At 38.7% G+C, this 288,358-nt stretch overlaps 4 protein-coding genes, 1 non-coding gene and 4 pseudogenes across 13 annotated transcripts in view; 6 read left to right on the forward strand and 3 right to left on the reverse strand.

The window, feature by feature from the left end:
• The first annotated feature begins 25,861 nt into the window (after positions 1-25,861).
• Ccdc90b (coiled-coil domain containing 90B) lies at positions 25,862-46,361 on the forward strand. Of its 3 annotated transcripts, none has more exons than XM_020181948.2 (9): positions 25,865-26,348; positions 30,491-30,610; positions 31,498-31,641; positions 34,564-34,665; positions 35,993-36,034; positions 36,122-36,193; positions 36,289-36,342; positions 37,600-37,714; positions 44,278-46,361. In XM_020181948.2, exons 2-9 carry the CDS (start codon positions 30,581-30,583, stop codon positions 44,331-44,333), a joined length of 615 nt encoding a protein of 204 aa, XP_020037537.1. In that variant the 5' UTR covers positions 25,865-26,348; positions 30,491-30,580; the 3' UTR covers positions 44,334-46,361. The 3 variants fall into 3 exon arrangements, with proteins under 3 accessions (XP_073937869.1, XP_020037537.1, XP_020037536.1); XM_020181947.2 differs by having other exon boundaries at positions 31,538-31,641; XM_074081768.1 differs by lacking the exons at positions 35,993-36,034; positions 36,122-36,193 and having other exon boundaries at positions 25,862-26,348; positions 31,538-31,641.
• Ankrd42 (ankyrin repeat domain 42) lies at positions 45,271-113,407 on the reverse strand. Its single transcript, XM_074071574.1, has 14 exons — positions 113,291-113,407; positions 112,162-113,185; positions 107,906-108,069; positions 105,420-105,527; positions 103,702-103,821; positions 102,689-102,824; positions 97,809-97,844; positions 95,740-95,940; positions 86,144-86,269; positions 84,720-84,825; positions 64,898-65,073; positions 59,708-59,834; positions 56,819-56,963; positions 45,271-54,707 (listed from the first exon to the last, which is right to left on the reverse strand). The coding sequence occupies exons 1-14, from the start codon at positions 113,405-113,407 to the stop codon at positions 54,621-54,623; spliced, it is 2,673 nt and encodes an 890-aa protein (XP_073927675.1). The 3' UTR covers positions 45,271-54,620.
• Positions 47,239-47,348, forward strand: LOC141416725 (small nucleolar RNA SNORA17; annotated as a pseudogene).
• Positions 79,955-81,177, forward strand: LOC109698021 (ribosome maturation protein SBDS pseudogene; annotated as a pseudogene).
• LOC141416372 (U6 spliceosomal RNA) lies at positions 96,565-96,665 on the forward strand (annotated as a pseudogene).
• On the reverse strand, positions 106,151-106,257 carry LOC141416067 (U6 spliceosomal RNA). Its single transcript, XR_012440988.1, has one exon. It is a non-coding gene; the product is annotated as a U6 spliceosomal RNA (small nuclear RNA).
• A 6,502-nt stretch (positions 113,408-119,909) lies between the features above and the next one.
• Positions 119,910-144,163, reverse strand: Pcf11 (PCF11 cleavage and polyadenylation factor subunit). Of its 2 annotated transcripts, none has more exons than XM_074081762.1 (16): positions 143,647-144,163; positions 139,839-139,964; positions 137,944-138,132; positions 137,487-137,678; positions 135,141-136,258; positions 134,461-134,641; positions 134,261-134,351; positions 131,771-133,326; positions 129,638-129,737; positions 126,046-126,165; positions 125,475-125,580; positions 124,311-124,494; positions 123,675-123,830; positions 123,245-123,337; positions 122,742-122,777; positions 119,910-121,022 (listed from the first exon to the last, which is right to left on the reverse strand). In XM_074081762.1, the coding sequence occupies exons 1-16, from the start codon at positions 143,836-143,838 to the stop codon at positions 120,807-120,809; spliced, it is 4,656 nt and encodes a 1,551-aa protein (XP_073937863.1). In that variant the 5' UTR covers positions 143,839-144,163; the 3' UTR covers positions 119,910-120,806. The 2 variants fall into 2 exon arrangements, with proteins under 2 accessions (XP_073937863.1, XP_073937860.1); XM_074081759.1 differs by having other exon boundaries at positions 133,868-134,351.
• Positions 143,979-185,063, forward strand: LOC141422630 (uncharacterized; annotated as a pseudogene).
• A 30,961-nt stretch (positions 185,064-216,024) lies between these two features.
• The window catches only part of Rab30 (RAB30, member RAS oncogene family), an 83,891-nt gene continuing 11,557 nt past the window's right edge, over positions 216,025-288,358 (forward strand). The window contains exons 1-4 of one of the 6 annotated variants that reach the window (XM_074081771.1): positions 216,025-216,240; positions 276,274-276,374; positions 280,317-280,400; positions 287,476-287,659. In XM_074081771.1, coding sequence (XP_073937872.1) covers positions 276,282-276,374; positions 280,317-280,400; positions 287,476-287,659 — 361 coding nt within the window. In that variant the 5' untranslated portion in view covers positions 216,025-216,240; positions 276,274-276,281. Of the gene's footprint in view, positions 216,241-216,275; positions 216,562-246,312; positions 246,424-246,700; positions 247,521-252,352; positions 252,459-275,180; positions 275,747-276,273; positions 276,375-280,316; positions 280,401-287,475; positions 287,660-288,358 lie in introns of those variants that run through there. The other 5 variants (XM_074081779.1, XM_074081774.1, XM_074081775.1 and 2 more) reach the window with 5 other exon arrangements.

The following is a 288,358-nucleotide window of genomic DNA, read 5'->3' on the forward strand; positions in this document are numbered from 1 at the left end:
GTGGAAAAAGTCTTGCTTCTCATTCCTCATAAACACTCAACAACATAGCTGATACAGTATCATACAAAGTTCTTGAAAAAAGCTGTGTGGTATAGTAGAATGATGTTCTCTGGGGTCAGACATTCAAATGTTCAAATCCTACCACTAGAAGCTCTGTGGTACCAAACAAGTTCTTTAACCTCTAGGGCCTCAGCTTCTGCATCTGTAAAGGGGGATAATAATTGCTACTAGGCTACTCATGCCCCAAGAGTGCCCAGCACCTTTCTTACCACATAGGACACATGTGGTAAGAGAGAGCTTCTATTTCCTTAAACCCTTATTTTGGGATTTACCATGAGAAAATAACCATAATCAGTGAACCTGGCTTAAAAGTTTCCAAAATAAAGCTAAAAACATAGAAATTATACAGCTAAGAAAAGCCTGGTTTCCTTCACATAACTCCAATAGGATCAAACAAAAAGAACTGTACCTTTCCTCAAAAAGTTAAACACAGTATTATCATATGACCCTGAAATTTCACTCCAAAAAACTAAAAACAGGTCTTCAAACAAATACATGCATTCACAATAGCCAAAAGTTAGAAAGAGTTCAATTGTCTATTAATAAATGAATGAATAGGCTGAGTACCGGTGGCTCACACCTATAATCCTAGCTACTTGGGAGGCTGAAATTGGGAGGATTATGGTTCAAAGGCAATAGTTCATGAAACCCCATCTCCAAAATAACCAAAGCAAAATTGGACTGGAAGTATGGCTCAAGTGGTAGATCACCTGCTTTGCAAACGCAAAGCCCTGAGTTCAAACCCTAGTCTCACAAAAAAAAAAAGAAAGAAAGAAAGAAAAAATTGTGGTATACACATACAATAGAATATTAGGCCAAGAAAGGAATGCAATATTAATACATGGTACAACACAGATAAACACCTAAAAGATTTTGTAAGCGAAAGAAGCCATACACAAAATATCACATATTGTACAGCTCAATTGATAAGAAATATTCAGAACAAATAAAACTACAGAGACAGAATGTACATTAGTGTTAGCCAGGAGCAAGGAGGAACACAGAAAAGGAGAACCTGCTTAATAGGTAAGGGATCTGACTTTGGAGTGACGGAACTATTTTGGAAATACTTAGAGGTAGGAATTACACAACAATGTGGATATACTAAAAGTCACTAAATTGTTCACTTTGAAATGGTTCATTTTGTGTGAATTTTACCCCAATAAATTATTTCTTTAGAGAAATAGATTATTTGGGCTGGGGTGTGCCTCAAGGGATAAAGCACTCCCCTGTCAAGTGGAAGGCCCTGGGTTCAGCCCACAGTACCAAAAAGAAGGAAGAGGAGGAGGAGGAGGATACATTATATAAAGAGTTAATAATAAAAAGAGAGCTTCTTGATGATTAAAGCTGAAGACAGAGTAAGGATGTCTGGAATGAAATCAATGAAGGACCCCCATGTTCTTCCCAGAATAGTATAGATCAGCTATTTGAAATGGCTTTGTGGAGTCAGGGCTCTTCTCTAGAACCTGAAGCAGTAGCAGAAATGGATATGCTATAGGAATTAGAATCCACAGTTCTATCACTGAAGAAGTCAGCTCCTCTCTCTGAACCTCAAGTTTCCTGAGCAACAAACCCAAGAGCTCCCTTACAGGGCTCTTGCAAGACTTAAAGCCAATAGTAAATACGAAGGTACTCATTACCCACCATAAAAATGCAGTTTTTTATGTGATTTGGGGTTTAAATTCCAGCTTTTTGTTGTTGTTGTATGTCCCTGAACAAGTTACTTAACCTTTCCAAATCTTGCTTTTACCTCCACCTACCTTACAGAAATAATGTAAGGATTGGAAATAACATACATAAAGTGCTTAGCATCCAGTACATGCTCAGGAAATTGAAGTTATTATTCTAGCAAGGAAAGGAAGAAATAAGAGAAAATGAGCAAAGTGGATGTTGGGGATGAAGCAGAAATACCGTGACCAGTGCAGGATATGGTAGCTCAAGAGGAACAAACATGTCAGCTAGAAATGTTAGGTGCTGCCCTTCCCTCTCCTGCATTCACAGCACACATTTACCAATCTGTCACAATATTTTTTCTTGCTGTACCATGATGTGGGCCCACAATTTTCATTGTTTTGTTCCAAGCAGCCTCTATCAATTGCAGAGCTTTGTCAAGAAGGTGGAACCTATTTGCCATCCTGTACTAGATATTTTTTAGAACAAATGAAAAAAGATGTGGAGGGATGAGAGGTCATATGTCCTTAATATTACACATGATTTCACAATTTATTCCTAGTGTCCAATAAGAATAAACTATAGAAGGAACAGAGGTAATTTCTCTATAAAGAATGCAGCACAGTCAATTCTCAGTTCCAATATTTACTTGCACTTGGACCTGGGACAAGTCACTTTACCTTTCTGAACCTCAGTTTTTCCATCTGTAAAATAAAAACGATACCCAGCTTGCAGAGTTACTAAGAAGCTCAAAGAAGTGCTTGTATATGAACAAGTTCCAAAAGAGATAAAGCAGTACCTGTATATCTAGAGATTTTTTGAGGGGGTGGGAGGGAAGGACCCACCCTGTTTGGGGGAGAGATAGGCTATGATGAGGCTTTGGTGCTATTTTTCTGACCCTAGCCCCATTGCAAAAATTGGACTCCAAAGTTGAGACCCTAAAATTCTATTTCTCGTCCCTTTGAGGTCTGAGGCAGCCAAGCAGCACAGTGAGGAGGGCTCTTGAGCTGGAGCTATCGGCTCTAACAGACAAGGGGTTACCCCTGTCCAGGAAAGGAGGCAATTTCTAAGGTCTTCCAGGTCAATATCTGGGAAACGCACCCTAGGTGAAACACATGTCCCTGACCTCTGAACGAAAAGACCAGCTAAGAAGACTAAGCAGGCAAAGATGCTCTCTTTTCAATGCCACTCCCCAGCCTAATGGCCTTCAGTGATCCCTCTTACCCACTGGGAGCCAGTCCCACCTTTGCCAACCTCATTTTTTGAACGAACCCTCAACAATTGGTTCAGCCACTCTCTGCTCACAAATGAACCAGGCTCTCTCACACATACGTTCCATCTTCTACAACAGCTATTGCCTTTTCAGAACAGGTTCTCCCTGGAAGCGAGGAGGGGAGGAGGCAGAGAGAAGGGGGGAGAGATGACCCAAACAATGTATACACATATGAATAAATGAATAAACAAGTTTTTAAAAAGAGCCATTGCCTTTTGCAGACAACATACTCTATACCACTATTCATCAAATCCATTTAGTTAAACTATCTTACTTATTCTTCCCTTCCCAGGGCTTCCAGTTTGGGATAGTACAAGCCTCTCTAATTCATTCCCTTGACAGCCTGTACTTCCCCTCCTGACACTATTTATTACAATGAAACTAACAGCAAACCAAGGATAGGATTGTGTCTTATGTCTCTATCTCCATGATCTATAAGGTTCACTGAAAGAATAAATGAGTTATCAATGAGAAATGGCAAGATATGATGTAATATTGTAAAGCATAAAATGTTTTGACAGAGCTTTTTCTTTTTTTCTTTTATCATTGTAATTGATTTATTATAATTGACAAACTTGTAATTGGGTATCATTGTTGGCTTCCTAGGATAATCAGGAAAAAGGGTTTCCCTAGATTTACAGGATGAAGGGAGTGGTGGTCATTTTTAAGCTATGAATAAATGTGATATAAACATAAAGCTACTCAAACCTTTTGTGACAATGTTTTCCTCTGACCAGGGATTACATAAGATCACTTGCAGAATAAGAACAAAGACCTGTCCTCTATTCTTTCCCACACACTCCCCCTAGTGTCAAGAACTCCAAATAAGCTAAGAAAAAACCTGTAAGGTTCAAAGCTGTTTCACAATGTTAAACTCACTTGCTTTAAGTATGTTAAATCAAAAATAAAGTAAAATTTTAAAAAAGAACAACAAATTATTCTAAAACTTCAGAAAATGACTTTCATTAACCAGATTTTAAAAATAAAATAAAACATTGGGGTTCCTTCATATCACCTATTCTGAGAAAAAGAACTGACAAAATGAGTGATCCCAGACACATTCTCTCTCCTTGAAGTCACCTGAGCTTTAGTCACGGCTCTGGAAGGCCTCTGGCCATCTCACACAATTGTGCCCAGCCTCAGCCCCAGGGCTCTGAGCATCAGAGGAAAGAGTATTGGGTTCTGCAGGGACTTCTGCCATTTCATATGTCTAAAAAAATTATGTTCTCACTAGAGATGAAGCTGAAAGCCCACCCCCAAAACTGTGAAGTACCTTTGCTTCAACTGGAAATTTATTAGTTTGGGGTTGAATCAGCACTGCTTTTCTGCCACTCACTAATGGTAGTTATCTTGAATTCACTGAAAATGGTAAAATAAGTAATGGCTTCATATATGTGGTTGATAAAGAGTAAGATAGCTAAATCTGATGCTCGCAAGGGTAAAAAATAATAAAAGTGTCCTATATTTTTATAAAAAAAAAAAACAGGACCCACTATCCCTGCTACCTTGTTGGTCTTGGAGATATGGATAAATTGGACTACTTCTGAGGCAGGATAGATGGATGAGGAGATTGGAAAATTATTTACTTTTAATAAATATTAAAAGGGCCAGACTCAGGGCAGTCAACCATCCCAAACCAAAAGAGTCAACCCCCTCACTAACAAGCCCACGTTAACAATGAACTCCTGCACAACTGCCCAGAAGACAAAATGGCCCAAAAACAGCTCATACAGCCCTATAAAATCCCAAGCCTGTAAGAGGCAGTACTCTGGTCTCTCTGACTAGAATCCTCCTCAGGTTTATCCTGAAATAAACCTACCTTTTTTAAAATAAACTTGCCTCTGCTGTTGAGTCAAGCCTCCTGTTTCTGTCTTCTTTTCCAAACACCTTCCTCCCACCCCCTCTACACTCCATATACTTCCTTTGCCCCAGTCTACCAAGTTTCCTCAACAAACTATGACCATAATTTGAACATTCACTCATTCAACACATATTGACCAAAGGCTTCTTATGGGCCAGGAATTATGCTAAATGCTAGAGACAGAGGAGGTCTTGTAAGAGGCACTCAAATTGCTTTTGCTAAAAAGCACTGACTCCTTACTTGGGCACATGAATTAACTAAAAACAGGAAAAGCTTGCCATTTCTGCCTCCATTTTGTATCTGTCTTTGCTCTAAGCTGTTCTCTTTACAGTCACTTTGCAGTCACCTAGGATTTCAGAAAGGACAGAACTGATAACATCTTTATGACAAGGGATTGAAACTTCCCACAAGGAACAGTGGAACATGCAGGACAGACGCCCCTCCAAATGAGAACAATGATCTATAATGATGAGGTTGCAGCCTGGAGCAGGAGTAATCACCTCATGGAAGCCAGATGGCTCCCCTCAAGTGATGACAGCAGTAACACCTTCTCCAGAACCCCTCTCAGAGTATGGTCAATCAGAGCACACCTGTGACTGGGACTGTTTAACTGTGCATACCTTTGTCCCCTGCCTTCAGCTCTTTTGTATACTTAAGCGCATAGCTCATGTCTATATTCCAAAGATGGCTGAAGATGAGCTCAGTGCTTACTCTGCCTCTTCCCACAGCATGTCCCGAGCCATGTAATAAACCTTCTCTGCCTTCACTAGGCCTCTTTATTTGGCATTTAGGGGCAGGTGGCCAGACCTGGCATATGGAATCTCAAGCATTTGGGCCTTTGTTCCAAAACTCTGGTTTCAGTGTCTGTTATGAAGAATACAAATAATTTCAGGAGCAGGGAGAGGTCACGTTTGTAACAAAAGCACCAAATCACCACATCAAATGTGGAGCTGAGGTGGCATTTAAACTGGGATCTGAAGGATATGAAGCAATTGGCCAAGTAAAGACGAAGAAGCACTCCGGTTGAGAAAGCACCATATGCAAAGGCAGTGAGTAGGAAGGAGCAAGGAGGTTAGTAAGTGTGTTTGTTCGATCAAATCCTCTCTCCTGCACCTTTTGTCCTACAATTTCTACCTATCAGAAATCCTTAGAAACAGGTTAAAATCCCATTTCTGCTTAACAATGATGACCAAAGACTATATCACCACCATGCGCCAGTGACTCACACCTATAACCGTAGCTACTCAGGAAGCAGAGATCAGGAAGATGACAGTTTGAAACCAGCCTTGGGAAAACAGTCCTTGAGATGCCATCTCAAAAATACCCAACACAAAAAAAAGGGCTGGCGGAGTGGTTCAAGTATTAGAGCACTTGCCTAGCAAGTATGAGATCCTGAGTACAAGCCTCAGTACCACCAAAGAGAAAAAAAAAAAAAATATTTTGCCCTCAACTGAATCAAATGATTAAGTTTTAAATATTCACATAACACTAATTTGTTACTGCTTTCTATGGAAGGCTATTAGTGTGTTTGTTCTATTATCTCAGTTATATTACAAGTTCTTGGAGAAATCCTGCAAATCCTTACACATCCTAATAGAAATCCTTGCACATAGTAGGAACTCAAATAATTGTTGGAATTAATTATTTTTCTTTATATTCCTCGCAGCATTTATCCTTAAGCCTAGTTGGCACTTGGATAGTTCTGAGTAAAATGGAAAAAAAAGCAATTTTTTTAAACTCCAGAAAAGAGTTGTGATTGTGAAGAACTGCAAAGAGTCTGAGATCTTATCCTATTTGCAAGCTATCATGTTAGCTTCCACACTATAAATACATGAAGAAATGGTCCCATCATTGGCCATAAAGGAAATACAAATCAAAACTATATTGAGATTCCATCTCACCCCAGTCAAAATGGTATCAAAAAGAAAACAACAATAAATACTGGGGAGGATGTGGGAGGTAAAGGAACCCTCTTATGAGGCAAGATAGATAGAGAAGGAGACAAGGAAGTTATATTATTTTTAATAAATATTTAAAGGGCCAGACATTGGGAAGAGGAAATAAAAACTGAAAAGCCAGAGCAGCTAGTTCCCCTCCCATCATCTCTTTTTAGCTGTTAAGTTACAAGAACAAGGAGATATAAAGAGGCTATCTGCATCTGTCTGCCTCTTTGAAATCTTAAGAAGCTGCAAAGCTCCTTGAATGAGTAGAGGAATAAAAAATGGAAGGCATATCTGGCAAAGTAAAGTCCTAAAACTCACCTATTGTCCCTGTGTTTTGGGTAGGCCTGGATCACATCTCCATGTTTTAAAATAATAAATAAACAGCATCCACCTTGAGCATGCAGATCCATTGTCCCAATGATTAGGGGTTGCTAAATGACATGTCCACATGTATCCCCCCAACTTAAAAAGTCTAACACCTCAGATGAAAACCACCATTTTCAGCATTTATTCCTGTTTCCTCCTTGGGAAGCAGGAAATGTTTCTCCCTTCTTTTCCCTATTTCTCCCTACTTCTATCCTGTTATGCTAAATTCCTTTCCTAATCAACTTTACTATCACTTTCACTACATTTTTGCCTCTTGCCTGAATTATTCTCACTGGACACAAGAACCAAGGAGGAGGAGAGAAGGGCTAAGGAAATGTAACCAAAGGAGTGAAACTGTTCAAAGTACACTGCATGCATCTATGAAATATTCACAATGCAACTTCATTGTACCATTAAAGATAAAATTTTAAAAATAAATTAGTCTGCCATGGTTGCATGGATGCAAAACAAAAGATCTAATTATTGATGGCATAGTAAGCAGTATGAGCACCAGAATATTTGTGTCAGTTCTGTAAGAAAAATGATCTTTTCTACCAAAGTATATGTCACCCTCTTCAATTACTTTAAGTTCCTCAGGTTGCCATCTTAGGTGACTTGCGTTATTTAAAGGGTTCCTGTTTCTTCTGGATTCTTGTACAGTCCCATTGCCTGCAAAAATTGCCCACCCAATTACGTGCCCTAACCCATCCCCTAAGCCTTTTAGCCAATCAGGAAAGATTGTGAGCCTTTGACCTGGACAAATCCCGGGTGAGGGGCAGGTACAGCTGCATCAGGGATATAGGAGGAGCCATTTTGTGCTCGCGTGTCTGCTCAGCTGGAGTAAGTACATGTTGCTCCCTTTTGATCTTTTGATCAAAAGAAATTGCCTTGTCAAGATTTTCTGTAGTTCCCCCTTGGCCGAAGTTCCATGGGTGGGATGCACATGATCCCAGGTGGATGCCTGAGCACACAACAGGTTGCATTACAGCGTGGAGCCCTGAGCTAGGAGAATCCAAATCTTTCCTAATTAAGAGGTAAGTAAGAGACCATTTGCTACAGAGGAAGACACTACTCATACCAAGATTGTTCATGGCACAAACTGCCATTCAAAAAAGACTCCATATAATAGAAGGCAGAAAAGGCCTCTGCTTGCAAGAAATGCAGAAGCATGAGAGATTCGTAGAGAATTATCTCCCAACACTGAGTAATGTCATCAGGCATTATTGTGCCAGGTCTTGTGCTCTGTATTTTTTATACACTATCTCCTTCATTCCTCTCAACTTGTTAGATAATATTAATAAATTTATAAGAAATTTTTTTAAAAAATTAAGACCTTCTGCAGACAAATAATAGAAATGATGGAGAATTTGAAACACCTAGGAGCATTAGAGAGGCCTCAGGGAAGAACTGAATTTATTAGCTGAACACCATATGGATCACACCATCTGTTAGCCCTGTTTCTCCCTCCCATACTTCATTGGCCTACTTAGTACAATATGGTTACCCCCAACTCCTGGACTCACTTGCTATAGTTCCAGCCAGCCTCAGAAGATGATTAAGAATCCCTAAATCCAATTGCCAACACCACAAAAGGGAACATGATTGGCACAACTTTGGCAGGTGAGTAATCAGTGCTGTGTGTGTGTGTGTGTGTGTGTGTGTGTGTGTGTGTGTGTGTGTGTGTGTGTTGAAGGGAGAATATGATAGCAATATAATAGAAATAATAGCCAACATGTATTAATATAGAGAGAGGCCCACTTTTTTCATAATCATTACAAAGTAAAAACATTGTGGTCCCACCTACTGGTATCTTCTACTAGCCCATGACTCTTTCAGAGCAGGTATCATATTATTTAACAGAATTCTAATTACACACACACACACACACACACACACACACACACAATTGTTCAATTTATACAATTTTTCACCTTTATGGTAGTCTAAACATGTACCCATATAACTATTGTTTTTCACTTTCCATGCAGTTATCAATAGATTACATGAGACATTCAGTGCCTTATTATATGATATATTTCATGTTATTTTGCCTATGCATCAGCTAACATAAGTATTCTGAGCTTTTAAGGTAATGATAAAGAAACCCAGGGGAAAGATCTGAAGGCAAGCTCCCTCGCCCAGCTGGCCCTGGTTTCACAGATGTGCTAATGGGGTATGCTGTAACCTTGTGTTAATGTGGTAAATTGTAACCTTGTGCGAGTATGATACGTTGTAACCTCCTATCGAGAGGCTAACTGCCACATTTGTTTTTGTTCTTCCCACTCACTTGCTTCTGCATTCTGAGGCATTAAAAAACCTCACAGCCTTGAGCTGCAGGACTGATGCCATTTTTGGAGAGATCTAGGGTGGTGGCCCACTAGCGTAATAAATCTTCCTTTCCTCCAACCACCTGGGTTTAAGTCTTGTTCTCACTGGTCCAACATTTTTTTTTTTCTTTTTTCTTTTATTATTCATATGTGCATACAAGGCTTGGTTCATTTCTCCCCCCTGCCCCCACCCCCTCCCTTACCACCCACTCCACCCCCTCCTGCTCCCCCCCTCAATACCCAGCAGAAACTATTTTGCCCTTATCTCTAATTTTGTTGTAGAGAGAGTATAAGCAATAATAGGAAGGAACAAGGGGTTTTGCTGGTTGAGATAAGGATAGCTATACAGGGCATTGACTCACATTGATTTCCTGTGCGTGGGTGTTACCTTCTAGTTAATTCTTTTTGATCTCACCTTTTCTCTAGTTCCTGGTCCCCTTCTCCTATTGGCCTCAGTTGCTTTTAAGGTATCTGCTTTAGTTTCTCTGCTTTAAGGGCAACAAATGCTAGCTAGTTTTTTAGGTGTCTTACCTATCCTCACCCCTCCCTTGTGTGCTCTCGCTTTTATCATGTGCTCATAGTCCAATCCTCTTGTTGTGTTTGCCCTTGATCTAATGTCCACATATGAGGGAGAACATACGATTTTTGGTCTTTTGGGCCAGGCTAACCTCACTCAGAATGATGTTCTCCAATTCCATCCATTTACCAGCGAATGATAACATTTTGTTCTTCTTCATGGCTGCATAAAATTCCATTGTGTATAGATACCACATTTTCTTAATCCATTCGTCAGTGCTGGGGCATCTTGCCTGTTTCCATAACTTGGCTGTTGTGAATAGTGCCGCAATAAACATGGATGTGCAGGTGCCTCTGGAGTAACAGTCTTTTGGTTATATCCCCAAGAGTGGTATTGCTGGATCAAATAGATCGATGTCCAGCTTTTTAAGTAGCCTCCAAATTTTTTTCCAGAGTGGTTGTACCAGTCTACATTCCCACCAACAGTGTAAAAGGGTTCCTTTTTCCCCGCATCCTCACCAACACCTGTTGTTGGTGGTGTTGCTGATGATGGCTATTCTAACAGGGGTGAGGTGGAATCTTAGTGTGGTTTTAATTTGCATTTCCTTTATTGCTAGAGATGGTGAGCATTTTTTCATGTGTTTTCTGGCCATTTGAATTTCTTCTTTTGAGAAAGTTCTGTTTAGTTCACATGCCCATTTCTTTATTGGTTCATTAGTTTTGGGAGAATTTAGTTTTTTAAATTCCCTGTATATTCTGGTTATCAGTCCTTTGTCTGATGTATAATTGGCAAATATTTTCTCCCACTCTGTGGGTGTTCTCTTCAGTTTAGAGACCATTTCTTTTGATGAACAGAAGCTTTTTAGTTTTATGAGGTCCCATTTATCTATGCTATCTCTTAGTTGCTGTGCTGCTGGGGTTTCATTGAGAAAGTTCTTACCTATACCTACTAACTCCAGAGTATTTCCTACTCTTTCTTGTATCAACTTAAGAGTTTGGGGTCTGATATTAAGATCCTTGATCCATTTTGAGTTAATCTTGGTATACATGGATCTAGTTTCAGTTTTTTGCAGACTGCTAACCAGTTTTTCCAGCAGTTTTTGTTGAAGAGGCTGCTATTTCTCCATCATATATTTTTAGCTCCTTTGTCAAAGATAAGTTGCTCATAGTTGTGTGGCTTCATATCTGGATCCTCTATTCTGTTCCACTGGTCTTCATGTCTGTTTTTGTGCCAGTACCATGCTGTTTTTATTGTTATTGCTTTGTAATATAGTTTGAAGTCAGGTATTGTGATACCTCCTGCATTGTTCTTTTGACTGAGTATTGCCTTGGCTATTCGTGGCCTCTTGTGTTTCCATATAAATTTCACAGTAGATTTTTCAATCTCTTTAATGAATGTCATTGGAATTTTGATGGGAATTGCATTAAACATGTAGATTACTTTGGGGAGTATCGACATTTTTACTCTGTTGATTCTACCAATCCATGAGCATGGGAGATCTCTCCACTTTCTACAGTCTTCCTCAATCTCTTTCTTCAGAAGTGTATAGTTTTCCTTGTAGAGGTCTTTCACATCTTTTGTTAGGTTTACACCTAGATATTTGATTTTGTTTGAGGCTATTGTAAATGGAATTGTTTTCATACATTCTTTTTCAGTTTGCTCATTGTTAGTGTATAGAAGTGCTAATGATTTTTCTATGTTGATTTTATATCCTGCTACCTTGCTATAGCTATTGATGATGTCTACAAGCTTCTGAGTAGAGTTTTTTGGGTCTTTAAGGTATAGGATCATGTCGTCTGCAAATAGGGATATTTTGACAGTTTCTTTACCTATTTGTATTCCTTTTATTCCTTCTTCTTGCCTAATTGCTCTGGCTAGGAATTCCAGTACTATGTTGAATAGGAGTGGAGATAGTGGGCATCCTTGTCTGGTTCCTGATTTTAGAGGGAATGGTTTTAATTTTTCTCCGTTAAGTATAATGCTGGCTGTAGGTTTGTCATATATAGGTTTTATAATGTTGAGGAACTTTCCTTCTATTCCTAGTTTTCTTAGAGCTTTTATCATAAAATGATGTTGGATCTTATCAAAGGCTTTTTCTGCATCTATTGAGATGATCAAGTGGTTTTTGTCTTTGTTTCTGTTAATGTGGTTTATTACGTTTATTGATTTTCGTATGTTGAACCACCCCTGCATCCCTGGGATGAAGCCTACCTGGTCGTGGTGAATAATCTTTTTGAGGTGTTGCTGAATTCGATTTGCCATTATTTTGTTGAGGATTTTTGCATCAATGTTCATTAAGGAGATTGGCCTATAGTTCTCCTTTTTGGACGTGTCTTTGCCTGGTTTTGGGATAAGTGTAATAGTGGCTTCATAAAATGTGTTTGGCAGTTTTCCTTCCCTTTCTATTTCATGGAACAGTTTAAGGAGGGTTGGTATCAGTTCTTCTTTAAAGGTCTGATAGAATTCAGCAGAGAATCCATCAGGTCCTGGACTTTTCTTTTTGGGGAGACTCTTGATTGCTGCTTCAATTTCATTTTGTGTTATAGGTCTATTCAGGTGATTAATTTCCTCTTGGTTCAGTTTTGGATGATCATATGTATCTAGAAATCTGTCCATTTCTTTTAGATTTTCAAATTTATTTGAATATAGGTTCTCAAAGTAGTCTCTGATGATTTCCTGGACTCCATGGTGTTTGTTGTTATCTCCCCTTTTGCATTCCTGATTGTACTAATTTGGGTTTTTTCTCTCCTCATTTTAGTCAGGTTTGCCAGGGGTCTATCGATCTTGTTTATTTTTTCAAAGAACCAACTTTTTGTTTCATTAATTCTTTGTATGGTTTTTTTGGTTTCTATTTCGTTGATTTCAGCTCTTATTTTTATTATTTCTCTCCTTCTATTTGTTTTGGGATTTGCTTGTTCTTGTTTTTCTAGGAGTTTGAGATGTATCATTAGGTCATTGATTTGGGATCTTTCAATCTTTTTAATATATGCACTCATGGCTATAAACTTTCCTCTCAAGACTGCCTTAGCTGTGTCCCATAGGTTCCGGTAGGTTGTGTTTTCATTTTCATTGACTTCTAGGAACTTTTTAATTTCCTCTTTTATTGCATCGATGATCCATTCTTCATTAAGTAATGAGTTATTTAGTTTCCAGCTGTTTGCATGGTTTTTGTCTTTACTTTTGTTGTTGAGTTCTACTTTTACTGCATTGTGGTCAGATAGTATGCATGGTATTATTTCTATTTTCTTATATTTGCTGAGGCTTGCTTTGTGCCCTAGGATATGATCTATTTTGGAGAAGGTTCCATGGGCTGCTGAGAAGAATGTATATTGTGTAGAGGTTGGATGAAATGTTCTGTAGACATCTACTAGGTCCACTTGATCTATTGCATATTTTAGATCTTGGATTTCTTTATTGAGTTTTTGTTTGGATGACCTATCTATTGATGATAATGGAGTGTTAAAGTCTCCCACAACCACTGTGTTGGCGTTTATATATGCTTTTAGGTCTTTCAGGGTATGTTTGATGAAATTGGGTGCGTTGACATTGGGTGCGTACAGATTGATGATTATTATTTCCTTTTGGTCTATTTCCCCTTTTATTAGTATGGAATGTCCTTCTTTATCTCGTTTGATCAATGTAGGTTTGAAGTCTACTTTGTCAGAGATAAGTATTGCTACTCCTGCCTGTTTTTGGGGGTCATTGGCTTGGTAAATCTTCTTCCAGCCTTTCATCCTAAGCATATGCTTATTTCTGTTGGTGAGATGAGTCTCCTGTAAGCAACAAATTGTTGGATCTTCTTTTTTAATCCATTTTGTCAAACGGTGTCTTTTGAAGGGTGAATTAAGTCCATTAACATTAAGCATTAGTACTGATAGGTATGTGGTGATTCCTGCCATTTAGTTATCTTAGTTGTTTGAAGGTTTGATTGTGTGTACCTAACTTGATGTTACTCTCTACTGTCTTGCTTTTTCTTATCCTGTGGTTTGGTGCTGCCTGCCTTTTCATGGTTAAGTTGGGTGTCACTTTCTGTGTGCAGGATCCCTTGCAGAATCTTTTGTAATGGTGGCTTTGTGGTCACATATTGTTTTAGTTTCTGCTTATCATGGAAGACTTTTATTGCTCCATCTATTTTGAATGATAGCTTTGCTGGGTAGAGTATCCTGGGGTTGAAGTTATTTTCATTCAGTGCCCGGAAGATCTCACCCCAAGCTCTTTTTGCTTTTAATGTTTCTGTTGAGAAGTCTGCTGTGATTTTGATGGGTTTACCTTTGTATGTTACTTGTTTTTTCTCTCTTACAGCCTTCAATATTCTTTCCTTAGTTTCTGAACTTGTTGTTTTAATGATGATATGTCGTGGAGTAGTTCTATTTTGATCTGGTCTGTTTGGTGTCCTGGAGGCCTCTTGCATTTGTATGGGAATATCTTTCTCTAGATTTGGGAAATTTTCCATTATTATTTTGTTGAATATATTACGCATTCCCTTCGCTTGCACCTCTTCTCCTTCTTCGATGCCCATGATTCTCAAGTTTGGTCTTTTGATGGAGTCAGTGAGTTCTTGCATTTTCTTTTCACAGGTCTTGAGTTGTTTAATTAATAGTTCTTCGGTTTTTCCTTTAATTACCATTTCATCTTCAAGTTCTGAGATTCTGTCTTCTATTTGTTCTATTCTGCTGGATTGGCCTTCCGTTTTGTTTTGCAGTTCTGTTTTGTTCTTTTTTCTGAGGTTTTCCATATCCTGGCTGTTTTCTTCTTTATTGTTGTCTATTTTTGTCCTGAGTTCATTTATCCATTTATTCATTGTATTCTCTCTTTCACTTTGGTGTTTATACAGTGCTTCTATGGTTTCCTTTATTTCTTCTTTTGCTTTTTCAAATTCTCTATTTTTATTGTCTTGGAATTTCTTGAGTGTCTCCTGTACATTTTGGTTGACCCTATCCAGTATCATCTCTATAAAATTCTCATTGAGTACTTGTAGTATGTCTTCTTTTAAATTATTCTTGTGGGCTTCATTGGGTCCTTTGGCATAGTTTATCTTCATTTTGTTGGAGTCTGGATCTGAGTTTCTGTTCTCTTCATTCCCCTCTGGTTCCTGTACTAATTTTTTGCTGTGGGGAAACTGGTTTCCTTGTTTTTTCTGTCTTCCTGTCATTGTCCTTGGTGTTGTTACTGTCCCTGTACTGTGTGTAATTAAGTATTTTCTAGCTTGTAATAATAACAATGGTAATATTGAGAATGGAAGAGTGAGCTGAGATGGAAAGCAAGAAGTTAAAGAAAAGGGGAAAACAAATATACAGACGAGGGAGAAAGCAGAACAAGGTATCAGACAAGAGAGTTTCAAAGGTATAAACAGGGAGTGTTAGTGTACTAATCGACAGTAAGCTGAACAGACAATAGAGAGACAGAGAGAGGATTGAAAATCAAAGATAAAAAAAATAAAAAATAAGTATATGAAAGTAATATCTATATATAAAAATGAATTAAAATAAAATGGAAAATAGAAAATTAAAAAAAAAAAAAAAACCAAAAAACTTCCAAGTTTATATGCAATGCAATTTCAGTCTTAATAATTTGGATGTCCGTCTCAATCTCCAGTCCTGGAGTTGGTGACTCAGATGTTGTTCTGTAGTTGTCTCATCAAAGGGGATGCATAAAGTAGAACAAAACTACACTCACACACACACAGAAGAAGAAAAAAAAAAAAAGCCCCACCAAGTGTCCCCAGTTCAAATGCAATACAGTTTCAGTAAGTTTTTCGGCTTGCAGGTGTAATTCGGTTGTTCTCTCATCAAAGGTAGGGAGAAAAAGACAAAAAAGCGTCTGGAGGCAGTTCTGAGAGTGGTATCTGCAACTGTGGCTTGCCTGCCTGCTGCTCTCAGCCTGTAGCTGGCAGCGTTATTTATGCAGATCTCTGGGGTGAGCTTAGCACTCACCTGGTCCCACAGGCTTTGTTTGCTCAGAGTTCTCCTGTGCGGGGGCCTCTGCTACAGGCTTTCCCCTTTCCAAGCACTGGGAAAGGTGACACTGCCCTGCATTGTCAGGCCTGCGTGTTTATTTACAGTTCACGTGGGAAGTGGGTCTTCCCTCCTCTCACAAGCGTTCCCGCTCCTGGTTGCTGGGTGCGCGCCCCGCTCCCGCCAGAGCCTCTCCGGCCCGCCCGGCTTGTTTATTTACAGTCCCGGGAAGGATTCCCTTCCCCCAATCTTCAGCGCTCAGGGTGCCCCACCCTCTTTCCAGCGTGTCTTAACTGTTCTTATTGCTTAGTACTCAGTTTCTCTTTTTTTCCCGGGTGGAGGTCAGTCTGTCCAGGGGGCTATGCTGCTCTGGCCCAGGCTTGTCTGTGGGGCTACCGCGGTACCGCGAAGCTCACCTGGTCCGCGTCTTCCCAAGCCATATGGGCGCCGGCCACTGGCAGCCCCGGGGGCCCTCCTCGGTTCTCCATTTAACGTGAAGTGGAGATTCTCTGCGCCAGCTGGAGATGTGGAGGAGTCAAAGTTATGCCTTTTCTCGGTGATTATGCCTGCAAAGTGTGTCTCCAGCGTCTCTCCAAGATTTCACTATAGGAGGGTCGCTTTCTGCTTCCTACCTCTAGCCGCCATCTTGGAATTCCTCCTGGTCCAACATTCTTCCCACAACATTTTGGAGGCCCCAGTGAGATCAGACTGCCTAGCCCCATTGGATAACGGGTCCCCACTCTTGGGCTCTACAGCCTGCAGGGGTCCCTGGAACTGGGAAATGCGCACCTCCGATGTGATTCTGGGGTCTCCTCTCAGACAACTGAAGGAGGCTGCAGACTGGGCCCTCCAACTGGTGGAGTGAAACAGAGATCCGTGCCAGATGTCCAGACCAGGTAGGAAGCCCTGGGGTCGTCAGTGTAAGGAGACGGTGCAGACTGATCCTCCACAGGAGACGGGCCAAAACCTGAACAGTATCCAGGGGGACACAGTCCCTTCCTCTGTGACCAATGTGACTCCAGTCAACTGGGACTAGAGCAGGCCAGGATTTTAGGGGAAAATAAATATGGACTGATTGTTTTAAACTCTGAGTGAATGGTGTGTGAGTGAGTGGCTTGAAACTCACTTGTGTTTCAAGCTTGAATTTGTGGCTCCATGGCTGGGCACTGCTAAGTTCCCCTAAAGGCTAGAGAGTCTGAGTGGGCTCAATCTGCAACATCCTGGTGATTGGCGTATGGTCTATGGTGGGATCAGACTAGCATCCGATTGTAAGTCACCCTGTATCACCCTGTTGGGCTGAACCCACTACAGCCAAGCCACATCCGCAAACCCATTACCTGGGGTTGTGGCCAGATGAGCACCTGTGTGGCCTCTCACTGAGAGGCACCTCTTTCCCTTTGTCCATCCTGTCACACCAATAATCACCAGACACATATAAAATGGGTTCTTCTAGGTCAAGGCACCCGATGGTGCTCCATACCATGCTTGCTAACTTTAGGGATGGTTTCTCCAGTGACTATGGAGTCCAGATGAAGCCAGCAAAGCTCCAAAACTTTTGTGAGGTAGAATGGCCCACCTTTAACATAGGATGGCCCACAGAGAGCACACTGGACCTAGCCACTATCACCTGTGGGAGAGACATAGTCATTGGGGATCCAGGTCATCCAGACTAGTTTCCTTACATTGACTCCTGGTACTGCCACCCGCCCACCTGACTGGCTAAGTTTTCACACACCCTGGAGACACATAGCTGCTCTGGTTAATGGAAAAGTAAAAGAAAAGAAATTTGAGGTTCACAACACTTTGGAACCTGAGCCTCCAGACCTGCCACCATATGTTCCTCCAGTGTGCCTCGCTGCCCTGGCTTCCCCAAGACCTGAGTCCAACTCAGAAGACCCCAATGGAAAGGAGAAGGCATTGGAGCCAAACCCTCACCCATGTCATCCAACAGCTCCCTTGTTATACCCCCCTTTGCCTCTGATGGCCCCGGAGAAAGATACAAGCCAGTGGGGAAGGTCACTGAACTCTGGGAGGCTAACAAGCAAGGAGCCAGCAAACCCGGCTGCAGCGCTGTGCCCCCTGCATCAGGCTTCAGGGCCGCCATTACCCCAGGCAGATGGGTCAGATGCAGCTGGACCCATGCAATACGTGTTCCAGCCCTTCACTACCACCAACCTCCTGAACTGGCAGCAGCACACCCCAGCATACTCAGAGGAACCACAGGCTGTAATAGAGCTCTTGACCAGCCACCAACCCAACTGGGATGATTGCCATCAGCTCATGTCTACCCTCTTCACTTCTGATGAGCACCGGCGAGTATACCAGGCAACCAGAGCATGGCTAGTTACCCAAGCTCCACCGCAGACTGCAAAGCCAGAGCTATGGGCAGATGAGAGGATCCTGGACACCAGACCAGACTGGGATCCAAACACACCCACTGGACTCCAATCCATCCAGCATATGAGACAAGCCATCCTGGAAGGAGCTCACCAGGAGGCACAAGGAGCAACCAACCTCACCAGGGTCAGTGAAGTCACACAGAAGTCTGATGAGCTGCCTAGACAATTCTATGACTGGTTATGTGATGCTTATTGTCAGTGTACTCCATTTGACCCTGAAGCTTCCAAGAACCAGTCTATGATCAAAACCAACTTCGTCCAACAATCTGCCTCTGATGTTCGCTGAAAGCTACAAAAGATGAAGGGCTTTGCAGGTGCCAATATTGACCAACCAAGGTAGTAGCAAACCAAGAGGAGATGGCCAAAAGAGAGAAAGAAAAATATCTGGGAAAACAAGGCAAAGATCCTGGCTATGGCCCTCAAGCAGGGAGACAGGAATTCTGGAGGCCAGAAGGGAGGCCCCAACTGGAGACAATGGAGAAACCCTCTGGGAAAAAAACAGTACACCTACTGTAAGGAGGAGGAACATTGGAAAAATGAGTGCCCTAACAACAAAAAAAAAAGGAAAAAGAAAGAGTGACAGTGGCTGCCCCCAAATCCAAGGAAGCCTGCAACCTAGAGACAAACACAGCCTGGGGAGACGAGTCTGACTGAGGGCAACCAGGCTCCCTTTTGATCGGCCCTCAGGAGCCTATGTCAGCCAATGTCAGACGAGTCTGACATTGAGGGCCACCAAATAGACTTCATTCTGGACACTGGGGCAGCCATTTCTACCATGACCACACCAAACGGTCTGCTCACCAATGACTCAATCACCATTATAGGGGCCACCGGAAACACCAAGAAGTACCAGTTCTGCAAACTCCAAGAATGCATGGTCAGCGGACAATGGGTCAGGCACCAGTTTCTGTATGTGCCAAAAGCTCTAGCACCCCCTTCTGGGAAGATACTTACTTTCTAAATTAAGCACCACAGTATCTATGGATCTGGGACCTCCTGATGTGAGCACCTTGCCGGTACTAACCTTGGAGGTCAGTCTTGAAGAAGAGTGTCACATATATATCCCCAGGGACAATAAACCCATTGGTCCTCAACCATTCCTAGATCACCTCTTGAAGCACATACAGAAACCTCTTGAAGCAGTTCTTGGACATTTGGGACCAGGATGGGTGAATGAGGCTGGAAACAGGACATCCCCCAATATTGGTCATCATCAAACCAGGAGCTAACCCAATACATCAAAGACAATATCCGATATCTCTAGAAGCCAGGAAGGGAATTGTGCCACACATTCAATGCCTCCGGGACCAGGGAATCCTGAGAGAAGTACAATCAGCCTGGAACACCCTTTTACTCCCTGTCAAAAAGCCAGGGTCCAATGATTAATGACCAGTTCAACACCTGCACCAGGTGAATGAGGCAACAGAGACTATTCATCCTATTGTCCCCAACCCATACACTCTGCTGAGTTTGATTCCTCCCACCGCTAGGGCATTCACATTTCTGGACCTTAAAGATGCCTTCCTCTGCCAGCGACTGGCAGAAGCTAGCCAGCCCCTGTTTGCATTCGAATGGGAGGACACTGACACTGGAGCAAAAGGACAATTAACCTGGAGTAGGCTTCTATAGGGCTTCAAAAATTCCCCCACTATCTTTGGGGAGGCCTTAGCCAGAGACCTTGAAGACTGCTGACTGAAAGACTGCACTATCCTCCAGTATGTAGATGACATACTCTTAGTGGCTCCCACCCTGGAGGCCTGCAAAAACAGAACAGAAGAACTATTCCAATTCCTACAGAAAGCGGGATACAAAGTCTCACAAAAGAAGGCACAAGTCTGTTTAGAGGATGTCATATACTTGGGTTATCACCTGAGCCAAGGGAAAAGAAGGCTGGGAACTGGGAGAAAAGAAGGCTGGGAACTGGGAGAAAAGAAGTGATCCTCCGGTACCCATGCCCAGAGTCCTGGAGACAAATCCAGGAGTTTCTGGGCACCGCAGTCTTCGGCCACCTATGGATCCCTGGATTCTCGGTCACTGCTGGGCCACTCTATGCAGTACTAAAGGGGAATTCCATAGGACCATTGCACTGGGGCCCTGACCAACAGGATGCATTCCAAAAACTTAAATGACATCCAGGTAAGGCACTGGCCCTGGCTGTCCCCGATGTCTCTCGCCCTTTCCACCTCTACATCCATGAGAAGGGAGGCATAGGATTAGGCATCCTGACCCAGCCACTGGGGCCATGGAACCAGCCAGTAACCTACCTGTCCAAGAAATTAGATCCTGTGGCCTCAGGTTGGCCCCCATGCCTCCAGGCATTGGCAGCGGCTGTCCTCTTAATACAAGAAGCAGATAAACTAACTCTGGGACAATGCATGTCCCAGTCCAGGTTCCCACCAAGTAACTTCTCTGGTCAATGGCACTGCCAGTCAATGCATGACCTGGGAACAAGTGGCCAGATATCAAGCTTTACTGGGCAAAAACCCCCGGGTGCAAGTCGAAGCAGTGAGGACTCTCAATCCTGCCACATATTTGCCAGAAGAGGAGGGAGAACCTCTCCACTCCTGAGAGGAGATTCTAGAGGAAGTCTTTTCTTCCCGGCCCGACCTCACAGACACTGCCATTCTCAACGCCAACCTGAAGCGCTTCACTGATGGAAGCCAGAGCCTAAAAGAGGAAGGCTACCAGACCGGGTATTCAGTGACAACCGTCACACAAATAGTGGAACATGGATGGCTGCCAGACCATTGGTCAGTCCAACAGGCAGAGTTATATGCCCTAACCTGGGCCCTCACCCTAGCAGATGGAAAGAGAGCCAACATTTACAATGAATCGTGTTATGCCTTTGTAACCTTGCATATCCATAGGGCCATTTACAAAGAGAGAGGCCAACTGACATCCAGAGGTAAAGAAATCAAAAACAGTCAACAAATCTTACAATTGTTAGAGCCAATCTGGATGCTGTCATCCACTGTCTGGGCCATACCAACTGACCAGAAAAGATCAGCCAAGGAAACGGATTGGCGGACAGGACAGCGAAAGAAGCGTCTCTCTCAAAAGAAGTACAAAAGGAAGACGCTTTGCCCTCCCTGTCCTCCCAGACCGACCAGAGTACAGCATACAAGAGAGAGAACAGGCCCATGAAACAGGGGCTAAAGAGAACTTAGAAGGCTGGTTCATAACCTCAAAGGGAAGGACCCTAATACCACAAAAGACAGCCCCAAGCCTGGTAAGGCTGGCACATGACATCACCCACTTGGGCAAAACCTCCCTACAAAGACTGTTACACAAATACCTGGTCATTCCCTGATTGGTGACTTTAACTCAGTCGGCCAGCAAGGCTTGCCTGCACTACACCCAACATAACCCAGGACGGAGACCCAAGTCCCCGCTATTCTCTCAGAAGAAGGGGGTCTACCTATTCCAACACTTACAGATGGACTTCACTGAAATCCAACCGAGTAAAACTTATCAGTACCTTCTGGTGGTGGTCTGCCAGGCTGGGCAGAGGCATATCTCACCCACACGGAAAAGGCCACAGAAGTGTCAAGAGTGCTAGCCAAGGAAATTATTCCTCAGTTCAGGGTACCTAGTAGCACTGGGTCAAACAATGGGCCTGCCTTCATCAGCCAGGTGATCAAAGGCATATCTTGTGCAGTCAGGCTGACCTGGGATTTGCACACCCGGTATCACCCCCAATCATCAGGCCGAGTGGAAAGGATGAAGAGGACAATCAAGACAGCACTAGCAAAACAATGTCAAGAGACAGGGCTACCCTGGCCAGATGTATCACCCTTGGCACTGTTCAAAATTAGGTGTGCACCTAAAAACGTGGTCTCTCTCCCTTTGAAGTGCTGTATGGACAGCCGCCACCCCTAATACCTGGACAGGCTGGAGACCTTCGGGAGTATGGATAGATCGGCCTCCACAAGTTCCTAAAAGGCTTAGTGCATGCTTCCAGGGAGAATGCCCGGCACCTAGGACACCCAGAGCCAACCCTGGTGACCCTTGGGTCTTTGCACCCTTGGAGCCCAGAGGACTGGGTTTGGGTCAAAACCCCAATTAGAAGGAGTCTAGACCCTCGATGGGAGGAACATTACCAAGTTATTCTAACCACTCCTTCAGCCATTAAGTTTTCAGGACTGAAACCGTGGATTTACCACATGCACACCAAGCCAGCAGAGGATGCAGGCCAGGAGTGGAAATCCCGAGCCAACCCAGACCAGCCATTGAAACTGACCTTGACCAGAGGGAGTGCTGATGAGGCCCCAGACAGACCTACTGATTCTACTAACAGCTGTAGTAATAATAAATGACTCACAAACAAACCCTCCAGACCCAGCTGGGGTCTCTCATAAACTGATATGGGAGGTCAATCTCTCAGAAGGACAAGAGGGAACTGTATTAATTAACCACACCATCTGTGCTTTGTCAGGCCCTTGTCTCCTTTAGGCTTGCCCAGGCCCGGAGGCCAGCAGATGGGCCCAACTGGGGCCCTCTACCCTGACTTGCTCTGGCTCATCAGAGTTCGCCTATCCAATGTGTATGGCCGAGTACCACAGAACTGGGAAGACTGTGGGGGGCCTTCACGGTCCTTTCTACAACACTGGTCATGGGTCGATTTTGTCTCTCCAGGGGCTTGGAAAGGGGCCACCCCCAAAGGCCAGAGTGTCAGTATTCAGTGGTTTTCTTCTAACCTCTTCAACATGAATGAGTGGTCTAAGGCCCAGGGAGCAGGAAAGGGAGACCTCTTCCAATTAACAATAGATGAACCACAACAATAGGGTCTTTGGGCTGGGAAGATTCCTCGAAAATCATTGGGGAGACCCTGCAGTCTAAAAGATCCTTAGGCTTGAGATTAAAGCAGCAAACGTCTCTCTCCTGGTTAGTAAAGTTAATTCCTTGGACGCCTGGGCACAGGGCAAATCCTCCCTCCCTCCTCGGATGGGACTGATCGGCCCCTGTGACACCCCAACACCCCTCTCATTAAAATGATAGCTTTGGCAAACAGCAGCCACCAGCTAGTACAACAAGGAGACCCTGTACTAGGCAGAGACTGTTGGATTTGCCTGAGGGCTGGCCAAGTGTCACATGCCGGGGTGGGCCTGGTTAACATATTTGAGATACATGAGCTGGCCCTGGACAACTCTACCCAAAACGAAAATACCTGTCTCACAGGCCCAGCCATCTAAATAATTGGAGAAACTAAATGCTTTGATAACAAAAAGAATTATACCAATCTGATAAAAGGAGCCAAAGCACCCAAGGGGACTTACTTTGCCTGTCAGGGTGGGATTCACATCTGTTGCCCGGGGCGGGGGGGGGGGGGGGGGGGGGCTTGTGCCCTGGTTTTCTGAGTCCGGGACCTGGACATACTTCCAGGGACTAAAGTTGCTCGATACCTAAACCAACAAGCTGATGACCAGACCCATTTCCAATGAGACCCCATCCTCCTCCTGGCACTTCTGGGAGTTGCCCTAGCAGGGGCAATGGCCACGGGAGCTACTGCTATTGGCCTCCAACAAGTCCAACGCAGCCTGCTGTCTGAATAAATCCGTGAGGATTTAGGATTGGTACAACAGAGCATCGTCACCCTACAGAATCAGTTGGACTCGCAGCTGTAGTCTTACAGAACCGCAGAGGCTTAGCTCTCATTACTGTGGAAAAAGGAGGAATTTGCATGTTTTTAGGGGAAGAATGTTGCTTCTGTGCAAATCAGTCAGGGATAGTGAGAGAAAACACACCAATTACTAGGGAGGATCAAAGCAAGGGAAAGAAACAAGGAAACATTTTGGAATACAGGATGGAAGAGCTGGGCCCCATGGGTAGCCCGCCTGCGGGCCCACTTACTGTGCTCCTTATGCTATTACTCTTAGGGCCTTGTTAGTTTTTTTTTTTTTTTTTTTTTTGGTGGAACTTGGTTTTGAACTCAGGGCTTCACACTTGCAAAGCAGGTGTTCTACCACTTGAGCCATGCCTCCAGTCCCTCTTAGGGCCTTGTGTGATAAACCTCCTCACCAGGTTCATTCGCAACAGATGAATGCCGTTAGATTGCAGTTAGTGAGGCAATATCAAAGACTGCTTCTAGATGACTCCCCCAAAATGGTCATAAGGGATTATGAAGAGTAAGAGGAGGGAATGATAAAGAAACCCAGAAAGATCTGAAGGCAAGCTCCCTCCCCCGGGACCTTTCACAGATGTGCTAGTGTGGTAAATTGTAATCTTGTGCTAGTGTGATACGTTGTAACCTCCTAGCGAGAAGCTAACTGCCACGTCTGCTTTTGTCCTTCCCACTTGCTTGCTTCCGAATTCTGAGGCATAAAAATCCCACAGCCTTGAGCTGCAGGCCAGTGCCATTTCTGGAGATCCAGGGTACTGGCCCGCTAGCATAATAAATCTTCCTTTCCTCCAACCACCTGGGCTTGAGTCTTGTTCTCGCTGGTAGACATTCTTCCCACAACAGTATGCTAGGCTTAGCTTGATATTCATTCCATAGATAATACGTAGAATTGCTAGTGGATTTATATGTGATTACATCCCAAAATCTGCATCATAAATTGAAAATACTTTAAGTCAAAAATGCATAACTCACTGAACATTACAACTTACTTGTGTTTACCTTAAACATGCTTAAAAAACTGCAGTTGGACAAAATCACCTATCACAAAATCTATTTTATAATATCTCTTGTAATGTATTGAATACTGTACTGAAAGTGAAAGAAAGAATGGCTGTGTGAATCTTCACCATCAACTACACAACTCAAAGTGCACTGAACCTGAAGAATTTTTTGAAGCATTGAGATAAAATTAATCCCTGTTTGATGGGGATGCTACCACCACTGGGTCATCAATGTCTTCCTGCAGCTGGGAAAGATCAAACTTCAAAATGTGAAGTATGTTTCTATTGAATGCATAGCCTTCTGAAATCATCATAAAGGCACAAATAAATCAACTTTTGCAAGTCAGAAACCGTACTAAATGCACTTAGGGGATGTTATTTTCTGTTTGCAATGGGTTTACCAATTTTTAAAGCAACCTTTTATACTTCCTCTCTACATAAGGTCTGTTAAAGCACTTGCTGGCGGAAATAACGTTTTTGCCCTTTTAATAATGCTCACAGCTTAGAATGGTGCTTATTGAGTAGCTCTCACAAAGTTTTGATTACGTACGACCTAATTAAGCCACTAGAAACCTAACGATTGCTACTATTTTAGGAATTTTTTAGAGCATTTGAACCCCATAACTACTGTACGTTGTTTTTTTCCAGGATTTTATCATGAGTAACTGAAGTCTGAGAGGGATAAACTGGGCAAATTACGTCCATCCAAAAAGCAGAGACACTCATGTCCGTCAAGAGACGGGCTACATCAACCGAAACAGTCCACCCTCCGCTGCACCAGAGGGCGAAGCAGCATGAGGTGAAGCAGCAAGAGCGCAGCAGGGATTCATTTTCCCGGACCTGTTTCGTGGGGCTCGGCTCCGCGCTGCGCTCTGCCCCAGAATGCACAGCGGCGAGGGCTGCAGGTCGGTAGAGACTCCAGCGTGAGTGGCCCCTGGATTTTCCCAGGAAGCGTGCTGTGGGATGCCGTTAGGTTCTTTCAGATACCGCTTTCTTCAAGAGGTAAAGGTTAGGAAGGGGCGGCGAAAAAAAACGCAGATTTGCGCCATGATTCGTCTGTGAAGAGGCCGAGCTTTGCGGGAGCCCAGTTCAAGCCCATGCCGGAAACACTAGGCCATGCAGGAAGTGGCTGTTGCGACTGACCGAAAACTACATTTCCCAGCATCCTTGTGTTGCCAGAACTACCTTGCCCGAAAGCCTAAGCGAGGTTCACCCTGCCTTCCGCTTTCTCCTGCCCACCGGAAAGCTCTGAGAACATGAGGAGTCGCTGGGTGTGTCGGCTCCTGCGTTCTGAAGGCATCTGGGGCCGCTGGGCTTCAACTCCCCGCGGGCGTTTCTTGCCCACCCTCCGGAGAGGTGAGACGAGGAGGCATCGTCCCACCGATGCCCGAGTGCTGCCTAGCTGGGTCGTGCCAGCGGCGGCGACCGCGCGGTTTGGGAGCCACGCCCTCCTCCCAGGCCACGCCCTCGGGGCCGCCCTGGCTCGCCCTTTGCGGCGGGCGGGGAGAGGAGGCCGCCTTCCTACTCTGAGAGCGAGTCGCTGCAGCCCGGCCCCCGTCGAGCCTGGTTTCCTCTTCCTGTCCGTCTCAGGGGCCAGTAGTGTCGTAGGCTGTCCAGATCAAACGTTGCCTGTTTGGGAGTGTCCTCGTTTCTCTTGTGGCCAGTTCAATGTAGACTGAGATGCTGGCCGGGCGCAGTTTCTGGTGGGCTGCGTCACACGTTTCGGGCCAGGTGTTTGATCCTCGCAGGAATTTTCTGTCATTTGTAGTCACTTAGTAGACACTTTTAGAAGTGAATGCAGGAACCTACAAGTTTAGAACCTTTTGGCACCCCATTTAGCAGCGTCCTGACTTCATTCTGGGAAATATTTCCAGGGTTATGTGGGGTTTGGTCCGTGTTTTTCTATGTTTGAACACTTTAGTGTCCAGAGTAAGCCCTCCTACCAGCCTTAACATTCTCCGTTCACCTCCCTCTTTAATGCCAGGTAAACTGAGTCACTCAGTACCCAAACATATCTCTCTCACTTCCACATTTTGCGCTATTTTGCCCACACTTTTATTTTATTCACACCAGTGACAGCTGCACTTGGTTCTCCATCTGTAAGATGGCTGTTTAGCTACCAGGATCATTCACAAGGTTTTTAGTTACATGTTTGGGTGATTGCCACACATACACATTGCCATGGACCTTTTAAAAAGTACGGGTAGCTTTTTTGAACCATAGGAAATCACCCAAATCTCAACTTATCTTTGTAAACTTTTAGAGATACAGTTTATTCAAATATAAAACACTTTGAGAGAATTTACTTTGAAGTATCTATCCTACTGGGAAATACATCACCACAGTAAATGTTAATAATTTAATTTTTGAGTTATCCCAGTTGAGTCTGAGTATTCTTGGAGAAACTGTTAAGCCTTCTTAAAACATATGATTTATAACCCTCCCTACTAAACAAGTATGTATTAAAACAAGTACATAATAAATGTACTATGTTTGAGCTTGCCTAATTATATTAATAACTCAGGAATTTGAGAATTTTGACCTCTCACTCATGAAAGGACCTTGGTTAACTAGTCCATTTCCCTTTTAAAAGATGAATGAGTAAAGGCATCAGGAGCTGATGTGATTTGTCTTAAGTTTTATGTGCATTGGTGGTGTATTCCTAATTCATTATTACCTCCCAAACAGCAGAATATCAGAAACACTGGAAATGTTTCTCAAATAGTTATTATCCTAGGACTACACAGGTGGAGCCTCAGAACTTTGTGTTCTTTGAATTTTTAACAGAAAAAGTAACCAGCCACCTCACTGAAGTGTTTCTCCTTTATTCTCAATTTAGCAATAAATTAATAGAAAACTTGCAATCTGTTAATGATATAACCATCTTACATGTTTTTTCAAAAGTAAAGTCTGGTCTTTCCCAGCAAAATGGAGCTTGGAAAAGATAGGCCTAGGCCAGAATTTCAATCTTTGATAATATGACTTAGTTTTGTAAGCTGGTTAAGTCTTTAAACCTTGAATTTGTTTCTCACTGTAAATACATAAAACACAGATGTGAAAGAACCAAAATGAATAACAAAAGGAAGGTTTAGGGTTTGCTGCCAATGTTTTAAGTTCTGGGAACTTTTAAGGCATTAAGGACCTTGAGGTGGAAACACTAATTCTGGTCATTTCGTTTCCTCTCCCTACTAATTAAAGATTTTTAGTGCTTAGGAACTACTCATGGTATGGTCAGGACAGCAATTATTATATGCTATTACAAATATCCACAGGCTTTTCCAGTTCTTTTTTTGCTTCAAAGAGGAGTGAAACCCTGCAAAGTCCTACTGCCAAAGAGGGTATTAACACTTACCATAGGATTGTGAGGACTAAACAAAATGTTATATGAATGTTTAAGCACATGTAAGGAATAAATGTTCCATATATCTATCTGTATTCTTGGCACCATAGTAAATAGAACCAAAAGCAGGAATAGCAAAGACATCCATTCTTTCATGAACAATGCTCAGTTTTATCTGAATGACTTGCCTTAAAAATTTAATACAGATCTAGAATTTCTAAATTACCATTCCTGATCCTTTATTCTCAAAGAAGGCGAAATGCCTCTCCTCTGTATTCCTTTGGGTATGTATCTTGATATCACATCATTAAAAAAAAAAAAAAAGCCACAGCTTTAAAAATCAGGTACAATGGTACACACCTATAGTCTCAGCTACTCAGGAGACTAAGACAAGGGGATACTTTGAGCCCAAAAGTCTTAAGGCCAGATTCAACAACAACAAAGCAACAACAACAAAGCCCACAACAGCCTTATTTGTCACTGTACACATAATGCCAAGCACAAAACCTTTCATACAATGAATATCTTTGGAACATGTAGAATTGTTTTAGGCACTGGGGATTCGATGGTAAGCAAGAACAGGTATCTCCTGTCCTCTCAAGGACTTTGATTTAGTGCAGGGGTTATCAAAACTTTTTGTAAAGAGCAAAATAGTAGCCCAGGATGGTGTGTATACCTACAGCGTGGTATTCAGAAGACTCAGGCAGGAGTATCTTTAAGTTCGAGGCTGGTCTGGGCTACATAGGGAGACCCCGTCTCAAAACAAAATAGTAATATTAGGCTTTGTGACCCATACAGTCTGTCACAAGTATTCTGCCATTGTAGCATAAAAGCAGCAATAGATAAATCCATAAATGAGCTGTGTTCCAATAAAACTGTTCAGTTGTGTTTAATAAAACTAGAAAAACATGTGGTAGTAGCATGAGGGCAAAAGTTGGTGGACCCCCCTGATCTAGTGGAGGAGACCGAAACAGTGGTTTCAGTTTATGTGAATAAATACGCAATTTGTGAGAGCTGTCTGCTCAGAATATTACAGGCTACTAAAAAAGATCTGACCTAAAGGAATCTGGGCACACTTTCAGTGGAACAGACATTTAGATTGAGTTCTAAAGAATATGAACAGACAAAAGGAGAGTTTTCTGAACAGGGGCTGGGCAAAGACCCCAAGAAGGGAAAGCACTAGGCCAATTGGTGGAATTAAAATCAGAGTCCTTGAAGGCAGAGATCCAGCGAGCAGAATGACATACGAGAATGGGACAAGAAGTCCAGAGAGCAGAATGAGGCATAAGATGAGATGTACCCTGCAAACAGTTTGTGGCAATGTTAGGGAATTTGGTCTCTATTCCAAACTCCATAGGAATGTGAGGTAGTTAATGTTTGTTGACTGAAGTCAGAGAAGCTAATTCACCTACCTGTAAGATGGGTGGTCTGAGACAAATCACTTGACTCTGAACATCAGTGACAAATGAGAAATATTTCTTATGGCTCTTTTGACACCAGTGAATACTCCAGAATTGAAATCAAATTGATTGATTGATTCAGTTCTAAAATAATGTGACCCACCTATGTGCCAAAGTGTTGTTCTAGGTGCTAAAGATACAGTAATGAAAAATACAGTCAAGGCATCATGTTATTTATATTCTGATTCAGGGAGACAAACAGCAAATAAGATAACTATTAGAGCTGAGAACTATGTAGGAGATAAAACTGTGGCTATGTAAGAGAATATGAGTGTGGAAAGCTGCTTTAGATAGGAATATAATTTTATAGCCTTATGAGAAATTTCTGCGCACTGAAGAAAGTCAGGCAGTTTCTGCTTTCCAGCAATTAAAAGTTGAAGCAGTGATATCCAAAGCGCTTGATGCGTCATCTCACAATTTTGAACTTACTTAATCACTTGAGCCTTACTTCCAGCCCTGGACCAACTCTTAACAAAAACATTTCTGAACACTAACAAGAAGAAAATATGAACGTTTGCTATGTAATCTCGGAGATTTTTCAGGTAAAAGAGGGACCCAGGAGAGTCAGTTAACTTGAGTGAGATTATAGAAGAACTGGAACTATATTAAATGAGATGGGGAAAATTCTTCAGGAGCCAAAATGTGATACCGTGCTCAGTTATTGCAAGAAAAAAAAAAATATTGTCTTCTCTTTTCAGATTTCTTGACCACCACAACCAGCGAAGGATATGATAGGAGGCCAGTGGACATAACTCCTTTAGAACAAAGGAAACTAACTTTCGATACCCATGCATTGGTTCAAGACTTGGAAACTCATGGTGAGAAACAGAGTACTTGGAAAAAGAAAGTAACACTCAAAATAAATTACTGAGTCAAGACAATATCACCATGATAAACAGTTAAAAGTAACTATTTAAACAGAAGCGCCATTCATACAATCATTAAAAATGTTACTGGTTGTAGAATATTTACTGATAATGGGAAATATTTAAGATGCATTAATAGAAATCATCATGTAAAATTATATGTGCAGAATGCGTCCAATGAAAGAAGAAAGAAAAAACTAGTTTCTATGCTAACAGTGAAGTCTGAGTGGAAGTACAAATATTCAAATATATCAAAGAATAAGTACAAAAAATTACTAGATATCAAAATAGTAATTTGTGGTGATACATAAATAGAAAAGTTAATTAATAGAACAGTATGGTATTCAGAGATACATATATATGAATTTGGCATGTGGTAAAGAAAGCATTACAAATTATGAAAAGAAAAACTAAGTGAAATATGACTGGCCATAGGAAAAAATATACTAGATTCCTTTCTGAAATTCCAGATAAATAAAACCTAAATGTTAAAGACTTCTTAGGAATCAGTTAAAAAAAAAGTTCAGTTTTATGGGAAAACGGGCAAAGGCATGCAGAAAAACACATATAAATAACCAAAAGTATATGTAAAGATGCTTAAACTTGTTACCCAGGAAATACAAATTTAAGTACAAATTAAAATAATGCTACTTTTATGTCAATTCTGTACTCAAGTGAAAGAGATTAGAATATCCAATGTTGCTGTATATATGGGGAGGTATATGTGGAATTAAAATTATTATAGAGTACTTTTAAGAGACCTTAGCATTAGCTATTATTGTTTTATTATAACTTTTATTTTAAGTGTGGAAAGTTACTCTTGCTTTCTATTCTGATAGGGATATGCATGTTTAAAAAAATATTTTTGGATGCCTACAGGATTTGACAAAACCCAAGCAGAAACAATTGTATCAGCATTAACCACTTTATCAAATGTCAGCCTGGATACTATCTACAAGGAAATGGTTACTCAAGCTCAACAGGTAATACATTCATTTTTATCACTTCTAACAGTTTCATTAGATGATTCTGAGTAAAGAAGGGAGGGAAGTAAAGTCAGTTTCTACAGAGACTGAAGAATTAGAGTAGTCCTAACAAGATTACAGTAATACAGGAAATGGAATTTTGCCATCCATTGTGTGAGGTAAGAATATTATTTGAATCATGAGATGGTGATAGACTGCGAGTGAAACAGGTTCTCCCTCTGGAAAGCCCACCACAGCAGAAGAGCTAATCGTTATATATAATACATTTTACTGCTGTCTTTATATATGTGATTAATTTTTGAAAGCTAGAAAGGACTAACATGGTTGGGAAAGACTTCATGAATTGCCTGGATAATGTCTAAATTTGGTTAAAATCAAATACTACTACTAACTAAAAACATAAGATATAAGAGACACACTGCTGGGTACTTTGTATATATTATTTAATCTCACAGTCTTGAAAAGTAGGCAGAATTCTGTTGTGACAATGAAGATAGGCTCAAAGAAGTTGAATAATTTGAACAAGTTTTCACATTGTAGTGATACGGACAAAAGAAAGGAGACAATAAGTTAAATGAGCTTAACTAGAATAATAATTCATATCTGTCATGAAATATTTAAGAATCTGTTTTCTTCATATACTTTTATTTTTAATTTTTCAAATTTAAGCTTCTGCGTCCCTCAGGTATTTCAAGTCATAAACTGAAAAATTAGAATTTCTTACATAAACTTAGAATCTATGGTGTAAAATTTCATTTTTTAAGAGTAATGGAGGATCAAAAGCTTTTAAAAATTTTTACCATAATCCCCAATTAAATAGACATTAAAAACATTCATCCTGTACATTTAACTTACCTTTAAATTTGTGTATATATCATTTTAACTTAACTTACTCGAGATCAAAGCTGACTCATAAATCAACTAAAGAAAAAGCCAAGCATTTAATTAATTTCCCCAAAATTTGTATCTGTCCTTAAAGAGCTATATGGAACTACTGACCTTTTCAGTAAAGTAGCGTACTCTTAAAATTTTAAGCTCACCTATTATATATATAATCAGTGAACTAAAACTGATGTATGGAATCTTCATGTTGCCAGGACCACTTAATCTACATAAAAATGTAGGGTTAGATGTAGGAATATTACTATTAAACTTTTAGCTTTTTAAATTACTAGTGTGTTAAGTTAAAATCCAGTTCTATCCTTGACCCTAACCCTAATGCTGACCCCACCTCTAGGCTAGAATAAAAAAAGGTGTCATGAAGGATGGAGCTAAGGGCTCAGAGTCATCAAGCAAACACATTACCTGCTTGATGACTTCACAAAGAGCTATACTAAATCGGCTTAATCTGCGATGGCTCCATAGAAGTTAAAATAATCATACATTTTAGGTTTGGCTGCTTGATATGGATTTTATCTTCCCATTTAAAGTCACAGAAAATGGAAGCCTAATTCCAGAACTCACACTTTTAATCCCTACTTTGTGAGACCGTTTCATCTGAAAGTTGTTTTTAAAGATGTATGTATTCCAGATCCTTTGAAAACTGAGTTGGTTTCTTGGTCATGTGTCTGAAGTTGAAATAGCCTCTGACATCTAAGACAAGTCAGCTTTGAAACAGTCTTTCTCATCCATATCAATCAGTGTAGGACTGCAACCCCAATGAGGTACCTCAGCCAAAAATTGTAACTTTAAAAATGGGATTAGTAATCCTGTTCTTGTTGGGCTTTTTTGTTTTGTTTATAAACCCTATTATACAGGGTCCTGTTCAAAGTTACATACTCACCTGCTTTTTCTTTTGGTAAAGAAATGAGGGCTATATATAGCTCAGTGGTAGAGTGATTGCCTAGCATTTCCTAGACCCTAGGTTCGATCCACAGCATCAAAAAAGAAAAGACAAAACAGAAAAAAGAAGAATAAATGAGGGCTGGAGGTGTGGTTCAAATGGTAGACTTGCCTAGCAAATGTGAGGCCCTGGGTTCAAACCCCCATATTGCCAAAAAAAAAAAAAGAAAAAAGAAAATAAAATGACGAGTCAATAAGCTGCCTAATTTTAAGAGGTTTAATGGTAACAGTTATATTTTCTTTATAAGTCCACCTTAAATCATTCCAGGCCCACCTGGGCAAAAAGTTTGAGAGACCCTATCTCCAAAATAACCAGAGCAAATGGAATGGAGGTGTGGCTCAAGCAGTAGAGCACCTGCTTTGCAAGTGTGAAGCCGAGTTCAAGCTCCAGTCCCACCAAAAAAAAAAGAAAATGTACTTCTTGCCAGGCATGATGGCACATGTCTATAATCCCAGGAGGAGGATCATGAGTTACAGGTCTGCCTTGGCTACACAGAGACACGGACGGTCTCAAAAAAAAAAGTCTATCCATGCTTAGCAAAGCAAAAACTATGAATCTGTCAGGTAGGGGGCTACCTTTTCTTTCTCATATTCTCTATAGTGTCAGGTAACAGGTAATTTAAACAAAATTTTATTGTACTGAGAAAGTGCATGTTTTAACCATTTATCTTACCTGTTGTGCTTTACTCCCTAATTTCTGCATCATTCAGTACCTTAGTATTTTTTAATAGAAAATTCCTCAAAATCAAAATATTTAAAGGTAATAAAACCTTTTCCCTCTAGGTATTCTAAAAAAACAGAAAACATTATTTAAGGAACTCTTAGGAGCTAAGTAAGCATTTTATTGGGATTCTTTTCATTATAAGACCTAGACATTTACTTCTTTTCACAGGGAAATAACATTTTCCTCCTTGAATCTCCTTATTTTTATTTTGATATTTCAGATGTTGGTTTCTTTCTTCTTTTTTTTTTTTTAACTTAACCAAGTAACATTATGCCTTGTGGTATGTTAACATCTTCTTTTACAAAAATAAAAGGCTAGATAGATTGCTGGGTTATTTTTATTTTCTTTTTTAGGAAATAACAGTACAACAGCTAATGGCTCATTTGGATTCCATCAGGAAAGACATGGTCATCCTAGAGAAGAGTGAATTTGCAAATCTGAGAGCAGAGAATGAGGTGATATAATCTTTATTACTGAAAAACTAACAGATCTCACAGACAAACTATTTGTTGAATAAGTTAAGACCAAATAATTTTGTGTGGTTATTATACAATTAACAAGCTTTTAGGTCAAAAATATACCATGGGGGGGTAGAGAGAGAGAGGTATCCCAAACAACGTATGCACGTGTGAGTAAATGTAAAAGTGATAAAAAAAAAATATATATATATATGCACACACATACCATATCTAGCCATGCATGGTGACTCAAGCCTGTAATCCCAGCTACTTAGGAAGCAAAGATCAAGAGGATCATGGTTTGAGACCAGCCTCTAGAAAAAGTTAGCAAGACCCCATCTCAACCAATGGCTGGGCACAGTGGTACACCTGTCATCCCTAGCTATACCGGGAAACATAAATATGAGGATCACAATTAGGGTGGTTTGGACCTATCTCAAAAATGTCAAACAAAAAAAGGCTGCAGAGTGGCTCAAGTGGTAGGGTACCTGCCTAGCAAGTGTGAGGCCTTGAGTTCAACTGCCAGTACTGCCATATATATCTATAGCTATAGATATGTATATAATCTTTATGTGTAAATCAGGTAAATCAGTTCCTTACATGCTAAAGAGTAACAGTTTAATTATATATATGTAAAAGTCACACAACAGGGAGAAATGTTTGAGCTCTATATGATAAAAAGTTTCTAGTATAGTTTGTCATATAATGTTCTTAAAGCTGAAGATAATGTGATATTTTCCATTTTATTTGATTCTATACCAGTTTGCCACTTAAAAAAAATATGCTTCTGTAATTAAGTTAGAAATTTAAGTTATGTTATTCATTAGCTTAAGTATTTTTAAACTTACAAAACTGTATTTTTATAATTCTATTAGCATATGATAGTTGTACAGGGAGATCCATTGTGATATTTACATATGTGTTTAAAATATCTTAGTTGGATTTACCCCTTTCTTAGAACAATTTCAACAGGTTTCATTTTTCTATTTTCATATACAGATACAAACTAATCCACCATATACACCCTCAGTCCCCCTTTCCTTGTACCTATTCCCTCCCACTGGTACCCAACCCTGGAAAAGATTTATTAGAAAACCCTATTTTTAAAGTAGAATTTAAAACAAAAACATAAGTCCATTGTCTAGTGTCTTGTTCATAAAATTATTTTCTGAATATAGTGTCTTTCTTTTAACTTTTTCTTATTCTGTATTAGAAATCCGTAGATGTCCAAGTTTTGCTAACCTAGTGTTTCACATTTTTAAAATATGTCATAATATGTACTTTGGGATTAATGCTAATTACATGTGATCCTTCTTATGCCTAGAAAATGAAAATTGAACTAGACCAAGTTAAACAACAACTGATGGTAAATGAATTTTTTTTCCAGTTACTAATTTCAGAATAAATACTCATTACAAGATCATTTCAAAATATACTTTCATTTTCTTTAAAGCATGAAGCCAGTAAAATCAGAGCAGATAATAAACTGGATATTAACCTAGAAAGAAGCAGAGTAACAGATATGGTAATGTGCTTTTTAATTGTTTTTTCTTGGTTCCTTATTCCTTTCTAATTTTTTTTTTAATCTTTTTTAACCTCTTGCTGCTTCATGTTCTTTAGTTTACAGCTCAAGAAAAGCAACTTATGGAAACAACCACAGAATTTACTAAAAAGGTAAGGTAGCATGTACAAATTTTTATTCCATACAGTTCTTGTTACTTGTATACCTGGTATCAGTTTATAAGTTCGGGCTTTACATAGCTATTCTTGTAGAATGACTATTGTTAGTCAGCACTTAGGAGAAAGCAACCTCAGTGACTTTGGAAGAAGAATTAAGCTTTCAGTATAACATAGTCTTTTTTAAGTGACTTACTTTTACACATAGAGTAAAGACTGCTTAAAAGACAAAGATTTAGGCAGGTCTGAGTAGGAGGGCCTGCCTAACAAGCCTGAGGCCTTGTGTTCAAACCCCAGTGCTGCCAAAAATAAACAAACAAACAAATAAATAAATAAATAAAAGGCAAAGACTCCCTATTGGTATTTAAACAAATGGCTAGATTTAAATAATCATCTTAACATTTTTAAGAATTGTAGTAAATATTTGCTAAGTGTTTATTATATGCCAAATACTGTTTTATATGCTTTACTTCTGTTAATTCATTTAACCTTCATGTCAGCCTCTGTTAAGTAATTACTATTATTCCCTCCTTCTTAATTTGGAAAATGAGGCAAAGAGTAGGGTCACACAGCTAATAAATGGTAGAGCTGGGATAAGAACCTGTATGTTAAACCCCATACATAGAACTACTGCTTACCTTTTAAATAATAACATATAATCATGACTTAATATCTATGACTTGCGTAAACCCCAGATTTCTGATTTCTTTTTCTTAAAAGTTAAAAGCCATTTGGCTTTCTAATAGAAGAAAGCTCAGTACTAGGAAGGAAGATCACATTTGTCCTTTTAAGAATCCTATTCTCTTCTACTTCTTGGCCAGAGAAAAGAAATAAACAAGGAAATCAGCAAATTCTCTCACAACTAATTTCTGAACTTTGTCTCCTATGCATGCCGTGCTATCTATCAGGTGTACCCATTAGATTCTTTTATATTAGTCCCAATTCATAGTTCTGGAATTAAATTTTTTGCTTCTCAGTCTGTCATCTACTATGTTAAATATCTTATGAGATTTTTAGTAGAATATGTCAGTATGTGATAATCCTAAGAAATTATCTCTAAATATGAAAGTTGAAGGAATATGAATTATCAGTTTGAAGTGTTTTTTACTGTTTTTTAATACCACTATTGCTTTTTATGGTTTCCTAAATTAAGACTTTTGTAATGCATAATTGAAGATTTCTAATGTAAATGTTTCTGTCCACACTATATAGGGACAAAGTTTAATTCTTTTATTTATTCTTATTTTTCTACAGAATAGCCAGACCAAAAGTGTTATATCAGAAACCAGTAATAAAATTGACACTGAAATTGCTTCCTTAAAAACACTGATGGAGTCTAACAAACTTGAGACAATTCGTTATCTTGCAGGTAAGACTGGAACAGAAAGGGATTGCTGTCATTTAATTTTAGGACTTGTTAGTTCCTACCTCTCAAGGTAACCATTCAGGTACAGAAAAAAAGGAGATTCCTTTACTGCTTGGTCTCCTGTAATGCTTGAAGAAGGCTCTTGTTCCAGGACTTAAGTTTGCCAGGCAGTTCTATGACTTACTAATAGGAAAAGTCATATGGATATCTAAGAAATACACAAACCCAAACACAAGAATAAACTGAGTATTCCACAATGAAAATTTGTATTACTTTTGCTCTTCCTTAAGGAGAGGAGAAAGATCATTAAAGTAGGTGTGTGCTGTTAAAAACTATAGCTAGTAGAGATTAGTGGGAGGTGTAAAATAACCTCTTACCTTGAATTAACTAAGCATAGGTACTGCCCCCAGATTAGATACTTGTCACCTACTGAATGTCTCAACTCCATCTGACTTGAGAATTATATGACCTCACTGAGTTAGGAAGAATGCACAAGTCAAGTAGTATTTGTCTTTTTTTCTTTTTATAAAAAAAATTTTAATTATAAATTGTTTATATAATTCAAAAGTAGTATAAGTGAAAATTCCCTTTCTATGTATATTTACTATTAACATATACCTTTTCTTCTGTACATATTATATACGTTTAAAAATATTTAGATTATATATTATAGTCTACTCCACTTTTAAAAAATGTAACCAAGTGTCTTAAGTATATTTCAACATCAGTGTGTGTACAGACTTTTTTTTTTTTTTTTTTGGTGGGACTGGGGTTTGAACTTGGGGCTTTGTGCTTACAAAGCAGTGCTCTACTGCTTGAACCACACTACCAGTCCATTTTGCTTTGTTATTTTGCAGATGGAGTCTCACAAACCATTTGCTTGGGCTGGATTCAAACCATAATCCTCTCAATCTCAGCTTCCCAAGTAGCTAGAATAATAGGTGTTAGCCACTGGTGCCTGGCTTATAGACATCTTTTTATTAGAAAGCATAATATTCTATTGCATAAAAATGCCATAATTTATGTAGTCCTCTATTAACAGATACACTGCTCCCACTTTTTCACCACTGCGAATAATAAAGCCAGGTGTGATGTTACTCACCTGTAATCCCAGGTACTCAGGAAGCAGAGATAGGATTGCAGTTTGAGTACCAGGCAAGAGTTAGTGAGACCCTATCTCAAAATCAAACTGAGAGCTGAGCATCAGTGGCACATACCTGTAATCCTAGCTACTTGGGAGGCTGAGATCAGGAGGAATATGGTTTGAGGCCAAACCTGGAAGATAGTTTTCAAGACTCTCTCTACAAAATAACCAGAGCAAAATGGACTGGAGGTATTGCTAAAGTGGTAGAGTGCCTGCTTTGTGAGTGCCTGCTTTACAAGTGGGAAGCCCTGAGTTCAAACCCCAGTACCATCAAAAAACAAACAAATAAAACAAGCTTAGTAGTGTGCACTATAATCCCAGCTTGGGAGGTAGAGCTTGTAGATGGCTCATGGTCTAAGGCTGACCCAGGCAAAAGCATGGTACCTTATCTCAAAAACAAACTAAAAGCAAAAGGACTTGGGGTATATGGCTCAAATGGTAAACCCTGAGTTCAATCCCCAGTACCAAAAGAAAGAGAGACAGAGAAAGAGAACAGTACTGCGCTGAGCAGTTCTATATGTTTGAGTAAACACACACATGTATTTCTATAACCTTGTGCTAGTATTTCTGTATAAGTTGCTATGTACAAAAATTTAGGGGTGAAAAGATAGGCATTTTTCTAATTTTTGTATTAATTACCATCCAGAATAAATTTGCTGATTGATAATCATCACTGGTTTTCTGAGCAGCCACTACTGGTGCTGAGGTGGCAGGTGGGGGTGAAGAATGTGCCTCAGCACTTGGCTGATACATATCTCCTTCCTTTCTTCAACTAGAAGGGCTCAATTTTTATCTATTAAAACATTGGGTTTCTAAAAACAGTAACACATGCGTTTCTAAAACAAAATATTGGGTTTATGCTTAAGATTCACTTGAAGAAAGTATCCTTTCTAAGGCTAAAATAAGTTTTCAAAACCCCCTATTCCAGCAATCTCAAACTGGAGACCTTTCAGTTCAGTTGTAATACCCAGGAAAATTCCTAACAGTCCAGTTTTGAGTGTTCATTTTCTTTCAAAATTGACTGCAAAGTGGGGCTGGGGATGCAGTTCAGTGATAAGAGTGTCTGCCTAGCATTCATGAGGTCCTGGGTTTGACCCCAACACCCCTCAAAAAAATTGATCCCAAAGCAACACAGTTAGGAAGGGCTTCAAATCTCACTCAGCTTCCTCCAGAGTATTTACCTAAAAAGTCAGTATCTTAGTATGTGTGTGTGGTACTGGGACTTGAATTCAGGATTTCAAGCTTGTGAGACAGGTATTCACCACTTGAGCTATGCCTCCAGCCTCTTCCTTTCCTTTTTTTAACTGAGAATTTGGAAACAATAGTCCTGAGGTATTTTTCTTCTTTCTTCTCCAAATATGTGGTTACTGCTGCTGTTCCTGAATAAGCTTTTTAGGAAGCCAGAATCCCATACTTTCAGGTTAGTAGGAAGATAATGTCATAAGTGGTCCTAGAGCACCTGCAATACTAGTTAAGACAGTAAGACCCCATTTATGTGAGATTCACATACTGAATTCAGTCATGAACAGCAGAGGTGGGGAGGAGTAGGAAAAAAATCCTAATTTGGCTGTCAAAGCTACAGTATTAAAATCTTAGATTTTCCTTTGAGAATAAATCATGTCTTAATCAGTTTAGTTATTTGTACCCAGTATGCATCTAAGTACTATTTTAGTTTTGTTTTTTGGAGGTACTGGGGTTTTGAACTGAGGGCTTCACACTTGATAGACAGGTACTGTACCTCTTGAGCAACTCTACCAGCCCTTTTTTTTGTGTTGAGCATTTTCAAGATAGGATCTTGTGAACTATTTGCCCGGGCTGGCTTTGAACCACAATTCTCCTGAACTCTGCCTCTTGAGTAGCTAGGATTACTGGTGTGAGCCACCAGCACCTGGCAGTATTTTAGTTTTAAGTATTATATATCCAACGTAAAATAGCTTAGGTGTAACAGGGTATATTCTGGCTTACTAATGAAGGACATAGTACAGCCTAACCAGAAATGATAGTTGGAAACAGAACTTACCTGTGTATTATCTCCGATTGTCTGCCTCATTTTCTCCTACCAACTTCCTCTATGAGTTAGAAACATCACCACCAGTAGCTCCTAGACTGCTATCATTCCACTTTCACCAACCACCAGAAATTACCCTCCTTTCCTTAATTACAATTCAGAAAATCCCAGGGAAGTAGTCTTAATGGCCCATCTTGGGTCAGACATCATTCTGTGGCCCACATTACTGTTACTAAGGAAACAATTCTAAGATAATGGCAATTTCCATTTAATCAATGGTAGTGGCAGATTCTGTTCTGGGCAGATAAATAGTAAAAACAGCTAACATTTAGACAGTCCCAGGCACATGCTTACCTAAGCATTTTATATATGTAGGGTATCTCCTAGACAAGCCATGGAAGATAAAGAAACAAATTTAAAAACAATTTGGGATAGCTCCATAGTTGCCCAGTGACAACAATGAGAAATGACAAGAAATGATGAGAAACTAAATGTGGAAACAATTGTTCTGTATTCTAATAAAGGAATGAAAAACCTCTATCCTCACAATAAACAAGTATTCATTTGGTAGTCTGATATTTAATTTATCAGCTCTTAAATTAGCAAAGGCTATAACCACCTAGATAGTACTGTGTGGCTAAAAAAAAAAACTGACAGATTGAGTCATTCAGGTGTCACTATATAAAGTTTTTTTTTTTTTCAAATGCCTGAGGAATCAAGTACACCTAGTCTTGAGTTCTGGCTGTACCACTTGTTAGTCATATAACCTTGGGCTTATTGCCCTATGGGGATAAATATTATCAATCTCATAGAGTTTTAATTATGGTTAAATAAAATAATGTGTAGAATTACTTAGCACACTAGTATAATACCTTACACATGATAAATAGTAGCAGGATCAAGTGGAAAAATGTGTAATTGCCCAGTACAATAAAACAAGATACCTGATGTTACTCTTTCTCTTCAAATGTCCAGCTTCCCTATGTCTTAGAGGGGCCTAATCCCATTTCAATTTTTTATTGATGGGACTAAGGTTTGAACTAAGGACTTCACACTTGCAATGCAAGGTGCTCCTCCACTTGAGCCACACTTCCAGTCCATTTTGCTGTAGTTATTTTAGAGATGGGGTCCCATGAACTGTTTGCCCCAGCTGGCCTCAGACCATTATCTTCTCAGTCTGGCTTCCCAACTAGCTGGGGTTACAGGTGCCTGGCTAATCCCATTTCTTAAAATGAGGAAGTGATCTTGTCTTTAACCAAGTTTCAGTATGTAATCAAATGGGATAGTGAATAATTTGTTTTATACATTATAATTAGGATAACATAATACTGCATGGCTAATTTGTTGTGTCTTTAGTCATAAAAGTTTGCTCTTCATCTCAGAATCTCCATTTTAAAAATGCTTTCATAGCTCTTTTTAAAAAAACAAAAACAAAAAAAAGACTGGCGACTTGAGAGTCCCTGAAAGCCTCACTCACATTTACTTTTTTTTTTTTTTTTTGCAGTACTGCACTTGCTAGGCAGGCACTCTACCACTTGAAACAGAGCCATGTCCCCAGCCCTTTTGCTTTTAGTTTGTTTTTCTGATGGCATCTCATGTTTTGCCTGGGCCAGCAATCCTCCTACCATGCCTCCCAAATAGCTGGGATTACAGGTGTGTACCAGCACGTCCAGCTCAAATATAGCTTCTCAAAGCTGGAAAAACAAAGGATTTCTGTCCAAAATCATACAACATAAAGAGCAGATGGTATATTAACTTCAAAAAGTCATGTTTTTTCTGCCTTCCCTTCTATCTTTTTTTAAAAAAGATTTTTATTAAAATTTCATTTTCTATAATTATGAGAGATTTTCTTAAAAAAGAAACAGGGTTCTCACTGTGTTGCCTAGGCTGGCCCAAAACTCCTGGCATCAACCTCCCAAGTAGCTGGGACTATGGGCACATCTCACTGTGCCCAACCAATAAATTATTTTAAAATATACTGAAAAGGAAATTCAAATTTTCTTGGGCTGGGAATGTAGCTTAGTTGAAAAATGTTTTGCCTAGCATGCACAAAGCCTCTGGTTTGATCCCCAGCACTGCAAAAAAAATTTCTCTTTATGGATATATGCCTGTTCTACTAGCCTAATGATATAAATAGATATAGATAGATGATAAGTAGATAAGATAGATAGATAGACAGACAGATGGAGTTAGAATTCAGGGCTTTGCACTTGCTAGGTAGGTGCTCTACGATTAAACTATGCTTCCAGGCCCTTTGCTGTGGATATTTTTGAGACAGGGACTTACTTTTTGCCTAGGCCAGCCTGGATAGCAGTCCTCCTGTTTTATGCTTCCTGCTATAGCAGGGGTGACAGGCAAGTACCACTGCATCCAGCTCTTGGTTAAGATGAGGTATCACTAACTTTTGCCCATGCTGGCTTTGAACCTCAATGCTCTCAATCTCAGCCCCTCAAGTAGCTAGGATTATAGGCATGAGCCAGTGACATCTGGCTGACAAATTTTAACATAGGCAAAAGAGATACTCATGTCATATGAAATTAAAGTTTATAGTTACTAAAAGTTAAATGTTAATGACCAAATACTGTTTATAGATTATTGCAGACATGTCATCTACATTTTAATTTATTTTCATTCTTATTCTAAAACATAAGAAGCTTTTAAGAAAAATTGACATTAATCCTGCCCTTAAGAATATCTCTTCTCCCTTATAACTTATTTCTGACTGAAAAAAGAATATCTTTTATCCTCAAGGGGACAATTAAGGATGTGGAGGGGGGGAAGGTTGGGGATAATCTAACCAATGTACAATATAAGGCTATTCGGAATTGAAACCAGGAATTCCCCCCTGTACAATGAGTACATGCTAATAAAAATGAAAAAAAAAAAAAGGTTATGGAATAGGAAAGGGGGAAGGGTGGATAAGGGAGTATAAATATGATTAAAGTGTGTTACGCATGTATATGAAAATGTCAAACATTTTCTCATCACTTTGCACAATTAATATATACTGATGAAAAAAGTATGAGTGTGGCAGTACATATCTGTCATCCTAGCACTTGAGAGGCAGAGGCAGGAGGATCATCAGTTTGAGGCTAGCCTGGGCTACATAGTGAGACCCTGTCTCAAGAAACCAAGGGCTGGAGATATAGCTTAGCGGTAGAGCGCTTGCCGAACTCAGTAGTAGAGCACTTGCTTAGCATGTGCAACGCCCCAGGTTTAATTCCCAAAAAAGGAATTTTAAAAAAAAGAGTACTTTTATCCTTAATTTTTTAGAGAATGAAAAGCATAGGGTAGAAATTTGATTTCCTTTGGTTTTTGCTTTTCATTTAAATTGAAGATAGCATTGTTCTGTTAATTTCTGCAAAATAATTACACATGTATAACCTCTAACATAGTTTCTTTTTTTTCCCACAGCCTCGGTGTTTACTTGCCTGGCAATAGCATTGGGATTTTATAGATTCTGGAAATAGAACTAATGCTCCTACTGCTGAGGCTATTGACTTCTTAGAACACTAATTACATCAAGACAGATTTTCTTTGAACATCGTCAATTGCAGAAGAAACAAGATTACTCAAAAAGTATATAATGAACTAAAGGAAGATTTTATTTTATCTTTATTTTGTATGCCTTATTTTATTATGATGAAAAGCTATTATCCAAAACATGATTTATATGAGATAGGCTATTTTGTCCTCATACTTTTGATAGTTGCAGAAACTGAACCAGAGTTTTCTTGTTTTTAAACAGCTTAGTAAATCAAACAGGATTTTGTTGGTATCTACTACAGATCTGAAAACTATTTCCTAGTCTACACATCACTGGACTTAATTTTCCTGATAACTATTACAGTTAAATTTTTACGTAACATAAAAAATTATTATAACAAAGATTTTAGGATTTTTGAAAGTGAATTCCTAGATAGGTGGAGGGGTATTTTTGGTAACAAACTGAAGCAAGTTACAACCCCAGCTTCACTGCAAGTGTATAACATCTAGTATTATCTAGATTTGCTTGTATTATTACATGTACTTTTAAACTTTTTCATATAAAACCAGTTTATCCCTGCACTTAACTTAAACCGGTTTATGTTAACTCATCTTAAATTACATTAAACAGCTTTTCTAATGATTCATTTAAATTCAACAAACATCTCTTGGTATCTACAGTAACTATAAGAAACTCACAGAGGGCCTAAGGATGTAGTTCAGTGGAAGACTGCTTGCCTAGCATGCTAAAAGACTTGGATTTGATCTCTAGCATTGCAGGGAAAAAAAAAAAAAGAAAGAAGAACAGAAAACTTACAGGAAAATTCAAATTATTATTTTGTTGTTGTAACCTCTATATTTTTCTTATATAATTGTATCTATTAACAATTTCAAAGAACGTACAAAATATTTTCATCTCAGTTCTTCAGTTCTATATAGATCAAGAAGCCAAGGCCAGAAAGTTTTAAACATTTCAAAAGATTTCATATTGCCTTGCAATAATTTTTTAAAGTTTGAAAATCAATCAATCACTCAAAATGGTCCTGCCATTTTGTAAACTATAAGCAATATAGAATATTTAGGTTACTGGTCCACATAATCTAGTGAGTGGAATCAGGAGATTCTCTTCTCTAACTGTTGAGTTGTTTTCAAATAAATCTCTATATTTTAATGTCATCTTTTTGCCTTTGCAAAGGATGATTCATTTTTATCTCAGAATTCTGTTGTTTAAGAGATTCTTAGCACATTATAGATACAGTTCTACTGGGTAATAAATAAGAATCATATAGGTTAAACTCCACTGTAACAAACTATAAAAACTATAGCGTATTTGTTCAATTAACTAGTATGACTACCCGCCAGGTCCCCAGGCACACAGAGGTGAACATGGTTGCATTCTCATGGAACTGATAATCTTAGTGGAGAAAAGGGACAATAAACAGGTAAATAAAATACTGATTTGTTACAATTTAAAATAAGCTGATAAATTGAGAGTGAATATTTTTTTTCCTCCATGTAAAGGAAGCTCCAACAGCCTAACATTACTGTCATCAGTCTTCAACAACTCCTCCACTCTGCCCTAGGTGAAGCAAAATGATTTATTTATTATGTATAAATTTTTTTTTTTGCAAGTAATGGGGCTTCACTGAACTCAGGGCCTTGTGCTTACTATGTAGGCACTCTACCACTTGAGCCACACCCCCAGCTCTCCAAGTGTAGATTTGGAAAGAGAAACAAGATTCAATTGGCAAAAAAAAAAGATTCAACTGGCACAGCTACTTCCTATCCACTCCTGAGACCAGCCTATCTACAGAGTGCATTCGTTCTGTTCTGCTCCTGTGGGACCAGGCTCTGTCTCTGCTGGGTGAGGCCTACCCTATTATAATAATACTTAAGCTCAGTGATTATCTAAGGCATTAATTTTGACATTCAGTGATAGGACACCTACTAGACTGAAGATGAAACCATAGCTTCCAGTAACAGTTTTATTAGGAAATAAAGGTATTATTTAAGCCTCTGTGTAAGTTTATTTATCTTCATCTCAATTATATTTACAGCCCAAATGGAAAAGAAAGTTGCCATCTATTGGAGCTCCTTAAAACCCAACAAATAAAAACGCAGTTCCCAGCTTACATACATCCACTGAAGATAAAATAGACCTGTGTTAATTTTCATTGTATGGATTTATAAGTGAAGTGCTTTGCATCCAGTAATGGATTAATACAAGTATCATACACACCATCTCTAAGTCCTATAGATTTTGTATCCTTTCCATTGAGACTGCATTATTTCATTTTGATAATGGTTTTTGGAGTGCAATACAATTTTTGCTTAGGAGATGAAAATATCTAAAATGAAGGATGAGTAGATTGTGTTCCGATGTGACTCAAAACACATCCTCTTTTCCAGTATTTTCACCCTAATATAAAACAGCTGTTGTATATGTCCTTTTCCCACACTAAACTATGAGTTCTTAGAAGGCCTCTAAGTACACAGGAGGTGATTAAATGCCTGGAATAATATCAATCATAACATCATACCCATATCAGTGAGTAAATCTCAGTTGATCTTAATCTAAACTTTTTAATGTTTTAAATATTTGATTATGGGTATGTTGAGAATATTTCATTTAGACTGAGTTTCTGAAAATACTTCACCTTTTGGGCATTTTCTATGAATAATAAGATGCTGCCTAGGGAATTAGCTACCTTTACCTTGTTTGTAGCAATAGAGTAGATCCTAAATCCTAACCTGCCCACTCATACTACTTTGGTGACAAATCAGACCAGGCAAGAGTATGGAAGATCTAGTCATACGTCTATAAAAGACCTTTACAATATTTAAGCTTGGAGTGCTTATTTGGCTAAGCTTTAAGAATTTAGATGTGTCTCTGCCCCTATAGGTGTGGATGCTACGTCACATTTGCGTCAGTAGGTGGCAGAGTGAAGAGAGGCTATGTCTATACTCATGAACATTTGAATGATTAGTAGCCTGACACTTGAAAACAAAAAACAAACAAAAAAATTTAGATATGTAACATTTTAAGTTTAATTATTTAAAGACTATTTTGGGGGGCAGGAGGCATGGGGGAGAAATGACCCAAACAATGTATACACATGTGAATAAATGAATTAAAAGAAAAAAAGACATTTATCTTTAAAAAAAAATTTTTTTAATATAAAGAAAAATATGGTCACGCCTATAATCCCAGCACTCAGGAGACTGAGGCAGGACAATCATGTGTTCAAGGCCAGCCTGAGTAGTGAGACCCTGTCTCAAAAATATTTTAAAAAGTAAAATGAGGCAGTGGAAAAGGCTGTGGTCACCCTTTTTGAAAATACTGATTGCCATTTTGACGAATAATAGCTACTAATGACTGTAACAAGTATGCTAAATAATATATATTAACCCACCTGTATTTCACTGCTATTGTCTTAGGTGGTATTATCCTCATTTTTCAGCTGAAGATTAACAAGCTTAGGGAAGTTAAGTAAGTTACTAAAGGTCACCCAGCAAAAATTTAACTCCAAATCTTACACTCTTACACAATTTACTAGTATTCTCCAACTTTCATATCCTTTCTCAAGAAATGGACAATTTACTGAATCATAATAACATAAGAACAAAATAACATAACTTTTAATACCTTTTTCACTTCTGTTTTTGCATTTCATTAACCTAGTATGACAATGCTATATGTATGTGATTTCTAAATAAATACACATAATTTGGGAATTGTATTACAATTTTAAGGAAGACTCAGAATAATTATTTAAATAAGATGTAGGCTTGCTTCTCTCTTACAGTCAAAAGTAAGCATTCTGTAAGAGCTAATAGGTCAGGGCCCTGATTCCTTATCTCACTGCTTTACCATTCTTGGTATTGCCCTCAATCACAAGATATGGTGACTCACTCCCACATCTACATTCCAGAAGAAGAAAGGGGCAGGAAGTAGACAAGCCCTTTCCCTTTAGGAGGAATGACCCTAAAATATACCATTTTAGCCCACATTCTATTCGATACAATTTGGTTACTGCAAGAGAAACTGGAAATTTAGTTCTTATCCTGAACAGCAACAAGCCCAGGTAAATCCTGTATCTATAGAAAAGAGAACAGATGTTGGAGGACAACCAAGAACCTCTGCCACAGGGTACATGCTTGTATTACAACACTTCTGATATTTCCTACCTCACTGGTACAGAAAGAGACATAGCCTTGAGATAACAAGCAAATACAACAAACTGTTGTCAGGGTTGGGATTAACTTTAGAGTCACCAGGCTAGAAGGGGAAAAGTAAGGCTGTGTGTAGTCCCACAAGGTGAGGGAAATGTTGGATCTGAATTCTAGTAGTAGTTATGAGAATGAAGACTGAACTTTTGCTCTCAAGATAACAACCCCAGCTCTATACTGTTGTGTGATCCTAGGCAAAACTACTTAATCTCCATCTATAAGGTATACCTACCCTCATATAGCTGCTGTGAAAATAGTAGAGGGGGATTGGGTTATGGCCCAAATGGCAGAGTGCTTGCCTACCTATTATAAGACCCTGAGCCCAGTACCACCAAAAAAAAAAAAAGGAAAAAAAAAAAACCCACAGTATAGGACTTTGACAGATTTCACACAAAGCCAAGAATCCAATTATTATTACTATAGATTGAAAGCCAATTAGAAACCACAGTGAAACTAACAATTGTGAATGTAAAAGTTAACGCAAGATAGTCAATGCTGGGTACAGTGGTGCATGCCTAAAATCCAATCATTTGGGAGGCTGAGGCAGGAGGATTAAAAGGTCCAAGCTAACCTGAGCTACAAATTGAGACCCAGTCTCAAAAAGAAAAAAAAAAAAAAGGATAGCTAAGTTATTTTTAACATTTGCTTACATACTTTTGACCAGCCTAAACTGTCATCAGCAATCAAATGCAGTTTCATGGCAGACAATTTCTGATGATTCTAGATTAAAATAGTCTTTAGCATCCATGAAAGATATGTGTGAGAGTCCAGAGTGCAGGCAGTCTGGTATATAAGAAGGCTGCTGCCAGTGAAGACACAAAAGTAGTGATAAAGATCTTCAAAAGGAGACAGGGTCTACACAACTGCCCCTAGATAGCCCCAATATGAGTCCCTGGATCACCAAGGGAAGAAACAGAAAAGTTTAAGTGGGGGAGGAAGGAAGAAAACATAATAAAAGCTTGTGTTTCTTGTCCTGTCTAATCTGCCTCGTCTATATTCTTTCCTATAAAGCATTCAAGTTTTATGCTTGAGACAAAAAGTTGAATTTTGAAGCAGATTATTTAAATGACTATTCATAGCAAGCATATAGTATGTTTTTTGTAAGAGCAGATTTTCATTTCATGTACTTTCCTTCATGAGATATTTAGTTATTATTGTGAAGTTGCTGTTTTCTAAATCTTAACTGTTCTTATATTTTTCTCCCAAGTCTAGGTACTTTTTAAAAATCAAGTCATTTGCACCATAGACCAAATGTATCTGACAGACATCTACAGAGTATTTCAAATTCAGCAGCAACACAATACACATTTTTCTCAGCAGCCCATTGAGCTTTTTCTAAAACATCATATTTTAGGACAAAAAGCAAATCTTAACAAATATAAGAACACTGAAATAACCCCCTGCCTACTGTCTGTCTGACCACAACTGAATAAAACTAAAATTCAACAAAAGAAACAACAGAAAATACTCAAAACACATGGAGAGTGAACATCACATTGCTCTATGACCAGTGGGTCACTGAAGAAATAAACGAGAGGAAATCAAAAAATTCCTGGAATCTAATGAAAATGAAAACACAATCTACTAGAACCTATGGGATACAGCAAAGACAATGCAAAGGGGAAAGTTTATAGATATGAATGCCTATATTAAAAACACAGATATATCTCAAATAAATGACCTAATGCTATACCTCAAATTCCTGGAAAGACAAGAGCAAGCTAACCCAAAACCAGCAGGAGAAATACAATAAAAATAAGGACCGAAATCAATGAAATAAAAGACAAAAAAAAATACAAAGAATCAATGAAACAAAAAGTTCTTTGGAAAGATAAATAAAATTGATAAGCCCTAGAGAACCTGACTAAAATGAAAAGGGAAAAGACCAAAACTAATAAAATTAGAAATGAATAAGGGGATATCACAACAAACACCAACAAAATTCAGAGAACCATTAGGGAATATTTTGAAAACCTATCTTCAAATAAATTGGAAAAATCTAGATTAAAAAGGATACATTTCTATATACATATGACCAAAATTGAGTGAAGAGGGTATAACAAGTAATGGAATTAAAGCAGCAATAAATAGTCTACCAAAAAAAAAAGCCCAGAACCTGATGGATTCACTGTTGAATCAAACCAGACCTTTAAAGAACTAATTTCAAACATTCCTCAAACTTTTCCATGAAAGAAAGGGAAGGAATGCTGCCACACTCGTTCTATGAAGTCAGTATTATACTCATCCCAAAACCAAACAATGACACAAGAAAAAAAAAAAAAAGAGAGAGGATAGGCCAGTGTCTTTAAAGAACTTAGATGCAAAAATTCTCAATAAAATACTGGCAAACCAAGTTCAACAACATACCAAAATATCATACACCATGATCAAGCCGATTTCATTCCAGGGATGTAGGGATGGTTCAACACACACAAATCAATAAATGTAATAAAGCACATAAACAGAAGCAAAGACAAAAACCACATGATCATCTTAACAGATGCAGGAAAAGAATTTGACAAAACTCAACATCCTTTCTTGATAAAAGTTCTGATAAACTAGGAATAGAAGGAATATACCTCAACGTAATAAAGGATATGTAAGACAAGCCTAGAGCCAACATCATACTAACTGGAGAAAAACTGAAACTATTTCCTCTAAAGTCAAGAAGCAGACAAGGGTGTCCACTCCATTCCTGTTCAGCATAGTTTGAGAATTCCTAGCCAGAGCATTAAGACAAGACTAAGAAATAAAAGGAATTCAAATAAGGAAGGACAAAGTCAAATTATCCCTATTTGCAGATGATATAATCTTATACCTAAAAGACCCAAAAATCTCCTAGATATCATAAACAACTTCAGCAAAGTAGCAGGATACAAAGCTTTTCAATATACAAACAATGAATAGACTGAGAAAGATTTTAGGAAAATAATCCATTTACAACAGCCTCAAAAAAAAAACCTAGGGAGAAACTTAACAAAGGAAGTGAAAGACCCCTATAATGAAAACCATAAAATATTGAAGAACTAAATTGAAAAAGACATCAGAAGATGGAAATATCTCTCATGCTCATGTATCAACGGAATTAATATTATGAAAATTGCTATATTACTAAAAGTAATCTACATGTTCAATGACATTCAAAATTTCAATGACATTCATCACAGAGATGAAAAAATCAACCCTAAAAAGATCATATGGAAACATAAGCATGGTACTGGCAAAAAACATACACGAAGACCAATGGAATACAATAGAAGTCCCAGATATAAATCCAGATAGCTACTCCCACCTAAATTTTGACAAAGATGCCCAAAACACATGACAGAGAAAAACTGATTCTTCTACAAATGTCGATTGGAAAACTGGATATCTACATGCAGAAAACTTGAAACTTGATCCATGTCTTTCACCCTGTACAAATATCAACTCTCAGTGGATTAAGGATCTTAATATAAGACAGGAAACATATGTGCAGGAAAGCATAGGGAATACACTGGAACATATAGGCAAGGGCAATAACTTCCTAAATAGAACTCCAATAGCTCAGCAACTAAAAAAGGACTGACAAATGGGATGACAAGAAACCAAAAAGCTTCTTTCTGTACAGCAAAGGAAACAGTCACCAGATTGAAGAGGGAGGCCACAGAAAGGGAGAAAATCTTTGCCAGCATCTGAAAGGGATTAATAACCAGAATATACAGGGAGCTCAAAAAACTAAACTCCAAAGAATCAATGACCCAATGACAAAATGGACAAACAAACTGAATAGAGCTTTTTCAAAGGAAGAAGTACAAATGGCCAAAACACATAAATGAAGAAATGCTCAACATCCCTGGCCATAAAGGAAATGTAAATCAAAACCAAATTAAGATTCTACCTCACTCCTGTTAGAAGGACTATCAAGAACAAAACAACAACAACAAATGTTGGTGAGGATATGGGGAGAAAGGAATTCTCATACACTGATGGTAGAAATGTAAATTAGTCCAACCACTATGAAAAACAGTATGGAGCCTTCTCAAAAAACTAAAACTAGAACTACCATGTGATCTAGCAGTGTCATTTGTAGCAATATACCCAAATGAATCTAAGTTACAATAAAGACACCTGCACACCAATGTTTATTGCAGCATTATTTACAATAGCCAAGTTATGGAAATACCCAAGATGTCCTACAACTGATGAACAGATTAAGAAAATGTGGTATTTATGTACAATGGAATTCTATTCAGCCATAAAGATGAACAAAATTTTGTCATTTATAGGTAAATGGATGGAACTGCAGAACATCTTAAGTGGAGTTAGGTTCAGAAAGCAAAAGTTTGCATGTTTTCTCTCATATGTAGAAAATAGTCCCAATACAAATACTACCATTATCATATATACATATAAATATATACAGAATGTGTTTCCAAAAGTGGGACTGTTAGGGGAAACTAGGGGAAGAGGAAAAGAAGGAAAGAATGATAGAAAATGAATAATAATGAAACACATCTATGTAGGAACAAGACACAACAAAAGACACTGAAGACTGTTGAACAACACAGGATAGGGGGAAAAGGGTGAGGAATAGTAGTGGCGGGGGTTAGACTGACTTAAGCACAATATATTTACAGTAAAATACCAAGGCAAAAATCCCACCGAACAATGAACAGACACCTAACCAATGAAGGACAGGAACATAAAACAGGTCATGCTAAGTGGAGGGCACTAGTGGAAGAGGGATAGTAAATGAAGAAAGTAAAGAAGGTAACTATGGTTGATGTACTTTCTGCACATATGAATATGGAACACTGAAACCTGCAGAAGTCACTATAAGAAGGGCAGTGCAGTAGAAAGGAAAATAATGGAGGGGATGAACCCATTTGGGATGTAATACATGTAACACACTTCCAAATGTCACATTGAAAACCCTGTATAACATCATAAACTAACAAAAATATCTTTTTTTTTTTTTTTTTAATGAAGGAAAGGCCAGGGCTGCCTGTGACCTACACCTGTAATCCTAGCTACTCAGGAGCCAGAGATCAAGAGGACTGTGGTTCAAAGCCAGCCCTGGGCAAAGAGTTCCTGAGACCCTATCTGGAAAATACCCAACACGAAAAAGGGCTGGTGAAGTGGCTCAAGTGGTAGAGCACCTGCCTGGAAAGCACAAGGCCCTGAGTTCAAACCCAGTATCACAAAAAATAAATAAATAAATTTTTTTTAATTAAAAAAAATGGACAGGAAGGTAAAACAGGTCCTGTCCAGATGGATACCAATGAAAGGGAAAGGGAGGGCATGAGAAAAGAGTGAAGGAGGATGAATATGATGGAAGCATTTTGTTCATGTATGAAAATAGAAAAATGAAACCTGATGAAACTGTTCTAATGAGGGAGGGAGGGAGGATAAAGGAAAAAGATGCAGATAATCTAATTAAGATATACTATAAGCACTTATGTAAATGTCACAATGTACCCCCATATAACTATAATATGCTAATAATAAAAAAATATCAAAAAAGTAAAATAATTTAAAAAACAAAATTGGGGACAGGCTTTTTTCCTCCTCTTTGTTGTTTTGTTTTTCAGTCTTACTGGGCAGACTGGACTCAAGCTCAGAACCCTCCTGCCTTAGCCTGGTATACACCACCACACCTGGCCAAAAATAAAATTTTTAAAGCCATATGTACACTACTAGTAGTAAATGGTACTTTCCAGAAAGTGAAAGAAATATTAAAATTCTCTTATGAAGTCATAATATATTTTTTAATAATTTTTAATATCTAAAACTAGATTTGATTATCAGACTGTACTATCTTATATTTTATAGTTTATGTGAATACCTGCCTATACAGGTATATAAAAAGTATATTGGGAGTATACCACTGAGTCTATGTAACTTTAAAAATCCCTTTAATATAATACTTCCGCCTTCCTAACTGGAATAGTAGTATGTTAGAGTAATTATGAGAAGAGTTTATATAGACTTACATTTTACATCAATTTTTTAAATGAAAGAGAAGAATCAAGCATATTTATTTAAAGTTATTTCACTGATTAGTACCTTTTCACAAACACTCCCCCAGAAGACACCTTTTTTTTCACTCGCCTCTTCTCTTTGCTAGAGTCACGTGAGTTGTCTTCCTATAAACAAAGGAAAAGAAGGTCAAATAAATTTTTCATGCTAGCTCGTTTTTCATCTTTGTACATTTTTGTTCAGAAGAAAAATAACCATTCTAATCAGCTGTGATTAGATTTCTCTGGGGATTCTGTGTAAACAAATTTCCACATCTAAAGTACCAGTGCATATTGTGCTGACACATAAGACCAGAGGAACGTTGAGAAATCATGCAGTCCTGTCTCTAATATATTTCCAAAAGAGAACATCTTGTTATTTCTGCTTCTCTTTAGACTAAAATTCACAACATATTGCTAACTGAAATGCACAAAGTGCATGTCATCTTCTGGATTCTTTGCAAGCCCCACAGGACTAAGATTTACATTTCCTTGCTCCTCCATTCCCTCTTTTATGTTTGTGCAATATCCCTTTACTTCTCTTGTCTCATTTTGCGCTTTTCCCTACCCACTACTACTCCTGAGTATTTCTTATCTTCTTGGTATTCTCATGACCTAACACAAAAGAATAAATAAGTGCTATGGGAAGGAGCAAGGGGTGGGGCTAGAAACACAAGAGATTTTAATCATCTTTGAATAATTCTTCTAGTCAAAAATGCTCTGCACAGGATTAGGCAAGGCAAATGTGAATACAGATGCTTCAAGAACAGGACAAGGCACATCTCTACAGTTAAGAGTCCATGGCTAGAAAAATACTTCCCCAAAGTGTTCCTGCCCATGCCTTTGCTGATGAGCTCAGACACCTTAACCCATGTACAGCATTGTGTGAACATGGGAGTAAGCCCCCACCTTTCAGAGCTCAAGATCTCTTTCCTGCCTCTGGAGTGCTGGGATTACAGGTGTGCACTTATAGAAAAGTGTCAAAGGTATGCACTTACAGGTGTGCACTTACAGAAAAGGGTCAAAGATTCCCCAGTGCACATTCTGCCTAATCTACTGAGACTAGATGAACCACTTGGAAGTTCTTGATGCCACTTTTACTCTATTTTCTGTATTCCATTTGCTTTGGTTGTACTGGGACTTGAACCCAGGGCCTTGCACATGCTAGGCAGGTACTGTACCACTTGAGCCATGCTTCCAGCCCTGTACTCCATCTGCAATTCTGTACTTGTCTTTCTATTTGTTTGTTAAATTGGTTTCTTTTTAGCTTCCTTTTATGTTTGTGCTTTTTATTTTTCACTCTAAACATTTTTCTATTTTCTGGAACTATATCTGAATTTCAAATTCATAATTCCCATTATGAAAAGAGCCAATACTATGAAGTTGAAGGGGGAGAGAGTGAATACTGATCCTACTATTACCTAACCCCTCAGATCCTTAGTTTTTTCATATGTTAAATGGGGGCAGGCCAAATGACATACAATAAAATAACATTCAAAAGTACTTTGTAAGGTGTTAACATACATGTTTAATTTGCATTACTCCATAATCTAAGCAAAAGGATACTATGACAGCTTCTATAGTGGTTCTTTTCTTCTCTTTAAACTGCTGAAACTTTCTAAAATGAATTCCAGTCAAAGCACTTTATTTTGATCATATAGAATATTAAAATATACATAACCTGTGGCTGTCTCAGAATTCTTACAGATTATGTTGCTTATAAAGAGTACTTTTTTTTTTTTGGTGGCACTGGGGTTTGACCTTTCAGAGCTTCTTGCTTGCTAGGCAGGCACTCTACCACTTGAGCCACTCTGCCAGCCCCAGGAGTATCTTTTCCTTATATGGCATAACAATAACAATAACACTGACTAAACACTTGCAAACCAGGCCAGTGTTCTGTCTATCTATCTATAAGTACGTATATATGTACATATATATACATAGATGTTTGGGTGTGTTTGTGTGTAGAGAAGGTCAGTTAGAGATATAATTATATATATGTAATTATATATATATATGTACACACACATCACAGATATTCCTTTAATCCTAACATCAGCTTTAGAAAGTACAAATTATTATCTCCTGTTTACAACTAAGGCACAAAGAGGATAAATGACCTGCCCAAATCAAACAAAGATTTCAGCCAGTATTCTAACTCACATAGTACTGACCCAAAACTTGTATACTTATCTTGTATACTGTTTATCAAGAAATATAAATGTGTTAAGAACACCAACCACAGCCACGAAGTTGGGGGCTTGAATTTTCTCCAGCGTTTCCTTGAGTTGATCCACCTCTGCTCGATATTCATCCAGCTGACATTCCAATTTTTCTCTACGGAGTCGTTCATATTCTAGCTGGCTCTTTAGCTCTTTGATAGTCCTATCAAAACAATGTCTTTCAATCAATCTCTAATGTCAACTAATAATTGGTTTTGGTAACAGTGGAAAGCTACAATGTTATGTTTAAGGCAAATAAAATAAATCTCAACAAATATATTTCGGGTCATTCTAAGTACTAGGGATAAATTGTAACAAAAGAACCAAATCTGCCCTCCTTACCTTAATAGTGGAGGAAGATAGACAGTAAAGAAAATAAATAAATAAAAGATACAGCATGTTGGAAAGTGACAATTCCTAATGGAGGGAAAAAAGGGGAGAAAGACTAATGTAAAATGTTGTAGTTGGAAGTGACTAACACTTCAAATACAGTGACTAAGGAATGCTTTACTGGGAAGGGGCTTTTTGAAAAGTCCTGAAGGAAATGAGGGAGTTTTGGTACAGACCTGAGTGGGGTTAAGACTGGAGCTGTTAACCTTGGAAGCATAAAAGTTCAGCAAATAAGAAGAGACAATCAGGGCTAGAGGGGTGACTCAAGTGGTAGGAAGGCTGCCAAGCAACCACAAAGCCCTGAATTCAAACCCCAATAGCACCAAAAGCGGTGGGGGCGGGGTGCGAGGGGCAGAATAATACAACTATGTTTTGTTTTACTGTCAGTCTGATGTAACTAATGGATAACAAAAAAATCAAAAGAATTTCTCTCAAATCAGTATTTGTCTAGTTTTTTTTAATAGTTATATCTGGGGGGGAAGGGGGAGAGGGTGCGGTGGGTGGTAAGGGAGGGGGTGGGGGCGGGGGGGGGGAGAAATGACCCAAGTATTGTATGCACATATGAATAATAAAATAATAAAAAAATAGTTATATCTAAAATCAGGAGTTTGTGACCACAGGATAAATGTCTTAAGATGCACTTAACACAAAATGGAGGACAAATATTAAAAAACACTCAAGAGTGGAATTTAGAAGAAACACTGCTGCTGATATGAAACAACATTCTGACACAAAAGCTGAAGCAACCTTTAAAAACAAATTCTGTGTAAGTGGCTATGGGCACTGTTCCAGTGGTAGAGCAACTGTCTAGCAAGTGTGAGGCCCAGTATTCCAACCCTTAGTTGTTCAAAAATTACATCAATACTAAAACTTTCACACTGATAGGCTATTCTGTGACCATTAGCAGAAAAGTTCCATTAAGAACTATTAAAATTCGGTTGGCAGAGTGGCTTAAGTGGTAAAGCGCCTCCCACCCAAGCAAGCATAAAGCCCTGAATTCAAACCCCAGTACTGAACCTCCCCCAAAAATAACAACAACAAAAAACTTGTTAATATTATAATGATCTTAAACAGAGTTGATGTCAGTGTCATATCCTGGCTTCACCCTCTCACAACCTTACTATTCCTTTTGTGACTTTATGCAAATTATTTAACCTCTATATTAATTCCTGGTTTCCTAATCCATAGTGACATAATAGCTCATGGAGCATGAAGACTGCATGCAATAAGGTGTGCTGCATATCTAGTGCCTAGTATGTATTAGTGCTAAGAAGGAATACAAGCAGTAGTAGTGGTAATTTAGTAATCTACTAGAGGAAGCAAAGGAAACCAAAATTTAAAGCTCATTACTAGAAAATAATTGCTCAACTGTGGAGTAACTTTCTATAAGACAAAGGATCTAAAACTTTCAGCTAGGCTCTTAGGCCAAAGCCAATACTAAAAATATTCTACATCTCAAAACACTTAAAGCAGTTTAGGGGTCAGCTACTTAAATGATGTAACTTATGAGAAACAAAGAAAGTACCACCAAAAATTTCTGCCACAGCTTCCTGTTACGTAAAATCCTATTAAGAGGCCCAAAGTTTTTGTCTTCTGTTAAAATTCCCAAGTACCCATCTATAGAAGGATAACATGGTGATCCTTATTAAACATTTGGATATTATGCTGAATATCTTTACCAGACCTCTTACTGAGACTAGATTCAGAAGCGGATGGAGGAAAGGGAAACAGAAGGTTCTAAGGATCTGAAAGAGACAAACAACAAAGGAAAGGGCAAGAAAAGCTGAGGAGAAGCAAGGGACTCCATGTACAGTTCACAGTTTTCTTTTAAAGACCATGTTTGATTAAATTTGAAGTTTCATCTCTTGTCCCCCTTTGTTCCCCTCCACTCTAAAAAGCAGATAGATAGGCAGTGGAGGAAAACAGCACAAGGCATAAGTATTTAGCAGCCATTACTTAAACAGAGAGGTATCCCATGTTTGTGGAGCCAATCTAAGGTGCAGGAAATGAAAGGTGGAGACAACTATGCAACTTCTCACTGTCTCCAAATGTAGCAGCTTTCTCGGATGAGGACTATCAGTACTGAAACAGAGTAGGTTTTATAGTTGTGAGTGGGCAGTACAAACTGATGAGAATGTTTAGAGACTGTCACCTGTGCTGGTTGAAGAGTTAAAATAGCTATGGTCTCAAAACACCTTAACTCTTTTAAAGAGTACCAGTTTTTACAAGATAAAAAGTTTGGGAGATTAGTTGTACAGTAATGTGAATATATTTATCACTATCGAACTGTATACTTTAAAGTTGCTGAGATGGCAAATCTTATGTCACAGATATTTTCTTACCACAACTTAAAAACATCTTTAAAGTCCTAACTCCTCTATCTAAGAACTTAGGAGGGAAAAAGGATGCAACCTAACACCCTTTGGTGGGATGAAAGAACAAGTTGCTGATCAACAAATTCTTACATGTATTTGGAGGTACCTAAATACAAACCATTAAAAGTTTTAAGGACATTACTTTTCAGACTCAAGCTGTTCTTTCTTCTGCTTTAGATCTTCTTCTATTATCCCACCCAAGTGTCTGAAGTTGCTCTCAGCAATTTTCAGGAGATTTCTCAATTCTATAATTTTCTTATAAGCTCTCACTGTAAGACAGAATTAAATAAAACCCCAATTTAGACAAATAACAGCTTGTGTGCTCACAATGTGTTAGTCCTCTCAAGGTCTTTCTTCTTCCAGAGCCATTGCCTATATGGTCTGGGAAGGAGGCTGAAGGGAAGGTGGCATATATATTGAAGGATAAATATCAGTGACAGAATAGTCAATGAGCAAGCAATTAAATACCTAGGTGAAGGATTCTTTCTTTACTATTGGAGCAGATATCAGATCATGACAACTGTTAATGCTATTGATAAGAAGGTTCAAAGAAAATTGGCAGTGTTTTAGGACTACTGGTATTACAGGACCATATAGAATCTACTTTTGTGAGAAAATTAGAAAAAGCTAATGTCAGCATCTTCAGGTTCTCCCTTGGCTATACTCACCAGGGAAGAGTCTTCTACTCTCCCTATAAAGTGAGATTCTACTTGATAGTGTTCTGAAACCTTTTTAAAATATTTTAAAAAGAAATCTAGACATGAATTCAAATTTTTCTTTAAAAATATAGTTTTGGCACAAGTAGTTCTTCCTGCCAAAATAATGGAACACACCCTCCAGAGATGGAAAAGAAGGGAACTGACATTTTCTGAGCCTCTATCAGAGGCTTAGCATATTCTTTTCTTCAGTTAATTTAATCCTTATGAAAACTCTATTTGGGTAAAACAATATTTTCTCATTTTCATAGATGAGCAAACTGAAGTTCAGAAAATAACATACCTAGAAAATGGTAAAGCTCTGATGTTTTGCTGCCTGTGTTTTTGTTAGCCTCAATTCAAACAGATTCTTTTCACCCTTCTTCTATGAAAAAGATTCACTGAAACAATTCCTCTCATCCCTTTTTATAAACCAAATATCATGAGAAATAAAATTAAGGTAATGTAATATTAAAATATTCTTTCAGGAGGCAATGTGTGTGGTGACAAGGAAGTCTGAAAGCCTTGCTCTAGTCACTATATAACTTTAGGCAAATAACTTAGCTTCTCTGAACCTTGGGCTCTTATTTTATCAAATGATATTATAAACCAAATGAGTGTTTCTTGAGATAGAAAACACAGATCTTACCTCATAGGCTTACTGTGCATGATAGAAGTGTTCTGTAAACTGTAAAATGTTACAGAACTATAAATCATCATTATTAGGATTTTGTAGAATAAAAATTCTGGTATGAGTTATATGCCAATACCTCAACCAGAAATACTACAAAAATTAGAATTTGCTCTAATTACTAGACTTTAATTTAATTCACACATGTTCACTAATAAACATAACATTAAGAAAAGCCACCCTCCTGCTGGCTTCTGATAAACCATTTGTGTCAGCCCAATAACATGCTACTTGGGAGAAAAAAGTACTCTCACTTTTACTTGCTGACTAATTTGGAATACGTAAATGTTTATCTGTTTGTTATGCAATGAATGTCTATCCCCCAAAATTCATATGTTGAAGCTTTAACTTTTAATGTGATGTCATTTGGAGATAGGATCTTTGTAAGGTGATTAGGGTTAGATAACTTGAGGGTAGGATCCCGGTTCCATTGGATTAGTGGCATTATAAGAAAAGACTCCTCTCTCTCTTTCTCTCTCTCTCTCTCTTTTTCTGTCTCTCTCCCTCCCTTCCTCCCTCCCTCCCTCCTTCTCTCTCCCCAACCCCTCATTCCCTCCCCCATACACACATGTGACCAGCCATATTAAAGTAAGAAAGAGATTCCCTGACCTGAAAACAATCCTACTGGACCTTTATCTAGTACTTCTAGCTCCAAATTGTGAGAAAATAAATTGATAATTGTTTAAGCCACCTTCTCTATAGTATTTAGTTGTGGCAGCCTGAGGATACTAAGGCGTTATTAAATGGAATAAGACTGTCCTTCCAGTGATAATCATGAAAATCAAAACTTTGGTATATATGCCTCAAAAATACTGTTAATATGAAAGAAGAAAAGTAAAACTAAAACAATTTGGGGAAATCTTAATAAAAAGTATTGCAGGTTATTAATCTTGCTGCTGTGGGTCTCAAAAACCAGATGATAAACATTTTCATAGTTTTAAAAAATTTTAAATATGGGCCACAAATATGGAGAAATGATTTCTGGGTTTATGACGCATCTAGACATTGTTCAACACTCAATAAATATATGTTGAATGATGAAAGAGAAATAATTGATGAAGCATAATTTCAGTGACTACTTAATACTATATTGAGGAGTTCAGATTATTTTCTGAATTTCCAAAAGCAGGACTATTTCAGACACATTACCATAACCCTTGGCCTAGGGCTGTGGGCACAGTACATATTCACATATATGTTAGATGCATGGAATGCCTTCCTCGTCTATTTTACCTATCTAAATCCTGGCCACTCTTAAAAGTAAAGCCTAAATTTTATTTCTGAAAAGCCTTCACCACTACTCTGCTCTGAGTGACTAATCCCTCCAAACTCATTACCCTTTACCTAGCTGTCCAGGCCAAGTACTTAAGAGTCATCCTTAATTACCTTCATCTTCACACACACACTGTTCCCAAATCTATCAGTAAGTCCTATCATTTCTCTTAGAAATACATGTGAATCTCAGCACTTCTTACCATCTTCAACATCTCCACTGTAGTCCAAGCCATCCTCAACTCTCTCCTAAATTAAGGCCAGGACCTCCCTGCTTCTGTTCTTGCCCCATAAGAGAAAATGGACTTCCCACACCACTGGAGACCTAGATACACAAACAGTCAAGGCTAACTGGTCTTGGCTTGGTTTTCTCCCAGACCAACCTCCAGATAAAGTATAATCTTACTAATGCTGGTTGACTGGTTAAAGAACCAGGAAGGGGAAAGAAAAATATGTTGAATGTGAATGTAAGTGCTTCTGAAATGGTGATGAAAGTCTCTAGTAGAAAAAGGCTGAAACAAAACAACAATGGAGATTTCCCAGTGTCTCTGGTAGTTATAGGCCTGCATCAAGGACTCTAGGAGCCCAGGAAACCTATGCAGATAATTCTGCATCTGGTCTGGTACAAAATTTAGTATCCTTGACAAATTTAAAATACATCAGGTACTTCATCCATATTGGTAAATGAGTATGTTCTTTTCCCATTTAATAACCCAACATGAAATGTAAAGCTCTTTCCTACTCTCCAGTCTATTATGTACCCAGAAGCCATGTTTTTAAACATGAATCAAATCATATTATTCTTTATACCAAACTCCACCAATGGCTTTCCAATTAAACTAAAACCTAAATCTAAAATCATTTTAGGCCCTTTAAGATTCTATAGGGCCCCTGCTTAACTCTCCAACCTTATCCACTACCACTTCCTTAGTAATTCTTCTCCAGGCACACCAATCATACTCAACTCCACCTCATTGCCTTTACAAAAACTGCTTGGGATGTTCTCCCAACATCTTCATATGGCTCAGTTCTCTTCTCACTTGTCACCTCAGAGACGCCTAACAGTTATCTACAGCATTACCCTTCTTCATTTTCTTTATACTCCCAGGGTATACTTCTATTTATCACCCTCCCTTCTTTTTTTTTTTTTTCATTTTTCTTTTATTATTCATATGTGCATACAAGGCTTGGTTCATTTCTCCCCCCTGCCCCCACCCCCTCCCTTACCACCCACTCCACCCCCTCCCGCTCCCCCCCTCAATACCCAGCAGAAACTATTTTGCCCTTATCTCTAATTTTGTTGTAGAGAGAGTATAAGCAATAATAGGAAGGAACAAGGGGTTTTGCTGGTTGAGATAAGGATAGCTATACAGGGCATTGACTCACATTGATTTCCTGTGTGTGGGTGTTACCTTCTAGGTTAATTCTTTTTGATCTAACCTTTTCTCTAGTTCCTGGTCCCCTTTTCCTATTGGCCTCAGTTGCTTTAAGGTATCTGCTTTAGTTTCTCTGCGTTAAGGGCAACAAATGCTAGCTAGTTTTTTAGGTGTCTTACCTATCCTCACCCCTCCCTTGTGTGCTCTCGCTTTTATCATGTGCTCATAGTCCAATCCCCTTGTTGTGTTTGCCCTTGATCTAATGTCCACATATGAGGGAGAACATACGATTTTTGGTCTTTTGAGCCAGGCTAACCTCACTCAGAATGATGTTCTCCAATTCCATCCATTTACCAGCGAATGATAACATTTCGTTCTTCTTCATGGCTGCATAGAATTCCATTGTGTATAGATACCACATTTTCTTAATCCATTCGTCAGTGCTGGGACATCTTGGCTGTTTCCATAACTTGGCTATTGTGAATAGTGCTGCAATAAACATGGATGTGCAGGTGCCTCTGGAGTAACAGTCTTTTGGGTATATCCCCAAGAGTGGTATTGCTGGATCAAATGGTAGATCGATGTCCATCTTTTTAAGTAGCCTCCAAACTTTTTTCCAGAGTGGTTGTACTAGTCTACATTCCCACCAACAGTGTAAAAGGGTTCCTTTTTCCCCATATCCTCGCCAACACCTGTTGTTGGTGGTGTTGCTGATGATGGCTATTCTAACAGGGGTATCACCCTCCCTTCTAACTACCATTACTACCAAAATGTAAGTTCCTATGTATTATTGTTTCTTCAGTAACTACAAGTATCTGGAACACATTAGACAATCAATAAATATTTTGTGCTATTATTATCCAGCTTTTGATCAAGACAGAGTCTCACTAGGTAGCTCAGGTTGATTGCAAAATCACTTATAGGCCAGGCTGAACTTGGACTCGTGATCCTTCTGCCCTAGCCTTCCAAACTGGGGTTAAAGATATTTGTCACCATGTCCAGATCTTGAGGTTCTTTTTCCTTGTTTTCTATGACCTATTTAAATAGTGTCTTAGTAACTTCCCCCTCTTGAGGGATAGAGACTTGTGTCTCACAGTTCTTTACATTTTCAACAACCCCTAAAACAAAACAAAAGTTTGGAATTGATACTAGATGATAGATAGACAGACAGACAGACAGATAATCAAATTACTTTAATTTGTAGACACTTATTATCTTTAAATAAACTTGTAAACTTATAGTAAAAAATGGTTATGGTGTTTCTGAAAAGATAAGTCACAACAGAGGCATATACTTACTTCTGGCATCTGATTTATCTGAGTCACTCAGACATAATTCATCCTTGGTATCAGTGCTTCCCTCAACACCATGCCTTGTAAAAAACTTTGTATCACTGTCATCAACTTCATTCTCATCATCTATATCATATTTCTGTAGCCCCTCTAAGAGCTTCACTGCTGCCAAATGGGCAAATCTATGGAAAGAATCAATAATCAACCATATCTTATTCACATTTCAACTGCAAGTTTGCATTTAACTTAAGGAATTTCAATGTGTGTGCTCTTCCATCAACCCACCCACCAGGCAAGGCAGAAATCTATATCTGAAGGTCAGTGGCAATCTGACATATATTCAGCTATGTGGAAAACTCAACTACTGGACACTAAAGACAAGTATTCATATTGAAAACTAAATCCATAATTTTCCCTAGTAAAAATTCACAAAAGAAGATCTAATATCAAATAAATATTTGGTGTGAACCCAAACAGAGGTACTCACCTGAATAGAGAACCCAGAACCACATGACTTGATTCTTTATATTTACTGCCTTTTGTTAACCCAATTTGGATGGTAAAATAAGTTGAGGTTACAGTTTGGGGGCTAACTGTAGACCTAACCCCCTCATCTTCATGCTTCCTCAAACCAAAGCATTTGCAGGGTTTTGAATTTTAAAGGAAAAGTAAAGAGCTTCTCTCTGTATTTTTTATTCTCATTGATCTTTCTCATCTCTGTACCAAACTTCAAATAATAACTTTTAGTTTTTGAGGGTTTTTTTATGATTACATGTAACTGACATTTTTCAGCAATTTTGCTGAGTGGAATATTTAATACTTTCTCTTAGGAAATGGAGAATTACTAAACACAAAATACTATTTTCCCCATATTTATATAACCACACAAACATACATACATACACCCTTATCCTTCATCAGGTACTGCAAATAAATTATTAAAGGTATAGTTAATAATAAGGGTGTTGACACTAAGATTCCACCTCACCCATTAGAATAGCTATCATCAAAAACACCACCAACAACAAAAGTTGATGAGGATGTAGGGGAAAATGAACCCTCATACACTGCTGGTGGGAATACAAGCTAGTGCAAGCACTCTGGAAAACAATATGGAGGCTGCTTTAAAAACTAAATATAGATCTGCCATATGATCCAGCAATCCCACTCCAGGGGATATACCCAAAGGAATGCAACACAGGTTACTTACTCCAGAGGCACCTGCACACCCATGTTTATTGCAGCACTATTCACAATAGCCAAGTTATGGAAGCAGCCTAGATGCCCCACTACTGACAAATGGATTAAGAAAATGTGGTATTTATACACAATGGAATTTTCTCAGCCACAAAGAAGAATGAAATCTTATCATTTGCAAGTAAATGGATGGAACTGGAGAACATCATCTTAAGCGAAGTTAGCCAGGCTCAGAAAACCAAAAGTCGTATGTTCTCCCTCATATGCGGACTTTAGATCAAAAACAAATGCAGTAATATTATTAGACTTGGATCACACGCTAAGGGGAGAACACATGCAGGAGGAATAGGAATACATAGGAAACCCAAAACTTGAAAGTGATTGATGCCCCCATTGCAGAGCAGCTAATACAGAAACCTTAAAACGAAAGAGGTCAATATGGGAAGGTGACCTGGAAGTAGTGAAAAGGTCTGGTAGAGATGCAATACACTTGTGCATGGAAGCAATGCTAGGAATCTCTTTATATAGCTATCCTTATCTCAACTAGCAAAAATGCTATGTCTTTCTTATTATTGCTTATGTCTACTCTTTAACAAAATTGAAGAAAAGGGCAGAACAGGTTCTGCCTGGAAGCAAGGGAGGTTGGGGAGAGAGGTAGGGAGCAGGGAGCAGGGGGGAGAAATGTCCCAAACAATGTATGCACATATGAATAAATGAATAAAGAAAAAAAGGGGGTATTGAGTTCAGTGGTAAAGTGTTTGCCTACCATGCTTGAGTCCCTGGGCTCGATCCCCAGCAGTACAAAAACAAACAAACAAATAAAAGGTATACTAATAAACTTATATAGAAAGTTGTAAGGCTGAAAAAGGAAGAGAGCAAGAGAACAAATTGAGTGTTAGACATCCAGCACATTCCTGCACCTCAAAATTGAAACAAAGCATCTGGTGTGTGGCTGTAGGGAGAGGTTGGAATGGAAAGGTACTGGGGTACAACAGTAAACAGCAGACAAAGGCCAGGTGAAATCCAGAGATAGAAACTGGGCTTAGATTTGTAAAAAAAAACAAAAAAAAAAAAACAAAGAACTGTAACATCCTGCACTCACTCAGGAACATGGTACAGAAGGGGGAAAATCCCCCTCAGTGGGGCTCTGACAAAAGAGAGAGGGAAAGCTTCTGTGAGCACCACAGACACAGAATCTGGTATTCTACAAAAACACAGGTTAACTTGAAGCTGTACCCTTTTTTCTTTAAAGTGTCTTAAGTTTTAATTTAAACTAAGGGTCAACACTAAAGTTTAGTGTATTCTGTATGTGTACAAGCTTTGTACAGAAATAAAATGACACAGGTTCACAGGTTAAAATGGAAGATCTACAGTCTGTGCAACAAGCAGGTGCTAAAAAAATACTTACATACTTAGCTTGCTCACAGGTGCCATGGCAGGGAACTATTTTAAGAAGTGTCTTACCAATAAGCCTTATGGGGAGTGGGAATCTAGGCCCCAGGACTTTTGTATCGTGAAGTCCCAACTGCCTTTCCTCCTCACTGGCTAAGGGACTCAGAAACTGGTTGTGGCTTGCATGTACATTCATAGACTCAGGAATACATGGTGAGAAGTGCAGGGTGCATGGCAAAGGGAAACAGAGAGCACTTGCACTTGGGAATTGTGTCTGGCCCCTGGAAAGAGGAGCAAGACAAGCTGATACAGGTACAGAGATCAGCATAGCCAAGATAGGCTGAATCACCCAGTGTCCAACAAAACACACACACAAATACATACAGCAGATTGCTTTATTTTGATCACCTTCTCCACTCTCAGAGTCTAGAGACATTTGATGGAAATGCAGCCACTGCTTGAGTGCACACCCATGTGCACACTGGCAGAGTGCATCTGGTGCAATAGAACCATGGTCCATTGCCCAAGCCTATGTGCAAAGAACACGGACATAAATTCAGTCCAGCAGGGATCATTGTCTTCATTATTGCACCAGCAGGCAATTGGGATTCAGCCTCCATATGCCTTTTTCTGATCTGATCTGTTTGGACCTGAGAGAGAGAAAAAACACTGGCTACCACCCCCACACACATGCACACACATCACCACCACCAAGTGAACTTCAAAATGAGAGGCCTGAGGAAAAGACACAAATATCTCCATCTTTATGCCATATACTTTTTCCATGTTGCTGTTTCTCTCTCTTTTCCTTTCCCCATCCCTTTCTTTTATTACTTTATTATTAATATTTTCACCTTTATTAACTTTAACATCCTAGTTTATCCAGTATTATCTTAACTCCTTTCTTTTCTATTCTTCTTGTAGATGTAGTTGTTTCCACCTTTCTTTAAAACTATATTTAAATAACAGGACTACTGATTTCCAAGTCCCCTTCTCCATGGAGGAGTTCCCTGCTTTTACTTGCAACTTCTGTTTCCCCAATAAAAATCTTTCACTTTCTGTTTCCCCAATAAAACTTTGATAAACTCTAAAAATGAAGAAACTATACTTAAATATCTAGTTTTTGTTTTTTGGTTGTTACTGTTACTGCAGTCTGCTTTTTCCTCCCTAAGTGGTATTAGAGAGAGACCTCAAAATGTCTGCTCACTAAGAAGATCCTCATATAAAACTGGAAAAGATATCCATTCCAACAGATATGCAAATTATAACACAGAAACACAAGAAATATGAAAAAGGCAGCAGGACTCTTCTAAAAGTTCATAATTCTTCAAAAACCAAACCCGAAGATAATCAAAATGGTTGAAATGATGAACAAAGAAGTCAAAAATCTAATTTTAAAAAATAGTCTATGACTTCAAAGAGGATACAAATAAACAGATGAATGAAATAGTCAAATTTAGGCAAAGAAATGGACATCCAATTATAGGAGGCACTTAGGAGCCTAAATAGACATGACCAGAAAAGAACCTCTCTATGTTATATTGTAGTTAAAATTTTTAAAGTACAGAAAAAAAGAATATTGAAAGCTGCAAGAGAGAAGCATCAAGTTACTTACAAAGGCAAACCCCTCAGAATAACAGCAGACTTCTCAGCAGAAACCCTGAAATCCAGGAGAGCATGGATGATGTATTTCAAACCCAGCAAAGTATTCTTTTAAAATGGATGGAGAAATGAAGACCTTCTAAGATAACCACAAACTAAAGTAATTCATGACCACTAGGCCAACATTAAAGGAACCCACAAACAGAAGAGGAAGAAAGACATTCGTAATGTCTTCGGAGCTTGGGAAAGAATAAATCTCACTAGAAGAACAGATAAACTAATGAAAATTAGGACAGAACCAAAAGTTATCAATTCAGTAAACCAGCAAACCTGTAAGATGAATAAGGAAGAAAAAAAAGAACAAAGAATACTAGAATAAACCAGGAAAAAGGAACTACAGGAATTATCACATTTCTGTCAATAATAACCCTAAATATAAGCAGTCTTAATGCTCCACATATTAAAAGACTCAGTCAGACAGGCCTGAATGGATTCTAAAAAATATAAAACTGACTATTGTCTGCATGAAACACACCTTACTGGCAAAAATATACATGAACTGAAAATGATATTCCAACAAATGGAATCCAAAAGCTGACAAAGCAGTCTTCAAGCCAAAATAAGCCATAAAAGAATGTCACTACAGGGTTGGTGGAATGCTCAAGTAGTAAGAGTACCTTGTCCAGCAAGCATGAGGCCCTGAGTTCAAACCCCAGTGCTGCCAACAATGATAAAAATAAGTAATGTTAAAAGCAAAAAGGGAGAAGGGGGGAGAAATGACCCAAACATTGTATGCACATATGAATAAAAGAAAAAAAAAAAGCAAAAAGGACTGGGGGCATGGCTCAAGTGGTAGAGTACCTGGCTGGTGCTGAGTTCAAAGACCTGAGTGCAAACCCCAGGACCACCAAAAAAAAACAAAAACAAAAATGAATGTCATTACATACTAATAAAGGGAACAATCCATTAAGAAGATATAACCATTTTTTAAACATACATGCAATGAATATTGGTGAACCCAACTATACAAAACAAACACTACAGGACCTAAAGGAACAGATAGGTTCAGATACAATAATAGCAGATGATTTCACTACTCCACTTTCATCAAAAGATTATCTATTCAAAAAAATTAACAAAGAAACTTCAGAGTTGCACTATGATATAGAGATCAAATGGACAGAATATGTCCTCTAACAACTACGGAATATATATTCTCAGCAGCCCATGGAACTTTAAACAACATAGATTGCATTTGAGACCATAAAGCAAATCATAAAAAAATATTAAAAAAGAAATAATTTTTGTATTTTATCAGATCATAATGAGAAAAACTAGAAAACAACATCAAGAGAAACTACAGAAAATATACAAACACATGGACTGAGTGTACTTTTGAACATTCAGTGGATCATTGAAAAAAATAGGAGGAAGGAATGAAAAATTTTCTAGAATCAATTGAAAATGAAAATACTACTTAACAGAACCTGTGGGATTCAGTGTGAAGGCAGTTTTAACAGGGAAGTTTATAGCTAGAAGTGCCTACATTAAAAAACCAGTGACACCTCAAATGACCTAATGATGCACCTCAAGGTGTTAGAAAAACAAGAACAAGCCAAGCATGAAAACAATGAACATCAGAACTGATATTAATCAAATGGAAACCAAAAGAACAATAAAAAAACAAAGAAACAAAAAGTTCATTGTTTGAAAAGATAAACAAAATTGACAAGCCATTAACCAAGCTAATCAAAAGAAAGAGAAGACACAAATTAATAAAATTAGAGATTTTTATAAAAGGAGAGATTATAACAGTTATTATAAAATACAGAGTCTCATTAGGGAATACTTTGAAAACTTATATTCCAATTAACTGGAAAATCTAGAAGAAATGGACAAATTTCTAGACTCATATGACCTACCAAAATTGAATCAACAGTTTCTAAACAACCTAAAAAGATCTATAATGGGCAATAACATTAAAGCAGTAACAGTCTTCCAATGAGGAACACCCCAGTACTGCACAGATTCACTGCTGAATTCTACCAGTCCTTTAAAGAAGAACTAACACAAATGCTCCACAAACTAATTCCATAAAATATAAAGATAAGGAAAGCTTCCAAACTCTCTGAAGTCAGTATTACACTGATACAAAAACTAGACTGAATACAACAAAAAGAAAAAAACTATAGACCAATTTCCTCACACAAAATCCACAATAAAATACTTTCAAAGTGAATTCAATGACACATTTAAAAGATCATGATCGGGAGATTCCAAAATGGCGACTAGAGGGAGGAAGCAGAAAGCATGCTTCCTAAAGTAAAATCTTGGACAGATGCTGAAGATACACCTTACAGGAAAAACCGAGAAGAGGCAAAACTTTGACTCCTCCACACCCCCAGTCCACACATAGCATCCTCACTTCACATTAAACGGAGAAACCAGGAGGGCTCCCACACTGCCTGACACCAGTGCCAGACTGCTTGGGAAGACACAGACTACAAGGTGAGCTAAGCGGCATGCAGTACTCCCACAGACAACCCTGGGCCAGATCAGCATAGCCCCCTGGACAGACAGACCCACACCCCAGGAAAAAAGAGAAAAAAAACTGAATAATAAATAACAACAAAAAATACATTTAGCAAAGAGGGTGGGGCGCCCTGAGCACCAAAAGGGGGGGAGGGGAATCGCTCATGGAACTGTAAATAAACAAGCTGGCCGGAGAAGGCAGGAGTGGCGGCACACGCCCAGCAACCAGGAGCAGGAAAGCTTGTAAAAGTGGCAGAGGGAGGAAAACTCCATAGGAGAGGGGGGAAGGCCCACTTCTCATATGAACTGTAAATAAACAAGCAGCCAGAGAAGCCAGGTGTAGCGCCCTCCCCCCACCGTATGCTTAGAAAGGGGAAAGCTTGTAACAGTGGTAGTCGTGCCCAGAAACAAAGCCTACAGGGCTAGGTGAGGGTTAAGCTCACTCCTGAGATCTGCATAAATAAAGCCTCCAACAAGAGCTGGCTGACAGCAGCAGGCAGGTGAGCCACAGCCTCAGATAGCCATTCACAAAGCTGTCTCCAGACATTTTTTTTTCTCTCTCTTCTTTTGATGAGACAACAACCGAACTACACCTGCATGGGAAAAACTTACTGAAACTGTATTGCATTTGAACTTGGGACACGTTGTGGTGTTTTGGTTTTTCTGGGTTTTTGGGGGGTTTTTTCCCCTTTGATGAGACAATGACAGAACTACTTCTGAGACACCATCTCCAGGATTGGAGGCTGAGGGACTAACACCAAAATTATTAAGACTGAAACTTTATTGCATTTGAACTTGGAGATTTTTGTTTTCAATCCTCTGTCTCTCTAATGGCTGTTTAGCTTACTGTTGATTAGTACACAATCTCTTCCTGTTTATATCTTTGAAAATTCTGTTTGTTTGTTTTGTTTTGTTTTACTTGTTTTTCCCTTTTCCTTTATCTTCTTTGCTTTCCCTTTCCTCTCACTCTTCCATTCTAAATATCACCATTGTTATTATTACAAGCTAGAAAATACTTAATTGCACACAGTACAGGGATATAACAATACCAAGAGCAAAGATGGGAAGACAGAAAAAATAGGGAAACCAGTTTCCCCACAGCAAAAAATTAGTGTAGGAACCAGAGGGAAATGAAGAAAACAGATATTCAGATCCAGACTCCAACAAAACAAAGATAAACTATGCCAAAGAACCCAATGAAGCCCACAAGAATAATCTGAAAGAAAAAAATCCTACAAGTAATCAATGAGAATTTTATAGAAATGATACTGGATATGGTCAACCAAAATGTACAGACACTCAAGAAATTACAAGACAACAAAAATAAAGAATTTGAAAAAGCACAAGAAAAACCATAGAAGCACTGTATAAACACCAAAGTGAAACAAAGAACACGATTAATAAAAAGATAAATGAACTCAGGCTGCAAACAGACAACATTAAAGAGGAAGAAACTCAGGATATGGAAAACCTCAGAAAAAAGAACAAAACAGAAATGCAAAACAAAATGGAAGATCAATCCAGCAAAATAGAACAGAAGACAGAATCTCAGAACTCAAAGACGAAATGGTACTTAAAGGAAAAACTAATTAGTTTTTCCTAAAAGGAAGAACTATTAGTGAAAGAAAAACTAATTAGTTTTTCCTAAAAGGAAGAACTATTAGTGAAAGAACTCAAGACCTGTGAAAAGAAAATGCAAGAACTCACTGACTCCATCAAAAGACCAAATCTGAGAATCATAGGCATTGAAGAAGGAGAAGAGGTGCAAGCAAAGGGAATGCATAATATATTCAACAAAATAATAACGGAAAATTTCCCAAATCTAGAGAAATCTATTTCCACAGAGATACAAGAACCCTTCAGAACATCAAACAGACCAGACCAAAACAGAACTACCCCACAGCATATTATCATTAAAAAAACAAGTACAGAGACCTGAGAAAGAATATTGAAGGCTGTACAGAGAAAAAACAGGTAACATACAAAGGTAAACCCATCAAAATCACAGCAGACTTCTCAACAGAAACATTAAAAGCAAGAAGAGCTTGGGGTGAGATCGTCGGGGCACTGAATGAAAATAACTTCAACCCTAGGATACTCTACCCAGCAAAACTATCATTCAAAATAGATGGAGCAATAAAAATCTTCCATGATAGCAGAAACTAAAACAATATGTGATCACAAAGCCACCACTATAAACAATTCCTCAAGGGATTCTGCACACAGAAAGTGAAACCCAACATAACCATGAAAGGGTAGGCAGCACCAAACTACAGGAAAAGAAAAAGCAAGAAAGTAGACAGTAACCTCGATTTAGGTACACACAATCAAACTTCAAACAACTAGGACAACTAGATGACAGGAATCACCACGTACCTATCAGTACTAACACTTAATGTTAATGGACTTAATTCCCCCATCAAAAGGCACCGTTTGACGAACTGGATTAAAAACGAAGATCCAACAATTTGTTGCTTACTGGACACCCATCTCACCTACAGAAATAAGCAAAGGCTTAGGATGAAAGGCTGGAAGAGGATTTACCAAGCCAATGACCCCCAAAAGCAGGCAGGAGTAGCAATACTTATCTCTGACAAAGTAGACTTCAAACCTTCATTGATCAAATGAGAAAAAGAAGGACATTCCATACTAATAAAAGGGGAAATAGACCAAAAGGAAATAATGATTATCAACCTATACGCACCCAATATCAATGCATGCAATTTCATCAAACATACCCTGAAGGACCTAAAAGCATATATTAATTCCAACACAGTGGTTGTGGGAGACTTTAACACCCCATTATCATCAATAGATAGATCATCCACAAAAAATCAATAAAGAAATCCAAGATCTAAAATATAGTTGATATCTACAGAACATTTTATCCAACTTCTACACAATATACATTCTTCTCAGAAGCCCACAGAACCTTCTCCAAAATAGATCATATCCTAGGGCACAAGCAACCCTCAGCAAATATAAGAAAATAGAAATTACACCATGCATTCTACCAGATCACAATGCAATAAAACTAGAACTCAACAACAAAAATAAAGACAAAAACCATGCAAACAGCTGGAAACTAAATAACTCATTGCTTAATGAACAATGGGTCATTGATGAAATAAAAGAGGAAACTAAAAAGTTTCTGGAAGTCAATGAAAATGAAAACACAACTTACTGGAACCTATGGGACACAGCAAAGGCAGTCCTGAGAGGAAAGTTTATAGCCATGAGTGCATATATTAAAAAGACTGAAAGATCCCAAATCAATGACCTAATATGATATCTCTCAAACTCCTAGAAAAACAAAAACAAGCAAATCCCAAAACAAATAGAAAGCAAGAAAGAATAAAAATAAGAGCTGAAATCAATGAAATAGAAACCAAAAAAACCATACAAAGAATTAATGAAACAAAAAGTTGATTCTTTGAAAAAATAAACAATATTGACAGCCTCTGGCAAACCTGACTAAAATGAGGAAAGAAAAAACCCAAATTAGTACAATCAGGAATGCAAAAGGGGAGATACAACAAATACCATGGAAGTCCAGGAAATCATCAGAGACTACTTCGAGAACCTATATTCAAATAAATTCGAAAATGTTAAAGAAATGGACAGACTTCTAGATACACATGATCATCGAAAACTGAACCAAGAGGAAATTAATCACCAGAATAGACCTATAACACAAAATGAAATTGAAGCAGCAATAAAGAGTCTCCCAAAAAGAAAAGTCCAGGACCTGATGGATTCTCTGCTGAATTCTATCAGGCCTTTAAAGAAGAACTGATACCAACCCTCCTTGAACTGTTCCACGAAATAGAAAGGGAAGGAAAACTGCCTAACACATTTTATGAAGCCAATATTACACTTATCCCAAAAGCAGGCAAAGACACCTCCAAAAAGGAGAATCTACAGGCCAATCTCCTTAATGAACATTGATGCAAAAATCATCAACAAAACAATGGCAAACCGAATTCAACAACACATCAAAAAGATTATTCACCACGACCAAGTAGGCTTCATCCCAGGAATACAGGGGTGGTTCAACATACGAAAATCAATAAACGTAACAAACCACATTAACAGAAGCAAAGACAAAAACCACTTGATCATCTCAATAGATGCAGAAAAAGCCTTTGATAAGATCTAACACCCTTTCATGATAAAAGCTCTAAGAAAACTAGGAATAGAAGGAAAAGTACCTCAACATTATAAAAGCTATATATGACAAACCTATAGCCAACATTATACTTAATGGAGAAAAACTAAAACCATTCCCTCTAAAATCAGGAACTAGACAAGGATGCCCACTATCTCCACTCCTATTCAACATAGTACTGGAATTCCTAGCCAGAGCAATTAGGCAAGAAGAAGGAATAAAAGGAATACAAATAGGTAAAGAAACTGTCAAAATATCCTATTTGCAGATGACATGATCCTATACCATAAAGACCCAAAAACCTCTACTCAAAAGCTCCTAGACACCATCAATAGCTACAGCAAGGTAGAAGGATATAAAATCAACACAGAAAAATCAGTAGCATTTCTATACACTAATAATGAACAAACTGAGAAAGAATATATGAAAATAATTCCATTTACAATAGCCTCAAAAAAAAATCAAACACCTAGGTGTAAACTTAACAAAGTATGTGAACAACCTCTACAAGGAAAACTATAAACTTCTGAAGAAAGAGACTGAGGAAGACTATAGAAAGTGGAGAGATCTCCCATGTTCATGGATTGGTAGAATCAACATAGTAAAAACGTCTATACTCCCAAAAGTAATCTACATGTTTAATGCAATTCCCATCAAAATTCCAGTGACATTCATTAAAGAGATTGAAAAATCTACCGTTAAATTTATATGGAAACACAAGAGGCCACGAATAGCCAAGGCAATACTCAGTCAAAAGAACAATGCTGGAGGTATCACGACACCTGACTTCAAACTATATTACAAAGCAATAACAATAAAAACAGCATGGTACTGGCACAAAAACAGACATGAAGACCAGTGGAACAGAATACAGGACCCATTATGAAGCCACACAACTATTACCAACTTGTCTTTGACAAAGTTGCTAAAAGTATATGATGGAGAAAAGACAGCCTCTTCAACAAAAACTGCTGAGAAAAACTGGTTAGCAGTCTGCAAAAAACTGAAACTAGATCCATGTATATCACCCTATACCAAGAGTAACTCAAAATGGATCAAGGATTTAATATTAGACCCCAAACTCTAAAGTTGGTACAGGAAAGAATAGGAAATACTCTGGAATTAATAGATATAGGGAAGAACTTTCTCAACGGAACCCCAGCAGCTCAGCAACTAAGAGATAGCATAGATAAATGGGACTTCATGAAACTAAAAAGCTCCTGTTCATCAAAAGAAATGGTCTCTAAACTGAAGAGAACACCCACAGAGTGGGAGAAAATATTTGCCAGCTACACTTCAAAGGACTGATAACCAGAATATACAGGGAACTTAAAAAACTAAATTCTCCCAAAACTAATGAACCAATAAAGAAATGGGCAAGTGAACTAAACAGAACTTTCTCAAAAGAAGAAATTCAAATGGCCAAAACACACATGAAAAAATGCTCACCATCTCTAGCAATAAAGGAAATGCAAACTAAAACCACACTAAGATTCCACCTCACCGCTGTTAGAATAGCCATCATTAACAACACCACTAACAACAGGCGTTGGCGAGGATGCAGGGAAAAAGGAACCCTCTTACACTGTTGGTGGGAATGTAAACTAGTACAACCACTCTGGAAAAAAATTTGGAGGCTACTTAAAAGCTAAACATTGATCTACCATATGATCCAGCAATACCACCCTTGGGGATATAACCAAAAGAATGCAACACAGGTTACTCCCGAGGCACCTGAACACCCATGTTTATTGCAGCACTATTCACAACAGCCAAGTTATGGAAACAGCCAAGATGCCCCACTACTGACAAATAGATTAAGAAAATGTGGTATCTATACACAATGGAATTTTATGCAGCCATGAAGAAGAACAAAATGTTATCATTCGCAGGTAAATGGATGGAATTGGAGAACATCATTTTGAGTGAGGTTAGCCTGGCCGAAAAGACCAAAAATCGTATGTTCTTCCTCATATGCGGACACTAGATCTAGGGCAAACACAACAAGGGGATTGGACTTTGATCACATGATAAAGCAAGAGCACACAAGGGAGGTATGAGGATAGGTAAGACACCCAAAAAACTAGCTAGCATTTGTTGCCCTCAATGCAGAGAAACTAAAGCAGATACTTTAAAGCAACTGAGGCCAATAGGAGAAGGGTACCAAGAACTAGAGAAAAGGTTAGTTCGAGAAGAATTAATTTAGAAGGTAACACACAAGTACAGGAAAGCAATGCGAGTCAACTCCCTGTATAGCTATCCTTAGCTCAGCTGGCAAAAACCCTTAGTCCTTCCTATTATTGCTTATACTCTCTCTTCAACAAAATTAGAGATAAGGGCAAAATAGTTTCTGCCAGGCAGCAAGGGGTAAGGGGTGTAAGGGGTAAGGGAGGGGGCGGGGGGAAGGGGGGAGAAATGACCAAAACATTGTATGCACATATGAATAAAATAAAAATTTTTTTAAATTAAAAAAAATAAAAGATCATGATCAAGTTGGTTTCATTTCAAGGATGCAAAGATGTTTCAACATACAGAAATCAATAAAAATAATACAAAATATAAGTCAATGTCAAAAATCACATGATCATTTCAATAGATGCAGAAAAGGCCTTTTGACAAAATTTTGCATCATTTCATGACAAAAGCCCTGAAGAATCTAGGTACAGAAGGATCATATCTCAACATAATAAAGGCTATATATGACAAACCCATAGCCAACATCATACTGAATGAGAAAAAAAATAGAAATAATTTCCTCTAAAATCAAGAATGGGACAAATGTCTTCATTCTCCCCACTTTTATTCAATATAGTACTTGAATTCTTAGCCAGAGCAATAAGACAAGAGAAAAAAACAGGAATACAAACAGGAAAGAAAGAATTCAAATTATTCCTGCTTGCAGACAATATAATCGTATACTTAGAAACCCCTAAAGACTACATCAGAAGACTCTTAGATTGGATAAACACTTTCAACATGTAGCAGGATACAAAATTAACATACAAAAATCAGTATCTTTTCTATATAGCAATAAAAAACCCACTGAAAAAGTAATCAGGAGAACACTCCATTCACAAGAGCACCAAAAAAAACAGGGCCAAGAGTAGTGGTGCATACCTGAAATCTTAATTTCTCAGGAGACAGAGATCGGGAGGATCTCAGTTCGAGGTGAGCCCAGGAAAAAAGTTAGCAGAACCCCACAACAACCAACAAGTCATGCATTCTGATGGATACCTACAATCCCAGCTATGCAAGAGGCACAGGTAGGAGGATTGTGGTCTGAGGCCAGTTGTGGATCAAAAAACCAAGAGACCCTGTCTGAAAAAGACCAAAGCAAAATAAAGCTGGGGGTATGGCTTAAGTGATATAGCACCTACCTAGGAAGCATGAAGCCCTAAATTCAGTGGAAGGGAGGGCGGGAGGGTGCTTCCTTCTAAGCACCAAACAGAAGACCCAGAAATAAGCCCACAAAGCTGTAGGCATCTGATTCTCAACAAAGCAGCTAAAAAGACATACTGGAGAAAAGACATCCTCTTTAACAAGTGGTTCTGGGAAAACTGGATATCTGCACCTAAAAGACTAAAACTAGATTCCTAGCTCTTACTCTATAAAAAGTCAATGCAAAATTAATGAAATACCCACTGAAAGACCTGAAACTTTGAAACTATTAGAAGAAAACATAGGAGAAACACTTGACAATACAGGCATATGCAATAATTTTCTCTATAGGACTCCAATAGCTCAAGAAATTAAAAGCAAGAACAGACAAACAGGATTGCATCAAAATCAAAACTTCTGCAGAGAAAAGGAAACAATGACCAGAGTGAAGAGACAGCCTGCAGAAGGAAGAAAATCTCTGCCAGCTATTCATTCAAAAGAGGATTAATATTCAGAATACATAAAAAAACTGAAAAAAAACAAAAAGTAAACACCAAAAAGAGCAAACAACCCAATCAATAACTTGGCTAATGAACAATTTTCAAATGAAGTACAAATGGCCAATACATGAAAAAAAGTTTCGATTGTGGCTGTCGCCGAGCGTAGCTCTTCGCGACTCCGCACTGTGTGCAATCGTTATTGACCCGCGCGCCACCGGGTCTTTAGGCACTGGTGGCCCTGGGCTATACGGGTCTTGTCCTAAGTCCTGCATCCGAGGTCTGTAAGCAGCCACAATGTCCATCTTCACCCCCACCAACCAGATCCACCTAACCAATGTGGCAGTGGTGCGCATGAAGCGCGTTAGACAGCGCTTCGAGATCGCCTGCTACAAAAACAAGGTGGTCGGCTGGCAGAGTGGCGTGGAAAAAGACCTTGATGAAGTTCTGCAGACCCACTCACTGTCTGTAAATGTTTCTAAAGGTCAGGTTGCAAAGAAGGAAGATCTCATCAGTGCATTCAGAACCAACGACGAAACTGACATATGTAAACAGATTTTGACTAAAGTATCAGATAAAGAGAGGCACACACAGCTGGAACAGAGGTTTAAAGACATCGCAACCATTGTGGCAGACAAGTGTGTGAACCCTGAAACAAAGAGACCATACACTGTTATCCTCATCCAGAGAGCCATGAAGGATATCCACTATTCAGTCAAACCCAGCAGGAGCACAAAGCAGCAGGCTCTGGAAGTGATAAAGCAGTTGAAGGAGAAGATGAAAAGCTCGCCCACATGAGACTCCGGTTCACCCGTCCAGTGAATGAAGGGAAGAAGCTACAGGAGAAGCTCAAGCCACTGATGAAAGTTATATGAAGTGAGGACTAGGGCCAACAGTTAGAAATCGTGTGTCTGATTGACCCAGGATGCTTCCGAGAGATTGATGAGCTAATAAAGAAGGAAACCAAAGGCAAAGGTTCTTTGGAAGTACTCAGCTTGAAAGATGTTGAAGAAGGAGAGGAGAAATTTGAATGACATTCATCATCCAGCTATGAAACCCTAAAAGCAAAGGCTTCTGTTTCAACAGCACTGTTTTATTTCTGTGATCTGCCAAAAACACCTGCTCAAACTATCTGACATTTCCCATTTTGTGTTAAATGTTTTATAAGTATAATGTGATATAATTTCATTTTAATTGTAAACAGGGGTTTTAGGAAAAAATTAAGAACCCCAAATACCAAGTCCAGAGTAGCACTTTGCAATTGTCTCATGCCTTTTTAGCTTTTTGAGACAACTCTTGTGGATAAAAAGTTAAAATTTGTACATTATATAAGTAATATTGTTTGGGGTTGTGTCTGTGTGACAGGGATGACTTGTATCCTACTATAAAACTTGGTGGTGACTTCCTGGTTACCTAAAGATGACATATAATGACTGCAGGACTTCACTGAGCATGCTACCATAACTTAGATTATTCTTCCTAATTCTTAAAAGTTTATAATATATATTAATATGGCTAAAATTATATGTAATCAATAAAACTTATTTTTTATTAAAAAAAAAAGAAAGTTTCATTTTTAGCCATCAGGGAAATGCAAACTAAAACTACATTGAGATTCCATCTCACCCCAGTTAGAATGGCTATCATTAAAAAAAACAACAAATGCTGGCAAGGATGCAAGGGAAAAAGAAACCCTCATACTGTACATCTGGTGGGAATCTAAATTAGTCCATTACCATGATGGAAATCAGTATTGAGGTTCCTCAAAAAGTTAAAAATGGAACTATCAATGATCCTGCTGTACCAATTGTGTATTATTCAGTAATAAGAAGAACAAAATTACACTGTTTGCAGGTAAATGGATAGAATTAGAGCATCATCGTATTAAGTGATATAAGTCAGACTGAGAGAAATAGCACAGATTTGTCTCATGCAGAATTTAGAAAAAAAAAAGAAAGCACGTGAAAGTAAAAGAGATATTATTAGGTATGTATAAGGGGATAAGGAAAAGGTGGAGGGGGGACAAGAGAGGGTACTAGAGGAGTACGTGCAATAATTACATTATATGCATGTATGAAAATGTCATAATGAAACCCATTACTCTGCACAATTAATTTAAGCTAATAAAAATAAATAAAAGACAAAAAGAAAGTTGTAAAGTCAATAGAATTCATTACTTCTATTGCTACATTATAATTTTACAGCTATCATTTTACAGCTGAATTCTTCCCTTATGCCAGATTCACATTGTTCTCTATAATAAAACTGCACCTAGCACTTTGGTACTTAAACATATAAAAGGGGGGGCCAGAAATTATGGGTAACTCCACATGCATCCAGGGTACTCAATCACCTCTGTGATGATAAAAAGACAAACAGACCAATGGAAAAATAGAGTTCATATCTATGGATATATCTATGGACAGCTGGTTTTGACAAAGGCACAAAGGTGGTAGAAAAGGATAGAATTTTCAGCAAATTCTGCTATAACAATTGGGTATCCATATGCAGAAAAAATGAACTTAGCTGCATATCTGTGCCACACAAAAACTGACTCAAAATGAATCACAGACCTCAAAATCTAAAACTACTCAACTTTAAGAAAAAATCTAAAACTATTCAACCTATAGAAGAAAAATAGAAAAAAAAATCTTTGTGGTGAACCAGGAACTAGAGAAAAGGTTAGTTTGAGAAGAATTAATTTAGAAGGTAACACACATGCACAGGAAAGCAATGCAAGTCAACTCCCTGTATAGCTATCCTTAGCTCAGCTAGCAAAAACCCTTGGTCCTTCCTATTATTGCTTATACTCTCTCTTCAAAAAAATTAGAGATAAGGGCAAAATAGTTTCTGCCTGGTAGCAAGGGGGTGGAGAGGAGAGGGAGGGAGCGGGGGGAAGTGGGGAGAAATGACCCAAACATTCTATGCACATATGAATAAAAGAAAAAATTAAAAAAACTTTGTGACTTTGTATTAATCAAAGATTTCTTAATTATAACTCTAAAAGCATACAATAAAAGGAAAACTTGGTTAAAACTTTTGCTCTTCAAAATATTGTTGAGGGAATAAAAAAGCAAGCTACCATTGGAGAAAATCTTTGCAAAGCATATTGTCTGAGAAATTACTAAAATCCAAATACATAAAGAACTCTTGGGCTGCAGGGTGGCTCAAGTGGCAGAGTGCCTGCCTTGCAAGTATGAAGTCCTGAGTTCAAACCCCAGTACTGCCAAAAAAGAGCTCTTAAAACTCAGTAACAACAACCCAATTGCATTTTTTTTTTTTTACAGTACTGGGGCTTGAACTCAGGGCCTACACCTTGAGCCACTCCACCAGCCCTTTTTTGTGATGGATTTTTTTGAGATGGGGGTCTCACAAGCTATTTGCCTGGACTGGCTTGAAACCACGATCCTCCTGATTTCCGCCTCCTGAACAGCTAGGATTACAGGCATGAGGCACCGGCACCCAGCTAACAATCCAATTTCTTAAAAGTGGTGAAATACTTGAAGTCAGTTCACCCAAGAACATATACACATGGCAAATATATATATATAAAAAAATCTCAAAAACATTTTCCACTAGAAAAATGAAAATTAAACCACAATGAGATGCCACTACACACCTAATTAGAATTCTGAAATTTGAAAAGCCTTAATGAGACCAAGTGCTGTCAAACATGAAGAGCAACAGAAGCTCTCAGCCATCAATGGTGCAAATGCAAATCAGCATGGCCACTTGGGAAGGCACCGTGGGAGGTTTTATAAAGTTAAAAATACACTTAGCATATGGCCCAGAAATCCTACTCTTAGGTATTTACCCAAGGAATTGAAAACATATTGACACAAAAACTTGTAAATTGATGTTTATACCATCTTTATTTATAGTAATCAACAGATAGATACAATCAAGATGCCCTTAAATGAATGAGTGGACAATTGAACTGTTGTACTACATGTTATTCTTTATACAATACTCAGCAGTAAGAAAGAAATGAATTTCTAACACACATAAATGAATCTCAAAAGTAATTATGCTGAGTAAAAGCAGACAAACATAAGTAACAATGTACCCACATAATACTACTTTGGTCAACAATGGACTGCGTATACTATGGTGGACTGTATATATATACTAAATGGAGCTAAAAATTTCCTATCACCTAATATTTTTATCTCTTCAATCCAAACAGTTCTCTGCTTAGATATATTTAGATGTTTTTCCTGACCTCTATCCAAATTGTCCCCTTGCAGTCTCCTTCATAACTTTTACCGTCATCTGTATTAGTGTTCCCCCCCCACACACATAACTCACAAGTAAAAAGATTTGGGTACTTTACTGTGCTTTACACATACCATGTTATATAGTATAACTATTTTAATTAGTAACAACTTTTTCTTCTGTATTTGTCTTTCCCCATGACTATAAGCTCCTTGATGGTAGGGACTGTGATTTCTCATCTTTATTATCTGATTTGTAACCACAGTAACTGGATCATGGTAAGTAGACCGGAAGTTGAATGAAAGAACAACCAAATAAACAAACAGATGTGGACTAAATATTCCTTGAGGACCTGACCTGAATAAACTAGTGGTGTTTAACAGTAGTTACTACATTTAATTAAAATATAAATTCAAAATCCTTGTGTTTTTTTAAAATGTTGATAAAAGTATCCTTTTTATCAGTATCCTTTGTATCTCAACAGGGTGTTTGCTATAGGCATTTGGGACAATTCATCGTGCTCTGCTATTGTAACCACTTCAGAATATTTAGCATTCCTAAACCTGACCCCCTTAAATTGTTAGATGGTCACTGTGACAATCTTTCTTCTCATTTCTAAATGTCCATCCCACTAGGAAAGGGGACAAATAAATACTATCTTCCAGTTGAGAATCAGTGCTTGAAGAGCTGATATAAAATCAAATGTCAATCCAGCTTGAAAACTGTAATTCCGTCAGCTTTGAGTCCCCTGACATTTCATTAAATTCTCTGGGATTTCTAAGTACAAAAGAGTATATGAAGACGTTTAAAAATAAAAGAAAGGAACAAAGCATATAGAGATCTGTACCTCTTAGCCACATCAATGGGTTTCTCCCCTGCTTTGTTGGTAATATTAGGGTCTGCTCCCACTTTAATTAGCCACTGCAAACACTCTATGTGGCCCTGGCCAGCAGCTGTTTAAAAAAAGGAAAAGAAAACAGGAAATACAACAAAAAGTTTTTACTGGTAACAATTTTATATAATTTTGGACCAGTACTATTATAGAATACTTTTTAAGTGTTGCTTCTTACAGTAACTAACAAAAGTAAATTGGGAAAATGTTATTTTTTTTCTGTTTCATTTACTCATTCATTAGACATTTAGTCAAAATATCTACTTTGCCCTGGGCCCTATACAGAGAATTTTACATACAGATATAAAAGTTTAAGCTCAAAACTCAGATATCAAATAATGAATTTATTAAAAAGAATCCAGTTTTTCCTAAGCCTTATACAAGTGCTATGTCCCCCATTTTCCACATTTCCCTACCTTATAAAACTATTAATATACATGGTACTTAGATTCTACACTTGACACACATTATTGATTAAAGAAAGTTAGTAATTAAGCTAAAAACCTAACCAATGAGAATATAACATGAGGGACTACAAGTTATTTATGAAATAAAATCCAATTCAAATACATGACTGTATTAGCAAGAGTACTATCCTTTTTCCACTAAGAGTTTTATAGGAATCACCTGCTATTAGATCTTGACGAAGTTTAATATAAATAAAGCACAAGGAAAATTTCAAGTACAAAGGTTAAAGATTTGGTTTTTAGTTAAAAAATAAAAGGAAGATTGGCAAGCCTAATTCCTAGAGTGTAAACACTGAATTAACAATTTGACAAAGTTTGATAAAACACCAAAAAAAAAATCACTATTACAGAACTCTACATGAAAAGAGGCAGAGAAAAGTGGCTGATACCTTAAAAGCATATTCAAATCTAATAATGTTGATTGATATTTCTGGAGAAATTCTAAAGAAGAAAATTCTGCTATAACTTTTTTCAAAAAATATGACTTCCATTTTAGCATGAACTGTTTTGCTTATTTGTTTGTCATTTTATTTTATTCAGTACTGGGGATTGAACTTAGGGCCTCATGTTTGCTAGGCAAGTGTTCTTAAGTCACACCTCCAGTCCACATAGGTGATTTTGAAAACATTACTCTCAGAAACTCCCCTACAAATGCATTTTACATCTTTACCAACATTAAGAATATCACAAAAGAAATTCTACTGCCATTACTCTCAAATGTGACAATTTGTGAATGTCTGCCATCATAAAAGGTACATGAAACCTGAATTGTAAAGTAGGCAGTCTATGTACCCTATAATGTAGACTGACACCTACTAGGACATGTTTCTGATGAATAATTACTTTAAAAGGGGAATAACTCAGCAGCAATTATTCCAAAGCTGGCAGTAAAACAGGAATAAAATAGCTTACCTTTATGCATTGGAGTTGACCCATTATCATCACGCTCATTAAAATTGATTACTCCATCTTCTATTAATTTCTTAAGCACTTCCAAATCACCCTTAAAGGCAGCCACATGACCTGGAAATGCTAAAGCTTTGAATAAAAAAAAATTCAATATTCCAGTAAATACATGAGTTTATTTTCTTCCTTGCCTTAAGTTGTCATACATTTTAGTCTTAATATTATCTCAAGTATGCAGCTATTGTATTGAATAAGTTCAACTGATGCATTGACAAATAATAAAAAAGAGAATTACAAAATAAAACCATTATTAAGTGCCACTCTTCCTCCCCTCAGGACTCTAAACTTGCCAGAAGTATGTGTCAGAACTATTATTTATCTATATTGTCTTTCTCCCTCATCCCTCCAAAAAACACAAGAGAATGGTCATTTTCAACTCTCTATAAAGACGCACTTCATCTAAGGTCTGCATTTGCACAGATTAGTCCCATTCTACTTGCGAGTAACTGATAAACCAGAAAAGGCTAGAAGCAGATAAGAGGTAAGTGTACATACCATATGAACATGTACCTATACGTACATGCAAGCACACACACATAAAAGTACCTAACCTGGTGGCTAGCACATAGAAGACACATGATAAAATGTCTTCAGTGATAACTACTAAGTGCCAGGTACAGTAGTAAGCCCTTGTAAGGACTGCCTCATTTAACTTTCTCACCTAATCTGAGATATAGCTATCCTCATTTCTACATACGGAAAAAAACAAACTAGACTAGCCAATGGGTATTTAATGAGAACAAAATTGGAAATTTTATACTACCTGATTTTAAAATGTATTGTGATGCTACAGAAACCAAGACAGTGTAGGCTGGGTGCAGTGGCTCACACCTGTAATCACAGCTACTTGGGAGGCACAGATAGGAGGATCATGGTTCAAAACCAGCCCAGGCAAAAAAGTTAGTGAGATCCTATCTCAAAAACAAGTCAAGCTTGGTGGTTCATGTCAGTAATCACAATTACACAGGAGGCATAAGTAGAAGGATCACAGTCTGAGGCTGGCTCAGGCAAAAAAGCATGAGACCCTACCTAAAAAACAACTAAGTGAGGACTGGTGGAGTGGCTCAAGGTAGTACACCTGCCTAGCAAGCACAAGGCCCTGAGTTCAAACCCCAGTGCCAACAACAAAAAAGAAAAGCAACCAAGCAAACAAAATAACTAAAGTGAAAGAGCTGGGGGCAAGGCGAGACTGCTCGCCTAGCAAGTGTGAGGTCCTGAGTTCACAGCATAGTACTGCCAAAAAAAGAAAAAAATCAAGATAGTATAGAAGTGACAAATAAACATGTAAATCAATGACCTACACGTTTATTGCAACAGTTTTTTGACAATAGTGCCAAGACATTTCAATAGGTCACAGAAAGTATTTACAAAAAAAAAACAGTGTGCTGGAACAACTGGTTATACATAAAAAAAATTTAATTGATACATTTCATTCCATATACAAAATGTAACTTGAATACAGAAAAGATCTAAATGAAAAAGCTAAAATGCTAAAATTCCAGAAGAAAACACAGGAGAATATCACATGGATCTTGGGAAAGGGAAATAATTCATAGATAGAACCAAAAAAACACCACCCAAAACAGTAATTTGATAAATTGAACTTGAACAAAATTTAAAAGTTTTACTCTTTGAAAGAAAATAAGAAAACAAAAAAGCAAGCTTCTGAATGGAAGAAAATATCATATAGATAGATGGATAGGTAGATAGATGAAGATATAAGTTCTTTATCATTTATACAAGTACTCTCAACACTCAAAAGTAAGTAGAATAATAACCCAATTTTATTTCTAAAAATGGGCAAAATAGCAGACACTTCATAGAAGAAAATATATTAACAGTCAATAAACATAGGGAAAGATGCTCAACATCATCAGCCATCAAAGAAACACAAATTAAAACCACAATAAGATAACATTAAACACCCATTAGAATGGCTAAAACAAGGCAGAATGACCATACCGGTGTTGACAAGGACATAGAGCAAATGGAATTTTGATACATTTCTTGTGAGTTATACAAAATACGACTACTTTAGAAAACAGTTAAAAGTAAACAATATTTAAAATTAAACATATGCCTACCATATGTTACACTTCTTACCAAGAGAAACACAAATAACTTTCTAGGTAAATGTTCATAGAAACCTTATTAATAAGGCCCAAACTGAAAACAATCCAAATGTTCATCAGCAGGAAAAAATGGATAAATAAAATGTAACACAATGGAAAACAACTCAGCAATAAAAATAAACTAATACAATATGGATGAAACTCAAAATTAGCTCTTTTATATATAAAATTTTTAAATGCTAGCTAGTCTATAGTGGCAAAAAACTAGTATATTAATGGTTGCATGGAGTCATGGTAAAAGGAAGAATGAACTGGAAGGAGTTGAAAAAAACCTTTAAGTGATGGAAATAATTTATATCTTGATTGTTGTGGAGGACTGATGAGAGTGGAAAAAAGTCAGGGGAGACCCTATGTCAAAAAACAAGCCAGGCACAGTGATTCATGCCTGTAAATCCAACTACTTGGGAGGAGGCAGGAGGGTCATAATCTGAGGCCAGTTTAGGCAGAAGTATAAGACCCTATCTGAGAAACAAACTAAAAGCAAAAGGACTGGCAGGGAGAGGGGGTGCTTAGCTCAAGTGATAGAGTACTCACCTAGCAAATGGCAGGTCCTGAGTTTAATCAACAGTATTGCCAAAAAAGAAAACAAATCATGAACTTACACACTTTAATGCAATTTAAGTAAATTACATTCTAATAAAATTTTAAAGGCAACCATAATCAAAGTGAAAAAACACATCACATTGAGAACAAATATCCATATCAGATAAAAATCAGTAAGTAACAGGCATCAAAAATATAGAGGGGGAAGGAAGAAAGAGGGAGAACGATGGAAGGGTAAATCTAGCTCCGCCCTAGCAGAGAAGCTGAGGTCAATATCAAATCTGAAATATTTTCAAGGCAGGGCAAGATGGGTAGATTAGAAGCATCAACCATTTAACTCCATGAATGAAAACACTAGGTAACACAGGAGAGACTACAATCTGAAGATAGAAAGAGAAGAGCATCAGGAATTATGAAAAATGTAGCAGGAGAAAAGAAAATCACAGAGAAACTGAGGCAACAGAGAAAAGCAGCAAATAGTTCCAAGCCCCATCCTGGCTCCCTGGGAGTGAGAGCAGAAGCCAAAGACACAATCATAATGTAAGCCAGACAGCCTTGGCAATAGACTGGCAACTCTAGCAGCACAGTAAGCCCATACCTCCCACAAGTGTCAAGCCCACTATAAGGATGTGGTGGGACAATGACTGTTCCGATTAAAAAATCAGACAGCCTCCAAATAAACAACCTAAGCTCTTAGAAAAACAAGAACAAGCCATACCCAAAAGTAGCAGACAGGAAGAAATAATAAAGGTCAGGGAAGAAATTAATGAAAAGAATAATACAAAGATTAATAAAAACAAACATATGGTTCTTTACTGGGTATAGTGCCTCACACCTGTAATCACAGCTACTCAAGAGGCAAGGAGAGGGAGGATCTTGGTTCCAGACCAAACCAGGCAGAAGATTATAAGACTCCATCTCAACCAATAAGTAGGACATAGTGGTTCATCCCAGCTACATGGAGTAAATTGGAGGAATGGGGTTCAAGCTGACCTGAGCAAAAATGAGAGACCTTATTTGAAAAATAACTAAAGCAGTGGTAGAGGAGTGACTCAAGTGGTAAAGCACCTGCCTAGAAAGCATGAAGCCTTGAGTTCAAACCCCAGTACTGCCAAAAATAAAAAAAGAAAGAAAAGAAAAGTAACTAAAGCAAAAAGGGCTGGGGGCATGGTTCAAGTGGTGGAGTGCTTGCCTACCAAGTGTGAGGCCTGAGTTCAAAACCCAGTAGTGCCCAATAAAAACAAGTTGGTTCACTGAAAGAATAAACAAAACTGACAACCCTTTAGCCAAACTAACCAAAAGAAAGAGGGAGAAGACACAAATTGATAAAGTTAGAAATAGGGGTATTACAACAATTACCAATGAAATTCAAAAGATCATTATGGAATACTTTGAAAACTTATATTCTAATAAACTGAAAAATCTATAAGAAATAGATGAATTTCTAACAAAACTGAAACAAGGGGATATAAATCAAGTAAAAAGGTCTATAACAAGCAACAAAATTGAAGCAGTAATCAACAGTCTCCCCAACAAAAAAGCCCAAGCAGGATGGATTTACCATTGAATTCTACCAAACCTTTAAAGAAGAACTGGGCTGGCAGAGTGGCTCAAGCAGCAAGAGTGCCTGCCTAGCAAAGCATGAGGCCTTGAGTTCAAACCCTAGTACCACAAAATAAAATTTAAAAGTTAAAGAACTAACACCAATGCTCTGCAAACAATTCCATGGAACAGAAAGAGAAGGAATACTACTAAACACATTCTGTGAAGCCAGTATTACCCTGATACCAAAACCAGATAAAGACACAACAAGAAAAATAAAATTACAGCATAATTTCCTTGATGAGTACAAATGCAAAAATTCTCAATAAAATACTTACAAGCTAAATTCAACAACACTTTAAAATTATTATACAACATGATCAAATTAGTTTCATTCCAGGAATACAAGAATGTTTCAATATATGCAAATAATAAACAGAATACAGCACATAAACAGAATAAAGGACAAAAATCACATCATCACCTCTATAGATGCAAAAGAGCTTTTGACAAAATTCAACATATCTTCATGACAAAAGCCAAGAAGAAACTAGGAATAGAAGCAATGTACCTCGACACAGCCTGTATTTGATAAATCTATAGCCAACATTTTACTAAATGGAGAAAAACTGAAACCTTTTCCTGTAAAGTCAGGAACGAAACAGGGTGTCCACTCACTCCACTCTTACTCAATATCATGCAAGAATCCTCAGCCAGAATAATAAGGCAAGACAAAGAAATGAAATTAATACAAATAGGAAAGGAAGAAGTCAAATTATCCCTATTTGCAGATGACATGATCCTATAGTTGAAAGACCCTAAAGACTCCACCAAAAAACTCATAGATCTGATAAACAATTTTGGCAAAGTAGTCGGATAAAAAAAATCAACATTAAAACAATCAGTAACTTTTCATATACCAATAAATGAACAGACTGAGAAAATATTAGGAAAACTATTTCATTCACAATAACCTCAAAAAAATAAACACCTAGTAATAAACCTAATAAAAGCAGTGAAAGGCCTCTACAATGAAAACCATAAAATATCAAATAAGGGAATTAAAGACAACACTAGAAGATGAAAAGACCTCCTGGGCTCAATAACTGGCAGAATATCCTGGCAGAGAGTCTCAAGTGGTAGAGTGCTTTACCTAGCAAGCATAAGCCCCTAAGTACAAACCCCAACACCATCAAAAAAAAAAAAAAGCAAAAAGAATTAGCAGAATAAGTATTATGAAAATGGCTATACTAACAAAAGCAATCTCCCTAAAAATTCCAATGTCATTCTTCATAGAAATAGAATCAATACTAAAATTCATAGGAAAAGACCCCAAATAGTCAAAGCAATCCTGAGCAAAAAGCAACACTGAAGGTATCACAATACCAGACTTCAAATTATATAATAGAGCTACAGTAATAAAAACAGTGTGGTAGTGACACAAAAACAGATGCAAAGGCCAATAGAAAAGAATAAAAGACCCAGAAATAAAAACATACAACTACAGCCTTCCGATCTTTGACAAAAGGAGTCAAAGACATACAGTGGAGAAAAGACAGCCTGTCCAACAAACGGTGCTGGGAAAACTGGCTATCTACATTCAGATGACAGAAACTAGACCCTATCTCTCACCCTGTACAAAAATCAACTCCAAATGGATCAAAGATCCTAATGTAAAATTTGAAATTAGTACAGGAAAAAAATAGAGAAAACTCTGAAAGCTATAGGCATAGGCAATTATGTTCTAAATAGAACTCCAATTGCCCAGGAAGTAACAACAAGAATTGATACTGGGATTGCATCAAATTCAAGAAACTTTCTGCACATCAAAAGAAAGAAAGAAAGAAAAGAAGTTACCAGAATCAAGAGACAACACACAGAATGGGAGAAAATCTTCACCAGTTACTCAACAGATAAAGGATTAATATACAAATACACCAAGAGCTCAAAAAAACTAAATGGCAAAAGAACAAATAATCTAATCAATAAATGGGGAAGCAAATTAAACAGACAGGTTTCAAAAAACCAAATAACTAACAAACATATAAAGAAATGTTCAACATCCTTAGTCATAAAGGAAATGCAAGTCAAAATGACACTAAGATTCCATCTTACCCCAGTCAGATTGACCATCATCAAGAAACGAACAAATGCTGGCAAGGATGAGGAGGAAAACTCCCACATACTGTTGGTGGGAATGTAATGCAACCACTATGGAAATCAGCATGGCATTTCCTCAAAACACTGAAAAAAGACTTACCTTATGACCCCGCCATACCATTCTAGGGCATATATCTGAAAGAGTGTAAACTAAGAAGCAAGAAAAATACTTGAATACCCAGATTTATTACAGCTCTCTCCACAATAGCCAAAATTTGGAAACAGCCAAGGTGCCCAAAAACCAATGAACAGATAAAGAAAATATACCATAGAATCAACCATAAAGAAAAATGAAATTATGTCATTTGCAGGAAAATGGATGGATCTGGAGATCATCATGCTGAATGAGATAAGCCAAGTTCAAAAGGTCAAATATCAAATGCTCTCACTCATTTCTGGAACCTAGAACTAAAATGATGGTCAGGAGGAAGAAAAGAAGGAAGATAATGGGACATTAATGTATATGGGGGACTGTCTTGAGGAGGATCAGTGGGAGTGGGGAGGGGAAAAGGAAAGGATACTGAGAAGTGAAGAAGATCAAAGTTCACTACATTTATACATATAAAGACAGATAATGAAACCCACCAATTTTTGCAAAAGCGGGGTGGAGGGAGGAAAGAACAGGAAATGGACAAAGTGAGCATGTTCAAGGTACACTGGACACATGTATGGAATTATCACAATGAAATCCCCTCATATTACTAATGTATGCGAATTCAAAAATAAAATTTTTAAAAACAAAAAATACACAATAATTGGAGTACAATAAAATGAAGCACAATTTTAAAAAAGAATTGACAAATGGAATTGCATCAAATTAAAAGGCTTCTGCACAGCAAAGGAAACAATTGCCACAATTAAGAAATAACTACAGTATGGTAAAAAAATCTTTGCTAGCTATTCAGTGGATAAAAGAACATCCAGGATATATAAAGACTTCCAAAAATTAAACACCAAGAAAACAAATAATCTGAGTAGCACTGTGGAACTCACAATGGAGGTTCCTTAAAACACTAAAAATAATGTTTGATCCTACTATACCACTCCTGATCATAGATCCAAAGAAATGTTAACTCACCTACTCAGGAGGCAGAGATCAGGATGATGAGGTTCAAAGCCAGCCCCTGGCAAATAGTTCATGAGACCCTATCTCAAAAGCACCCATCACAGAAAAGGGCTGGAATGACTGAAGCAGTAAGAGCATTTGCCTAGTAAAGTGTGAGGCCCTGAGTTCAAACCCCAGTATCTCAAAAGAAAACAAAATCCAACCAAAGAAATGTAAGTCAAATACAATAGAGATACTTGCACACCCATGCTTAGAGCAGCACTGTTCACAACAACCAAACTATGGAATCAGCCTAGGTACCCATCAACCAAGGAATGGATAAAGAAAATGTAGTATATATACAAAATGGAGTGTTATTGAACATAAAGAATGAAAGTATGTCAATTGCAAGAAAATGGATGGAAGTAGAAACCACAAAGTTAAGTGAAATAAGCCACACTGAGAAAGATAAATATTGAATGGTCTGACTCATATGTGGAATCAGGACCTAAAGCAAAAAAAAAAAAAAAAAAAGAATGACTTGAGTGTAAAATGAAAGGACTGTCTGGGGGTGGTAACCAGTAGGAAGGTGAAAGGTAAAGGTGAAGAGGAGTAAATATGATCAAAGTACTTCGTATGTGTGTATGAAAATAGAATCAAACCCATGAAAATTGTTTTTAAAAGGTTCCATGAAGAGGGAATAAGAAAGAGTAAAACAGGGGTGAATTTGATCACAGTACATTACATGCATGCATGAAAACATCACAATGAGACCCTTTCTTACAATTAATAAATGCTAATAAAAAAGAGGGGAAAAAAGAAGGTTCATCCAATGACCCCAGTGTGCCATAAAAATATTACTTCTTGTGTGGGCCTATGTGTGAAAAAAGTAGGGAGTACTTCTCTAAAGAAACTTACATGTACATAAAGAAGCATGTACAAGAATATCCATAACCACATTGATAGTACTAGTAAAAAAATTATAAGAAACCTAAATTCAAATGGGGAATAGACAAATAATTGCTTTCATAGAATGGAAATAAATAAACAAACTGGAGTATATCTAGTAACCTAATAATCTCAAAAACATAATAAAGCAAGTCACAGGAAGATATGCACTTTTAGCCATTTTATACTTTTTAGTTCCCAAGATTGTTACTTGTCCACCAAAATCCTCTTCCTTAAACAGTAAAGAATTGCAACTGAAAAAAGGCTTCTTTGCTAGCAAAAATGTTAAGTCTGGTTTCCACCTTTTGAAATCTCTGGTCCTAGGTTTATACCTTGCCCCAGCACATGCGCACGCGCGCACACACACACACACAAAGGATTATCAACACAGAAAATACTAGTCCCATCAATAAATACATAGAACAGATTCACTTTCTAATCTGAGCTGTCATATACAAGAAATAAACTTCTGTGTCATTTAAACAATTGTATTTCTTGTCCTATTTGTTATAATAGTTTAGCTTTTTAACCTAACAACACACAAAAAAATGCTATATATATATTTATGAATATGTATATATAAATATATATAACTAAGATTTAAAGGAACAGAATGAAATGATAACTCCAAAATAATAATTTACCTTGAGGAGGAAGAAAGTTAATAGTATTATAGAGAGAGATAAGTGACTTCAACTCTATGTTATTCTTAAGTTAGGAGTTAGGTGTTAAAAACAGTGCTCTTTATGTTAATATGAATATACTTCTGTCTAAAATATTTCCTAATAGCTGGGCACTGGTGGCTCATGCCTGGAATCCTAGCTACTTGAGAGGCTGAGGTCAGAAGGGTCGCAGTTTGAGGGCAGCCCAGGTAAACAGTTCATGAGACCCCATCTCCAAAATAACCAAGCAAAAATGGATTAGAAGTGTGGCTCAAGTGACAGCACTGGCTTTGTAAGCATAAAGCCCTGAGTTCAAACCCCAGTACCACCAAATAATTATATAAATATAAAAAATAAAATATTTCATAATAATCTGGTTGAATGTGTAGATAATGACAAATAAAAAATTTCAATGTACCATTTACCTTATAAAGTTCCTTGTCTTCCTATTCCATTGGTTCTACATTATTGTTATTACTATTGTATGTCAAAACATTTCAGGTTACTTACTTTCCTCATCTTCTGTAGTATTTCCTTCATAATCAGACCCCTGGATAAACTGTAAAATGTTCTGTTTAAAAAACCTCTGGGCCAAATCCAATACATTTTCTCCATTATCATTGAAGGCTTTTAAAGCTTGTATTCCACTGCGCATCCTACTGAGTAGATATTTAAAACAGTGAAGGTGCCCTTCCATGGCTGCTAAGTGAACTATAGGTAAGAGAAAGAAGAATTTTAAAATTGAAATTAAAATTACTTGAAAAAATAAATAATATTAGTAGTAATTCTCACAGGGACATGAGCATCCCTATCCTATATAACAGGGACTTTTCCCTGAACAAGGAGAGTCCATTTTTCTAGCCTGCATAGTCAGTCTTCTAGTCATGTGAAAGCAGTACCCTATGTGGTTGAATAATTATACTTACTGTGAGTATACAGAGAGCAGATGAGGGTTACCAAAGAGCAGGCCCCAGAAAATTATCTTAGAAGGTGAAATCACAATTATGTAGCTTAAAATTACATGAGAAAATGGTTATTAAATAAATTAAATAAATAAATAAATAAAGATTTAATATTTGGGAAAAAGTGGAATAAATAAACCAAAGTGATCACTATGGAAATATTAATATTATTTTCATCACTATGCATTTGTCATCTTTCTATAATTCACTAATTTTTTATTATAATCACAAATACTGGGTCAAAACTGAAGACTAGCTGGTGTGGTAACACCTGTAATCCCAGCACTTAGGAGAAAGAGGCAGGAAGATCATGAGTTTGAGGCCAGGGTGGGCTGCATAGAGAGATCCTATCTCAAAAAAAAAAAATCATCGCCCATTTTGGCAATCCAAACAGTAAAACTGGATGACACAGAAAAGATTAGCATGGCCCTTGTGCAAGAATGACATACAAATTTGTGAGTGTTCTATATTTTCAAAGGATACAGTTCACTGCACCTGTTCTTAAAATTGTCAGTGCTCACAGTCCTTGGTCATAATGGCTGTGATGGTGATGGAGAAGCTCTGAGTACTCTCACATTAAACAGGCTGAAAGTAGATGCTTAAGTTGTTCTCCAGCACCATTTTTTAAAATTTTATTTTGAGACAGGGTTTTGCTAAGTTGCTAGGCTAACCTCAAACTCATCATCCTTCTGCCTTAGCACCTTTTGGAGTTAGGAATTACAGGCTTACACCAACATACTCAGCTGCTCTCCCTGTTTCTTGCCTTGCCATACCTCACTGCAGTGAATTATAAACACAGCAGTCAGAATGATCATCTTAAACATAATTCAGATCCCAAAACCCTTCAACACCTCTTATTACCCCTTAGGCCTCATCATCTATTGCTTACCCCTCAATTCTGTTTCAACTACACTGACTTGCTGTGTCCTTGTTTCTCAACACAAGTGTGTTATATATGCCTCACAAGTGTGATATATATGCTGCTACCTCTTCCTGAAATGTTTTCTCCCAGGATATCCACAAGACTATTTCAACTCCTTCAGGTCTTTAGTCAATTGTTACTTCCTCAGTGAAGACTTTTCTGACCACCCTATTTTAAATTTCATCCCTCTAATATTCTCCACTACCCTTTGCTACATTATATTTATCCAAATTTATACCCCTATATTATGTTATATATATTTGACTCATTCATTTTAGTAATTATTTATCTCTCCCCTCACCACCATAAGAAAGCAAGGGCTTTGTATTATTTACTGAGATATCCCTAGCACTCAGAAGAGGGATTGCCACATGCAAGGTACTCAATGAAAGTATATAAAATTAATATTTTGAAAAAGGCTTGAACATAAGTAGGCTAGTCCCAATGCCCCGATTCATAACCTCTATATTATACTATTATAAAAAACACTATCTACGGTTATAAAATAGTTATACATGTTTAAAGAAACAAAAGTTAGGATTGGAGATGTGGCTCAAGTGGTAGAGTGCTGGCTTTGCAAGTGTGAAACACTGAGGCCAAATACAAGATCCACCAAAAAAAATTTAAGTATTTTTAATGAGTAGACAACAAAAGAATAATCAAATGAATCAAACATACTTGAATGAAACTCTTACCTTGTATGACACATGGAAAAGTCAGTTCCAGATGGGCTGGGGATTTAAATGTAAAAGTAAAATAAAAAAATTTCTAGAAGAGGACTGGACACATGGTTGCAAGCATGAAGCCTGGAGTTCTAAACACCAGTACTGCCAAAAAAATATATATTCTAGAAAATAATATTAAGCAATGTCTCTACAACCACAGAATAAAGAAGGACGTTTTTGAACAGGATATAAAAAGCACTAGCCATAAGAAAGATATTATGAAACTGGGCTACATTAAAATTAAAACTTATAAAAAAATTAAAACTTATATTCACTAAAAAGATATCTTTAAAAAATAAAAAGGGAGATTCCAAGATGGCAGCTAGAGGTAGGAAGCAGAAAGCGAGCCTCCTATAGTGAAATCTTGGAGAGATGCTGGAAACACACTTTGCAGGCATAATCACTGAGAAGAGGCATAACTTTGACTCCTCTACACCTCCAGCCGGCACAGAGAATCTCCACTTCACGTTAAACGGAGAAACCAGGAGGGCCCCTGGGCTGCCAGTCGCCGGCGCCCAGACGGCTTGGGAAGACACAGACCAGGTGAGCTTCGCAGTACTCCCACAGACAAGCCTGGGCCAGACCTTTAAAGAAGAACTGATACCAACCCTCCTTAAACTGTTCCACGAAATAGAAAGGGAAGGAAAACTGCCTAACACATTTTATGAAGCCAATATTACACTTATCCCAAAAGCAGGCAAAGACACCTCCAAAAAGGAAAACTATAGGCCAATCTCCTTAATGAACATTGATGCAAAAATCCTCAACAAAATAATGGCAAACCGAATTCAGCAACACATCAAAAAGATTATTCACCACGACCAAGTAGGCTTCATCCCAGGGATGCAGGGGTGGTTCAACATACGAAAATCAATAAACGTAATAAACCACATTAACAGAAGCAAAGACAAAAACCACTTGATCATCTCAATAGATGCAGAAAAAGCCTTTGAAAAGATCCAACATCATTTCATGATAAAAGCTCTAAGAAAACTAGGAATAGAAGGAAAGTTCCTCAACATTATAAAACCTATATATGACAAACCTACAGCCAGCATTATACTTAACGGAGAAAAACTGAAACCATTCCCACTAAAATCAGGAACCAGACAAGGATGCCCACTATCTCCACTCCTATTCAACATAGTACTGGAATTCCTAGCCAGAGCAATTAGGCAAGAAGAAGGAATAAAAGGAATACAAATAGGTAAAGAAACTGTCAAAATATCCCTATTTGCAGACGACATGATCCTATACCTTAAAGACCCAAAAAACTCTACTCAGAAGCTTCTAGACATCATCAATAGCTATAGCAAGGTAGCAGGATATAAAATCAACATAGAAAAATCAGTAGCATTTCTATACACTAACAATGAGCAAACTGAAAAAGAATGTATGAAAACAATTCCATTTACAATAGCCTCAAAAAAAATCAAATACCTAGGTGTAAACCTAACAAAAGATGTGAAAGACCTCTACAAGGAAAACTATACACTTCTGAAGAAAGAGACTGAGGAAGACTATAGAAAGTGGAAAGATCTCCCATGCTCATGGATTGGTAGAATCAACAGAGTAAAAATGTCAATACTCCCAAAAGTAATCTACATGTTTAATGCAATTCCCATCAAAATTCCAATGACATTCATTAAAGAGATTGAAAAATCTACTGTGAAATTTATATGGAAACACAAGAGGCCACGAATAGCCAGGGCAATACTCAGTCAAAAGAACAATGCAGAAGGTATCACAATATCTGACTTCAAACTATATTACAAAGCAATAACAATAAAAACATCATGGTACTGGCACAAAAACAGACATGAAGACCAGTGGAACAGAATAGAGGACCCAGATGTGAAGCCACACAACTATAACCAACTTGTCTTTGACAAAGGAGCTAAAAATATACGATGGAGAAATAGCAGCCTCTTCAACAAAAACTGCTGGGAAAACTGGTTAGCAGTCTGCAAAAAACTGAAACTAGATCCATGTATATCACCCTATACCAATATTAACTCAAAGTGGATCAAGGATCTTAATATCAGACCCCAAACTCTAAAGTTGACACAGGAAAGAATAGGAAATACTCTGGAATTAGTAGGTATAGGTAAGAACTTTCTCAACGAAACCCCAGCAGCACAGCAACTAAGAGATAGCATAGATAAATGGGACCTCATAAAGCTAAAAAGCTTCTGTTCATCAAAAGAAATGGTCTCTAAACTGAAGAGAACACCCACAGAGTGGGAGAAAATATTTGCCAGCTATACATCAGACAAAGGATTGATAACCAGAATATATAGGGAACTTAGAAAACTAAATTCTCCCAAAACTAATGAACCAATAAAGAAATGGGCACGTGAACTGAACAGAACTTTCTCAAAAGAAGAAATTCAAATGGCCAGAAAACACATGAAAAAATGCTCACCATCTCTAGCAATAAAGGAAATGCAAATTAAAATCACACTAAGATTCCACCTCACCCCTGTTAGAATAGCCATCATTAGCAACACCACGAACAACAGGTGTTGCCGATGATGCGGGGGAAAAAGGAACACTCTTACACTGTTTGTGGGAATGTAAACTAGTACAACCACTCTGGAAAAAAATTTGGAGGATCCATAAAAAGCTAGACATTGATCTACCATTTGATCCAGCAATACCACTCTTGGGAATATACCCAAAAGAATGCAACACAGGTTACTACAGAGGCACCTGAACACCCATGTTTATTGCGGCACTTATTCACAATAGCCAAGTTATGGAAACAGCCAAGATGCCCCACCACTGACAAATGGATTAAGAAAATGTGGTATCTATACACAATGGAATTTTATGCAGCCATGAAGAAGAACGAAATGTTATCATTCGCTGGTAAATGGATGGAATTGGAGAACATCATTCTGAGTGAGGTTAGCCTGGCCCAAAGGACCAAAACTCGTATGTTCTCCCTCATATGTGGACATTAGATCAAGGGCAAACACAACAAGGGGATTGGACTTTGAGCATATGATAAAAGCTCTAGCACACAAGGGAGGTATGAGAATAGGTAAGACACCTGAAAAACTAGTTAGCATTTGTTGCCCTTAACGCAGAGAAACTAAAGCAGATACCTTAAAAGCAACTGAGGCCAATAGGACAAGGCGACCAGGAACTAGAGAAAAGGTGAGATCAAAAAGAATTAACCTAGAAGGTAACACACACGCACAGGAAATTAATGTGAGTCAACTCCCTGTATAGCTATCCTTATCTCAACCAGCAAAAACCCTTGTTCCTTCCTATTATGGCTCATACTCTCTCTACAACAAAATTAGAAATAAGGTCAAAATAGTTTCTGTTGGGTATTGAGGGGGTTGGGGGGAGAGGGAGGGGGCGGAGTGGGTGGTAAGGGAGGGGGTGGGGGCAGGGGGTAGAAATGACCCAAGCCTTGTATGCACATATGAATAAAAATAAATAAATAAATAAATAAATAAAAAGGGACTGGCAAAGTGGCTCACATAGCAGAGCACCTGCTTAGCAAGCATGATGCCCTGAACTCAAATCCTAGTACACCAAAAAACTAAAGTAAAAAGTAAAAGGGCAATACATAGAATGGAAAAGGTATTTGTAACACATGTAACTGACAAGACTTATATCTACACTATAAGAAGCACTTTTACAATGCAATAAGAAAAAGAAGAGCCAATAGAAAACTTGTAAGAGATTTAAACCGTTACTTCCTAAAAGAAAAAAACCAAGTAGTCTTTAAACATATGAATATCTTTAGTAATCAGAGTAAATATATATATTAAAACCCCTATACACCCAACAAAAAGACTAAATCTTAAAAAAACAAAGTAAAAAGCAAACTACTAAAACCCAGCGTTAATAAGAAAGTAAAGCCATGCATACTATTCTGCCTTCCCCTTCATATATGTGCTTAAGATTCCTTTAAGATATAGTCTAAGTAACATTTTCACTCCAATCTCACTGTGAAATATCTGTCTTCTAAATTTCTACCACTTCTTAAAGAAGGCAGGGTGTTTAGAGCCTGTGTCTCAACTGGTCACCTTATTCCAGGTTAGATAATTTCAGGAGCAAATTAACTTAAATACAATAGTGTCTTCTATTTATACTATTTAAAGTTTTTTTTTAAGTTGTTTATGAGCAGAGAGGTATGAAGTTACAAAATAAGAACTAAGGCTGGATATAACTCAGTGATAAGGCACTTGCCTAGCATGTGCAAGGACCTCAGTTTGATCCCCAGTATCATACACACATATTAAAAAAAAAAACTAAAAATAAGAACACTAGACAGTAGATGAAAGAAAAAGGTGGTGGGAAATCCAAATATATGTTTAATTTCACCAGTTTCTCTTTTCCTTATAAGGTTCCTGAAAAAAAAATACTCAACACATGAGATGTACATAACATAGGGATGATATAAAATAAAAAATGTTCTGAGTGTAAAATGGGGACTGTTTGGAGAGAAACCATCAAGAGGGGAGAGAGCAAAAGAACAGAGTAATAGGGATGAATATGATCAATGTACTTTAATATGCATGTATGGAAACAGAATAATGAAATCCATTAAAATTGTAAAAAAAAATAAGGGGGAAATAAGAAGGATAGGTAAGAAAGAAATAAGAAAGAAAGAGGGGTAAATTTGATATAATACATAATATTCATTAGTGGAAATATTACAATGAAACACTTTGTACAATTAAAATACACTAAAAAAAGTTTGTGTCAACGTATTTATTATTTCAGTTTTGTGAAGGACTGGTAGGATAATGACTTTAAATTTCTTAAATATAATTAAATATTAAAAATGTGTATCAATGAAAAACTAAACTATTTGCTTTTTAGAATACCTGGAAGGTTTCCATTGTAGTCCACATCTTCTATGCCACATCCCCATTTGATAAGCAGTTGCAAACAACCAAGCCGACCATGAAAAGCTGCATAATGGACAGGTCTCCATTCTTTCTTATCAGTCACACTGGGATCCTAAAGGTAACATTAACAATGATCCAGTTTCTTTCCATTTTGTAGGGAAAGTACTAAGTCTAGCAGCTAAATTCTACAAATGAAAATTAGCTGTTCTTAAAATTGTAAGGGAAGCACTGAATAGAAAAATGTACTGCAATCAATAAAATATTTTATGAAGTATTAGTAAAATTTTATAAAATAGCATTTTTAAGAACACAACTAATCACACAAAATAGTTTTTAGAAAGGAAGTTAAGTAGTCATTTTACTAGTCACAGATTCCTAACAACAAAAAGGATAGATTTAAATGACCAAATCATATCATTGAGAACATAAGGAATTAGTGAAGAGTATTTAATATGCTTTTCATTTTAACTATAGAAACAACTCTCATATGTCTTCAATGTAGGTAGTTCTTTTCTCATAAGAAGTTATTTTTATAACCACTGGGTAATATTAAAAATAAATATCTAGATGAAATTTCAGGAGAAATAAATCACTTTCTAAATTGATATATGAAATAATAGTTTCAAAAGAAACACATAGGTAGGCATAGAAATTTACAATCACCTGGTTAAGATATGTTTAAAAGTTTCAGAATCTTCTTGGTTAAAATTTGAACTGGTACAAAAATCCCAAAGTCTCTGAAACACCTTGCACTACTAAACTGTTTTTGTGGCGTTGTTGGCTTTGTTTATTTGGTTTTTGTCAGAAGAGATATTTTCCTAAATTATTGCTTCCATGTTTAAAGATGGAAAAGCCAAAAGGAACAATTAAATTACTTCCTCAAAGTCAGATAAGGGATTTAAAAACAGCAGGAAAAGATGATTAAATCTATCACGTACTATCTCATCTATATGATCATATGCAACCATTTATTAACAGAAGCCTCTCACCACTCCACTTCGGAGCATTATTTGTAAAGTGAAAGAATGTCCATGAGTTGCAGCAAGGTGTAAAGGAGTGCATCCACGATCATCTTGAGCTGCCAGATTTGCTCCATTGATTATAAGAGCCTAAAAATAGAGAAATGGTAATGGAGTTTACATTAGTACAGATGTTAAATTGCAAATGCAAATATAGATTAAAAGCAAGCAATTAATTAACCTATAGCAAAATTATTACACTCACATATATGTGCTATAGGCAAACATTCTTAGCCAATCCTAAGAAAAATGCTTAAGGTCTTAACATTGCCAAAGAGACATTTACAATACCTGATTGGTTTTTTTGCAGAGGTGGGGTACTAGGGTTTGAACTCAGGGCTTTGTGTTTGCAAAACAGCTGCTCTACCACTTGAGCCATACCTCTCATCTATTTTGCTCTGGTTATTTTGGAGTTGAGGTCTCAACAACTATTTGTCCAGGCTGGCCTCAAACCACAATCCTCCCAATCTCAGCCTTACAAGTATCTAGGATTACAGATGTAGCCACTGGTGTCCAGCTCCTTTCTTGATTTTAACCAAACTTTGTTTACCAGTATCCCAGAGCAAAGGATTACTCAGACATAATTCCAAATATCATGGGTTTTAGGAAGAATAATCTCCATAATTTTGTCTGATATATCTAGTCAATAATTATCATAAATGATATACTAAGTGCTTGCTTTGTTTTTAAAGTCATGAAAAATATGAAATTTATCAATTTAGAGAATTAGGACATATGCAGAGACAAAGATAATCAACTATACAAGGCAGTCCTTAATAAGGAACTTGGTATAATACCAAAGAGTACCACAAAAGCTCTGAGAAGGAAGAAATCACTTTGCGGAGGATAAGCAAGGCACAGGGAGTGACTTGACCTAATGGTTGGAGGAAGGAAAGCATCAGATAAAGTTTCATTTGATCCTGATGTCCTCTGAAGTCACTATTACAATTTCTTTTTTTTCATGGTCTACCTTCTCAAATTAATACCTAACAATTTGAGGGTTAAGACTTGAATATTTTTATTTTGGGAAAACACAAACATTTGGACTATAGCTATAAAGCAGATACTTTGGACATGATTGTGAAATCTCTTGAAAGAACCCAAAGAGTCAACTACTTCAGAGATTAAAGGATGTCTGGTCTCATATCATTTGAGTGTTTGAGTTAGTATCAAAATATCTGAGTCACTGCAATCAAATAATTTCTTGTTTAAAGCATATAACTACATCTACTGTTGCAGGAGTTTGCTAGCTGAGATAGGAGGCTCTGAGGCAATTAGCAGGAAGCAATGTTCTATTGTGCCAGCAGAGACCCAGTGGACTCATGTCCAAAGGCTGAGCAGCGAGAACAAAGGGGTCTCACCTTATACACCCTTGCAAACAAGTTACAGAGGCAATAAAATTACAAAACAAGGTTTAACCCATATATGGTTACATGTAATTCTATAGGCTACTTCACCCTAGTGCTAAGTGCCCTTCTACCCCTAGTGCTGTGTGACCTTCTTCACCTTTGAATTCTTCAGGTTTTAGCTCTCTGCTATGGCATCCCTCCCCCCCTGCTACTTATATCAGGACTCAGGCCTCACTTGTTTTCTTCTGATCCTCCTCCCTGCTACATTACTGGATCAAATAATTAGAATAGCAACAGCCTAACAAAACTAAAAAGCAAAGTAACCAAAGTTACCATTACCTGCATGCAAGCATCATGACCCCTAATCGCAGCTATGTGAGCTGGTGTCCAACCTCTTGTAGTTCCTTGTGTGATATCAGCTCCATGCCAGAGCAGCCAATGAAGACACTAAGAAAATAACCATGTTAAGAAAGGATAAGTCACGTGTTGTTAGCATTCTTGTAACTTTTAGTTTTAGTATATTAGCATGAAATTCCCACTGAGAAACATAAGTGCAGAAACCAGGTGCAAGAAAAAACAAAAGCACAAGCACAAAGACTTGGTATCATTTGCCTGCCAAGAGATTAATAACCAATAAAATATGAAAAAGCTCAATCTCACTAATAAAATCACAATTCACTTATTCAACAAATATTTACAGAGAGACTATTATAGGTTAACTTCACTCAGGTACTGAAGAATAAAGCCACTATAAACATTCATACACTGATTTGACATTTCTGTTGAATAAATAGGTAGAAATGAGATTGCTGAGATATACAAATAAGTATATGTTTAGCTTTTTAAAAAAATGGCCCAGCTGTTTTCCAAATTGGCTGTATGTTTTCCATTCTCACCAGCAGTATATGAAAGTTCCAGATTCTCCATACTCTTAGCAATATTTGATTTTGTATGTGTGTGGTACTGGAGTTTGAACTCAGAGCCTCATACTTGCTAGGCAGGCACTCTACCACTTGAGCCACAATTCCAGCCCAGCAATATTTGGTATTGTCCTTTTGGGGTTTTTTTTTTTTTTAATGGAACGCTTCATGAATTTGCTTGTCATCCTTGCGCAGGGGCCATGCTAATCTTCTCTGTATCATTCCAATTTTAGTGTATGTGCTGCTGAAGTGAGCACTGTTTTTGCCATTCTTATGGATACGTAGTGACATCTCATTGTATTTTAATTTGCATTTCTCTAATAGCTAATGATGTTGAATATCTTTTCATATGCTCAATTGTCATCTTTAAGTAAGTATCTATTTTAGACTTTTTCCCATTTACATAATACAAAATTTTTGTTCTTACTGTTGAGTTCTAAGAGTTCTTTAAACTGGCTACAGTTTTTAGTCAAGTATATGATTTGCAAGTATTTTCTCTTATATTTTCTTCCGTAAGTTTTACAAGTTTAATTTTTACACTTATCCATCATCTGTTTTGAGTAAGTGTTTGGATATAGTGCCAGGTATGGGTCAAGATTCATTTTCTTACATATAAGCATCCAATTGTGCTAGCGCAATTCAATAAAAATACTATCCATTAAGTTGTTCTTGCTTCTTGCCAAAAATCAATTTGTGGAAGTACACATCTACTCGGAAGGCTGAGGCAGAAGGACAGCTTGAGCTTAGGAATTTGAGGTCAGCATGGGCAACATTTCAAGATTCTGTCTAAAAAAAAAACAGTTTGCTGGAGGTGTGACTAAAGTGGTAGAGCACTTGCCTACTAAGCACAAGGTGAGTTCAACCCCAGTACCACCCCAAAAAAATTCAGTTGAAGGGTCAGATATAGTGGCACTTGCCCGTAACCCTAGCTACTCAGGAGGTAAAGATGAGGAGGATCATGGTATTGTAGCCAGCCAACACAAAAATTTAAAATGGTCCCAACTCAACCAACATGCAGAGCATGGTGGCATGTACCTACAAATCCAAGATAGGAGACATAGGTAGGAGGATCACTGTTCAAAGCTGGACCTGGGCAAAAATGTGAGACCCTTTCTGAAAAATAATTAAAAGTAAAAAAGGGTTGGGGATGTGGCTCAAGTAGAAGAGTACCTGCCTAGCAGTTGTGAAGCCCTAAATTCAAATCCCAGTACTGACCAAAAAAAAAGAAAAAAATCAATTGAACATTCAGCATAACTTCAGAAATGGCTGAGTAAGGAACCTGGCAAATCCTCCACAAGAAGTAATGATAAAAGCAGACAAAATTGTCAAAAACAACCATTTTAAGACTCTAGAAATTGACCAAGGTCATGTGACAAAAATACTAAGCATTTTTTCAAGAAACCTATTGAATCTCACTAAGAACAGGGAGGTCTGTGATGTTTAACCTTAGGCTACAACTATCCCTACTCTTTCCCTTCCCTCAGCTTCCTAACGCAGAGTTGCTACTTGGTTGTATTGCTCCATTATCCTATCAGAAAGAACAACTTTATTTGGAGCTGAACATGAAAAATTCTATGCTCCAAGAACAATCTAATCTCAGTGGCCAACAACCTGGGAGAGCCAACATCATAGCTAGCCTGAAATCATGATACTTGGTTGAAGTAAGCCATCCAGAAAATTCATTTAGAAATATAAGAAATAGGGACTGGCAGAGTGACTCAAGTGGTAGTGTGCGACTTAGCAAGCGTGAAGCCCTGAGTTCAATGCCTTAGTTCTGCCCCAAAAAATTAAAATTAAAAAAAAAGTTAAGAATTGTACTGGCTAAAGTGAGCCCATACTCAGGAAAGACTGAAAAGGGCTTAAGTTTACTAAACTTACCTTAGTTTAAAAATACATATCGCTTACCTCCAAACTTCCAGAATGTGCTGCCCAATGTAAAGGGCTAAATTTGTGAAGAACATCCACTTCATTAATGCTAGCTCCGTGCTCCACTATTTCTGAAAGCTGCATAACATCTCCAGCCCGTACTGCATCATGTATGCTACCAAAATGCACCTTCTTCCTGGCACCTATTGAAAAGTCAAATTGCTTAATATATTTTAGAACTACGAAGAAAAAAAGACTAGAGCAATGATTTGACAAAGCACTTCAGCTCTCCAAATAATTTACTGCAAAAATGTTTGTGGTGGATATCTTAATCAGACTTCTAATTTTATCTCTGACATGTAAAAGAGCATGAAGGTTGACATTCCCATCCTTATGAGAAAGAAACTGAATAGACAGAAAATCAACAACTTTCCTTGGACCCATCAGAGAACTGAGATCTTAGAGCAAACTCCCATCCCAAATCTGGAGAGACAGGGAAATACAGAGCAGAACCAATGAAGCCATAAGCTGGTAGAAGCACCTGAGTAGTGATTCTGTTAACTTTCCCAAGCTGAGTATTCCTAATGGCTGTAGTCTTAGGGAGTCCCTATACTTTCATTGATTTTGCATTCAGAAACCCACCAGAGTATCACTGTGAAAAGTCAAGAAAAAACACCTCGTGTCTTTTGGGGGGATAAGGGGTGGTTAGGACATGTGACCATTTTGAAATGTGCTCAGTGTGTTTTTTATAACAAAGGCCAATGAGAAAAAGCATTGCCAGAACCTTATTTCACATACACAGAGATACTTAACTGATATTTTTCTAAATTACATGTCTTATAGTAAGAAAGGAATGGCAAGTCACAATTTTTCACATACTCTAATGGTTCTAAGCATTGAGAGTGCACTGTCTGTCTTACTGTACTTCAAAATATTTTAATATACATTGTGACCAAGAGACAATAAGAGTTATCTAAGCATGAACAGTTACTAAAGGAGGAAGAAGGAAGCATTCTCTAAACAAAACCAAGAGAGACATGATTTCTGACCTCAAGTCATTTTCAAAATCACCAGCCAGGCACCGGTGGCTCATGCCTGTAGTCCTAGCTACATGACAGGCTGAAATCAGGAGGATTGTGGTTCAAAGCCAGCGCAACACATAGGTTTCAAGACTCCATCTCCAAAGGGGGTCAAGCAGTAGAGCACCTGCTTTGCAAGTATGAAGTTCTGAGTTCAAATACCAGTCCCACCAAAAAAAGAGAAAGAAAATAATTATCCAATACTTCTGGCGAATTATTTATGCAAACTTGTAGTACTATTTATCTATATACATATAAATATGTTCTCTCTCCACAATCAGATTAAATTCCTTTTCTTTCTTTCTCCCTTTTTTTTTTTTTTGAGACAGTGTCTTGCATGTTACCCAGGCTGAACTTGAACTCATAGGTTCAACTGATCCTCCAACCTTAGTCTCCCAAGTAGCTGGGGCTACAGGCACCACCATGCCCAGCAGAATGCTAATTTCTTGAAGGTTATAATCAAATATTACAATAAAAGCATATCGTACCTTATAAAAATCCTTAGTAATCTGGTATGTATATACTCAAAAATCCCTTCTATCTATCATGAACCAGGCAACTATGGTAACATGATAGAAAACAGATATAAATTTAATACATTTCCTTTCCACCAACTATTTGGATAAATATAATGAAAAAAAAACTGACATCAGAAACTGACAAAGAAAAAAATCAAAGATATTAAGATATATGCACATAAGAAAGGGAGCAAACACTAATAAACATTTAGTGAAGTTAATCCCCTGGGTGAAACTTTCATTCTTCTCCTTTAAACTTGTACAAATAGTGTTCCACCCACTCTAATAATCCATTTTTTACTCAGACACTATCTCAAGCACTTCAAGTCCCTACTCCAAACTGCTACTGGTTAGCCAATGCTAGTCTATAGAACAAAATCCAAACAGTATGATGGTTCATTTACCTACACAACTTGGCTCCATCTAATTTTATGGCCTCTTGTTCTTACTACATTTCATCCAGATTCATTCATTCATCATTAATTTGGTGTTCACCAAAACAATAAAAAGATAAAACATGATGATCTCTACCCTGAAGAACTCACAGATTAGGAGAGAGAAAGCAAACACAAATTATAAATAATATGATAAGATCACTGACAAATATATTCATAAGAACTTATGAAGGCACAGATAACTTCTCACTCAGCTATGGCATTAGGAAAGGGAAACATCTAAGATGAATCTTCAAGCATTAGCAGGAGTTTGCCAAAAAAGGGAAGAGCAGTATGAATATTAGGAAGTACTATGAAAAAAAAAATCCTATTGCTGAAGCATAATGGAAGAAGAGGCTGGAACTAGATAAAAGACAGACTATGGTGGAAATTGTTTTTAAAAACTTTGATGTGAACAAAGGCTGCATGTTTTCCTCATATATGGGAGTATAGACACAATACAAATAAAAGCAATATTATAAAACAAAACAGGCTACACTAAGGAGAGGTCACTAACAGGAGAGGAAAGGTAAGAGAAGGCAGTCAAGAAGGTGAATGTGGTTGATGTACTTTCTACACAAGAATGAATATGGAATTTTCAAACCTGTTGAACTCGCCATAAAAAGGGAACTAAGGTAGAAAGGAGAAAAATAGAGGGGATGAACCAATTTGGATTATAATACATATATACATGGAAATATCATAATGAAATACCCTGTATAGCTACCTTAAACAAACAAAAATGCTTTTTTTTTCAAAAACAGAGAACAGGAAGGTAAAACAAGTCCTGTGTGGGAGCTGGCACCAGTGGGAGCGGGGAGAATATAAGGAAAGGGTGTAAGAGGGTGAATATGGTGGAAATATTGTATAAACATGTATGTAAATGGAAAAAAGGAGATATGTCAAAACTATTCCAGGAATGGGAGGAGAGAGGGAAAAAGGAAAATGATGGAGGGGTGAATTCAACTATGATATATTTTAAGAACTTTTATATATGTCACAATGCACCCTAGTACAATAAAAATATGTCAATAAAAAATAAAATGCACTACCATTAAAAAACTTTGACTTGAACAGAAAAGAGACAATCATTAAGGGATTTTAAACAGAAGAATTACAATGATCATATTTGTAATACTAAGTTTATATAGCTACACTGAGGGAAATTTACTGAGTAACCAACATGACTAGAGAGTCAGGATGCCTATGTAAGAAGACAGTTACTATAGTCTAGATCAATGAGATTGAAAAAGGAATCAGATTCAACAAATAGTAATGAAAATCAGATGAACTGAATTTGGATGTATAGCATGAAAGAAGGGAAAAGTCATGGGATAACTCCAAGGTATATGGCTAGTCACCTGAGTGCTGTAGTGCCACTAAGGTAACAAGCACTGAGGACAGAAAGGACACACAGATACACAACTACATTTTAGAAAGATTAATCTTTAAGTTCCTGAGCACTATTTCCAGAAGGGGGATGTATACCTAAACCTGAAGCTCAGAGATGAGATTTGGATTTCATATCTTAAAGTTAGGTGTATTTCAATCTTATAAAGCCTGTTAATCTGGTGTGTTGATGCATGCCTGCAACCCCAGTACTCTCAAAGCTGAGGCAGGAGGATAAAGATTTGGAGGCCAGTGTGAACTATATAGTGAAACCCTGTCTCAAAAAGAAAAAAAAAAAGATCATTCTTATTCTCACTGTAGAGATGACCCATTTTGAGTCTATTGGAAGTGTATTCCTTTCCTAATAAACTTTACTAAAAAAACAAACAAACAAACCTTTTACTGACCCCATCCTAACCCCACATGGGAACCGTAGCACTCTACTGTCATTCATTACAACTCATCACACTAGCCACTATTTATCTTCCCCACTATAAGGTAGGGAATGCACCTGTCTTCTTTGCTAATATTTCCACAAGACACAGAACATAGTAGGCACTCAAGAACTATCTACTGGATGTTTGAGTGAATAACATAGATTTGGAGGTCATCAATAGGATAGTCCTAACACATAACAAGAAAAAGGAGAAACAGTGATGGATGGCTATCGAGGGAAAACAGCAACTTTTAAAGAGAGGACAGGAGAAAAGAAGTCCGGAAGGATGGGGACAGGCAAACAGCGCTGGGAGTCCAGTAAAATGAAGGGAACGGAGGCGTGACAACTGAGGATGAACATGCCAGCAGGGGGCAGACCTGCGCCCACTGAAGTCAAGAGTGTAACAGAGGCGGGGGCCAACAAAAAGAGTGTCACTCACAGGAGCTGGCAGAGTCCCTAAAGGAAGTGGTGGGGCTGGAATCAGCCACGCCGGGCATGGTGCAGACCCTCGGCCTGGGGCTCTGGGGCGGGGTTGAGTCCAAGCCCCTGCTGCTGCGGCGGTCTTCACTGGCCGTCACCCATGAGTCGGTGCAGCGGTAGCGACCGTCTTCGTCGTCGCTAGTACCGGGGACACCGTCCTGCCTCCTGGCTCTCTCCCAAGGGTCCCTACAGCGAGAACTCTCGTCTTCACTTTCTCTCTCCCAGAAGCCACTCAGGCGGCGGCTGGTGTCTTCGCTGGCGCCTTCGCTCACGCCGGAGGATTCGCTGTCCGTGTAGCCGTGGTCTTCACTTACTCCGTCCCAAGAACTACTGAGGCAGTGACTGCCATCGTCACTCCCTCCCTCCCAGGAGCCGCTGAGGCAGCGGCTGCGCTCATCATTGACTCTGTCCCCGTAGTCGCTGCTTTGAAAACCCGGGACTTCGCTGGCGCTGTCCCACGTACCACGCAGGCTGAGGCCGCGGTCTTCTCGGACGGTCCCCCCCGAGCCGCTGCTCTGCTGGCCGGGGCTTTCAGTTAAACTCACGTCGCTGCTGAGGAAGGCGCGGTCTCCTCTCGCCCTCACCCTAGAGCAGCCGTGACGGTGGCCATCCTCGCTCCTGACTCTGTCCCGAGAAGCACTACGTTGGTGGCCTAGGTCTTCACCGATTCTTCTCGAGTCCCTGCGGGAGAAGCCGACGTCTTCCCTTACTCTTCCCGTGGAGATTCTGCCGCGGCGGTCACCGTCTACCCGCTTTCTTTCCCTGTCGTCGCTGCGACAAAACTTCTGGTCTTCCCTAACTCGTCCCCTGGACTCGGTGCCGTGATGGCCGTGTCGGCCGTTTGTCTTCCACACGTGGTGGCTAGTGCGGCGGCCGCCGTCTTCGTTCACTACTCCACGCGAGCCGCTGCGGCGGCGGCCGCCGTCGGCTGGTACCCTTTCCTCCGAGTCGCTTTCCAGCGTCCCGACTCCGGCTACCCGGAGCTAGCAGTGGCGGAGCCGTAGCCTTGGAAACAGGCAAACTTCCGGCGTGTGCGGTCATTTCCTGTTCTTCGCTGTTTGCGTCACTTCCTGCTTCCTTCCTTTCACCTTTTTCGAGGCTTTGCCTGTAGAGCTGTGGGACCGTGGTGTGGAGCAGTTTTCGGTGTTACAAGAGCCTGTCTGGGACCGTCTCTGGAACATTCTACCTTCGATCTCGTCCTCCATCAGTCAGCGACTCAAATGGAGGCCCCAGGACTTGCAGTCTGCGTAGGTGACCTGTGTGGCGCGGACCGGGCGGGGCCTTTTCGTCCTTGGCAAACTTGGTATATGTTTTTCAGTGCGGGTTGAAAGAAAATCTATTCTTATCCTACCGTTTCACATATATAGAAAAAGACCTGAAAAAGAAGTTAGCAGTAGCAGCCGCTGTCATTATTGAGTGCTTACTAGTTAGTGCCTTGCTCTTTGATACTCGCTTGTTAGGTGTTTTCCACATTTTACAGGTCGAGACTCAAGATGTCAGTAATTTGCTAAGGCCAAACAACAGGTAAGTTGTAAAGCCAGTGTAAAAACGCAGGTCACTAATCAAAAAGACTGTTCCAGGTCTCCTGGCTTCAAATCCAAGGTTTCTTTCATGGTAACTTCAACAATTTGGCCCAAATCTTTCTCTTCAACCGCATTGCTTAACACATCCTTCCATTCACTATTTGTTGCAAACATATGGGTCAGGTTTTGGGCGGGCGGCCGAGAATGCAGAGAAATTATACAGATGTGAGTAAGAATTCTCTGCCTTCCGGGGGCATCACCCACCTTGCATCACTTTCAGCCCGTTTCTTCCATCCTTACTGCCTTGCCACACATAACTTGTCCCTTCAGAAATAAGGAACTAGAGTCTTAGATACAAATTTTTCCTATCTCTTTGCTATGTGCACTTCCTCCTGCCCAGAAACTGCCCTGCCCTCTCATACTTGTGTTTTGTGAATACATTTGGGAAATTCCTGGCCCCTACCTCTGCTCTCTCTTGAGGTAAATTGCCTTTCTTTAACATAGCCTTTTGTAATATTAATAACTTCCATTTTCTGAGTTCATATGATCAGTCTGACACTGAACTAAGTGCCATATATTAATGTTCTTATTTGTAACTTTAGCCCTTCAGAATAGGTATTTTTCCTTTTTACAGATAGAGGGAAGAAGGGACAAGAACTAATTGCCTAAGTATACAGGCAGCAAATAGTAAATACCTGGTTAGGATTCCTCCCAGACCCTTTTGTTGCACCTCCTCATCTGAATTCCCAAAGCCTTTATCCAATCACTTAACGCGTTGTATTGTAATTACCTATTTAGCAATTGATTCTTACCACCAAGAACTCTGAGCTCTTCATTTTGGTGTTCCTAACATCTAGAATATTAATTTCAAGGAAAGGGCTTACTTAGTACCTATTGTGTGGTTGAGTGAATGGTTGATCACTGTTAGGTGGATGAACTAGTAGGTTGAAAATGAAGTTTTTCAATGTTGGAAGGGAATGTGGGATTAGTTTCTCCAATCTCATTTTTTTAAGTGGGGCAACTGAGGCCTTTTATCTGATAGACTTTTATTCAGTTATGAGGCCAGTTTCTACACTAAATGATTTGGAAATGTTTTCAAACTTAATCTGTATTTTTTTTTTATTTTTACAGATAAACAGTTCAGATGAATTTGAACCTGCTATGATGGATTCCATATTAGTACAGGTGTAGCCACTTATATATAACAAAGGTTTTATTTTTGCTATGCTATATACAGTAGATAAATTTATTGAGGGAATAAAGCAGCATGTGACAAATCCTTAAAGTTACACACATGCAGAAAAGATCAGAAAAAGAAATAGATAGCAAAGAAAGAGATAAGCTCCCCCAAAATAAACTGAAAAGGAATTGGTAGCAAAAATTAATGAAATAGTAAAATTGATCATACTCCTGGAATTTGAACAGAACAGTAAGTAGACACTTTTAGCAAACCTGTGGAATTAAAGTAAAGAATATATATATTGGAAACGTATTACAGCTACAGAGGTCTTTGAAAATCAGAAGTGAATTATTTTGTGAAGACTTGTACTAATAATATTATATTTCTAGGAAAATATAAATTTCAAAAGATTGGCTCAAAAAGGTTAGCTCAAGAGTTAGATAACCTTCATAAATAAATAATCAAAAGAAAGTCCTAAAATAGTCTATCCTTAACAAAAGTTACAAGATAAAAACCAAGAAGGTTGTAGGGCCAGACATGTTAGCTCATGCCTGTAATCCAAGCTACAGGGAGGCAAAAATCAAGAGGATCACTGTTTAAGACCAGCCTTGGCAAAAAGCAAGGCCCCCATCTCAACAAATAAGCCAGATATGGTAGGGCACTTTGTAATCCTAGCTACATAAAGGCTACAGGTAGGAGGATCATGGTCAGAGCCCAGCCCTGAACAAAAAAACAAAGACATTCTCTGAAAAATAACTGAAGCAAAGAATGGCTGGGAATGTAACTCAAGTGGTAGTCTAGTAAGTGCAAGGCCAAATTTAGTCCCTAGTACTGCCAAACAATGAAAAGGGTGGAGTGCTTCCCATAATGCAAAGGACCCTGTTGTTATATTACCCGTGAACCCACAACTGTGTTTTTGCAAAGTATTCAAAATTACTTGCTCAAGCATGTATACTATGTAGTCATTGCAACACTTTGTAATTAACTAGGAAAAAAATGAATATCCATCAGTAAAAAAATGGCTAAATTATAGTACATTTATAATACAAAATATTTACACAGTGGTGGAAATGCAAATCTACAGTCATCTGTCAGCATAGACAGAGTTGTAAGATACAGGCAATGAAAAAAGGTGCAAACTAATACTTTTGTGATCTCTTTTTTTTTTTTAATTGCTTTGTAAAGGAATTATAAGTTTGGAAATTTTCTACACCAAATTATTGACTCAGCAGTTCCTTCACAGAGCAAGAAAGAGGGTGTGAAAGGAGACTTCATTTTTTTTTAATGCTTGTTTTTTGTTTTTTCTTAAATTAACCTTAGTAAAAATATTGGCACAAAGAAAAACATGTACTATCCCATAAAATAGTTCTAAGGAGTAATAGACCAACACAGATTAAGAGGCTAAACATACTTGTTTTAAGAGTCATTGATATACTTAGGAGAGCAATTTTACTAAGACTGAAGATACAAATCCCAGATTGCACGGGATTTTAAGGTAAGTGACTAACTGTGAAAGCGGTTTCTCAGTTGAAACAAGGTTCAGAATTCATGCTGGAGTGGACATCTCAGCATTCCAGAGTAGGAATTGTGAGGAGACTGGTTCCAATTAGTAAAAATGGCTTATCCTACTGGAGGCTGGCTTAAGTGGGAAAGCGCTTTGCCTAGCAAGCACAAGGCCTTCTGCTAGGACTGGCTAGTCTTCCTCAACCTTTTTTTCCCAAAGCGACCAAAGCAGACCGTCCTCCTAATCTCCCATAAGTCAGCTCTTTGCACATCTAATTTCAGAGGACGGAGCAGGGCCAACTCTGAACAAAAAATGTTAAGTGGGTTTTGATAGCTATCTCTGCTTCTTCCCCATGTAATTTTTTAATGGGACAGCCTATGTTGCCCAGCCATGTACTCCTGGGCTCAAGCAGTCCTCCTGCCTCAGCCTCCCAAGTAGTTGGAGACCGGGGGCCATACCTCTGCACCCAGCTCTGCCCATATAGGCTGGTCTCTGCCCAGGCATTCTTGCTCTCCCTTTGGTGCCCACCCCGAGTCCTCACTGGGATGCCCCATGCATACTTTTTGTGTCTTAAGTTTACTTTTCCTCACCTGCCCAACAAAGTACCCATTACTTCAGGGAGCTGACCCTATTTAGGAAAGAACTCTTCACAGAAATTGAAGCCTTTCTAGACTATAGCCTCCTGATTTTCCAGTCCTAACTCAATTTTTCCTTCTCTTTAGTCAGCTACATATTTTCCACTTGCAGGCATGATTAGATGCCTTCTTAGATTTTCCTGAATTTTTTTTTCCTTTTTTTTTTTTTTTTTTTTTGGCGTACTAGGTTTTAAGTCGGGGCCTCATGCTTGATGGGCAGGCGCTCTACCACCTGATTCACTCTGCCAGCCCACCTGAATATTTTTAGTAAACCTTTTAGGGCATTTATCTGTGTGCTAAGTACTCTGTAAGGCCAGCCAGCCAGCCAAAATCCCTAGCTAGAATATATGTAATTCTCAATTTTAAGTTAAGCTCTTACAAGCTTAACAATTTATAAGCCCATTGCACCTGACCTTGGCACCCATACTCAGCTGTTCTTAGTTAATGGAATATGCCACAATCTTACATAGTTTTGTGGTTATTTTATTGACTACTCACGCACCCTTTAAATTTTTGCCTCATTGCTAATTGTTTGCCCATTTTCTTTCTTACCCACCAGTCTTTTTATCTACCTACATAAAAGATGTTCTTCCCAAAGCCTACTTTAAGAATTAATGAGATCGCTTAGTGTTTTCCAGAACATTGAAGAAGTGTGTGTTGTTTTGCTTTTGTAGTACTGGAATTTGAACTCAGGGCCTTGAGCTTGCTAGGCTGGCACACTTACCAGTTGAGCCACAACTCCAGCCCCAAAGTTGGAAGGTTTTTTGGGTTTTTTTCTTGTTGTTGTTATTAGTAGTATATATTAATTGTAAAAAGTGTCTTGTGATAGTTCCATACATGGTTATAATGTATTTGATCCTTTTCGCCCTTATCTCCCACCTTTTTTTTACAATTTTAATGGGTTTCATGAAATGCATATTGTTTTCATACATGAATATAAAATATACTTCATTACCCTCTTTTTTTAACCCCCTCCTCCACAAAGTTGGAAGTTTTAAAAGTAGGCATGAACTTAATGAAATTTCTACATTCCAGGACATAAACAGTATGTTTGTCCTCAGGAACTCCCAAAATTTTATTAGCATATAATAGTTGTAGAGGAGGATACATTGTGCTATTTACATATGTGCTTACAATGTATCTTAGTTGGATTTACTGCCCCCCCATCATTCTTCTCCTTCCCCCTTCTTAGAACAATTTCAACAGATTGCATTCTTCTATTTTAATATATGGATACAAAATACATCCACCATAGAGTCCCTCATTCCCTCTTTCCTTGTGCCCACCCCCTGAAAAGATGTTTTTCCCTCCTGCCCTTCATTTTTTTTTTTAATTAAGTGTATGTTGATAGTCCAAGGGGGATTCACCTTGGTACTTCAGGCCTGTATTAATTCAAAAGATAATGTTCTGTCTTCTCCGAGGCTTCCTTCAGCTTTTTTTTGCTGCACTTTCCAGTGTAGATTGCTAGTTCTAGCTCCCAGTGCCATGTGTTGACTATTTTCTATCTTTTGGGACTGAAGTGCAATGTTCCTGATTCCTAGATTAGATATCTGGCTGTTCATTAGAATCAACTTTGCATCTTCATAAATACTTGAGGTGCCCTTGAATGAGAATCAACTAAATGAGATTCTCCAAACATGAGTAACTAACATTCACTGTAATTCTAATGTACAGCCAAATTTGGGGCCTTCTACCTCAAGGAGAAAATATGAATTGAACTTTCAATTCCAATTGTAAATACCAGTGACTGTCTCAGAAAAAGCACTATCCTTCCTCCATTCCAAAACTAATCTCTCCTGTACTGTTGATACAATCTAATGCCATCATCTCTTATCTTCAACCCATTTCTCCAATGAGCTCCTTTAATCTCTGTGATTAAACTTCCTAAGAAATTTCATTACTCCCATCCACACTAACCATTGCACCTGGCATTGGCACCCATACTCAGCTGTTCTTAACAATCTTACCATACTTCTGTGACTATTTTGTTGATTGCGCACCCAGCCCTTTTTTTCTCTCCATTGTTTATTGTTTTCCCATTTTATTTTTTTCTCACCTAGCCAGTCTTTCTCCCCAGGGACCTCTTCTTGGCTGGTACTTCCTTCTTTGTGAACACCTAGGACACCTGTAGGTTTGAATGCTGCTTTCCTTTCAAATATTCTGTAACTTAAGCATTCGATAAATGCTATGGATGGCCTCAGAAATATATTTACAGTAGTGAATTTTGTCTACATTTTTGTATTCACAGATCCCAAACAATTCATCCGTGGCAGTACTCATAGTTTTGCTATCACATAATGCATTTAGTAACTCAAATCCAGTGGACTTAACAGTCTTGCAGGATCGCTGGGACATTTGACCAGTGATCAAGTGAGATCATTTTGATTGTTGAAAAAACCTTAGATGCAATATAAATGCAAATAGAATATAACTTCTGTTTAAAATACTTAGTGCCTATACTGCTTATCAGTGTAATACTCCTTAGCATAAGCAGGAAGGCTCACAATCTATTCAAATGGGTTTTACCATGTAAGAATCAATTTGACTTTTATCAAAGCCTCTAAAGATACCCTATCAATGTGCATTCCACTTCTAGTTTTCCTCCAAGACTCAAGTATCACTTCTGTAAAGTCTTCCTTAACCCCACCTAGAGATAGTTATTTCTGTTTGTCTTAGCATTTAATCTTGGAATATCTTCTTTGCTAATTGCCTATCAGCTAAGTGTGCAATAAACTGTCAGTGTGTTACATGCCTATCTGCAGTGAATGGCAAGAAAGAGTCATCTTCTGACTCAGTGCTTTTAGTAGGTATCATGCTCATATTTTTAAAACAGATGAAAGGCAAGAAATAAATACACACCATAAATTTCTTCATCATTCTATTTATTACATGTATGAATATTAACATCTCATGGTATCCATCTAATTCAATCAAAACCAACAAAGGAGGGTTAACCATGTTTCAAGTGAACATTCTTACAGATTCTCCTGTAACTTAAAATAGAAATATGTTCATCTGCATTAAATCGTTTGACAATTTGAAAAATATATTTTAAAAAAATCACCTTTAGTACTTAAATATACTTGTTAATTGCTTGATGGCATCAGTGTTCAATTTCAAGAATAAAAGTTGCTTCATTAGATAGTTTCCAAAACTGGACATCTAGATGGTTCTCTGTAGCTGGAGATACATATCGTGTATATGTATGTTAAATATGTCCTATTTTAGATTTTTCAAATCTGGCTTTTCTACTTGAGAAAAGTCCTGCAGTATTCTCTCACAGTCCCCTTTTGAAGGATAAAACTACTTCAAACTTTGCTTCTTTAATCATGGGAAGCTATTAGAAAAAAAAATCTTTCATTGAGGTTGCTGTTCAGTTCCATTTTTGCCCAATAAAAAGTACAGAAACACTGTCTTTATTTGATGGTGTGCATAAATATTACACTCCATGGATAGCAAAAATATTTTTATTTATAATTTACAGTTTCACAAGTGAAAATCGTACATTTTTACACATACAATTTCATTTTGTTAAATTTGCACACATCTACAGAACTTTCACACAACAAGCACCTGAATCTGTGCAGGCAGTAGGAAATGCAAATACTAAAATGTATTTATTAACCAAATGATAGCTGATGGCCCTGCCTCAGCTAGGCAATTTATATAGATATATGTCTATATATACATAAAAAATTCTTCACCTTCTAGATCCAACAGCAGCTTTTTTTAAAAAAGAAAAACATACCTTTCTCATTTTATTTAAACTGACTCGACTGTATCATTTTCTGTTTTAATTTCAGTGGGTGTTGCTATGCTTTCCTCTGTACAAGCTGGTGGGGTATCAATTTGTTCTTCCTTAACTTTGGGACTTTCACAGGGTTCCTGCAATTCGTTTTTGACAATGTTCAACATAATGTTCAAAGGGTTTTCAACTGGTGTCTTGCTGGGAGATGGTGTACAATCAAATGAAGATGTCTACAAAATGAAAAGCCATATTAAGTACTGATGAAAATTCAAAATTAACATAGTTTTATAAAACCCTTGTTTGGCCAAAGGAACACACATTTACCAATTAAAACTAAAATGTGTGCTTCCCCACAAGATACGCTACAAAGACAGCCAAATAGCAAAATACACATTGAAATTCAGTATGTACTTGGGGCTGGGTGTAGTGGCAAGCACAAAGCCCTGAATTCAAACCCCAGTACCAAAAAACAGCAATGGGCTGAGCTGTTAACAAATAACACAGCCAACGGGCAACAATGACTCACACCTATAATTCCAGCTACTCAGAAGACAGAAATCTGGAAGGTTGCTGTTAGAGGCCTGGCCAAGCAAAAAAGTCTGCAAGACATGATCTCAACAAACAAGCCACAGGCATTGTGCATACTGCAATCCCAGCTCTGAAGGAGGTAGAAGGATCGTGGTCTGAGGCCAGCCTGAACAAACAAGAATGTGAAACTCCATCTGAAAAATGAGCTAAAGAAGAAAGGGCTGGAGGTGTGGCTTGAGTGGTAAGAGTGCCTACCTAGCAAGCACACCCTCAGTTCAAACATCAGCCAAAAAAAACACAGGCTTCTGTATTTAATATTCTAGGATTTTTGTGACCCCCAATTTCAATTACTCCAAGAATTTTTTTAGATGCCCACAAACCATCAAAACATCCCTAGGAAACTAATCTTTTGATGACTCAAATATATCTCTTCAAACTACCCTATGGGCCAGTCTTAGGCAATCAGTGTGTTCCATTATTTGGTTTAAAAAACAGTCAAGCTACAATACAAACACAACAATTAGAATTTTTAGGCCACCAGACTGATGTCTTTTAGATTTTATATGTGATTACTTTAAAAAAAAAAAAAAACTATATTATGTGGCTAAACACAGTATGTAAGAACAAAATAATATTAAGTGCCTTCCCTAGCCCTAGGAACCTATTCCCAACATGACCCTTCTCATCTTCAGTTTTCCACATTTCTGTGAGCCAATAGTGGTCTACTAAAGACATCAGCCAGGTGCTGGTTGCTCAAGCTACTTTAGAGACTGAGATCAGGAGGATTCTGGTTCAAGCAAGCCTGGAGCCAAAGTAAGTTAATGAAACCCATCTCAACCAATAGCTGAACACATTGGCACATGCCTGTCATCCCAAGCTACATGGGAAGCTATTATCAGGAAGATCATGGTTTAAAAAAAATATGCAAGACCCCCATTTCAACAGGAAAAAGCTGAGCATGGTGCACAAGCCTGTCATCCCAACAACAGCAGGAAGGTTAAAGGTATGGGCTGTCCTAGGCAGTAACTGAGACCCTATCTCCAAAATAACCAAAAAGGGCTGGAAGCATGGCTCAAGCAATAGAGCACTGCCTAGACAAGTATAAAGTGCTAAGTTCAAACTCTAGTACTGCCAAAACAAAGTCATCAAGATTCAAGTGCATAGGAAGCCAGGAATGATAAAAAAAAAAAAGAAAAACTTTAAAATTTAATTGTATATTACAGATGATATATTGATGTATTTCAAACCCTGTCTTAGCACCAATATTTAGTGAACAACCTAACTACTACATCAAAACACAAAAGTAGCTAAATATATTAGTAAGATTAGAATAATAATATTACTCTGATACAAAAAGTTAACTGAAAAGTAAAATTTATTAAGGTAAATGAGAACAAACACAGTGACCAAAAAGAACTTACATTTTGATAATCTTCATAGCATGATGGATGATAAATCTGAAGCAAAAAGGAAAAAAGTTAAATAGCTATTCACACGCATATTCAATTCTATCTATTCTGGAATGATTTTTCCCTTTAAAACTGAAACCAGAAGATAGTAGACTTTAGAAAGGTAATAAAAAGGAATTAAGACCAAAATTGTTACCCTTACCATTAAGGAGTGTGAAAAAGTGGTTTCTCTTAAAACTTGCTTTTGTATATTTAAGTAGGCTAACATGATTTCTTCAGAAGTAGAATAGCATGGCTAGGCAGAAAAAGAACTAACTACATTAAGAATAGCTAGTTCTGAGCCTAGCATTGTTATGACCTGCTATACAAGATGAGTGTAAACCAGACAGCTGTTAAGATCCTTCCAAACACATTCTATCTTTATCATTCAGTATTAACCAAAATAGATTCCTATTACAAAACAGCTACCAACAAAAAAATTCCTTAACACGTCTTTATGAAGAAATGAAAATTACCTTTCCATCTACTCTGATAGCATTTTTTAAGTGCCATTCCTCCTCTTCTTCATCCCAGTACTGTTCAAATTGTTCTTGACAGATTTCACAACTCTAAAATAGAACCAGATAAAATGAAATTTAATAACAGTACACATTAATCCCACTAAAGTGAAAATATAAAAACATTTTCAGTTGAGTAAGAAATATAGGAATATTGTAAAAATCTAAGTATTCAGGCAAAAAGTTAACATTTCACTGTTGCTGATTATATCTAACTACAATGGTTATGAAACAAAGCCAAATTATAAAATTGAAGAACAGAGCTTACAAGAAATCTTAAAATCATTTAAACAATGATATAAAGTACATGTTTTTTATTATTATTTACTTAAGAGAAAGGAAGCAGTACTCCCACTAGAGGTAGATAATTTAAACACTGTTCTCTTACCTCAACTGCTCCAGCTGGTCCAGCAGGTACACTTTGGAACTCCTTTTCTTTAGCAGCCTCCTGAGTTTTGAGCACAACTTCTTCATGCACCTTTTCAAAAAACTGGCTCTTTGCACGTTCTTCCAGATCAGCTATTTCCTCAAATTCTATCCAGTCCTTAAAATTGATTTTAAGAGAATATTTTCATGTTTCTAAACTTTTAATGCTTATCTTCAATATAATGCCATTTAAAAGTAAAATTCTTCTACAATATACTCTAATATTACTCTTATACTTTCTCTTTAAGCCCAGTAACAAATAATATGTAGCAACTGATGAGTAACTAAGATCTTAATGCTAATTTTCCATTGGCTCTAGAGTTACAACTTCAACAAGATAAATTTCATGTACAATTTTTTACCAAAAATACTCAGTCACTAAACCTTTAAACTGTAAAACTAGAACAACTTTGTGGACTAATCTCAGCAAAAAACAAACACTCTGGAAAATTACTTAAAAAACTTTAAAATCTAAGGATCAAATTTCATTTAGAAAACCCACATTAGCTCTCAGAAGTTATTTAAAGGTTTTAAATATACTTTTAAGAGCCATATAACTTAAGCCTAAAGATAATTCAGAGGTATATGGATTACTCACTGTTAAACTGTAGTACCAACGTCTGTGAGTGACTTTTCTGCTAACATCTTTCTCGGTTCTATTTTGCCGATAATGCCAGTCCAAGTGATCTGCATATACATCTGTCTGTGATGTTGTAAACCTCATTCCACAAGAGTAACACTGAATACCAGTGTACAATCGGTTTATAACACTGTCATAACGTCTATTTTGACAAAGAAATAATCTTTAGTTTTGATAAAATGACTAATGGCTAAAAAGAAAAATCAATTATAAATACTTAAACTGAAATATTTTAACAAGAGTGAAACCAAAGAAAGCTGGCTGAAACAGTTAGTAACCCCTAGAGATCAATGTTACCTAACTGTCACTGACCTTCAGTAGCTATCTTCTTATTGACAAGCTTGTCCCAGTTACTTACTTTCTTTTGGCTAAAAACGGAATGATCCAGCCAAGCACCAGTGGCTCACGCCTATAATTCTGGCTTCTCACGAGGCAGAGATCAAGAGGATCGCAGTTCGAAGCCAGTCTGAGCAAATAGTTCATGAGACCCTATCTTGAAACTAACCGTAACAAAAAGAGGGCTGGCGAAATGGCTCAAGGTGTAACCCTGAGTTCAAACCCTAATACCATACACACACACAAAAAAAATTCTAAACATTATTAGGCTGGTGTGGTGACACATGCATATAGTTCCAGCACTCAAATGCTGAGATAGGAGGATCCTGAATTCAGGCCAGTGTGAGCTACAAAGCAAGCTGGAGGACAACTTGGGGTACGTAACAAGGCTCTGTCTCAAAACAAGAAACTTCTTCCTAAACATTTTTAAGAGATGAGAGGTAGCTCAGTGGTACAGCATTTTTAAATGCTGGACTACAGAAACCTCATTTTTTAAACTCTAAAAGGTCAAGAGTATCAATGTAGAAAAAAGATAAATTGAAGACAAAAGTATTTAAACTCCCCATATGTTCTATACCAAAAAATATAAAAATGGAAATGTTGGGGTGGCCTTTTGACCTAAATACTTGTGCAACATACATATTTTAAAGACTGTTATAAATATTTTATCACATAAAAAAAACAGGCTTTACTAAATTTTAGAACAGTAAAAGGAAAATGAAATAGCCCTGATAATAATGCCCACAATTAAAGTCATTATTTAAAAAAAAAAATTGTATTACATACTGTTTCAATTCTTCAATTGTAAAATTAGTAAGATCTGGAACATCTTGATCTTCATTCTGATCTTCCTCCTCTTCGGGGGGAGGCTGAGCAGCAACCTCATTTACTTCTGCAATTGAGAAAAGATACAAATTTCTCAATGCTCTCCTCCATGTGTTCTTTATAGGGAAACACTATAGTGTTACGGCCACATAGGAATACCTACCAGGTCTAGTCACTGCTTTTGATTTTTAAAGTTTATTGTCCAAGGAACCTAATACAACTTCTTAAAGTTTTATTTCCTCAATATACAAATTATTTTCAAAAGCTAAGTTCATGTAGAATAACTAGTAAAGTCTACACAAGACATTTGCAGGATGTTAACTGAAACAAATACCCACTTTGTGGGTTATAGTTCAATCTTAGAAAACTTTAAAGAATTTCATTACAGACCAAATGTATTTTGTTTTCAAAAAACAAAAGTATACCTAAGAATTCAATTATTATAAGGAACATTATCATAACTCATGTCATCACATAACACATCTCTGTTATTTAATGGAGCTTGGTATACATGAAGTATAAACCCACTTACGTGTTGCAGCTGAATCTGGCTGGGACAATTTGAGAATTCCTGTTTTTAGCAGTTTTGAAAATAACTCATTTACATCCACCTGACTGAGATGATTATCAGGATATGCCTTAGGAAGAGCTCCTTAAAAAAAACAAAAAACAAAGCAGAACTTAATATTATAAAATGCATTTTTCAAAGTTTTCTTTAAAATGGCCTACCAACAATAAATTTGGCACAAATCTTATTAATGATGGGTTTAGTTATTTCAGATGCTCTTAAATTTTCATTTCATTGATAAATCATCACCACTTAAAAAATATTTTAGGACAAATACTTAAAACTATAACAGTTTATATATTATATAAAAATCAGTATTACCCACTCTTGTCTAATACCTTGCCATAGGAAAGCAACATACAGAGAAAGAAAGCCTCATGCTCCCTTCTGCACAATGTAACACCATGCCTAACTTTCTACTTTCCTAATTCTCTAATACTGCTGGTGGATTGGCTCAAGTTGTAGAGTGCTTGCGTAGCAAGAATGAGTTCAAACCCCAATACCACCAAAAGAAAAAAATCTATTCTAATTCTCTAATAATCCTCGTCTTCCAACCACAATGAAAAATGTAGTTTTTATAAAGGTGAAGTAGTGTACCATCTCTTAGCACAGATTTCTGAGGGGAAAAAAAAAAACAGACCAAAGCCAAAATGGAAGGACTCTTGACTGCACAGCTCCCTCGCATGATAATCCTAATGAACAGATGCAAAACACAAGCCATGCCCCTGTGGCGTTTGCTGAGTTACTGCTCCTGCAAAGCATCTCAGTTTATACTCAACAGTGCCAGGCTTAGTAAAACTTTAATAAGTTGGATGAGACAAAGATAACAATCCTTTCTTTAAGTTCAACCTAATCCAGTATTTTGCTAAACACCATTCTAATAACTGTAATCCTTTAACTCAACTGTAAAAATTAAGCTCAGGTAGTTGGTCAGCTCAAGTACAGAACCACAAAAAAATTTTTAAATTTAACTTTCTCTTTGTCACTATTGAACAGCTGCCTACACCTCCAGAAAAAAAGGTCCGAATCACTAAATATTCCTTTTTAGTTCTTGATTGGTACCGAAAGTTGAACTCAGAACCTTATGCTTGCTAAGCAGGCACTGTACCACTTGAGCCACGCCTCCAGTCCTAAAATGTTCTTCCTTAATGACAGAAATTCAATTTGCATCCACAATACAAATAATACCATTATATACTCTATATACTTAGCACAGTGCTTTATATAGAGTATGCTAATTAATGTCTAAATGCCTGAATGAGTAAAACAACCTCAATATTAATCAATTACAACAGCATTTCACATACAAGTTTAATATTTGCATTCTACTAGAATTAGCTATTTACACGTCTAAGAGGGATAATTAGCTATTCACATATCTGGAGGCAGCCCAGTTTAATGACCAAGAGCATGAACTATGGTACCAGACTCCCAGAATTCTTGCTAGAATTTCCACTTTGCAATTATAAGACACAATCAAGTTGCTTATCTGTGTCTCAATTTCCCCTGTCTGTAAAACAGTAGTAATAGTTCTACCTGAGGTTGTTATGAGGATTAAATACTATTTGTAAGAGACTGAGATATTTGACACTATATACACTAATACAGTGCAGTGCATTGAAGGATCAACCTTATTAAATGCCTTCTAGCACAATGCCTAGAACACAGCAAATGACTGATTTGTTTGAATGAATAAGAATTTATTGCAAAAGTGGTATTCTCATTTTCAAATTAGAGAAGGATCTCTAGAGAAAATGAATATAGCCCACCGAATCCTCTTCACACCTCTTGTAAGAATAAGTAGAACTTCAAGACATAACTGAGGTCTCATCTAATACTCCCAACACAGAGGAACAAAGTGTGATTTCCTCTGTGACACTGCTGTGCCCTATATATACACATGTAAAACCCAATGTTGTCAAAGCCAGAAGAAAATATGCAATTTTTGGACATATCTCATGCCACTAACCCCAATACAACAAACCCTGTACTCAACGAAAAAACTGGTTTCTAAAGGAAAATATGTTCATATAGCACCTTCCAAATTAGGAAGTACTTCTGCATCTTCTGCCTATACTAGTTCAGTTGATTCTTTGTTAAAAAAAATCCCAGGCAGGGGCTGAGGATGTAACTGTGTAAAGTGCTTGCCTAGTACATAGAAGATGCTGGTTCTATCCCCAGCCCTGCAATAAAAAAAAAAAAATTAAAAAATAAAAAATAAAAAACCCAGGCACCAAGCAAGGACTTTTACTACCATCTCCACTACAAAGGAAGAAAATGAACAACAAGGAGGGTACTTGTTTCTACTCTGCCCAAGTATAAAATGGTAGAGATTCTAATCCTTATCTTCTAATCTCATATCTCAAATTGTTTCCATCCCTTTTCATATGCTAACAATAAAAATCAATATATTTATGCAACATACACACATAAAAAAATATTAACTGAACTGTCTACCTAGAAATTAAAAGCAAAAAGATCTGATATTAATTAAATGAATTTCAAGCTGACATAATTTAAGAAGAAATGCATAAAACAAAACTTGGCTAGGACTTCCCTAAATATTTCAAGTGTTGGAAAATTCCTTCAATTTGTATAGTGAGTAACTTAATGCTACACTTTGGAATGTTTCTGGGACTAGGGGCTTGAATCAAGCAATAGAGCAACTGCCTAGCAAGCACAAGTCCCTGAATTCAAACTCCAGTACAATGTTTAAAAAAAACTAAGCATTGTAACTCACACCTGTAAACTCAACAATTGGGAGGTAGAGACAGGAGGATCACAAGTTTGAAGCCAACATAAGCTATATAGCAAAACCGTATCTCAAAAATAAATGGAAAGAGAAGAGAAAGTTTCCAAAACAGCCATTTTAATGATGTAGAAATTACCAAGTATCACTACTATTTGGTTGGGTTAGATCTCATTATAGTAACTTTGCAGTTACGTCACCTGTCGTGGTAACTTATTTACTTTCCATTTACCTCATGTTAAAACTAAAACTTATTTTTAAAGTCATTGTATCAATTATTAGTTATCAGTCACCCTTACAGTAACAAAAAGGCTAAACGGGAGACCTCGCTAAGAAGTCAGTTTTTTTCCATTTGTATGCCCATAGTAATTTCTGAATGAATCAATTTTATAAGGCAGTGTCCTTAACAGTCACCTAGTGAATATTTACTGGATCATAACACACACACACACACGAAAAACTTCAAAATATTGAATAACTGAAATTTCTGCAGTCTGTCATTTAGTTCATTCTATCTTAACCCAAATATTACCCTCTTTTACCTACCCCCCAGCTTCTGCTCAATAGATTCCTTTTCCTCCTTATTATTGTCTACATGTCCAGTATAATCATCTCTAGCTGTAAACTTGGTTAGCATGAATATATATCAACATAAAAACAAACTTGGAATGGGAAAAAAGCAATTTAGTCAGATTAAATTTCTAGAAACTGAATATGCCCTCTCAAAATTGTCATTTTCTAAAACAGAGTTACTAAACAAAACAGTAATTGTATTTTGTAAAAAAACAAAGTTCAGATAGTACATACCTGATGGATTTTGAACAAATGCTCCAGGATTTTGTGGATGAACTGGTAGAAATTGTTGTCCTTGGCCAAATGCTACTGGCTGAGCAACACCAGTCAAAACCTTTAAGATAAACCTTGATTTTAAATATTCTTTCTATAGTAAAAATTTAACTTAATCACATTAAAATATTTACTAACATCGTAAGACCTAGCTTCTATGAAAGATTTAGAAAGGTAACTTGACTGTTCACTTCTAGATCTTTAACAAACAGGAACAATAATACCTTATCTGTTACAAAGTTTTAAGGAACTTAGAATGGGTTCAAACTTCCTTGAAAAGTTTAAAATACCATGCAAATACAATGTACCCAACAACTACCTGTATAACCTTCAGCAAGTCACTTTACCTTAGGGCACTTTTTAGTATTTTACAAATCGAAAAACTGACCTCTAGCAATGAAATTTATACACAATCACAGGGGCTACTTAGCAAAGCTGAATCCAGACACCCTAACCCTTGACCTCATTACACAATCAAGTCAAAACTTGATTTAGCCAGGCATATTGGTACCACACTTGTAATCCTAGCACTGGGTGAGGGCCAAGTCAGGAGAATCAAGAGTTCAAGGCCAGCGAGGAATACATAGCAAGCCCGTCTCAAAAAACAAAAAAAAAACATCTGTTCTGTTTAGCAATCTGAACTCAAGAAATCATCCTGCTTGGACATCATTTTTGGATAATATTATAGTAGGAGCACAAAGTAGACTGTAAGCAAGACATCAAGGGAAATGTCTTTTAAAAATAAAGCAGGGCTGAGGGCTGGGATCTGACTCAGGAAGAAGCACTTGCCTAGCATGCACAAGGCCCTGGTTTCAATCCCCAGCACCATAAAACAATTTAAAAAAAAAAAAATCCTATATTGGCATACAAATACAGTACTTGTAGTAGACAGGACTTGTAGAAGACAAGACTTCTCTACCCATTGCTATTATGTAAGTATTTGCTTATAAGCCTTGTTGAGTGTCCATGTGAATTTTCAGTGGTGTGTATACATAGTAAAAACCCACCAATTCTATACAATGTGGTAAACAAGACTAAATAAGTTCCATTACAGGGTATCTGTCAATAATGATATCATTTCTTTAAGAACATACAAGAGTAAGTCTAAGATAGGAGAACTGGTTTTTTTCTTTTTTTTCCCCAAATTATTGAATATGAATAAAAGACTACTTTCAATGTTCATAATGTGCCTTTAAGATTTTCCTCATATTTTATATTTTCTTCTATGTAACATTACTACTGTAAAATAAATTTGTCTAAGTAAAGTATCAGCACCTGGAAAAATGTAAATTTAGCCCAGGAGAAATTTCAGCAGGCAGGCCAAATTACAAATATATTGCTTTAAAATTATTTCAATACATATTTTAAAATGTACAAAGAACAAAGAGAGGCATGGTAGTAAATGCCTGAAACCCTAGCACTTAGGGAGCACTTGATGACACCCTGTCACATCAAAAAAGAGAGTAAGCAGAACAACTATGAATGAATACCAATGGGAGACTGTACATATTCAGGTAAGCAGTATATGTGGCAGCCACAGCAAGTTCACTGTGTTGACAAGCAATTTTATTTAAATAAAATGAATGGAAAGGTGGTAAAAACAGGAAGAGAAGACAAAAAGAATTATAGACTATAAAAACATATATAATTTTAACTTAATTTAACTCTGGCTAAGGAAGTTCTTGGTGAAAAAGTCTAAGCAATCAGATCTATGGTTATTTTAAAACATATCACAGCTCAGAAGTTGTCTGATGTACCAGAGGTTTGTGAAACAACTGTCTAATTCTAATATTTCACTAGCTTTAAAGCAAAAAACAAAAAAGTATGTTTGTGACAGAGTAGTAAGGAGAAAGGGAATGAAGAAAGTAGAAAGATTTGAAATACTTCCCTAGATCCTGAAAGAACTAAAATCAGTTCTGCATTTAATTTCATTCCCAAAACTCTCATACCACTTCCCTAGTACATGGGGTTCTGAAGTACATTAAGAATTTCTTTCTAATTTATATAATCAGCCATGTCATGAAAACCTTCCTCAAATCCTAGAAACACTTAAAATAGCTAATTTATCTAACTTTAGAAAACTACAACACTTACCTGTTGAGATGCTTGAATATTTCCTACTGATATTGGAGCAGGTAAATTGCCAAAGTTTCCAAATTGAGAACTCTGGAGATTCTTTTCATCAAAATAGTGTCCAGAAGCTCTGTTGAGGGGATTTGAGAAACTATGGTTTCCAGGGCCATGTGGCCCATTGAAATTTGGTCCTTGGGGTGAATCAAATAGTTGTTCATGTCTCTGAAACTGGAGTCCTTGGGATGGAGCATTAAAAGCATTGCCAGGTGGATCATTATATGGACCAGACTGATTGAAAGATACTGACTCGAGCCTTTGTGAAGGATGGTTGTCAAATCGTGTGCCTTGCAGACCAAGCGGAATATCAAACCTTGATGCTTGCTGGTGTTGTGGACCATCAAATCTTTGAGGCACACCATCAAATCTTGGTTGAACCTGTCCAGGTGGTCCATCAAACCTCTGTGGGCCTGGCTGACCAGGAGTTCTTTCAAATCTAGGTCCTGGCTGACCATGTAATCCATCAAATCTTGGCAACAGTGATGGCTGACCTGGCTGCCCATCAAACCTTAAAGCGTGACAACCTTCAAATCTTGGACCACCTTGACCCAGAGGCCCTTCAATTCTCAGGCCACCTCCTGGTACAGGACCCTCAAACCTCATACCACCTCCTTGTTGGACTAAAGGTCCTTCAAACCTGATCCCAACCCCTGGTTGACCATGTGGACCCTCAAACCTAAGGTTTCCACCAAGTTGACTATGTTGTCCCTCAAACCTCAAACCACCTACAGACTGACTGTGGGGGCCCTCAAACCTCATTCCAACTCCTTGCTGTAGCAAAGGACCCTCAAATCTGATCCCACCTCCTGGCTGACCATGAGGTCCATCAAACCTCATTGAAGCCCCTGAGGGACCATGACCCCCCCCTTCAAATCTAAGTCCACCTACAGGCTGACCTCGGGGATTATCAAATCTAAGACCACCCACAGGCTGACCATGAGGTCCCTCAAACCTTAGACCTCCCACAGGTTGACCACGATGTCCTTCAAACCTGAGGCCACCCACAGGCTGACCCCCTGGTCCTTCAAATCGCAAACCACCAGCAGATCCTTCAAACCTCAGACCAGGGGAGCCTTCAAATCGAAAACCTCCTCCTCCTGCTTGACCAATTGGTCCCTCAAATCGCAGATTTGGTCCTGGAGGACCTTCAAATCTCAAAGGACACCCACCTCCTATCTGACCTTGTGGTCCTTCAAATCTCAAAGGACCTCCTCCCCCCATTTGTCCTGGTGACCCATCAAACCGAAGAGAACCTGGTGTAGGAGGTCCATCAATTCTGGGGCTTAATTTATTAGGTCCTTCAAAAATCATCTTGGTTGGGCCATCTCTCGTTACTGATGGCCTACTAGGTCCATCAAATAATGGTCTGTCTTCAGCTAAAGCTGTAAGTCGCTGATTTGTATCAAGGCCAGCAAATCTTGATGCTGGGCTGTCTACAAATGGTTTATCTGAATCTTCATATCTAGGTCGCTTAAGTGGAAAACGATCATTGAATGGAGATCTCTGCTCTTCTCGCACACCTTTTAAAAAGAAAAAAAAATATTGCTAAATTTGAGTTTGTATCAAATTATCTAAAGTCTTCTTATTTAATGTTTATCCAAAGACATATAAACTATCTTACTATATTAGAGGGTAGGGAAGAGATAGACAGCATCAAACAGTAGATATAAGAGGATGCCCTCTAGATTCAGACACACCTGAAGTTAAAAAAAAAAAAGTCCCCATCCTGTCAAGGTATTTATTATTTGACTTTTGAGAGCAAGTTATTTAACCTCTCTTGTTTTATTCACTAGCTGTAAAGCAGGGTTAAAACGTATTTCATTGGGTTTTGAGGATTAAATCAAATTACATATAAAAAGAACCTAGTGAAGTCCCCTGACACAACTGGCCTTATAAATATTAGGCTCCCTTCCCTTCCCTTTCCATGGGGGAAAAAAGGAACAAAACAAAGAAATAAAAAGGTAGGCTTAACAGTAATAAAATCCATCCCCACACTTAGCTTGTTCATTTTCCCTTCACTGCTGTGATTCAATAGGCATAATCTGATTTAACTTTTTCTACCTTTAGCAGAGACTTGCTCGTCATGTCTTCTCCGGCCCTCATGGGGTGAAAGATTCTCAGCATAAGTACGACTCCCAGATATAGGAGAAAGACGTCTTGCTCTTTCACTAAATTGTTCTTTTCTGTCAAACTGTGCTCCACTATTCCTACTTGCATGTTTACTTTTGGATGGCTCACATTCTATTCCAGACAACAAGGCATCAGTCAAAGGGTAGTCAAAAATATCAGGATCTAAGAGATCAAGTCTTGGAAATGAATGCTGAACCTGTGTCCTTTTCAGTTTTGCTTTATGTTCATAGTAGGTTAATTCAGCATCAGATAAGAGAGGTTTCTTTTTTAATCCACCTTTATTTTCTTCTGTAGGACTATCCCGTACACTGCATCTATGTTTACCTTCTTGATACTGAAATAGCTGTCGAATTTGATGCACAACAACAAGGAACTCATCCTGTGTAATTTCACCAGATGCTAAACGTTCACTCGTCTGCATAGGGGTGATAAAAGGAAATTAAGTATTTTAAATATAAAAAGTACTTACAAAAAGTTAAGACAAAAGAGAATAATGACTACATGGGAGTAATCGTAGTAACTACCTTTTGAAGTAATTCTCTTTTGCTTGCAACGGTTAACTCTTTAGGAATCTGAAGATTGGCATCTACACTTAATCGATGCTGCTGCTTTGGAGCTCGAGGTGACAAGATTCCTTTAGTGCTTGACCAACTTTCCCTATGCCTTAGGTGAGGAGATTTACTATGTTCATCACCCTGTTGTAAGCTGAAACCATAAAAGCAGTATGTTATGTTAAAGCATAAACTTTAAAAAGATCTAAAAAATTTTTTTTACTACTCAGGACCATACTGAAGGATCCTTTTCAAAAGATCTGGGATGTGTGTGTGTGTATCCATGAAAAGTTTTAAGACAATCAGGTAAGAATTCTGATGTTTAGGCTGAGGCAGGAGGGTGGTGAGTTGGAGGACAGCCTGGGCTACATAGCAAGACTTGGTCTCAAAAGAAAAAAAAAAGAGAAATAGAGAATTCTGATTCTTTTATGTCCTGGATAGCAGCCTTAGGTAGATTAGTAAACTTTTCTAAACTTCAGTTTCCTTATCTGCAAAATAGGAATAACAGTGGTATTAAACCCACAGGATTATAAAAATTAAATGGAAAGATAAAATACAAATTCTAACACCCAATAAACACTTTCTAAATTTTAAATTAACACTTTTAAAAATATATGCGTTACTGTACTTTATCAAAAATCTCAACATCATACCTTTTATTTTCTTCCCAACCAGATTTCCATCTTTTGGTAGACTTTGAACTTGGCCAATTTTCTATATTCTCCTTTGGTTCAGTGCCTGACTTCATAGAATGCTGATTTGCAGTTTCTTGTGGTCTCTCCTCTTCAGTCTTTTTCATTCGTCTTGGATCTCGAATATCCTGTTTAGTACTTCTCTTAGCATTTCTTTCTTCCCTGGAAGGTGGTGTAAACTCTTCCATATGTGATTGCTTAACTCCTGATTGGCGAATCTTTCCAGCTTTGGCTGTTGAAGTTGGAGACATACTTCTTTGCCTTCGTTTGGGTGACCGTCTATCTCTTCTCTTTGGGGAATGTATAATTGGTGATCGAGACTTAGGTGATCTGGATCTTGATCGCTTTCTAGTACTCGATCTCCCCAGTTTTGTTCCCTGTTTTTCCAATTCTTCTGTTACCGTGTCCTGTTTTTGTACAATGCCATTTATAATTTTACTTCTACTTCCAATCAGTCTGTGTTCAGATGATTTCATATGCTCATCTTTATCCTTTTTCTCTGCAGTTTTTCTCTTCTCTTTTACATCATCATCTTTGCCATCTGTCTTATCCTGAAGATGTTTTTTTAATCTTGGATCTCTCTTGTTCATATCAGACAACCTCACACTTTCAGATTCTTGATTTTTCAAGTCTTTTGTGTGGGATAATTTGTTTTTCAAAGGTGACGGTGATTTAGATTTAGATTTAGATTTAGAATCTAATTGGTCAAGTTCTTTCTTGGTTATTTTTTCACCTGATTTACTTTTTTCTTGCTTGGATGAATTTAGTTTTTCAGAGGGTAAAGTTTTAGTTGTTTTAATATCAGATTGGTTCAATGTGTTCATTATGAATTCTTTCCTGTGACTTTGATCTTTGCCATGCGAAGAATGTTGGCTCATCCTGTTAAGACGAGGATCCCGGTTAGTTCCTTTCAAATCCTGAATTTGTAAGGATGGACCTGGACGGTTTTTCTCTGGTTGCACTGGAACCTGATGGGGAGGCTTAACTGCCATAGGGGGAATCTGCGAAACATGTAATTTGGATGGTGCTGATCCAGGACCCAAGTTGGCTGTCTCCTGCTGAACACTAAGAGAAACTGCCTGAAATACAAAATATACATTCATGTTAATACTATAAAACATGCAAATTATTTGAATTCCTTTATATATACACCAATGCTTTCGATGTCTACTTAACACTGTATTTACACTGTACATTTCTAACATATAAATATAATGAAAAGAAAGTCCATCTACCTCAGTAGTCTGTTTCTTTGTTTTGTTTTTTGTTTTGTTTTGTTTTTGCAGTACTGGTGCTTGAACTCAGGGCCTACACCTTAAGCCACTCCACCAGCCCTACTTTTGTGAATGGTTTTTTTTCGAGATAGGGGTAGAACTGTTTGCCTGGGCTGGCTTCGAAGCTCAATCCTCCTAATTTCTGCCTCCTGAGTAGCTAGGATTACAGGCGTAAGCCACTGATGCCCAGCTAGTCTTGTTAGTTCTTACAAGTGTTTTTAATTTGTGGTTTTATGCGTTCATTCTCTAGACAGAATGGGAAAAAAATTAATGAATAAAACCTGCCTCTTCCTAACCTTAAGGATTCTAAACCAGACTGCACCTAAGAAACTATTAAATCACTATACTCCAGCTACACCACACAGGGGTCAGTCATTCCAGCTAAGTTCTGTCATGAAATTTAGGTTCTCCCCAAGTGTCAGCATCCAATAAACTTAAAAAATTCTATCTTCCTGTACCTCCTCATTCTCAAATGAGCCCAGATGCTAAAGTAAAATAACTTACTATAAGCTCATTCATGAATAAAATTACATACTCTTGTGGGTCTCCTTAATTTTTATGACTTCTCTTCTCTAGACCTTAGGAACCTGATTTGTCCATAAAACACTAGAGACTATCCAAAAGTATTCACAACACACCTACCATCTTCACATCAGTATAATGGTTAAACAAAACTAAGGCACTACTCTGTTAAGACAGTAATCTGATAAGGAAATTATTTAGGACTGGAGGCATGGCTCAGGCACCTGCTTTGCAAGCACAAAGCCCTGAGTTCAAACCCCACTACCATAAATAAAAGTAACTACAAAAAAAAAAAAACTATTTAATAGAAGAAAAATTGTACAGCTTATAGTCAAGTGAGTTTTACAATGTGGATATGAATATTTGGTATGATACACCATAATTTGCAAAGTAAGTGAAAGTGGGAAAAGAATACAATATCAGTAAAATGTTATAATTCATATACAAAATAATTACTTTCCTACTGGCAGACATTCAAAATAGTTAAAAATATCAAGTCTCCCCTACTTACCAGTTGTGCCTTAGCTTGCTCTAACTCAAGCTCCAGCTTTTTCTGCTGAAGTTCTAACAACTGTTTTTGCTTTGCCAGTAACTGCTGCCTTATTAGTTGTTCTTGGGTAAGATTCTTTTGTATATCAGGAACAATTGGAGTAGATATGCTGGGGGAACTGACCACTGAGCCAGGTGTTGAAGGCTCCTCAGGCTACAAGAAAAAATACCTTGTTAAGGTAAAGGAAGCTAAGGGTCAAATAAAAATCATCAATGTTATCCATAATTACAAACAATCAGTAATGCCTAAAAGCACATAGAAAGCTTCTCAGGAATAAATAAAAGTTATGTAGTATCAAGGTTGTTTTTAAAAATTTTAGGTGTACATATATACTTCCAATATTACTTCTTCAAACTGAACTCATTCAGCACAGAGAGATTTAAAAAGTACTAGATATACCACTTACATAAAAACTTACCGATTTATTTAAAAATTTGGGATTCACATGGATGCTAGATGTATTCACATTGGGGGGTAGAGGTTTAATAGGCCAAGCAGGATCTAATGAATTGACTCTGACATCCAGGGCATAAAGTTTCTTCAAAGGAAATATCTCATCCCACGTGGAACGTAATTTAAATAAACTTTTTCTAGTATTTTCATCCACCTAAAACAACAGAAAAATTCTACGGCTTGTTAAGTTACTATAGAATATTTTATATATAAGGTACAAAGCTATATAAATCCGTTCTCCTTCACATATAAAACTATACTGCCCATTTGCAAATATATACCACAGAAATCATTTACGAAAGGTCCATTTGAGAATACAATTTCAATATATTTACCCTTCAAAAAAGTTTGAGAAACTAATTATCTAGTCTTCATGCAAACAACTATGCAAGTCTATTTTTAAAAATGTCTCATTTTAAGTTTCTAATATTTCTCTGAAAAAAACAAAAGGATGGTTTACCTGATGGCTAAATGTTTTATTTACAGAGTAGTACAAAATTAAAAACAAAACTATATCACTAACCAATCTAATGCAATATAATATGGTTGGTCCCTATGAAAAGCTATTTGTGGTATGGAAAGCATCCTAATAATTTAAATTCACAAAATCTTAGCCACTAGTAAGCTTTATGTAACTTTGCTTACATTTGTAATAAGCCTAACAATTTTTAGAAAATTAGACATAATAGAATACCTAGTACTTGCTAAAACAATTAGGTTTTTAACTTTAGGACAATAAAGCCTTAACCATATTCATATCTTTAGAAAATATATTTACTAGTACAAAATCATTTTTAATCAACTGCAGTAAAACCCAGTTAAGATTCAATAAAGGTGTGCAAACACCCAAATTTGAACATACTGAAACTGAAACCAATTTGTTGGCTTCCTCTTAGACTACAGCCTCAAGTAAATAGTATTTAGCAAAGATCTACCAAAAACTGACACACTTTTTAGTACTATCTGAAACATAGCTTTCCAAATTTTTCCTATGTATACTATTTCCTTTCTCTAACAAATTAAAAAATATCTGAGATTTTTCTTTTAAAAAAATCCCAGTTCTACAAATCTGACAATTCTAAGGTATGTCCAATGCATCTACTAAAATGTATTACCAATTGTTAAGAAACAATCTTTAAACTTAAATATCTTGTGCCCTTTGCTCAGTGTAAAAGATGAAATTTAACATGCAGAGAATTACCCCCCCAAATCCCTCCTCTTCCTCAACACAACTCTTATTACCCAAACTACCAGATACAATGTTACATAAGGAATTTACAATTTCTAGCTATAGAAACAAGCCTTTTTGTTCACACTAATGGGAAATAAAAAGTATTTCCAAAAAACCTAACCAATTAGGTGGTCCACCATTCACACACACCTACAACATTCACATGAAAGTTTGAAAAAGTAACATTTCCATGGGGGTGGGGAGTGGAAATCAGAGGTCTTAAGAATCAATCCTAGACTGACACACTGGAGGATTATGCTTTAACCCTAACACTAGAAATTTAAACAATGAAACTTGAAGTATTCTTGCCAGTTTTAGCTTTTTGCCCATATTCTAGTGATGAAACAGATCTTCAACCAAATGAGCAAATGCTCAATTTTTTTGAAAAAACACAATTCTAAGTGAATAAAAGCACATTTAAGTATTAAATGGAAAAAAAAAAAAAACTTAGGCTTTTAAGAATCTAACATAAAATGTAACCTCTAACCACTTTCCTTGAAGAGGTACTTGACAATAAATGTCCAAGAGAATAAAACATTTTACCACCCAAGAAAACCCAACACAAAGCAAGTATTTATTTAATCAGGAACACGTTTTTTAAAATCAAATGTTTCTTAATGTATATGTACCTTTTCAAACACACAAATAAATGTTGCAACTAGATTTTTAGTAAAGGCAGTGAGATACTCTCTTCCAACGTTTTTCACGATAGAATCCATAAGGTACATAACAGGAAGCTTCTCTGAGGAAGGAGCCTGAAGTAATAAAAAGAAACTGAAAAGTTTAGTATAATGAATTGCCACCAAAAAATTACTTCTAAAAAGTGAGTTTTTAAATCTACAATACAGACCTCTATTTTTGTTGAACTGAATACTTTTAATCTATTAACCTTTACTAAACGTAAGTGGTTCCATCAACTTCTCACCTCTTACAATGTTTAGTTGAGCACACAAAAGCTCAGAATTACCAGGGAGAAAAACCGTATCTAGTACTCAGTGAACACTCAAATGAACTTTCAAGTACATGTGGTTAAAAAAAAAAACAAAAACAAAAACAGGCCTGTGTTTCAAGTGACAATAAAAGGGGAGGGAAAATTTTCTGTAATCCAAGTGTCATCTTTGGAACCCACACTTTCAATGGTGTGACTAGACTCAATGAAGTAAAGACCTCTGGTAGCAACCCTAATTATATTATAGGCATAATCATAATTATAAGCATATTTTATATGTTAAAGTCTATGAAGTTTTGTTACCTGTAAAATCATTAGGATTACTTCTCTATAATCCAAATGAACAAAGAAATTAAAACACACTTCACATACGAAGTCAATGGCAAGACACTTAAAACTTGCACATGAACATGCAGGAAGGTGCGAGTTTGTTACAAGAAAAACTGGATGGAGTAGTCGCTGAATCATGTAAATCAGGTTGAACTTGACTCTGGAAACCTGGATGTCCTGAAGATTTTCTTCACAGCACAGACTCTCCGTCGTAATATATTTTCCTCTGACATGCACAAACCAGAGGTTCTAAATTTGTGCAGAGCCAGTGTGCAATGCTGATAAAGATAGCCCTTTCCAATGTCGTGTCACCCCAGTTCAACTGCAATGCCTACCCACGACTGGCTTTTAGAAAGCACAGCAAGCTTCCAGAAAGCACTAGCAGGTTCACAGACTTGTTGAGGAGCATTAAGACACACTGCATTAAGTGTTAACTCTGACTCCACAGGAGCACCCGTGATTTTAAAAGACAAAAAAACAAAACTCAGGTAATCCCCATTTATCCACCCCAGGTGTAGAAGAAATCTTAACCCTGAACAACACTTACCCATAGCTACCTGTAGCTAGGGCAGGCTCACAGTTCTGGAGTACACAATGCCATCATACTTCACAAAATCAAATTGCCCATACAAGTGTGTGGAAATGCTCTTGCTTCTGACAACACCTTTCCAACCAAAGGTGGCTAAAAGAAACCTTTGAGGAACTTTGTATGAAAAATTTTTTAAGGCGCTAATAAGGCCACTGCATGTGGGTAAACTATTAAGTACCAACATGTCAAATGCTTTATTGCCGTTTCTTTACCATGTCTTGTTTTATACCATTTTAGTTATTGTACTTAGGAAGATAAATTGGCTCATTTAATACCACAAACTGTTCAGTAGATTAATATTTATTGTATAAGTGAAGTCCTTATATGTAGTATTTTCACTACTGCTACCTATGGGAAGACTCGAAATAGGTGTGACTCCTTAAGTTTAGTAATGCTGATATGCTAAAGAGTAAGGACAGAAGCATTCACCTCCAGAAACACAAAACCAAGCCAGTTTGCTAACTAGATGACAGAAAAACCCTCCCCCACCACCCCCACCCCCACCCCAGTAATTAAGACAGTTCCCCCAACATGACTTTTACATCTTTTCCTCAGTCTGGCTTTACAAAAATAACCAAGAAGCATGTGCACCCAAAATTTCAGCTGTCTTTACCAGCAAATAGTCCATCTATTTTCACCACTATGTGTAGTGAATACACAAGTACAAGTTTTATGTGGACACTATGTTCAGTATTTAGTTTTCAGTTCTCCATGGTCTTCTGGATCCATTAAAAACCAGCAAGGAAGCTGTTCTTTGAGTGACAATCTAAGCTGCTAATTAGGTGCTGTGGAATAGTAATACCCAAAATACATCGACGTCATTAGAGTTAAAAAAAAAAAAAATCAATGTTTTCTTTCTTTAAAAATGCAAGAGCTGTTCTTTTTTAAAAGGCATTTGATGTCAAATAAGCCTTCAAGGCAAAAACTAAGTTTTCAGGTCCAATATGTATGTGGTATTAATCAATAAGATGCTGAGTATGAGGTATGATTCCTTCTTAGATCTCATTTTAAAAAAACAGCTGTTTCACACAGACATTCAACAGGAAAAAGTGAAGACTTGTATTTTAGCTGTCAAAATGAACGCGATAAACTTGAGCCCTAAAAAAAAAAAAACCAAAAACTTCCTCTTTAAGGTATGAAAAAGGACCACCTGAAACCGTGTACCTTGTGAACTGATTTACCCAAAAGAGTGGATGGAACCTAAAGAAGAATGAACCCAAGTCACTTAAAGACTTTTGTTTATAACACACAACCACGTAGATAAAAAATAAGTCTTGGAAACAAATTCTACACCTTACAAAGGTAAATAAAAAAGACAAATACATATTTTATATGTTTTATTCACAAATTTTATAATACCAGTCACACATTTCAAAACCATTTATTAGTCAGACCACTCAGTTTTACACTAGACAGAAACCGTCTCTAAACAATATATCGGTGGTTGTTGTTAAAGTGGCCTTTTAAAAGGGGTTCACTCTGCTAAAAGGAGGCTCATCCTGATCAGTGCAAACACTAATAACTAGAAAAAACTAAACCGTAAGTACAAGCTTGAAAAATAACTTAAAACGTAGTTACTGGGACGCTATTAAAACTCATTATAATGAAGTTTAACAGTAACTTTACTTAAATGACATATCGATCCCACATGAATCCACAGGAAGAGGAAGACTACAGGGAAATATAAGGTGGCAGAGGACCACTTTTGTCAAGGGGTGAAGAAAAGCACGCCTTCACTACCAGGGAAGGGAGGAAAAAAAAAAAAAGAGAAAGAGAAAAGGAAGAGGAGGAGGGACTGAACTTCTCAGAGAAACTGCGAGTACTTGTTACCCACTGGGCCAGATCTCCACCTACAGGTTGGATAAGATCTCTTTCCCCCCACCCCAACCCCACCCTCAGACCAATTTCCCACCTTTGGGGGCAAAATGAGACCCTCCAACAGGACAAGAAGAGTTGGATCTAGCCGCCCCCACCCCAAAACGGGGCTGACGGGTGCGAGCAGCTGCCTGGCTGGCAGGGAATGGGTTCTCCTCTCTTCCCTTTCGCATCATGTGCTTTCCAGGCGCCATGTTGGGCTCCTAATAGGCCGCTGCTGCACTCGGGGCCGGTGCCCTGCGCCCACCCGCCAACAGCTCGCTCCCAGGTCCCCCTTCACCTCCTTCCAACCCACAGAGCACAATCACCCAAGAGGGTGCTGGAGAAAAGGGACAGGGGAGCCTTCCGGGGGCGCTTAAAAACGGCTTGCTTTAACTCTCGCTCCCCCAACACCACGAGCTGCCTTCCGTCTCCCCCACCCCAGAGGGCTCTGTGCGCAGCGGGAGCGCGGGGACGGGGACTGCGGTGGCCTCGACAGGGAGTCGGTAAGCGGAAACGGGGCTCCACCCTTCATCCTCCCCACTCTCCCCCCGGAGAGGCCCGCGCTCCGGGCCGGGGCCAAAGACCGAGCCTGGGGGGGGGGGTTGGAGAGGAGGAGCGCGTCCCCCTTTGGATGGAAGCGAGACCTGGGATGAGGCTGACACTAAAATCAGGGAGTATTAGAAGAATAGGAGGCTGCGGGGTGTATAAAAACCTTGGCGGTTTGGGCCTCGATGAGAGAGACGATCTCCTTGGCGAAGGGCAGGTTCTCCTCGGCTAGAATGGTCAGCATATTGATGTGCGGTTTGCTATTGAAGGTCAGGTCTTCCAGCGACGACTGATAATCCCGACAGGCGTCCTCCCGGGCCCCAGCAGCACCGGCCTCGGCCGGCGTCTGCTCTGACATTGCGCCGCGGCCCCCCTCCGAGGTCCGCCGCAGCTGAAGCTGAAGCCGCTCTCGACACCCCGCCTCCCTTTCCGACTCCTCTTCCTCTCCCCGGCTCTCCCGCGGCTCCGGCTTCACCACATGCTGACCGCGGAGGGGGGATGGGGGACGACACAGGGGAAACCTCGGGTGTGAAACGCCGCCGCCTCACGGGTGATCTCCGTCCACTTCCAGCCGCCAAAGAAGCTTCTTTCTCCACAGACACAAAATGGCGGCGGCAGTGGCGGCTCCAGCTCCGAAAATGTCTGTGTTCCCAACCGCTGCGTCGTGCGAAATGAACTAGGGGAGGGGAAATGTGCGGTAAGAGGGCAGGGCCGTTGGCAAAAAACAAACGGGATTGGCTGGCTTGCGTGCGTCATAGACCACGCCCCCGTCCCTTCCGCAGGACGTCCTGGCACCGCCTTCTTCTTCGGCCCCTACCCGGGCTTTCGCAACACCTACTGCTCGGAGGCGCGGTGCAAAAGAGGACGCTTCTCATTGGCCGGTTCGTAAGGGACTGTTCGGTCATTTGTTACCATAACAACCCATTCCGGGAAGCCAATAGGGTGGGAAAGGCTGACCAAGGACCAACCCAACCAGTTTAAGAAAGCTCGGCCGTCCCCTTTATGTCCCTCCCTCCGCAGTCCTCCAGCCACTAAGCGGCTCCATCAATCATCCTCCGTCTGTCCCGGCAGTCAGGGAGGGTGGAGGAGTGGAGTGGCGAGGGGGAGGGAAGCGAAGGTTTGGGGCGCTTGCACCCTCTCGTGGTCCTCTGTTCAGGTGCTCCCGAGAGCCGGGGCGGGTCAGCGCCCGGTCGGTGGTCCCTGCGGGAGCCGGGACGTGGGAGGGAGGGAGGCGCCCGATTTACCCAGAACCGAGGGAAGAGTCACTAAAGAGTTGAGTCCACCACGCCGCTTCCCACACTCAAAAAACCACCTAGGCCGGTTTGCTGGAGTTGAATCTCCAAGAAAACGCTTTTATTTACAGGTGGTGGGAGAAAGGCTGTCCCTAGGGGCTGGAGGTGTTTGGGGAGCCCGCTTCCTGGGTCTAGAAGGGTATCAGCAGCCACACCCAGCCCCAGCATAATAGCTCTGCTTTCTAAACCTTCGCTTCGAAACGGCCTTAGAGAAAAAATACATAGTATATACGTGTATGGTTTTTTCTGTTTTCGAGAATCGTTGCTCAAGTTGCGAAAGTCTATTCGGAGGCTGGGAATTATGTCCTCAAAATGCATAAAATATTCTAATGCTACTGTGGAGCTGCGGTATAACACAATACCTAAATTTGAAATGTTCACTAACTGAAGATACTAACTTCAATACGGGCTTCAAAGAGTATTAGTTACATAAAATTTTCTTCACCATTGCCTTCGGGGGCTATAATGCCCTATAGAGATACTTTGTTGCTCTCCAAAAGAAACTGCTCTTAAATGAATTTTTTACCTGTTCAGCATAAAGTAATACTTTCTTCTTTTGTTTGCTCTTTTTAGCAGCTTTGTTGAGGTGTAACTAATAATAAATTGCACATAAAGTGTTTTTCAAGGTCAAGTTTTGGCATATTTTTCATTTGTTCTTAGCATTATGTACATATAAATGAGAAGTAAAACCTAAGTTGGAGAGCTTGTCTACTCTCATTTGAAGCTAAGAAAAGATCAAATAGATATTTGCAATTTCAATAATTGTATTCCAGTATTAGTGATGATACTTGGTATAACATTACTTTCAGAGCTCCCATATTCTAGAGGGAAATGACCAGGGTAAACTACAAATCTTCTAATTTTGTAATTTTCAAGACAAGTTTACTCACTAAACTTTGAGTTACAGAACTGTCTTCCTTTCTTTTTTTTAATACTATCTTAACAATATGAGCTTCTAAAAATTGAGTTTTCAAAGTTCTGATTTGGCTTCCCTTGTGTCTCTCCCAAGCTATACAAAGACAGTATTTTAGAATATAAATCAACAAACCTGTTCACCCACAAAGGACATGGAAATCTCGAGTGACCTGTAATCAAATTCTATTCTATACTTCAACAAAGAGGTTTTTTTTCTTTAAATAGGATAACACAAACTAGATAAAATCAGTATTTTTAAAGTACAAGTGCATGAACAAAAGCCTGCCTGTGGGTATTCTGTGCCAATTATTTCGACAGAATATACAATTGATTCCCTGTGGGCCAACATTAAGCCACTGTTATATGATTGAAAATAGTCCAATCATAATCTCATGAAATAATATGTCTCCTGGTCATGCAAGCAGGAGACACTGGTGTCTTCGAGGTATTTTCAATAAGCAAACCTACTGATTATTGTGTTTCCACAAAATAAGAAGGCTTTCCATTGTTTTTGAGCAAAATGACTACACTATTCCCTTGTTTCACAGAGTATTTCCAAGATGAATTAACTCCTGCTAAAAACCACTATTCTAGGCAATCATATACTTTTCTGAAAACAATTTGTGACATCATCATGAAGACTGAAATGTATGCATTTAAGATAGAAAGTAGAAAAGAAACAACGAAATAAGAATTAAAAAACAATCCCTTTAAAAAACAGTAGCTGGGCACTGATGGCTTGTGCCTATAATCCTAGCTATTTGGAAGGCTGAGATTAGGAGGATCATGGTTCCAAGCCAGCCCAGGGAAATGGATTTAGAGACTCCATCTCCAAAGTAACCAGAGCAAACTGGCACATTTTTGCAAACTGAGCAAAACTGTGGCTCAAGTGCTTTGCAAGTGTGAAGCCCTGAGTTCAAATTCCAGTTCCACCAAAAAAGAAAAAAGTGCTGAGGATATGACTTAAGTTGCAGAGTGCTTGCCTAGCAAGTGTGAGCCCCTGAGTTCCAAATCCAGTACCACCAAAAAGAAAGAAAGAAAAACAAATAGTTAACTTAGCACTGCCAGAAGGTAAGGTTTTTTTACTTTGACATGTGAATCTTTGGCTGGAGGCATAGCTCAAGTGGTAGAGCCCTTGCCTAATAAGTACAAGGTCCTGAATTCAAACCCCAGTACAGAGAAAAAAATCTTAACATGTGAATCTGCATGTATAAATAATATGTAGGAATAATATTCATCCATTTTATATACATTTTGCTGAAAACACATACAAACTTTTACTTACTTAAACATTATTCATTGTTTACATGCTTTATAACCACAAATTAATGCAAACTTAATTCTTAAAAAATTCAAATACTAGTACAAAAATAAAAAATTGAAAATTCCTTCTACCATCAGCCACAAGGTAACCACTGTTAACAATTTAACATGCATTCTTCCATGCCTTTTTCAATGAACATGCACACTATGTATACTGCTTTTTCTTGTGAATTTTTAAAAGCATAGAATATATAGAGATATAGATTTCAGAATTTGCTTTTTTAAACTCAAGTTATCATGGATATCCTTTTATGCCTGTGAACATTCTTTCAAAAATAGCCATAATGCTGTACAACTAAAAGCATCTTTTTTTTTTTTTTTGGTGGAACTGGGGCTTCACACCTGCAAAGCAGTCACTCTACTGCTTCAGCCACACCTCCAGTCCAAAGTATTTGTTTTTAAAGTCTGTGGCTTAGAATAGCAAAGGCAAGAATCAAGCAATTCTAGTGGTGGCCATAACTGAAACTCCAAAATTGGCACATAGTGGATATTAAATAAATAGTTGTTGACATATCCATCTGATTTCAGTTTCATCTTGCTTGTCCACTGCTGTATGCCACCAACTCACATAGGTCAATGTAACTTTAGTTGAGAACCTAGGATAGAGGGTGGACTTGTTAGAGAGTTTAGAGATAGAGATTATCAGGGAGGGAGCCTGGCTAACAATTCAGGTGATATGCTCACCACGTTCCAAAAACTAGTTGAGAGTTTTAAGGCTTAACAATCATTTCAGTTGTTTACAGAAAAATATGATTTAATGGACAGCATTTCTTAAGTTTTACTTCCAAATATTTATCTTAATCATTTGGTATTTCCTTCTAAATATAGATGAAAAAAGCAAAAAAATATGCAGCAAATGAATGTTAAGAGAAAACTACCAAGGTATGATTTCATAACAAATATTTCATACTGTATAATAATATATTATTCACTCAGAGAAATGGAGAATGGAAAACCCAGACTAACAGAAAACTTCCAAAATATGACTTCATAACAAACTATCTATAATATGTCATCCTATATTATTTTCTGGAATATGTATAGAGAAAGAGAAAGAGAGAGAGAAGAGAGGAAGACTCTGAAAGAGAATCTAAAAGTTTTCTTTAAAAAAAAAAGTTGTTTCTGTTCATCTGTTCATTCTACTGGCCAGTGTTCTCAAGTAGCTCATGGTCTGCTGGGTGAGATAAGCAGTTAAATTAACGATTACTGTGCAGTGTGACAAGAGTCATGATAGCAGTATAGATTGGGAGCATGCCAGAGGCTGCAAAATCAAACTGAAAATGGCAAGAGATGCCTTCCTGAAGAGTTCACAGTTAGCAAGTTTAAAAATAGCAAATAAGAATAATTAGGTAAAAGGAGAAAAGGGAATTCCAGGCCAGTAATGAAGATGAAGAAGACAGAAGAGGAAAAGAGGGAGGCAAAGTACATACAATTTGGAAGACCTGAAAAGAAAAAAAAAATTCAAAATAAAAAATTATGTGGCCCATGTAAATGAGGTTTCACTGTGTATCTGCCTATTCAAAGAGACCATTTTAACTGGGCATCGTGGCCCTCCTGTAATGCCAGCACTCAGAAAGCAGAGACAGGAGGATTGCAAGTTCAAGGCCTCCAGGCCAATCTGGGCTACATTGGAAGACACTATCTCAAAAAACAAGCAGACAGATTTAAAGAGAGAGAAAACAACAACAAAGAAAGTTTCAAAACAAAGCAGCTCAAAATATGTGTGTAGAATGGATTAGATGATCTAATCACAGGCGATCTCTTTGAAGCTTATGGTATAGAAGTCTATGAAGGATATTTAAGGGGTAGTGGCCATACTTTGTATTAAAAGATAATTCCCAGGCTTGGTGAAAATCATACCACATTTCTTTTTGGGGGTGTGTGTGTACAAATATTAGGCATCAAACCCAGGGCCTCATGCATAATAGACAAGTGTGCTACCACTGAGCTACACCCCAGTCCCTGTGTTAGATTTCTGAAAATACTTAATGTTGTATGCTTTGTGTGTTTAAAAAATAATGTTGCTTAATCAAGACTATCAGTACCGTGTAAGTTTCATGGGTAAAGGAGACATACATCAGCATATATTATTGTATTGGTTTTCAGTTGTTTTTCAAGATTGCTGAATTTAATCTTACATAGCTGTCATAGTTTGAATTTGGTTTTTGTTCCTTTTGTTTGTCAAATATGATATTTTGATGTGTGATTTGGTGATAACATTTATTATTAAAATTACATGAATTACCTTTAACTGCATCATATTCTAAAATTTCTTTCTCAAATTGTTTAATGGTTGAAATTCTTAAGTCAAAATTAATGACTCACATTTATTTTGTTTATTTTATTTTCTGGTACTGACTTTTGTTTGAAAGGCTCAGTTCATTTCCTTTATTTCCTTATTTCAGGACTGTTCTGTGCTAGGAAATAACCTAGGCCAACTGCTGTTATCAAATAAGTGAATTAAACTGAAGGTATTATATACGTATATTGCATAGAAAAACTATAACTCAGAATAGTGGTTCAAAGCATAGCGGCTGATAAAATGGTTTCACTCTGTCTCTGTAGCAACTTAGCCTCATGACTCTAAGAAAGTTGTTTAATTTTTACCGGGTGCTTGGTGGCTCACACCTAGAATCCTAGCTACTCAGGAGGCAGAGATAAGGAGGATCACGGATTGAAGCCAGCCCAGGCAAATAGTTCAAGAGATCCTATCTCAAAAACACCCTTCACAAATATAGGGCTGGTGGAGTGGCTTAAGGTGTAGGCCCTGAGTTCTAGCCCTAGTACCACAAAAAAAAAAAAAAAAAAAAAAAACCAGAAAGTTGTTTAATTTCTATCTTCTCATATGTGAAAAGGAAATAGTGACAACTCTCATCTATATGGTTGTCATGAAGATGGAATGAGATGATACATACTTTTGGGAGACTTTATCATGGTATATTTGACCCAGCAACTCCACTTCTCACAATGCAGAGCAGATTTACTCAAACATGAGAAATAAAGTGCATAGAAGTTTGCTTGTTCATTTCAGTGTGGTTTCAAGTAACCACAAATTGAAAACAATGTAAATATCACTTTGTACAGGACAGTTTAAGTTATGCTACATCTATATAATTGAATAGCTACTCTCAAACTCTTTGGACTCAATAACCACTTTATACTTTTTAAAATTATTGAGGACCCCCAAATAGCTTAAGTTTATATGGGTTATATTTATCAGTGCTTAGCATTTTGGAAATCAGAAATTAAACAAGTATTCATTCAATTAAAAAATAACCTTTGGATGTTAATATAAATAATGCTTTTTTAAAAAACAACTGTAGTTTCCAAAACAAAAAAAGTATCAATGAGAAAGTGCACATAGTTTATGTTTTTGCAAATCTCTTCAATGCCTGGCCTAATAGAACACAGCTGGATTCTCACGTTTACTTCTGTATTCCCTCTGTTGCAATAACACAGGGCATGTAGCCTCTGGAAAACTCCTTTGCACGCTAGTGAGAGTGAAAATGAAAATAATTACAATGGAGTTATGAAAATAATGTAGACTTTAAGAAACCCTGTCATTTTGAGAACCACTGTATTGACCTAATCTGCATCTTTCTATGAAGGAATGAGGAAGCTCTTTATGTGCTGCTATAGCTTAATCGCTAAGATTTATTGGTTTTGTTTTTTTGTTTTTGTGTTTTTGGTGGGACTGGTGTTTGAACTCAGGGCTTTGCGCTTCATAGTAGGCAATCACAAAGCAGGCACTCCACCTCTTGAACCTTGCCTCCAGTGCGCTGTGGTCTGGTTATTTTGGAGATGGGCTCTCTCAGACTATTTGCCCAGGCTAGCCTCCAACTGTGATCCTTTCTGATCTCAACCTCCCAAGTAGCTAGGATTTTTTTTTTTTTTTTTTTTTTTTTTGGTACTGGGGCTTGAACTCAGGGCCTTCACCTTGAGCTACTCACCAGCCCTATTTTTTGTAAAGGGTTTTTCAAAATTGTGTCTCTCGAACTATTTGCCAAGGCTGGCTTCAAACTGAAATTCTCCTCTGCCTCCTGAGTAGCCAGGCTTAGAGGCTCTAAGATTTATTGTTAAATGAAAAAGTAAAAAAAAAATCAAGGGAAATGTTTACATACATATGTACACTTTTGTATGTAAGAATATAGCCCCCCTCCCCCAAAAAATCTGGTAACAATTACCTCCACTCCAGGCATTAAGAAAAAATTTTCACTTTATTCCCTTTTTGTCTTTTGAACTTTCTACTTTATGAAAGTATTAACTAATCAGAAGATTAAAGTTTTTTTTTTAATTATGTTCACCCTCTGTTGCTCTTTCTTTGTGTGTTTTATTTTATTTGGCAGCCCTGGGTTTTGAACTCAGGGCCTCACACTTGCTAAGCAAGTACTTTACCACTTGAGCCACACCTCCAGTCCTAAGTTCATTTTTAAAGAAAGAGAATATATATATATTTTCCACATGCCTGGTAGATGCTCAATAAATTATATATAAGATCTTTCTATTCTGAGATAAAATCATTATTTAAAAGCTTTTTTAAACAATAAGAACTTATAAAACAATTGAAAATATTTTATCTGAATGTACACACATTTATTAAGTTGACTCCAAATTAAATACACAAAATCCAAACATCCTTATAATTGTAATTATTTAAAATATTTCTATTAGAATGATCACAAAAATTGTGGAGACAAACATCAATCTAAAAATAATGCCCAATCCACCAGGTAGAAATAGATAAGTTACCTACCTAATCACTGAAGAAGCGTGAAGGCGAATTACAAAATTTCATGGAGCTAAATCAGATTATACTTTTTTTTGGTACTGGGGTTTGAACTCAGAGCCTCACGCTTGCTAGGCAGGTGTTCTACCACTTGATCCTTACCTTCAGCTCAAACATAAACTATTTTAAAAGGTTTACCACTAACCATTGCTTTGAAACAGTTTTGCAGCTTATTGATCAACTTTATAGTAACAAACATTTATTTCCTCTCCCCTGGGTCTGTGAGCTATCTGTGGCTCTGCTGGGCTGGGCTAGAATCAGCTGGGCTTGACTCCAAACTGCCCACTAGCTTCAAAGTTGCAGTTCATATTTCCTCATTCTCCTAGGACCAGTGACTACCTGGTACATGTTCTTCTCATGGTCACTGGCGTCCAAGAGAGTAAGCAGAAATATAAGATGCCTTGAGGTCTTGGTCTAGAACTGACATGTTTGCCATTTTGGCCCATATCTCATTGACCAAAACAAATTATAAGGCCAAACCCATCAGTAGTTTGAAGGAGGGGAGATGTCCTCTGCCTCCCCTGTGGGAGTTATATGATAAGGACATGAATGTAGAATTCTAGTACTGGAAGGTCAAGAAGCATTGGTAATAATGTTTCAATCTATCACACCATTTCAAAAAAGCCAAATGTTCTCTTAAACAGAATATTGGTTCTGGATACATGCAGCCCAAAGTACAAACTGTCTGGACCATAAACAACCTCATTCTGCCGAGCTGGGTAGCCATGTTGTACATGGTTAACCATGGTAAATGGTAAATGTAGACAACAAAGTAAATCACCCCCATATAGGAAGAATCTACTTGTACAAGAGCCCTATTTGGAGGAGAAGGAAGCAAGACTGTGGTAGCAGGGTGGACAGGTGAACTGCTGTCATGCTTCTCAGAAGCCTTTCAGACTGGTTAAGTAAGGCAGCCCAAGTTGCCTTTGCCAGCACACATCTGGTCCTCATGGAAGATGGAAGATCCAACAGCAGTATTTTTGCTGAGTATGTGACAGAGCATAAAATGGAAGCTAGGCTAGATGACAAAGCCAGAATCTTGTAGTGCTTAGGCCTCAACATATGGCCAGAAGAGAGTCGTCTTCATACACAGAATCTATGTTTCCTTCACAACATTCAAAACCAAAGGTGAAATGAATCTAAAGATGCAACCATCTAGGACAGCTCAACTACGGGTTAAATCAAAATGATCAAGTGCTTGGTCTAGATGCCGACAGAAGAAAGGGCATGAGGTGGTGATGGGGGAGGGGACCGCATCCAGTCTATGGTCATTTAAACAAGATCTTACAGGTACCAACCAATTTTATTTATTTATTTATTTTTTTATTATTCATATGTGCATACAAGGCTTGGTTCATTTCTGTCCAACCAATTTTAATAAATTAAAAGAAGCAGGCAAGTGACCCAAAATCAAGAGAAAAATGTCAGTAGAAGCAGATGCCCCTGATGTTGGATTAACATACAAGGTCATAAATAAGCGATTACAAATACTTTTAACATTTTTTGAGAAAAGATAAACAAATGAATGGAAATATAAAGAATTTCAACAGAGAAATGAGTCATTCCAAAAGAAAGAAAGAACCAAGTGGAAATTACAGAAATAAAAAAAATCTAAAGTTCAAAATATTACTCATTGAACTTCTGTCCGGTATTTCCTCATCACCCAGATTAGATGGGAGACAGTTTGGAAACCCAAGAAACATCTCGTTCTCATCAGCAGCACATTAACATTCTAGCTCTGAAGTGCTTTACCCTCAGAGGCTTGTTTTATTTTCTTTCTGGTTTTACATATTTTATCATTTGCCAAAAGTCTGTGAGTGTACTCTTTTTTGAATGCATGACTTCCTATCTACTTTCACCATCTAGAATATTTCAGAGGGATTTCTATAACAAATACATGCATTTATTTTAAAAACAGTTTTTTTGGCCATACTGAAGTCTGAACTCTGCCTAATAAGTCTTCTCCACTTACTAGTCAGGTGCTCTACTGCATGACTTACTCCACCAGCCCTGTTTTGTGTTGGCTAGTTTTGAGACAAGGTCTCGTGGACTAATTCCCCAAACTCACTTTGAACAGTGATCTTCCTGATCTCTGCCTCTTGAGTAGCTAGGATTACAGGCATGAGCCACCAGTGCCAGGCTAAAAACAGTTTTGTAATCCAGAAAATTCAACTGCTCTATGGTCTCAGATCAGCCAAAGTTTTCATATGCTGCTTTTTTTTTTTTTTTTTTTTTGGTGGCATTGGGGTTTGAACTCAGGGCCTCATACTTTCTAAGTAGGCATTTTCACCCTTGGGGCCACTCCACCAGCCCTTTCATATACTTCTATTTCTTTTAAATCAAAGAGAGATTCTGATTACAAGTTGATTTTATTTGTACCATCCTTGAAATGTTTTTACTCTATTACACATTAAAGGTTGTAACAATGAAAACCTCTAAGAATTTGCTATGTCTACAACAGAGTTGTTAACACCATCCCTCACATATCCTACTTTATATCTTTTATAATATGCTCAAAGAACGCTAGCTGTATTTGAGATGGGTGGTATTATCTAAGTAAATTTATTATTAGATCAATTTTAAAATTACTATTTGTAATTTTAAACAATTTTAGAGAATCAGGCACAACCTTACAATTCAAGAAAAAAAGTATGTAATTGACTTACAAAATAATTCTGATTATAAATAGCATTACCATATTTAAAAGAACTTAACTTGAAAAGGTTTTGCTTATGAGGTCAAGTATTTAAAATGCTTTAAAAAGTTTGGAGTGTGACTCAAGCAGTAGACCACCTGCCTCACAAGCATGAAGCCCTGAGTTCGAACCCCAGAACCACCAAAAAAAAACAAAGTGCTTCAAAGACAATAGAATTACTTCATTCATCAGTGAATTTTAAATTAAAATTTAAAGAAATTCAGGGCTGAGGGTATGGTTAAAGTGGTTGAGTGCCTGCCTAGCAAGTGTGAGGCCCTGAGTTCAAACCCCAGTACTGCCAAAAAAAAATCAAGTAAGTTGGACATAGGTTTAATTGTTTGGAAGCCTTGTCTACTTAAACAGAGATGATTGAACCTTAATAAGGTGATTTTCAATGTTTTCTAAGATTTAATAAAACAACTTATTATTGTAACTCAAAATCATAATGAAAATAAATTCTAGTCAATTGTCATTTTAATGTTTACTATTAATTTTTAAAAACTCTTGAAGTCTTTTCTTTGTATCAATCCACTCTAAGACAGTTAAAAATTCACATTAACAAAGTTCTTTTGACTTTGAATTAGGTTAGATAATAAAAATTAAAGGTATCCTTGATTCTTTGAAATTGATATCTCAATCTTTTGTTTAAATACAACAATAACTAGCCTGTTAGAACCTTGGGATGCATTCTTGGCAGCTTGCTGTTCTTTTGAAATTGTCACTGAACTTAGAGGCTATGCGGTGTAGTGAGGATTCCTACTTTCTCTACTATGCAGCCAGAACTGTCATTCAAAACATGGGATGTAAAACCTTAAACCTTTCTATGGCTTCCATTACCCTCAGGAACAAATTCCAAATCCTACAAACTACCACTTTGGCCTCTGCCCTGTCTTCAAGCCTTAGGAACCTGTCTTCCCGGTTCTCCAACCACGTAAGCCTTTTAGCTCCGCTGAAGCACCAAGCTGCTTCCTTTTTCAGGGGTTTAGCAATGAGATTCCCTCTGCTTGGATGGCATCCCCTAATATTTTCTCCCCAAAGAGGCCTTCTCTGACCCTCCAAATGAGGCTTGGGACCCCTAGTTTTAAGTCTTTGAAAAAGTTTAACAGAAATCCATTTCTCCTGGCATAGATTGTTCTGGCAACCTTGACCCATTCCCTGTGAAGGATGTTTTGGTCGCTTATAGTATTTCACTACTATAAACAACCATTCAGTTAACACTGTTGTACATTAATGTAGGGCAACAGATGCTGTTGGTGCCACACTGACAGTCCCTGGGCACTCGTTGTTTCCTTTAACACCTGTGACTCTCAGAGAAGTGTTTCCCATTCAGGCTTTCTTGTTATGAGAACAAGAACTTTGGAGTCAGACATAGCCAGGATAGAATTCCACATCCTATTTTAATTCATGTGTTAATCCTACTTTTTAACTATGTGGCATTGGCAAGTAATTAACATAGCTCTTGCTGGAAGGTGACTCAGGTAGTAGAGCCTGCCTAGCAAGTGCAAGACCCTAAGTCCAAACATAGCACATCTCTAAACATCATAGTTTTTTTGTGAGGATTAAACGTGATGATACATTTTGAAAAAACTAGAGTGCCTCACAAGTAGTAAAAGCCTAACAAATGATAATTTTTTATTGTTAGTATAGAAAAAGAACAATGACATTTATATTCATGTCCTCTAGTACTAAGCACAGTACCTGGGACCAAGACACTTGAGCAAATGTTATTGAACTGAGTTACCCAATCTACAGTTATTATAGAGATCAAATGACAGGCTGTGTATAAAAGATAAATTGGAGGAGAGGGTGGTACTAGAGTTTGAACTCAGGACTTTGTGCTGGCTAGACAAGTACTCTACCACTTGAGCCATACTTGCAGTCCATTTTGCTTTCATTATTTTTCAAATAGGGTCTTACACTTCTGCCTGGGGCTGGCCCCAGACCCAATTCTTTTACCTATGCCTCCTGATTATAGGTATGAACCATCATGTCATGCTTGCTCTTTGAGATAGGATCTCTCTAACTTTTTGTCCTGGCTGGCCTCAAGCCTCCATTCTCCTGTCTCTACCTGTAGCAGGGACTATAGGCATGAGCCAGTGTGCCCAACCAAAAGTGTTTTGAAATAGAAAACCCTGGAGATATGTGTTGTTACCTGTCCCACACCAACTGGTTAAAGCCTCATTTTTTTTTTTCCAACTGGCTAGGTATATGTTGCTCTTCCTGAGTCTCTAAAATCAATATTTAGAGGCATTTTTAGACTTCTCTTGGTATAAAACTGTTATTTCTCCTCCAATTTTATTGCAGCTCCCCACTTAGCTATTGGGGCAACTGCTATCAGTATGAAATCCTTCTGTCAACCTACTACCACAGGCATCCAGATTGAGGACAGAGTATAAAAGTTTTTGTTTTGTTTTTCCTTTTTTTTTCTTTTTTGGTGGTATTGGAGTTTGAACTCAAGGCCTTACACTTGCTAGGCAGGTACTCTACCACTTGAGCCACTTTGCCAGCCCCCAAAGCATAAAGTTTTTATCTGAATATTTTAAGATGATCCAAGTTTCAAATATGCAGATATTTTGAAACTGATTTTTGTAAATTGTTATATTTCTTTTTTTGTGGTAGTGGGTTTTGAACTCAGGGCCTTGAGCTTGGTAAGCAGGCACTGTATCACTTGAGCCACACCCCATGGGTTTTTGTTTTGTTTGTTTGGTTCGGTTTTTTGCTTTATTTTTTGAATAGGGTCTTGTTTTTATGACCTGGCTGGCTTGGACCACGATCCTCCTATTTATGCTTCCTGAGTAGAAGGGATGACAGGCAAATGCCCTAGCTTCTTAATTGTTGAGATGGAATCTCACAAACTTTTTTGCTCAGGCTGGCCTCTAGCCTAGATCCTCCAGATCTCTGCCTCCTGAGTAGCTAAGACTAAGGTGTGAGCCACTACACTTGGCAGTATATTTCTTTTTAAGTTAATTACTACCATCTCATTCATTCCTTCCTCAAATTATCAGATTAGCAACTGTTTCAAGGTTGAACAAACAAACTTGAACTAGAGTGTCAATGTGATTTAATATTTATGCTTTTGCAAGACTCTCCATATGAATGAATTCACCAATTAGAAAACATTGTTTTTCAGGCCAGGTATGGTGGAACATGCCTGTAATTCCAGCTACTTGGGAAGTGGAAATCAGGATTAAGGTTTAAGACTAGCCAGAGAAAAAAGTTAGCAGGACAAGCTGGGAGAAGTGGTGTGTGCCTGTAACCCCAGCTACCTGATAGGCATAGGTAGGAGAATCAAAGTCCAAGGCCAGCTTCAGACAAAAAACGCAATAACTGAAGCAGAATTGGGCTGGGGATGTGGCTGAAGTGGTAGAGTGCCTACCTACCAGGCACGAGACTCTGAGTTTAAACTCCAGTGCCACCAAAAACGTACAATTATTTTTCAAAGATTGTGCCCAAGGAGGGAAAAATAAATCTTTTCTGGAGGAGAGTACCTGTGGGAGTATCCACAGCACAAGGAAAGGATGAATGAGAGTAAATGTGGTGGATGTATTTTGTATCCATGTACTAAAATAGAAAAATGAAACCAGTTGAAATTGTTCTAAGAAAGGGGGGAGAGTGAAGAGGGGTAAATCCAACCAATGTATAATGTAAACACATATGTAAATATCAAAATGTATCCTCTGTACAACTACTATATGCCAATAAAATCATTAAAAAAAAAACTAGTGTCCAGATTTTTCATTTTTAAAAACATGGTTACTTTCTGTCTAGCAAGCAGGGGGCTATGAGTTCAATCCCCAGTACTGCAAAAAAAAAAGAAAGAAAAAAAAAATCACTTTACTTTAAGACCAGGCATTTCACTTTAAATTATCTGATTAAATCATAATAACACACTAGGAAGATGTTCTATATTTTAGGAAAAAGAACTGAGATTCAGGGAGGCTAAAATTCTTGCCAAAGTCTACCACTAACAAATGCCATTACTAAAATTAGAACCCAGACTTTCCTGATTCCCCAACCCAAGCTCTTCCTCCAGCCCCACGCTGCTCCAAATCAAGCTACCAATTATTAAGCCAAATAAGCACTATTAAATGTCATGTGTTAGGGGGTAAGATACAAAAGAATATGATTCTTAAAGACAAGGGGCTTAAACCTGGTTGTGACACAAAAATAGCATGAACAGTATTAAATGAGCCCAATCATAATAAGAGTTCCTAGGAAATATATATAATGTGGCTGTGAGTGGTTCAATACAGCCTTATAGAAAATATGTAAGTTGTCCTAAATTCTCCCAAGGCTATGTGATATATCTGATTACATTGTATTCAGTTAGTTTTCCTTCCCTGAACTCCAGGAAATTAGGAATCCTGTTTGCATATCATTAACCTTTGTGTCCCCATAATCTGATATAATGCCTACTATATAATAGTGGGAGTTTGAGAAAAGTTGAAATAAATTGACATGGCTCTTGAGAACTGGGTATGGACGCATGATTTAAAATTAACAAGAGAAGAGCATTCCAGGTGAGGGCAATAGTGGAGGGAAAGATGAGGAAGTAAGACTGAATGTGGTGTGTGTGGTAGAAGCAGTCTGAATGCAGCAGAAAAACTGAATGCAGTCTGAAAAACGGAAGACAATAGCTGTTCCAGTGTTGATGAGGCCACCTGTGAGCTGGATGGGAAGCCTTCCCAGTCTAAAACCCTAACCTGAGATTATAGTCCTTTTAGGAGAAATGGAGAAGGGTAGTGACAATCACCATGAAAACAAGCAGTGGGAATATTGGAGCGTTCACCCAACATGGAGGTGAACCCTGTGTACAGCAAGTCTAGAGGAATTGGACTGTGGCAGTCACCTCATTGGTGCTGCTAGATTGCTTTCCAGAACTCACCAGATGATCCCGTCATTCCATTTGGTCCTAAGTATAGTTCTAAGTGAGGCTCAAGAAAACATCACAAGTGCTAAGGGCAGCTAATTACAAGGCATTCTTTCATTATCATCTCCCACTATCCCTTCTTCTACCTATCCCCCTAAATCATGACTACCCCCACTGACTAAGCTGGTATGTTCCCCAGTCAGCTAGAGCAAGTCAAGATGAGATTCAAAGAAACATGGAAAAACCAAATGACCGTTAACGCTATTTTTTTCTGTATTAAGAAAAGGCTCAATTTTGAGAGGCTGAGTGGAAGAGTTTTCCACACACTTAAGTCATTTAAACCAAATTTCAAGCACAAGGAGGCCTCAGATTTTGGTTGCAATTTAGTATAGAATTTTCAGGGGGTAAGGAAAAGCCTTGTCACAAGTATCAATCCTAAATAAAATGTATAAGTCCTTAGGATAAGCTACTTCAGAGGACAGACTGCAAATAAGGGGCCTCAAACTTTGAAAGCTTCCTCTACTTTACAAAGGCTCTTTCAAGGTTAAGAATAAGGAGAACAGACCTAAATAGCAACATAGTTATCTTAATGAACTAGGAGGTGAATTTTCTGGTGATGATTTTCTTAAACAGGACTATTCTCTACTTGGGCAGGTTTAAGTTTGTTCTTGCATGAAACCTAACAGTTTAGCTTACAAAAAAGAACTTTTGTACACAATTGATCCTTACAACAGCCCTGTGTGCTCATTATATCCCAGTTTATAGATGAGGAATTATGTGTTCAAAAAGGATTGGGACAAGAATCTAGATTGCACTTCTCCTGGTGCAACAAGGTTTTATTCCCCCATTAAACATATAATGTATCTTTATGGTTATTTCCCACCAACAGATTCAAATCACAGTCTCAGAACTGTAATCTTGCTCAACAGACGTATAGTGAGCCTAACCACAAGCCAGGCCATTAGGCTAGGTCCTGAAAATAGAAATAAATAAGTTTCAGACATTATCCTCAAGATCTCAGAATCTACTCAAGGGGACAAAACATAAATAATTGATTACAATGTAGAATGTAAGTGCTACAATTCACTAAGGGTGGGATGTAGAGTTGAATAAAAATCAGCTTGAGCTGGGCTTGGCAGTGCATACCTGTTGTCCCGCTACTTAAGGAAGCTAAGGAGGCCAAGGCAGGAAGATCACTTGAGAGCAGAAGTTTGACACCAACCTGGGTTGGTGAGAAGAAAAGAAAAAAAAAAAAAAAAGAAAAGAAGGAAGGAAGGAAGGAGTGGAGGATGGGGGAAGGAGGGAAGGTAGAAAGGAAGGAGGGAAGGAGGAGAGAAAAATCTCTGGAATAGTCTTCCAGAGAAGGTGATGATTAAGTTGAAACTTTGGCTAAAAGTAGGAATGTGACTGAGGGACAAAGGGAGAGTTTTTCTTGGCTGAATGAAGAACTCATACATGCAGTTGGCAAGAAATATAAAGCTGTGTGATGACTTCAAGACCTCACTGTTAATAAATTTATACTTCTTGGTGTGATTCCAATCAGCAAAGTCCACTTTTTTTTTTTTCTGCAGTACAGGGATTAATCCCAGGGCCTAACACTTGCTACACAAGTGCTCTACCACTTGAGCTACAGTCTCAACTCTGTTTTCTGTTGTTTTGATTTGCTTTGGTTTTGAGATAGGATGTCATTAACTTTGCTTGCACTGACCTTGAACTCTCAGTCCTCCTGCCTGTGCATCTGTTTTTTCATCCATTTAGCAAATATTTATTGAGCCTTCACTATATCCTAAACTGTTCTAGGGGCTGATGTCATACGATAAAACAAGCAAAGTCCCTGCCCTTAACGAGCATAGTGGAAGGAAACAGGCAATAAAAAAATACATTAGAAGGTAATAAGGATTATGTAAACAGGTGTCAACCACCATGTAGAATATCAGCTTCCGAAATGTTATTTAGGATTAGTTTGGCTGCACATAAGAAAAAAATCCAATCTAACAGGGACATGCACAATTTAGAGTTTATTCTCATGTAAAAGAATTCTCGAGATGGGCAATTATAGCAAGTTCTCCAGTTGTCAGAGGCCCAAGCGCTTCTGCTTTTCTATTCCATCATCCTTAGGGGATGGGTTTAAACCTTGTGTTCCAAGATAGATGCTGAAGTAGATACTTGTGTCATCATCTACACAGCAGAATGGAGGACTAGAGAAAGGCAAACCCTCATTTTTTTCTAGAAAAAGAGCTATAGCCAGGGTGGTGGCACATACCTGTAATACCAGCACTTGGGAGGCAGGGTTCCAAGTTTGAGGCTGGTCGAGGTTACATAATGAGACCCTCGCTCAGAAAAAAATTAAATTAAAAAGAAACACAAGAAAAAACCATGTATTATTTTTACTTACTAGGACCAGAGGTGGACTTAAGCAGGAGAGCACCTGCCTAGCAAGCACAAAACCCAAGTTCAAACCCTAGTACCTCCAAAAAATAAAAAATATATATTTCTACTTATGTGTGCCACACCTAGCTACTAAGAAAACTTAGAAACAGGTTTTTGGTATGTAAGGGAAGGATTGTTTAGGGGTTTTTTGTTTGTTTGTTATGCTGGATACCAATGGACTCAGCTAAAAATGAGCATTCTGTTTCCTAAGAAGAGGGAAAATGAATATTAGAAAGTGTAATAATGAAGATCCCAATGGGAAATGGTTGGTACACTCAAAATTAGGGAAGGTTTCTGTACAAAGGAACTATTACAAAGGTGTAGAGCAGAGTTCCCGAACACAGTGCAATATCCTGGGGCTGGTGGGTGCCGTGTTGTCACCAACCTGTGGTCCAGAGGGACAAAGGGAGTGAGGGTTTCCAAATCCAGAAGAAGAGAGGGATGCATAAATTTGATTGTCCTCAGAGGGATGGGGACTTTGATTGAGGGACTTAGTCAGTTTGTAGGGGCCCTGCAGGGAGCAAGCCAAGAAAGTAAATATCCTGATTTCTCTTGTTGCCTCCCTGTGTTCTCTGACCAAGGCTTTTCTGTATCCAAACCTAACTGAAATCCAAAAGGCACTAAATCCTTGAGCATGGATTGGGAAAGAAGATTAAAGAGTGGATCTGGGGGCAAGCAGGGAATATCAAACACAAAAGCAATGAGCAATCCCGGCCATAGGTGCAGGTCCACTAGACTCTCCCTTGCTATATTCCTTTTCTCTCACAGGCCTTCTTCCTCTCTTTCTTCACAGCCCCATCTCTTCTCCCTGTGCTCTTCTAATTGTGCTACTCTGACTCTTCCTGATTTGGATTCTTCTACCTTTGGAAAAGGGAACATTTCATTGGATCATTCTAGCTTCTCCATCTAGCACTTTTAAACATTTCCTTACCCCAAAACCATCCTCACAGAGTATGCTAGCACTTCAGTCTGTTTCTATCTTGGGATCAGGATATTCCAAACTTCACAGAAACTCACAAAACCTTAAAAATAGAGAGCTCATGAATAATAAAGAAAATTTACTTTGAGGATCAGCCCTCTTTCAAACATGGATAATTTCGGAATTTTAGTCATCTGTTTTTTCACTTATCATTTTATTCTTTGTGTGTGTGTGTGTGTGTGTGTGAACTCAGTGTTGCAAAGCAGGCGCTCTACCTCTTAAGCCACACCTCCAGTCCCATTTTCTTCTTCTTTTTTTTTTTTCTTTGCTCATCCTATTTTATTCTTAATGTTCTATTTTTTGGAGTTTCTTGCTGGTCTCCTTCTGTAGGATAGTTTAATTCCAAATGTCAATAATAATAATGATAATAATAATAATAATAAAAACCAACTAAACTGGGCACCAGTGACTCATGCCTGTAATCCCAGCTATTTGGGAGGCTGAAAACAGGAGGCTTGAGCTTCAAGGCCAGCCTGGGCAAGTAGTTCACAAGACCCCATCTCCAAAATAACCAGAGCAAAATGAACTGGAATGTGGCTTAAGTGGTAGGACATCTGCTTTTCAAGCATGAAGCCCCAAGTTCAAACCCCAGTCCCAACAAAAAAAAAAGCAAATACAAATAGTTCCTCAAACTTAATAATCACTGTCTTCAAGTTCCCTAGTGAAAATACAGATGATAAATTTAATAAATAAATACTGAAACAAGACAGTTAGTCCTCTCACAAGATCAGATTATCAGATCATAATTAATACATATGGAGTAGCCACAAACCCAAAAAGAAAAATCTTGGATTTTAAGACAAAAGCAAGCGTTTTGTTGGAGAGTTTCTTTTGTGTTCTGTTTTTGTGGGAAGTCTGTGTGGTTAGTAGCTACAACTTACACTACCAACACTGTTTATTTTTCCTAACAATAAAATGATTTTTAAATTTTTTGACAAATCCTAAGATAATAATTTTTCTATTCTTTTACAAAGAGACCACTGTTAAACCTTCATAGTTTTTGTACTTGGAACAGAATTAGTAGAAGTAATTTCAGTTCAATCCTAATGACTTTGTGTGTGATTTCAAACAAGTTACATTGGCTGCTAAGCCTCAATTTCTTCATCTATAAATTGGAGATAAAAGAACTTACCTCACCAAAGGTTATAAGGATTAACTGAAATAAAATTTATAAAGCTGGTATCACAAGGCTGAGCATTTAGTGGCACTCAAGAAATGTCTGAGCTTTTTTCATTCATCCTTCATAAAACTATGATTTGATATAAAACTATAATCAAAATACATTCACTTCTATCTGATCTGAACAGATAGACTTTGAGACACTTGGAAGAAATTGTTGGCAAACAATAATTATACATTAAAATTTCCCTCAAAACTGGATACACACATGTGGAAGACTGAAATTAGATCCCTACATCTCACTCTGTACAAAAATCTATTTAAAATGGATCAAAGACCTTAATGTAAGGCCTAAAACTTTGAAACAATTATAGGAAAACACTTTAATATGTAGGCATAGGCAATAACTTTCTGGATAGGATTCTAATAGCTCAGGAAATAGCAGCAAGAATTGACAAATAATATTGCATGAAATTAAAAAGCTTCTGCACAGCAAAGGAAGCAATTACCAGAGTGAAGTGACAATCCACAGAATGGGAGAAAGTTTTTGCCAGCTATTCATCTGGCAAGGGATGAATATTCAGAACATATAAAGAACTCAAAAAAATTAAATACTGAAAGAACAAATATTCCAACTGATAACTGGGCAAATAAGCTGGATAATTCTCAAAAGAAGTACAAATGGCTAATAACTCATGAAAATAATGTTCAACAACCTTTCCCATAAAGGAATGCAAATCAAAACTACATTGAGATTCCATCTCGCCCCAGTCAGAATGACTATGATCAAGAAACTGATAAGTGCTGGGGAAGATGGGGGTTGTGGTGGAGAAAACCTTGTGTTGCTGTTGGTGGGAATGTAAATTAATCCAGCCTCTGATTTGGAATCAGTATGGAGATTCCTCAAAAAACTAAAAACAGGGTTGGGGATGTGGCTCCAGCAGTAGTATACCTGCCTGGCAAGGTCAAAACCCTGAGTTCAAGCTCCAGTATCACCAAAAAAAAAAAAAAAAAAAAAAATAGAACTACCATATCATACCATATGATCCTACTATACCAGTCCTAGGTATGTACCCAAAGGAATCGAAACCAGCATACAATAGAGAAGCCTGTACGCCCATGTTCATTGAGGCACTATTCATAGCAGCCAGACTATGGAATCAGCCTAGGTGTCCATCAATGGATGGCTGAATAAGGAAAATGTGACATATAAACACAATGTAATGTCACCCAGCCATAAAGAAAAACAAAAATTATGTCATTTCCAAGAAGATGGATGGAAATGGCAGTCATAATGCTAAGTGAAGTAAGTCAAAGAGAAAGACAAGTATCACAGGTTTCCTCTCACGTGGAATCTAGATTTTTAAAAAGACATGAAAGTAGAAAAGGAACTAGTCGAGAAGAGGAAGGAGACCAGTGGGAGGGGAGGGGGAACAAGAGAGGGTAATCGGGGATGAATATGATCAAAGTACATTATATTCATGTGTAAAATGATCATAATGAAACCAATTATTTTGTACAATTAATATATGCCAATTAAAAAAAAGTTTAGGGCGGGGGAAAGGGAGGAGGCAGGGAAAAGGGGGGAGAGATGGCCCAAACATTGTATGCACATATGAATAAAAGAAATTAAAAAAAAATTTTTTAAATGTAAATGTCCATCAAAAAAAAAAAAAAAGTTTAGCCAGGTGCTGGTGGCTCAAGCCTATAATCCTAGCTACTCAAGAGGCAGAGATCAGGAGGATGACAGTTCAAAGCCAGCCTGGGCAAATAGTTTTCTAGACCCTATCTCAAAAAACCCTTCACAAAAACAGGGTTGGTGAAGTGGCTCAAGGAGAAGGCCCTGAGTTCAAGCACCAATACCTCAAAAAACAAGTTTCCCTGAAGATTGTCCTTGTACTTACTACCAACAGTATCTGGAAAATAAAAGATACTTATTCTCCTCCCCTTCTCCTCCTCCTCCTCCTCTTTCTCTCTCTCTCTCTCTCTCTCTCTCCCTTTTGGCCTCAGCACCCTGAATACTGAGATTACAAGTATGCACTACCACACTCAGCTCTCTTTAATCATTTATTTTTTAGAGCAGTTTTAGGTGAGATATCCTAAAATTTAGCAGAAGATACAGATATCCCTGCTCCATACAAGCATAGCTTCCCTCAATAGCAATATCCTCCTACCAGAGTGGCACATTTGATGGACCTCCATTGACACATTGTAATCACCTAAAGTCCTCAGTCACACACTTTACATTAGAGCCCATTCTTGATGTTGTATACCCTATGTTTGGAAAGATGTAAAATGACATATTCACCATTAGAGAACCAAACAAAAGAGTTGCACTTTCCTAAAAATTCTCCATGTTCCATCTCTTCATCCTTTCTCCCCCACAACCACTGGTAACTACTCATTTTCTTTTTTATTGTATTTATAGTTTTTCTTTTTTCCATTTTTTATTTTATTTCTTTAATGGTTCCTTAGATAATCGTAATTCTGCATGGGCTGTCTGGTGAGATCCTTGGCTGGGTTTGCATCCAGCATGCTTAAGCTGGTTGTGCTAATGCCTGGATCTGTAGGGGTGGAGGTGGGGAGCAGTGAGGGCTGGAACCTACATCTTTGGGTATGGTCTTGAATCCTGGCTCCATGGGACCAGTGGAGCACTGGGCTTTACTGAGGCAGTTCTGGCAACTGGATCCATGGGAGTGGGCATAAAGACTGGGCCTATCAGGAAGGTCTTTAATCTGTATGCACAGTAGCGAGCTGGAAACTTGAGTCCACTGGGTATCCTGCTGCTAAAATAGGCCCAATGGCTGGGTTCATGGGGTGGGCCTTGCCCTGAGTCCATGACAGCTAGCTTTGGTACTGGAACAAGTCTGAAGTCTCAGTTTTCTGGTCCAGAGCTGGGAACGAAGTTTGTGGAAGTGGTTCTGGAGTTTGGGTCCACTGGGAGAGACTTGAATCCTGGGTGCCCTAGAACCTGGGGCCACAGGTGTCAGCTTGGTGCCAGGGTTGATGGGGGCTAGTGGCCTAGCAGTGGAGCAAGCCTGGAGCCTGGGTCTGTGCTGGCTAGTCTGAAAGCTAGGTCTGTAGGTGCCAGCATAAAGCCTGGGTCTTGAGGGGCCAACCTGGTGCTTGGGAAAGCCTCAGGCCTTAGGATAGGGGGTTGGTCTGGATTCTGAGGCTGCAGAGGCCAGCCTGGGCAATAGGTTTCACTGTGGGGAGGTCCTGATGCTGAGGTCTATGGTGAAGTTGAGTGCTTGCTTTACTCCTCTCCCCTATGAAGAAGGATTTGGCAGGGGGCGGGGGTGACATGGGTAATGTGAAACTGACCTTTCTACCCTCTTTAAGGCATCTCTTTAAAAAAAATTTTTTTTTAATTATCTTTGTTTTGAGGAGCAGACATCTTTTCTTATATTTGTGCTCTTCCCAGTACTATCATCTTTCATCTTTAGGTCTTGTAAAAGTATTTTTGCAGGCTGGTGGAATGGCTCAAGTGGTAGAGTGCCTACCTAGTAAGTGTAAGGCCCTGAGTTCAAACCCCAGTACCACCAAAGGAAAAAAAAAAAAGTATCTTTGCATGTGGATAATTGTTAAAATTGATGTTTTCCAGGAAGGTAAAATAGGTCCTGTCTGTGGAAATATTATATACTCATGTATGAAAACAGAAAAATGAGACATATTGAAACTATTCTAGGAATGGGGGAGGAGAAGATAAAGGAGAGGGAGTGAATTCAACTATGATATATTGTAAGAACTTTTGTAAATGTCACAATGTATCCCCAGTACAACAATGATATGATCATAAAAAAATTAAAAAGAGAAAAAGAAAAAACAACCAATTGATGTTTCTACTAGGGGCAAGCATTAGAAACTCCTATCCTGCCATCTTGCTGACATGACTCCTCGAACTCAACCGTATTTTAACCATTCCCATGTACTGTTTCCAATTTTATTCATTTATACTCTGAGACAATGATTCCAAAAGCCTTTTTATACATAGAGACCCCAGTTCTTGCCATTAGGGATTGCAAATTTTGAAATATTTTGTTATTCCAACTATATTAATTCATAATAATTGTTTCATTATTTTATAAATAGTCAAGAATATCTGTGACTGTTCAGCAGAGCTGATCTGACACACTGTGTCAATAATTACAGGCCCAAAGTTAATATGTGAATTAGCCTGTACAGGTTCCCCTCAGGTTGAAAATTGTTTGAAACCTTCCTTATCATTTTCAGAGATCCCTTAAATATAAGGCACTCCATATTGTGAGTTAGTCTTAAGAAGAAAGAGTTTGTAGGGCATGGTGCTGAAAGCCTGTAATCCCAGCACTTCAGAGGCTACCAAAGGAAGATCATGATTTCAAGGGCATACTGGTCTACATAGTGAGACCCTGTCTTAAGAAACAAAAATCAAACAAACAAAAAACCCACCTGTCATCCCAAGCTATGTGGGAGGCTGGTTCCAGGCCAGCCTGGGCAAAAAAGTTCAGGAGACCTCACCCCAGTGGAAAAAAGCTGGCCATTGGCGGTGCCTGTCATCTCAGTGACAGCAAGAAGTTTAAAATAGAAGGATCATGGTCCAGGCCATCCTGGGTTAAAAAAAAGACTGCTGTCTCCAAAGTAACCAGAGCAAAATGGGCTTGGTGAAATAGCTCAAAATGTAGAGCTCCTGCTCAGCAAGCAGGAAGTCCTGTGTTCAAACCCCAGTACTACCAAAAAAAGGAGAAGAAGAAAGGGTTTGCTAAGCCAAGGTAAATTTACCCTGAACTCAGCCCAAACTCTGTAAGTCTAAATAGATAATGTCAAGATTAATGAGGGTTCAAAATTCGTTTGTTACTATGTTAAGAGCTTCATTTCCACCTTGTACTGGGGTTTGAACTCAGAGCTTGAGCCACACCTCCAACCCATTGTTATTTTGCTCTGCTTATTTTGGAGATGGGCTCTCAGGAGCTATTTACCCCGACTGGACTCAAACTGTGATCCTTCCAATCTCAGCCTCCCAAGTATCAAGGATTATAGGGGTGAGCCACTGGCACCTGGCTTCACTTTTGATAAACTTACTGTAAGCTGGGTTCCTGTGACTTATACCTGTAGTACTAGCTACTTGGAGGGTAGAGATTGGGAGGATCAAGGTTCAAAGCCAGCCTGGACAGGGAAAAAAAAAAAGGTGAGACCCTATCTCAAAAATACCCAACACTTTAAAAAAGGGGGCTGGTAGAATGGCTCAAGTGGTAGAGCATCTCTGCCTAGCAAGCATGAGGTCCCAAGTCCAAACCCCAGTACTACCAAAAAAAACCAAAAAGAAACAAACAAAAAATCTTACTGTGAGATTGAATCATTTTCTTGGAAGAGAGTAGGTTCTGCTTAAAGTCCTAAATTTGTGGAACTTCTTCTAGTGGGTTCATTGTTTTTTTTCAAGACAAGTCAGTGTCCCTAAAGATCCCCAAAACATCAACATCTGTAGTTTCAACCATATTCCCAGCTACATCTTTGAATGTCCCAATGGAGCACTCACAGTTAATCCTACCCAGTTGGGTGAGATCTTAGTATTTAAGCAGGATTGAATACAATTAATATCCATGGCTTTTACAATTCTTTTTTTTTTTTGGTGGGCCTGGGGTTTAAACTCAGGGTTTCACACTTGCAAAGCAAGTGCTCTACCACTTGAACCACACTTCCATTTCACTTTTGCTATAGTTATTTTGGAAATGGGGGGGGTTCTCATGAACTATTTGCCAGGACTGGCCTTGAACCAAGATCCTTCCAATCTCGATCTCTCAAGTACCTAGGATTACAGGCATGAGCCATTGGCAACAGGCACAATTCATCTTTTTATAGTAGTCTGAATCTTGAAATGGTTTTGGTATCATAAATTTTGATGACAGAGCCACAGACTGGCTGGAACTACATGTTCTCTGCCTCTTATCACAGTCTCAAATCAAAACTATTAACTTGGCATCTTGGATATTTACTCTGCAGAGTTACTCCTTATTATTGACTAAGAACAGAGTGCTTCCAAATGTTTCTCAAGATAGATTCATTCCCCTCCACACCTGAGTTCATAAAGTAATCAGAAACCCAAGTTCACAGGTAAGGGGTCTGGACCCAATGATGACAAAGGGAAGATTTCCAGCACAGACTTATTCACATTGCTGTTTCTGACAGTAGGACAATGAAGCATCATCAGCTCTGAAGAGTTCAAGGTTCAAATCCTAAATCACTTTCCAGTGTGGATAATCTTTGGAAGCTGAAGGTTTATGAACCTCAGTTTCTCCATCAGAATAAATTAGTTCTATAAGTGATACTTATTCAGAAAGTAGTTGTGAGAATTAAATGAAAAAACCAAATATTAAGGAGGCTTGACAAATGAATTCTCTCTGAAAGAGATTGTGGTGTCTGGAGGGACCTATGCAAAAAAGTCATCCTCTTCACACCCTGGGGTCTTAATTATTGCAGTCACAGCTGTTGGGAAGCCAGATCTTTGGCAGTAAAAAGTATCCCAGTTTTCCTTTTGTTCCAAATAGATCCAAGTTTTAGACTCTATAAAGCAGATAATTCTTTCAATCAAAGAGTAGGTAAGGGGAGTTTTTCTGGGAATGTGTGGTGCTTACTCTTTGCTTTGGACAAAGGAGTTAAGGGAGATAATTGAAAATATTTCTTGAGTTCCTACTCTGTGAGAGAATGACACAGAGGTTATGTTTTACTAACAGTAGGATCTTATAGTTGCCCATTTAAAAATTCAATTATAATTGTACCTGTTACAAGGACTAAATGCGGTAGTCTTCTCAAAGTTCTTTTAGTATACAGTCCATGGTACATTATAAGATCACATGATAGTTTTGGGGGGGTCAGTTTTGGAGTTTGAACTTAGGGCTTCTGCTAGCTAGGCAGGCACTCTACCACTTGAGCCATGTCCCCCAGCATGTTTGATAAATTTTTAAATTGCATTTAGTATTTACTTTATGTGAATTTCAATTTTTCCCAGTACATTATAAATAACTAATGAATATATGTACCTTGGAAAAAGGAAAATAACACTTGCTTTTTTGTTACATGGTATCCCTGTACCTACTCTCTGTTAGACTGTATCTTATAGACTTTACACACATTTAATTCCCACCTTTTGATATAGATATGATCATCTTTTTTTTTTTTGCAGACAGTGAACCTAGAGCCCAGAGAACATAGGTGCATTACTTAAGGTTGTAATACTGGAGCCATTCTGCCCTCATATATAATATATACTTTTTTGGGGGGGGGGTTGGGTTTTTTTTTTTTGTAGTCATTGGAATTGAACTCAGGGCATTCGTGGTTAATAACCATAAACTCTATCACTTGAGTCACTCTACCAGATCTTCTTGCTTTAGTTGTTTTCAGGAAGGGTCTCGTGTTTTTGTCAGGGGCCAGCCTCAGACTGTGATCCTTCTACCTAAGGTTTTCCCCTTAGCTAGGATTACAGGCACATTTGTAGGCAACACCATGCCAGGCTTGTTGGTTGAGATAGGGCCACTAACTTTTTGCCTGGGCTGGCCTTGAACCATGATCTTCCCTATCTCTGCCTCCCGAGTAGCTTGGATTGCAGGCATGAGCCACGACACCTGGCCTCCACAGTCACATATCTTAATAATTATGAGGCTGTGAAGGGAGGCTGTAGTACTTTTTTCATGATTACCTTCTACTGCTGCCATTTTCTCATGTCAGCTGTTGTAAAGTGTTTAGTGTACGTTTCTCACAGAATAAGGGACATATTCAATATTGCACCTATGGATCATAGCTGCAAAAGCATTCATCTTGCTTTCCAGAAGCAAATGCAAATTACATCAGGGAAAAAAAAACATTAATAATTATATTCCTGGGGGAAGGCAAAGGTATGGAAGAGATGAAGTGGAGAGAGAGGAAGAAGGGAAGAAAACTGTTTTGTTAACTAGAAAATGCTATAAATTTAACTTACAAGACTAATGAACACATCCATGCAGGAAACATGCTAAGAAACATAGAATTAACTTCCACCTGGAGGAAAGATCAGGTGAGCAGACCACAGGACTGACGCCAGCAGATTCAGTGTGGAGGCATCACAAGAACAGGTGGTTTTCCAGCCAGGTAGTAATAAAATAAGGAGCAAGAGTGAGAAGACTGGGTGGGACCCATTGTCACTGCTGTGACCTTCAGGTAAGTCTGATAAACTGGTAGCTTTGGAGAGGAGTTTTGAAAAGAAAATATTCAGAGTACTTGTAAAAGTCTCTTCTATAAGAAATACAGTAAGAAAGAAAAAAGGGATAAGTAGGACAGATAATGAAATAGTCATGAGGAAAGGAAAAAGAGAACAGGGTTTGTGGAGAATATTAAAGGTACCAGTTTTGTAAAAGTCAGACCATCCAGCAGATATTTCAATTTAACACCTACTATGTGCAGAAGACCGAAACTATTTGTTACAGTAAATAAGCTACTTCTTGAGTGTTTACAAAGTGCCAGGTATTGTACTAAATGGATAATATGCCTTTTTTTTTTTTTCTTATTTTAGTAACTCCCTGAGGTGAGGATTACATGCTCTAAAGCTTAAGCACAGCTCGTTACAAGTAACCAAGATTCCTAAACCAGGCCTACCTGGTTAAGAAAATGCACTTTCTTGGAAGGTTGCATACTCCCTTCAGTTATTTAGGATTTTAAAAATGCCTAGACGTATGTTAGATGTGTACATATACATATGTATGTCTTTTCAATTATAGAAAGATACCTATTCATCATAGAAAATTAGAAAACATTGTTAATAAATGAGAAAAATAAGATGTGTCAAATCTATATTTTAAAGAAGTACAAGAAAGAACATCTTTGAATTGATTGCTAATGCACATAGCAAAAAATCCTGCTGTTTCCTTTCATCAATATTCAAATATTCAGTAGCATCCTTTTTGGTGGTACTGGAGGCTGAGCTCAAGGTCTTGCGCTTGTTAGGCAGGTGCTCTAACACTTGAGCCATGCCCCCAGCCCTTTCTGCCTTTCAGTCATTTTTGGGATAGGGTCTCCTGTTTAAATCCTCCATCCTTCTGTTTATGCTTTAGCTGGAACCACAGGCAAGTGCCACCACGCCTATCTATTGTTTGAGATGGAGTCTTGATAACATTTTGCCCAGGCTGTCCTGGAACCACTGTCTTCTGGATCTCTGCCTCATGATGGATTTACAGACATGAGCCACTGTGCCCCACCCAGTATTATCCTTTTTTAAAATGCCCATTTGACAAAAGGAATGGAATGGTCATTGTTATTTTAATTTACATCCCTCTAATACTACTGAGGTCTCAATGCTTTTTTCATGTTTTGGGTCTCCTCTACGGTGACCGTGTGTGTGTCACACATATCTGCCCTTTATTTTCTTTTGGAATCTCTGTTTCTTACTGATTTGCAAATTCTGTTAAGAATATTAACTTTGTCTATTAGACATAACAAGCATTTTTTTCTAGTTTCTTTCGCTCTGTTTGTAATAGGAATTGGCGTGAAGCCTTTCATTCATAGGTAAGCGAATCTATGGGACTTCTCCTTCATGCATTCCTCTTTTGATTTCTTCCCTTTGGCAAGGCCTGCTCCGCCCCACTATTGGCTATTATCTCTTCTACTGGGCTGGGATTTGAAGGAGAGAAGGTATAGGGATTGACTGAGAGAAGGATGGAAGGATTTGGGTACTGAAGGCAGATGCAGTGACGAGGCTGATGTAACCAGAAGCAGGGATGAAGCCCAGAAATTGGGTGGTGTCAGTCTATGGAGGGCAGACAGGAAAGGAAAACAGATAGGCTTTGTGGCCTTAAAGGCAGCCTATGAAGCCTGGTATTGGTTTGTTAAACAGGAAGTAGAGAGTCATTCCAGCTTTTCCCAAAGCAGAATCCCAGGTGGGAAAGGGACACTAAAGATAAGTTTGCTAGGAGCTGCACAGAGCAGGGGCCAGAAGAGCTCGGATGCTGTTGCTGCAATCCAGGCCCCAGGTGATGACATATTAAATTGGCAAAGCTGGCTGGAGAAGTGGAATGGAAGAGGCAGGTCCAAGAAATATTTCTGTAGGGAAAACAACAAGAAATAAGTAACTCAATAAGAACAAATCCAGGACTTTATAACTTAGTACATTAAGAAGCATACAGAGGTGGAGATATGGATAATAGTGGTTTGAGGCCAGTCCAAACAAAAAGTTATTGAGACCCCATCTCAACCAATAAGCTGAACCTGATGGTATACTCTTTGGTCCCAGCTATGAGGGATTTACAGGTAGGAAGATTGCAATATGATGCCCACCCGAGGCAAAAAAAAATAGGAGACCCTAGCTGAAAAATAACTAAAAACAAAGCAAAAAAGGGCTGGGATTGTGGCTCAAGTGGTAGAGCACCTGCCTGGCAAGTGCAAGGCCCTGAGTTCAAACCCCAATACCACAAGGAAAAAAAAAAAGAGGAAGCATTACACAAGAGAGAACGATGTAAAGATGCTTCTCATGTTTGGAAGAGGATGTGAGGTTTCTGTTTCAATGATAGCAGCCGGGAGATTTAGAAGGATGAACTGGTTTCAAGGGTGGTGCAAATGGGAAACCTAGGTTTACTGTTCAGATGCTCTCATTTCTAGGCAGTCAGTGGGCTTCACAAACATCTTTACCCCAGCTAAGAGGAGCAGGTAGCTCACTGGTCAATGGAAGGAAACTAGAGATAGAACAGGAGACAGAGGCCCTCGATGCTCCTTCCCCAGCATGTAACTGCTCAATGCCTGCGCTGCAAGGAAAACAAAACAGGTTTCTGACTCCTAAAGGATATTTGGGAATTGACCAGTTAATGAGCACAGAGCCTAAATGACAGCCTCTATGTTGATTTCAGTGTTTGAGGTGAGATCCTGTAAGTAGGGCTGCCAGATCAAATAGACATTTGAATTTCAGACAGACAATGAAAAAATATTTGGCATGAATATTATTGTGTGGGAACTATTTATACCAAAGATCTCAAAGATGATAGGTGATCAGTTCAAGGTCACATTGCCTAAAAGTGTTTGGGTCAGGACTTGGGGCACAGTTTCTTTTAATTCTAAATCACACATTCTCCCCAAATCAGTGTGGCTTGTTTTTTTAGACAATTCCTGTGAACATACCCATAAAATTCTGCTTCTAGAGACTATCTGCGAACATGAGAAATTATTGTCAAGGGATGTGACCTCTAACTCTTGCCATCTTTCTCTGACAATAAAAACTACTATTTACTAAGCATATCCTGAGCATCATTGCACTAAGTAGTTTACAGTAACCATCTATTTAATAATCACTATAATCATTTGTATGTGTGTATTTGTTAATATATGTATATCGGTGTGTATGTGTATGTGTATTACTTGCTTAATCTCCTACACTAGGAATTGATTGGGCTAGAATTCTAGTATTCTAGCCTAGGATTGTCTGTTTCTAAAACCACTATTTTAGACCTTCAAATTCCCCTTTCTAAAGTATTTGTTCTTATCTTTGGAATGCACAAAGTGACATTCAAATATACTTTCAGTTTTGAAATATTAAATTTCTTTCCTACTTGTTTGTTCCCTCACAGACATAAGAAGGGAAAAAAACTATGATTCCCCAAAAGAACTCTGACAGTTGGATTAATTCATCAAGGACAATCATTTGCAAATTTATTTTTAGGTTCATGTTTATATTTCTGCTATAGGTCAAATATATGTTTATTTATATAAGATCTCCAAAGATTAACTATTGATTCATTCAGGCTTTAAATATGTTCTCTTTTAAAGCAATGTGAGACTTGCTTATCTCCAACAATGTAGCAGTCTTTCTGGTACTTACCTTTCATAAACAATCTACTACCATTTCTCAAGTAGATGTGAAGTGACCTATTTTTTTGAAATTTGGGTGAAATTTGCAAGGATTTTTTTTTTTTTTATACATCTTCTTGCCTTTTAGTGAAGAGGGTCCTGTCTTGATTTTCCTGAAGCTTTTGGATGAACAAGGAAGTCACAATGAAGAAGGGAGACTGGGGCAGGAACAAGGGCTGGTGCTGCTCCCGACCAGGAATATTCAGACCAGAGCCCCTGTGTGCTCACTCCCTCCACTTACTTGATTAACAAATACTTACTGAGCACCCACAATGGCTAAGTGTTAGCTGTATGGGACTCTACCCTACCCAACTGGCACACGGGAGTAGACAGACAAGCTAATGGGCCTTCCAGTTTCTTCTTCCTCAGCACAATGCCTACAGGGTGTAGAGGGTCCCCATCTGCAGATTGGGGACCATTGATATATTTTTTTTAAACTCATATATTTTGAGTTTTTACTGTTTGCCTGATGATGTGCTGAATGTTTTTATCCTTGTCATCTAAGACTTGTTTTCTTATGTGTAAAATAGAGACAATAATGCCAGCTACCTCATGGGGTTATAATAAATGACATAATAATAATAATAGCATTTGTTTGTTGAGAGCAAACCTTGTGCCAGGCACCATGGTAATTATTTCATTTAATTCTCATAAAAATCTTGAGGTGGGTACTCTTATCAGCCTTATTTCACAGATAAGCACACTGAGGTGCAGACTGCCTAAGCAAATTGCCAAACCCACAAGGAAAGTAAGTGGCAGAGTTCATCTCAACAGGTCAGAGGTTAAAGCTATGTACTCAACCACTGATCCATGGCATCTTAATAATAAAAATATAAAAATATCTTTGTGCATAGTTCGGTGATGTCTCCTCCTTGTTTTTGACTTAAATCCATGTTGCAAAATAAAAGGTAAACAGTTTTAAAAGAAAAATTGGAAATTTTCTCTGAGAAATAACCTTGGACATTTGCCCAAACAGAAACTTGGACCCATCTTTTGAAGGTTTAGAATCTAAATACATTTTCACTTCATGTTCCCTCTTTGCTTTCATTCATTTTTGCTTTTCTGTTTAAAAATAGGCTTTGGTGACCTTTGGGAACAACCTTGAAGGGGAAAAAAATTCACCCAAGGACAATATTTAGCTGAAACTGAAAGTAAGAAGCATGGAGAGTAGGAAGAGGATTGATGTTTTTAAACCTCTATACTTGCCAGCAGGATTTATTGAGAACCTACTGTGTTCCTGGAACTGTGCTGCTGCCGATCTATCACCACAGTATTGCAAAAATGACGCACAGAGCCTTCAAGAAGTTGACCAATTTCCCCAAAGTCACATGGCCAGTTGTTGACACAGCTAGTTTCAAACTCAGGTCTGTCTGCTTTTTGTCTGTGCTGTTTTCTATCACATCTTTCTGGTGTGCCTAGGTGATGCTGGGAAAGGAATTTTCTGCAATTCTAAGCTGATAAGTCTGAGAGTTAAGTCCCAATGGGTAGACTCACCCCTCTCCTTGTCCTCACATTGGCTAACTTGTGCTTTTGGAGAGGCTGAGCAATTAAGGAGACCAATGAAAGAATGTCTTGAAGATTCAAGAAGCTAGGCATTAGTTTTAGTGTTATTCTGGAAATTTCTCTGAAACTTCAAAAAAAAAAATGCCTTTTAGGAGTTGTTGATTGCTCTAGAAATCTCTAAATACCTTAACTTTCCAGATGCTAGAGACTTTGCAGCGAGTATAGTGCTTACACATTTCAGAGGCAGGTTACTGGAACTGGTGGGGATGCACGCTTCTCTGACAATTGACAAGAATCCTTCAGGAACAAATAAGGTGGGAGGTGGTGGTGGAGGGAATCCCGCTCAGAGCGGTCCAAATGGAGACAGAAAGAAGAGGTGACTAGCAAAAATGTTTCACAGGATAAACCACAGGGTTGGTCTCATACTTGCCCCTGTCAACTATGTGGGGAGGCAGGTGTTTTTATTGATTTAGTTTTGCAGTACTGGAGATTGAATCTAGGACCTCATACTTACTAGGCAAGTGCTCTACCACTTTAGACACACCCTCAGTTCTTTTGTTTTTATTTTGTTTTTGAGATAGGATCTCTTTAACTTTGCTCTAGCTGGCCTCAAACTCCAGATCCTCCTACCGCCCCCTCCCAAGTAGCTGGAATTACAGGAGTGTAACACCAAGCCCAGTGGCAGATGTTTTTAGAACATTTTGAATTCTTGTCTTGTGCACTGGAAAACCAAACAACATCAAAGACAACAGTTTGCTATTGAATTCTGTGGCTATAGTTTTTACATCACCTTTTTGATTTTGTTTAACTTCCTTGATTTCATGATGAAATCAAATGTCTACCTTTTAGAAAGGTGGCAGGTTCTGGCATTTGCATATCAATGATCTGGTTTCTTAAAGAAAAGCATCTAACTGTTCAGGTCAATAAACTTTTACTGAACTCACCATGCACCTAGTCATTGTGATAGGGGCTGATGATAAAATCACAGATGGCTCCTGCCTTCAAGATGTTTTCAGTTGAGTGGGGAAATGGCACAGACTTGAATGATACTCAGAATGCAATGACTTTTTTTTTTTTTTTTTTTTTTTACGACTGGGATACTTTCAAGACAGGCTTCAGGAAGCAGGTGATAGGTAGGCCTGGGTTAATATCCCTACTGCTTCTTAATGATACAAAGATCTGGCTCAATCTCGTCAGTTGTCTGCTCTTTTAGGGATGAGTAATGCCATCTTGTAGGTCTTTTTGAAATGCATCACAGAACCAGGTTCAGGTATCATCAAGGTGGTGAGCCATAATTTGTTTAATCACTGTTCTGTTATTTTTGAAGAATAATACATTTGCTGGGCCAGGGTATAGCTCAGTAGTAGAGTGCTTGCCTAGCATGCATAAGGACCTTGGCTTGATCCCCAGAATTGCAATAATATTCATGTGCCTGGAAAAAGAAATCTCAAACAGTACCGAAGACCACAGTGGCAGTCTTTCCACCACTCTAATCCCTCATCTGTAGTTTACCTACTCAGAGGTGTCCACTCTTTAATACCCAGTGTATCACTCCAGGGATATTTTAATATTGACTATATATGAATATGTATCTTTTAAAGTTTTATTGTATGTATGTATTTATTTATTTTTAAGTACTGGGGCTTGAACTCAAGGCCTACACCTTGAGGTACTCCATCAGCCCTTTTTTGTGATGGGTTTTTTTGAGATAGGGTCTTGAGAACTATTTGCCCTGGCTGGCTTTGAACTTTCTGGTCTCTGCCTCCTGAGTAGTTAAGCTCTCTTTTTAAGTTTTATAACTGTGATAGCATACACTGCTCTGCACTTAGCTTTTCCACTTTATTTTAGAGCTCTTTCTATATCCATGGACAAAGATTTTTTTGTGACTGCAAGAATCAAATTTTGTGGAAACATGGCAATTTATATAAACATTACCCTGTTGGTACACATTTCAGTAATTCCCCATTTTTTGCTATTACAGTACTGCAATGAGAGTCTTTGCACATACCTTTGAATGTATATTTCTCTAAGTTAAATGAAAAGACTATCTTTACATCATGCAGAGTCAATTACGATTATTTCTGACAAACATTGTCAGAAAGTTTCCTAAAAGGATGGTACCAATCTACGCTCCATCAACATTATTGGGAGTGTGACCACACCCTAGCCAAAATTATGTATTGGCAAACCTTGATCTTTGCCAAACTAATGAAAAATAGTATCTTACTTAGTTTCAATTTAAAGATTTTTTTTTTTTTGAGTCAGGGTTTCCCCTGACTAGCTTTAAACATAAAATTCTCCTGTCTCAGCCTCCTGAATGCTGAGCTTATGGATGTGTACCACCACACCTGGCTTTCATATGTTTAAAAGGTACTTGGAGAGCCTTTTGTTTAGAAATTTATATAACCTAATCTAATCACAGAAAATTGTAAAGCAAATAGAAGAAAGTAGTTAGCATGGATCACCCTGTTTGAGATGCAGCATGAAGGAGACAAGATCCTTTCAATTAAGATAGGTCACTAAAAATATTTAAACAAGAGAAGTTGATTCATAATTCAAATTGTGTGTTTTGTTTTGTGGTACTGGGGTTTGAACTTAGGGCCTCATACTTGCTAGGTAGGTGATTTACCACTTAAGCCATACTTCTAGACCCCAAACTGTGGGGGGTTTTGTTTATTTGTTTGTGGGGTTTTTTTGTTTGTTTGCTTGTTTTGTTTTCTTTTTTGGCAACACTGGGGTTTGAACTCAGGCCTCAGGCTTGCTAGGCAGGTGATTTTACCGCCAGCCCTTTTTGTGATGGGTTTCTTCGAAACAGGGTCTTGAAAACTATTTATCCAGGACTAGCTTCAAACCTTGATCCTCCTGATCTCTGCTTCCTTAGTAGCTAGGATTATAGGCATGAGACACTGGTGCCTGATCCAAACAGTGTTTTAAGAAGCTCTGGACAATGTGGAACGTGAGTTAGAAGTGGTAAGACTGTAAGGAGGAAAATAAATTAGTTAAAAGGTTGTTGTAATCTTGAACAAAGGCATTGCCAGAAAGAGTGAAGATGATGAAACCAATCTGAAAAGTATTTTAGAAGGAGAAACAAAAGAACTTGACAGTTGGGTATGGTGGTACACACCTGTAATTCCAGCACTTGATAGGTGAAGGCCAGTCTGAGATACATTTCAAGGTTGAGATCAGCCTGAGTTGTAGAACAAGCCTGAACTGTATAGCAAGACCATGATTCAAAAAACAAAAACAAACACAAAAAGGATAACCCAATAAATGTCACATCTAGGGCTAGGGATGAAGCTCAAATGGCAGAGCACCTGCCTAGTAAGCCCAAGGCTCTGAGTTCAAACTCTAGTACCACCAAAAAACTAAATCCAAAACAAAACTCAAATGTCACATCTAAAAAAAGAAAGACGTTATTTAGGCAGAGAATTTGTTCGCTGACATCACTAAATACCTACTATGTAAGGGCTTATGTTAGTTTTGTATACATTTATAAGTATGACAATTAAATAAATGAAAATACATATGCACATATTTTGATCTCAGTTCCTGGAAACTATTGATATTCTTCAGCAAGCGGCCCCCTCCATGTTCAAAGCCAACAATGATGTGACAAATCCTTCTCACACTTGGAATCTCTCTGATTTCTATTTCTATAACCAGCTGATGAAAACTGTTGTTACAGGGTGCTCGTGATTATGATAGCCCAGTCCAGGTCATCTATTGTAAGGTCAATTGATTAGTAACCTCAATGGCAAAATTCTTTTGTCTTGTAACTAATATAACCAAGTGGTCTCTGCATTAGGGAGCAGAGACCAGAGAGACCATCATAGAATTGTGCCTACAATAGAACTGTAGGAAAACAATGGCAGTCTTATGAAGGTGGCATGTACATAGTGAACAAAGAGATAGCATGAGGCTACAAAGAAATCTTAGCAATGTGACTTTTCCTCTGTAATTGAAAAATAATCTAAAATTGAAAAAAATTTCTTGTGAATAAAAGAATTAGGAAACATGAAACGGGACAGAAACTGAATTGCAAATTTTTTAAACAAACTTCATATTATTTTCCTCAACTCATCAGTGCTGACCATACAACCATTGTCACCAACCACTTTTATCCTTAATTCTATGAGGACCACTATGAGATTCTATTATTTAATCATCTCAAGATGTTTATAACTGGAGATGTAGTTCTTGAAAACTTTTTTGCAAAATGTTCTTTTTTTTTTTTTTGCAGTACTGGAACTTGAACTCAGTACTATACCTTGAGCCACTCCACCAGCCCTATTTTTGTAATGGTTTTTTTTTGAGATAGGGTCTCAAGAACTGTTTACCTGGGCTGGCTTCAAATTTGGTTCTCCTGATCTCTGCCCACTGAGTACCTAGGGTTACAGGTGTGAGCCACCGTGCTCGGCTGCAAAATGTTCTTCATAATGATGTTTCAGAAGTAGTTTCTACACAATAAAAAGAACTATTAAGTTGGAAAAAAAGAAAATACGTATACACATGTTGCATTTATTTAATTTCACAGCAGTCTTAATTGGGAAATATTATAATCATTTAAATATGATAAAACCCAATTAAGAAAGTAAACAAGTACAAGATTAAAAAAAAAAAACTACTGGATTTCTCAGAAGAATTCATATCAGAATTCAAAGTCTGACACATATGGGGCCAAACCAATGTTCTTTACACTACTCTTAGCTACCTAGTCTTAAAAAAAATTTAAGGAGAAAAAAATTATCCCTACATCAGGGAAGGAAGCAAATTGCCCCACATTACTTCCACAATACCAGCAATTTTTCCCTGAGCTAGCATATCATCAATTTAATTGAAATATGATAATTCTCAGGGGACCACATTGTAATTCACACGTCTCTACTTTGAATTGATTCTGAATTTATAAACAAAACCACAGTTTCCTTTTTGCTTTTGTGGCACTGGGATTTGAACTCAGGGCCTCATGCTTGCTAGGCAGGCACTTTGTTGCTTGAGCCTCTCTGCCAGCCACAAATCACTCTTTCCTCCTTTCATTACTCTACAACTTATTTGGGAAAACATGTCAAATTGTATTAAGTCTTTTGATATTGTAAATATAGTCATATCCAAATGTTAACCCAAAATGCCTCACCAAGAAGATATCTTCATTGAATATATCGCCTGTTAAAAGGATAAGGGTTGTGAACACACAACTAATGTAACGACTTTGAAAGAGTAATGGGCTGTTGAAAGAAGAAAAGTCCAATTTATTTAAAGCTAGATGTTATAGTTACATATGCCATAAAACTAGACTGTATCAGCCAGGCACTGGTGGCTCATATCTGTAATCCTAGCTACTCAGGAGGCAGATAACAGGAGGCTCAAGGTTCAAAGCCAGCCCTGGGCTGAGATCCTAGCTCAAAAAATCCATAGCAAAAAAGGGCTTGTGAAGTGGCTCAGGTGGTAGAAAGCCTGCCTAGGAAGCATGAGGTCCTGAGTTCAAACCCCAGTGCTGCCAAAAAAAAACCAAAAAGCAAAAAAACACACATACAAATAGAAACAACTTATTCAATAATTGTTACATAAAAATCAGGAGATCCATCTGGAGAAAAATATTACCTTGATACACTTCATACTCTCTACTGAAAATGAGTTGCAGATAAGTAAGATATTTCTCATTATTTTTTAAGTATTAGAAAGAAGAATTAGGCATTTTATAATTTCAGAGTGAGAAAAGGAAGAAATAAGTTGTCATTCACAGATGATGTGGTTACATATATATAGAAAACCTGGAAGAATCTACAGGGAGATGATTAGGATTAAGCAGCGAGGTTGGTGGGGCTTGGGATGTTATCCAGTGGTAAAGCATTTGCCTAGTGTACAATGAGGCTCCTGGGTTCAATCCCCACTGCCCCCCTTTTGCCCCCACCATCAAAGGAGGATGCTGGATATACAAATCAGTTGTATTCCTATGTACCAACAACAGTTAGAAAATGAAGAGAAAATTTTAATATACTGTTTATCACAGCATCAGAAGTTTCAAATACTTAAGAATAAATTCACACCGAAAAAAAGTTTTAAAATGCTGCACAAAATTATAAACTCTATTGAGAGAACAACTACATAAAAGAGTCTACATCATATTCACAAATTGGAACTCAATTATTTTAAAGATGTCAATTCACCCAAATTATCTATAAACTCAAGGCAATTCCAGTCCAAATCCAGGGGGACTTTTGTTTATGAAACTCTATAAGCTGGTTCTAAAATTTATAGGGATGTAGAAAGAATAGTGAAAACAATTTTGAGAAAGAACAAGATAGGAGTAACTCCTTTATAACATATCAAGATTCATAGACTAGAATACAATGCCCAGAAATGAACTGGCATATGAAGATCTGATTTATAACAAAGGTGACACTTCAGAACAATAGGAGAAAAAGTCTTTCAATAAATGGTGCTGAGTCATTAGGTATCCATATGCTAAAAAGGAAATACAAAAATTCAACTCCAGGTATATTGTATTTCTAAACATGGGCGATAGAATGATACAGCTTCTACATGATTACATAGGAGAGTTTCAGGTGTGAAATAGTTGAAAAGTTCCTCAACATAATCCCAAAAGGCAAAATACAGTAAAAGTCTGATAATTTGACTCTATTAAAATGTAAACCCTCTGGGGGAAAGGGGGGGAGAAATGACCCAAACATTGTATGCAAATATGAATTAAAAAAGTAAAATAAACTGTAAACCCTCTATTCATCTACAGGTAGTAAAAAAATGTGAAAAAACAGACCACAGAGTGGGATAAGATATATCTGCAATACATGCTACCTGCTAAGACGCGTATTTCACACATAGGGAAAACAGCTACAAATCAACAAGAGAAAGTGAAAAAAATCCAATTTTAAAATAGGCAAAAGTCTTAGATAGACACTTCAAAACAGAGGAAATGCGAATGGCCAATGAACAGCGGTATTCAGGGAGATGCTGCACACCCACTGAAATGGCAAGTGCTAAAAAGAAGGAGAAAGGGGAAGAGGAAAGAGAAAGAAAGAAAAGGGGCCAAGAATGGTAGCTCATACCTATAATCGCAGCTCTCATTTGGGAGGCTAAAACAGGAGGATTAGGAGGCCAGCCTGGGCTATATAACAAGACCCTGTCAAGAATGGAAGGAAGGAAAGGCTGTTTGGCAGTTCGTATTTTGGTTGTTGGCTCTATTAGCTGTCACCCATGCAGGAGAAGGATCCAGGCTTTTGGCCTCCAAATCGCTTCTGAACAGATTTGCTGTGGATGGGTGAGACTTAACCTTACAGTACAACTTCTACAATATTGGTTCAAGTGCTGCATTAGATGTGGAGTTATCTGATGATTTCTTTCCCTCCAGAAGACTCTGGCATTGTCTCTGGTATGCTCAATGTCAAATGGGACCAGATTGCCCCTGCAAGCAATCTTTCCCATACGGTGGTCCTGCGCCCTCTCAAGACTGGTTATTTCAGCTTCACTCCAGCAACAATTACTTACCTGGCCCAGGAGGATGGGCCTGTTGTGATTGGCTCTACCAGTGCACCTGGACAGGGAGGACTCCTGGCTCAGTGGGAGTTTGGTAGGAGATTCTTTCCCCATTTTCTGGTCAGGGCAGCCTTCAGTGTCATGACCTTGCCCTCCATGGGCATCCCCCTGCTTTTGTGATATTCTAGCAAGCCCCAAGAAGAACTGAGTGGGGCTTCCCCAGCCCTCTTCTCCCAAGAAACCAAGTGCTTTCCAGACTCCAAAGGGTATCTCAAATGTGATCTCTTCACTCTTAGTTCTTGGTCATCTTGTCCTGGATCCTGCCCTGCTCTCAAAGAGTAAAGGACCAGGCCTCGGAGTCTATGAGAGCATCCTTGGTTCCACTGTGAAGCCATACAAATAGGAATGCCTTTGGCCACTGCTGTGGGCCTAGAGGGTCCCGTTAGGGCCCACTGAGGTGCTGTTGCTAGCAGTGTGAACTCTCAGGGGTCCAGGAGGAGCCCTTCCGAGACTGCCCGACACCGCTTCCATTCCCTGCCCTTTCCTCTAAGAAGAGGGTGGAAGGCAAAATGAAAGCTGTGTGACTCTTGGAGGCTACCTAGTCTCTGTTCTGGGTTAGGGAAGTGCTTTCCAAGTGGGGTTTTCTAATAAAAACAAATGGAAGGGAGGAGAGTGAGAAAGAGAAAGAAAGAACAAGAGAAAGAAAAAAAGGAAATAGGGAAGAGGGAAAACGAAGAAGGCAGACAACATCAACTGTTCTTGAAGATGTGGAGTAATCATAGCCAATGGGGATGCGAATTAGTACAACCAATAGGGAAAACCTTTGGTATTGGATATGGAAGTTGAACATACACATATCTATGACACAGCAACTCTGATCCTAGGAATATCCCCAGTAGGAATGCATCCACATGTTCAGGAAGAGATATAAACAAGTATGCTTATAGCAACATTCAGCATCCTCCATAAGAGCAAAAAGCTAAGCTGGGTGCTGGTGGCTCACACCCATCACCCTAGTTACTCAGCGGGCAGAGATCAGGAGGATCACAGCTCACAGACAGCCTAGGCAAATAGTTTGAGAGACCCAATCTCAAAAAAATCCATCACAAAAAAGGGCTGGTGGAATGACTCAAGGTGTAGGCCCTGAGTTCAAGCCCCAGTACCACCAAACAGCATCACCACAAACAATGAAATGAATAAAATAAATAAATATGGCAAATTTTTATAACAGAACACTATACATACAGTGAAGAAATGAACAGTTACAATGTATTAAGCTAAAGAAGTCAAGCTGAAAAGAATATTGCTGTATATATTATTCCATTTTAAAGTAAGAAAAAGTAAGCAAAACCTAAACTGTAGTGTTTTGGAATTCATTCATTATCAGTCTGTAAAAATGTGAAGTAAAACAAGAGCTAAAAAGGACATTTGTCCTGATGCATTAAGAACCCAAGAATGAAATACTCAGCATTACTTTAACATCTACTTCCTTACAAGATCCTTTTTCCCTCTGAAAAGTCTGATCAGTTACTAAAGAAGAAGAAGAAATGTGGGACTAGCCCACCAGCACCAAATGGATTCCCTTTGATGTACTAATCAGAGATGGTTAGTACCTGAAATGCCTGGTTATGGGTCACTAAGGATGGCTGGCCTTTGAGAGCCACTACTTTGTGTTTGAAACAAATATGGCTATGTGGGAAGAAGAGTGGGAGAGTGGCTTCCTAGTTAGGGACAAAGTACACTGTGAATCCCACCCACATGTCTATTTGCTTTATTATTATTATTATTATGTGTATGAAAGCTGGTTTTATAGAAAGTAAGGCCAGGGAAAAGAAGGCACAAAAGAGAAAAATGCAACTTGGAATGAAGAAGTTGTAGAGGCAGAGGGCCATATCATTTTCATCAGGAGGAGCCACTAAGAGCCAGGCACTTCACTCAAATGACCCCAAAGAGTCTGTAAAATAACCCTTTGTAGAGCGTATACAATTCTCATTTAAAAAATGAGGGGATGGAGGTTTAGGGATGTGAAGACTTTGTTCAAATTCACACAGAAAATAAGCAACACCTTGACTGAAATTCTGATCCCACTGATGCTTCAGCTCTTGGAGGAATTCTCACTGGTGTCTGAAAAACTTTGGAAATGAGAATGCAAATCTATAATTCTTGACATTTTTTCATACTTTACCAAAAGAGCTTTTACAGATACCTGTTCATAAGTTAGCTCACAAAGCAAATCTTAGGGGGGAGAAATGACCCAAGCCTTGTATGCACATATGAATAATAAAAGAAAAATTTAAAGTTAAAAAACAAAACAAAACAAAACAAAAAAGCAAATCTTAAGTTAAGGAGGACAATCACCGTTTTATTATACATTATGTGGTAGACACCATAAACAATTTCTCTCCCTTTTTTATGTCTTTTTTTTTTTTTTGCAGCACTGGGACTTGAACTCAGGGCCTTCACCTTTTGAGCCACTCCACCAGCCCTATTTTTGTGAAGGGTTTCTTGAGATAGGATCTTGTGGAACTATTTGCCCCTTTTCTAGGTTCTTGTCAATCCTTATTGCCTTAGTCAAGAACACCCACTGCTTTAACAAGCAAACCCACATCTCATTGACTCAACACAGTAAGAATTATCACGTCTCATGTCACAGTCCAGAGCAGGTTGGAGGGAAGCAGAGGAAATGAGAATTAGCACCTAATGGTTCTGCTGAATCTCGTGGCAGAGAAGGGAAGAATGCAAGCATGGAGAATTGCAAAGAAATGCTTCATGGGTCAAGCCTTCAAAGTAGTACTGGTCACTTCTGCCCATATATTAATGGCTAGAACCAATAATGTGGTTGTACCTAACTGCAAAGGAGACCAGGAAATGCAGTCTTTCCAGGTGGTTAGGAGGAAAAGGAAAATGTTCTGGTGAGCTAGTTAACCTCTACCCAATATTATTATAACTGTACAAGCTTTGATTTGCAGCCGCTGGGTTGAGTCAGTGAGTGGAGAGGCAGACTGATAAAGAAAGAAAAAGCTTTATTAACAAGCTGGCATGGTGGAAGATGGTAGGCTCTACCCTTTCAATCACCATCTCACCCCTTCCTGCAAGGGAGAATCTTGAAATGATTTTTTAAGGGAAGTTATGTGGTTCCTAGACAGGTGTGTGCCTCAGTTACCTACAGTGTTTCAAAAAGTAGCCTCTTCTGGAGTGTGGGCTGTGGATGTCTTAACTCATTTCAAAGGCAGGCAAGAGTTGCAGTCCAGTGGATCTACAGAAGATACACAGGATCAAAGTTTCTGTGTCAATTATGGTAACTTGTATCAAGTTTTTGTTGTGGTCAGTGTTTCTGGCAAACTCCCTTCCAGGTGTGACCTTCTCCCTTAACTTGGGAATAGGGAGTACTCAGGAAGGGAGGGTTTGTGTAACTTTAGTGTGCAGCTAATCATAAAAAATAAACTTCAATGAGCAGCTAGTCCACAAGAGATAGAACAGGCAGGAGAAAGGAGTAACTTCTGCAAACTGGGTCTTGATGGGAGTGGGTTGTGCGTGTATTCAAGATATCGAAGATTAAATTAATGCTTGCAAAGAGATTAGCTCAGTAGCTCTCTCTGTGTGTGTAGTGAGGGCTCACTATTATCACCTTATATTCCTCTTCTTAGTGTGGTAGTACGGTATTAATCATTCTCATTTCAGAGATGAAAAACATGTTCCAAGAAGTTGTTGCTTTCCCAAAGTTGCATGGCTAGGAAGTAGGCAGAGCTAGGATTAAATATAAGTCCATTTTATGAAAAACTAGAGTATTTCTTTAAAGTACTTGACAAATGTAGGTTTTTGCCTTTATATAGACAAGCCACAATTTTTCTTTTTCTGATTAATCATGTAATCATGCTGTACTCTTCTCACTTGTCATGGAGAAATCAATCTGGACCAATCATTGCTAAAGATAGGATTAGTTATTCCCACCTTATGGCTGCAGATCCTGTTGCTTAGCCCCTGATCTCCAAAGTAGAGTGTGCAAGAAAATCCTCTGAGGTATGGTAAGAGTTCTTGTGGCTGGCAGAGTGGCTCAAGTGGTAGAGCGCCTGCCCAGCAAGTATGAGATCCTGAGTTCAAACCCCAGTGCCACCAAAAACAAACAGAATTTTTGAAATTTCTACTTACGTTGTTATACATTTAAAAAACTAGACTCTATTAATACAAATTGAGGTTCGCATCCTTACTGTGCTCCTTTTTTCACTTTTATTTGCATTTGTTTTGTGCTTAATTTATTTTTGTGCCATAAGATTTTGTTTCTTCAGTTTCTTCTGTGCAGCCTCCTCTTCTGGTTTAGGAACAATTTGTTCCTTGTCAGTGACGATCATCTCAGTGTGGCAGGGGTAGCTCATGCACAGGTTGACCCGTCCATGAGCTCTGTAAGTACAGTGGTGCATTTCGGGTGCTTTGTTCACCTGGATATGTTCAATGATCAGAGAAGCTACATCTGCACCCTTAAGTTTAGCATTGCTCTCTGCATTTTTAAATTTTTTGCAGCAAAAATTCAGCACTCTTTTTGGGCAACTGACCTCGTGTCCAGCCCCACTATTTGGCTGGGGTACACCTATGAACTCCAGCATTGTAACACTTTCAAAGTGTTTCAAATATTTGGTGGCTTTTTGAATATACATACCCTTGATGGCCTAAGCAGTTTCTCCAGTGTTCTTAAAGTGAACCTGAAGATTTGAACCTCTTGGCTTGCATGATTTGTGGTGTTTTCTGGGTCAAGAGAGTAGTGAACCTTTTCACGGTCATCTCAGTCCATTTTCAGGAAGAAGCCCTCACACTGTTCTTGTATTTGATGCTCAGGTCAAATGGAGTATAAATGGAGATTTTTTCACTTTCAACATGTTACAATTTAGAAATAATTATGAATGTTTTAAAAAATTCGATTTACACTAAATTAAATCTCACCATATGAACAACTGTTTTAAAAGGATTGCAAAAAAAACCCGTAAGTACAAGATGAGAAGTAGGACAAAGAAAAAATTGACAGAACTGGCACTTCTATTTTATGTGAGCTCCTTTATTAGTCACATTGTGAGATGAAACACAATGATTAAGCTAGGTGTGGTGCACCTGTAATCCCAGCACTCAAAGTTCGAGTCCAGTCTGGCTTACAAAGCAAGACCCTGTCTCAAAAACCCAAAAAACGATGACAACAATAAAAACAATGATGCATCAAATCTGACAGGTTGACCAAAAAAAAAAAAAAAAGTCTAAAACTATTAAGTCTGTTTGAAATAGTAATTTATATGTACTATCAAGGTACAAAAACTGAAGTATATATTTTTCCCTGACATAAAATAATTTCAAGTTCATTCTATCCCTTCCAAGTTTTGGCTACATTTCATAATGTATGTCTTATACTACTACAATAGTGCATGTATAACTTGTGATATACAGGGCTGTCTGCTCAGATTCAGGACACTGCATTAGAGATTACTGATTAAGACAGTCTTTTCACCTTTCACCAGTTAGAATTCTAGTCTGTAAACGCAGCAGTGTTTAGTGCCTAATAATCATGCAGTAAGAGTCAGTTGTTATACTTAATATTAGGTTTAGTTCCAAAGCCCACGGAAGTACAGATGATTCTGATGCAGACAGGTATGTATACATATATATATGTATATGTATATTTGAGGTGAAATAGTGGCATATACATATACATACATATATATGTATGTATATAATAAATAATATAATATGGTCATTCTGGAGATGGTTTCTTTGTCTGCAATTATAAAATTTGCTGCAATTATAATGCTAGATCTAAAAGGCAGTCACACTGACTTGAGGAATTCTAGAATAGCCTTCCTCTCATCCTTCCCTTTTAGTGGGAGGGGGGAAACCCAGAAAGAACTCCTTTAATTCACTCAGCAGCAGAAGTCCTGTAAGGGACTTCCCACCTAAACCGCCACTGTGCCATCTTTCCTGCTCTGCGCTCCCAAGCTCGCAGTATAAACCTCAACAGTGACACTTTGAACACAGACACTTGCATGAGTTTTTGCTGGCCTGCTGAGTGACATGCCTTGGTGGGGAGAGAGGCTACTTTATTCATATGCTTTGGAGTTAGACAATGCAAACTACATGATCTTAGGCATGCTACTAAACTTCTCTTGGTTTTTGATTTCAGCTATAAAGTGAGAAATTACTTCCCAGGGCTTTTGTGAAGATTAAATGAGACAACATAGCTTTTAAAAATTTTGGCTTGTTTTAGGTGCTCAACGAAAGCTGTTGCTATTTTCTTCATTCCTCTCACCCAACATAATAAATACCTTTTTGAGTGTATATTAAGTGAAACAATGATGATTCAATTATTTTATTGAAGCTCTAAGAATCTTTTATAAATATAAGTTTTCACTGACTAGTGACTATTCAAGAGTGTTTACTATGTCAGGTGCTGTGGTACATGTTTTCTATTTATTTTTGTTTAATCCTCACAGCCACCTTATGGAGAAAGTACAGCTAAAGTCCGAGAACACTGAATCCTAGTAACTTATTCACAATTGAATGGTGAAGACAAGGTTGGAATCCAGGTCTACATACTTAACTGTTTACTGCAGAATACTTAGGGTTAAACACCCAGTTTTCAGCCCTGCTTAGAACTGGCCCTGTAGTTTTTATTGCCAAATGCAGAACAAGCTGTATATATTTAGATTTAGTGCAAACACTGCCTAGGGCTTTCACAAACACCTCATAGCGACCATCCTGTTCTTTCCCCCACAAAGCTGAGCCCTCTGAAAAGCAATGAGCATAGCAGTTCCAGGAATCAGATCCTTTGAAGTATACAGCCCATGAAATCAGCTTGCCTGGGCTCTGAGTCAGTGGATAGGCAAAAGGGCCAGAGGCTCAGATGTAATCAGTTCCTAAACAGGTTCAACCACAACACCTCTACCTTTTTTAGCCTCTCCTATTCTTCCAATCTGATTTCACCACAAGAAACCTGTCTGTGAGGGAAGGCACCACATCTCTCAAAGCCGCAGAGTGATTCCTTCCCAAGTGCTTCCCTCACCAAAGGAAATTAGCATAACGTCCGAAGCCTCTTGGCAGGATATTGGAATGGAAGACCGACTTTGGAGTCAAATCATCCAGGGTTCAAAGTCCAGCCTGTGCAATATTGTTACACAAATTGTCTAATCTCTTTAAGTTTCAGTTTTCTTATTAACACATTGGATGACTATATTAACAAAATCTTATAGTGGTATTAGAAAAATTAAATAGGAAGCATGAATGAAATGCATGTACTGCCAGGTACCAGTGTCTCACACCTGTAATCCTAGCTACTCAGGAGACAGACAACAGGAGGATCTTGGTTAGAAGATAGCCCGGGCAAATAGTTCACAAGATTCTGTCTCAAAAAACCCATCACAAGAAGGGGTTGGTGGAGTGGCTCAAAGTATATGAAGACTCTGAGTTCAAGCCCCAGTACTAAAAAAAAAGAGAAGAAAGAAAGAAAGCAAGAGAGAAAGAGAGAGAGAAAGAAAGAAATGCATGTATTGCCCTTGGAACAGTGCTTTCACTCACAGTAGGCATTCAAATGTAAGCCATACTGTGTAGCCTGAGGCAAGTGAACAAGAGATTCTATCACGCTCCACCCAGAAATTTCACATTTTATGTTAAAATTTAAAAGCTTCTGGCACATATTTAAATGCTCAAAACATTAATCCATTTGATCAGTGAACTCCCTGTTTCCTACTTTGATAATAATGATAAACAATTTGAGTTTCTTCCATCTTAAGCCTATTTTCCATGCAGTGTTGCTGTCGTGTACAAAAGGGAAAATGCTTTCGGACCTTTGGTAAGTATCCAGATAGCTACTTTGATTAGACTTGTACTAGGCCTTCAAGATTCCACAGCCAAGGGAAGGGCATATTGGTGGTTAGACAACTTTATAGTGTACTTGGCACTGTTTTCTTTTAACCAATTTATCTTCACAACCATATGGGATATACAATATTTGAAATCACCAAATACTTCCTTTACCTGTCATTCTTTTCCACTATGAGGTAAGATCATTTTTTTTTTGTCATCTCTCTTTGCTGAGATAAAATTTTACAGATGACAAAACCGGCCTAACAGGGTTCCAAGTGACTTTCAGAAAAAAACAAAGAAAGAAAGAAAACAAAAAAGAAAACCAAGTAACTTTCAGAATGGAAAAGAAAACTGAAACAATAATCACTCCACATAGAAAGTCATAAACTTTCTATGCGATAAACTTTGGGACAGCCAAGCACCAGTGACTCACGCCTGTAATCCTAACTACTCAGGAGGCAGAGGTCAGGAGGATCGAGGTTTGAAGCCAATATGGGCAAATAGTTCTCAAGACCCTATCTCAAAATAACCCTACACAGAAAAAGGGCTGGTGGAGTGGCTCAAGGTGTAGGCCCTGAGTTCAAGCCGTCAGTACCACAACAAACAAACAAACAAACTTTGGGACAAACCTTAATGTCTTTATCTGTAAAATTGCATTATTTGTACTTCAAAAAAAGTATATAATGCTGATTTTCTTGTTACAGCACATATTAATGAATCTAAAAGCAAAGTGGATACAATTTCTACTAACAAAAGGAAAGCTGGTGCCCATTAGTAATCGTCAGGAGGTGCAGTGCGATTTTGTTAAGTCTATAAAGGAGAGTAAAGCAGAGCAGACAGAACACTGCTGCGCACTATCAGTGGATGGAACTTCTAGGCTCCTAGATACCCACACATTTCCAGGGCTAAGTTCTTAACCTGGAACGTGTGAATGGATCCTAGAAGAGCTGCAAACATTCTAAAATGACAGTTTTTGCACAAATATAGATGCGGGGGTTGTAAGTGCAAGGAGAGGGACTTGGTTGTCCTTCTGTATATAGTGGAAGATTTAATGTCTTGCATGGGCCCATTGCTTTTATGAAACTCTTGGGGTCTGGGCTGGTGGAGAGGCTGAAGTGCTAGAGTGCCTGCTTTGCAAGCTTGAAATCCTGAGTTCAAATAAAGAGTGAAAATTAGGAGTGAGGACTGGGGAAGAGAGTACAGCCACAAAAATAAAATTCTTGGAGTCTATGGACTCAAAATATTAAGAAACACTATTACAAAGCATGAGAAAAATCTTTATTTATTCAACAAACATCCACCAAACACCACGCTGTCATTATCCTCAGGGTGGAAAATGACAGGAAAGACAGTCTGATTAATTCTAATGATTTATGGCATGAAATCTTTTTCTTTGTGTTATCAAGACAAGCAGCCCACCTTTGTGAATTGTCTCTGTTTATCTCAATGACCTAAAGAAGGTATCATGTATAAAGTGCCTAGCACATGGTAGTCCCTCTTACCCTTTACTTATTAATTTAAACCACAGATCTTTCCTGTTTTTTTCTCTTCTCTAAGGCTGCTTGTAATATTCATTGAAATGAGATCTTGCTGTTGGAAAATGTTATCTGAGTGGGAGTAGAAGGCATGGTATAATTTTCCCTATCTGTGTACCCATAAAGTGGGCAGCACTTTAAGAGCCCTTAAATAATGTAGATTAAAAGTCAAAAGTTCTGGCTCATATAAGGCACCGAGTGAATAGTGGCTAATGAAATGAATAACAAGAACAAAATCAGGTTAGAATTAGAAGTGAGAATAGAGGAAGGTTTTGTGGACATCATGAAAGTAAGAACAATAAGGAATTTTAGAGTCTATCCATTCTATAAATGAGAAAACTGTGGGTCACTGAGCTACATCCACTCAAACCCAATTCAGGTTAGCCTTAACATTAGCTATGCAGTTTTTCTTTTTCGGTGGTACTGGGGTTTGAACTCAGGGCAGGCTCTCTACCACTTGAGCCACTCCACCAGCCCTGTTTTGTGTTGGGTATTTTCAAAATAGGGTCATGGAAACTATTTACCTGGGGCTGGCTTTGAACCATGACCCTCCTGATCTCTGCCTCCTGAGTAGCAAGGATTACAGCATGAGCCACCAGTACCTGGCGCTATGCAATTTTTTAGATCAAACTGCAAAATTTGAAGAGACCATAATGCTTGCTAGAATTTGGATTATCTTGTCTACAGATGTGTCTCTCCAGTTAAAAGTGGAGGACAAAACCTTAGAGAAGAAACAACACACACACACACAAGAGGTTTGCCTCTACTTGAAGAACATTGAGATGGACCTTAGAATATACTTAGTCTAACCTTTTACAGGTGAAGTTGGAGCCCAGAAAAGAGAAGTGACTTTTTAAGAACAAGTTAGTGGAAGAATCAGCACTAGAATCCCATGTCTATACATCCAGATTACGACAGAATTTTTACATGAAGGCCACTTCTCTTCAGGACTTAACTCTTTCTTTAGTGCACCCTGTATTTGAGAATTCAGGATACTTATATTACTCAAAACACACCACCCATATCTACCCGTCCAAGCACACTGTTGATAGTCAGACCCTAATTTCCTCCCTAACCCCTGACTCATCCTCTAACCCAACACACATTCTTTACCTTTTCTGAGTCTTAATTCTTCTCAACAGTTTAAATTACAAAGTCGCTGATGACTAATAACGGTGTAACAATTTACCCTTTCCGTGTATGTATTTCCGTAGAACAGGCACTGTCTTAACCCTAAAACACAAACTTTTTTTTAAATTTTGTTGTTGTTTTGAGACAGGGTCTTCCTGTGTAACCCAGGCAGGCCTTGAACTCACTATCCTCCTGCCTCAGCCTCCTTAGTGCAGGGTTTACAGGTGTTTAATACCGGTGGCTATACTTTTTGAGTAAGGAAAAAATGTACATGGAACATGTACATTTTTGAAAAATAAAATGACTTTTAGCCACAAAATTATCAATGGGGTGGCACAAGAGAATTCTTTGGAGTGATAGAATTGTTTTATACCTTTTTTTTCCTTTTCCAGTACGTGGGATTTTGAACTCAGGGTCTCATGTTTGCTAAGTAGGTGCTGTACCACTTGAGCTACTCCACTAGCCCTATCTTGTGTTGAGCGTTTTTTGAGATAGGATTTCATGAACAATTTGCCTGGGCTGGCTTTGAACTACAACCCTCCTGATCTCTGCCTCCCCAGTAGCTGGGATTACAAGTGTGAATCACTAGCTCCTGGCTGCTGTTTTCTATCTTCATTGTGCTGGTAGCCACATGACTATACAATGAAAAGGGCAATACTGTATATAAACCCAAAATTTAACTAAAACTTTTTAAAAAGCAGGGGGAACTAATCCCATAGTCTGTTGGTGTCCATTAATTTTCCTGCCCAGGGACAACCATAAGGCAGTACTGATCTTTAAAGAGTAACATTCTACTGGTAGAAATTTAGTCACTCAGCCAGCTCACTGGAGATGTTTTTGGAAATTTCTTTTCAGTTCCTTTAAACCAGGAAATTCCTATTCTACTCAGAGTTAAAGCTGGCATTAATTATGGCAAATGAAAATATGAAAATTAGCCAGGTGCTAGTGGCTCACAACTGTAATTCTATCTATGTGGGAGGCTGAAATCAGGTGGATTGCAGTTCGAGGCCAGACTGGGGAAATAATTCATGAGATGCTATGTACAAAATAACCAGAGCAAAATGGGCTGGAATCGTGGCTCAAGCAGTAGAATATCTGCTTTGCAAGCTTGAAGCCCTGAGTTCAAATAAATAGTGAAAATTAGGAGTGAGGACTGGGGAAAATAGATGAGAATTAAGACTGACATTTTTTTTTCTTCTTGAGACAGGTCTTGCTATATAGTCTAGGTTAACCTTGAACACTACTTCAGTCTCCTAAATGCTGGGATTAGAAGCTTGCACCATCAGGCAGGCCCAACACTAAAATTTTAACATAGGTGACAGTGCAGAGCTAAACCTCAAATTAACAAAAACAAAAACTGGATTGAATAATAAAAGGGTGATTGATTTTTTTTTTATTCATATGTGCATACAAGGCTTGGGTCATTTCTCCCCCCTGCCCCCACCCCTCCCTTACCACCCACTCCGCTCCCTCCCTCTCCTCCCAACCCCCTCAATACCCAGCAGAAACTATTTTGCCCTTATTTCTAATTTTGTTGTAGAGAGAGTATAAGCAATAATAGGAAGGAACAAGGGGTTTTGCTGGTTGAGATAAGGATAGCTATACAGGGCATTGACTCACATTGATTTCCTGTGCATGGGTGTTACCTTCTAGGTTAATTCTTTTTGATCTCACCTTTTCTCTAGTACCTGTTCCCCTTTTCCTATTGGCCTCAGTTGCTTTTAAGGTATCTGCTTTAGTTTCTCTGCGTTAAGGGCAACAAATGCTAGCTAGTTTTTTAGGTGTCTTACCTATCCTCACCCCGCCCTTGTGTGCTCTCGCTTTTATCATGTGCTCATAGTCCAATCCCATTGTTGTGTTTGCCCTTGAGCTAATGTCCACATATGAGGGAGAACATACGATTTTTGGTCTTTTGAGCCAGGCTAACCTCACTCAGAATGATGTTCTCCAATTCCATCCATTTACCAGCGAATGATAACATTTCGTTCTTCTTCATGGCTGCATAAAATTCCATTGTGTATAGATACCACATTTTCTTAATCCATTCGTCAGTGGTGGGGCATCTTGGCTGTTTCCATAACTTGGCTATTGTGAATAGTGCCGCAATAAACATGGGTGTGCAGGTGCCTCTGGAGTAACCTGTGTCACAATCTTTTGGATATATCCCCAAGAGTGGTATTGCTGGATCAAATGGTAGATCGATGTCTAGCTTTTTAAGTAGCCTCCAAATTTTTTTCCAGAGTGGTTGTACTAGTTTACATTCCCACCAACAGTGTAAGAGGGTTCTTTTTTCCCCGCATCCTCGCCAACACCTGTTGTTGGTGGTGTTGCTGATGTTGGCTATTCTAACAGGGGTGAGGTGGAATCTTAGCATGGTTTTAATTTGCATTTCCTTTATTGCTAGAGATGGTGAGCATTTTTTCATGTGTTTTTTGCCCATTTGAATTTCTTCTTTTGAGAAAGTTCTGTTTAGTTCACTTGCCCATTTCTTTATTGGTTCATTAGTTTTGGGAGAATTTAGTTTTTTAAGTTCCCTGTATATTCTGGTTATCAGTCCTTTGTCTGATGTATAGTTGGCAAATATTTTCTCCCACTCTGTGGGTGTTCTCTTCAGTTCAGAGACCATTTCTTTTGATGAACAGAAGCTTTTTAGCTTTATGAGGTCCCATTATCTATGCTATCTCTTAGTTGCTGTGCTGCTGGGGTTTCATTGAGAAAGGTCTTACCTACACCTACTAACTCCAGAGTATTTCCTACTCTTTCCTGTATCAACTTTAGAGTTTGGGGTCTGATATTAAGATCCTTGATCCATTTTGAGTTAATATTGGTATAAGGTGGTATACATGGATCTAGTTTCAGTTTTTTGCAGACTGCTAACCAGTTTTCCCAGCAGTTTTTATTGAAGAGGCTGCTATTTCTCCATCGTATATTTTTAGCTCCTTTGTCAAAGACAAGTTGGTTATAGTTGTGTGGCTTCATATTTGGCTCTTCTATTCTGTTCCACTGGTCTTCATGTCTGTTTTTGTGCCAGTACCATGCTGTTTTTATTGTTATTGCTTTGTAATATAGTTTGAAGTCAGATATTGTGATACCTCCTGCATTGTTCTTTTGACTGAGTATTGCCTTGGCTATTCGTGGCCTCTTGTGTTTCCATATAAATTTCACAGTAGATTTTTCAATCTCTTTAATGAATGTCATTGGAATTTTGATGGGAATTGCATTAAACATGTAGATTACTTTGGAGAGTATCGACATTTTTACTGTGTTGATTCTACCAATCCATGAGCATGGGAGATCTTTCCACTTTCTATAGTCTTCCTCAATCTCTTTCTTCAGAAGTGTATAGTTTTCCTTGTAGAGGTCTTTCACATCTTTTGTTAGGTTTACACCTAGGTATTTGATTTTGTTTGAGGCTATTGTAAATGGAATTGTGTTCATACATTCTTTTTCCGTTTGCTCATTGTTAGTGTATAGAAATGCTACCGATTTTTCTATGTTGATTTTATATCCTGCTACCTTGCTATAGCTATTGATGATGTCTAGAAGCTTCTGAGTAGAGTTTTTTGGGTCTTTAAGGTATAGGATCATGTCGTCTGCAAATAGGGATATTTTGACAGTTTCTTTACCTATTTGTATTTTTATTCCTTCTTCTTGCCTAATTGCTCTGGCTAGGAATTCCAGTACTATGTTGAATAGGAGTGGAGATAGTGGGCATCCTTGTCTGGTTCCTGATTTTAGAGGGAATGGTTTCAGTTTTTCTCCGTTAAGTATAATGCTGGCTGTAGGTTTGTCATATATAGGTTTTATAATGTTGAGGAACTTTCCTTCTATTCCTAGTTTTCTTAGAGCTTTTATCATGAAATGATGTTGGATCTTTTCAAAGGCTTTTTCTGCATCTATTGAGATGATCAAGTGGTTTTTGTCTTTGCTTCTGTTAATGTGGTTTATTACGTTTATTGATTTTCGTATGTTGAACCACCCCTGCATCCCTGGAATGAAGCCTACTTGGTCATGGTGAATAATCTTTTTGATGTGTTGCTGAATTCGGTTTGCCATTATTTTGTTGAGGATTTTTGCATCAATGTTCATTAAGGAGATTGGCCTGTAGTTCTCCTTTTTGGAGGTGTCTTTGCCTGGTTTTGGGATAAGTGTAATACTGGCTTCATAAAATGTGTTTGGCAGTTTTCCTTCCCTTTCTATTTCGTGGAACAGTTTAAGGAGGGTTGGTATCAGTTCTTCTTTAAAGGTCTGGTAGAATTCAGCAGAGAATCCATCAGGTCCTGGACTTTTCTTTTTGGGGAGACTCTTGATTGCTGCTTCAATTTCATTTTGTGTTATAGGTCTATTCAGGTGATTAATTTCCTCTTGGTTCAGTTTTGGATGATCATATGTATCTAGAAATCTGTCCACTTCTTTTAGATTTTCAAATTTATTTGAATATAGGTTCTCAAAGTAGTCTCTGATGATTTCCTGGACTTCCATGGTGTTTGTTGTTATCTGCCCTTTTGCATTCCTAATTCTACTAATTTGGGTTTTTTCTCTCCTCATTTTAGTCAGGTTTGCCAGGGGTCTATCGATCTTGTTTATTTTTTCAAAGAACCAACTTTTTGTTTCATTAATTCTTTGTATGGTTTTTTTTGGTTTCTATTTCATTGATTTCAGCTCTTATTTTTATTATTTCTCTCCTTCTATTTGTTTTGGGATTTGCTTGTTCTTGTTTTCCTAGGACTTTGAGATGTATCATTAGGTCATTGATTTGTGATCTTTCAGTCTTTTTAATATATGCACTCATGGCTATAAACTTTCCTTTCAGGACTGCCTTAGCTGTGTCCCATAGGTTCCGGTAGGTTGTGTTTTCATTTTCATTGACTTCCGGGAACTTTTTTTCTCTTTTATTTCATCAATGATCCATTCTTCATTAAGTAATGAGTTATTTAGTTTCCAGCTGTTTGCATGTTTTTTGTCTTTACTTTTGTTGTTGAGTTCTACTTTTACTGCATTGTGATCAGATAGTATGCACAGTATTATTTCTATTTTCTTATATTTGCTGAGGCTTCCTTTGTGCCCTAGGATATGATCTATTTTGGAGAAGGTTCCATGGGCTGCTGAGAAGAATGTGTATTGTGTAGAAGTTGGATGAAATGTTCTGTAGACATCAACTAGGTCCATTTGATCTATTGTATATTTTAGATCTTGGATTTCTTTATTGAGTTTTTGTTTGGATGACTTATCTATTGATGATAATGGGGTGTTAAAGTCTCCCACAACCACTGTGTTGGCGTTTATATATGCTTTTAGGTCTTTCAGGGTATGTTTGATGAAATTGGGTGCGTTGACATTGGGTGCATACAGATTGATGATTATTATTTCCTTTTGGTCTATTTCCCCTTTTATTAGTGTGGAATGTCCTTCTTTATCTCGTTTGATCAACGTAGGTTTAGGGTGATTGATTTTAAAGGTTACAGGTTTTACCCAGAGCTGTAGTGAAAAAGCATCCTGCTTGACAGTTTACCTGGAATCCAATATCCTGCCTTCCTACTCATTTTACTAGCATGTCATTCAATTCTTACACAGTTTGTGTGTGTGTCTGTGTGTGTGTGCAGTACTGGAGTTTGAACTCAGGGCCTACATCTTGAGCCACTGCACCAGCCCTTTTTTGTGATTTTTTTTTTTTTTTTGCGATAAAGTCTTACGAACTGTTTGTCCAGACTGGGTTCGAACTGCAATGCACCTGATCTCTGCCTCCTAAGTAGCTAGGATTACAGGCGTGAGCCACCAGTTCCCAGCATCCTATACAGTTCTTACTCAGTGTTTTTATATATCACTCATGTCAGCATCCACTCAACTCATTTCATATTATTACGAAATGTAAAATGAATAGTTCTGCCATTGTATTGGCCATTATAATATTTATATTGTGCGGTAGCTTTTTTGGCTTTCAGATCTATTTTTACCTCTTCCTGTAAGATCATCAAACTGTCACGGACACATCTGTGTTTATTCATCTTGGTATCCCCAGAATATACTTAGCACATTATCTGACACCTAGTGGATACCCAATGAATATTTACAGAAGAAAACAGTGCTTTAAGTACAGAAGGAAATGTGAAAATAACTATGATACAGCTCCTGCTCTCAAAGGAGCTTACAACTTGGTCTTATACTGTCATTACAGTTACTAAGTATACAAACATAAGTGGGTAAACAAAAGAGGACAGAGGGGAAGGAAAGATTGAATGCACTCTTACTTTGGAACCCACTTATCTTAATGTCCGATTATAAGCCTTAGTGCCAGTTTATGAAAGGAGACCCTTTAATGTCTTTTCATATTGCTATGACTGATAGAAAGTCTTATTAACTAATAGCAGAATAGATCGAGTGGATGCAGACAATGTAAAAATGTTGTACTTGAAGCTTGGCGCTGGTGGCGTATGCCTATAATTCCAGCTACTTGGGAAGCAGAGATCAGCCAACCCCAGGCAAATAGTTCACAAGACCCTATCTTGAAAATACACAACATAAAACAGGGCTGGTGGAGTAGCTCAAGTGGTAGTGTGCCTGTCTAGCAAGCATGAGGTCCTGAGTTCAAGTTCCAGTACTACCAAAAAAAAGAAGAATCAAGTTGCAAGGGAAAACAATAATCCCCATTCACAGAAAAATCCAGTCATTTTGGAGACATTTTGCAAGCTTTCTTTGAAGCTAAATTTAAGTGTTACAGTAATGGTTTTATGATCATGGCGTTAAATACATGATGACATTAAGCTGAACTATCAATTATAAGAACTGTAAGATTTTATTCTCAAATACATGACTCCCTCTAACTGCCCGTGTCGTAGACTACTTTTGATGCATTGGGAATCAAGGACTACAATTGAGTCTTCTGTCCAGGCCAAGAGATTTTATCAGGAAACACTCTGTAATATTTCCTTGTCTGAAACAGTACTCTTCTGTAATTTAAAATGTTAGGAAAGGATCACATGCTAAGGGCTGATGATAAGTCAGTTATTACTTAAAGGACTAAGCAATACAGTAAGTAATTCAACAACTTATTTACTCATTACACAATTACTGCATGCCTACTACTTACAGGCCAAGCAGAAGAAAACAGCATATTACCTGAGAACAATAAATTTGGCTGCCAAAGGAAGCTTGCTGGTTTTTGAACAGATCGCTTTGCAGCTTTGTGCTAACAGGGAAGGAGAGCTAGAAGGTAGAATCAAGTTGTTGATTAGAGATTGTAATAAACATTTGGAGGGCCATCATGAATTTGGAGTTCTTTTTCTCTCTCCATTGGCCTATAATTAATAAGTTCTATCTTTTCCAGGTCAAGTGATAAATTTTATGTAGTTATTCATAATTATTTTCAAAACATAAAACTGGGTCATGTTGTCTAATGAAGATTTTAAATTAAAAACAGAAAATTTGGAATTGAAATTGTTCTATAAAATCTATGACATATTGTCACTGTACTTATACTTTTAAGCATCATATGACCTAGATGACTATTACAGAAAGAAAACAACTACAAGTCAACAGTCCCTTATCCTAAACCCTTAGGACCAGATGCAAGCTGGAATTCAAAAGTCTTCAGAGTTTACAGTATCAATGAGGTCCACACACTGTGTACTATGGGATAGCCCCAGTAGAGTCTGGGCAGTTACTGCGATCAAATCATGTTTCTGCTGTGGAGTGAACAAATGCTCACAGTGAATAGAAGGACTCCTGTAAATGGCTTCACATCAGTACAGATTAGACCAGTTTTACTTCTCAAGTATCTTATTTTCTTATCTGTAAAATGATATTCTACTTAACTTCAAATTATGGATTGGCTACCACAAGTGCCTCTGAGTCAGAGCTGAAATAATCTAAGTCATGCACTAATTTAGAGTTATTTGTCTAGTGCTCCCCAGGTAGATCAGAAGAGCTTGGAAATCACTCCTTACTTTCATTAGCATTTTCTCAGTCCAAACAATGATGTTTTTGCACAAACTGCTTTATTTCTTCTAAACAAGCTATGTGAAAAATTTATTTAAAGCATTTTATGGGGGGCATTAGGAAACCCTATGAATTGTAAATTGCCAATACAAACTCCCAAAATCTTGAACTCTTTTTCTTGGAAGGTAAAGGAGAAAAGATTAAAAATATTATGGATTTTAAATGAAAAAGCTCATAAAGATGTGTCTTAGTTTCACAATGTCTGTGGCATTTCTTTGGGAAATGTGCAAAAAGGGCCACATTTGTAGTTATGGGTAAATGATGGTTTTCTTTTGTGTAAACAGAGAACTGAAATACTTAGGTCAAAACGTTTTCTTTTGTGTTTCCCCTAAATGAAAAGAAACTAGTCACAGTTCTTGCTTAGTGGATTTCAGATGTTCAGCAAACCTGGTTTCTATTCTCAGTTCCTCTCCTTGTTAATGGGTAACATCAGGCAGATTTGTGCTTTAATTTTAAAATGGAAGAAATTTCTACCTTGAAGTATTGCAAACGATATCTAAATATAATCTTATGGCAGTGATTATTTTCTGCTGTGAAGAAAATATTCCTTTGTTCACTTATTGAATGCCTGTTAAGTTAGAAATGTATGTTTAATTTCCACAATCGGAGGTAGTTTAATGCTGAAATGTTTGACTAGTGCCTAGAGAAAGAAGTACCCTATATTTGAGGATAGTTAGATGAGGATAAACTAGTTGTATGCTAGGAATTTTCCTAGGCTTTTGGACATATCATAGACAGTGAACAAACAAGTCCTTTCCTCACAGAATTTACATACTAGTCAACCATTTTAGGATCATAGCCCTTCTCTTTAATTCTATCTACAATAGATATGACTTGGGTTACAAATAACCTCTCCACTCTGTTCATTTATTAAGCAAACAGAGCATTTATCCTCTATAGTAGTCTATTCTTTTTTAATTTAGCACATATTTATTACCCCCTAAGAGCATATCTGCATATACTAAAGACTGCTTCTTTTTTCTTCCTATCAGTTGTACAGGGGGGAATTCATTGTGACATTTCTGCATATGCTTACACTGTACCTTGGTTAGCTTTGCCCCTACCATTTCTCTCCCTCATCCCCCACAACCCTGCTTAAACAGATTACAAAAGATTTCATTGCACTATTTCACGTAAGTATATAAAGTACATCAACCATATTCACCCTCCTTTATCTCCTCCATTCACCTTCCCCCCTCCTATAAGTATCCAACTCCTTACAAAACCTACTTTATAATCCTGTCTATTTTAAATTTCATATTCACAACTCTAAGGGGTTTCTCAATGTTATTTCATCTGTGAATATACTGTATTTTGGTCAAATTAACCCCTTTTATTATTCTCTCTTATCCTTTCTCTCCTATTCCATATTACTCAACAGCTTTCAGCTTTTCTTATAAAAGCATTGCCCTGTGGCAATACTGGTAGAATGGCTCTCATTCTGTTAGTAAGCTCTTACTATATACCACAGCCAAGCATGAATACTAAAACCACACTTTTAGATATCAGCAAAGGAACTACATCTCCCTCCCCAAGAAACAAATGGAGGTATTTTCTAAAAAGTATCTCAGGGCTTTGCCATGAGAAAAATGAGAACTTCCTTTAGTTTACTTTATGGTATAAGCATTTTGATTCTGACTTATACAGGATAAGGCACCACAAGTTTTCAGTGCTGAGACCTCTGCAGATCTTGACTTTGGATACAGTAGTGGAAAAAAGCTCCTATCATTAACAAATTTAACCAGGTTTCTTTTTTCCTTTTTGTGATATTGGGTTTTGAACTCAGGGTTTCACATTTGCTAGGCAGGTGTGCTTCTTGAACAATGTCTCTGGTCCTTAAGCAGGTTTCTCCCATCCAAGTACTAACCAGGCCCGACCCTGCTTAGCTGCCGAGATCAGACGAGATCGGGCGCGTTCAGGGTGGTGTGGCCATAGACTTAAGCAGGTTTCTTAATCTGAGGTTTATTGGTAGAATTCAGAGGGTCCGTGAACTTGGATGGGGGAGTTAAATCTCTTATTTTCAATAACTTCTAATGAAATTTGAATACAGGCAACAAATCAAGTAATATCAGCAGTAACTATGACTCTCACAATTGAACAGATATTTTCAAATCAGTTATTGCAAATAACTTGAATTATCATTTATGCTCACCGCTGTATTAGCGTTGAAGCATTGCTAGATCTTGATAAGGAGTTAATGACTGAAACATATTTGATATTTCAGTATTATTAGCTCCCTTTATAATTCAATGCACTACATTTTATGTGTTTAAAAAACACTTTTAAAAGTGATCCACAGACTTCATTAGATTGATAAGGGCCATGACACTGAAAAGTTTGAGTGTAATGTTCTAGACTGTCATCTTTGTACTCAACACATAGTTCCAGCCTGAGGTCCTGTAGTTAAAGCTTGTTGAAACTACGCCCCCAAAATTCATACTTTGGGTATCTGTAGAGTACTGTGGGACTGCTCCTATTGAAAAATAAGTCTCAGCCGGGTGCCAGTGGCTCACGCCTGTCATCCTAGCTACTCAGGAGGCAGCGATCAGGAGGATCGTGGTTCAAAGCCAGCCCCAGCAAATAGTTTTTGAGATCCTATCTAAAAAAAAAACCCATCACAAAATGGGGCTTGTAGAGTGGCTCAAAGTATAGGCCCTGAATTCAAACCCCAGTACTGAAAAAAAAAAAACTTTAGATGAAGCATACTTAACCATATAGTTTATAATCTCCCTAGAAGAACTTTATTATACACCTTTCTACCTAAGCAACGTGGTTGGACTACAGTTTTCACTGAATGTCTATACACATGGAAACATATTAAAAATTAGTCATGTTAGAATTGCAGCTAGGAGGTACTGGAACACAATGGAGGAATGAGTGAATTAGGAACACACAAAGAAGAAGGTGCCGGCACAGCACCTGATGCTTATTCATTTATTTATTTATTTTTTGTGAGGGATTAGAGTTTTCTGGTTCGCTTATTAAAAATGTAGATTCCCAGAATTCACCCTTAGATTTTTTTTCTCTTAGGGCAGGGTCTTGCTCTGTAGCCTAGGCTGACCTTGAACTCTCAATCCTCCTACCTCAGCCTTGGAGTGCTGGGATTACAGGTATGCACCACCATACTTGTCTCTCGCCCATAGATTTTTAAGCAGCATATTTAGGTTGGGACACGATGTATCCCAGGAGATTCTAATGCTGGAAGCCTCTAGACTATGCTATAGAACATGACAGAGCTGGTGTTGTATTAAAAGCTACATTTTAGCCAGATGCTGATGGCTCACACCTGTAATCCCTGCTACTCAGGATGCAGAGATCAGGAGGATGGAGGTTTGAAGCTAGACCAGGGAAATAGGTTCAGAGATCTTATCTCGAAAAAAATTCATCACAAAAAAGAGCCAGTGGAGTGACTCAAGGTGTAGGCCCTGAGTTCAAGACTAAGTTATCTCTAAAAAAAAAAAAAAAAAAAAAAGCTACATTGTAAACCAGCTAAGGAAACTGATTTAAATGGTCATTTGCCTGACACCATTGTTGCTATGGTAGCAGGAATCAGGGTGCAGGAGTGACTCTAAAGCAGTCCTACCATTTAGCTGTACTTGGAGTTCCTACATATCTAACATTTTTCAAATGGGCCATACAGACTGATCACACTTTAAACAACTGCAAATCAACTGAAAATGGTTATATTTATATTACTCAGATAATACCCTAATTATCTCACTCTTTAAACAGTGATGGGAACAGTTCTTTAGTTAACTGTAAATCACATTTAAATATATAAATATAACACACAATATTGATATAGTAAATAAAGTATCATTTAGTATAAACAGTTAAATCCAAGGGAACATTGCTTTATAACACCAAAGGCAGAGAAAATCAGTCTGTATGATAAAAATGGTTTAAAATTTAATATATGTAAAGTTGGGCACTGGAGGCTCACACCTGTAATCCTAGCTACTCAGGAGGCAGAGATCAGGAGGATCATAATTTGAGGCCAGCTTGGGCAAATAGTTCTTAGGACCCTATCTTAAAAATACCCAACACAAAAAAAGGCTGATGGAGTGGCTCAAGTGATAAGAGTGCCTGCCTAGCAAAGGTAAGGCCCTGAGTTCAAACCTCAGTACCACCAAAAAAAATTTTTTTAATATATGTATTTTCAGTGAATCCCATTGCAAAAAGTTGGTTTTTTCTCAGATAGTGATGTCAAATGGGCACAGTGGTCTATATCTGTCATCTCAAGCTACTTGGGAACAGATCCAGGCCAGCCAGCCAAAATAATTCATGAGACCCTCTTCTCAACAGAAAAAAAAACCTGGGCATGGCGGTATGTGCCCGTCATCCCAGCTAGGAATAGAAGCTTAAAATAGGAGGATTGTTGTTCAGATTGGCCTAGGTAAAAAGCAAGACTCTATTCCAATAACTAGAGCAAAAAGGGCTGAGGCATGGCTCAAGTGGTAGAGCACCTGCAAGGGTGAAGCCCTGAGTTTGAACCCCAGTACTGCTCCCTCCCCTCCAAAAAAGTGACCTCACATGTGAGAGAACTTCATTCAATTCACAGAGACACCTAATGAGGAAGGTTTCATTCCCACTTCACAGAGGGAAACTGAGGCAAAAAGTTAAGTTACTTGCTCAAAACTAACTGATTGACAGAAATGCACCTTCAATCCAGGCCAATTGACTCTGCGGTCTAAGACACTACCCTATATTGCCTTCTTAGCATTAATTTTTTTTTTTTTTGAGATAGGGTCTCACGAACTATTTGCATGGGCTGGCTTTGAATTGGGATCCTCCTGATTTGTTTCCTGAGTAGCTAGGATTACGAAAGGTGTGAGCCACCTGTGCCCTGTAGCACTAAGAATTTTCATATTTCCTTAATTCTTAGAAGAACCCCATGAAGTAGGCACATATTCTTTTCATAGGATTGAATCTTAGGATGAGCATGACCACATTATGTAGTACTGAGATTCAAACTCACATCTTTCTATTGGTAATGCCCACACTCCTTTATAAACCAACTTCCCATGATCATATGGTGATCTCAGGTGGCTCTGTCCATAATGTATAATAGTATTACAGTTTGACAGATATGCAGTAGTTCTAGTGTGACCTCAACCAGTACAAAAATATTTTAATAAAGGAATTACTTTCCAATTATCTGTAAACTGTTGGATGCACTTTAAATGAATTCTACCATAACACCAAGCATAATCTAAAAGTTGTTACCTCAAGCTACAAAGGACCATACAAAGCTTGAGTTTCTACTTAGGTTTAGCCATAAGACCTAAGTTTTTATTTAGTTTCAGAACAACCTATATGCTACTTAGCATACTGAGCAGGTATTAAATTAGTAATTAATAACTAGTCACCTTAAATAATTTAACAGTAAAAAGGGGTGTTTGCACCCATGGGCAAGTTATTTTCATGTTCCTTCTTCCCTAATAAGTTGGTGCATACTAGTAGCAGGACACTGTTGGAGTCAGATTTATATTGCTAGATGTTCTAGCCTGGACAGAAAATCAAGTTTTAGCTTAAAATTTTGAGGTTTGGGGAGTCATCCTGGATGTACGGGGCCTTGTATTATACACTGTAGTTCAAAACATGTTAATTTACAGCTGAGAGCAATTCAATTGGCAGTGACATTTTTGTCATTCCTTAGAAATACTTCATATCCCTTCTGGTATGTAACTGGTAAGAATGAATAAAATAGTTGCCTATACTGGATTACAGTGCTAGGATCTCATAATAAACAACTTCATTTGACACATTTTTAAAAACCATACTCAAACCCTACTTTTTTTGGTGGTACTGCTATGCAGATGCTCTATCACTTGAGCCACTCCACCCGCATTGCTCTGGTGATTTTAGAGATAAGACTCTCAAAAAGTTTTTGCCTAGTCTTGAACCACAATCCTCCTAATCTTTGCCTCCTGAATAGCTAGGATTATAGACATAAGCCACTGGTGACATCAAACTAATTTCCTGAATATTGCTAACTCAAAGTAAAAATGTTTAAACTATGAATATGGTTTCTGTCTAGAATGAATGAAAGATCGTCTCTGATAGGTATCAGATATAAGTGGTGGCCATAAGAGACAGGGAAATCATTATTTTAATAAGTATTTAAAGTTCCAGGCTCTTGACATTAGAATGAGAGCCAGAGCAGCTAGCCCCCTCCCATCTTTTAGATGGTAAATTACAGGAACAGGGAGACAAACAAGAGCTACCTGCTTTTGCGTTCCTCTTAAGCTGCAAAGATCCTTGGGTGGGTAAAGTAATGAAGGGGAAGTTCTAAAGCGTCCTATTGTCTCTGTGACATGGGTGAGATATGGGTGTAATTTGGGAGCGTGACCCCCTCCTGTTTTCCAGCCATCTCAGCCACTCACACCCATTATCTTTGCCCATGTGTATTTCCCCCTGCTCTCCAGTATAAAACTAGGAGTTAGGGCGCACCATCTTGAGTTTCTGCTCCCATTTCCTGTGTGGGGAACAGCAAATGTCTTTTTCTTCCCTCTGTTGTTCTCACTCTAGAGACAAGCCACTTTGAGTCTGTTGAAAGTGTATCTCGCTCCTAATAAACTTTACTTTTACTAAATTTGTCTTGCTTGAATTCTCCTGCCCAACACAAGGAGGACCATATTTTTCCAGTAATATCTCTAGATAAGCTCCAATTGCTAAATCCAAATGGCATGTTCATCTGTGTCCACTAACAGCAATGCAGACTGTAGAAAACATTTAACTCAGTCTAATGGGATACCTGACCAGACATATCTAAATATATTTGTTTTTCTGCCCTGATTTTGATTATGTCAACCATATGATTTGATTAACCATATGATTACATTAACTTTTAACGTAACTACTAGGTCTTTATAACACTTGGGTTGTCACTTCAATATTTGGGACTCAAGCGATTTTACACATCCAGGTTCTCATGGCTCACACCTGTAATCCTAGCTACTTGGAAGGCTTAGATAAGGATCATGGTTCAAAGCTGGCCTGGGCAAATAGTTCTAGACACCTCCATTTCCAAAATAACCAGAGCAAAATGGACTGGAGGCACAGCCCAAGTACCTGCTTTGCAAGCTTGAAGACCCAAGTTCAAACCCCAGTCCCACCAAAACAACCCAAAAACTGATTTTATCTTGTGAAAGATATGGAAAGGAAGGTGATGTTAACAGTTCCAAACTTCACAGGTTGGAATATAAAAGGATTACATGAGCACTTTGTAATGTGTGAAAAGATTCTAACATTTTTCACAATTTAGACATCTTTAATATTTTCTTTAAGGGAACTTGTGATTCTCAATGAAGACAGGACCTGCTTTTCCTATCAACAGGGGGGCTTCTGTAAGCTGCACAGGTACACTGGTAAAATTATGTAATTATGACTTCATTAACAGGCATGCAACATTCCATTACCTCTTACAGACTGGAAAAGATTGTTGTATCACTGTATTAAAGAAATCAAACTGTATTTTAAGAACTTGTAATACAAACCTGACCTGTGATGAAATAGCTTTGAAGGTAATCCCTGCCTTTGGGGTCCCCAATTATGGTGGGATGACTTTATAATTTAAAATCTACAATGAACTTACCATGTTCCAGTCTTATGCTAAATGTTTTACATAGGTTATTTCTCATCAACACCTCTAGAAAACTATTATCTTAAAAGTTGTTATCACTGAGGCTTAGAATGTTATAAATTTTTGTGATAACAAGCAAACATTCAAAATTGACTTCAAACTGAAGCAGGAGGAATGTTAATTCTGATATTAATTCTTCAAAACACCAAGTCAGTCTACATGTAAATCCCCCTCTTAGATTGGATGGATTGTTTGAATCGTGGCACTGCTTTAATAATTTATACTGTTTGTCTTCTTGGGTCTTATTCTTCAGCAGATATGGATGAAAGAATACTATAGGACTTTGAATATAAATTCTAAATAAATCCAGTGAGTCAAAGAATTTTCAAAAGCAGACAGTGGCATGTGTGTGCAGCCTCAGCCTCAGGAGGCTGAGGGAGGACTGCCTCAGCTCAGGAGTTTGAGGCCAGCCTCAGCAACACAGTGAGACCCCATCTCACACATACCCACACCCATGTTTTCATGTGTTTCTATTTTTAAAATTTGTCTGAGATCATAAAGTTAGAATCAAGTTTATAATTAAAACCCTAGAGTATCATGAGGACAACAAAAAAAATATAAAGCTTAAAGAAAGAACAGAAACCCAAGAAACTAAAGACACTGAACAGGTAAGAAAGTTGGATTCATTTTAGCTCTGCCTCTTACCACTAGTTTTGTGTGAGAGCTAGCAAGTTTTAATTCCATTGTGTTCATTCCTTATGTATACATGAGATTTCTCAGGGAGGATTCTATGTCATACAAAATGTACTCTATGGCTCAACTGGTAGAGCTCCTGTCTAGCAAGCATAAGGCCATGAGTTCAAACCCTAGTACTGCTTTAAAAAAAAAAAAAAGAAAAAACCCCTGTACTCTACTGTATTTACTCAAATATGAAGAATACTGATATAAAAATTAAAAGAAAAAGATTTAGGGCAAGGGGTTGTTAATTTCCACAAAATCTAGAAAGAAGGCATCATACTGCTTCTCTCTAGGTACTCGATTTCTTTTACATTTCTAAAGAACTATCATAATGTTATATCATAACATTAGCACAGTATTTAGCTCTTACTGGGTTTATCATTACTTTCTTATTTATTTGTTTCTGGTACTGGGGTTTGAACTCAGGGCCTAAACCTTAAGCCACTCTACCAGCCCTTTATCAGGATGGGTTTTTTCAATAGGGTCTTGCACACTATTTGCCCCGCTGGCTTCAAACTGCAGTCCTTCTGTTCTCTGCCTCCCGAGTAGCTAGGATTACAGGCATGAGCTCTTAAGGGCTTTGTGCTTGCAAAGCTCTACTGCTTTAGCTATACCTTCAGTCTCAACTTTCTTAATATTAAGCTAAACCCTCACTCTCAGAAATATCCAGGTAGGTCAAGATATTGGTATTCTCCCTATCCTCTACTGTCCCCTAAATTGCCAGGTGAATTCCTCATATATACATTTTCAGATTTCATTCATGGTAACATTAACAATAAACCTACAATGTTTGCCAAACCTTTTGCTATGACTTACATTACACATAAAGAAAACACAATTCCACCTCACCCCTGTTAGAATAGCCATCATCAGCAACACCACCAACAACAGGTGTTGGCGAGGATGCGGGGAAAAAGGAACCCTCTTACACTGTTGGTGGGAATGTAGACTAGTACAACCACTCTGGAAAAAAATTTGGAGGCTACTTAAAAAGCTGGACATCGATCTACCATTTGATCCAGCAATACCACTCTTGGGGATATACCCAAAAGACTGTTACTCCAGAGGCACCTGCACATCCATGTTTATTGCAGCACTATTCACAATAGCCAAGTTATGGAAACAGCCAAGATGCCCCAGCACTGACGAATGGATTAAGAAAATGTGGTATCTATACACAATGGAATTTTATGCAGCCATGAAGAAGAACGAAATGTTATCATTCGCTGGTAAATGGATGGAATTGGAGAACATCATTCTGAGTGAGGTTAGCCTGGCTCAAAAGACCAAAAATCGTATGTTCTCCCTCATATGTGGACATTAGCTCAAGGGCAAACACAACAATGGGATTGGACTATGAGCACATGATAAAAGCGAGAGCACACAAGGGCGGGGTGAGGATAGGTAAGACAGCTAAAAAACTAGCATTTGTTGCCCTTAACACAGAGAAACTAAAGCAGATACCTTAAAAGCAACTGAGGCCAATAGGAAAAGGGAAACAGGAACTAGAGAAAAGGTTAGATCAAAAAGAATTAACCTAGAAGGTAACACACACGCACAGGAATTAATGTGAGTCAACTCCCTATATAGCTATCCTTATCTTAACCAGCAAAACCCCTTGTTCCTTCCTATTATTGCTTATACTCTCTCTACAACAAAATTAGAAATAAGGGCAAAATAGTTTCTGCTGGGTATTGAGGGGGTGGTGGGAGAGGGAGGGGGCGGAGTGGGTGGGAAGGGAGGGGGTGGGGGCAGGGGGAGAAATGACCCAAGCCTTGTATGCACATATGAATAATAAAAGAAAAATGAAAAAAAAAAGAAAATTAAATACAGGTAAAGTATCCAAAAAAAAAAAAAAGAAAAGAAAAAAGAAAACACAAGGACTTAGAGTACTATTCCACCCAACTTCTGAGGACTCACATATATAGCTTTAAAAAAACATACAATACTTGATTACAACTCTGGATAATTCAATGGGGGTTGGTCTGCAATAGCTATGAATTTCAGGCCTTTATAAGTGATCCTGATATTTATACATGTTGAACAAAACCGTTGCTCTAACAGCAATTGATTCAATATATTTTAGTGAGCTACCTATGAGTATAATACAAATCAATGTTCATTACACAGGAGTTTGAACTCAGAGCCTCATGCTCGCTAAGTAGGTGCTTTTACCATTTCAGTCACCCCGCCAGCCCCTCTAGTCATCTCTTGAGAGATTTAAAAAACATAGTTTGCTTTGTCTAAGGCATTCCCAGTTCCACTTTAGAAATATTTTTCTAGGGCTGGGGGTGTGGCTCAGTGGTATAGTACTTGCCTGGCATTATTGAAGACCTAGGTCTAAGCCCTAGCACCACGAAAAGAAGAAAAAAAAGTTTTCTCTGGAAGACAGGTTACTATTTTAGGAGTTGGCATCACTCCATAAATATCAATTTGTTAATCAAATTTCTAAAGAGAGTACAGATTTCTTTTTTCTAAGAGTTAAATCATGGAGTCTTGACAATATTAAAAACATTTGTGGTTAGATGTCCATTAGATAAAAGGCTAGAAAACTTCCAATTACTCAAACACATGACAAACTAGAAATCACTGCATTTTAAAGGCTTCATTTTTCACACACAAGATTTCTGGGCAACTTGTTACGTTTTCCCTGTAAAACTTAAGTCTTTCACAGTAAGCCGACTGAGGTTATGATTATATAAATGGCTTATAAAATGAACAAGATTTATTAGCTTAAAATACTTCTAAAGTTAAACTGAAGACCAGAAAAAAAATGTTAAACATTTTGTTCTTTTCCAATACTCACCATCATTATCTGCAAGTGTATTTGTAATGAGCCTTTTTCATTCATGCACAAATGACACAACACATAATACCTTTGTCTAAGAATGAAACAAAGCCACTCATCTTGTGGCATGTTCCCAGAAACCTGACATAAATTAGGTCTTTGAAAACTTCTTATAATTATGATCTGCATACAGGAGAAACTGTTTCTACCACATTTTGGTCATTTTTAATCAGTCTGCCTATCTTTTCTTTCGTAGGAAGATCCATTTATCAATTGTAATTTTATTAACTCCTAATAGAGAATTATAGTGCATACTTTCACTACCCAAAGAAACCAGTCAATTTTAAGAAGAAAGTGCAAAAGGGAGGGGGAAAAAACAGTACAAAGCATCAGTATTTTTAACCCTTCAGTCACGTGTCCCTCAGGAGGAAAGAAATTTCTCATCTTTCTGCAGTGCAGTCAAACTGAAAAAGAACAAACACACCGCATTGATTAAATAACATAACTGAGAAAAAAAGGCAATTAATTTAAAATGCTGCGAAAATGACTTAAAAATTTCTTAAAGTAATTATACATACGGAATACTCCAAATTAAACACTGAATGCATTTAAAAAAAAATAAGTGAGGGAGACGAGAGGGTAATGGGGCAGGGGTTAAAAATAAAGTACATTATATGCATGTATGAAAATGTTAAAACCCATTATTTTCCACAATTAACATACTGATTAAATTGGTGATCCATGCTAACTGATCCCCGCAGTGTTTTGGCATAGTCTAGGTTTATCCAAGAACCTGTGTGACTCGGGATCTGACCGCCGGCCTTCAGTAAGCCTATTATCAGTAGCATCCCCTCAAGAGCTCCGGCTCTCCCTGGCGGGGAGATGTTTCAAAGCCGGCTTTACTCCTTTCATCCGCTCGTGTTATTCGCGGTGCCAGGGGAACTCCCCTTTCCAGCTCGGCTACTTTGCAACTTCTTTGGGCCCTTCCTCGTATGAGAAATCAGTGAGGGTCCCAAACCTGGGGGAGGAGGCGTGGGAGTGGGAAAATAATTGTCAGGAATACAAAAATAAACCCGGGAGGTTTGGCCCAGCTTCGAGGGTGCAGCAGCAGGCTTCTGCGCCGAAAGGCGCCGAGGGTCGCCGCCGCACCACAAAAACACCTACCGCCCCGACTGTCCTGCTAGCCGGTTTAAGGGGATCTTCCCAGCTCGGAAATAAAACGATCCCCTCAATTCCTCTGTTAGAAAATGGAGCAAGAAGCTTGGGGCCTTGTGCAACCCCCACAGATCCTCCAGGTCCAGGCTCACTCGGCTTCTGGAAGCCACCGGCAGCCAGACCAGCCTTGCATCAGTCCCCAGTGCGGACTCCTCCCGTCCCAGGTTGGTGCCTGAGGCTCTCCGCTCGTTTGGTCCTGCACCTCACCGTCCCCCACCGCACCATCACTAGGCTCCGCGCTCCCTAAAACCTCCGCCGGCTCTGCGGAGTCGTTCCGAAGCGCCTAACATGGCGGTCTAGTTCACCGCTCCCTCGCTCTGGGCACGTCCGACCTTGGCGCATCTTGGGTATTGTAGTTCGGACCACGGCCTCGACGTTCCTTTCGGACTATGAGGACTACACTTCCCAGAACGCACCGCTCTCGAGCATGGCTATTGGGGCCGCTCGGACAGAGGGATGATGTCATTGCAAACCCCCACTGTATTCATTGTGCTACGGTCTATCCACCCCCCTGCTGCTGCTGGGTTTGCGATTGCCGCTCGCTCCAGCTGAGCTCAGAGTAGCAGCAGCACCAGGGCAGGGACTGACTCCAGCCCTTGGACTTTTAGGACACCGCCGCATCTTCCTTTGCGTGCGTGACTCATTCGCACATCATTTCTGTTTATGCCTGGGGTGGGGAGAAAAATCCCAAACCAGGTGAGTTGAAGTGATTTATTCAAATGGTTCACCCAAGTTATCCCTCCCGCTTAGTTCTCAGGGCTTTCTTTTCAGAAGATGGGTGTGTGTGTATTGGCGGGGGCGTCGGGGGGACTGAGGAGGTTCTCACAGACGCAGCTAAGGGAAAAGCTCTGTGCAATTTGGGTCACGGCAAAGAACAACTCCAGCAAGCTGTCCCCGCCAGAGAACGGGTGCCTGCCAATTCCCTAGTCGCAACTCCAACCTTTTTGAGACCGGGAGAGGGGGCTGGGCTGGGAAGGATGTTCGGAAGTGCTCTTGGAAAATCAGAAGAGGGCAAAGGTGGGTGACTGCAGTCCTGTTACTTATGGCTCGAGGGCTGAGGTTTGTGTAGGAAGGGGTGATGCGTGGGGAGAAATGGAGACAGTGATTTAATGTGGTTTCACTACTTTAGAACATCTCTGTATCGCTCGGATGAGCACACACTATTTTTAAGATGAGCATGCCGCTTCCGAGTAGCTTAAGTTTCGTAGGGCTTTATTTTAATGTGTGTATGTATGTCGTTTGTCTCGCCTTTTCTGCTGAATTGAGGTGACAGTGTCCTTTAATGGACACCGTGCCAGTCAGAAACATTTCACGTGGCTGGGGAAGGTTCGCTTATGCTGGTTGAAGCTGCATTTTTTGTTAAGCGTTTTCTGTTCTCCCGGCTGCAGGATTCAGGATTGTTTGGAAGTAGAGCCGACAGATTTGTGCTTGTGTGAGTGTTGTAAATTACATCGCAATAGGCTCTTGCACTGACAATGGTACCATAATGAGCTGCAGTTTCCTGAGGCTCAGTCACTACTCACAAATAACGGTTTGCAGACGGGATGGATTAGGGAATCCGGGTTCATTTTAACACATTAGGGAAAGGGAAAGTTAGACGTGCTATCAACCTTTATTGGCATTACTGAAAGGTACCTATAGGAAGAGGAAGAGTAATCCTGAAGGAAAAACCAGAGCTCAGTAACGTTGTGCTTTTTTTTTTTTTTTTTTAACAAATTTACACATTAAAGGGACACAAAACATTCTGACTTGTATGTTGCTGGCTCTTCACTTTTAAGAGTTACAGGGATGATCAGTGCGACAAATATGTTACTTTGAGCTAAACAGCTGGTTTGCTCCAGAACAGATGGAGCTCGTCTTAGCTGAGAGATCTACAACGCTGGAAATTAATGAACCTTGGGGTCAACCACACCCCCTCTTGGAATGTCAAAAGAAGGAGAAATGCTGGAATATTTGCTTAACTTTAAAATGCTAAACCTTTTCTCGGCTGAGTCAGGCTCCGGGGAAAAGTCATTCCTGGCTGTTTTCAGCTGCTGTGAACCAATTTTGCTCATTTTTAAGTCAGACGTTTGGGTCTCCAAAGTTGCAGCTGGGTGTTAAATGCTGCTTATTACTGAATGCAAAAGACGGTCCATTGTATGGGCTTTATTGCAGAGTAAGATTTATTGGGATGCAATGAGTAGCTTTTAGATTTGGGAAAAGATCAACTGTCTATCTTTTCCTTTCCCTACATCTCTGTGCTGCTTACCCTCTGCTCTTCCAGACTCCCTACACTTCTCTGTTCTGTACCTTGCTTTTGGCCCTGCCCCACCATCTCTTGAAATTCTGTTTCTTTCCCAATCTTTCCATTTGCAGTTCACTCTGATTCAGAATCTCCCCCTTATCAGCATTTATCACATCTCATTCTCTAGGTCTCTTTCCAATCTCTGAAACACCCCCTCCAGACTCCTCCTTGGGTGGATATAGACTGTGCGGATGTTTATTCAGTCTTTTTTTCTCTCCTTTTTGAAACAGGGTTTCACTATGTAGTCCAGGCTGGCCTCTAAATTGCTTTATTTTGGGGGAGGGAGGTGAGGAGGACTAGGGTCTGAACTCAGCTTCATGCTTGCATAGCAGATGCTCTACCACTTTGAGCCACACCTCCAGCTCTGGCCTCTAACTTGTGATCCTCCTACCCCCAATTCCCCAGTGCTGGGATTACAGGCATGAACCACCAACCTGGCTCAGAGTTCTCTATGAGAGGCTTTGGCTTTTCTTTTTCTTGAGTCTGTGTTTGGAACCATGAGCAGCAAAGAGCTGGACTTTTGACCCAGTTTGTGGTTTCTGTGACAGACATAATGTAGCCCCAGCAGCATGTGGACAATGAAATATTGCAGTTGAGTTTATGTCACTTTTCCTTCCCGTGGTACCTATTAAGAACTGCCAATGGGTTATCAAGGTTTTTAAAATGTTTTACATAAAATATTCTCATAATTCCCAAGGAATAAGTAGTGTTAAACCAGGCGCTGGTGGCTTATGCCTATAATCCTAGCTACTCAGGAGGCAGAGATCAGGAAGATCAGGGTTCCAAGCCAGCCTGGGCAAATAGTTCCCAAGACCCTATCTCAAAAAGCCCTTCACAAAAATAGGGCTGGTGGAGTGGCTCAAGGTGAAGGCCCTGAGTTTAATCCCCCCTACTAGGGGCGGGGGAGGGGGGAGGGGAGAGGTAGTCTTCAAATAGCTTCTGCCTCATCTAACTTTTTTTTCCCATTTTCCTCCTCCTCCTCTTTGATGTTCTCTATTGATTGCTATGGAGCAATCCAGGTGGCCAAACTGTACATTTATTTTTCTCCACTTGTTTTGCTTGGAGGGGTAAGAACTTTTGTCCCATCTCTTCATCTTTGTGGCGGAAAGAAGTTTGGTTTTTTTGTGCCCCTCTCAGGGAGAAGGGTGTGGTGGCTCTTGTGTTTCTTTGCGTAACAGTAGTGTTTCTGCAGGCACAGAATGTCTGCCTGCCATCTATTTGAAGGCAACTTACGTGAGTGGCAGACTCAGAAACTGTCAATGAGACTGGTCTTGCACCACCTTATCATTCGTAATTTTCTTCTTCTGAAGTTTCTTTAGTGTCAGAGGGAAGAGAAATAAGCTGAATGGAGGGTTAGATTTGGCTGTGTCATTGCTGTCCCTGTGACCTTGAATAACAGTATTTCTTTCTGCTTCAGATCACATACTTGTAATGGGATAATGAGCCTTGCCTCTTCATTTACTTGACCTGAAATAGTCCTCCATGGTTTGACCCCCAGCCTGTCATTCTGGCAGCAAATATTAATTGAGCAGGTACCATGCTATAAGCACTGTGAAAAGAAAAAAAAAATGCTTTTCCTACCCTCACAGTGTTTACACTCTAACAGTGGAGACAATCATTGAGCAATTCAAATGTGATGAATGCTTCTTCCAACGGGAGATGTACTGCAAAATGGGATAGAAATACTTAACATGGTTGTTCTCTTCTTTTCTGGGGCCAAAGGTTTACTGTAGGAAATAACATATCAAGAGACTTGGAGAGTGAGGGGAAATAATTCAGGATGGCCATGATGGGCGATGCTTAGGGAAGAACATAAAGGATTTTACAAAGGGAAGTATGGTGATCAAGGGGACAGAGACCAGAATGAAAAAGAATGAGGGTGGAGAGGTGGGCAGACTTCTGAGCTGTAGGGTGAAATGTGGTCTTTATCCTAAGGGGAATGGGAGCTTAGGGAAGAGCTTTAATTAGCTAATGAATGACAGCTATATTAAAACACCATCCTAAAAAGGGTTAATATGATCAGTGTACTTTGTATATGTGTATGAAAGTAGAACAATGAAATCTGTTGAAATTGTTCAAAGAAGTGGGAGAAGGGAATGAGGGAGAATGATGAAAGGGGGTAAATCTAATTAAGATACACTGTATTCACATATGTAACTGTCACAATGTATCTACTTGTACAACTAATACATGCTAATAAAAATGTTGAACACATCACCCTGGCTGAAAAGGGAAAAAGAGTTTGGAGGAAAGACTTGGATAGGTTGAATATGAGACCAAGTAGCAGGTCATTTTTGTAGTGAAGGTGATGGATGATGGTGCTTGGATCTAGGGTGGTGGCAGAGGACTTGGAGAGAAGGCAAGAGATTGAAGAGACTCTAACCTTGAAACCTGTACTCAATAACATTGTTGAGATGTGGGGATAGGAAGAAAGGAATTGAGTATGACATGATTTTTCCTTGAACAATCAAGATGACCTTTATAGAGGAACCTGATTTTGTTGTGTTTCAAGAAAGGGAGACTTGTCATGTGGAATTTGAGGTTCCTGGAAGACATCTGAGATCTTTGTTTTACCCTTCTTATCCATGTAGGATGTGGCTTGGTAGAGTAGGAAGGGAGCTCTGGATGAGGCTTTCTAAGACTGCATATTACTTACTCATAAGCTGTATGGTATTGGATATAATCACATTCTTTTTCTGAGCTTTAGTTTCTCATCTGTAAAATGTATTCAATTAAATTATATAGCTATATGTACACCATGTTAGGAATAGATCATCAAATAAGACAGTATTTATTTTGGAGGAAGTTAATGAAATGGAGAGGCAAAAAACAATCACAGTGGAGAGGTATGCAGGCAATGCTAGGAAAGCAGGGCCCCAGGGGAGGTATTCATTCTTGGGTGATGGAGATGTCCACACCTTTGACCCTGCATGTGAAGGCAGAGTCACTTCAGAGTGTGGTCCCAGGCACCTAACAGAGTGCTTCATATAACATAGGGACTCTCAATTTTGTTGACAGTAAACTAACCCAAGTCTCTAAGGGACTATTCAAATCAGAAAATACCTACACAATGGAAGAGGGCAATTAGTAATAATGCAAATGTCAAATGTAAAGTATGTTTAACAGATTCATTCCTGAGACCTGCAGGTCTTTTTTTTTTTTTTTTTTTTTTTAAGTGCACATGCTTCTTTATTAGTGACCTGTGGCTTTTAAGATGTTTTGTGGATAACTTTTGGGGAAATTCAGAAATTTTCAGTTCTAGTTTCTTTTTTGGGGCTCAACTTCCTTGATTCAATTTAGTTTCTCAAAAATTATTCTAATTACATAGAGTTTCCTAAATCAGTGAGGTTTCAGACTTTTGAATCTTATAAATAAAATCACTCATGCATATATGCACAAACAAATAAATAAAATAAAACTGGGTTAGCTGTTGATACTTATTTTTCCTAGTAAGGAAAGATTTAAAAATGTTTCTGCTCACTTTTATCTCATAAAAATATATTTGGCTTTATGAAATATTTGCTACCATGTCTTTGTTTTTCTCATTTTGTTGTACTGGAAGAAAAAACAAGATGAACAAACAAAACATCACAATGTTATAATAATTTAGGGAACCACTGCCCTATTTTCTTGGTTGTGGTAGAAATGTGGCCCACTTCCAAATAAAAACACTTCCAAGTACAAAGAAATTTTATATGACCTACAGATGATTTATTTTCAGTTCTTCCCCATAGGAATCCAACTCTTGGAAACTAGAGCTGCCTCAGTATTAGTCTAAAATAGAGGTTCTTAACTGGTCCCTGGAAGGACTCAGGAAGCCTATGGACCCAGGATCACATGTTAAATTGTGTATGTGTACGTGTTCCTGTGTTGGAGTTCATATATGTGCTATGCATTTTTTTTAATCACTATATGTTGTGTCCATGGGCAAGTTGCTTAATTTCTTTGAACCTCTATTTTTTTTTAAGACTGTTGTGAGGATTAAATGAGAATGCCTGGTATAGCTGGTGCTTACACTAGTTGTCTTTGACATATTTATTAATCATTTTCAACATTTTATTTATTGGATATTGTATGATGCTTGTTTAGTACCCACAATGACACAACGAGGAAAAATTTGATGGTGTAATGAGACATCCTGATACAATGGGAAGTATACATCATAAATATAGAAGTCAAGATTTTCCAGAAATGTTTAATTTACATTTAATCATGAGGACATAAGCAGTCAAATCGAGGTTGTGGGACATTCCGCACAACAGCTGGCCTGTGATCTGCAAAAATGTCAATGTCATGAAATTCACACATAACAAAATAAAAGGTATGGGGTACTGATCTACATTGAAGGAGGCTAAAGAAAGAAGACAACCAAATGCAACTAAATCCAATCCTTGACTAGTTCCTGAACTTAAAAAAAAAAAGGCTTTTAAATTATAAAGGACGTTTGGAGGACAATTTGGAAATTTCGGTGGGAGCTGCACATTAGGTGACAGTAAGAACATTAGATTTCTTGGACACGATAGAGTCCATCAGTTTAGCTAGGCATATAGATGTTAATGTGTACGTAAGTTACTGTCTCTGAATATTGTCTTCAGGAGTGTCTCAGCAAAGCCAGACATGGAGTGCTGCTTCAAAAGGAAGTGATTTTCTTGGTCATAGCAAGCGTCCAGCCTCTGAACTGTAATGCCATTTTTAGGGATATTGTATGCCCTTTAAACACAATCTTGTCGTTCTATGAGAATGCAAAAGCCTACACCTCGCACTCTGACCTTGATATTACTACTAGTAATAATAGCAGGTGGGACTGTTTTGAAAGTATAGAGGAAAGGATGGGAAAGAACTTATATATCTTAAATTTGTTTTTTGATTCCAGAAATAACTTGAGAGTAATCAGTTTATTACAGAGACACACAATGAAGTACATAAAGTCTTTAGTTCCATTCCACAAAGATGATCAACTGTCAGATTTTGATGTGTTAATCAGTCATTTCTCACATACTTATGCTCGTAATATTATAAACATGCTATTCTGATTGTTGTATTTTGGGCATTTCATTTAATGTATTTTTGGACATTTCCCCTATGTATTTGCATGTTGCTCTAGGTTATGTTTTTTTTTTTTTTTTTTTTTTTTGGTGCTGGTGTTTGAACTTAAGGCCTCATGCTTGCTTGGCACCCAGCTTACCTGTTTTACTAGCTGTTGGAAACTGTGTTATGGTGAGCTTTGTTATGAACTTGAGGAAATATTTCTGTAAGATACCTTTCTAGGGGTATAAATGCTGAGTCAAAAGGCACAAAGTTTCCCTTTAATTGCCCTTGATTGAAATTCTTCTCAGCAATGTTATTTCTGTATACCTTCACCAAGTTTTTAGCCATTTGGGTCCAACCCTCTAACTGAGGAAGGAAGTTGTAAAAGATAGAGATGACATGAACAAAGATGGAATCACAGATTTTCTGGTTTTTCTAGTTTTTTTTTTTTTTTTTTGGTGGGACTGGGGTTTGAATTTAGGGCTTCTTCCTCGCAAAGCAGGACACACTTGCCACACATCCAGTCCATATTGTTCTGGTTACTTTGGAGATGGGGTCTCTCAAACTATGTGCTGGGGCTGGTCTTGAACCTTGATCCTCCGAATCTCAACCTCCCAAGTAGCTAGGATTGCAGGCATGAGCCATCAACGCCTGGTCTGTTGGTTTTTGTTAGGCTCTGATAAATAATATTATAAAATTATTTATAATAATGTATAAATAACTTGGAAACCTATGGAAGACATAAGTAAGATACATTGTCTTCACTTGCAACACAGCAATTGTGTTCAAAAGGTAAACCAAAACAATGAAGCAGCCAAATTTTCTCCAGAAAAATTTGAAAAAAAAATTATTTTTGTTATAGTTGACTTACTAAAATGTAGGCATTATCAAACTTGTGGTTGCATGGAACAAATAAAGAATGAGCTGTTTGCTACATGGGCAACTCACCTTTTCAAGCCTCAGTTTCTTTATCTATAAAATGGGGGTTCTTGGGAGGCTCAAATGAAATAATTTGTATAAAATAGCTTTGACAAATTTATGTGCATGTGAACTATGTGCTATTGTAAAAATAATGCCATCTCTAATTGAGCCAGCTCACACTAATCTTTTCTTTAATTTCAATGGCATTTGTAGTCAAAAAGACTTTTTTTTTAAAGGAATTCTCTCTCATAATGTCTTATTGTTACTTTTTAAACCAATGCTTGCAAGCCTCAACTAAATGCAGATGGCGTGCTGGCTGTTCTGGTAGTGAAATAAAGGTGGGAACTTTCCTACTTCCTCACTTTTATTCTGAGTTGAAACGCACAAAGTTTCCCTTTAATTTCTCCTGATTTAAATTCTTCTCAGCAGTATTTTAGAGTGCCATTTCTGTATACCTTTGCCAAGTCCTTATCCACTTGGGCTAAGCTCTCTAAGGGACTAAGGGAGGAGGTTGTGAAGGGTAGACAGAGAGTGGGCAAAAACGGACTCACAGGGTTTCTGTTGGTTTCTATGTGGCTTTTAATGAGGGGCTTTGATGAAAGATGCTCAACAAAGGTGTATTGTGTATGCTGTCTCATTCTCTCACTCCTGTGCTGAGATTTTAACTCTACTTTGTACATGCAAAGAGGAAACAATTCTCAATAAGGCTAAGTAACTTCTTTTGTTTTTGCTCTGTGTTTTGAAGTTACTTAGCCCCCTCTGAGAGAGGGGAAAGAGAAGAGAGAGAGAGAGAGAGAAAGGAAAGAGGAAGGAAGGAAGGAAAGGAGGGAAGGAGGGAGAGAGGGAGTGAGGAAGGAAGGGAAAGGAAAGGAAGAAAGGAAGGAACCTAGGTAGGTTTTCTGGAGCCAAAACTATATCACTTGTCTAGCTGCTCCCTATTGTTTGCCTCGCCTTCTGACTGAGGTATAAACTTCATGAAGACCGGGCTGGCTGGTGGTGTTTGTATTCATGTTACCCTCAGGCACAGACTTTTCTGTAGACCTGCTGAATTAGCTGAACTTACAAAGATTTAATTTTCCCCAAATTATTTTGAGAACTTTTTTTTAAATTTTATTTTTATTGTTACATTGGGGGTACGTTATGACTTTTACAAAAGTTCTTACAATATATATCATAGTTGAATTTATCCCCTCCATCATTATCCTCCCCCCTTCTACTGGGATCAACCTCCCAGACAGGACCTGTTTTGCCTTCCTGTTGAGAACTTTTACACCTATAGAAAAATTGCAAAAGTAGTACAGCAAACACCCCATGCACACCTTTTGACTAAATTCATTTTTTTTCTACACACACACACACACACACACACGCATGCACCAAACTCTTTGAAAGTTGGAGATATCACCAGTTTATCTGTAAGCACTACAGCTTGTATTCCCTAAGAACATTCTTCCATGTAACTACACATCATTGCAGTACATTGAAACAATATTTTTTTTCAGATTTCCCATCATTCCAATGTCCTTTAAAACCTTATTACTTAATGTCGTAAGTCAGTGTGCAGTGTCACTGGTCATTGAGGTTTGAGCATTGGTTGAGGTGGTATAGCTGGATCTTCCACTGATAGGGTACCCTTATTTCTCTGTAATTTTTAAAATTACCTATGGGTGATCTCTTGAGATTATTTGAATATGCTCTTTCTCAACAATTTTCATCTGTGTCTCCAATTTTCTATTTCATTCTATATCATAAGATCAATTAGCTTTCACTCTGTCTTCCCCCTACTTTTTTCTTTATTTATTAGAATTAGCATATTATAGTTGTACTGGTGATGCATTGTGACATTTACAAAAATGCTTGCAATATCTCTTAGATTCACTCCCTCCGTCTTTCTCCTTTATCTCGTCTGTTCCCCTTCTTAGAACTGTTTCAACAGGTTGCATTGTTCCATTTTCATACATGACTACATAGTACTTCTACCATCCTTTGCCCTTTCCTATGCCCTCCTCCCTCCCACTGGTACTAGCCTCTGGACAGAACTCATTTTACCATCCTGTCTTTCATTTTTTTTTAAGGATGTTTTTGTTTGTTTATGATGGTTATACAGGGAGTTTCATTTTGACATTTTCCATATGTATGTGTGTATATTTATATAGGACTCACAGACTTTTCCTGCCAATGTGTTATAATCTCTTATCAGTCTTCTGCCCTTTCTCTCCCAACGTTATGCTTTTTCATACTTAAATGGTCCCAAATTTGGTCAATGGTTGCCTGTCTTATCTTATGTATCCCTGAAATCTTCCTGATAAAGTAGGTGAGGTTTTTGCCCATTTAAGAAACTCCAAGAAAAAGACCAACTGCAAACCCAGTTCTGACTAACTCTGAAGTGGTTCCCACTACTCCATATAACCTCCTCACTGTCCCAAACAGAGTGCTACCTGCAGAAACCCAGATCAGCAGAAAGAGTGTAAGCATTGCGTCATTGCTGCTAGTACCAAATGATCAGAAACAACCCGAAGTATGCAGTAGCAGGGAACTGGTTAAATAAATGGATATGCTTACACAAGGGAAAGCTCTCTGTAACTATAAAGAAGGAATAGGGTACTTACTCTCTAAGTACTGGTATGGAAAATGATCTCCAAGGATGTATTAAGTGAAAGAAGTGTAGAATAGTGCCTATTTTGTGAAAGAAGTCAGGAATTAGAAAATACATTTGAATCACACAAAATATCCCTGGAAAGATATAGAAAAATAATGTGATTACTGATAGAGGATGGTAGGAGTGGAGTTTGTGAGTATGTGAGTGTGTGTGTGTGTGTGTGTGTTTGTTTTATTGAGTGCTTGCCTAGCATGCACAATGCCCTGGCTTCAGTCCCCAGTACTGCAAAAATATAGTTTTATTAAGAAATAATATGGATATATGACACAAGTTGCATATTAGCATGTTGAAGGTGTTGTGTGATCCTTATCACAATCAGCTTTAGAACATTTCATCACTGTCAAAAGAAATTTCATGTCCACTAGCAGTCCCTCACCATCTTCCTCACTCCTACCCTCCCAGCCCAAGGCAACCAGTAATCTACTTTCTGTCTCAAAATGTGCCCATTTTGGACATTTCGTATAAATGGAATCATACCATGTTTGGTCTTTAGTATAATGTTTTCAAAGTTCATCCATAGGATGCTGTGTATCAATGCTTCATGACTTTTTTTTTTTTTTCCCTGGGACTAGGGTTTGAGCTCAGGGCTTCATGCTTACAACGCAGGCATTCCACCATTTGATCCATACCTCCAGTCTGTGTTTGCTCTGGCTATTTTGGAGATGGGATCCATTAAACTGTTTGCCTTGGCTGGCCTCAAACCTCGATTCTCCTGATCTCAGCCTTCCAAAAAACTAGGATTATAGGCATGAGCCACTGGTGCCTGGCATGCCTAGTGCTTCATAACTTTTTATTACCAAATAGTATTCATCATATGGACATTCCACATTTTTTGTATCCATTCATCGGTTGATGGACATTTGGGTTGTTTCTACTTTTTGACCGTCATGAATAAGGCTGCTGTATGCATTTGCATGCAAGGTGTTCAGTAGGTATATGTTTTCATTTAATTATCAAGTGGACTTGCTGAGCCAACTGGTAAATCTGTATTTTTACCTTTTGAAAAACTGGCAAATTATTTTCCAAAGCAGATGTACCACTTTACATTCTTTTTTTTTTCATTTTTTTTCCTTTTATTATTCAAATGTGCATACAAGGCTTGGGTCATTTCTCCCCCCTGCCCCCACCCCCTCCCTTACCACCCACTCCACCCCCTCCCTCTCCCTCCCACCCCCTCAATACCCAGCAGAAACTATTTTGCCCTTATTTCTAATTTTGTTGTAGAGAGAGTATAGGCAATAATAGGAAGGAACAAGGGTTTTTGCTGGTTGAGATAAGGATAGCTATACAGGGCATTGACTCACATTGATTTCCTGTGTGTGTGTGTTACCTTCTAGGTTAATTCTTTTTGATCTAACCTTTTCTCTAGCTCCTGGTCCCCTTTTCCTATTGGCCTCAGTTGCTTTAAGGTATCTGCTTTAGTTTCTCTGCGTTAAGGGCAACAAATGCTAGCTAGTTTTTTAGGTGTCTTACCTATCCTCACCCCTCCCTTGTGTGCTTTCGTTTTTATCATGTGCTCAAAGTCCAATCCCCTTGTTGTGTTTGCCCTTGATCTAATGTCCACATATGAGGGAGAACATACGATTTTTGGTCTTTTGAGCCAGGCTAACCTCACTCAGAATGATGTTCTCCAATTCCATCCATTTACCAGTGAATGATAACATTTCGTTCTTCTTCATGGCTGCATAAAATTCCATTGTGTATAGGTACCACATTTTCTTAGTCCACTCATCACCACTTTACGTACTTACCAGCAATGCGTAAGAGCTCCAATTTCTCCACCTTGTTATTATCTGGTTTTTAATTATTATAACTCCACCTTGTTATTATCTGGTTTTTAATTATTATAACCATTCTAGTGGGCATTTCACATTGATGTTTTTGAACCTTGTTAATATATTAACAATGTAGCTTCTATTCTAAAATTAGAATTTAAAAATTAGAAAGAAATGGGAAGTCAGAAAGAAAAGTTTCAGACAGACAGCTGAAGGGTCAGGGTTTGGAGAGATGGTCTCAGGATAGAGCCAAGTCCTAGGCTTTTCCTCTTAAAGCCTGATATCCCAATAAATATACAATTTCATTTTAGGTTTTTAGTGTCAGTGGGCCATGAGGTCCTCATGTTGGTTTCCTCAACACACTTTCTGGGGGCATTAGACAAGGTTGCTTTAGCCCTTGGTGGATGGTCTAGGAGGAAGAGGGATGCTGTAGGAGAAACCTGAGTACAGGAGTCTGTACTTTGGACTTTGAATTTGTGTTGTCAGGTTTAAGATGCATGACATTGGACAAATTATAGTCTCTCCAAGGCTCTGATTCCTTTTCTCTAGTAAGGATGTATACTCACATATCTCCTCACAAGGTACTTATTAGTTACTTTTATGATTGGGGGGCATAGCTCAAGTGGTAGAGCACTTGCCTAGCACGAGGTCCTGAGTTCAAACCCCAGTACCACCAAAAAAGAAAAAAAGAAATAATTACTTTTACTATACGCTCAAAGTTAACACCATGATGAGGCAAATGGATATTTGAAAAAAGACACATCACTTTGTGGAATTCACATAAAAAATAACCTAATCATAAGGAAATATTTTCTAAACCAAAATGCAGAAAAATGGCCTACAAAAATTTTATTTCTGTGCTTTCCAAAAATGTTAAAGACAATGACAGAAGAATGCTTCTAGATTAAAGGAGACCAAAGACAAATAAAAAGTAAATGCAGCATGTGATCCTGGATTGGTTCTTGGGCCCGAGAAATTTTAATTTTTATAAAGGACTCATGGTCTGACAAAGAATTTTCTCCTGTATTTGTAAATTCATTTTATTTTTTATAAAGGACATTATTTGCTAACATGGCGGAAATTGAGTAAGAGTCGAGATTGGAGAATAATTTAGGATCAATATTAATTTTCTGATTTTGATAATTATGTGGAGAAAATGCAAGAGAATGTCCTAATTTTTAAGGAAATGCTAAGTCAAGGCAATATCAATATCCAGTGTCAGAGAATGACAAGGAAAATATGGTAAAATAGTAACATTTGGGTGATGGGGGTGAAGGGTATGTATAAATTCTTAGTGAATTACTTGCAGCTTTTTTGTAAGTCTGAAGTTAATTAAAATGAAAATATAAAAATAGAGGGAGTGGAGATGCCAATACTTAAGAGCATAGGGTGGTTGTGAAGATTAAACAAGGCTCAGGTCTTGGCATGATGCCGTTACTTGGGGGACTTTGAAATACAGGTGGGTATCCTAGGTGGGCAAGGCTGACATAGCTCTTAGCCATTATTTGAAAATCAGCCTGTGGCATATGATGGCAGTATTGTTCTGAATCCAGATCCATGATCTGACAAAGAATTTTCTCCCTTATTTGTAAATTCATTTAATTGTAAAGTCTCATAAAAGTAAATACATCAAATCATATTTAGTTATCCATTTAAGAAATCATCTCAGTATAATGTTAAATTTACATGAAGTTGTGATTGTCCTAGGAAAACTAGGGTAATGGTCACTTTCCATTTGAGCCATATTTGGGCCAGTATGAGCAATTGGGCAACTGCCTCTTACTTTCTCTCTCTCTCTCTTTTTTCCCTTTCCCTCTTTTCCTGCTCCCTACAAATCTCTGATTTTATCTTAGAGAGCAATTTTAGTTAGCCATGCCAAATTTTAATTGTTTTGGCAGACAAAAGAAACTTGAATAAGGTTTTCCTTTCAAGACTCAAGAATTTTCTGTTCTAAGAGCTAACTTTGGAAAGAATGCTTCTAGTCTAGAAAATTAAGGTAGTAACCTCAAAAAGAATTTATGTCCTAGAGAAACTGGGAATGCCATGGGAAATTCAACTTCTTTTGAGGTAGACTGAAAGAAACACTTCTGTTTGAAATAGCTAAATTTATTTTTTTCATCTTTTTGCTGAAAAGCCTCAGTATGTGAATGATTAAAATCAAAATAGATGTAGCTCAAGCACCAAAAAAACAAAAACAAAACAACCCCCCAAACCCTCAAGTAATCATTATAAAAAAATATTTATGAGATCTTGGACAGGCTACTTTGCTGAGATATTCCTTACTGTGACATTTAAGCCTGCCTCTTTGAAGTGACAAAATTTCCAACTCCTGATGTTGCAACTTTGTAACTCAATCTGGGGTGATTGTTATTGCTGTAGGACTATCCTTCTGTTGTGACTATTACCTGTCATAAATTGGTCTTTAGAAATCTCACACTTTTTGCTTTTAAAGTTACAGCCAGAAAATAAAGTGCTGTATGTATAATAAGTCCCTTTTATTATGTAACTTTATAATAACATTGCAAACATTTTCTTTTATTTTATGACATTCCAAGCACTGCATTGACTGCTTAAATAAGTTGTATGACTTACTTGTGACAAAAACCACAAGATGAAACTGAATCTCTGAGAGGTTAAGTAACATGCTTAAGATCATTTGACTAGTAAATGGCCGATCCAGGATCAGAAATCAAGACTGTCTTACTGCACTGTGTGAATTTTCTGCTGTGCATTTTGCAACTTTATGCCAAAAGTGATTACTTTTTCATTTTATCTTAGGAACTGAGTCTTGTCTTATTTACTTGATAGGTATTTCTTTTGTGCCCCTCACATGTCAGATACTTTGATAGCTATAGAGATGGTTGAGGCCTAGCCTTTATCATTAAGTATTTCAAACTCAAGTAAAAGAGAAAATAGGTTAACCCCTGTACTCCCATGCTCATAGCAACACTGTCCACCATCGCGAAAGATGGAAGCAACTCAAATGCCCATTTATGATACATACATTCAATAGAATATTATTTAGCCTTTAAAAAGGAAGGGAATTCTGACACAAGCTATAAAAAGGATGAACCGTAAGTTATTATACTAAGTGATCACAGATGGACAAATACTGTATGATCCTACTTATATGAGGTATATGGAGTAGTTGAATTCATAGAAACACAGTAGAATGCTAATTGTCAGGGGCTGGGGATGGGAGGAGGAAATGGGAAGTTGTTTAATGGTGTAGAGTTCCATTTTTGCAAGATGAGAAGTTTTTCAAAATTGACTGTACAATTGTGAAGGTGATAAACTTTGTGTTATGTATATTTTACCTCAATTTAAAAAACCAAACAGATATATCCCTCGCCTTAGTCTATTGGTGCTATATAACAAAATGCCCAAGACTGGGTAATTTATAAACATTAAAAATTTATTTCTTATAGTTCTGCAGCCTGAGAAAGCAAGATCAAGGCACCAACAGATTTGGTGTCTGGTAAGGGCTGCTTTCTGTCTCCAAGATGATGATTTGTGGCTGTGTCCTCACATGCCTGGAGAGTGAACTTGCCCCCTCCAGTGCTTTTATTAGGTACTAATACATTCATGAGAGCAGAGGCATCCTAGCCTAATCACTTACTAAAGGTCCCACCTCTTAATACTGTGTGCACTGAAACAAACGTCAACACCTACTTTGAAAGGGACACAAATAATCAAACAATAGCACCCTTTGCTTGGTGGTGGAGAATGATCACTGAAACAAGCGAGGACTGCTGATGTCATGGGAATTAGAGATGGCTTCCTAATCCCTATGACAGGATAAATTTGCCTGGGCCACAGAAGTAGGCAAAATTGGTGCGGCAATGAGCAAAGTGGAAAGGGCAACTCATGTGAAGGGAACGGTAAGCAGAGTTGTAAGAGGCAAAGTTAGAGAGCAGCTTTAAGATCCAATCCTAGTAAGGAGCAAATCCTTAAGAACTTGGTTCTATAATTATGGGTAACCCAGCCATCTCCCAGGTAGGCAGAGATTTAAAAGGAAAGTCTAAACTTAGTTCATGAAGTTGTGGTATGCTGGCCAGAGACTCATTCAGTAAACACTTAATTAGCACATAGAGCTAGGTGCTATGCTAGGCACCTTATGTATGTTGGCAGATTTAACCTATAACAACGCTGCACTTATTAATAGCCCAGTTAACCAATGAAGAAATTGTGACTCAGTGACGAAGTAACTTGCCCAAGTTACATGACTGGTAGGCGACAGAAGCGAGACTTTACCGGGAGTCCATGCTATGTCCACTAAACTACACCGCCTCCCTTTGGCTGCATGAAGTGATAGTGCCTTTGAAATCACAGTCAAAATGGCATGTGACTGCCATCACTTATCATCTTCTTGCTGCTTTTGAGAGTACCTTGGCTGAATTATCTAACACCTTTTTGTGGTTCAGCTTTCTCAGCTATGAAATGAAGACCTGTATTAAATCAGATTATTTCTAAAATTTGAGACAGATCTAAAATCCGTATCCATTCATCAAACACTAATTGAACATATGTGGTAGGCCAGGTACTATGCTGGTGGGTACAGGAGGAACACTGTTTTTGCCTGTAAGGAGATTTTAGGCTAGTGAAGGAGACATAAAGAGATGATTATCCAACGTGGTCACAGTCCTGGTAGTAGTGTATACAGAGGACATTGGAGCATAAAGGAGGGGTACCTGTCTGGGATACAAGGATGTTATGAGGAAATGACCCCAAAGAGTAGGAAGATAATGCAGAGACCACAAGAACCTCATTCTTCCTGTTGTTCCCATGGTCATGAACATGCTACATACTTACTAAATTCAGTAAAGCTTTGGTAAACCCAGAACTCACTTTTATTTTGTGGAAAATTTAGTTGAATTTGACAATCAAATGCAAGTATGTACCAAATATCTAGAAGGATTTTTTTTCAGATTGGAGAATGATTATAAAGAGACCTGAGCCAGGCACCAGTGGCTCACACCTGTAATCCTGGCTACTCAGGAGGCAAAGATCAGGAGGTCATGCTTTGAAATCAGCCTGGGCAAATAGTTCACAAGACCCTATCTCAAAAATACCCAATACACACACACACACATACACACACACACAAAGGACTGGTGGAGTGGCTTAAGTGGTAGAGTGCCTGCCTAGCAAGCGTGAGGCCCAGAGTTCAAACCCTAGTACCACCAAATAAATAAATGAATAAATAAGTAAGAGACCTGGTGGTTAGATTATTTTTAAAGGCATTTAGGAAGCATGGAGAAGGTTAGTAAGAGACTCAAGGGCCCAGACTTAGTTATTTGAGATGTTCATAGCTAAAGTCAGGGATGGTTATGTTTCAAATAAATGGCCAAGTTATTGGGTAAAATGTTTGATTTTTACATAATTACTAAGGACTGACTGGTGAATTACTAAGAATTAGAATTACAGAGTATTAGAATTCTAATAATAAGGACTTGAAGTGGCGCTTGGGGGAAATTAGGATCTAATATTTACTGAGTAGCTACTAAGTCAGGCACTGTGCTATGCTCTTTACATAATCCTGGAAGGTAGGCGCTCTCATCCTCCCTTTACAGACAGAGAAACTGCAGCTCAAAGAAGTTGTGACTTGCTTAAGGACACAGCTAACAAGAGACTGAACAATAGTCCGAGGCCAGGTTTGTTAGAGTCAAGGTCTTTGCCTGTTCTTCCACCGTACGCTTCTTCAGGATCTTCGACTTTCTATTTCTGGAGGAACTGTGCCAAAACCCAAGGCCCCCTCTTTCCTCCGTGGAGCCCAGGAGAAGGACCAGCTCTTCAAGTTTTCAATGCGGTAAGGATAGCAACTCCAATTTCCTGTGTCACCCTTCTGAGGTGGTAGATTGCCGGGTCCCAGGAATAAATCCCTCTTTCTAAAACATTAGTTTCCCCCCTTCTTTCTTTCTCAGGTAGTACATGACTATTCGAACCTGGCAATTTGTCCCTTAGAAGTGGCTCATAAAAATCATTTGAAAAAATGCTGATTGAGGCCAGCCAGGCTTATGTATTTCATCCCAGTTCTCTCCCCAGTAAAGAATAATTTCAGCTTACTTCTCCAGGTTTCCTCTTTGGGTCCCTAAGAGATATTATCACCTGGTCCTCAGATGCCTAAGATTTTGACAGGACCGTATGGAGGTTTCAGCACTTCTAATCTTCTGCCTCAGGGTCCTTCCTTACCCCTCAGGATCCCTGGTTGGCCTGGTGTCTTGTCAAAGAATCTTTTCCCACCAGCTTTGGAAGCAGGCGATGCATCTGTCACAGGCCTTTTAACCTCCTAGAAAGTTCCCACATATGGCTGCATGAAACAAGGAAAACCAACCTCCAACAGAGATTGGTGAATTGGAGAGTGGGGAAAGTCTTCTCCACACAGGCTGTTTCTCTGCCCGTGGTGTTCCATAGTTTGGGCAAATGGGTAGAAGATCAGAGTTCAGAAGGTTGGAGCTTAAACCCTAGCTCAAGTCAAGTCCTGGGGCTGCAAGCATTGACCTGCCTGAGCCTGTTTTCCTAGTTGTAAGTGAAGGGCTGGTGACAATCCCAGCAATAGTTTATTGTTCTGAGAGTAAATAATTAATGTGTAGTGTAAAAGGGCTTTATAACAAGCCTGAAGAGTGTATTACATTGTATTAGTGCTTGTTACAGACCAAATTTGGCTCCATGAGAAACCTTTCTGGACATTGCACACCCTGTCTACTCTGTCTTTACTGGCCCTGGTTCCTGGCAAATATATCATTGCCCAAGATTGATGCTTTCATAGCATCATTCTCCTGTTTATTTCTGTAATCTTCTCATTTATGGTATTGTAAATGCTACCAGAAGCTTTGGTGATTCTTGAATACTCATCCTTGAAAACTCTGGTTGGGCTTGTACACTCATACCCAGAACTATTTACCTCAATGTAATGATTTGAATTCTTGGAGTTGCATTAGGATCCATTCCCAATAAATTCAGGGACACAGCAGACCAGGCCATTTATGATAAGTGAGAATTTTCTGGATGGCTGGGAAGTCTGGAGGGTACTTTAATAGATAAACCCTAAGGCAGGGCTGTTAACTTCATGCACACTTTGGGGCATAAAAGATGGGGAAGTGAGTAGCTTATGGTAAGTGGTTTACGAGTTTAAATCTAGCAGCCCCTGGAAACCAAACAAAGTCTTTTGTATATTGTTCCTCAGTTTGTCGGAATTGCTTACCCTGACCTGAGAAATATTTTAGGTGTTCCCTAGACACTTGGGGATTATTGCAAACTTCCATCTCCTTGGTGCTTCCAATGATTGCTATTTATTCTTCCTGGATGATAATTAGAACTTTGTAAGTTCTCAGCTGAGCGAAGAGGGAATCTGTGGGAAGGAATCTGAGGTATTTTATGTAACCAGGAGAAGAATCAGCTGAAACCGGGATGTGTTAGAGCAGATAACTGCTCAAGCAGCCAAGTTTCAATGGCTTAATACAAATGAAGTTTATTTCTTATTCATACTGCAATGCAACATGGTTGTTCTCATTAGGCTGCCTTTAATGTTTCAGGGACCCCCGCTCCTTTGTCTTATATGTAACTCCTCTGTCTTGAAGCTGCGAAAGGAGATTGGAGGATCTCATATGGGAGGTTTCCATGGGTCAGGTCTGGAAATAGTTTATCTCACTTCTGTACTTACTCCAGTGACTTAAATCAGTGTGTGGTTTCACTTAATGGTAATGGATGCTGAGAAAAACTTGCTCATGAAGACAAAAAAAATGGATATGATGAATACTTAGCTAGTCTGAAGTACACAGGGTCTCTAAAACTATCAAGATGATCTTACCTTTGCTTTTCCTTACATGTCAGGGATCATGGCCACTGATTGCTCTTGAACTCTAAATCTCACTGTTGATACCAAGAGAAGGACTGACCTCTATGCTGATTGGCTTTAAGTAGGAACTTGCCAAGACTAATGACTGGTCCAGTTCAGACCATGTGACTACCTCTGGACCAAACACTGGTGACCAGAAGGACAAAACAAACAAACAAACAAACAAACAATTTAGCATAGATGTAACAACTGGGAACCCCACTTAGCTTGCTCTTAGTAATATAGTCACCCCTTTTGCCAATGCACTAGAAAGGTCCAACCTCTTTATTTCTATTCTTGTGGAAAATTCAGTGGAATTTTAATTATCTTTCCAACACTTCCCACCAGAGGCACCCCAAATGATTGTGTTTCATTGAATCTATGATACTATTATTTCTAACATGTATTGCTATTTTATGTACCACTGAGAAAGAGAAAATTGGGATTCAAATAAACTATGACATAATGCTAAGATGCCATCCATTGTAAAATGCTTCCTAACTTCCAGGTTGTCATAATGTAAGAAAAAATGTATATAGAACTGATGAAAGATATTTATTACTCCACAACAAAGTTCTGTACTTCCATGCCTGCTCAGTTAGTTTCTTCAGTCCATCCATTTATAGTCCCAGTAACAATGAATAGACAGATTCAACTTTTGCCTTATTCACTTTTTTCTTCCCCTGCTCCTTTTATTTACAGAAGAATCAATAGGAACTTTATGTTGTCTTTGGTGGGATTGGGGTTTGAACTCAGGGTCTCATGCTTGCAAAGCAGGCACTATACCACTTGAGCCGTACCTCCAGTCCACTTTGCTCTGGCTATTTTAGGGATGGGGTCTTGCAAACTGTTTGCCCAGGCTGACCTTGAACTGCGATCCTCCCAATCTCAGCCTCCCAAGTAGCTAGGATTACAGGCTTGAGCCACTGGCACCCAGCTTTGCCTTGCTCTCTCTTACTGTCTCTTTCCTTTTTAGACTCCTTGTGTCAGTCTGTTTTTCATTATTTCAATGGAAACTTCATGAAGCAGGTTACTTATGAGGGAAAAAAGGTTTATGTAGCTCACATTTTTGGAAACTGAAAGTCCAAACACTGTTGTCTAGGATCTGACTTGGGCCTCAAGGCTGATGGCAATGGGGCAAGAACTTGCAGGAAGAGATTACATGGTGAGGCAGAAGCCAGAGAGAGACTCAGGGGTCAGCCTCAGGCTTTTGTAACAACTCCCTCTCATGAGAACTCACGAGACCATATTTCCTTCTGAGGACAGCAACCCCAGTGATCTTAGGACCTCCCACCAGGCCCCACCTCTTAAAGATCCACCCTATCTTCCAACACCACAGTCTGAGGACTAAGCCTCCAGCACATGGACCTTCGGGTTGCATACATCCAAACCATATACTCCCGTATTTCATCTGTCCCTTTTCCATTCTAGGATTATGCCTGCCTGACACACAGCCTCTCTTGGGCAGTGAGGCCCAAGAAGAAATAATGATGAGATTTTTGACCTGCAGAGACTTATAGTATGGAGTAGTAAGGACAGTCTGGTGTCAGGAGACAATCATATAAACAAATAAGTTGGTGAAGGGTTATAGCTTCTGTTACTAAAGTCTACAGGGTACCTGGGTTCTCAAAGCAGGGGAAGGGTCAGTTCTATTTTGAAGACTTAGAGTAGTTGTGCTATGCTTACTGTTAGAATGATTGTACCCTGTTAAGAGAGTTTGCAGTAGTTTCTTTTGAGTGTTAATATGGAATTATTATAGATACATGATAATAATCACTAAGTAGGCCACAGAGTTTCCCAAAGCCTATTTGAGGGCTGGGATGTAGCTCGGTGGTACAGCGCTTGCCTAGCATGCGTGAGGCCCTGGGTTCGATCCCAGCACCAAAAAAGAAAAGACAAAAAAAAAAAAACCTCTCCCCAAAGCCTATTTGAATCACCTCAAACTTCCTGTTAAACTTCACCTTTAAGAGGCACATATGGGTCTCCTTCCTTTGTGCAAACATTAATGAGTCTTTTACAGAGACAAAAGGAAGGGGAATAAAATAAACAGATTTATTTTATTGTGGAGGCAGTCCGCATTTTTTTTCAACAGTAATTATCTACTTTAAAAAGTGTTCTTTTAAACCACATGATTATTTTTCCAACCCTGGTGGGTGTTATGGATCACATGCTCTAGCAGGCAGAAAGGCAGGAGCAGCCAAGAGGAGCCGTGACTCAGGGCTATGCAGCAGGGATTACAGGGAGGGAGTTTGGAGAAAATGTGGGTGAGGCTGTTTGGGCTTGGAATCAGAAAGCAGCCGTGGCAGGGCCTTTCCTCAAAGGGTGCCAAAGCTCAGACAATATGGGATACTCATCTCTTAAGAAAGGATGCCAGCTAGGGTTGAAAACATTTTTATTGGTTAAAAAACCCACATGCCTGTAATCCTGACCACGAGGGAGGTGGAGATGGGAGGATCACAGTTCCAGGCCAGCAGGGGCAAAAAAGGTACCAAGATCCTATCTCAACAAACAAGTGCATGTGGTGGTATAGGCCTATAATCCCATCTACGTAGGAGGCAGAGACTTCCAAGGCTGGCCCCAAGTGAAAATCTTGAGACCCTATCTGAAAAATAAACTAAAGCAAAAAAGTGTGGGGGCATGACTCAAGAGGTAGAGAACTTGCCACGCAAGAACAAAGCCCTGAGTTCAAACCCCAATACTGCCAACAAAACAACCACAACAAAAATTTAGAAGGAAGCCCAGGGTGGAGGCACATGCCTATAAATCCATTCATCCTATATGTTTATTCAGAAGGCAGAGGCAGGAGAATAATGAGTTTGAGGCCAGCCCCAGCAAAGTTAATGAGACCCTATCTCAAAAACAATACAAACAGAAGGGCTGGGGACATGGTTCAAGTGGTAGAGTGCTTGCCTAGCATGTGCAAGACCCTGGGTTCATCCCCGGTTCTGAAAACAAACATCCCACAAAGAAAACAAGACTCTGGGAAGTAAGAATTCTGTTTGAGGTTCATTGAGAGGTCATCAGAGAGAGCCAGTATTCATCTGTTTGTTCTGGCTATTAGAAAAAGCTTACCTAATGATCAGGGAAAAAAATCCAAACTTAAACCTTTCTTTTCTCTTTTGGTCTATGATGAAGCTATAAATGAGAATTGAAATATTCAGGATTTTTTTTTTTTTTAATTTCCAGGCCAGCTTGTCCGGAGCAGGATGCTTGATTGGAGGGTGGATAAGGAATCTATTTCATGGTTGGGTATAGGTGACCTTATTCTGAGAAGAGCCCTTCAAGGCGCTTCTTTAGAGGTGGGAGAAAGGGTGGAATCTCTAGATCAGCTTTGTGATTTCTACCTAACAATGGTTGTAGGCTACTTCACTTCTGCAAGGAAAAGGTTGACTGAGGGGTCGGGGGAAAAGTACCCCACCCTTCTTCAGAGCTCTGTGCAAGCATACAAAAAGAGAAGGAAAAAATGAAAAAGGGAAGAAAATCATCTTTTGAAATCAGCAAAAATTTTATGGCCAGCAGTGATTTATCAGAGTGCAGAGGAGGAACATTAAAAGAATAGTTGCTGGCTGTTTATTTTGGAAACTTATATGTAGTGTGATCATCAAGGCAGGGAGCTTTATTTTCTCTTTTACCTTGCTCTCATTTCCATTAGTGTTAATGGGGTCATATATTCTAGACTTTCCTTGGCTTGCTGCCCTGACATAAATGTTTGAATTCCTTGTTTTGGTATTATATATTCTTAACAACAGGGGGAAGAGAGACAGAATATTGTGAGCTAAATTATTCTATATGCTTTATTTTGGATAGGATTTATTCTCTTGGGTCCATGACTATTAAGATTATCTGTTTGGATGATCTGTGTTTCTGATAGCTTCTTCTAGATAGCTTTAAAATTTATCCAAGGGGGTTGTTCAGGGGATGGCTACATGTATTTTTTATTGGGTGAGTCTTGATCCTGGTTACCTGAACTCCAGGCTCTTGTAAGGTATTCATGTCATCCAAAAAACCAATTGAACTGCATCTTCCTCTCATTGTAGCATCCCACTTGGGGGCATTTAGTAGGTGACCATTTGATACACAGTGGCCCAACTTTCTGTCTTGGTGGGGCATTTAGTTCTTAGGGTTGGTACTACAGAATCCATTCGGCCAATTAAACAAATAGCAGTTGAGCTCCTGTTGTGCGTGGGGTATTGTTTGAGACTTGGGAATACTGGGTGAAGAGTCAGAATCAGAGTGTGATTTAAGGAAACCGAGCAGAATTAGAATGCTAAAGTGTCAGGGTTTGAAAGGATCAGTAAACTTTTTCTGTAAAAGGCCCAGAAGGTGACTATTTTAGGCGCTGGGAGCCACATGTGGTCTCTGATGCATATTATTTCTCGTGTGTCTCTGAAACCATTCACAAACAAAAAAAAATCATCCTAAGTTGGGTATGGAGTCATAAGGCTGGATTTGGCTCTGATCCATGGTTTGCCTGATATAATTTAACCAATTTTACCAATGAGGACCAGGGTAAAATGAGCCCCTATGCCCACCCCTGCCAAAGTCACATGGCTAGTTCTTAACATAGATATATTAGTGACCCATAGTAAAGAATCCTGGGGTCAGACCCATACCTCAAACTGGCTAGGCCCTTTGTTTTCTGATGGAAGTGTGAATCTTAGTGAATTATTAAGTTATGGGATATCTACCACATTTCCAGGCACTGTGATTAGGACTGAGGATACAAAATTAAATACGACAATGTCCCAGCTCTCAATCAGCTTACTTGGTGCAGGGAGGTAAGGTGGCACTGTGGCAAGTGGCAGGGACAAGTACAAGTGCTGTGGAAGCACAGGAAGGCAGTCCTCCCTCAGGATGTGGGTGCTTTGCTCGGTGGGTAACGAGGTTAAAGGAAATACAATGATAAAGATTCAGACAGCCATCAGGGCAAGATGGTTTATTTGGCAATCGCTTTGTTGTACTACTTTATGTGAGCGGTGGCATTGGGACGCATAGGAGACCATGCAAGATCAATCATAGAATCTTTTCATATTGTAGAGCTGGAAGGGATTTTAGATCACTAAGCTCTAACCTCTCACTTAACAGATAAAGAGAATGAGGCCTAGGGATGTTTAACTGCTTGGTCTGGGTTATACAGCTATTTCATAAAATCTCTGGGTTGATTCCACATTTTAAAAAGATACAGATAATAAAAATTAATCACAGCCAACATTTATCTAAAGTTTACTATGATGCATATAGAAATATATTGTATATTATATATATATAATACAACATATATTGTGATAGTATATATATTGTCTCATTTAATTCTGATAGGAACTCAATATAATAGGCATGATTACCATCCTGATTTTATAGCTGGGAAAACTAAGCTTGGAGAGATTGAAGTCTGCCCAAGACCACCCAGCCAGTTAGAGTCAGGATTCGGACCCGGGCTCCGGTGCTTGGCTGTGTACCTTCTCAAAGCCCTTTACTGCAACTTGGCTAAGGGCTGGGATGGTGCTTCTCCCTGAGTTTGTGAGCATCTGTGGGCAGGGGCCATGTCCCCTTCACCTGTGTTTCCTCATTGTGGGCTTGGCATATAGCTATAGAATGGATGGACCAATACATCTATATTACTTCTTTACACAGCTGACACTCTGGGTGAATAAGAACTCAGTGGCTGAGCCAGACCCATGTACAAGTCTTCAGATATCTAGTTCTTTCATGAGACAGAGAGGATAATATGTGAATATTGGCCAGGAAAGTCTGTTGCATTGTAGTTGTCTTTATTGTGTCCCAGAACACTTTTTTTGGAGCGGGGAGGGGAGAAGGACTAGGGTTTGAACTCAGGGCTTTGTACTTGCAAAGTAGGTGCTGTACTGTGTGAGATACCTTTTAAGAGCTAACTTTTGAGAGTTAAAATGCACAGCAGAATTTTCTTAGAACATCACAAGTTCCTTTAAGATATGTCCGTCTGATTGTTTTCTGAATCTGAAGTTTACATAACCAACTGGAAGGTTCTTTCTGCATGTTGTAACTTCTACCTTTTGCACAGTCATTTTAAAGTTTTAGTTTCAAACTGTATTGTGAGGCATCCTGTGATTTGTGGGCCAGAAGACTGATTAATCCTATTAGATAAACTAGGTATGGATTTGGGTCCAGCCAAATAATGCCTAAAACAAATATCTTTGCTGTGTGAATTTTTCAGTTCTGACAGTGGAGAACAACTGACTCATTAAATAGACAGTACCTTGTAGTACTTTCGTATGTAAGTTGAATGCTTTTCTTACCCAATAGTGGTAACACACAGGTTTTTGAGTCAAAGACTTTTTAAAAACAAATTTATGGGGCTGGTGGAATGGCTCAAGTGGTAGCCTATCTGCCTAGTAAGCATGAGGCCCTGAGTTCAAACTCCAGTACCACCATATATATATATATGTATATATACACATACACATATATATATATATATATATACACAAATTTATACAGATTGTTCTAAAAAAAATCTTTGTACTTAGATAACTGGCTTTTATGTAACAAATGGCATAGGATTTGTCATTCATCGTAAGCAGAATTTCTCCATATGCCATAATAAAATCAAGATCCTTTGATTTGAATTCAGAAATCCATATTCTTTGAACATGGGCCTCTGGGTTTGTTCATATAAGCCAATAGACAGCATTAATAATTGCTGCATATCACTTGGGGGAAAATCCAAATTAAATAAAGGAGGCTGTGAAGAAAATAGGTTTAGGTTCTATTGATACCATTCTTTAGGGATTTTTAGTGGGAAGAGATACCCTTCTCATTTGTAGGCATTTGAGAAATCACTTAGAATAGAAAAACACATATTTATTTTCTGGGATTTTTGTTTTGTTTTGTTTTTTGGGGGACAGCACTGGGATTTGAACTCAGGACCTCACACTTGCTAGGCAGGCGTTCTTACTGCTTGAGCCACTCCACCAGCCCAATATTTGTTTTCTAATACAAAATAGTCCAAAGACCTGCCCATGTTTCTTGCCAAAGCTTTTTTCTGTCAAGTCTCATCTGCTTCTATTAATAACTTCCCTTAAATGTTCCTTAATTATTAACCAGTCTTATAACTGTATCAGGGTGCACCCCTGACTTACTAGGGTTTATATCTGCTCCCATCCCCATTCGACAGCAGGAGTGGTTGACTCCAGTGAGAAAAGGAGGGTTGGGAGCTGGCTAGAAAGGATAAGGGTCTGTCCGATATATGGTAGCTGTCTATGTTACTAGGTAAATATTCAGAATCACCATGTTCTGGAGATAGATGTGTTTTTTTTTTTTTTTCCTGTCTTTGTATTTTGAGAATCACATTACTTAAGACCTTCTTTGTTGACAATTTATCTGTAGTTTGAAGATTGTGGTTTTAATGGCAAACTCTCAAATTACTCTAAATTCTCTGTAACACTCGTTTCTTGATGATATGCCTGGTAGGAACTTAATAAATGAGTGTTGGAATCATTTATTCATTTAATTATCATTTATATGTTCAATAATATTGTCTAGTCAGTGAATTGAGTTGTTTATTAATTTCAACAGCTGGTTACTTAAATTATTTAAATATTGTTTTCTTTATCATTTCAACATTTGTTTGCTTTTCCCTTCAATTTGGGGAATTACTACTTATATAACTTGTTACTTAACATCTAGAACTTGTTTTCCTAATTTTTAAAACAGGGATAATAACAGTGGGTACTTTCTGGATTGTTGTAAAGATTTGGTGAAAAAAATGCAGGTCGTACATATCTATTATACAGCTGTGGACTTACAGGTGTTAGCTATCATTATTGCTCCTACTAGAATGTAGCACACACCAGGCTTTGGTCCTCATGGTGAACTTTCTGAATTAGGCACGATTTTTCTCATGGTTCAAAAAGAGAACGGAGGCTCAGAGGTTTAAATAACTTGCCAAAAGACACAGAGCTAATTACAGATATGGAGTATACAACTCCGTAACTGTACCTTCACCAAAAAGCCTTTCAACATCTTTATGACACTTAGAAGTGAACTAGGAGTCATTTTATAGTGACTGAAATTAGTTAATACTGTTCTCATTTGCCTTCTGAGAAGGAAAACATATCAGAGAAGTTTTCTGTTAGGGAGACTGTAGTCCTAAAGGACAGATTAATTTTATCTTAAAACTACAGAATTCTAGGGTTTGGAAGGACTTTAGGCAGTCTTTTTCCCACCCAATTACTGAACTGCTTCTCTAATCATCTAGCTAAGGGGTCATATGGTTTATTATTTAACACTTTCAGTAAGAGGAAAGTCATCTCTTCCTCCCTGCACTCCTGGGGCAGCTCATTTCACTTTCCCTTGCTCCGACCAACTCAGACAGTGAGACAGCCTCTTCCTCACATTACACTGAACTGCCTTTCATCGCCTGTTTCCTGCATATTGGTCCCAGTTGGCATTGATGGAAACGTGGAGTAAGTGGAACCTCTGCGTCTTAAAGCAAACTTACAGATTCTTGCAGTTCATGCTCAATTCTGACCCTCAGCTTCTTTCTCTTCACCAAGTTAAGCAGTTTCAAGCCTTATGTTCATAGCTTCTGGACAAATAAAACTGGGTCTCCCTTCCTCTTATTTCTTGCTATGATATAAAAGAAAGATCAAAACAAATCCCCCCATGTACAATGAGTATATACTAATAAAAATGGGGGAAAAAGAGACTGTGGCTGTCTTTCAAGCATTTTGCTTCTCTGGCCTTTTCTTAATACATAATGCCTCTACTCACCCAGTTGTTCAAATCTAGGAGTTTGTTTCCTTGACCACTCACATACAATCCATCAGCAAATCTTTTTCAGTCCTACTCCAAATATAAAATCCATCTCCACTACCCGCAACCTGGTTCAAGCCATTATCTCTCCCCTGATTCCTAACTCTCATTTTCTCCTCACAGTCCCTCCTCCACACAGTCACCAGAATTATCCCTTTAATCAGGTCATGTCACTTCCCTGATTAAAACTCTTCTTTGATTTCTCATGCTCTTATAACAAAATCTCAACTCTTTTCCATGGTCAACACAGCCCTGCCTCATCTGAACCATTTTGCCTTCCCTATTGCTCACTCAGCCCTAGTCCTGGGTCAGTCTTCTTTGTGTTCCCTGGACATGCCAAGGCTTTTCCTGAAGGTGGCCCTTGAACTTTTTGTTTCTTTTGCCCACACTTTTCTTTTCCTAGCTTTGTAAATGGCTGACTCCTTCTCATCTTTCAGGTCTCAGCTCAAATCCCACTTCCTCAGAGAGGCTTGCCCTGACCACTCAACTAAGGCCTCAGTCTCGTTGTTCTGTAGCTATCTTTCATATGTGCATAGTCATCTTTCATCATGAGAATACAGTTTTTTAGTGACTAGATCTACTCTGTCACGTGAACGGTTGTGTCCTCTATAAGCAGCACAGTAGAAGGCTTATAGAAGGCTCTCAATTAATTTTTGAGGAATAAAGGAATGAACTCATAACTGACAGAATGAAAGGGTGTTGGAGTCATGTGAAAAGCAGATTTGAAATTAAGCTTTGTCACTTCCTATGTGACTAGGCAAATTACATTACCTCTCTAGCTCTGTCTGCCTCATCTGCCTAATTAGCAACCTTGTCAACTTTATAGAATGTTGTGCAGGTTAATTAAGGTATCAGCTGTGCTAGGGCATGGGGGCATGGCTCAAGTGGTAGAGTGCCTGCCTAGAAAACTCAAGGCCCTGAGTTCAAATGCTAGTACCAGAAAAAAAAAATCAGCTGTGAATGTGCTTGTTACCTGGCACCTATTAGATGCTCAGTCAAACTCAGAGTCTGGCACTTAACTCCGAACGTGCACAGAGGACTTCTGTCAAGTTTCAGCCTGATGATTGAAGCTGTTTGTGGGTGTGCTTGGCTGTGAGAGGCCTGTAATGTCCCTCAGGGAGCACTTGCTTGTCTGGGAAGATGGTTCTAGTCCAGTGTGTCAGCTGCTGTGCTGGGTGATTGATGCTTAGTCTGGTAACCCAGACGTGCCAAGTCCAGAGTCTTCACTAGGGTGCTGAACACAGACCCCCAAATCTAAGTGATCAAACCTAGCATTGTGTGGATTGGGATGCTCTGTCTAGACAGTTGTCTCCCTTGGGAAATCACAGTTGCTCTAGGAAGAGGCACATGGTCTCCTGTTAAGAATACAAAATGGTCCTATGGGCTGTTTGGGTGGGGGCTGTTGCAGAGAGCTGTCTGCATTTTCTCACATGGGGTCTGTGAATCATGGTGGTAGCACTCTCCTCCACACATGTAGGGTCAAGAGAGTCCATGGTGCATGGAAAGCTGGAAATGCATCTGTCAGCCTCTCAGTGCCAGTGGTTCTGTGCCTCCACTGAAGGGCACCAGGAGCAATTGAAAGGTAAGGCTAAAATGCGTGTCTCCGGCTAAGGAGGGAAGCAGAAATCTCTGTGCACCTTGCTTGCTTGGCATACTGGCTTTGGTTGTTTCCCTCTATAGGTTGTTTGGGTATTTTAAGGTGGAAACTCTAGAATTAAATAGCGCTGGCTTCAAATCCTAATGATGCATTGGCCTTGGTTAATTTGCTGAATGGCATAAGCCTTGGTTTGCTTATGGTAAAATGGGCATAAAAATTGTCCCTATTTTATCTGATTGCTGTGAGGACTAAACGGCATAATGCATGAAAAAACCTTAGCTTAGTGCTGGACACAGCTAGTGTTCAATAAAATGCTCTTTTTTTGTTTGTTTTTTATTATTAGGCAAGACAGCTCAGGATTTTGAGTTTGGTGTTTTTGATGAGCCTCACCCTTACTGAACTTTTTGTCTTTGTTCCCCACTTTCAGCTGTGTACAGTGGACAAATTGTCCAACCTCTCTGAATTAGTGTTCTTATTTGCCTGGTGCAGTTTGCAGTTCCCACCTCATAGTGAAGGTAAAATGAGATCAGAGCTCCTGACATGTAGTAAGTGCTCAAAATACTCATTTCCTCCCCCTTTTGGTGGTTGAGTATTTGAAATCCGGTCTCTTTAAGCTTGTTAAGATTCCCCACTAGCCTTGTATGCAGCTGTGGACAGACAATTTTGGCAGAAGGCAAGGCTCTTTTTAAAAAATGACTGTTTCATAATCTGTTGGTGCAGGTCTGCCACAACCACACCCTGTGCTCCTCGGGGTCCCTGTCTTGTTGGAGTTCGCATGTGCCTTGCTCTAACCTAAATAACCCCGGAAAGTGGCTGCTATGAACGGTGTAACTGAATGCAAAATGGATTTTCTTCTCTGCTCTTTGGGAGGAAGCTGGCTCAGGGATGCTTAGCTGCAGAGGGAGGGGCTGGCAGGCCTGGACTGCAGTTGGACTTAGCAGCCAGGGGTTTTCTGGTTTTCATTAAAATTCTCTGGCAGTCTTTTGAGATTGCTCCATTGGATATGACCGTGTACTGGAGCTGTTTATGCTGCTCTCTCAGCTACACACACCCATGAAATAACAGCGGTCAGAAAACTGAAGGTGAGAAACAGCCTTGCTGATGGGTTTTGCTCAACAGTCTTTGTGATGAAGGACCCTCAAATACAGCTGCAGAACTTCGAATTTTGCTAAGGCTTAAATACAGACGAGGCAGACAGAGCTGATCTGGGAATGGGTAGCAGAGCGAATCCTGTTGCAGCTTGCTTTTGAGGACAGACTTGCTCTTGAGGGTAGATCGAGGCTCCCTGGCAGCTGCCAGAAGGTCTTCAAGTGTTACATTAATAAAATCAGCCTGACTTGATTATTCCTCAGAGGTGCTGATACCCTCATATGCCCAAGGAGGTGAGGGTTGAGGGCAGTTCTCTGAGGGTGACAGGATGAATTAAAGAGGATTCAGTTATAAATGTTAATGTTGCTGAAGGAATCTCACTTGAGATTGAGAATCAAGACCGAAAACCTAGGTTGCAATCATGATTCTGCTGTTAGCTTGCTTTATGACCTTAGACAAGTTACATTCTTGGGCCTCGGCTTTGCAGTGTGGTTGCATGGATTAAATGTGGTTTATTATGTAAAGTTCTTGGCATGTCTTATGTTCTCAACAAATGGTAGATGTTATTATGAATTGGGCTAGATTTGACCTGTCACTCCAGCTCGCCAAGATATATCCCAATTCTGTCATCTAAAACATTTGTTCTGCATCCCTCCCACTTTATGTCATTTATGAATTTGAGACAAACATATTCCCTAAGGCAAGCTAGAACTCCTCTCCCGGAAAAGTACACCAAATCATATTATTAGGTTTCCCAGTGAGAGGCTTAAGATGTCAGATATTTTTTCATCTGTAAGTTACTTAGTAGAGACGATTTTTTCTTATCATTCTTGATGGCTAGATTGTGAGAAATCATCTTAGTTGATCTTGGGTTTATCCCCTGATGATAAGTCCCAAGAAATCATCCTTCAGGCACCCATTTGCCTAAAGTAAGCTCCATTTCTACTCTTTTCTGATCTCGTAGTTCCAGCCATAGTGAACTGCTCACAGAAAAATAATTAACATATAATACACACCAAAGGGTGGCTTAAATATACATTTCAGTTCCAATTTATTAAGTTTAACATCACTTGTACCCTAGAAGCTGCTTGTGAACCCTGCTCATGAGAGGCAGTGATTATCCTGACTTTTGTCTTGATTACTGCCTTACTTTTCTTTGTGATATAACCATCCATGTTTGTATTACTAAAACATCTGTTGTTTAGTTTAGTTTTTTTTTTTAAACAGAAGCAAGCACAGCCTAGCAAGCTTTATAAGAAAAGGGCACCATTGCTACTGTCAGACGTAAACTCTGGGTCTGGCTTTCACCTTCCTGGGTGTTATAGAAGACTCTAATGAGGAAGTGAGCAGTCAAGATTGTGAGTAAATCCCAGGAGATATAAGGGTTACCACTATTAGGGTGTCTCATGGGGCTATAGTGTGGACAGGCACTAGACATCTGGTTGGAATATGGTCAGACAGTAAACTGTTTTGACTTTTCTGCCTCTAGTCTCTCTTTGGCCTTCCTCCAGCTCTCAAGAAATAAGTAAAGTTGGGTGTGGTGGCTCAAGGCTTTAATCCCAGCTATCTGGGAGGTGGAGATTGAGAGGATTGGGGTTCAACGTCAGCCCTGGCAAAAAGTTCACAAGACCCCATCTCATCCAAAGGCGCTCATATCATCCCAGCTATGCAGGGAAACATAAACAGGAGGATCGTGGTCTAAGTCAGCTTGGGCATAAAGCCAGACACTGTCTCAAAAATAACCAAACCATAGGCTTGTGGCTTGACTCAAGTGGTAGAGCACCAGCCTACATGGCATGAGTACAGCCCCCCTATCCAATAAAAAAAAAAAAGTAGGTCAAAACTAAACTGTTCCATAGGATTAAGTGAATGCCATTAACTAACCCAAACTGGCAGCAAGAAGTAGGTGAGCAGATACCTTATTAGCCCAGAGTCAAGAGAAATACAGTCAAAAGACAACTTGGACCAAGTTTACTTATGCGTTCTCTGTTAGGTTAGAAAGAGATGTGCAGTGCCACTTTTGAAATACTCTTACCTAAAAGTTGACCTCTAAATCTAACCAAGCCTTTAGAATTAACTGATTATCGGGGTCAGTCACCGGTGTCTCACGCCTGTAATCCTAGCTACACAGGGGGCAGAGATCAGGAGGATCAAAGTTCAAAGCCAGCCTGGGCAAATAGTTCACGAGACCCTATCTCGAAAAACCCTTCACGAAAAAATAGGGCTGGTGGAGGGGCTTGGGCCCTGAATACCAGTACTGCAAAACAGAAGCAAAATAAAAAAAAATACAAAAAAACTGATTTATTGGAAATATGGGGCAAGAATGATAGGTTGAATGACTTTCTAAGGAAGCAAACAGTAAATTCAGAATGTCAAACAATGTTTGACATTGACTTGACTTCTGCAACAAGTTAATGGAAAAAAAAAAAAACTTCAGAATTATAACTAGATATAGGCACAGCAGTGTATGCCTGTAATCCTAGTTACTCAGGGTACTGAGACAGGCAGATAGCTTTATCCCAGGATTTTTTTTTTTTTCTTTTGTGGTACTGGGGTTTGAACTCAGGACCTACACCTTGAGCCACTTTGTCAGCCATTTTTTGTGATTTTTTTTTTTTTCTAGATAGGGTTTTTTGAACTATTTGCCCAGGCTGGCTTTGAACTGCAATTCTCCTGAGTTGCTAGGATTACATGTATGAGCCACTGGTGCCTGGCTTATCCCAGGAATTTGAGGCCAGCCTGGGCAACATAATAAGACCCTTATCTTAAAAAAAAAAAATTAAAACCACATGTAATGTATGAACCTTGTTTTGATTTGGTTAGTCTATCTATTAGTTTCTAGGGCTGCAGTACAAAATACCACAAGCTTTTGTGGCTTAAACACAGAAACTTTTATCACAGTTCTGGAAGTAGGAAGTCTAAGATCAGGTTGATTTCTTCTAAGACCTCTCTTTTGGCTAGCAAGTGGCTGGCCTTTTGCTGCCTCTTCACAAGGTTGTCCCTGTATAAATGTGTCTCTAATGTCAGTTTCCTAATCTCTTTAAGGACAGCAATGAAATTAGATTAGGGCCACTTTCATGGCCTCATTTTAACTTTATTACCTCTTTAAAGACCCTGCCTTGAGTATTCTGAGGTATTAGGAATTGGTTAGGGCTTTCCATGAATTTTGGGTGGAACACAGTTTAGTCCATAATAGTCTGGTTGCAAGAAGGCATTTTCTAGATCTTGGGGAAAATTTGAGGACTGAATATTGGGTGATATAAAGAAATCACTGTGAATATTTTTGGGTGTGATAATAGTAGTGTAAGAAGACAGGTGATATAGAAGTAGGTTCTGAAGTACATAGGGATGAAATGATATGTAAAGTTTGTTATGAAATATTTAAATAAGGTAAAAAAATAGAAAAAAGGTATAAATTAAGTCAGTATGCCAAATTCTTGACAATTGTTGAATCTGGATAATGGGTGTAGAAGGTCTACTTTTGTGTGTTTGAAATTGTAATAAAATACATAAAATATTTAGAATCACAATGCAAAAAGTGTTAAATGGCAATGGGGTTTGTGTTAGTCAGTTTTTCCATCACTGTGACAAACACCTGAGAAAAACACTGAAGGGCAGAAAGATTTATTTCGGCTAGGTTTCAGTCCATCACAGAGGAGAAGATGCAGCAGAACAGAGCAGCTTACCTTATGGTGCCTGAAAGCAGAGAGAGAATGCCTGCTCAAATGAGTTCTCTCCTTTTCCTTCTTTTTAATCCATCCACCAGCCAATGGGATGGTGCTGCTCGCACTCAGGACAAGTCTTGCCCCTTTTCTTAACTCTTTGGCAGCACCCTCAAGACATACTCAGAGGTTGTTACTAGTCTCCTCGATGCTTCTCAATCCAATCAAGTCGACAATCCAGGTAACATCACAGGGTTGTCGGAGATGCCATCTTCAGCACATCTGTCCCTTGAGTTACACTTCTCCAGCCTGCATGGCTTCTGTTTGGTCATCATATTGGGGTACTTTTGTCTATTTCTGTCCTAGATGTTCTGTTCCTTGTATACAACCTGCTGAAAGACATCTTCCAGGAACTTCTTTTTAAAAAGTACATGAAATGTGAATTTCTGAGATCTTGGAAATACCTTTATTGTATTCTCACACTTTATCTGTAGTTTGCCTAGGTATTGCTTCTAAGTTGGAAATCATTTTCCTTTACTTTTTAAAGGGATTGCTTAATTGCCATCTTGTTGCCATAGAGCATTTGGAAGTGTTCTGATTTCTGAATCTTTACACCTAGCCTATTTGCTTTTTTCCTCTCTGACAGCTTATGGAATCTTCTCTTTTTCCGCAGCTTTTATTTTTTAAATGTCATAGGAATTTTACACTGTGTTTGGTGTGCTGGGCTATCTCAACCCATAACCTGCATCCTTCAGTTCTTTGAAGTTTTACTGAATTTTATTGTTATGATTTTTTTCCTTTTTCTGTTCTCTCTTTCTTGGGAGCTAATTTTATTTAGATACAGGCCCCTGTATGGGTCTGGTGGAATGCTCTTAACTTCTCTCTTCTGTCTTCTCCATCTTTGCTGTTTGATTTTATTCTCCAGAAGATTTTCTCAAGTTTATCTTTCCTTCCTTTTATTGAGGTTTCTTTTTTTTCTAATTTCTGCTATTATGTTGTCAATTCTAAGAGCTCTTTTTGTTCTCAGAGTGTTTCCTTTCTATAGTATCTTATTTTTGCTTCATGGAAGCAGTTTTAGTATGTGAGAGTAATAATGGTATTTCCCACCCTGCATAGTATCTGTTTCCTTCAAGATCCTTTTTTTGCATTTGTCATAGTCTATGTCTTCATTCAAGGCTTTCCCAAGACGTCACTCTCAGTGTGATCCTTGGCTATATTGCTCCTGATTAAGAGTGGGAGGAAAAAGACTGTCAAGACCTTGACATTATGGTAAGTGAAAGAAGCCACTCACTGAGGACCACATAGAGTATGACTTCATTTATATGAAACATCCAGAGTAGGCAAATCTACAGAAACAGAAAATAGTTGCCCAGAGTTATACAAAATGATCATGAATGGGGACATGGGGACAAAGTGATTGTGAATGGGTTGGGGAGAGAAGAAAATGTTTTAAAATTGATTGTGGTGATATTTATACAATTCTGTGAATATATTAAAAACCACTGATTTGTATACTTTAAAAGAGTATCTTTGTGGTATATAAATAGTTTAATAAAGCTGTTTTAAAAGGCTGTTAGGAAACTCCAAATGTGGGAGGTAGATTATTAGCTTTGAGCCTTACTGAAGGGTGGTCTGGGTGAACTCTTTGTTCCTGGGAGCCTCTGATGTCGGCATCTTCAGGTTTTCCTTTGGTTGCATCCACTTTCTGTGTAGAGTGAGATTCTATCTGGCAATGCTTTGGTAATCAAGAGAGAAGAATTAAGGGGAATCTGTGCACTGTGCCTCAGGTAGACATAGCGCGTTGTGTTTGCTGTCCTCAGCCTTGCTGGGTATTCCTAGGCCAAGACATTCTGACTTCCTGTTAGGGAAAATCCCAAAGATGACAGAAGTAAAGAGGATGGTGCAACAATCCCCGATGTACTCCTCATCCAGGTGCATCCATTGTCAGTTCAGGGATGTTTTTGTTTCATCTCTATTCTCCAAATCCTTTCCCCATCTTTTCAAGCAAATTCAGGTCATTTCTATGTTGTGCTCTAAGCCTCAAGAATTCTTCCAGCGAAGAGGAGAACTGTAACTTCTTGAGCAGCTTTCCCCCTTGTGTTCTTTGTCCTGGCATTCTATGCTTCTGCCCTAGGAGTACGAGGCACTGCCAGTTCCTGTGCTTTTTAAAGGATTCTGTCGTTTAAATCACTGAATTCTCAGCTTGCTCTGCATTTGGTTTAGAATTCACATTTCTTGAGTCTGCAAAGTCGTTTACTATTTGTTCATCTGCTTCCCAAACTTGCAAAAATTGACACCGTTCTTTTCTCTCATCTGTCTCTGTACTTGTAAGGTTTTGTTAGTAGGAAAAAAAAACCACGTTTTACTGAACTTTATAGGGTTTTGAAATATGTGAAATTAGACGCAGTTCTGTGGGCTATGTTCTCCAGAAGTCAGCAGCTTATTTTTTTTTTCAGTCTTACTCTATCCTATCCTGTTTCTATTCAGCTGTATAACCCTGTCGTGTTTATTTATACATACATTTGCATATGTATTGTCCTGGGAGACTCCTTTTTAATTTTTCAAGAACTGAGAGGAATGCTCTTATTTTAACACATGCCTCTCTTCTGACCGTACATCCAGGCAAAAAATAAGGAGTCCTTGCTTGTGCCTACCTGGCATTTTATACTCACCTCTTATTGTAGAATCGTTTGCTTGCACTTTGGTTGCTACACTGCGGTTTGTTTACCTGTCTCTCTGCCCCTTTGGCCTGTGAAGTCAGGCTTGGGAGTAGGACTCTATATCTTATTTTTCCCTGTATCATGATTAGAATACCTCCCTGCTGATAACATTGGTTAACTCCTGGCCTGGATAATTCAGCATTGTCCTTCCAGGGGTGCGGACAGACAAGCATACAATGCCCCCTTCCTTCTTGTCTTTTAGAGGACTGTTTGGTAAATATTAAAGGGCAAAACATGCTTTGTTGGCCTGTTGTTATGCAATGTTGTTCCCCTTGCTTTCAAGTCTGGTGATTTCACCCAGTCAGCAGGTTTGAGAGGGAGGGAGGACTGCAGGAGCATAAACATCCTAACAAAGAAGTCAGATGTGGGTGTTGCCCTTCCTTTTAGGAGGGCTGGTGGTCTACACTCTGCTTCACACTAGAGAGGGAGAGAATTCGTTCTGCTTGGCTACAGTGTGTTTCTTTGGACAAAATGTCAGGAGAGCTTTGGAAATTGCTGCTTATGCTCTTGAAAAAAAAATCTGATGTTAAGGTACTATCCTATGTGAGGGTCTGTTAAAATGCAAATATATAACATTGAAATGAGAACACTTAACCTGCTGTTTCTTAAAGCATGCTTCTCCAAGTTCTATAAATTTCCTTCAGGAGGAAAGAAATAGAATTGTTTCTATGGTCCAGCAAACTTGGGATGCTGGATTAAACACAGTTCAACAGAAGTTCTTTACTTCAAGACAGACTTCCCAGAGCCTGGTTATTGTGCATTGGAAACCCCCTAGAAGGGTATACATCAGGCAGCATTTTCTAAACCGGTTTCAGTTTTCCTTGGAGGACCACAAACACAACCTGGGAAATAGCTCCTCTGCTGGAACCCATCCTTTGTGGTCCAGTTCAAATGGCTCTTCCTCCACGACTTTCCTTCCTACCCCTAGAAATATAAAACCTTTTCCTTTTTGAGTGTGTTCCCTTCATTGTCTAGTTGTTTCCTCACTTCTCTCCTCCCTTCTAGGAAATCATATACTCCTTGGACAAGTTATATCACTTTCCATTGCATCTGGGACATTGCCTTGCACAAAGATATACAAGAAATGTTTGCATTACTGCATGGGCTCCTCAGCCAAGTCATCCTAAGAGTCCAGAGGGCACCGGCAGGGGGGAACCCAAGAGAAGTCTGGAGCTCAAGTCCCTCACTGAGCAGGCATATTGATGGGTGGCAACCTTCCAGCAGGGAGCGGGCCCAGTGTAAGAGGCTGTTCTGGAGGGCAGAATTAGAAAGCAAACCAGGAGATACTGAAATTATAAACTAAATGTACTCAAGTCTTCTTGTATGCCTGTGATAAGTGTTGAGTAATTAAACATGATCCCAACCTTCAAGCAGATGATATGCCATCCATTTCATGGATGAGGAAATGAAGCATCAGATAGGTAAAGAAGAAGTAAATACTGAAGCAAATAAAAACAAAGAAACAAAAAACCCAGTCCTTTCTCCAAAGAACTCTCATTTTATGAAATAGAAAGTCCTGTAAATAAATGTGAACAGCAGGGTAACTGCACTGATGAAGCTATGTGCCAGGTGCTATGGGAGAAGCAGACAGGAGATGCTAAGCTGTGTATGGGGGTGGGAGGAGAGCAGTGGAAGGTAGAAAATCAAGGAAGGAAGGAGGGTGTTATCTGAGCAAGATAGAGTTCAGGGACTGTAGGGGTTGAAAACAAGTAAAGCATGAGGAATTCAGTGTTTCTGGGGCATGAAATGTGAGTTAGGTAAGAAATGAGGCTGGGGAAGTTAAGAGGATGTTGGGTTGAAGAATTCTGGACTTGACTTTGAAAACCATGGGACGCCATTGTAGGGTTTTTGGCAGAAGAGTGTCTTAGCAGTTGCTTTGGACTCATAGCTGCCAAACTGTGGCAGATGAATCTGAGCTGGGTAGGGCTAGAAACAGGACAGTCAGCTGCAGCTTGCACCAGTAGTACAGGTGAGGTAGAATGAAATCTGTCCCAGAGCTGTGACAGGAGTAGAGGGGAGAAGAGGCCTAGTTTGGCAAATATTCAGTAAGTATTAGGGATTAGGGAGCAGAAAGGAGTCAAGTACAACTCTGAGGCTTTGTGCTTGGGCACCCCTCTCCTTTCATTAACTATTTCAAGTCTGCCATTTTTTGAGCTCTTGTCTTAAGCAAATTCCATGTGAAATGTAGGGTTATGAACAATTAATCAGGAGATAGTATTTTTGCCAGTACTTGGGTTTAAATTTAGGGCCTCATACTTACTAGGAAGGTGCCCTACCACTTGAGTCACTCCACCAAGTGACTAGTTTTTTTTTGTGTTGGGTAATTTTGAGATGGGTTCTCACCAATTGTTTGTCCTGGCTGGCATTAAACCACAATCCTCCTGATCTCTACCTCCTGAGTAGTTAGGATTACAGGCATAAACCACTAGCACCTGGCTGCTTTGGTTATTTTTGAGATAGGGTCTTGCTTTAGAATCAGCCTATTTATGCTTCCTGGGTGCTACCTTGCCCAGCTTTTATGGTTGATATGGCATCTTATGGATTTTTTGGCCAGGGCTAACCTCAAACGTCTATCTCTCTCAAGTAGCTAGGATTATAGGTATGAGCCACTGTGCCCAGTGTTTTATGGAGACAGTGACATAAGATTCCTTTGTTGACTTCAGAGTATTTATAACAAATGGTATATCTGAGAATTCTTATTTATATAACTCCAGGAATAAATTGTTGTGTTAGACAGTGGTTCCCAAACCAGGTTGTCACCAGAATTACCTGAATAATTTTCTCCAACTTTTAAGAAATTTCAGGGTTGGGGGGTGTACATCAGTAGGAGAACACTTGCCTAGCATGCACAAGGCTCTGAGTTTCATCCCAGCGACCCCACACACACACACACACACACACACACACACGGAAGGAAGGAAGGAAGGAATGAAGGAAGGAAGGAAGGAAGAATTTCAACCATACTGAAAATTTGAGAGTAAAAACATGAACATCCAACTACATCCATCTATCTACCAAGTAAATTAAACAATTATCAACATTTTGCCTTATTCATCAGATATATGTACATATGTGTACATGCACACATACACGTAAGTTGCAGATGTTGTAACGCTTCACTCCAGAGGCTCATTCCATCATCTGTCTTCCACAAACAAAGAGAACAAAGATGTTTGAGACGACACAATTTTTGAGTACCTAATACAAAAAACAAAATCATCATCTGCTACTTGGCAGTGTTCCTGTTTTCCCCAGTTGTGATCCAGGGATCTTTTCACTTAGTTAATTTTTTAAAACTCTATACTACTAATGGAAGAAATGTTTGCAATAGTGTAGATTCTACTTCTGACTCTGGCTTTTCTTTTTTATTAAAAAATTACAAAATAGACCTGGCAGTGATGGCTCATGCTTGTAATTCTAGCTACTCAGAAGACAGAGATCAGGAAGATCATGGTTTGAAACCAGCCCAGGCACATAGTTTGCAAGACCCTACCTTGAAAACAATCCTTAAAGAAAAAGAGTTGGTGGAGTGGCTCAAGGTGTAGGCCCTGAGTTCAAACTCTAGTACCACAAAAAATAAAGTGAAAACATAAAAATAAAAATTACAAAATAAAGCATACCTGTAAAGAATTTAAACAATGTAAAAACATAGAGAATAAAAAAAATGGAGTGAAAATCGAAAGCCTTTTCTCATTTAGTTGAAGTTAATGAAACAGGCTTTCATAATCAGAATATCTAGGAACGGGATCTAGTAATCTTATTTTAAAGAAATTCTTTGGATGGATTTTATGTGGTTTATCCAGTACCAGCATTTGGGAAACTCTGGGCTACTGTCAGACATACCTACAGCTATCATTTTTACTTGAGATCAAACCCAGAACTGATTAATTAAATGTGCTAGCTGTGTTTTAGGGAAATATGTAAAATATGAAATCTATCTTCAAGAACATCTTTTTTTTTGTTGTGGGTGGCACTGGGGTTTGAACTCAGGACCTCATGTTTACTAGGCAAGCACTCTACCACTTGAGCCACACCCCAGGCCAAATCTTCTTGTTGGTAAGATAAAACTGACATTTACAAAGTCATTAGGAGGAAGGGAATTCGTATTTATGGAGCATTTGCTATGCTCCAGGTACTTTGTGAGTGCTTTACAAAAATGTCTCATTTAACTCTCACAGAAGCCCTTAAGGTAAGTAATATTATTCTCCTTTTATAGAAAATGGAACCAAGGAAGTGACTTTACCAAAGTCATTCAATTTGTAAGCAGTAGAACAGAGCCACAATTTTAGCACAACTCCATCTGAATCTTTCCACAACTAGGCTAGCTCTCAAAGTAACAATAGCCAACAATTGTATTGGATTTCCTATTGAAAAGTATTCTTCTTCCCACTCTAATATTTGAATTGGAGAATATGAATGAGAGCTAGAATGTTTTGGGCACTTACAGCCTAGTGTTACAAAGGTTCAGAGAAGAAGAGGACAGGAAGTCTTTGTGGGGGAAATGGCATTTCTTTTGCTTGTAGGAAGAAACAAAGTAGAACAGGCAATGAGAAGCCAGAGAAAGATGGGGAGAGGGTGGAGTGGGGCTGCGCTGCCATGTGGCAGAACAGAATAGGCACGGGAAAGAGATTACAAAAGGCCATTTCCAAAACGCAGCCACTTGCTACCTGGGATAGCCATACAAAGAAGAAAGAAAATGATCATGTATTTTAATTTCCATCTTCAGTTTTATTGAAAACAAATACATAACTGGTATTTAAAAATCTTTTAAAAATACTTTATTAAGTACTAGAGAGTTTATTCCCTTTGACTTTTTTCTACTTACACTGCACTGTGATTTTCCTCAGCGTCCCAATCCTCTCATCAAACCTACTTTGAACAGAAAGGATGGCAGTCGAAGGGTAGGACCCCTGTCAGATGTGCAAACATAAATGACATTTGAGAGAAAATGCAATAATGGAAGTCTGTATGAGGAACAGAGCTTGCGCACATAGATGCAAGAAGGGGATGTATGTTTGCATTGGAGCTCTCCGGTTCTCCAAAGAGCCCTTCCAACTTTTCTGATTATCTCCAGAGCCTGGAGTTGGCATCCTTTGCCAGTGCTGCTTGTATATATTATAGTCGGTGGTGTGGTGGAAAAAGGGTGCACTCAGGAGTCAAAACAGACCCGGATTAGTACTCCAGTTTTGTTTTGTGTTTTAACTTTGGACATATTACTAACTTTGTTAAGATTAAGTCTTGCAGGTCTTTGTAATTTGTACTTGTGTTCCCCTTTTCTGCCATCATTAAATTTAGCTTTACCAGTGGATAATTCTCAGTAGCAAGCAAACATGCTCCAATATTTCTTTCTTTCTTTTTTTGGCAGTATGGGGCATTGAACTCAGGACCTCCCACTTGGTAGTCAGGCACTCTTCCACTTGAGCCACTCCACCAGTCCTTTTTGTGTTGGTTATTTTTGAGACAGGGCTTTATGCCCTGGCCAGCCTGGACCGTGATTCTCCTATTTGTGCTTCCCTGTGCATGCTGCCACACCGAGTCATTGGTTGAGATGGGGTCTCATGAACTTTTTGCCTGGGCTGACTTCAAACCATGATCCTCCTGATCTCTGTCTCAGGAGTAGCTGAGGCCACCGCACCTGGCCTCCAGTATTTCTTAGCTGAGAACAAACCAGATCTGCCAAATTCTGAAACCTTTTCTAATTTTGTCTCTTAAATATTGCAAAAAAATTAATTTTTTTAGTTTAAAAATCTTTTGACATTATATCCCCCTATCACTAGCTCCTAGTTTCTCCATTCCTTTTCTGGTGAAAACTTGTAAGTTGCCCATAGTTTTGGCTCTGACCAACTCTGACCCAACTCTAATTGTTTTCTGTTATCTACCAGGACTATCCATGTGTTAGTCAGGTCACTTCTTTTAATTTTATTCCCTCAGTAGCATTTGACATGGCAATCACTGTTTTCATTGACACTACTTTTTCTTTTTTGGACCTCTTCCTACCCATCTGGCCTGTCCTCGAGTCTTCTTGAGCTCTTTGGCCATGTGCCCCTGGTTTTGAAAGGGCCTCCTCCTCCTCTCTACTTACTCATTTTTCACAGTTATCCTCTTCTAGTCCAGTGACTTTGAATAACATCCATTTGCTAATGATCCTCAGGCTCAGACTCTCTCTGGAACTTCAGACTCATGTCTACATAGATGTCTAGGAGGCATTTCAAACTTACATGGCCAAAAGAGAACTGTGGAATCAACCTTCACTTCAAACTTGCCATCCCCCAGTCTTCCCATCTCAGTAAACGGTGCCACTAACCCCTACATACTCAAGCCAAAATATCTAGGTATTACTTTTCATTTCTTTCTTCCCCATCCTTATCCAGTCCTTCAAAAAGTCCTATCTTTTGTATCTTCAAAAACTTTACAAATTTATCTCCTTATCCACAACCAACACCCTAGTCAAGTCCACATTGTCTTTCAACTAGAATACCTTCAATAGCCTCAACTGATCTCATTTACACATGTACCCAACAACACCCTCCATTGTAGGGACCAGAGAAATCTTTCTTAACAACCCTTGCTCCCAGTGGCCTCTGTTGCATTCAAAATGAAGTAAATTTATCCTGGCTTTCCATGATCAATATGACCTGTCCCACACCAGCCTCTCAGTCCTTTTCTTGATGATGACCTCAGCCTCAGTATTTCTCTTTTAGGTTTGAGGAAATATGCTAATATGCACTAGCTGACCTTTCAACCTGAAATACTCTTTGGGTCTTTTGTGTGTGTGTGGTTTGCTGTTATTAAAATCTCATTTTAAATATAGCTACTTTGGAGAGGCCTTCTGAGGCCTGCTCAGACTAAAATAGTCTCCTCTTTCTATTTTAATTCTCTATTAGCACCTGTTACTGTTGATATTTTTCTTCCTCTTTTATGTGTACATGTATTTTTCCATGCATTCATTGCTCCATTTTTATGTTCTTTGGAAGGATTGACCTTGTCTTCTTGTTCATCACTATATCTCTGGCTCCTGTTCTTGTGATTGCAGATAGTAGACGGGCACAATGAATGTACGAAATGACTGAGTATGTTCTTGTCACCTGCAAAACTCACAGTTTTTGAAGACTTACTTTGTCTAATTTGATAATGTATATAAAGTGAAATAGCTCTGTGTCTGGCATTTTAAAAAAATAAATAGAAATTGTATTTTAAAGTATCTGGCTTACTGTAGAACTTAAATGAAAATTAATTATTTCTTGCAGTCTGGGCCCTCTGCAGTATTTCACATTTACATAATCTGTACTTTGGGCAAGGTAAAAAGTACTTCCCACTCAGCTATGTCTATATTTTTTTCTGAAGAAAAGTTTTGAAAAACACTGACCAATGAATAGTGAACATCAGCTAGTTTAGAACCACTTTTAATGTCACTTCTGTTCCCTCTTCCCCATGCAAAAATACTCAATTATAACAAAATTTGTTTCTTTCCTGGGAAATTATAATTTTCTTCTCTTTGGTTACATGATCTGTGCCAATTAGCTCTTCTTTGACTCAAGGTGTTTGGGGAATTGATTTCCTTACCTTGGTGTTTAGGTTTTCTGAAAAGTATCTCTGACTTTTGTGTTTATTAGTCAGTTTTTCTTTTGCAGTTATTTAATATTATTTAGAGTCTACGGAAGTGCCAGGCTATGAAGATATAGGTAGGAATTCATAGGGACTCCTGTCCTTCAGACCTTGTGGAGGAAGCAGGATATATAAATCAAGGAGCATAACAAAGCATCCATGGAAAAAGTCTCTGTAGACCATAGAGGGGGCACAAAGAAGGGAGTGACTAACTCACATGGGAGCGGGCTTCAGAGATCATGTTGCTTACCAGCCAGCAAGAAGAGAAGAGCCTTGTGAGTAAACATTTGTTGGAATAAACCTGTCTTGGTGATGGTAGTGACATGAAGGTCACAAGAAACAAAGCCAGAAAAGTGTGCAAGTGCTGGGTCACAGGTGCTCTGTCTGCCGGGCTAGGGAATTTGAAGTTCTCCATCTGGAGCAGTAACATAGCAGAATGTAACATATTGAACATGTTTTGTATGCCAGCCTCTCTTCTTTGTGCTGTATTGTATGAATTCCTTTAAACTGCACACCAGCCCTATGAGATACTGTTATAGGCTCTATTTGAAAATAAGGAAATGTAGGCACCAAGAGAATAGGAGACTTGCTCAAGATCACCCAACTCTTGAAGGGCAGAGGTGGGATTCACACTCAGGCAGTTTGTCTCCAGAGTTCATTCTCTTAGCCAGGGTATTGCAGACCTCTTGCAAATGACTTTGTAGAGGCAGCCAGGAGCTGCTATGAAGATTTAAGTGTGGCAACAACATGATCAGATTAGTTTGTTGGAAAGGTTGCAGTGGAGTCACATTGCATCTTATACAGGTGCTTGTTTCTAAAAGTATCAAAGGCAACACATTCTGAATTCTGCTTCTCCTTGACTCTAAGTGAGGTTTCCTCTATCTCAGCCAGTTCAGTGCGGCAGTTTGAATTGTTTGTGCTAAGGGGCCCTGTTGTTTGAAAGCACAAAAGGTTCATACTCATGAAGAAACTGAGCCCCTTCCTCCCCTCCCTCTCTCCAGGGCACACTCATTTCATGGGCACAGAGCCAGTACATTGCTTACCGGTTTCCCCAACTCCTGTTTCTCTGTAGGAGGCCAGAGTGACATGGATGCAAGTTAGGCCTGTGTGCGATGACCTGCAGTGTGCGCAGCTGCAGTGTAGAGGAGATTGCAGAGAGGGGAAGAGGAAGAGCAGGGGAACAGGCTAAGTGCAGCAGGTGCGGCCCTGAAGGAGCGTTTGGCCTCAGTGAAGGTCAGAGTAGCTGAATGGCAGAATAAGGACATGAGAGATGGAAGGAGACTAAATATTCTGGACCAAGTGACCAATTGGATTTGTTCCCTTCAAGCCTTTTCTGATGGGAAAACTGAGTACATTACTGTATCTTTCTGTTTTCAAAGTCAAGTAAAGTCCCTTCTGATTTTCAAACACATCAGCTTTAGTAACACAGGACTCTCCAAACTCTTGGCATAGCTACTGACACTGGCCCAAGGGTCATCTGCAGTGTTAGGAGCTTCCATCAGTCTTTTGCATTACCATGGTACCTTAGTTGTTCTTTCCTTAAAAATAGATATTACATGAAGTCTTTTGATAGACCTTGTAAAAAACTACTAGTGTGTTCTCACTTAGGATCCATGTCCTCTGGTTTTTTAAAATGGAAATGATTTTGTAACAACTTTTAAAAAATTGACATGATTACAATGATGATTTAGAAAAAAAAAAATGCAGCAAAACCATCCAGTGCATAGGAAAGAGACAGAAGGAACACACCAAAATGTTGACAATGATTGTGTTCCTATTGGCAACTTATTTTCCTCTCTCTTAAGCTTAAAAAATTGTCTGTGATATATGCAAAATGTTAAACAAGTTTAAAAAGGACAAAACTTTTTAAAAAAATAAAAGCTTCCTATAATCCCATAATCCTAACTCAACATCTTTTTACTTTTGATGTTCCTTTGTTCATTTACATGCCGATTTTTCATAGCTGCAGTCCTAACAAATGCAGGTTGTACATTCATTTCATGTTAAAACTTTCAGTCAACATTATTTCGTATTTCTCCATAGTTTTCATAATTGACATTTCTGATAGCTGCCCTGCATTTCATGGTGTCGATGTTCTATACTGAACTATCCCTCCTTGGACATTGAATTGTTTCCACTTCTTTACTCTTTCACATAAGATGTCATAAGCATTTTTGTTCATTTAGCACTTTTGAGGGTTTTTTTTTCAATTCTTTCCTACTTTTGGTAAAGTCCTACTTTCTAGAAGAGCTGTTTGAATGTGGGTGGTCACCAGATCATCCATATGTGCCTGCCCTGTGTTTCTTTCCCCACTGTTGAGCCCCTATTGTATTGGGGGTTATAATATATATAATTATATTGTATTATTATAATAATGTGTGTTGTATCTACGTAGTCGTGTTTGTTGAATAAGTTATACTATCAAAGAAAATCTGGGACTGGTGGAATGGCTCAAGTGGTAGACACCTGCATGACAAGCTCAAGGCCCTCATACCACCAAAAAAAAAAGAAGAGAAAGAAAATTTACGAACGATATACATGTGTACATAATAAACTGTCCATAATCCTACCACACAGAGGCAAGGATTTTTAAAATGTATTTCTTCCCAAGTATATATTTCATAATGGTACATCATGTCATGTGGCTTATGAAAGCATAACCACTTCTCTATTGTTACATGGGAGTTTTACTCCCCCTCTGTCTTCCAGGTCTACTCTGAGTAATACCGAAATAAACTTTATCATGAATAAATGTTTGTGCTCTTCTTGGAATCATTCCTTGGGAAAATTCCTAGAAGCAATATTGCTGATTCAAAGAGTATGGCCCTTGTTAAGCCTTTTGATGACTATTGAAAAGTTGCTCTTGACGGAAGCTGTGCTCTTTTCACTTATTAATGGTTGGTTGTCATTCTGCCTTTGGTAGGTTACACAGCAGTGGTCATTTATCTATCTAACTTAAAAAGGGTTTGGACCTTGTATTTTGGTCCCTGGGCATATTGTTACTAGGATAAAATGCCCAGAATTAATTTTTTTATTCCGGATTTCCCTTAGATTCCATCTGCTGGTGACTGTTACTCACCTGCATCTTCTGTCCAGTCCTTAAACTGTTCTGGACAGCATGTTTACTTGAATTCTTGATTTCCTAGACTTCAGAAATCTAGAAGTCTTTAAAAAATTTTTTTAGCATAAATTAGTTATACAAATGACTTCATGGTAATTTTTACATACATGCATATAAGGTAGTTTGATCAAATTCACCCTGTATCTTACTTTTTCTTAACTCCTAGAAATCTTTGAAAGACATTGCTTATTTTAGCTTAAAAATTTCCCCCATTCCCACCCATCTCTTCAATAAATACTTATTGAATTCTAGTTTGAGGAACTCAGAGTTTAAAGAAGATGGATAATTATAGTATAGCACTCATTGGTGCTGAGGTTGTGTTATTCACAGAGGGCTTGGGGAAGTGTAAAGAAAGACACTCTGTGTGTGGGATCTGGGAGCAAATTACAGAAGAGGGGGCATCTGAGCTTCTTAAAAAGGAATTCCTCACCTGGAGAAAGGGTGTGCTAGGGACGGAAAAGAGCAAATGCAAGGGTGAAAACTTAACTCAAAGTATTTGGAGAAAAGAGAAAAACCTGTGGTGGAGCATAAGGTGTGTTGGGGATTGGAGAGAGGTGATTTGGTTCAGATTATAAAGAGCCTCGTTACACTGCTTAAGGAATTCAAACTTCATCTTCTAGGCTGGGAATTAGTAGGCACTTTTGGGAAAACATTTTGTTGACTGGCCACAGGGAACCTGGTTAGAAGTCTGTCGTGGACTGCTGGGTGAGCCACGTTGGTTCGGGGGGGGACAAAGGTGAAGCAGAGAACATTCTGATGAAATCTGCAGAACTTGGCGACAGGTGTGTGTGTATTTTGGGGGCTATGTTGAGAGAGAACTTGTACCCTATCCTCTCCGTAGGCATTTGTTAGGATACAGATAAGATAATGTACAGGAAAATACTTAGCAATAAGGAAATGCTGTATAGATATAAAAACTTATTGATAGTGACAGCACCTAAGAAATCCTGCCCAGTTACACTGTTCCAAGGAAGAAAAGGGCAGGTGTGTGTAAAGCATCTGGGCTCTAGACAAATAGTCATTCTTGGGAGACAAATGTAAGCAAATTCTTGTATTTTATGTTCCTCCATTTGGGTATCAGAGCATGTACACACTTACTTCCCTTTAATTGTGTCTCCTGCTTCCAGTGAGGAGGGAATCTGTGTGGATAGCAAAGGAGGAGACACCTCTGGCTTGCGGGGCCCCTGATCACTGGAGGCAAAGGAAACACTTGAGCCTGGTTCTGGCCCATGGCCCTGAACTCTGGCTGCCTGGCCAGGCTGCATTGTGTGCTTAGCCTGGGGCAGGAGACTGAAGAGGTAGATAAGAAAGCCTTTCCGGTCTAAGTCCAGCCAAACAGGCACAGGAAGACTTCTGCAGAGCAAAGATTACCCACAGGCCATGATTTACAGACTACAAACTGGAGGACAGTGGGGCAAAACCCCAGAGCTCTTAGCCGCGGTATTGTTTATTGTGAAGGAGGACGACAGAGGGAGTCTGCTCACTTGTGCAAAAGACGGAAACAGCAAGTTGAATCTGGAAGGGCCTTTTTTTAGATCCAATCAACAAACATGTTTTGCAGACATTTTAGAGAGGGATTAATGAGTGGGAAGGGTATCTGTTTTTCTTCCCCCAGAAACAAAATGCCAGTATTACCAGGTGCATGCAAGTTTCTGTCAAGCATCTGCTCCCAGGTGCCGTGGTGAAAACAAATCATCTCTGCCTGGGGAGTTAACTGAGTGGGAGCCCGGCTGGGTCCTAAACCTCGGCTTCTCTCTTCTCCCGTCTGTCTGTGGAAAACCAAATCTGTGCTCAGTACCAGAAGTTCACCTGACCTGTTTCTCACCATGGCAGGTGAAAACTCACTAAAAGATAATTCAGGTGTTTGCTTTGTTAATGCTGATCAAATGTTATTTTGTGAATTAACTTTTTTCTTACATGTTTGGAATCCCAATATCTATTTCCTATTTCTAAGAAAGAAGAGAATATAAAGTATGACATACAAACAATAAAATATTTTGTCATGATTTTTGAAAATAATATTGTGGAGTTCTCAGGCCTGTTTTACTTTTCACTTTTATTTCTTTGCATGTGTTAAAAAAAATTCTAAGGGCTACTTTTAAGTACACCATCCTTATTCTACCCCTAATTCACGGTGTGGATTCAGGCCTGCCACCCCTGGTGTGTTTCCCTGGGGCCTTGCCCAGTAGGGATTTTTATTGCAGACCTTATTTGTCCTGGCAGCAGCTCAGATTTAGAGTCAGGGGACCTGTGTAGTTTGTGGTTTATGTGAAGTTGCTTGCTGGCCTGAGGTGAGTCACTTTCTTGATTTCAAATCTCATCTCTGTAAAGTGGAGAGAAAAAGACTGGTTCTTCCTGCTTCCTAAGGAAGGTTCTGTGTCAGAGTGCAGTGCAATTAATGTCTAAGCTGTACAAATGTGTGAGAGATTTTTAGTGTCACAAGCAAACTATTGTTTGGTCCATTGGTTTTGGCTTTCATACAATGGATACTTGATTTTGAGGGATGCTGGCCTGAAAGAATGAATCTTCCTTTTAGGGACCACTGGGCTGTGGTGTAGTTTAGCAGAAAGCAGTGATGCTCACAATGAGATAGAAAAGGCAACTCCAGAGGGGTTTTTTGTTTTGTTTTGTTTTGTTTTTTGTGGCACTGGGGTTTGAACTCAGGGCCTCATGCTTGCTAGGCAGGTGCTTTTCTACTTGAGCCACTCCATGCCACCAGCTCTTTGTGTGTTGGGTATTTTTGAGATAGGGTCTTGAGAATATTTTCTGAGATGGCTTTGAACCTCTCTATCTTCCTGATCGCTGCCTCCTGAGTAACTAGGATTACAGTGCAGCCACTGGTGTTAGGTGGCAACTCCAGAGTTTGAATGGGACATTTCTTCCTGGGATCCTGGTTATATGAAGGGGACAGCACAGACTATGAGAAAGACAGAAAGATAGAAATTGAGCATACCAAACAGATTTTTTAAAAGGGCCTCTTGTGGTGTTAGAAAAACCGTCTTTCTTTTCAAGCACTGCAAGAACATGAATGAAAGGGTAGAATGTAACTCAAGAGTTGGAGACTATGCTTTTTCCTAGAAAGAGCTAACTCTCACAGCTTCTGCGGGGTCAACTGTGGTTGTCAATTCCTTTTTTATATCATTCTAAAAATATTTTATGGGTATATAGATGGAGAACTATAGGCCCACCTCATCCTTTATGATCACCATTTTCTACCTTGCTTCTTCCACTTAAAACATCTTGCAGATATCTGGAGCAGGCTGTGTGGTCCCTTAGTGTGCAGTTACCATAATCCATGTAGCTGTTTTTCAGCTATATGGACTTTTAGGTTGTTTTCATAACTGCTGTTACTAATACAGTACTGTGTAATAAATGGCCTGCTACAAGTACACGAGTATAAGTGGATAATAGAGTCCTAGAAGTGCAATTGCTGGGGCAGAGGGTTTGTAATAGCATTTTTAGTTTTAAGTCAATATTGCCCTCCAAAAAGGCATTGCTTAACTTTCTACCAGTAGTATATAAACCTCTCTCCAATACAAAATGAACTCTGCCAATCTGAGTTGAAAAATGGCCTCTCATCATAAATTCAATATGGTTTTAATTACAATGATAATTTAGTTATAAATTATTGCAATTTAAATTATAACTTATAATTATAAATTCATTATGTTTAAATTTATCCTATGAGTGAGGCTGATGAGACTAATCATTTTTCTAAAACATAGAAGAGCTGTTCTTATTTATTTATTTTTTGGCAGGACTGGTGTTTGAACTCAGGTCTTTGTGCTTTCAAAGCAGGCACTCTACTGCTTGAACCACACCTCTAGTCTACTTTGCTCTGCTTATTTTGGAGGTGAGGGGGGGTCTCCAAAACTATTTGTCTAGGCTGGCCTCAAACCACACAATCCTCGATCTCAGTCTCCTAACTAGTAGGTTTATAGGCATGAGCCACCAGTACCTGGCAGCTTTTTTTTTTTTTTTTTGTGGTTAGTACTGGCGTTTGAACTCAGGGCCTCTTGCTTCATGGCAGGAACTCTACCACTTGAGCCACTCCACCAGCCCTTGTTTCCTTTCTTATGAAATATTTACTCATACCCTTAACTCACTTTTTTCCTGTTGAGTTACTGGATTTTTCTTATTCATTTGTAATTATTCCTTTTTTGTTATTGTTTTTTGAGGCAGTCTCAAAACTTGTAATCCTCTTGCCTCAGTCACCCTACAGGAATGTGCCACTCCATCTGCCTTGTTGAAATTTTTTATGCATTTAATGAAATTATGCTTTATTAAATGTATTGGAGACATTTTAGTCAGTTATTCATTTTTGTTATTTTACCATGCAGAATTTTTTAAAAATTAGTCAAATTTGTCAGTCTTTTTCATTTTTAACATAGTCTTGATTTTGAATAATTCTTAGCCTTCCACAATTTTAAGATTTTCTGCATATATGTAATGTTTGTTGTATTTTCATGCTTTTTTTTTTTTTTTTTTTAAGATTGCATCTAGCTAGTATGGAGTGAAACAGAGGTCCAAATTATTTTCTTTCCAGAAAGACCTAAGATTTGAATCTAGGCACTTTTTACTCATTATCTGTCTGATGTTAAATAAATAAATTAATTAACTTCTTTGAGCCTCAATTTTCTTATCTCAATAATGGGAATAATCATACCTATCCAATGGACTCTTGAAAAGATTAAATAAGATTATGTATGGAAAACATTTAGCACTATTTCTGACACACTGTGCGTTTAAATCATGATCCAAATACCCAGAAACCTGGGAAGACACAATGTGCTTGTCTACATGGTCAACAATCACCTTGTGACTCACCAGTGTGTGGCTTAGGATGAGTCACTTCATTTTTTAACCCCTCAATTTCCTCACCTGCATAATGAATGATAGGGCCTAGTTCATGGAGTGGTTGGGAGATCTAGATTAAATCGTGTTTGAAAGTATTTTGTAAAATGTAGAGAGCTATATAACGAGGTTTTGGAGTTGATGTCTTGGTGAATGAGGAGCAGCTACAGCACAGGTGGCTGTTTGACGTTTGTGGCCAAGGAGAATAATTAACTTGCAGTAACATGAAATTAGCAGCTGATGTAGAGCAAGTCAGGTTGTGGCAGTTGGTTATAGTCATGGTTAGTAATTGCCTCCTATAATGAAGCAATAATGAGCTTCCTGGGACAGACCCTTGTTAGAGTGAAAGATGAATCAAAAGCTTCCAAAACCAGTGTGTACTAATTGAACACAGCCATGGGTAAGCAGAGGCGAGTGTGTTGTTGAGATATGGTCCTTGTACTTAAGGACAGTGGGAGTAGTGGACAGGTAGAGCTCAGCCTACTCCACCAAGCAGACACATGTGAGGGAAAATCCACAGTGTTCTGGGATTATCGAAGAGATGCTTGCCTGCAAAGCCTGGCTGCCAGTTTGATATTGGCCCTGGAGTCTGACCCAGATCCTAAAGAACCCCAGCGTAATCATGCCTTCTTGAAATTTTACTTGTTGCCCTTGTGGCTGAACTGTTTATCAGAGATGTCTTGTTTGTCATGTCCTAACCCTGGTCCTCCACAGCTTCAGAGTGGGCATGGTGTTTTGCTTACAGCCTCTGTTTCTAGTATGACTTAACAACTCAAACATCCCCAGTCCCACCAAAAAGTGCAGGAGACTTCCTAGTCCTGATTTTTTTTTCTTATACTAGAGATGGAACCCAGGACTTTCTGCATAAGGCAGATGCTCCAACACTGAGCTATATCCCCAGTCCTGTCTCACCAAATTGCCTAGGCAGGTTCAGCCTTCTTAAAAGCTGAGATTATAGGATTGATTATATGGCCCCTGGCTTCATCACCTCCATACATATCTGACATCTCTGTTCACTAGTAATGATGGCCTCCCAATAGCTGCTTAGTGCTATGTCTAACTTTTTTTCCTTTAGCCTACATTGTGCAAAAGGGGTTTCACTGTGATTTCTATACATGCATATAAAGTTCTTTGATCAAATTATCTCAATTACTTTCTTACTCTGCCTTTCTATTTTCTGGGCAGATGCTGTGCCTCTTGGGCCATTCCACCAGCCCTTGCCCTTGTTATGCACACATGGTAATGCTTAATTCACTTTTCACAAATTTGCCACTTGAACCTAAATGTTAATGCCTGCTTTAATTTTTTTAAGACAGTCTCCATCCTGGCCTCTTAACTTTCCTGCCTCGTGCTCCCTGCCTGCTGAGATTACAGGCATGTACCACTATATTCAATTTTTCAGTCCTAAGCAACCTATTCTGTGATGAGTGTAAATACTAATAAAGATTGTGTTTCTCTAAAAAAAAAAAAAAAAAAAAAAAAAAACAACTCAAACATTCCCTGGGTAGGGTTTGCCAATAAAATATAGGATGCTCAACTAATTTCGAATTTACATATTTCGATATGCAACAAGTAATTTTGTAGTATAAGTATGTCCCATGTACTATTTGGGTTATACTTAAATCCTAAAAAGTTGTTTAAATGGGTGAGCTGGAGATGTAGCTCAGTGATAGAATGCTTGCCTCACGTAGTGTGAGGCCCTGGGTTCTATCCCTAGCGCCACACTCAAAAAATTATTTATATGTCTCATGTAATATTTAACAATCGTAAATGGAAATGTATTTTTACCTAAAATTGAACTTTAATTGAGTGCCCTGGCTCCCCCCCACACACACTTTTTTGCTTTTTTCATATCTTGCAACCCTTCCCGGGCAGTCCTGCCTCCAAATGAGGTAAGATAGTATTGACCACACGAGTGTTTTATGGAGCCCTAGTAGCAAGGGATGTTAAAGGTTTATATGAGAAAAAAGTTCTCAGTTAAAATCATGTTTGGTAAATCCTGGATTAAACAAAGTTACCTGGTTTTCTTCATTATGGAAATTTGTAGAACGTTTAAGTCACCAGGAAATTTAGTATCTCTCAGAATTATGTCCTGTGAAGCCATCCTCCATACGCACTCTCCATTCTTGAAGATTTAGGGTCATAGGAGCAAATACTGAATGAATCTTGAGGGTTTGGTAGCTTGTTTTGTAGACCACAAGTTCTGATTTGGGGTTTTAGGAAAATACCACTCTTTAGAAAACAACAACAACAAAACTGCATACAATGCTGTGCTGCTGCTGTTTTTTTTTTTAAAGTCCTTAAGTTTATAGTAAAATATACACAGATGTAAGGATATATAAATGAGATGACTAGAAAGATATATGCCAAAATGTAAACTATAATTATACCCAGTATGAGGTATGAGCAGGGAAAGAGATTTTAGATGATTTTCTTTTTCCTTTTTGCCTATGTTGTCTGCACTTGTATATACAACTTGACAAAAGTTTTTAAAAATTTGATTTTTTATATATATATACATATTTATCTATATATATGTATATATAGTATATATGTATATATAGTACTGGAGTTTGAACTCAGGGCCTCATGCTTCCTAGGTAGGAGCTCTACCACTTCAGCCATTTCTCCAGCCCAACTGTTATATTTTTATATTATATTTTCTATTTATTATTTTATTTACTTCTTAAGCAACTCAGTGAAAGAGGTGCTAATGTCATCCTCACTGTATGTGTTAGGAAGTTTTACCCAGCTCTTTAGCAGGCAAGGGTCTTGACTTTGTTCCTTGATGGCACATTGCTGTTTTGGTGCTGGCCCTTGGCACTTATTCATTAGCCTCCTCCATTTACAGACCAAGTTGAGGCCCTGGAAGGAACAGGAGGAGACACACAGTTTTTGAACAAGGACACAATATTTTTTGGGACAGAGTTGGGTGACAGAAAATAGGGGAGGGGACTTGACCTCTGACTTTGTTTTACTGTGTCACATAGGGCAAGGGGAAAAAATGCACCAATGTGCAACAGTGAATATAGTTTTGGTTTTTTTTTTTTTAAAGGCCAGTTAAAACTGGTTTATGTTGGAGTGAAGGTGTGGCTCAAGTGGTAGAGCACCTGCTTTGCAAGCTTGAAGTCCTGAGTTTAAACTGCAGTGCTACCAAAAAAAGAAATGGTTTATATTATCAAATTCATGTTGATTAGGATGGTTTTCTTCTTTATAAGCTTTTTGTACTGGATTTTACTTCCCCTGTATTTCCTCACCTACTTTTTGCTTTTTGAACTACCGTGGTGGTGATGGTATGTATTTAGTAGTTCCCTTATTCATCTGAGAAGCATTCCTGTTTATTCTCCTGTGTTTGGTACTTAGTTATGTTGATGAATAATGATTGAATTGTGGGAGTGGTATTTGGTGTGGGGGGGGTCTGAGTCTAATTCCAAGAGGGACACTGGCTGGAAGGCACAGTGAGGAGTGGTGTATGTTCTGGAATCCGTGTGTGGCCCATCGATGTCTGTGTTGCTTCTAGAGCAGGAGATTCTAGAACACTGAGGTTCAGAAGAGTGTGGGGATCCATCACCAGAGCCTCCAGCCCTCATGGCAGATCTGAGCACCACCCTGTCAATCACAAGATGGGAAGCAGCAGATTCCATTTCAGAAGAAGCTGAGCTTTGAGTCAGGTGCAACTGGATTTGTATCTTGGTCGTAAGACTAGCTATATGACTCTTTAGTGAGTTAGAGTTGGTGATAAGAGTAAATCATCAGGTTGTTGTGAGGATTAAATGAACAGGTGCTTTTAGAATAATACCTTGTACCTGATAAGCATTGAAAATGTGCCAGCTATTACTATTATTACTATTATTGTTAAACTCCCTAGAATAGTGCATGGCGAGTAGCACATATTCCAACACGTTTGCTGTGCCGACAAGCTGTGACTTTTACCATCACTTGGGGGCTGGGTGTAAGGAAGTCAGTGTGCTTCTGCATAGGTCTTCCCCTCCTGGGGTACTGTCTCATCACATAGGAATTGGTAATGCTGGGCTGTTCTGCTATGGACCAAACAGAAGGGCTTCCTCAGAGCATAGTAGTTTCCAGGGAATCTTGAGAGCTTTTCATTCAGTAATGTGTTTTCTATTAGAAACATAACAGTAACCACAGCAGATAAACTGGAACTTACAGTCTAGCTTTAGCCACAGAAAGCCCAGTGTTTTAAAGAGACCAAACATGGTTTTCCCAGAGGTTCATTTAAAAAATATTCAGGGCTGAGGGTATAGCTTAGTGGAAGAGCAGGTGCTTAGCATCCATGAAATCCTGGATCCCCAGCACGAAAAATAAATGAATAAATAAATAACAGTCAGTAAATCATTAAAGTAAATTTCCTATAGAAAGAGGAAGTGTCTTCACTTTTATTCTGTGGTTTGCTTCAGGTGGTAACCATGTGAGGCAACACTGACTGTAACAAAGCCTCTCTTTTTCCCTTCTTTTTATAAAGGTACATAATTTGGGCATTGATAATCTTCCCTTAGGAACTCTGTTTCTTTAGGTTTTTATTTTTGGACATTCTTTTCTGGATTTCTTGCTTTGTCACCTTGACATATGGCAAAAATGTAGAAGTACGTATGTGTCAAACAACTTAAGCACAGGAAAAGAATGCAGCTCAGTCCTGCAGTTCCTATTTCTTACTGGTTTAGGAAAGTGAGTGGCCAGTCCTTGTCTTCCTGCTACGCTATGCTCATCCCTGAGGTTTCTTTTGTTTTCACTTTTAGCAGCAAGTTTTAATTGACATTTACCTGAGATTCACCGGGAGTTTGCCTTGATTCTTATAGACAGTGCAGTAGAGGGGCTTTGGGTTTGAAGCCAGAGGGAAGAGAAAAGGGGGGTCACATTTATTGAGCGCTTGTCCATCATCCTTTGATTCATCACATTTTTCTTGAGCTTCTCCTATGAGCCAGCCATGGTGAAAATCACTATTGGGTGGTAGCTCAAGGGTATGGATGCTAGAGCCAGGTTGTTTGAGTTTGAATCTCTGCTCCATTAGTTATCAGCTGTGGGACTTAATACTGTATTAAATTTTTCTTGTGCCTTAATATCTTCATCTGTCATGTTAAGAATGCCAGTAGTGTCCATCCCATAGGATTGCTGTGAAAGTAAATGACTTAATTATATATATTGAGATGATGATGAAGACAATGACGATGCTGGAGGGGACTAGGATCAGGGTTCAGCTGAACTTCATGCCACACAGTCATGAGTGTGTATGTATAAATAGTGTCGAGGTGCTTAGAGATGGTGGTGGAGACAGATAGAAATAGTACCATAAAGCACATGAATATTACTATAGGAGAGGAGCCTAGGTCCTCCCTCTCCTGTCAGAAATGTACACTAGAGAAAGTAATGCTTCAGGTGAGACCTAAAGGAGAAGAAAAGTTAGGTGGGCTGGCGGTGGTAAGGCGAGGTTCAGTTCTGTGGCCTGGGCAGAAAGTGATATTAAATGTGAAAGGTCTGATGGGAAGAACAACCATGATGTTCCTCTGCCCACAAGCCTGCATGCTGCCACTGAGATCCTGGTTTGCTGGTAGGAGTGACCCTGAGGCTTCTCTGATGTTCCCAAGCACCCTTCTCCCCAGGGCTCACTGTTTGTCCTTTCCTTTCCCTCCAAAACCACTGTGCCTGTTCTGCCTAAGACTCACACAGTGAGTTCAGCTATTAGAATTATTCTACTTGTTTGTTGCAGGTAACTTTGCTTCTCTTGAACTTAAGGGGAGATGTTGTCTCTAGGTGACAGCAGAATCGGCAGTAGGTACTTAGTAGTAAGGAGTGCTTCCACCAGAATGGAGCTTTATGGGTACCAAGGCTCTTTGGGAGGATTTTTTTTTAATCTTCAAAACAGTGTTCTAAAGTAGACAGAGCATTTAATTCCGATTTCAGCACAATTGAAGGAACAAAGGCCTACACTTAAACAATATGCCTCTTAATTAATTGTTTCCTTATACAGAGTAGACATTTACTAAGTGTAATCCCCTCCCTCAAGGATGAGACAGACATTTGAAAAATAACCATATGCAGCAAGTGAAGTTGCAACACTGAGGAATGAGGAAAGTGTGTCACTTTATTGGAGGAAGGTTAGTAAGAGATTCAGAGAGAGGCTTGTGTCGGACCTTGAAGGACTTGAAGAAAAAGTAGGAAGGAAGATACCCCAGGCAAAGGAATGACATATACCAAAGGCCTTCAGAACAAGCCTCCCCATGGGAGACCGTGAAGCATCGGTATGGCTAGCAGCATGCGTAGAGGAATGGGGTGGTTGTAAAAGGGCAGGCTGACTGGAGCTCCCAAGACCCCAGGCCTCACAGGAGACTGAAAGGGCTCTTTGTAGCTCCTTCCCCTTCAGTCTCCTAGACACTAGCACTTCTTCCCAGAGGCATCCAGCTCTTAAACTACTACCTTAAGCTTTGGACACTTCTCCTTTGTCCCTGTTTCCCACATCCCCAGCCCGCCTGGTTATCTTTCCATATTGAAAGGAAAGGCTCTTACCATGAGAGGACCATGTGACCTGACAGGTTGGAGGATAAAGGTGAAAGGATAACTGTGCTGTTTCCTTTTGGGTGTGAGGTAGCCGGGAGGAATAAAATCCATCTGTGACCATGCTCTGTGGCCGGCAGGGTCACTGGAGAGGAGTGTTAAATTGCTCCTCAAATGACTCAGACCTGTTCCTGTGGAGACCTGGCTGGTGCAGCTTGAGCTCCGGGGAAGAGTCTGACCAGGCCTCTCACTGTTGCCTGTGTTTGTCTTGCAGCTGTGTAAATGAGTATGGAAGATTATGATTTCCTGTTCAAAATTGTTTTAATTGGCAACGCTGGCGTGGGGAAGACGTGCCTAGTCCGACGATTCACTCAGGTAAGAACGGGAACCCAGGGGTGGATTTATCTGTCCAGCCTGCTTTAAGGGATACTGATAGATGGGTGACTAGCCAATGTCAGCCTCTCGGCTGTGAGTTCTTTTTTTTTTTCTCAGATAGGATCTTGTGCTTTTATCTGGGGCTAGTCTCGGATTCTAATATCCAGACCTCTCCATGGAGCTGTGATTACAGGCAGGTACTGCTATACCAGGTTTGTTCTTTGAGGTAGTTTCTTGGTAACTTTTTACCCAGGCTGGCTTGAAGTTCAATCCTCCTATTTCCCCCTCCTAAGTATCTGGAATTGTAGGCGTGGGCCACCGTATCCAGCTCCTTGGCTCTGAGTTCTAAGTGCACCTTTGAAAGCAGCATTCAAATTTGTAGCCTAGAATTTGTCTAGAGTGCCTGAAAGGAACCTAGCTCTGGGGGTCACCCCAGCCTTCCCATACTGCTTCTTGCTTCCTTTTATGAAAGGGGAAGGTGGTTTTGTTTTTAGTGGCAGTATCAGAAATAGATGATTAGGTAAGTTCAAAATAATCCAAAGGTACGTCCATATGGATCTGGACATTAACCTAGTCATTAAAAAAGCAGCTGTGATACAAATCAATCCCCGAACTCCCTTCCTATGCTCTTCACATCCTCTCGGCAAACTGAGTGGGTTGTTTTGGTTTAGAACAAATAAGTTGTTTTTTCTAAATGTTCTAAATAGGTGTACAATGAGGACAGTCAGTGAGCAAGGACCTGAACTCAATCAAATGTCATATGTCCTACGTACAATCCCCTGCGATGTTGTACTCTTGAGAATCACTGGCCAAAATGACATAACTGTTTTTATGTAGAAATTAGTGAGGAGTCATACTGAAGTTGACTATGTATTTCCCTGAAAAATGGCCCTTTTCAGAACCATCGTGCACAAAGCTTGGGTTTTCGTGATGTGCTGGTTGGGAAAGTTGAGGTTCTTTTAAGGTGTGCAGCAACCTGGTGCCCTGGAAGGAGCACTGACTCAGGAGTAGAGATACAGGTCCTAGTCCTGCTCTTGTCGCTGACTTGCCCTGTGAACCTGGGAGAGGTCCCTCCCCTTCCCAGACCTTCCCACTGCACAGGAGGGGACTGGTGAGCTCCAAGGTGCCTTTCAGCCCAGACAGTCTGTGAAATCTGAGGAAAACTGAGAGGCAGATTAGGTAGCACCAACAGCTTTAGGCCCCAGAGTCACTGGAAATGTCAGGGCTTTTTCCCATGACAAGTGAATGCAGAACAGAATCCTTGCTTTTTTACTGAGCCTGGTGAAATCAAAAGTAAAAAGCTAACAGGCATCTCAGCTCAGTCAAGTGCAATGGAGGGATATTGGAAACTCCATGTGGTTTTACATCCACCTGACATTAGTAATCTTTTCTGCTTTTGACAGAAGGGCAAGACGGCAAAACTGCAGAGTCTGAGAAATGCTTAGTCCCTTTACCAAAAGTTCATTTGGCCTTGTGTCATTACCGAAAGGTCACTTAGAGCTTATTCACCCAGTGTTCTCATTTTACAGATGAAACTCTCACATCTACAGGGCTGAGTGACATGCTGATGATTGCACGCCATTTTCATGGCAAGGCCAGGATTAGAGCCCAGGTCTCCTGATTCTCTTGCAGATTTTAACCCCTGAAACCACTCTCTTTAAAAACACAACCCCTGTCACTATAGTTGAACATGCTTCAATTTTGGAACAGTGATTTTTACCAAAAAGCACATTTTCTTCTTTTTTTTTTTCCTGCCTACCTTTTACCATTGCTAGCCCGTCAGTCCCCCCAAGTACATACTTCAATAGACAGGATTGTGTTTGTTTTTGTGATTTAGTAAGCAGTTAAGACGAATTGGATTCAGCTGTTTTTGAGGACTGACAGGTTGGGGAACAAAATATGGGGCAAATATTAGGAAGAGTTTGTTTTATTTTTTTTGGCATGTGTTAGGCTTCAAAACAGCTGGAGCTAATAAACTTTGCAGTTTGGAAGCCTTGTGTCTGAGCCAAGTCAAAATAGAAGGAAATTTATTCAATATTTGTAAGTAAAGTTATGAATATTTACATCTTTTCCAGACATGCAATGAAACATTTTCTTTTGGTTTCAAGCTCAGTCTTTTAAAAAAGTTCAAACTTTAATTAAGGAGCTGTCCTGTTAGAACTTAATTAAAAATGCCCCAGTCTTCACTGACAGATCTAATAAAGTCCATTTTACTTTAATTTCTGGAATTCTAGAAAATGTGTAAAGAGGAAAGTGAGACTGGGTAAAGAGTTGTTTCTTGGAAGAATTCCTTATTATCCCCAACTTCCTCCCTAAGCTTGTAGGAAATATGTAATAGTAAACCACATTATACTTGTAATTTTGCTAATATCCTATCTTTCTGGAAACTACTTACGTTTCCAGCTTGAGAAAAACTTTTTTCTTTCTTCTTCTTCCTCCTCCTTTTGTTTGAATGCTTACAGTCCAGAGGGGAAGTGGTTTTTCTGAGGTCACCTAGAGATCCTAAACCTTCTGCATTTTGGCTGACTGCTGTTTCTACTCCATTATCTCCCTGATAACTTTATTCTCTTAGATGTCTTTTCCTGGATGTTATTGGTCCTGAGCTTATGAGATTATGTAGGTATGATACATTGGGTTGCAGAAGATGGTGATCACCCTCAAGGTAGAGGAAAATTCAAAAGCTTCATTGTCTTGTTCACATTCTCCTGCTGAGTTCTTTTTTTTTTTTTTTTAATTTTTTGTATTGGTTGTTCATCCTCATGACTGTCCATGGTTAAAGTGGTTAACCAGGTTAAAACTTCCTTGATTTTAACTCTTTAGAGTACCTATCCACTCCTCCCACACTTAAAAGTCCTGACCTCTTGTGGCTCCCTGCTTCTCAATCTATCCTTATGCCTGATTTTTCTTTCTTTCTTTGAAATCAGGTTCCTCCACAGCCCTTTACCAATTCTTTCTCTCACCCCGTGTCATCCTCTTGTCACTAGATGAGAAGGCTCCCTCAGATTCCCAGTTTCCATGCAAAAATCACAGGTACTTGAGATCCACACACATGAAAAGAATTTCAAGTGTCTCACACAAAAAGGAGAGTCTCATATGGTGGAAGTTTTAGCAAGCATTTATTTTAGTGTAACAGGGTAAATGTAGGGAGAAAATTAAAAAGAAGAGAAAGGACGTCATGCTTAGCTATGAGGGGAGGAGATAAGCTAAAACATGGCTGTCCTTTTGTGGGTTCTCTGTGCTTTGACCTGGGGAAATACACTCATCAAGTTAAAGTCTAGCTACACCTAATCATTAGACAGTAGTTCTAGGTGGCCCTCATGGGGGCTAAAACATGGAGATGTGATGTAGGCCTACCCAAAACAGGAACAATAGGCCAGTTTTAGAACTTACTTTTGCAAGACATGCCTTTCATTGTTCTGTCTCTCTACCCACTTAAGGAGCCTTGCAATTTCTTAACATTTCAGAGGAAGGCAGATGTAGAGAGCCCCTCTGTGTCTCCCTATTTTTGTAACTTAACAGCTAAAAGGAGATGGTAGAAGGGAGCTAACTGCCCTAGTTTTTTAGTTTTTACTTCCTGGTTCCAATGTGCGATACTTTTTAGTTTTAATGTCTGAGTCTGGCCCTTTTAATAAAAAAATAATATTACTTCTCTCTCTCCTCATCTATCCTGCCTCAGTCTTGCTTTTCTTACCCCCCTTTCTGTGTTTGCTTCTGTCAACATTTCTCTCTCCCACTTTCTCCCTCCTCTCTCTTCTCCTCAAAGCATATGTAGAGAGTTAAATTAAACAGGGCTTCCATGACACTGACCAGAGTTCTCTTTTCTACCAGTTAACTCAGCTGAAAGAAGGGCCTGGTGTGGGTGGTGGTGGTATGTATGGGGAGGGGAGGTTCATTTAGTTAGAAGATGTGCTTAACTGTTATTTGCCATTATTTTTTCTTTAGGGTCTTTTTCCCCCAGGTCAAGGAGCCACAATTGGAGTTGATTTTATGATTAAGACAGTGGAAATTAATGGCGAAAAAGTTAAGGTAAGAAGCTTAATGTCTAATAAGGCTTTTTGTGTGCTCTGTTAGAGTTTAGGAGAAGTAGTGAAGTCATGGTTTTGTAACTTTTTTTTTTTTTTTTTGGTGGTACTGGGGTTTGAACTCAGGGCCTCTGCTTGCTATGCAGGCACTCTACCACTTGAGCCATTCCCCAGCCCGAAGTCATGGTTTTGAAACCAGAGTTTTAGAGCCAAGACCCAAACTCTTGGGGCTTCACATGACAGGTCTGTCCACTCACCCTTATATTACCAATAAAGTGTCATGGTGAAGGTACAGAAAGGAGGCATAGTACAGGGTTTGGGATATGCCATGGGAAGAGGCAGAGTAAGCACTCAGCCCATTTTCAGCCATCTTTGGGGTACAGACATGAACCATAGGTTTAACAAGACAAAGAATGGGGGCAGGGGTCGAAGGTATGCATAGTTAAACAGTCACAGTCACAGATGTGCTCTGGTTGGTCATTATCTTAGTCCTTGTTCTGGGAGAGGTTCCAGAGTGGGAATCTAGAGCCACTGTTGCCTGGCTGGGGGGCCAGCCTGAGGGGGTCTTATTGGTGGGGGAGTTTTGGTCTCTTATCATGAAGATGTTATCAATTCTGTCTTTCCTGGAATCCAAGGTGATTGCAAAAATGCCTGGAGAGAGAATGGCTTAGAGTAAAAACAGATATAAAATGAAGGATGCTGTGCTTTTCTCTTGCTTTTAGTTAATTTGTGGGCCTGAGTAAGGAGTTGGTGCTTTACAGCCAAAGCAGTTTGAACACCTCTTACATTTTCATAACATTATAAATTCTCCTAATTGAAATCCACATTGAAAGCAATACTCAGCCATGACATCTTATTTCTAGTCCCTTCATGGGGGCAGGAATGGATTGTGGATGTGATGTTTATAGATTGGAAAACAGAAAAAAAAGAGCTAAAGCAAGTTTGTCCTGTCATGGCAGAGGTAATATAAAAACAAGGAAGAGCCAGGTGCTGGTGGCTCACACCTATAATCCTTGCTATTTGGGAGGCTGAAACTGGAGGTTCATGGTTCAAGGCCAGACCAGGCAAATTGTTCACAAAGACCCCATCTCCAAGATAACTGAACTAGAGGTGGCTCAAGTGGTAGAGTGTCTGCTTTGCAAGGATGAAGCCCTAAGTTCAAACTCCAGTCCCACAGAAAACAAACAAAAACAAGTGAGAATTTTTTTTTATTTCCTGAGTCCAACTTGTGCCAATAAGCACTGCCACCTCCTCTATACAGCAGCCCATGATAAAGCCTTTTGATTCCCATGTAATCCAGTGCTATGAACTGTGTATTGAAATTATCCCGCCTCCCTCCATAGTCTTATCCCTAGTAGGAGAGAGATACTGAGTGAGGGGTCCAGGAAAGGATCCATGATCTCTACTCTGTTCCTACTTTCTGGCTCCAGAATGACTGGGTACCTGGAAGAAGTATGGTGTGCCCAGTAACAGGAGAAGGAAAGTCGTGCTCATTGAGTACCTGCTTTGAGTCAGTGGCTCTGCTAGGTGCTTTTACGTGTGTTATTATAGGGACTTTAAACCATAGTCTAAACTCTGGGATACAAGTGGAATTGCCCTTGTCTTATACGTATCAGAGAGGTTCAGTAACTTACTTATCGATGGCTCTACAAACAGGAAGGGAGACAGGCAGGATCTGAACCTTTTTTGCAGCGATGACACCCTTCTACCTCCATGGGTTTTCCCTTGCCATAGGACAAGAGAGAAATGAAGACACAATGGTCCTATTACCTTGGACCAAGGAAAGGAAGGAGGTGATGGAAACTCGGTTACCAGGAAGGAGGGTAAAGATCCTGATCTTTGGATGGTGTTCTACCCGTTGCTGAGTTACCGAGTCCACTGTCTGGTCTTTCAGAGTTAAGTTCTATGGCAAGAACCAGTGACTCAGCCATCAGCAGAACAATGGAAACTGGCGTCACAATTCTAGCTAGATCCCAATCTAAGCACCTGAAATTTGGGTCAATTTTGTTTGTATCTCACTCCCATAGGAACCTGTACTCCTTGTTTCCAGTGCCTTGGGAAAGGCACAGAAGTTCCATGATGTTCTTGTTCACACTTCAGAGAGAAGTGTTTGGACAAGGTCCCTGAGTGGGGGACCACTTTCTAGCTATCTCTTCAGTGTCTGACTCCTCAGAATGGTTCATTCCCCCACAGGCATCTGCACCAAATGCAACAGTGAAATGGAGAGCTGGGGGTGCTGTAAGACAAAAGCAGGGTGTGAAATCCACATAACCAGAAAGGCAGAAAAATAGTGTTGGGGTGAGGAGAAGGAGCTACGGTGTGGGATAGGCAGGAGATGGGAGTGGGCTCAGGAGGCATCCGCAGGAAGAGCCTTTCGTAGCTGTCTTTTGTTCTAGGTGAACAACCCAAGGAACTGGGTAAGGATAATACACTTTCATGCCCTCCACTTCCAGATCTCTGCAGTTCCTATTTATATATACATACCCGAGCTTATTTGTTTGACTGGAAATGGTAGTACCTACCATATGCCAGGCACTGGACAAGAGTAGGGTGAATAAGAAATGGCCCTACGGTTAAAAACAGGCTTGTTTTTCTTTCCTGAGTTTTTATGCATAGATATTCCATTTATTCTACTTTCTGAAAACCATAACTTCATTTTAAGTGTTTATTACACTTTTAAACTCATCTTTTTATGTCATCTGGCTCAAGAACTCAGGCTCCCCAAGAAGGTGGTTTCTATCTTATCTTTGTATTCAAAGCACAGTTCCTGTCCTTAGCATCTCTTCAGGCTTCTGGAATTTCATAAAAAATGAGGGTTGGCTAATCTCCCCAGTCCGGTCCAAATCAATCTGCCTGTGATTCTTTTTTTTTTCCTAACCCAATAATGACTCTAACCCAGAATGACTCCTCAACCATGTTAGTCCTAGGTCTTTCATGGACATGTGGTCATATAAAGAGAACCTTTTTACCCTTTATTAGAAGAAGACAGGGCTGCCCCGGTGTCACTGGAAAAACAATTGTTTTATTATCATCCTTGTTAATATTACTGAATACCTCTTCTTGGTGATGTTTAAGGGTTTTGCTCCCCCAGTACTTTGCAGGCTTTCTCAGGGCCCCATAACATCAGGGGAAAAGAGACTCCAAGGAGCTTGTACAGCATCGAGTGGTAGGACCAGAACTGGGTCTCTCATCAGGGCCTCAGCCTCCCTGCAATCATTGTTCTTTCTAGAATAGTTCCCAATTACAAAAGGGAGTCCAGAGTATTAGAAGATTCTTGTAGCAACTTAGGCTAATTGTGAGGCCAGTGGAGGCAAGAGAAAGAGGCCCATCTTTTAAACGGATCTGGAGCATGAAAATGACCTTGGGAGAAAACACAATTAAAATATATGTAGCCCATCAACCTGCATATTTAAAAATCATTAAGATGACAAACTGGTATATACTGGGAAAATATAAAATCTTTTCTTATCCATTGATTATTATTACTATTATTATTATTTTGGTGGTTCTGCAGTTTGAACTCAGGGCCTCATGCTTGCTAAGCAGGTGGTTTACCAATTTGAGCCATGCCTCCAGTCTTTTTTGCTTTAGTTATTTTTCAGATAGGGTCTCGAGTTTTTGCCCAGATTGACCTGGATCATAATCCTCCTTCCTATTCCTGCCAAATAGCTGGGATTACAGAACTGTACCACTATGTTTAGCTTATTGTTGAGTTGGGTGTCTCACTAACTCCCCTTCCCAGGCTGGCCTTGAACCACCATCGTCCCAGTATCTGCCTCCCAAGTAGCTGGGATTATAGACCTGTACTGCCATGCCTGGCCTTTTCCATTTTCTTTCTTTCTTTTATCGTAATTAATAAGTAATAAAAACTCTTAAGGTCCATGTAACATTTTGACCTTAGATTAATTATAGTAGATTTATTGTGTTTCTCTTTAATCAGATCTGTGCTGCAAACATAGGAGACTTATGAAAATAGTACAAATGCTTGTTCCTTTCACCAGTTGTCCCTCCATCCTGTATTACAGTAGATGCTTTGTTCCAAGCCTGGTAATAGTAAAGCATCTTTGCCCTCTTGGAACTTACTGCCATCTGGATTTAGTATCCCTTTAAACATTTTATACCTCACAAATCTTGTAAGGATAATTAATCAATCCTCCTTCCTGAAGCCACAATCTGGTGTTCATTTAGTTAACTGTCATTCAGACTTGACCGCTGTGTACTGTTAGGAAGGCACTGAGGGTATGAGGTCAAATAGACCCTTGGCCCTCAAAGAATGCAGTCTACTAAGGAGACAGACTGGTAAACTGGTGATGTTGTTGCCAGTGACAGCCATTCACTTTTGCAATGATGCAATAGTGTGGTTAAGAAGTGGTGCAAGTAAGAGAGTAGACAGATAATGTTGTATCCCCATGCTGCAGGTGAGAGGGGTCAGAGCAGCCATTGCTGCACTACTGAAAATAAATTTGACCGGCACAAGACTAATGTTAGGAGGCACTCTATCTCCTGGTGTGTCTGTCTGTCTCTCTTTTTCTCCCTGCTTTAAGACAGGGTCTCTCTTTGTAGCCTCGCTGACCTTGAACTCAGGATTCTCCCACCTCTGCCTCCTGAGTGCTGGGATTACAGGTATGCAGGATATCATGCCTGCCCCCTCTGGCGCCTCTTTGTTAGAATATCTCATGTTTTATTCTAGTTAATTAACTGTGGATTTGGGCTCTTTATAGGATGTGAGTCCTGTCAGATCAAGGATCATACTTTATTCATCTTGTATCCTCCCTGTACCTAGCAAAGTGTCCTGCATATATTAATGTTCTATAAATGGTGAGAAGAGGAAAATGGGTTCCAGAGAAAGGCGAAACCAAGTTGAGTGATAAAAGACAATGCAGTACAGATATCCTTGGTATTCAGCTGTCAGGCTAGCAACAGGCAGACTCTCCTCCCATCCCCTGGAGAAAGTAGCATATATCTTGGCAAAGTCACAGAGTTAATATTCTACAACATAGTTTAATGCTTAAAGAAGTTTCCAAGATGTGCCAGTCCTGAGAACACAGTGATTTCTAATGACTGACAGTATCTAAATCCAATCACAAGTATTTTAAAGGCTCAATGAGGCCATAAAACAAATAGCCTGCTATTCTAAGACATGCTGGCAGAAGAGAACCATGTCCCTAGGTTTGAGGCAGAGAGGAGAAATAGCTTTTGTTCCAGCAAAAACTAACATCTGTATGGTTAGTACACACAGATTCTAATGTATATCATCAAAGAGCAGCTGCAACTTCAAATCAAAGGGGAATTTGTGTGCTGCTGATGCTGATTTGTGGCAGGGACTAGCCATCACTCACCAGTCTCTTCAGTTAAACTTGTGTGAGCAGAGAGTGACACCAAGTGACTTGTCCTCTTTGGATACAGATGAACATTTAAATTAGTCTTCAGTGGCAAAGGCAACAAGGAGGTATGGACTGAATCCTAACTGGGAATAGAAGACCTGGAGTCTGATTGCCAGCTTTGTGGGTAACTGCTTAGGAGACACAGTTAAGGAGTAAATGAGAACATCAGTACATATTTGAGCATCTCCTCTTTGCTGGAAACTGTATTTGGTGAGTAAAATAGACCCTGACTGCTCTGGCATCAAGCTTTGAGTCAAGTAGAGAAGACAGCCATGAAACAAATTTCTACAAATAAATAGATGATTCAAGTGTGTCAGGTATCACGAGGGTGAATGACATGATGTGTTGCAAGGGGGATTTTGGGGTGGACATGGGAAACTAGCCTAATCTGAAGCTTCTGGAAAGTCCTCCCTGAGGAAGAGGTGGTGTATCTAGCATTAGTTCACTTGTGACCTCTGAAATGTATATAGCTACTGCAGTTCCTCCATCTCAGGGCCCTGGGATTTGCTTTGCTTCAACACTCTCTGGAGAGCAGGTCTCTCACTTATTGTCTTTTCTGTGCAGAAAAATTGAGGGAGGAGATGAGAAACGTTTTGCTTTCTATTATTAAAACTATCAGTTATTGGGCTTCAGGAGTTCAGATGATAGAAACTGTGAATGTTCAGCAGGTTGCATATTATTTACCCCTTTTTATAAAGAAACAACTGAAGTACAGAGGTTAAGTGTCTTAGCCAAAACCACAGAGCTTAAAGCGGTGAAGAGAAATGATTTGTTGCCTTCCATGGTATGGTTCCTATTTTCATTAACAAAGACAGTGTCTTAATATGTTCATGAAAATTTTGAACTAGAAAGGGTGGTGAGAAGCTGGTCATGGTGGCTCAGGCCTAAAATTCTAGAGAAGGAGATCAGGAGGATCCTGGTTTGAGGCCAGCCCAGGCAAACAGCAAGACTCCATCTCAACCAGTAAAAACTGGGCATGGTGGTTTGTGCCTATCGTTCAGCTACATGGGAAGTATAAATAAGAGGGTCTGGGCCAGGCAGCGCATAAAAGTGAGACCATACTCAAAAAATAGCTAAAACAAAAAGGGTTGGTGGTTGGCTTAAGTGGCAGAGCACCTGCCTAGCAAGCATAAGGTCCTGAGTTCAAACTCTAGTACCACAAAAAAAAAATTAAATAAAATATGGGTGATGAGGTTGGATTTTCTCCTCTCTCATTGCTGACTATATTACTACGACAGTTTGCTCTGTATCACAACTTTTGTAATACAAAGCTTTATGGTTAAGAGCAGGAGCCTGGGACCACAAATTGTCAAATTTGTCAAATTGTCTGAAAGATGCTGAGCAAGTTAATTAACCTCTCCGTGCTTTAGTCTCCTCATGTGAGGAATGGGTTTATAGTACCTGCCTCACAGGATTATTGTAAGGATTGAGTTACAACATAGAAAGCGGTTATTACGTATGATGTTTTAAAAATAGAACTTGAAACATAATACATGTGCAGTAGGTTTTATTTTCTTAAAAATAAAGAAGAAATTGTTAAATTGCAAAGAGAAAACCCAAAATACAAAATCAGTACTTTTCCCAGACCAGAAGTCCCTAACAACACATTGAAAGTGTTTTTAGAGCAGAAAATTATTTGGGTGAAGGTGCTCTTTTGTTTTCTGCTTCCCCAAGCTGATCCTTCTCTCTTTGCAGCTACAGATCTGGGACACCGCAGGTCAAGAGAGATTTCGGTCGATTACCCAGAGTTATTACCGAAGCGCCAATGCCTTGATCCTTACCTATGACATTACCTGTGAGGAGTCCTTCCGTTGCCTTCCTGAGTGGCTGCGGGAGATAGAACAATATGCCAGCAACAAGGTCATCACTGTGTTAGTGGGTAAGGGCTATCACGGAGGGAAATAGACTTGTGATTTATAATCTCGTAGTGCTCGTGCCTTCCAAGAATGTATCTGAGTCGTGCAGTCAGCAATTGAAAATGAAATAGGTCTATCCCATGGAGAAGGTTTAGAAAAATAAAGAAGACATTACCAATTGATTTTCCTATCACTGTAGACTCTTAGGGGAGGCGTTGGATGTTCGTGAAGTTATGTGGGCTGCTATACATTTAAAGCAAATTGAGTTACAAGAGGGTGGAAACTGCTGGTCTGAAAGTGAAACACGTCTTTTAAGACAAGGAATTCATTATTGGAGCAATTGTCTATCACCTAAAATACAACCCTTGATATTCTGTCATGACAAATACAGCCATTAAAAATGAAATTACAGTAAAATGGACCAGATCATTAAAAACTCCTCTTGTTGTGAGAGAAAAGTGGTAATAACTATATAGATCTTAAAGTATTTTCTTCCTAGGAAGGAATTTTGCTGTATAGTCTAGCAAGATTTAAATTTTGGAAATACAGGTAGGGAACTTCAGAAACACTGTAGTCACAAATTATAGCTAACAGTAAGCTCAGTAAACATTTGCTAATAAGCATTATAGCTGGTATATATGTGCCACGAATCATAGTAGGAACTTTGCATGTCATGGTCCCTAATTCACATGCTCATAGATGTTAAATTCTTTGAGGTCAAT

Source organism: Castor canadensis, chromosome 1 (assembly GCF_047511655.1).
Source record: "Castor canadensis chromosome 1, mCasCan1.hap1v2, whole genome shotgun sequence".
Lineage (NCBI taxonomy): Eukaryota > Metazoa > Chordata > Mammalia > Rodentia > Castoridae > Castor > Castor canadensis.

What these genes read in the sequence shown, in the direction of transcription:
- Pcf11 (XM_074081759.1), bottom strand. Translation starts at nt 143,838, where the DNA reads ATGTCAGAGCAGACGCCGGCCGAGGCCGGTGCTGCTGGGGCCCGGGAG. An exon ending in TCGAGGCCCAAACCGCCAAG is followed by an intron (nt 139,965 to 143,646) that starts GTTTTTATACAC and finishes TTATTACTTCAG; the next exon opens with GCTCCTTCCTCAGAGAAGCT. An exon ending in CGAGCAAGTCTCTGCTAAAG is followed by an intron (nt 133,327 to 133,867) that starts GTAGAAAAAGTT and finishes TCTTTTTAAAAG; the next exon opens with GTGTGCGAGAAGAGCAGAGA.
- Ccdc90b (XM_020181947.2), top strand. Translation starts at nt 26,249, where the DNA reads ATGAGGAGTCGCTGGGTGTGTCGGCTCCTGCGTTCTGAAGGCATCTGG. An exon ending in TCAAGACTTGGAAACTCATG is followed by an intron (nt 30,611 to 31,537) that starts GTGAGAAACAGA and finishes GGATGCCTACAG; the next exon opens with GATTTGACAAAACCCAAGCA. An exon ending in ATCTGAGAGCAGAGAATGAG is followed by an intron (nt 34,666 to 35,992) that starts GTGATATAATCT and finishes TCTTATGCCTAG; the next exon opens with AAAATGAAAATTGAACTAGA.
- Ankrd42 (XM_074071574.1), bottom strand. Translation starts at nt 113,407, where the DNA reads ATGGAGGACGAGATCGAAGGTAGAATGTTCCAGAGACGGTCCCAGACA. An exon ending in GTCATGATGCTTGCATGCAG is followed by an intron (nt 103,822 to 105,419) that starts GTAATGGTAACT and finishes CTCTATTTTTAG; the next exon opens with GCTCTTATAATCAATGGAGC. An exon ending in GTCAACTCCAATGCATAAAG is followed by an intron (nt 84,826 to 86,143) that starts GTAAGCTATTTT and finishes TTTTTTAAACAG; the next exon opens with CTGCTGGCCAGGGCCACATA.